This window comes from Xiphophorus hellerii, chromosome 15, assembly GCF_003331165.1.
Source record: "Xiphophorus hellerii strain 12219 chromosome 15, Xiphophorus_hellerii-4.1, whole genome shotgun sequence".
Classification (NCBI taxonomy): domain Eukaryota; kingdom Metazoa; phylum Chordata; class Actinopteri; order Cyprinodontiformes; family Poeciliidae; genus Xiphophorus; species Xiphophorus hellerii.
The window spans coordinates 16,703,063-16,991,420 of NC_045686.1; the positions used below are offsets into that span (position 1 = coordinate 16,703,063).

General features: G+C 37.2%; 12 protein-coding genes and 3 long non-coding RNA genes across 28 annotated transcripts; 7 read left to right on the top strand and 8 right to left on the bottom strand.

Moving 5' to 3' along the window:
• Positions 1–7,639: 7,639 nt before the first annotated feature.
• On the top strand, positions 7,640–27,133 carry fndc4a (fibronectin type III domain containing 4a). The gene is made up of 6 exons (XM_032586105.1): positions 7,640–8,564; positions 15,052–15,167; positions 16,550–16,754; positions 23,245–23,334; positions 25,714–25,847; positions 26,164–27,133. The coding sequence occupies exons 1-6, from the start codon at positions 8,489–8,491 to the stop codon at positions 26,203–26,205; spliced, it is 663 nt and encodes a 220-aa protein (XP_032441996.1). The 5' UTR covers positions 7,640–8,488; the 3' UTR covers positions 26,206–27,133.
• A 4,973-nt stretch (positions 27,134–32,106) lies between these two features.
• On the bottom strand, positions 32,107–75,784 carry LOC116734496 (low density lipoprotein receptor adapter protein 1). Its single transcript, XM_032585930.1, has 10 exons — positions 75,427–75,784; positions 52,577–52,719; positions 49,698–49,810; positions 41,680–41,794; positions 40,843–40,915; positions 40,567–40,653; positions 39,613–39,770; positions 38,752–38,786; positions 37,625–37,653; positions 32,107–36,227 (listed from the first exon to the last, which is right to left on the bottom strand). Exons 1-10 carry the CDS (start codon positions 75,509–75,511, stop codon positions 36,181–36,183), a joined length of 885 nt encoding a protein of 294 aa, XP_032441821.1. The 5' UTR covers positions 75,512–75,784; the 3' UTR covers positions 32,107–36,180.
• Positions 75,785–77,179: 1,395 nt separating this feature from the next.
• Positions 77,180–95,481, bottom strand: LOC116734376 (E3 ubiquitin-protein ligase RNF19A). Of its 4 annotated transcripts, none has more exons than XM_032585728.1 (11): positions 95,224–95,481; positions 93,141–93,168; positions 89,173–89,726; positions 88,081–88,571; positions 85,326–85,531; positions 84,213–84,360; positions 81,470–81,632; positions 81,101–81,215; positions 79,209–79,340; positions 78,767–79,037; positions 77,180–78,686 (listed from the first exon to the last, which is right to left on the bottom strand). In XM_032585728.1, exons 3-11 carry the CDS (start codon positions 89,323–89,325, stop codon positions 78,419–78,421), a joined length of 1,947 nt encoding a protein of 648 aa, XP_032441619.1. In that variant the 5' UTR covers positions 89,326–89,726; positions 93,141–93,168; positions 95,224–95,481; the 3' UTR covers positions 77,180–78,418. The 4 variants fall into 4 exon arrangements, with proteins under 4 accessions (XP_032441619.1, XP_032441620.1, XP_032441616.1 ...); XM_032585729.1 differs by having other exon boundaries at positions 77,180–78,689; positions 78,767–79,016; positions 95,224–95,478; XM_032585725.1 differs by having other exon boundaries at positions 77,180–78,689; positions 95,224–95,475.
• A 2,572-nt stretch (positions 95,482–98,053) lies between these two features.
• On the top strand, positions 98,054–109,466 carry znf513a (zinc finger protein 513a). 3 transcript variants are annotated; one of them, XM_032585800.1, is made up of 5 exons: positions 98,155–98,270; positions 101,197–101,306; positions 102,912–103,043; positions 106,566–107,363; positions 108,087–109,466. In XM_032585800.1, the coding sequence occupies exons 2-5, from the start codon at positions 101,267–101,269 to the stop codon at positions 109,034–109,036; spliced, it is 1,920 nt and encodes a 639-aa protein (XP_032441691.1). In that variant the 5' UTR covers positions 98,155–98,270; positions 101,197–101,266; the 3' UTR covers positions 109,037–109,466. The 3 variants fall into 3 exon arrangements, with proteins under 3 accessions (XP_032441690.1, XP_032441692.1, XP_032441691.1); XM_032585799.1 differs by lacking the exon at positions 101,197–101,306 and having other exon boundaries at positions 98,054–98,270; XM_032585801.1 differs by lacking the exons at positions 101,197–101,306; positions 102,912–103,043 and having other exon boundaries at positions 98,054–98,270.
• A 3,017-nt stretch (positions 109,467–112,483) lies between these two features.
• Positions 112,484–135,020, bottom strand: snx17 (sorting nexin 17). 2 transcript variants are annotated; one of them, XM_032585561.1, is made up of 16 exons: positions 134,693–135,020; positions 134,230–134,481; positions 129,530–129,604; positions 127,879–127,996; positions 125,894–125,958; positions 123,951–124,061; positions 123,006–123,096; positions 122,365–122,452; positions 119,545–119,614; positions 118,299–118,391; positions 117,886–118,089; positions 115,336–115,464; positions 114,889–114,966; positions 114,543–114,617; positions 114,409–114,450; positions 112,484–114,284 (listed from the first exon to the last, which is right to left on the bottom strand). In XM_032585561.1, the coding sequence occupies exons 2-16, from the start codon at positions 134,287–134,289 to the stop codon at positions 114,165–114,167; spliced, it is 1,419 nt and encodes a 472-aa protein (XP_032441452.1). In that variant the 5' UTR covers positions 134,290–134,481; positions 134,693–135,020; the 3' UTR covers positions 112,484–114,164. The 2 variants fall into 2 exon arrangements, with proteins under 2 accessions (XP_032441452.1, XP_032441451.1); XM_032585560.1 differs by having other exon boundaries at positions 134,230–135,020.
• A 1,378-nt stretch (positions 135,021–136,398) lies between these two features.
• LOC116733714 (uncharacterized) lies at positions 136,399–138,944 on the bottom strand. The gene is made up of 2 exons (XR_004342092.1): positions 138,739–138,944; positions 136,399–137,785 (listed from the first exon to the last, which is right to left on the bottom strand). It is a non-coding gene; the product is annotated as an uncharacterized LOC116733714 (long non-coding RNA).
• Positions 138,945–140,022: 1,078 nt separating this feature from the next.
• Positions 140,023–143,596, top strand: atraid (all-trans retinoic acid-induced differentiation factor). Its single transcript, XM_032585588.1, has 7 exons — positions 140,023–140,134; positions 140,286–140,419; positions 140,682–140,750; positions 141,134–141,205; positions 141,298–141,419; positions 141,528–141,628; positions 141,732–143,596. Exons 1-7 carry the CDS (start codon positions 140,042–140,044, stop codon positions 141,834–141,836), a joined length of 696 nt encoding a protein of 231 aa, XP_032441479.1. The 5' UTR covers positions 140,023–140,041; the 3' UTR covers positions 141,837–143,596.
• A 951-nt stretch (positions 143,597–144,547) lies between these two features.
• eif2b4 (eukaryotic translation initiation factor 2B, subunit 4 delta) lies at positions 144,548–152,739 on the bottom strand. 3 transcript variants are annotated; one of them, XM_032585586.1, is made up of 15 exons: positions 152,405–152,739; positions 149,056–149,135; positions 148,573–148,610; positions 148,304–148,484; positions 147,997–148,206; positions 147,782–147,864; positions 147,393–147,419; positions 146,984–147,075; positions 146,752–146,866; positions 146,283–146,359; positions 146,057–146,159; positions 145,565–145,692; positions 145,190–145,367; positions 144,911–145,091; positions 144,548–144,834 (listed from the first exon to the last, which is right to left on the bottom strand). In XM_032585586.1, the coding sequence occupies exons 2-15, from the start codon at positions 149,075–149,077 to the stop codon at positions 144,635–144,637; spliced, it is 1,635 nt and encodes a 544-aa protein (XP_032441477.1). In that variant the 5' UTR covers positions 149,078–149,135; positions 152,405–152,739; the 3' UTR covers positions 144,548–144,634. The 3 variants fall into 3 exon arrangements, with proteins under 3 accessions (XP_032441477.1, XP_032441476.1, XP_032441478.1); XM_032585585.1 differs by having other exon boundaries at positions 149,056–149,138; XM_032585587.1 differs by lacking the exon at positions 147,393–147,419 and having other exon boundaries at positions 149,056–149,138; positions 152,405–152,737.
• A 7,026-nt stretch (positions 152,740–159,765) lies between these two features.
• On the top strand, positions 159,766–163,458 carry nme6 (NME/NM23 nucleoside diphosphate kinase 6). Its single transcript, XM_032585987.1, has 6 exons — positions 159,766–160,006; positions 160,084–160,196; positions 161,197–161,299; positions 161,545–161,584; positions 161,666–161,826; positions 162,469–163,458. The coding sequence occupies exons 2-6, from the start codon at positions 160,104–160,106 to the stop codon at positions 162,618–162,620; spliced, it is 549 nt and encodes a 182-aa protein (XP_032441878.1). The 5' UTR covers positions 159,766–160,006; positions 160,084–160,103; the 3' UTR covers positions 162,621–163,458.
• A 1,858-nt stretch (positions 163,459–165,316) lies between these two features.
• baalcb (BAALC binder of MAP3K1 and KLF4 b) lies at positions 165,317–169,884 on the bottom strand. Of its 3 annotated transcripts, none has more exons than XM_032585989.1 (5): positions 169,623–169,880; positions 168,378–168,558; positions 167,996–168,218; positions 166,143–166,342; positions 165,317–165,983 (listed from the first exon to the last, which is right to left on the bottom strand). In XM_032585989.1, exons 3-5 carry the CDS (start codon positions 168,174–168,176, stop codon positions 165,828–165,830), a joined length of 537 nt encoding a protein of 178 aa, XP_032441880.1. In that variant the 5' UTR covers positions 168,177–168,218; positions 168,378–168,558; positions 169,623–169,880; the 3' UTR covers positions 165,317–165,827. The 3 variants fall into 3 exon arrangements, with proteins under 3 accessions (XP_032441880.1, XP_032441879.1, XP_032441881.1); XM_032585988.1 differs by having other exon boundaries at positions 168,378–168,562; XM_032585990.1 differs by having other exon boundaries at positions 165,826–165,997; positions 168,378–168,562; positions 169,623–169,884.
• Positions 169,885–196,398: 26,514 nt separating this feature from the next.
• On the top strand, positions 196,399–196,848 carry LOC116734393 (uncharacterized). The gene is made up of 2 exons (XR_004342216.1): positions 196,399–196,522; positions 196,599–196,848. It is a non-coding gene; the product is annotated as an uncharacterized LOC116734393 (long non-coding RNA).
• A 33,804-nt stretch (positions 196,849–230,652) lies between these two features.
• LOC116734188 (uncharacterized) lies at positions 230,653–238,365 on the top strand. Its single transcript, XM_032585411.1, has 3 exons — positions 230,653–230,876; positions 235,594–236,120; positions 237,014–238,365. The coding sequence occupies exons 2-3, from the start codon at positions 235,600–235,602 to the stop codon at positions 237,150–237,152; spliced, it is 660 nt and encodes a 219-aa protein (XP_032441302.1). The 5' UTR covers positions 230,653–230,876; positions 235,594–235,599; the 3' UTR covers positions 237,153–238,365.
• On the bottom strand, positions 233,281–235,683 carry LOC116734189 (uncharacterized). Of its 2 annotated transcripts, XR_004342187.1 has the most exons (3): positions 235,580–235,683; positions 235,377–235,453; positions 233,281–235,253 (listed from the first exon to the last, which is right to left on the bottom strand). It is a non-coding gene; the product is annotated as an uncharacterized LOC116734189 (long non-coding RNA). The 2 variants fall into 2 exon arrangements; XR_004342186.1 differs by having other exon boundaries at positions 233,281–235,453.
• A 360-nt stretch (positions 238,366–238,725) lies between the features above and the next one.
• On the top strand, positions 238,726–247,918 carry chrna2b (cholinergic receptor, nicotinic, alpha 2b (neuronal)). The gene is made up of 6 exons (XM_032585410.1): positions 238,726–239,208; positions 243,942–244,093; positions 244,642–244,686; positions 244,794–244,903; positions 245,608–246,775; positions 247,563–247,918. The coding sequence occupies exons 1-6, from the start codon at positions 239,142–239,144 to the stop codon at positions 247,686–247,688; spliced, it is 1,668 nt and encodes a 555-aa protein (XP_032441301.1). The 5' UTR covers positions 238,726–239,141; the 3' UTR covers positions 247,689–247,918.
• A 661-nt stretch (positions 247,919–248,579) lies between these two features.
• Positions 248,580–267,099, bottom strand: ptk2bb (protein tyrosine kinase 2 beta, b). 3 transcript variants are annotated; one of them, XM_032585409.1, is made up of 31 exons: positions 266,969–267,099; positions 260,446–260,681; positions 260,001–260,179; positions 259,803–259,890; positions 259,310–259,389; positions 259,052–259,114; positions 258,106–258,160; positions 257,850–257,990; positions 257,682–257,756; positions 256,710–256,811; positions 256,469–256,586; positions 256,332–256,374; positions 256,211–256,242; positions 256,052–256,096; positions 255,861–255,958; positions 255,705–255,786; positions 255,517–255,617; positions 255,282–255,397; positions 253,337–253,437; positions 253,128–253,217; positions 252,773–252,977; positions 251,417–251,525; positions 251,209–251,268; positions 251,006–251,128; positions 250,767–250,919; positions 250,491–250,526; positions 249,897–249,921; positions 249,781–249,815; positions 249,544–249,678; positions 249,327–249,407; positions 248,580–249,186 (listed from the first exon to the last, which is right to left on the bottom strand). In XM_032585409.1, exons 2-31 carry the CDS (start codon positions 260,641–260,643, stop codon positions 248,968–248,970), a joined length of 2,988 nt encoding a protein of 995 aa, XP_032441300.1. In that variant the 5' UTR covers positions 260,644–260,681; positions 266,969–267,099; the 3' UTR covers positions 248,580–248,967. The 3 variants fall into 3 exon arrangements, with proteins under 3 accessions (XP_032441300.1, XP_032441298.1, XP_032441299.1); XM_032585407.1 differs by having other exon boundaries at positions 250,491–250,919; XM_032585408.1 differs by lacking the exon at positions 266,969–267,099 and adding an exon at positions 262,826–263,049 and having other exon boundaries at positions 250,491–250,919.
• Positions 267,100–288,358: the final 21,259 nt, after the last annotated feature.

The following is a 288,358-nucleotide window of genomic DNA, read 5'->3' on the forward strand; positions in this document are numbered from 1 at the left end:
GGATGTTTGTATGTCTCCTGTAATGGAATATTAACATCAGGGTCAAATGCTGACTGATGGTGATCCATTCTTGTCTCATTACTGCAAGGAGTCGATCACAATTGATCTTCTGGTTATCCATCTGGCTTTATGGAAATTGATCACATGCTATCAATGGGTTTAGGATCTAAGGGGTTTCTTATCAATGGGTCCGAACTTCAATTATTTTAAGTTTGAGCCAATTTGATCTCACATACACAATGCTCCATAGAGAGGTGAAATACCCAGAGCATAACCAGTCACTTTTGACTGGTTATGCTCTGTCAGTTGTGGTGAAAAGTTGCTCTTTGAATCTTTTTTTACTTCTCTCTTCACTCTTTACTCAGAACATGTCGTTTGGACAGAGGTTTTACTTAGTTCACACCCTCGGATGAAAAGAAACAAGCAATAATAGAGTGTATCACTGTTGTCATGGCTTAAGACTTTCCAAGAGGAATAAATGAATATTCTTGGCAACTGTTTCTAACATCTGAGTACTGGCATAATTGACTATGGAAAAGGTAAATATTGCTAACACAAGCAGACAATGATTTCAAACACGTTGTCTTGTAACAATCAGACTGTCAAGTACGAAGTATTACATTTGTTCATATAACTGAACTAAAGTTAATGACAATGGGCTGATTATTTAAATGCTGACACTGAAGACTGAAGTAAACAACCTTGCCTTGTTCATTAAAGATATAAACAAAAATGTGTTTGGTTGTTGAAAAAAAGGTTAGGAGACCTTACTCCAATAGGTAATGTTACCCTAATATTAGCTAAAATAACGTCTTATAGCAATATGCAAGTCTCTGGTCATGACCAGATGAAGCCAGCTCTCGCTGGAGCGGTTCGCAGCCGAGTGTGAAGCGGCTGGGATGAAGATCAGTGCCTCCAAATCCGAGGCCATGGCCTTAACCGGAAAAGGGTATAGTGCCTTCTCCGGGCCGGGGGCGAGGGGTGTCCTGCCCCAAGTGGAGGAGTTTAAGTATCTCGGGATCTTGTTCAGGAATGAGGGAAGAAGGGAGCGGGAGATCGACAAGCGGATTGGCGCAGTATCTGCAGTGAAGCGGGCGCAGTCATGGTGAAGAGAGAGCTGACCCAAAAAGCGAAGCTCTTGATTTACTGGTCGATCTACGTTCCTACCCTCATCTATGGTCATGAGCTTTGGGTCATGACCGAAAGAACGAGGTTGCGCATACAAGCGGCCGAAATGGGTTTTCTCTGTAGGGTGTCTGGGCTCTCTTTTAGAGATAGGGTGAAAAGCTCGGTCATCCGGAAGGAACTCAGAGTAGAGCCGCTGCTCCTCCACATTGAGAGGAGCCAGTTGAGGTGGCTCGGGCTTCTGGTTAGGATGCCTCCTGGACGCCTCCCTGGTGAGGTGTTCCGGGCACGTCCCACCGGGAGGAGGCCCCGGGGAAGACCCAGGACACGCTGGAGGGACTATGTCTCCCGGCTGGCCTGGGGACGCTTTGGGATTCCCTGAGAGGAGCTGGAACAAGTGGCTGGGGAGAGAAAAGTCTGGGCCTCCCTTCTGAAGCTGCTACCCCCGCAACCCGACCCCGGATAAGCGGAAGAAAATGGATGGATGGATGTCTCTGGTATGAGTCTGAGGAAAGTTTGCCCCACTCCTCACTTTCAGTTGTGAGACGTTTACAAAGAAATCTTAATCCAACATTTCAATTGGATTAAGATCAGAGTTTGTCAAAATACAATAGATATTTTACTCATATATTTTTAACATTGCCTTAAAAATCACCCAAGTTGACTGAGTGATCAGACCCTCCAGTTTGAAATAAGCCATGATGTTAACATAACATGATGAGACATTTAAGTTAAGACCACCCCGTCCTTTCTCCTCCCTCTTTGCATTGCAGGTGCCTTGCAGGGAATAATGATGGCTCCCACACCGATTAATGACTGATCCCTGCAGAAGGCAACACATCGTTAGCATTTGTTCAGGATAACCCCGCTCCCTTCTCTGAGAAGAAACAAGCACGTCGCCACAGATGAAAAGAGACGGGCTTTCATCTTCCAATGATGTTTTCAATTGTGTTCACTTTGAATTGTGCTCCTTGTGAACATGTTATCTCTCCTGGGCTTTGATGTCATTAAATTAATGGAGTCCATCAATCACAAGTGTGTGCTCTAGAAAGAGTGAGGGCCCTTGAAATGTAGACAACATTTTGCAAAATGTGTGTATATATTTCATGGATAGAGGGGAAAGAAGAAACCTAATTCATCCATGTGCTCTGATTAAAACTACAGAAGAAAAGCAAAACTAATCCATCCCTTAGTACGTGTCTGTCACTGGATATAAGGAAATCTGTAAAATTCTGCTTTAAAGTAGAGAAGTTGTGATTGTGATTTCCAAATATTTGGAAAGTTGTATTTCCTTTTTCTGTATGTAACCCAGGAACTATCATCTACTACCATCTACTTAAAATATCAAATGTTATGCACACTGGAACAGTTTTTGAACAGATTAGAGAGCAAAGTAGCAGTTTAAATTCAAATAGAAGTTGTTTTGCTTAGTCATAATGATTTCCTTTCATGTCTGGGTAACGGTTCGGGTCAAATCACTGAAACATGGACACAACTGGGTGTTCAAAATTTCCAATGATCAAAAGCCCACATCAAAATTTGCTTTATGAAAGGCTTACATTAAACTATACAGAATTATGCCAACAGCAAGTCTGTAAGAACTTTTCTAAAAAATAAATAAAAAAGGATAAAAACCAAGTGTGCAGAAAGTAGATTTTACTTATTAGCTGACAGCTTTACTTAAGAAAGCTTTGATTAAGATGAAGTTCCCTCAAATTCTGTTGTATTAGCCTTTAGTGGAAATCTTTAGTAATCCAGGTGCCAGACAGGTGTTTCATCTTTATTTACCTTATCAAAAAGTTAAACTTTAGGTGATAATAACCCCCAAATGTGTCCTAAATATGTCTGGTAATTGACTGCCACACCTGTGCTCTATATGAATTAAGGACATTGCTGGCAAGGAAAAATTTAATTATATGCGCATGTGGGGAAAAAGTGCTGGAGGTTACTGCTGGCCTATGCAATAACCACCTAAAAACCACCTGAAAATTCTGATAGATTTTCTATTTGTAATGTTAATGTTGAGCACTGCAGGACAGCTTGTTTCAGAAATTACCACATCTAATTAACCGGGATGAGTGGGAGTCCAAACCTCTCAGTTAAAATGATATAAAGCTTCATTCCACTGCTGCAGACTTGCCCAGCATGCTATGTCTTGTTTCCCAAATGCTATAAATTGCTGTATTTTTGCTCAAAAGAAAGTCTCTGATCTGCATGCAGTGTTCAGTTTTCCGAAACATATTCTTTAGAAGGTTAATATGTCTAATACAAGTACTCAGAGCTGCTTACATGTTCAGAGCAATGCAGAATGCAATGAAAAATTGAGAAGTTGTATGTTTCCATATGCATTTATAGTGAAAAAAACAAATTTTTAAATAATTGTTTATATTATGCATATTAGCTTACTAACCACTGTATCCTAAAGTATGAAGTAGACATTGTAGGTCAACGTTATAGCCAGCCTTCATCTCTTCATATTTTGTTTCCAAGGAGTTGAGGCTGCTTGAACTGCTAAACAATGCTACAGGTCTTCTGAAGGTCTTACAGTTTTTTCCAACAATTTCTTTGAGAAAAATCTGCCTCCTGTGAAGCAGTACACTGAGAAATGAAAGCTGGCTCATGATTCTTGCACAGGTCTGCACAACTGCAGCCAATGTCTTTCAGAAATGTAATTAAAATGAATACTTTAAGATGTGAATTATAACTACATAAGGGTAACAGAGGACTTCTGTGAATAATTTTTGTCATTTATTAAATCCTTGACATTTTGTTCACTCTAGTTATGAAGATCTTCTCTTGGTATACTCAACACAAAGCAATTAACATTTAAAGTCATCCTCGTGCCAGGTGAAAGTATTTTTTGAGAGTCCCTCATTTGTTCTTCACAAATCTCGTCTAAAACTTTTCACTTTAAAAGCTGATACAGGCTTAAAGCCAAAAATAGAATATTTCTGGTACTACAAAGGTCTTGAGTAAGTCTTTTGCTCCATTTCTCATAAAAATCAGCTTGATTCAAATAACGTCTGTGTAACATTACAACATTTATTTGGATCTTTCTCTTCTGCAGAATCTGACATGCAAGACTATTAGAATTTATTACAGATTAACTTGAAGCTTTTCAGAGCTCAGATAAACTTTCTAAGTTTTGAAGTCTGTACTGACAAAGCATTTGTTGTGTGAGTTTAATGTTTACAATCATGCAATAGTTGTATGCTTCTATTCCAACACTGTCCTGCTGTACATCAAACTTACATCAGACTGGCACCCAAACAGAGTAAAAAAATCCTCTTTAATATACTCTGTTTCAACTGATAACTGTAAGAAGATTGGACCTAGAATTTAAGAACATTAATTGATGGGGGCAAAAGCTTTACTTTGTGAAATAATAGTTACCGTACATTAGTACATGTATTGGTACTTAAATGTTTGTGCAGCATTTGTCAAAGATATAAAAAATCTCACAAACTGCTGCACAGCATAGTTTGAAACACATAACACAGAAGTTTACATAAAATGTTAAAACATAGTTAAAATGAAACAAGGATTCTTCAAAATTAAAACAAATATAACTGAAAAGATAAGTGTGAGGTGCACAAAAAGCAAGAAAAACAAACTTCAGAGTAAGAAATTAATGACTAAATGTAGAGACCCATTTAAAAAGATTCATTTTGAGCTAATTTTTAAAAGAGACCACCGTGTCCACAGTTCTTAGGCTCAAGGGAAGAAATTTCTAGAGTCTGGGATCGCTGCGCCAAATGCTCTGTTTCTTTTTGGTCTTTAGCAGCAGGCTTTTCTCACTGGACCTCATGGACCAACTCGAGGTAGAATGATTTAGTAAAAGCACTTGAGTTTAGGAGCAAGCTTGCCCAGAGAAAAGATGAGAATTTCAGATTTCTTTTTATTTACTTGTTGAAAGTTTCCAGCCTTCCAGTTTTAAAGGGAACTTACAATGCAAAATTCACTTTTTGCATGTTTTTGTACTTTCATTTGGGTTTCTATTACGTCTATAAAAAAAATAAAATAAAAAAAGCTACGTGTTTCAAAAACCTTCCAGTCACCCACCCTTCACTTAGCAACCCATCTGAACCAGGATTTGTTCAGATGGTTTGCACTGTAAGACGGCTGCTCGAAAACAAACGTGTTTTGCTGTTGACTTACCATCCTCAATGGTTGTGCAGGATGCTGTACTTCTTCTAAGTCTGACAGGATCAAAGATACCTCTGTCCAATTGTAAATCTGTTTGCAGCCATTTTCACCTGTATAAAGTGCGGGTGTAAACGTTGAGTTGGTGGGGGCGTGGCCAGCAGCAACTTATTTGCATTTAAAGTGACAGGAGGCTCTAAATCAACTTATTCTGACAGTTGATTTACTGTAGTTATCCCTGCTCAAAACAGGGAGAACTAAGCAGGTGAAATATCATGATTTAGTAATTTTTTTGTTCAAAAGTTGTAATCAATATGTTCTCTATAGCCCATAGACCTAACTTAACTTAAATTTAGTAATCTATGACTTCCTGCTACACTGGGGGTAAAAACATTACATTTTGTTTAGTTTTCAAATTTGGAAAGATGACAGAACATGGTCTCAAGTGAGGGAAGTGGTATTGATTATTCTATGCATTTAAATTCCTGAAAGCATATTGGTTGCATATTTTACAATTTGTAAGTTGTAATGTTCTGCTGTAGGTTGAGAAATGGACGAGGATGGGCAGACTGGGATGATTTACTGATTTATGATTTACCACTGATCCTTATGGGATGTAATCACTTTATTCATTATTTCTGAAACCAAAAAACAATCTTGATCTGCTGTCAGTAGTGCTTATAATGCTTCTCTTTGATGGTTTGTTAGCCCAAGCAGCGTGATAAGGACTTTCACTATCCCTCAGTTTTACTTCACAAGTGAAATGAGCTGCAGGACTTTTGGTGGTGGCATGGAATTTAAATACAACACATATTTTTTTATTTATTTCTCATCTGTTTATAACCAATTGAAAATAATCCACTGGTAGCAGGCATAATCAAACTTTTTTTTTCTGAGAAGCAGCGAACAGAAAAATGTCCAAACTTTGCAGGAACATGACCATAGCTGTGTGACTGACATAACAGACAAAAAGGAGAACATCAGCTGACCTGTCTTCCAATTAACTCAAAAAGACAGCTTGCTACAATTGGATAGATTCCAAAATAAATAGTTTTGATGCAGCTGCCATTTGTCCAACCAGCATAATCAATCCCACAGCTGCACTGCCAGAAATAAGGCGAATGAGATACAATTATTATACTTCACTGTGTCTGTCTGGTTTGTTTGATTTGATTCATTTTATTTTGAACTAAACTCAATTTAACTACAATAAATTAAACCAGTTGATTTAATATTCCATGTCAAAGAATAACAAAATGTCAACGTCTCTGTATCAGAGGAGGAAACTGAGTGAAAGTCAGTATTTCATGCAGTTTCGTCAGGCAGATGTGATTCGGTGCTTGTCCTCATTAAATAAACATGAATCTTTCGAAGTCGATACATCTTTAAATATAACTTTATATTTAACCTTATTGGATAGTTGCTGATGCTGGGAATAAGTAATTCAGACTGACAGGGAAAAACTGAGATAAAATAATTTTGAATATAACGTATATTTATTTTATTATTATTTATTTTTAACTATCCGCTAAATGAAAAAAAAATGCAAACAACATCTGAGACATCACATAAGATTGAATCTTTGTACAAAATAACTGACTGGCAGCTACATGAAAAGTATATATTTTGGGGGGGATTGTTAAACCAAGAGTAAAAGAATAATCTGGTTCAAAGTTTTTCAGTCAAGTTTGACAAAGAAGCAAGAGAAATGGAACCCTGTGCACAAACGGAAAAAGGAAACAAATCAGAACAAAATGAGAAATAACTTAATGACAGATTATACTTTTTATTCCTCTGATATTTAGCTACAGAAGAAAATCACTCAACTTTCAAAGCTGTTGCCAAGCTCTATTTCAGAGATGAACACCATAGAGTGTTAGATAGAGGTTGACAGCGGTCATGGCAAATCAAGCTCACATCTTTTTTCTTTCTTTCTTTTTTTTTTTCCAAATCTGCCTGTGTCAGACACATGAAGAGCAGATACGTATCCACCAGTCATCTAAAACCTCAAATTGTTAAGGGTAGCAATAATTTCTCAACCAATAAGCAGCTGAGTGATCACGCTGATAGACACGTGATCTGATTTTACTAAGTTTATAATGAGATTTCATTTGTGGCATAAAACGTAAAAGCTTTCACACAAAACCACTGAGGGATTTGATAGCCTTTTTTTTTTAAACGAGCAATTTGCTTTCAAACGATGCTCCCACGAGGCAATGCACTCAGCTTATCAGCATGATTCATCTTTCTGATTACATGGCGTGTCTTAGGGCCCTGCGCACCGAAGGGTGAGAGGCGCATCGACCTGCTGCTGCTTGTGCACAAAGCGAATAATACATATATATATATTTTTTATCCCTTGGGTTTAGTAAATGTAGAAGTGCATTGCTTATATTTAAATTGGATACAGTTTAATTCAATGAGAATTTGCTCAATGTTAGTTGTCTAGCAACATGTCCATGTACGTAGTGCTGTAAGTGTCACCTCCCCACATTGGGCAATAGTAAAAAAGCAGCTGGACATGTGCAACGTGGCCGCAGTGTCAGTGGCAAGCGAATCGATGCAAACAATCTCCGCTTGTAACACGTGGATGATAAATCGGCGCGTCCTGCGTGTGCGCTGGAGTTAGGTACCTGTGACGTTACTGGCTTGTTAGGGTTCAACAGAAAGTACCGCAGAAGGACCAGTGCCGTGAATGAACGCGCTCAGATGCGAGAGACAGAGACGGTGAGAGAAAAGGAGGGTGGACAGTCTGCAAACTTATAGGCGCTGTCCGTGGTTCTGGATCCCAGTCTGCCAGCCAGGTCCATTTTTCCTCTTGTCCATCTATTTTTTTGCCACGACTTTCTCGCACCTGTGCGCACCGATGGTCGATGACCTCAAGGATGATGGAGCTCCGCAGCCGGATTTAGACGAACGAACCCTCCCACGTTGTTCAGCTGTTTGAGATCATGGAAGAAGGAGCCGCTGGATTGTTAAAGGCTGAGTGAGAAAAAAAAAACATGTTTCTGAAGGCATCGTGCGTTACGTTGTTTCACAGGTTATCTACCGACTGACCAGCTCCAGCCAGATTCAGCCGGGGACCGTTCATCCCCTGAGGATTTTCAACACCTTTATGTGTCTAAAAACAAAATGAACAGTTGAGGTTTTGCTGCACTTTAAAGATAGGTGATTCATCCCCTTTTGTTATCTAAGAAGAGCAACCACCTCTTACCGAGGCATGGGTCGTCTGATTGTTTTGGTCAACTCCATGCTCCTGTTGCTTTTTGGCAGCGACATCTTCTTGGTAGGAGCTAGTAAGTATTACAAACCCTCTGCGTTTGTGTGCACCTTATTACATAAAAATACAACCCAGTCATAATTGTAAGTTATGACTTAAATATATTAAGGAGGAGGTTTTATACTCCTTATTGGCACCTGAATATCAGAAACATTCTTTTATGCAAAATCTGTCTTTGTATTGGTTACTTTAAACTATAAAAGGACAAAACTAAAGTGAATTTAAGCTTTATTTTATGTCTTTTTTATATCTTTGAACAAAATCGCTTGTGACACAATTAGTACGGTTTCTCCTTTATCCTAAATGATCTCCTTTAACATTTCACGCTGTTCATGCTGACAGAGAGACGGGCATTTGACCTCTTTGCACAATCTCACAGTCCAAGGGCTTCCCATATGCTCTCATCTTTTCAGCTCAGTGCCACAAGTTTTCTACACAATTTCCATCTAGACAATGAGGTGGCCATGAAAGGATATTTGTTTTGTGCCTTCCAAGTAATTTCCGTGTTCTAGGCATGTTTTAGATAGTTATTTTACTGAAAACCCCAAGCACAACCCTCATCTTTCCAGTTGAAAAAGTCAACCAGATAATTATCTAAATTGTCCTGGTATTTCGACTGTTTCAAACAGATTCAAAACGTCACAAATTCTCCACCAAGTTCAACAGTAGGAGTGATGTGGTTTTCCACATACTCATCTGTTGTTGTGTAACGAATCTAAAATGTTTCTTTTAGGTTTGAACTTAGTATATTTTATATATGAAGCATAATGCTGACCTTTAAGTTGTTCAGTATATAATATAAATGTTACGATAAAAATAACACAAATGCCTGTCCTTCTGTTGCATCAAATAAAACATCAAAGGAGGTGCATCATAACTATTGAGTCATTTTTTTCTTTAGACAATATTAAAGGCAACATATTTGACTAAAAATACCCAAATGAACAGATAAAGGTAATTTTGAGAAGCCTGTTTACACAAACAATTGCAGGAGAGGAAAAAAAATCCTAAACCTTATCTATTTGGTTGCTCATTTGGAAAGTTTAGAATGACAAACTGTACATTTTCACCTTTTCTCAGCTATCTTTAAATCTGAATTGTATTTTTAAGCCATTTCCTGTAACTACGCTTGCTTGCCTACAACAGCATATTTGCCTTTGTATATCTCTGTCTACCTTTATGTCATCCTTCTTTGCCTCTCGGTGGAACCGTGTGCAACCTGTGAAAGAATCAGCCTTGGCACGTCACTGTTTCTGTGCGGGGGTGTTTGCTGGCAATCTCAAAAAAACATTTTTCTAATATTCTGCTCTGACACATGATATTAGAAGCATCTCTGATCAGTTTCCTACGCTGCTGTCAAGAGCAGGGAAAGCAGCTCTTTAAATCACAAACATGACATTCAGAAGTGTATTCACTTGGCATAGCGTTCAAAGGTAACCTTTGAAAGCAAATCAACTGAATTTTAACATACATGTCCTGAAATGTACGCATTCATAGTGACATGCCATGCAGGATGAGATCTGGATTTGAAATATTTAGTTAAAAGCAACAGAGAAAGAAAAAAAATGACACGGAGGTTTTAGTGTTGGATTTATGTGGGGGTGTGCGTGGGGGCGTGTGTGTGTGTGTGTATGGTTGTTTGTCCTGTCTGTCTCTGTGTTGCCCTGCGACAGACTGGCGACCTGTCCTGGGTGTACCCCGCCTCTCGCCCAGAACGTTAGCTGGAGATAGGCACCAGCTCCCCTCCCGACCCCACTAGGGACAAGGGTGCTAGAAAATGGATGGATGGATGAAAGGCAGCGTTTGTTGATGTTGCCATAATTTTATTTCCTGTCACATGAGAACATGAGATACATTTTAAACACATGTTGTGGTTGATGGTTACAATAAGGTTATAGACCCTGGTTGTAAGAAACCTGCTTATGAATCTGCAATGTTACTGCGTGCTCCACGGTGCAGTTTTGGGGTGAGTGAGGTGTTGACTTTCATCTGAGGGAGCCACAGACTTGAATTGGGAGAAAATGCACACATTAGACAGGCACATAAATCCAGCTGGTTGTACTGCTGTTTGATAGCGTCTGGATCAGTGAAGAGAAAGTTTGGCTCTGCAAACACAAATGACAGTAAGCGCACCTATTCCTGTCAGGATTATAAACACATAGCAAAAAATCTTAGCAATTAGTAATGCCATATGGAGAAAATATAACCCGCTATTGCTTAATGTTGCTTTGGTTTCTTCTCTCTGGATTAGAGTAAGCCATTTATACACCGATCCCATTAGTTCACCTTGTTTCTCATATAAAGTCTGGAAGTGCAATGGATTTAGAGAAGTAGCGTTCAAAGGTAACACTTGGGGAGGCAGCGCTGCAGATGAGATTAAACCAGTGTGATATTACCTGAGCCTCACTGCCAGGTGATTTGCAACAGTGGGGCTTGCGAGCAGCTGCAAGGCAACCTCCGGCAGTGGAGAGCGGAACATTTTGACTTTCCACCACAGCATATGAGAAAATACAGATGGAGGACTGGGACACACCAGCTACCTTATAATATTGGAAAAGGATTGGTTTTTAAACAGTCCTTTAAACTATCTCAGAAGCAATTGGAATCAGATTTTTTTATGCAGTGACATAAGATCCTTCTGTTAAAAAAATATATACAGTATATATATATACATACTTTGCCTTTTAAATTGAGTTTAAGCAACATGATTTATGTAACTGTGAGAGTTTCATTGTGTTGTTACTGAACTCATTCAAATGGTCCCTTTATGGGCACTGAATAACGAGCAAAGTATTAATTCATGTCAGACTTGATTTTCAGTTTGAAGCAGAAGCAGATTCAGCCTTTAACACATTGCAACAGCAGTGGAGGAAAAAATCCCAGATGTGCAGAGCAAGACCAGTTCTGTTGTTAAAGGAAAATGTGATGCACTAAAATAGAAGCCTCAAATGTTCAAAAACATGTTTCTAGCAATAGATTTATTCCAGACGCTTACAGTTAAAAGTTTTAAAGTTAAAAACTTTTCTTTGCCTATTAAAGTCACTGTGTTGGTTTTCAGGGGTGCCAATGATTGGCACCACTGGTTACGATGAATTTAGAATGCTTACATTTTGTTTTGAAGACTTAATGGCCCTAAAATTCCCCTCCATGCATATGCATATTCTGGCTTGATTGCCACACATCTAGTTGTTTTTAATAATTGATTATCTAGAGCTTGGAGTAATTTAAAGCCTTTCTTGTAGGGTACCAGTGCTTGTGATTGAAGCAACTATTTGTAATGTTTTCAACAATTATTAAAAGTTTTTAAATTAAAAGTTTAGAATCTTCATACATTTCAGAGTGAGAAAATGCTACTTGATATTTTTATCCCATTGTCTCAGTCGTACATCATCGAAAATCTGCCAAAGCTGTCCCTTTGCTATAAATGAAAGCGTCTATTATCTGACCATAAAAACATATCCTGTCAGCCTCGATCTGAACGTATATGCAGTCGATAAACTAACAGTCCACTGTGCTTTGCAAGCAAACGTAGAGGTCAGAAATATAAGATGACACAGCTTATATTTTACTCCAACAAATTCCTCCTGGGCTCCCTTCCACGGGGCTCTGCGGCCGTCCAAAGATCCGGCAGCACTTTCACAATTTCTCCATGTGCACTCTAGTTAATGCACTGGGCTTTCGCTATATGCTGTGATTCATCCTGGCAGCGTTCCCACATCCCTGGTGGGTCGTACCATTTATTTCGCACCGACACAGACCGTGTCCTCTGTGACATATTGCTCTTTAATTTCAGATCTTACATAACACGGTGTGCGTTGTGGGGCTTAGTCGGTGCCAGAAAAACATCAGCATCCCGCTAACATAGGTGTCTGCCGTGACAAGTTTCTCTGCTGCAAGACTAAACAGGATAGGGTGACGTGGGGAAAAAACTGTTGACAAGCAGACCAAAAATTCATAAAATTTATAAACCTCTTTACGAACAATTTACGTTTTGAAAAATACTACTGTGAATACTAAAAATACTTTACATCCAAGCCAACAAACCTTAATTTTGTAGAAGAATTCTTGAGTATTTGCTCTGGAATAAACTAATATGAGAACAGTGAGGTTATAGGATGATGTTAGCAATAACTATTCACCTTTCTTTTACTGAGCAATTACTTCTTTCATCACCACTGAGTGACCAGCAGGCAATGAATCACGGATAGCAGCTGCGATTTCACGTATGTCTAGCTGACTGCAACTCTCATTATCTAAAGGACAGCGAGCTAAAAGATAAATGAACGTGTCCTCCTCTAAATAAATGTTACACCTGTTCCTGCTGAGGGCTCGCTTTCAGACAAGTACCGATGGCAATTAGGGCATGATGGTGTTTGTTCACAAAAGAAAAAAACTGTAGCATTACCGAAGAAAGGAAGGAGTGTGGTTCTTAGTGTTTAGCTGGAAAGATACATGATAAATATAAACACCTATGAGGAAGAAAGTTGACGTACTGCTCCATATTCAGAACTCGTTATTGTTCCTGTAGTACTCCTCGCAGTCTGTCTTAATGAGCAGAACTATAGCATGTAAATATGCCACCATATTTGCAGGTTTGCCTCATTAGAAGCAAAAGAAAATATCATAAAAATAAACTGCAGCCTCAAAGACGCAAATGACGACAGTTTTCCTTCTTTTACATGAGCAAAAGTGTTTGCAGTCAATTGAATACTTTGTACATTAAAAATATGTGGTGCATAGCATAACATACTGATGATTTTCCTATTTTATTTCTTTATTAACCGTTTATTGCTGTTGCTGAAATAGTTTCACTAAATGAACTGTTTTCTGTCTGGATTTAGTTGCCAAACAAATGTGTTAGATAGATTCCACTACAATTCAGTGAAATATAAAAAAAACAATTAATTATTTCTGCATTTGTGGCAAATACCCTTGAGTAGATTATAATACAAATATTAAGCTTTAATCATGACTCGAACACCAGTGTGCCTCATAGATGGCACTAAGTTTTGGGGTAGGAATGCTGCTTGCAGATAATTCAAAAATACAACTTATTTCCAAACTTTTATTTTATGTTACCCATATGTTTAATACAGCTGTGGGTAACATGTTGTATTTAATAAAAGTGAGGTCTTTGTCCCTGGATTCCTGACACTAACAGCTTGGTATTACACTGTGAGGGAAATATATTAGATTTGTGCCCTGACCTGACCTGAGCAGATTCAAATTAGCATCGATTGCATCTTTTGGCCTGATTAACATGATTATTTCCAAGCTAAAGTAGACAAAAGAACAACAACCAAAAGGGGAAATAGAATGACATTAAATAGTTTTATTGCTAAGTTATTTTTTTATCTGTTATTCACAAAATTGACTGGACAAAATATTCTCTGTTCACAAAAAGTGACAATATTTTAAACGTGTCTACCATTCGATTCAAAGTGTTAGTCATTAATATTTGGCTTCTTGTCATTTCTTCCCATTTGTAGGATTTCTACAGGCTTACGCCTCTAAATAGAATTCCACGGCTTAATTTGACAGCTCACTAACTTGATAAGACACAGTAAACACAAAAGCCCTGACCAAAACCTCTGCTGGTTACAGCCAACCCCATCTTTCCTATCCATCTGACCTGTGCGATCGCTCAGAGACAACATTGCTGCACAGACTCCTCTGTTAAAACTGTCGCCCCTTTTACCTTTGCCTCGTTTCTTCCCAGGCTTTTGTTCCCCTCTTTGCAGCATGCATGTTTGCTGCCAACCAAACTGTGACAGATGACGACAAAGTGATAAAGGGAAAAGGAAAATCATCCTGTCTAAGGCATATGGACTTGAAGTAAACCATTAGTTGTGAGCCAGGTTAAAACTGAAGGCTAAACAGATATTTGCTTAATTTGTCAATGGCTTCTGTAGTTCTTTCACACATTTTAGCACACTCAGATTGGAATGCCCTAAGTGCCTGAAACACACTTTCATAAATAGTTGTACCTCCTCAATTCAGTATAGCTTATTAGATTTGATGGCTATGGTAATGTCTATTGAAGTCAGAAATCATGTTAAGTGTGTATCCCAGAGAAAGAAGGAGATCTTAAATTTAAAACATGCAGCTGAGATCTTAAAATCCCAGCTGCAACAAAGTTAGAGACTTTGTGAGACTTCTAGTCCAAATAAAAGACTCTTTTCCCATCGCAGCATTACAAACCAAAATTTGTCAGATCTATTGTAATATTGCCAAAAATAATCTTTTTGTGTCCATATTTTGTCCAGCTGACCTTGTGCGATCTTACCAAATTTCCCATACCCTGAATATTTGACTCTTATCGTCTGTGAAATGCAGATATAAAATATGAACCTTTTCTAACTTTTATCGTGTTTTGACAAATCAACTATTTCCTGATTTCATTACTCTCTTCTTCGTAGATTATTTTAAGTGATAGATCTACGTCTTTGTATTGTTTGACTGTTTACAATTAAGATTATTTCTTACTGTCTGCTTTCCTGCAGACCGGCCCCCGGCCCCGGTCAACGTGTCTGTCATGCACTTACGAGCCGACTCAGCAACCGTGTCCTGGGAGGTTCCGGAGGGGGACATAATAATAGGATTCTCCATATCTCAACAGGTAATGGTTCAAATTTAATTATTAACCAGATTCTCCTCAAAAATATGTTGATAACCCTTAAACCTTTTCACTTTTTTGTCATGTCACAAGTACATACTTCATTGTATTTTATTGGGATTTTATGTGATAGACCAAAACAGATTTGTACATCACTGTGAAAAAGCATAAAAATGGTTTTCAAATTACTTTTTATGAAAAAATATCTGAAAGGAGCATTATTGTATTCAACCCCCTCTGCTCTGATACCCCCAAATCAACTTTCGTGCAACCAACTATCCTGAGAAGCCACCAACCGCGTGCAATTTCACTTCAGTCTAAATTAGAGCTTATTAGTAAAGGTCAGTTAAATACATATAATATATGTGATATTGGTAAATGTCAAATTAAGAAATTGATTATATATTGACATTTAGCTACAGTCAGATGAATATTTAGTCCAGACGCTTATAGACTGCATGACAAAGCCAATTTGGAATCAATGTAATGCTTCATTGAAAATCTTTAATCTAAGAATACCTCTGTACGATATGCTGAAGCCTAAAGTCGAAATGAAACTAAAGAAAAGTCAGGTGAGTTATTTCATATGCCTTTATGCCATGAATGCACATACATCTGTAAACCTGACAAGCTTCATTTTCTAAAAGATAAAAGCATTTTGAAATCTTAAAATAAGAAAACTGATTATTCGTGCCACTGACTGATGCAATGCAACATGACTTCCTGCAACCGTGAACATGCATTGTGCGACTCAAAACATAATGCAGTAATTTGAGTTAACTTTCTACTGAGGTGACCGAAAAGCCTCTCTCTCCCCGGGGTTTTTTTTATCATTTTTTGGCAGCAGGGTCTGAACACCTCTCATAATTGCCTTAAGCATACATAGGAGTTTAAGCATTGCATTATTCATTATTTTTTATACGTGGATACTTTCTTAACAACACATCCTGCCCAAAGACAAGAACAGAAGCCTGACTAGCAGAAAAAGTTGATTATTTTCAAAAGCTTTTTCTCATGATATTTATGCAATCTTAATTAATCCTAATTTTGACTCTCACAGTGAAATAGTTTGCATGTTTTTCTCCAAACTATTTTTAGTTGGGCAGCTTTATTGCACATTGGTGTGCACTCTAAGAACGGTCTGTGATTGTTTCCATGCCTTTGCAACATGACACTTTATTGATTCTAACATTATCCCATCAAATTTAATGAAGCGAAGCGATGACACTTCCAAGAGAAGACAATGGCTCTCTGGGAGACTCGTTCTGCAGGGCTGTGTGGTCACCCTGATCACCTAATTTCCCTCATTATCGATCATCGCTGGAATTGCTCAATAGCTTAATGTATTTGGTTGCCCTCTACCTTTTTTTTTTTTTAACTTTCAGAGGCAGGATGGACACATGCAGCGATTCATTCGTGAGGTCAACACCACCAGTCGTTCTTGTGTTCTTTGGGACCTGGAGGAGGAGACTGACTACATCATCCAGGTCCAGTCCATTGGGCTTTACGGGGAAAGCCAAGCCAGCAAGAAAGTTCATTTTTGCACGCTCAAGAAAACTGACCGGTACTCTTCTAACAGCTCTAACCAAGGTATGCTGCTTAAGCATCCTGTAGTATTGTAGACAGTAAACTCATTACTTTGATTTCTTTATTTTTATGCCTCTTTTTTATATGTTTGTATTTAGAAAGTGTTCACTAGGCTTAGAGTGTAACCAAAGTCAAATTCCTTCTTCGTGTGGGCAAACGTGATGAATAAAACTGATTCTGATTCTGCTGTAAATATTTAACTAACTAACTGAATAGTTAAATTATTCTTACATATATGCTAACACTGGTTAATGTAGTACCTCTGAACAAATTGAACAGGAAGTTCTTAAATGTTTGAAGAACCTGCACAGTCTGTAGCTATGCTAGCTTAACAAGAAGAGTGTAAGAAGTTGGAGAAAAGTTTGATTGATTTTGTTCTGAAACAAACTAAGAGACGTCTCACAATGGACATGTTATTAATCCTTAAAAGTCTGTCCCTCAATAAAGAACCAAAGCATTCATGACAATGTTATGACAACCAGGTATTTATGTATTCAGAAAGGATAGTTAATGATTCATTCAAATGATTTTCTAGAGCACCAAACTCGTGGACTCGGTTTTTAGTGCACCAGTCTATGTCACATCAATGCATTCCAGGCTTTTATAGAAGCAGCTGAAATAAGTTTCCTCTGTAAGGGAGCTGGGCTTGGCATTAGAGACTGAGGGTGAGTGAGGACTGAGAACACAGGTGCAGCATGACACTCCAATTCCTCTGAATCATAAGGATTCAGCGGAGGTTCAGGTGTCTGATCTCCTTATGAAGACTTTCTGGGTGCTTCCCACAAGAATAAGCTTTCCTGTTCCTGCTAAAGAAAAGCATCCTCATAAAGTGCCGACTCAGCTTTCACAAAGTGCATTTCTGCTTGATGAAGGCAAGGATTTTCTTGAGATGCAAAAGGGAGCTGTTGCTTTGCCATCTTACAGTGAGATTCTTAAAAAAATGTTTGTGTTTGCATTAAAAACAGAAAGAACTCCACAATTAAATGACCTAAACCAGATTAAACACTGAGCTGATATTCCAGAAACTGAGAACTGAGCTGCTGCCTAACACCTTCCGTCTAATTCACCATGAATCCCAACTCACAGACAGACGTGGCCCACTGCTGACACTTCTCCCACTGTTGTGCTGAAGTCTCTTTTTTTTCTCTCCACTCTATCCTTTTAAAGCAAGCTGACATTGAAAATGAGACAAAGTGAAGGCAAGTGTTGTCGAGTGTAACAACATGAAGGCTTCTTGTCAGAACCTCGCAGTGGGATCTAGGGTGGTGATGAAGGGAGAATGCTTTTTTCTCAGACACCAGTACATTATTGACAGACTCTTCGGGCATGGCAAGCTCCTCTGAATTTATGCAGCATTACGTAACGTGTGGTGATTCTCTACAGACTCCAAAACATTTAAAATTCAGTAGATGGGCTCTGCTCAGGAACTGGTGGAAAGAAGAAGACCATGACCAATGTATATTATGCAGCTTTTTTTTTTTTCAGGTCGGAGTAAAAAGAAAAAAAAAACAGATTCTCTAAACCCCTCTGCATTAGCTAAAGCATGACTATATGATGAGCCAAATGTATTCAGTCTCGAAATGATGAAGCCTCACTTGACACTTGTTTGTGAGCAGGTCTGACACACTCAGCTGATTTTTCCTAATGATATCACACACAGGTTGGAGGTTGTGAAAACTGGAAACGCTGATACGAGCGAATCATAAATGTTCCTCTTTAGCTGACTCAGAATCGGTTTAATTTGTTAAGCAAGCAAGACTGTCCACGGAGGAAAAAAAAAAAGTAACAAATAGCAGCTAATCGGAAGAGCCTGTGCACCATAAATCAAGATAACAAGGGCAGTGATGTACCGAGTTGCTTTACTTAACAAATCCATCGAATTACCTGTGTTGCTTTTTTGTTTATGTTTATTTGAGTTCAAATAATTTTAGACAATTACACTACTATAAACATATCTCATTAAACTGATGCGCACACACAGGTTTATTGCCAGTGTCGACTATTGGAGAGATTTACAGTGAAGCATTAATCAAGGTTTGTAGCCTCTCCAGGTCTTCCAACTGGGTCAGAAAAACAGCCCATTCAGTAAAATGAGATTCATTTTTTTAGGAGCTTGTTTTGGCGTCTTAAAGCAATCACTGCCTGCGTTTCATAAATCTAACGCCAGCAGTGCTGACTCCTCACACCCCATTTTTAAAGTCCAGCGACATCGTTTTTAATTATGCAGCTTTTCTGAACCTCATAACTCAATGTTTATCATCATGCTTTTTAATTACATTTAATGCTCTTTTTGTTTGGTGTTTACTACAGAATAAACGCTCATAATACATACATAATTATATTACAATTTTATGTTTTAAATACTTGAGTAGTTTCTAAAGATACAGGGTTGGGGTTGTGAATCCTATATAAGATACTGTTTTCTGTCTTTTGTGTGAAAAAAATAAGCAAGAGTAAATACAGTATATCTCTAAATCAATCTTTGTTCTGAAAATTGACTTATTTTCACCTAGCATTTATAGAATGCTGCCCATAACTAAAAGCCAGAAGATTGGGAATGTTAATTACACTGCCTAAAAATATTCTGTTCAATTAAACAGCAGAAAGAGTTCCAAAGATAAAAATTTAAATAAATGTAATAAATAAAAAATGTAAAGTTGGATGAGGCCTCTCAGTAATGACTGGTTGGGACGTTCCGCAGTGCATTTGCACAAGTCCATTTCTTAACACACTGCTATGTCCAGGAGGTTATGTAATAATGGGTGTGAGACATACACATTCAATATAAAGACGCAAGAGGGCATGTTATCACTAAAAGTAAACAACAACATTTTAACACATGCTGTCTGGTTCTTCTATACTAGTACCAAATAAAGTAAGGAGATTTATGAGTTTTATATGCTTTGAAGATTAATAGTTTCAAGTTATTTATTTGTTGAGAGTCTTTTAGTCGTTTGCTTTTGTTTATTTTAAAAGCATTTTTGATCAAGCTAACTCTGACCTGAAAGAGCAATTTCAGAGCTCCTTTGTTATGGTTAAGTGCTTCCTACTAAAGCCATATCGATTTCTGCTACACAGTATGGTTGACGGTTATGAATCTGAACCTCATCAATCAATGAGGTTCTTTAAAATAACATGAATGGATACTAAGCATAGTCAGACCTGAACAGAATCTGTGTAAAAAAAAGAAATCTTATATATAGTATGTTTATTCTGTTCATACTAGCTCTCAAATTTCTGTACCTTCTTTTAAATAAAATGTCAGCTGTGAGACAGTTTGGATGTCTTTCTATAAATGAGCAAATTAGCATTGTTAGCATGAACTGAGGATCAATAGCAGGTGTAAAAATGTTTTATTGGTGTAATAAAAATCGCCCAAAGAAGAGAGCCTTATTAACTCCTGCCAATCTACTTTACAGCTTAAATTAAAAGATAATTTTTTTGACATGGTTCTTTGAGCATAAACTAACCAAGGACGTGGTCCCCATAGGCATAATTACTGTACAGTACTTCAAAGAGATGCTCAGCCCCCTCCTGTGAGGCAGCAGTTTCACTTAGACTCTATCATCAAAAGCACTGACATAGAGACTTGCTTCACTGAGTCAGATATATGTGGAGTTTCCCAACCATGTACAGTATTTTATATACAGATAAACCTGTGGATAAGTGTAAAGCAGGGACAGGTTAAAAATAACATCCAAAACTCTCAGCATCACATGAGGCACTGTAGAGCATCAAGTTAAAATAGAAACAGTGTTGCACAAACACAAACCTATGAAGACATGGCTGTCCACCTGAACCAACAGGTGAAATAAGGAGTATGAAAGATGCAGCCAAGAGCCCTACGGTATCTCTGGAGGAAGTGCAGAGGTCAACAGCTCAGGTGGTGGTATCTGTCGGCAGAAAAACTATTAGTTTTCACAAATTTGGCTTTACTAGAGGAATTGCACAAAAAGGCTTTGTTGAAATCAAATCTGGTTTTCAGTTTGCCACAGGCCATGCAGGCGACACACCAAATGTGGAAGAAGGTTCAGATGAAATGAGTCCAAATTTGAGCTTCTTGGTCTATTTGCAAAATGCCACAAAGCGAAAAACTGACAATGGACATACATCAATATAAACATGGTGGTGTGGTTGCTGAAGGAAAACCTGTTAGAGGTTGCAAAAGGCTTAACACTGGAGCAGAGACTCATATCCAGTAAGACAACAATCCTACTGGATATCCCAGAGATACAAAAATGCTTTGAATCACTGTGCAGACCTTAAATCAACCTTGAAAACTTGAAAATCTATTTCAACCTATGCTCTCCCCCAGCTTGCAAAAAACAAAAGGACGAAAGCTTTTGTCTCTAGATGTTCAAAGCTGGCAGAGACATTTCCCCAAACATATGCAACAATAATTGCAGGATAAGATGCTCTACAACGTATCGAGTTGAGGAAACTTTTTGCATTTTTTATTTTGACAATTACGCAGCACTTTGTGTTGATATAACACTGAAATCCATGTAAAATACATTGACATTTTTGGTTTTTAAACATGTAAGAAACTCCAAGGGGTATGAATATTTTGGCAAGCTGCTATGCACCAGCACAACTGCTCTATGTACAGGACATGTCATAAAAGAAATAATCAGTAGAAGCATAGTTATGACTCCTGTATTAAATCCGTAGTGGGTTGTTAAACATCTCCTCGTCACAGTTCTGAACTACAATCGGCATCGCGGGATTAGGGGTGAGCAGAAGGAATTTCAAGTAATCATCTCAGCACAGACTGTTCTGTGTATCAAAGGCTCAGAAGTCCTCTTGTTCTGCGTTAGCAAAGAATCACACAACAATATGAGAGTGGTGCAAACAGCACTGCAATGTTATTTAGGTCATCCAGAAATGGGGTTTCTGTGTCTGCTGTATAAAACCTACAACCTCTCAAATCCACGTCTATCTTTATGATATATGATACAAATCTAAAACAATATCACTGCTCAGATGAGGGTAAAAGAGAAAAGGTGTGCAAAATTACAGCATTTTTTAGTGAGTCATGTACCTCTTTAGAGTTTGTGGTCTCCCGGTAATCAGTGGAGAGTCCCTTATGAAAACAGCACAAGATAAGTGATAGAAAAACATGAGCAACTGTCAGGATGTCGGGGGATGTGATGGAATAACTGATCCAGCGGAGCTTCAAAGGCTCCAGAAACTAAAAGGCCGTGCTGCTAATGTCTCAGTGTGGGTTTTGGTAAAAATGCACGTACTTCTTCCCATGCTGGAAAGATGGAAATTAATTAGACAGAACCAATTGCTGAATGGTAATTGCTGAGTGGGTTCAGGTAGCTTGAGGACATGTGGGAGTAATAAACTGGATAACAGCTCTCTGAGAAAGCCATCAAGCAATGACCTCAGTCCTGACCAGGCATTTTAAAGTAATGTTCCTTCTGATTTCTATGCAGAGCTTAATGCACAACATCTACATGGAGAGTTTAAAAAAACTTAAATTATTCCATAAAAGAAATACAAAAGATACTATTAATATTACATGTATTAAAAAAAAAAATTGGGTAAAAAATGTATCTTTTTTTGACAAATGAACAAATTAAGAGACAAGGAGGAAAACCAAGTCTTTTATACTCACAATTCTTAGTTTACTATTAACAAATCTTCACTTAGCTTTTTTAATCCCCTTCCCAAATGTTTAAACTTGTTGAACAGCTTGTTGGATAATTGACTATAAGCTTCTTATTTGCAAAGACTTTCGATTTAATTTCCTTTACCAGGACAAAGCTGTCAAATGGCTGGCTTCATTGAAAACACTGCTACCTCATTGGTTTCTGCTGTCAGGGTAATTTAGTTAGTCTGCTCTTAGAGATTATAAGGGAGAAGAGATATTCCAACATACACATTCATCTTGTTTATCTTAATCTAGATTATAAATGACAATATGTTTGCAAGCTATCATAATACTGTATGCTCTTTATTTTTTGGTGAACTCTGGCTCCCTTCCTCTGTCTACTTACAAAGTCATCCCATAATATATCTAAAGAAATTTGGAAGCACAACTGAGCACTACTAAAATGTGAAAAGAGCTGACCGTCACTTTTTGGGCAGTTCCCTGACAAGTTGATTCACTAAAGGAGCCAATTAGGAAGAGTGGTGCGCTGGAACATGTCCATCCAGCCAAGTTAGGAGACAGGACAAGGTCTAGTTGATACAGTTAGAGTAGGATTAATTTTGTAGACTGGTTTGTTGTTCATCTCATTCACTGAAAGCTACTGCTAATAACAGTCATGAGCTACAGAAAAGATAAAAGTTTTTCACAATCAATGCAGGCACAGTGTGCATAAATCAAAAATTATGTCAAGATATTTCATTTCACTCAACTGGATTCTTAAACACTCAAGGATCAAATTGTCAGAATCGGTATTCATGGACTCAAAACTTTATATTTACTGCAATGGGCTCATAAATATGTCATATTTGCCTTCTGCACTGTGCTTTATCCTAGATGACCCAACAGTGCAGGGCCTGGACAAGTCTCGGCATCTTCAAACGGGGGAGATGATCATCATTGTTGTCGTCTTAGTCATGTGGGCAGGTACGTTTGTGAATGTGAAAAGTGTAAGTTTTTGATTTGGAAAAAAAATAAATAAATAAAAAGTAGGAAAAAAAACATTTAAAGTAGTTTCTTGTATTTGTATTTTACTGGTTGAGAGTAAGAGAAAAAAAAGACGCATATTGAGTTATTTAGAAAAAGTTAATTTGAAATATGTCATCTGTCAAGGATCCTGTTAGTAAAATTATTATTATTTAATGAAATTAAAGGCACCAGTTTATTTCTATTAAAGACAATTTCTACTTCAGAATTATTACATGTTACAAAGAACATAAGATAGTCGTTGTTGTTGTTGCTTATTTTTATTGCCGAGTGCTTTTACACGGTCCGGTTAAACTGTAAATAAAGTAAGAAAAAACAAAACATCAATACTTAGTATTGCAGAATTCAATCAACACAAACTTAAACATAGATTTATTAGCTAGGCTTGACTAACCAGTTATAAGGCAGTTTATTCTTAGAACACTTTGTCATATAATAAACATCGGCATTCAACTATCAGTGCAGCAAACACAGCTAGCATTGGGCTAATTAGCGCTAGCAAATTCAGCAAGCTCACGCTTAGAACAGATAACAAAAAACTCATCTCCCCACAGCTTACAGCATTAATAACTCACCACGTTGGGCAACACTCATGAAGGCCAGTAGAATGTGATTTTATTGTAGCTTCAGCTTGTTAGCTTCAGCTAACGGCAAGCCGTAAGTTTTTTCTCTTGTTTCACCTCCCCTCCGCTACCAATGCAAAACAACTACAGAGCCCCCTAGCGGAATGGGAGGAGTGAATCCAACATTACAATTATGGTAACAATTTTCTAACAAACTTACCCAAAATGTATTGATAGTATATGGGATGTTCATTATCAAAAATAATGAAGGTTTCTGTCTTATGGCTACATCATCATTCTGACATAGTAATTATCAATAAAGAAGCCACTGGAAAAAGATCAGTGGAATCCCTGGAGAGTCTATCTAAAAATAAAATAACAAAAACAGACAGGTAGGAAAATAAAAGATTTTTTACTTGACGCCGTTTCACAACAGTGACGCTTCTTTCTCTTTCGGAGTCTTCATTAATCTCAGGGTTTCTACGATTGTTTAGAAGTGCGCTGATTAATGATTGTGCTGAGGCACAATAACACATGACATATCTGACAGACTGCTCGAGTGAAATGTTAGAAAACCCTAATGAGAGAAAACGAGCCAACACAGAGGCTTTAAAGAGTGAGAAAACAGTGCTATTTTCACATTTGAAGATGATCCTCACAATTGCCACTGTGCTGAATTAGATTTGATTTGATAAAATTGTGTACTTTTAACTCAGTTTGTCCGAATTGTAAAAAATAAATAAAAAATTAAAAATAAGCTAATTACAAAGCATGAGAATTGCTCTCATCTTTGATATGCCGCCTGAGTTTAAATAAATAACTATTTTTATCATTTGATACAAGTAAGTTGTGCACAGCACTTACATTTAATGACCTTGCTTCAATATTCATGTTACGTCTGCAAAATGCACTTGTAAAATCAATATTTTTTTCTGCAGAACTTTGCATTGTTATGTATGAACAGTATTGTATAACAAGAACAAGAAATAGATATAGATATGATCAAGTAATTTACCCATTATAAAGTCATTTAAACAATATTCTTAATTAATTATTTCTTACTTAACTATACTTCTTTCTTTTTTCAAATTTCAAGACCAAAATCTTCTTTTAATTTCAAACTAACTTTCATTCATAGCTTTTGGCTCAAGTTCACCCCCATAAACATTTAACCTTAACACAGTACTCAACTGACTATCTCTGCCTCAGCAGAGTTAAAAAAAAAAAATACACATTCAGGGCTCACACATTAATCTTATGTAATGTAACCATGACGTACATCAATGCGATGAGCATTATCAACAACATCAACGTCTCTTTGCTAATTAGTCAGCAGCTGCACCACTGTACGAGGCATTGATATTAATGTCAAGCCAATGAAAGAGTGTCATGAAGATATCATTAACAGATCTCCGTATTCATTTTTGAAAATGTGACAGCAGTGCCCTTACAGAAATTCCCTGCCTTAGTGTTTTCAGGAAGTTAACTCTGAATTTACAATGCTATTCAGACAGGAAGCACAGCTGCACCGAAAAGGCTGCAGAACACAAAAAAGGCAAGCTGTATCATCTTTCCATCTTTAAAAAATGAAAGCGCAACTATCAAACTCCCCGGGGAGCCAAGTTCCATTATCCACACGGCATTTTAGTGCGCAGGGATGCAGGAAGTGTGAATGACAGTGGCTTCCTTGTGACTGAGTTCCTGTTTGTTGTGTGAGTGCACTTTTCACGTGTGGCTTCCTCTGTCCTCCTGGAAGCTGTTATAGCCCTGTTCTGCCGGCAGTATGACATCATAAAGGACAACGATTCCAGCAACAATAAGGAAAAGGTCAAGCCGTTGTCGGAGAGGAGCACGCCGGAGCACCACAGTGGAGGACTACTAAGAAGCAAGGTGATCATGAAGAAATATTATAGTTTAGAGATTTTGGCAAAATGAATTTAAAACTATGACTTTAAAACATTACCTCCAGTATCTCTGTTGGACTTGGAATATAATAACCTCGTTGTATGTAAAAGTAACTTTGTGGATTTTTCCACTTACCACTGTAGTGTCCTCCATGATTCATGTATGAGGGAAGACATCTAGAGTGTAGGAAGCCCTACAAATCAGTAATGTACATTTAGCCATGTTTGCAAAGGAGGATAGCAAATCCTACTTACTCTCCCATATTTACACTACCTATGTTTTTTTTTCTTGTCTTTTGCAGTTTCATCCCTCTGTGCCATCTATAAACATCATTGAAGTCTGATGAGAAGATGGCCAAACTTGGACTATTGCGTGTTCAACTGTTAATGCTTTTTTTGTTTCTCTCTAAGTTGGAAAAACCATTCAGAGAAAAGCAGAGATAATATGAGCTACTTAAAAAACATTGATTGATGAAAGAGTGTTAACAGAAGACTGATATGCATTAGTGCTTTTTGGGGGGCAAGGGAAGAAAACATACATTTGTGTTCTGACACATTTACTCCTTGCAATTGCTGAAAAACTATTCCCCTGCAAATTAGTAGGACTTAATTTAATGTTAATCCACGGTGCAGAAAACACTGATGTCTTTGCTGGGTGCTTGCATTAAAGCTGCAATATGAAACAGTAATTTATCATCTCTGGGAGGCATATCTTTGTGACGCTAAACACGCCGCGTATTTTTGATATTGGCATGTGCAATTACACGCTGTTTACCTCTTATAGACAAGTGCGAGTAGTGTTCATGTGCTGCCTGAACATTATAATGCTATGTGATTACTGTGCGTAGGATCTGAATAGGATCGAAGGACGTTTGTGTTAAAAACTTCTCTCTGAAAATAACATCAATACAACATTTCCTTTTTTTTGGTTCAAACTAAACTGCCAATTTTTGGATAACACTGTGTGTTTTCATATTTCACATATAAGAAACACATTTTAGTTTGCTGAAATAAAGTTGCATGCAGGGTGTGTAGAAAACCATTCGAACTTAGAAACTCAAAATGGAGAAATAAATACATTTACATGTGCCAAGAAGCTTTATTGTATATTTAGTTAGTATGCTTTTAGAGAAGGTTGCTACATCTTAACGTGCAGTGCATATTTATTGTAATTTCCTGAACACATTTTTTCCTGACATGTATAATAAAGCTTGTTTGGAAATGTATCATTAATAAAATAAAGCTGATATAATAAAGGTAATTGAACTGGAAGCTACAAAGTACTTCAATTGTTTGCAAAAATACTTGTACATAAAACATCTTCACGGTTGTTAATTGCTAGCGAGGGTTTAAGACAATTGCATTTCAGTAAGAAAGTCCCTTTGAAGACTCATGAATATGCACTTTAAGGTAGTTCAGTCCTTAGAATGAAAATAAATGTGAATTACAAGTAAAATTGTGAGTAAAGGTTCTTATATTGAGGGACAAAATGCCAGACTGCTTTAAATCAGACTTCCTACACTTCTTAACATACATCATTTTCATCCTATTCTGCACCAATATTCATTGTTTTAATGGATAATTTTGAGACAAAACAGAGTTTTATGTTTTTGTCAAAGAAGATTTGACGGTAGTGGTTGTTATTCACAATAGTCTGACAAGAAATGGAGATGCTACACCATTCACAGCACTGCAGATTTTAGCAAATGTTTAATAATACTTTAACTTGAGCGTCGCCACTTAGGGACGGTACACTACTGGCCGGAATTTTAAACAAAAGACTAATACAGTCAAAATGTAGAAGCAACTTCAATGTCTTTCTTTCAAGACTATTTGAATTCTAGAGAGTTTGGTATATTTAAAGGCAGGACCATTGTTTTGCTTTGGCAGAACAATAAGTCATTTGCCACCTAATCAAGTAACATATTAGGTGGCAGTTTCCAATTCTGATCATGACATAATGGAACTCAACTTTGCAATATTTCTGAAGTATTAAATTATTAAATTACTAAACCAGAGATTGGATATGGATACTATACATCTTCACTGCATAGCCAAAGTATTCTACAAGGTTCCTATAGAAGATTTTGCATAAGAAGCTAAAGGGCCAAATACCCTCTTTTTTTCTTGTTTGAGCTACAGAACATTTTCTAGCCATCTAGTTTTTAAAACAGTCTGGACACTTAAGAAAGATATTGAGCTTAGAAACGTAATGGAGTAAAAATATGTAAAACTGAATGTAATATGTGTAGCAGTGATAAATGTATTTAAATACAATCAAAATCTGCAATAAAAACCGCAAGGTTCCCCAATACAGAACTGTGAGGTAAAACATACGTGAGCAAAAGACCTTTAGTTTGAATCGCTTTCAGAAAATAATCATGCATTTAAATAAACTTTTTCACAAGTTATTCTAATACCTTCACCCAATTCCTCAGTCTATTGATGGTGATCTGATGGCTCAGGTCAGAGTCAACACAAGCAGGAGAGTCAATTCTGCCTGCATCATTCAACAAAAGTAATACATCTAATTCCCCATAGGCAGAGATGATTCAATCTTTGCTTATTTACTTTTCTGAAAAAAATAAATAAATCCCTCAAGTCACTGCCAGCCAACACCAGTTAATTAACTCACCAACAGGTGTTAAATTTATTCTCCATGAGCCAGGACCGTCTGCTGCAGCTCTGAACAAGACAAATTCACCGAAGCACTTTATTCAGCCTTTAAACTGGAATGTTCCTGATCCGAAATGTAATTACAGTGAAGTACCTTAAAGAGAGAAAGAGATTACATTACAGTATAAATTACTAGGTGTCTAGCTAACTCTGTTGCAGTGCAACGCAAGCGGCCAACTTCCATTAGTTCAGATGATTTATAGCCAAGATGAATCTCGAGTACATTGTGATTCAGAGATTAAAGCATGAAGTGTTTCTATATATAAAATATAAATGCACTTCACCTTCTTTTAATAGGATTTGGACCAGAGCATATTTTCTCTGTTGCAGAATTGTCCCCTTTTCTTCAGATCACGCAGTTTTTTTCTGAAAACCTGTGAGCAAATGGGATATGTGTTTTACACTTCTACCAATACTCTTTAAAACTGAAATCAAACTGAAATACAAAGTCATATTTTTCAGACTATTAAATTAGGTTTTTCAGTAGTAAAAGATGGGAAATAACCTCTGAATTTCCTCACCTTTAATACTAAAACTCCTCACTGGGAGGCTCTTTAGTAAAGACTATGTATGAAGAAGAGCTATTATTTTGTAAATACTGACATGTCTGACACAATGTTCTCAGTAGTTAACACTTTAGTACATCTGACCTCTAAAAGTCAGTAACAATAGGTTGTCGGAGTCAAATAGTACAACCGTTATCAGCACAATATTAATTGATTAGGGCATTTGGAACACCTTATCAGTCTTTAATTAGCCGTTTCAAAATGTGTTGGATAGCCTATTATCCAACCAATTACACGCTCATGAATGCTAAATGAGCTGTTCATCTGCAGATGGTGATACAGAGGGTGTCCCAGACTTTGGTTAGGACTAAAATACTCTTAGGTTAATGAATAATTATTAATGCTGTGGTATCTTTGTTCTTTTAGGAAGAAATGCCATCCTGTTGTAATTTTGCATTTTTCTCTCCATGATATGTATGCTAACAAATAATGGTTTCGGATTAGGAAAACAAAACTGTGACAGAAACGATTTAGGAAGAATTTATTTAATATCACTTGTCAGCAATTATTGCGTATTCATCATGTTACAAAGTGTTTGTTTTTTTACTTTAACAAATATGCAGCTGCCTACTGTTTTCATGTCGTGCAGGTAGCATCTCAGTTGTCAAGTCAAAGAGGTGCAAAGTGGGTTGAGAGTATCTGAAGTAAGGAGATGCTTGAATATTCATATAAATCGTTTTTGATCAAAAGAAATAGAGACCGCATTCAGTGCAAACTGTTGAATGATTCCAACTAGAAGTAATAACCCTGCAGTTATTTATTCAGCACAGAATATAATTGAAAGGTTGCTGCAAGTCTCAAGAGGGGTTCTCTGAAAATATGAAAGTGTTTTAAGCTTAAAGCTGGATAGCCTTCTTTGAAGGCGAGCCAAGCGCTCCACAGAGGGTTTGGTCTTCAACAGTTAGTGGTTTTGGAAAGAAGCTGCCATATTTATTTTGTATGATGTTCAGCTTGTACTTTTAATTCTCCATTATACTCCGCCCTGGCATATTAAAGTAGATGGCAAGTCATATTCTATGTTATAAATTAACTGATTGTTCAGCATTTACTTCCACATTTTGGAAGCATTTATAGTGAGTGTTAGAAATGACTGTTTTAGCCCTGAAAGAAGTGAAACTATGCATAGCTTACATTTGAAATTGACTTTCTGATATGGCTGCGTATATTTCCTATTTCTACAGCATTTCGTATGAATTTCTAAGAGCTTATTTATATCTGGCAAATTACACTTCCAAATGTCCGCATACCTCTGATAGCCATCTGACATAGCAATCACTACAGAAACATTCAGAATCAGCAAAAACAGAGAAAAAAACATTTAACTGCTGTAAGTATGAGCTAGAATCCGAGGGGAAAGAGTTTCAGAAAAGTTTTTGGAACCCAAATTACTTGAGTTGTACTAAATAAATCAGAAACATGATGTTCATCTGATTCTGAGTATTCCTCTCACCCTAATGTGATTAGGGTGAGACCCTAAAGAAAACATGTGTTCCAAACTGAAGGCATGTATTGCTCATTCCTGCATTTCTCTGTCTTCACAGCTGTTATTCAGTTCACTCCACCTTAGAGCTCCTGGCAGACTAGAGCCAATATTTAAAGCTCAAAATGTTCTAATGAGTATGTTTTGGCTTTTTTTTTTTTTTTTTTTTTGGCATTTCTTTCCTCAGGCAATTATGCTCATGTAGTCTGAACCCTAATTTCAATTTGATGATCAGTATGCAGCTGTTTTTCTTTATCGTCATCATCATCATCATCAGCTCTTCTGTTCATTTTCTAACAGGTTTTCTTTGTTTACTGAGGGACCTTTGTGTTTGCCTCTTCTCCAGTTTCCTTACCTCTCTGCTACTATCTGAACAGGAGAAATGTTTGTTTCCCGGTATCTGGATCTTACCTCACTCTTACCTCTTGATGATCAGTGCTGTTTGAATAGTCACAATGAATACTGGTAAGAAATTACTGCCCAATGAAAGATAGTCTTATCTTTCATAGAACAAAGCTTGCAGTGCTGACCCCATTAATTGGCACCTCTCGTAAGAAAAAAAGGTAAATTTTTGTTGGATTGCAATAATGTATTCTCATACTGACAAATTACAAAACTCCAACTTGACCTGGGAGTAAATTTGCCGAGAGAAGAATATCCTGTTTGTTAAAGCCTTGCTAAATGTTATCTGAAGTGATAACAAAAGAGGGTTAAAAAAATACAGTATTGGGTGAATGAGTGTCAATAATTGTGCTTCTGCTAAAAACAAATTATTCTTAATATGCTTGAAGTGGAGTATCCACCACTGAATAAATCATCTCAAATAAAAAGGGATTTTGCTAAATATTTAAGAGGGGGATTTTATCTCAGCAATATTGTTTTGCAAGGCTGAAGTGCCACTTTATGCTGCTGGCACTATAAATAGCCATCACTGAATGGAATCTATGGCAGCAAAGATAAACTAGTATTACAGTAATAAAAAAGTACAAATATAAAGATATTTTCTTTATATGAGACCATAGCCAATGGGAGTGTTTTTTTTTTTTTTTTTGCTGACCAAAATAGATTCTCTGTAAACCAATGCATGCACCTGCTATGTGTTATCTAATATTTGATTAGATAACACCTAGCTCTCTGCTGCTTTTCATTCAGCAGAGAGCTGAATGAAATGTCTTATCGATTTGACTTTCAGTCGGAAAGCCAATCAGCGGCACCTTCTTGCTTTTGATTGCCCACACAGAGCTGTAAAAAATATTTGAGAGCAAAACAGCATGGGCTGAAGTGCAGGTCTGAATTGACATTTTTGCCCAGGCTATTAGGAGGGGAAAAAATAAACATTTACTGTTAAACATTTGATATTGACTTGTTTGTCTGCACATTCAGCAGCTCAGGGCTAAAAATTAGTCTATTTTTTTTTTATGACTACCAGACATACAGTATTGAAGGATAAAGCATAAACATGTCTTTGGCCTTTTCTAATATATCTATTTTTTCTTGTTTTAATAAAGTACGAAACAAAAGAATATTTGTACAAAGTTCTTTACTGTGAATAAATATGTAGCAAAGCATAGGTTTCCAAATTCTGTACACGTTTTACACAGATTACACAATATTTTTGCAGTCTATACACAAACTGCTTTTATTGTAACATCACAACATTTAAAACAACTCTAGTTGCATAGATTGAAAATGGGTAAGCACCTTTTTTTGTTTTGTTTTTATTTTTATTTTAAATAAAACAATCCTGTAAACTTATTCGGGGAAATAAAATCTTAGCTCAAACGAAAGAAAACGGGTTTCATTATTACAACCTTCAAATGTCTCCTGGACTCAAATCCTCATGGGCTGATTTGTATTCAGGGCACTCCTGATTCAGTTTGGAGTGTTATATACATTTTAGTCCCCCAGACTCCCCACCTCCTCCTACACATGAAACAGAGCTGTGCCAAAGGACCGTTTGCATTCACGCTATGCTGCAAGTCTGCCTATATTGATGTGTTGTATGAACTTCACTGGCAATGTGAAATTCACTTTATTAGATTAGTACAGATCCATAATCAATTCAACAGCTTCTTTGTTTCTAAATGTCCCTGCAAAATTATCTAATGTTGGTTGTGTTACAAAATTTGGTTATATCAGAATGTTATTTTCCTCTCAAACCCAGTTAAAAAGGGACTGAGTGGTTGAAAATGAGTCCATAATGGACTCAATTTCAACACAGAACAAGAACATTCTGTGTTCTTATATGTTGCATAAGAACACAGAATGCGTTGCGTTACTTTGCTGGATCTTAGTTCTGACTCACTGATAACACTTGTCATATTTTGCTCTCAAAAGTTATCACACCACTGTTAAAATACCAGAGTTTTGTATTGTAGAAAAAAAATGTGCCCATTAAATGTTTTACTTTGTTATGACACATATCATGTGCAATTTAGCTCCAAAACATCCAAATTAAAGGTGGAAATACATAAATAACTTGCATACGTTTGCATACCCTTAAAAGTAAAACTAACTCTAAACTTTGCCTAGACATACCATAATATACCAAAGGATCCCATAGCATGATGCTGCTACCACCATGTTTCACCGAAGTGTGTTGTGTTTATTTGTGTTGCGTTTATTTGAAAGATTTTGGAATTGTGGCTCAGAAATTAAATCAGATTTCATTTTATCAGGCACATTCACCCAACGTATTTATGAAATGTTTACCTCTCAATGGACGTTCCATGAAGAAGAAGCTTCCTTTATCTTCTTAGTCCATACATGCAACAATTACAGCTGACCATTGTCACTTATAGAAACCCAACCTGTACTAACCCAGAAGTCGTGAAGGTGCTTCAGTGTTGCTTTAGTCTTTTTTTTTTGCGTTTTGACTTTTCATAAACTTTGAGGAAATTATCAATTTCTGTAATGTCACGGTTGCCCAATCCATCCATTGTCCATCCAACTTGCCCTTCTCAATTTTTAAGTTTAATAAGATTCAATACAATCAAGGTAGGATGATGTCCTATGAAGGCTAAATGTTGAAATTGTATATAAATTCGATCAAATTAAAATTGTGTTCTTATGCAATCAAGTGGTTACATCTACTGTATATTGCTACTTATATTTTTTCATTAGACATATTTTCTTTTTGGTGTTTAAATTCATCTTAATTTCATATTTTGCATCACAAAACTATGGATTTTAAACTGGGTGTGTACACTTTTGAGATCAACTGGTCTTTTGATATCAATAAATTCTTGCACACTAAGACATCAGTCCAGTGACTAACCAATAGTGACCAAATGCAGTAAACACTGGCAGGTGTCTGAGCAAGAAATAAATACATAAAATTGTACATTTTGACATTGCGTGTCCTTGAACTTCACAGTTGAAAAATCACCTACCGACACTCAGGATGCCATCCTCGATATCTGAAATACACAGTTTTCTTTCGAGAGGCAGTCAAGCTCGTATTTCTGTCAGCCAGGAATATAACAATGCAATTAAGCTCCATGGCGTAACCTGATAAGCCATCCAATTATTCTGCAGTGGGTGTCATGACAACAACACAAGAAAACCCCCCTTGCGTCACAATTATTCTCAGCCAGGGGGCCATGAATACAGAGAGAAGAGACCTCTTCAGTCACACTCGAGGACAAAATAATGCCCTTCTTACAATGAGAGTCATCTAAGACATGAATAAAAATAAAGTGCTCAGTCTAAATCTGTAATGAGATTTCGGGCAAATCGTTTCCACCCACGAGGACAGATCCTTGGGACAAACTGTGTTTTCTAGAGTTACAGAAGAAGGTTTGAAAAGGCATACATCAGTTTAACCTGTGACTACTGACGTGCATGTGACCGAGTAAAAGTTGTTTCCTGCAGCTGTAAAAGTATCACACATTAAAATCTGTACAAACTACACATTTACATCTCAGGAATAATAAATAGCTTTAAAAAAAAAATTGCATAAAGGCCTGATTCTACATCATTTACAGTAATACAATATGCTCACCACAATGAAAAATACAACATTAGGAAATAGGAAATACTCAAAGACATAGGAGGTGGAATTACAGTTATCATACTCCAGCATGATCACTTTTCTTTAACACCGACACCATCTTTATGTACAGTAACAGCTGAATAAATGAGATTATGATAAATGTGAGGGATTGAAAACACACCAGTGAAACAGCTGAAAGTAATGCTGCTGTAATGTCAACCTGTTCCTGCCAGTGAGGAGCTACTGCTGGGTTTAATAATGAATCCAGCAGTCAGTCTCTCTTAATATAATATATTAAGGTCTCTCTTAATATAAAAAGAAACAAGTTGGACACCATAAGACATCATAAAAAGTAAAAATAAATAAATAAATGTCAGTAGATTGCTTTAATGTTTTAATAAGCCTGATTTCGTGATTACTTTTAAGACACAATTTCACACACCAATTTTGGTAAATTATATTTGTATGTTGTTTTTTTTTTATTCAATGCCTTTGTGGTTTTGCTCAAATGCTATCAAGGCAAGATGGACCCACGCTTCATAATGTTACACCAAATTCTAACCCTACCATCTGAACATCACATCTCAAATCAAGACTCTCATCTCATTCCGGTGAGCCTTTACTAAAGCTACAACTCACAGCAGGAGTGAACTCCTGGTTTTCCATCTTGTGTCCCACCTGCTCTGGGACACATCTGAATCCATGTTGTGGATTCAGAGATTGTATTCCACACACTTTGGTTATAACAATTAAGCTAATTTTCCCCTTTCTATTACCTCAAATCAGTCCGCCAATTCTCCTCTGACCTCAGACATCAACAATATCTTTTTTTGTCCACTCAACCAAATATTTTCTCTTTCTTGACTGTTGTTGGCTCTGCAAGAAAGTCCCAAGTTGTCTTCAAGACATAGTTGCCTAAATATTTGACTTGCTCCCAGCTTTCTGGTTGCTTTGCCATTTACTTCAATTTCCATTTAAGACTTAATGCAATTTGTTGATATAGTCAGAACCGTAACAATGGATGGTTTGAATCTGGCATGGTGAGAAACAAACATGATCTAGGTGGCACTTGTACAGTGTAATTTATTCAGTATTAGGCCCGCATCTAATGATTCAAACATTGGATTCCTTTCAGAGAAGTTGGCAGCCAAAAAAAAATTAAAGGGCTTTCCCATTTCCACAAGCCAATCAGTTAAACACATTTCTGGACTGTGATAAATAGACTTTTTAGGCAGCTTTTACTGTGATAAGAATTTCATGGTGTAGATATTTTGTTCTTTCTTAACTTACATTTCTTTACTGTTCACTGAGTGAGTCATATTTCACTAGGTAGTTTGTAAGAATCTCAATGTATGCTTATAGCAAGCAGACTGCAAGATGGAGATCCTTTATAATGTCAGCTTATTTTGGCTTCGCTGCACAAAAATATCACTGCGTCCCTGACTGGGACTATGTAGAATATGTTGTTTGTTTTCTGTCTGTCTTGGGCACCAGTGTGTGCTTTCTGTTAAGTTTCTATGACAGGCAGCTATTGCCAGCTGGTGCTATTGAAAATAATTGTTGCCGAACAGCAACAGATTCTCTGCGGAGACCTCCCAGGGACTCAGAGCTGCATTGTCAGAGACGGGTTCGGAGTGGGGCTCGGCCAGTCTGTCAGAGAGAAGACGGGAAAGAAAGAAGACAAAACGTTGCTGTAGAGGTCAGAAACATAAAACTTTAATTCAGAAAAGAAGATCAGAGGATTCTCAAAGGATAACAATCTGAGAGCAGTAGGAAGATAAAATGTAGAAAGGCCATACAGAAGATGTCCATTTGAATGATTGAAATGACAGTAAATGGGCAGAGTTCAATGTGAGAGGCTTCTCTGACAGACAGGCAGAAAATATTAAATTTCTCTCACATTGTCCATTGTCATAATGGGAAGGTTTTCAACTGATTAAACCTATATACTTCTTTCCCATCCATAGTGATCACTCACAATGCTTTTCACTGCAGACACATTCACCCCTTGCCACTCAAACTCACACATTTAAACACCAATCGGTAGGCCACTTGGGGTCAAGTGCCTTGCCCAGGGGCACATCAACATGTGATAGGAGGAAGCTGTAATCAAAACTACAACTCCCGGCTGTAAAACGTTTCCTCTTTTCTTTCAACTTTAAAGTTTACTCTCATAGTATTCTGTTTTTTTAGAAGGCCAACAAATAAAGGTGATGAGGACATTTCTCTTGCTGAATACTAACATTAATTACGAAACAATTTTGGGGGGTTTGATGATGCACGCCATTAAATGCATCATTTGATATAGTAATAATTTGAGAATTTATGAATCTCTCTTTTAAAAGTCCAATTTATCTAACATCTGTTTTATCTGTTTTCTAAAACTGTAATTTATTAAGCTATTTTAAATATCTAAAAACCAAACTCTTACATTTTACTTTAGACCAGGTGTCTTCAACTCCAGTCCCTGAGGACTGACATCCTGCAACTTTTAGATGTCTCTCTGCATAAACACAACTGAGTCAAATAATCAGGTCATTAGCAGAACTCAACTGATTCGATGTGTAGATATTTATAACGTTGGGTATATTTGGAATCTACATTGTAGACTGCAATACACAATTCATATGCCTGATGAGCCAATTGGGAGTAGGATTTAATAAGCAACGACGCCTTCCAACTCCCTTTTCAACTGAATATAAATATGTTTTATTTTTTTGTTTAATTAATATTCCTATTTTTTATTATTTATTTTTTCTCCATGACATTTGTTTCTTTATAAATGGAATAAAGATTCCATTTCACATTATATCTTTATGCCCATAATTTACATACTATGTGCATATACTGTATGTTTTAGCTGTCTTTTTCCAGTTTTTTTTTCTTTCTATTCTTAGCCAAACCTTGAAAATACTTCCATCATGTAGGAATCATTTTTGTTAGCTATTGTGCTCACTGATGCACAGAGAGAATAATTACAAAGACATAGTCAATATACACACAAAGTATCCAGTACAGGATAACACCAGTAATACATCATTCCTTACCAGTGTCTGCTTCTTCTACCTCCATATTGCTGCATGCCAAAATAGAGACAAAACAAACCGTAGCAATCTGAGCCAAAGGTAACTGATCACTAAGGTGATCAAAAGTGATTTTATAAAAAAGAAGAAAAGATAATACTCAGTAAACATGCACATGTGTTGCTTTTATTCCACCCTGGAATGCATTCAAGACTCAGAAGAAGCATAAATTACTGTATCTAAAAGATAACTCATAACATTTCAATAAGTTTTAATTATAGGAGTAAATCTCTGCTGAGCCAGCTGCTATATGAGGTCAACATTCATTTAAAAACTCCCAAACCCAAACTGAATTGTTTAATTAAACCTACAAGCACAGAATCCAAAGTCATTAATTGCGGGATCCATTTGCCTCAGCTATAAGCACAGAGGCTCCACCTGAATGACTTTCAGAATATTATGCCAAGAAGTATTTTACACAGGACTGACTCTCGATCTGTGTGGATACTGTTAATTAAAATAACTTTTGAGCATAATCAGATGCAGCAGAAGCTAGAAACTACAAAACGTTAGGAAACTCTAAGTGTTTGTGCTGCTGCTTTCATGCAATTAATAATATTTGTCATAGTAAAAAAGTAAATAGTGTCATAGTAAAATGATATGTTCAGACTCCTTAACCTGTGGTGAGCACTAGCAAGTCTAACAGGTGATAAGATCCAAATTTTACCAACCTAAACTAGATTAATCAAGAATTACGTCATATAAAAACATTTGCCCAGTGTAGTTTGTCCCATATTGATAATATCATTCTTGGCTTTAAAATAAATTTTCATATTACTTAATTATGTTTATTAAACCTTTCTATGTGTCTTATAGGCAAACTCGTTAATCTTATCAAATATGGAACATGCAACATTAAACAGATATAAATTGACATCTCAATGTGATTCAGGTTTTTAGTCTTTCAGAAGAGATGTTTGATCCATGTTGAGGATTTTTGCTTTAACTCTTCAGTGTTCTTTGATGCTTTCCCATAAATGACAGATTTTTTGTTGGAATGTCTAAATATCTTGTTCATCCTAAAAATTCAAATCCTTTTTTCAGGTTGGTGAATATTCTCACAAAATCTGTAGTCCTAAAGGAAATGTTACCTTGAGAAAACATCATCGAATCCATCCTCCACATCCTGTTGAGGCACAACAGAGTATATCAATACAAACATAAAGTCCTGCAAGTCATAATCCAGCAAAAAGCTGAGATGCTTTTTCCTCAGACTATTTGTTGTTCAAAAGACACATCTATTTATTTGTAAGCAAAGGTTGCAGAAATCAAACTCCAGAATTGGTTATTCCTTTAGTTTCATATATTTAGGCACCATTTCTGTACTCAAATCAATATTCACACACATCAATTTGAAAATACAATAAGGGGCGGATGTGGAAGAAGGGTAAACATACAAAAGTAACATAAATAATGAACTAACATTTATCCACACTAGGTAAAAATGTTCCAAGAGGAAGCGTAGATATTTTAAGAATCACAGTGACATCTAGTGTTAAACATCTGCAACTGAATGAAGAAATTAAATCCCCTTTACGTCCTAAGGCCAAGATTGCCGTTTTCTCTACTTTAATCTCCACTTTTACTGATTTCCTGCATACGTTCCCTACAGTAAAATATACAGCCGTGCTTAGGATAATTGAAATTTTGGCTCAGTTAAACCAATCAGCAGTTTTCTCAAGTCAGAAACTTGAATACAAAAACGATGACATCTAAATGCCAATGCCAAGCCCAAACCTATATTTGCTTCAGAGGGTATGATTTTGCTATGCAGACTCAAAAATCCTATTCAAATTGTTAGACATGTAAACAAAAGTTTTGGATAAGTAACTACTTTTGTCTTTGGGATTTAATCATGACAGTAAAACATGTTCCCTTATGTTCTGACAGTGAAAAAAAGTTTCAGGCATCGCTTGTTGCTTCCCTTTAGGGGAGTTAAGGTGGTTACCTACCCATGAGTCATGTTTAATCGGACGTCTCCGGGTGGGGTTGCTGCGAGGCGATGGCGAGCTAAGAGAAGCGGAGAAGAAGGGCCTCCGGGGCTTTTCCTCCATCACGGTGGGCTTATGCACTGACGAATGTGATGGGGACTGCAGGTGTGAATGGGAGGCTGACGGAGATACAGAGAGGACAGTTAGAATCAGACGAGGGAACAAATGGACAGAAAACAGGGGCTCACACGGCCCTGTGTGGTAGCAGTCCATATGTTCACCAAGCCTGTACATATACTTACTTTAAGGCTTTAAACCGCTACGTTTTTAAGAGAGAAATATTTAATTTAACATTTGTCTATTTCAGGCTTGAGCTAAAAAATGAACAATTAAGTGGTAAGGATGTTTTGACCCTCTGAGGAGCCAAGAACATTTTGACCTATAAATGTCAAGGCCAGTACAAACTCAGAAATTGCTGCTAGCCTTTAAGACTAACATTATTCATAATTAGGGTGATTTGTTTTTCTGAATGTGAGGAGTGACAGTTAAATTTGTGTAGGTCAACAACTACATATTAACAGGCCTCATTATAATAGCCGCATTATAACCTGTAAAGGTCAGTGAAGGAAGTATAACTCACTGCAAAGAAGCAAGAAATCTTCCAATATGTGAAAATGGATGGATCTGTTTTTATTACAACCTCCTTCGGCTCAAATGGAAAGAGAGTAGGAAGATGCCTGTGCAAACTAGTTACTTGTTATCCGAATGTGCAGTGGGATAAAGAATTGCTTACCCAAGTTCAAGTTCCAATAAAAGTTTCTTTAATGATAAGAAGTAATGTGTCCTTGCAACAGTAATCTCCTAAGCCTTCTGCCGTGTCTTGCTGATAGTATCTTGTCTCTGACTGTTACTGCAGAGCCCAATTTGTTGTGCAGGAATACATGGAAGGGGACATATAGAAAAAAATTATCTCACCTGCCGGAACACACTGCATCTCTGTCGTTACCATCTGTCCATCATTGGCTGCACAGGAGCAGCAGCTCCTTGCCTTCTTGTTTTTGTCTACACACAGAAAGGTTATTCTCAGAATCCTAAAACGGAAAGCTACAATTTTATCATAATTTTATTTGAAATGCCCCAAAGACCAACCAGGGTTGTTGTTTTTTTTTTTGTTGTTGTTTAAATAATGTTTAACCATAAAAATTAATGCTAATCTGGAAATATTGTATTTCCAGATTGACACTGACTTACCTTCCTGAGCAATTTCCCAAAGATCTAATGCCACTTTAAATGCCTGAGCTACTGTTAAGGTCACAGCCTGAGCCTGGAGGAGAGAAAGAAAGGCAGTAAAGCAATGAAAAACGGTGGGTGTTCCTTTCCTTTGACATTACTAGAAAACAATATTTAGCTATTGAAAAGAAACAGATGCATTTGTTGTGGTTTTAAAGAATATAACAGCAGCCCTAGGACAAGAATCCTAGTATGTTAAGTTATGACATGTTTCTGTAACAGATGCTACTACAAATACATTTGACAACCAGATGGAACTGTCCAATTGGAAGATAATTTGGCAGCAGAGGCTAGGCAAATGATTTGGAAGGAGCTGGCATCAAAGTCTGGAGTTATCAGGCATATGAAAGTCAGTTTAAGTGGTGAGGAGGCACAGAAGATGTCCCATAGATGTATTAGGCAGCATATTTTTAACTTGATAAAGTTTGAAAGAGGTCATAATTTGGGTTTGTATAAGGCTGGGTAGTGGAGCATAAAAATGCAAAAAAAAATAAATAAATAAATAAAACCATCTATAACACAATAGTGACATTTTTATTGCAAAGAAAAAACTTTTTACGTAACAGATGCTTTGAATGAGTCAATATTGACTATAAAAGCTCATCAAAATTCAAAATGGCATTAATGGGACTGCCACAAGATGGCACCACACAACAACCAGAGTCTTGTTTCTTAGTTCTTGAGGGTCTTCATCTTCATCAGAACTAAATCTCAAGATTAATATCCAGTAGCCTGCTGGTGAAAACCATTTACATTAGTGTTGGTATATACAGGTGGTTGGAGGATTTGCACACTTACAATTTTTCTTTTTTGGCAGAGGAATGCATGACACTCAAGAGTCTCATTGAACTGGCTTTGGGAAACATAAGCGAAGACCTTGTCCTGAGTTTTATCTGCGGTGCAGTATGAGATTCTGGAAGACAGGACAGGAAAATGAAAGAGGAAAAATATGTTACTGCAATCTAGAAATACTATATGTACAGTATTATATCAGAAATGATTGGCTAGTCCAGAGAGGAATCTTTCCATCTAATAACAGAGTATTCAGGGTTTTACATGTAAACATTGCAAACAAACTTTCATAAATCAGTTTAAGTGACACTCTTAAAATTAAATTTAAACTTTGTCATGGTGCTCAAACTTTTTGCAGATCCATCCCAGAATGAGACTAATGTTTACAACTATTTTGTTGATAAGGACCAACAGCTGGTAGTGGTGCAGGAGAACACATAGAAAGCAGTGAAGGGATAAGAAGACATACTTTATATTTCAGATTATAGGAAAAATTGATTATTAAAGCAAGTTCTCTGTTGCACCTAATTTTTCTTATAATATTGAAAGTAAGTTTTTAATCTGTTGGGTGAGAGCTTAAGTATTATCTTTACAAGGTGTGAGAAATTGAGATGACATCCATCTCATCATGTCTTTCCTAAAGTTTAAAATGTCTTACATTTCTGACCAGACTGAGTATTATCCTATTAAATTTAGCTTGTTTACAAACCTGCTGTGCATCTACTATAGAGGCAGAGAAGAGACCAAGTCTTACGTTAGTCTCAATATTTTCCACATAAAGTCTTGAGTCAAGTCCAAAGTCAAGAATCCAGAGACGATTCAAGAATCCATGGCCTAACCTTTACATTTTCTGTCTTTCACAAATAATTAGCCCAAATATATACATTAATCACAGATTAAGACAAGAATGAGCAAACTGATCCGTAATAAAAGGGGGTTTCTATACAAAAGGAACTCTTCAGTCAATGTTAACCAACAACAGCAATACACATGTGCTTTTAAAATTATTTTATGAGTAATGTCAGGACATTTAAATAGCCAACCGAATAATTAACTGTGCAAAAGTGGAGTTACTGAAAATCATATTATTATTTGTCTTTAATATTTGAAATTTGTTCCCCCCTAGAAATTGCAGTTTAAATTAGTTTGAATTATACAAATATTTTTTTAAGCAAGTTACATTTCTATCCTAGCTACTGAATACCCATTTCTACTGGGTTGGATAAAAACGACAGTTTCTCTGTCAGACGTCATATAAAAATGCTTATTACATGCTTTTTGAACACAGATTATTGAATAAAATAAAATAAAAATAGTAAAGATAGAATGAGGTTGTAGTGTGAGAAAATTAATGTATTAAAACTTAGCATGACAAACAATATAGTCCAACCTATATTATTAATCTTATTAACCACAAAATAAGTTTCTCAAATGAAGAATATAAACTTTGGTTTAACTGTCCCTAAATTTCAGTGCCAAACAAAAATGGTCTCTGGTGTCACTGACTCCACACTGGAAAAAACAAATATGTTAACCTGTTTTACTTTATTTGGAATCTAACATAGTCTTTACATTTAAGTTGATTGTCACAAATTATTGGAAAGGAATCAAAATAAATTTCATTCAACTGCTTTAACCACATACTGAAGCATCTGTGGTTTCACTTAGACAAATGACCGCCAAATTTGCTGTGTCAGATTTTAATTAGAAGCAGCATTGATCTTGAGTCACCAAATGTTTCTATGCAAGAGTAATTTCAGGACATGCAGCATGCTTCAAGCTTTCTCCTTTAAACAGCTGTGAAAATGAGCCACAGCTAGTGATGCTCCTTATATGCCATCATTATAGTAACTTGTAAACTATGTGCAAGATGAATATCTGGATGGCTGACACTTATTTGCAGTCAAACTTCAAATAGGAGAGGGAGGGCAGAAAAAAACAAAGTAATTTTAAGATCAACTAATGAGCATGAAATCAGCAGTGCTCGCATCACTCCCTGTTATTTTGTTTGCCGGCTTGCAACACTGCTGCATGACCCACATTGCAATGCCCAGGACACACGGCTCTCCCCACGCTCTAACTTACATTTGAGATGTAATTGCGTAAAAAATGCATAGAGAAAATACTGAGAGGTTTGACCTATTTAAGACTGAAAAATAAGCATGATAGTAGTAACTGCTCAACAGAAATGTAACTATTATAATAGTTAAACATTAACCTGTGTTCAGTTAAATTGCTCTTAGGTTAGGAGTTTGTATTTTTTTGGTTCACCCAATCGGGGAATGCGGCCGAGGGGCAAACAAGGCAACATGTGCAACATTTTATTATAAGTTTATTGTTCTATGAACAGTTAAAAAAAGAATGATGTAATAATCCAGCCTTAATACTAAGAGAAGCCAAAAATGTACATGATGGTTAAAATTTAGTGTTTGTTTGGAAGAAATTACTTTCTAAAAATGATTAACAATCAAATTATTTAGAATACTGTATCCAATATGAGCACTTGTGAACTGTCAGTAGTATTGTTTATGGTAGGATGTTGTTTTAGCTTTCAAGCTGTCATAAAATAAATACACTGAGTCTATTTTTTAGTCACTAATCATTTGATCTTGGCTTTGATTCCCGGCCCCGGGTCTTTCTGCACGGAGTTTGCATGTTCTCCCTGTGCATGCGTGGGTTCTCTCTGGGTACTCCGGCTTCCTCCCACAGTCCAAAAACATGACTGTCAGGTTAATTGGTCTCTCTAAATTCTCCCTAGGTTTGAGCATGCATGGTTGCTTGTCCTGTCTGTCTCTGTGTTTCCCTGCGACAGACTGGCGACCTGTCCAGGGTGAACCCCACCTCTCGCCCGAAACATTCGCTGGGACACCCTTAGAGACAAGGATGTACAGAAAATAGATGGATGATGGATGGAAGTTATTTTAAGAATATTTTTTTGACCTATTTTAGCATATAATTACCCAAACCATGTCATACTCATTTATAAATATATATAAATGTACTGTATATAATTTTATATCTTGCCACTGCCTGTTTGAAACTATTAAAATTAGCTTCTATCTGTTTATACATTTTCAGATTCATGAGTAAGACGACAGGTGTTGTGTCAAGCCAGGCAAATTGTATCAGACCGGAATAAATCATGTTGATAAATTTTATTGCTAATTCAATAATACACTAACAAAAAATAAGTATGTTCAACTAATTGGCATGCAATAAGGGAATGCTTTACACCTTAAAGATGTGTCTACAATAAAATTAAACTTTTTTTATTGCAATCTTTAGTTTTTTATAGGGACATATAAACTATAAAACATAAGGAAAATAACGTGTCGTAGTAGAAGGTGGTAGAAATAGGAAGAGGTTACATGTTTTCTTAATATGCTGCTTTACCAGAATGATGTTCAAACACAAAAATATGTTCTAATTTAGTCATGGTTTAGAAAAGTAACTTACAATGACACAGAAAGCACTTTTTCATACTTCTATTATAATGTGAGCACAAACCTTGTCCCTATTTTGGTAGAGTTGGCAGGCATTTTCTATTCCTCTGTGGATATTATCAACAGGCTTGAACAGGTTGATACTGTAAACAGCGCACATACATGCCTGTCAGGCTAACTGCTCTGAGCTCAGATCAAAAAGTGTTTGAGTGGTTGTTGCAGATTTTTCCTTTTAAAAACACAACAATTTAGAAGGGAAGCACTTGTACTGGAGTGCAGGCGACAAAACATATTTACTGTTCCTGTGCCTTGATTTCTTAAGCTGCTGTTGCGTGGCTTCTTATCCTACCACGCATGTTGGTGCATCTAAAATAGTATTTTACCTGGATCTAAGCATGAAGAAAAAATGGTGATTTTGTCAAACATTATGCTATTCCATTTCCAGCAGTGGGATGCATGGCAAAACAAATGCAGCCTGTTCAAATGCACTTTTCCAAAACGGTTTTTAACAGTCATCTGTCTATTCTGATCATCCAAATGTATTCTTGAGATGGAGGTGGAACTTGACTCTAAATATTTTGTCAAACAATTCAAAATCAGTATATTTCATAGTGTTGTCTGAGCTTAGTCGCTCAACCTTCTCTTAAGTATCTGACTATCATGGTCAATTTAGAATGTAAATAATATTTGCTTAAACTTGCATATTTGTATGCCCCTGAAAAGCAAGACAGAGACATAATTTTGTCTTTCCATAAAAACTTAAGCATCTTGGATACAAGTTCAAAGCTGTAAGCACAGTCACTCAAAGATCACAAGTTGTCAAACAATAGTTAACTGCTATATTCACAGAACAGGCGAGACTGCCTATCAGACAGCTACATCAAGCAGTCGGTATGCTGACATGAGTGAACCTTCTCATTATTTTCTGCATTATGTACGTTGGATGTAAATAACATTATTATTAGGCCAGTGGTATGAAAGCGTAGAAGGTGTAACACAGATTTCATTGTGTGTGGCAAGCATCATAAGTTTAATAACTTGTGAACATGCAAAATATGAATCCTTAACAGAACATCTTATCCTATCCAGCAGACAAATCAATCATCAAAAACAGCTTAAATAAATATAGATTTAGGATCTTTTCATAAGGTTGAAAAAAATAATAAATAACTGACAACATGAAAGGCATCAGTGTCCTTCAGCTTGAAATAACAATCTAAAAAAATTATTGACAGCATCACACTGGGTCTGAACAACAGAAGCTGAGCTGTCAGTCTGCATCATATCTCCGACAGGCTCCTCTGGACTGCAAGCCTTTGATCTTTTCTCAGGGTAGAGCACCGGTGTGTGTGAGGCAGAAAGTGAATAGCATTGAAAATATTAAAATATTTACAGAACAAAGCCTCAATAGAAAATCAGACATCAAAGCCAAAAACATCCACCCAAAACACCTGCTGTGAATGCAGAAATTAACTAGTTCTCTTTTAGTTTCAAGTCAATGTGGAAACATTTTTAGAAAATTGTAAAAGACAACAGTCTACGAAACAAAAGCAAAAAAGAAAATTCTTTCTGAGAATGTTCCTAAGCGCTGTCATATTCTGTAGCTCCAGTGCAGATATCTGACAGACAGTGAGTCAGAGCAATGTGCATCATTAAAAGGTGGGCTGTCAGTCAGCATTTCAGCTGGGTTGCGTTTTAGTTTTTTTTTTCCTGAGACCCGCCTGTTTCACTGATTGATATGCTGGTTGGTCACTGAGAGCTCTCATGGGAATATGAATGATTAACACACAACCAGATGGAGGCTGCAAACACCCTCACAATGTTCCTCTCACTGGGAGGATCAGTGTCAGCTTTTAGATGAAGGATGTTTTTATTTGAAGAAGGACCACTGAGAACTGTATTAGCTTTCAATATCTGGATATAGATTAGGCTCCTCACAATAAATAAAAGCCTCACAAAGTGGTCAATACTCAGAATCAAACCAGGCAGTCTTTAGCTGATCCAGCAAGCTGCTGCATTGATCAAACTCCCACATCTCCACTTGGAAAAGGAGATCAAATTTTTGCAAGCTCTAGTAATATTTATCACTGCTTCCATTCCACAGAGCAAAATGTGTCTTTTCTTTTACACCCATTTAACTTCAAACATTAAAAAAACAGGTATTTTCATCCCAGTATGACACGTCACAACAACAATGATGCAGATTATTATTTCTTGTAATTCATATTTATCCATTTTTAAAACGTATATATCAGAACTTTACACAGCAGGTTAGCGCCAATATTTATAAAAACAACACTTGTTCACAATATAATTGTTGCTATTTTAACCAAGGTTTAATGATGCAGTTGTGCACTTGTCCTTATCCTTGCTGACGATAAGCACAATTTTATGGTTTCGTGCCCATTTCATCATATGCTTGACTGAGTAGCCGGTTACCTCTGTTACAGTCCACAGGGGTTCCCGAGGTTCCCCTGCGATCGTCAGAGCGCAGATCAGATTTTTCTGACTGAGCGGATTGTATGTGCAACACTGCATGTGCAACGATAAAACTCATTTAAAAGATAGCACCAAACAGACTAAAGATAAAGATCCACTGTGACATGAAAATATCTTTGTCCTCTACAAAGTTCTTGTGTTTCAAATCAACAAATAAAGGTTAATATCAGAGAAAGATTAGTTTTGATATAAGGCTCAACCAGGATAAAGTGCATTATTAGTATATGCCGTCAAGAACAAATACAAAGGCTGCAACATTTAACAAATGTATTTAAGGGATACTAAGTGGGGATGTATGCAGTGGATGGAGGTGTATTGGGTGTAAGTCTTGTTTCCAGTGCAGTGCACAACGTATTGATGTCTGTTTTCTACTCTACTGCTAAGCTCCTCCCCAAGGGAAACAATTCAAATTACAGGATGAGAAAATATAAAATTAACACAACAAATACAAATATACCAAATGTTTAAGTTGTATACTCCCAGGAACAAATAGAAAAGTACTATCTAGAAACTAAACTTGGATACACACAGCTTGTGTATCCAAGTCTTTCCTTTCGAACTGCTATGCACTATAAACAGTCTTGATTTGATCCTCTCTTATCTCTACACTCGCCCCTTTCACCCTCCACTGGCTGTCTTCCCACAAGCGGTTTATGTGCAAAAAATAACGATACAAGGCGGAGGAGTAAGGGGGGTTTTCAGGGCGATGGGGGTGGGGTCTCATAAATGAGGATAAATCCATCCTCTGTAGGCCAAGGCGTTGTGTGTGGCCTGTTTCCTTGTTTCAGAGTGTGCGCAAAGACTATGTGTCATGTTCAAATTGAGCAATATGTTATCAGTTTACTTGCGTTCAGAACCATTATGATATATACGAAAATCGGAAAGAGGGAGAAAAGGAGCCAAGCCATAACACCTGGACAAGGTTCTGGCACACCTGATAAGGTCAATCTGAAAAGGATTTAGAGCGGTACGCATACACACTGACTGTATCCATTTACATGCACACACATTATCTGTCTTCATCTCAAACTGGCTTTAAGATTTTAGCTGAGAATGACTTGAGGCCAAGCTAAACAGGCAGAACGCCAATCAGTGAGAATTCAGCTAAACAGAGTCCAAATATATTTTGCGTCAATCTTGTTTTAAAATGTTGCTTTGTTCAGGTCTTGGGTCAACTTAATGTTATTCTAAATACATTTTGAAAAAACTGAACTTGAATTTGAAATGATTCAAACCTTGGGAACCATTTCTGTAATGAGTCAAAAAAGCTGTTGCAGTGCCTTGCAGAAGAATCATCAACCCATGAACCACTTTTCATTTACACACATATTACAAACACAAAGTCAGTGGGTTTTTTTTCCATTTCAACAGAAAATAGTAGTAACTCTGAAGTAGAAGAAAATATGTGTAGTTTTACAATTTTATAAAAGACAGTCTAAAAACTCATGGACTTGTATCTTCCACGTCTTTCTAAGCATGTTTGCCAGGTTTTGTTATCTAGAGATCAGCATTTTTTCTCCATTGTTCTTTGCAAAAATAGTTCAAACTCAGTCAGCTCGGATGGAAAATGTCAGAGATCTTTAATAGGATATAGGCCAATGTTTTAACTAAATATGAATATGCTTTCACATAAATCAATCCAGCATAGCTCTGGAAGGCAAATCTCTGCGCCAGTCTCAAGTATTTCACAACTTCTGATCGTTTTTTCTTTCTTTTAGATTTGCTTTGTATTTAGTTTACCTCATTTCAACATCAATTTTCAAAGGTTTCCCTGCCCCACTTAATAAATTTATCCCCACAGAATGGTGGTGCTACCACATTGATCCATTAAGGGTATAATACACAATGTATAGAGATTCCCGTCTCAGTCAAAAAGTTACATTTCAAAAATTACATTTAATTATCTTTCCACTTCACAAAAATATGTACTTATTTTTATTGCCAAGACCCTATAAAACTTGGAGGTCTGCAGTTGAAAAATGACAGATGATGAAAACACTTAAAGTGAGAACATATTTCTAAGGTCCTTTAAATATTTGTTAGCATCTGCTTTGTCATGTTTATTTTGTGACTGAAATGTACCTGTATATAGAGACATTCTCTATTAGATCTGCAGTCTCTGTGTCTGTGATGATAATGCCCTTTGGGGACACTGTCAGGGTTACTTTCCGAAACTTCTTGGCACTGGCTCTGGCCTGTGGGTGTGACAGAGAACACAACACACACGAAGATCAGAATGGGAAACCCTGAGTTCGGTTACACAAAGAACTACTCTGTCAGATTGACTGAAATCAAAAGTGATCAAAACTTGAGAATAAACACTGAAAAAACACCAAATTGCGATGATTTACTTCTGAGCAAAGGCGAGCGACTTGCTGTGCCCCAGAAACATGCAGTGGAATTTATAAAAGACGACAGAATGGGGGGAGGAATGGTGCAATGTGTAGCCCAGAGTGAGCTCTCCAGGTCGGGCTGGCAGCCACTGACTCCCCCTGCTGCTCTGCACCATCTGGGCTTTCAGCAAAATCAGTGGTAGTGCTGAGCTTGTAGACTCCGAGAGTGCCTGTTGACACCGACAGTGACCGACCTCTTTACTGCACAATTAAAACGCAAACAAGAGCAGTTTAGAGCCTCACTTAAACAATGACAGCTGCACAGTCACTGGAGGGACTGAGGAGGAATACAGCTATGAGAAAGCAAAAAAAAAAAAGAAACAAGAAATAAAGAGGAAAATAACATTTTTAATCAACTGGTTTTACATCTATCAACCATGTGAGGGATTTGTGTAGTGGTATCTTTACTCAAGTAGAAACTAGGTCTCCTCAAGGACAATTAATAGTGTCATGGCAAGCTGAAAGGGACCAAAAATCTCTTGAGATGATACAATGAACAGCAGTTTCTGTTTAAGCCTTTATAACGTTCATTATATATATACAGTATATATATATATATATATATATATATATATATACAGAATCAAAATGAGGGAAGGGCTGCATTAGCTGACTGTGCTGCTGGAGCTCGCTCATGTAGAAACATGGACAATTTCTGCTGCCACGTTACAAGTGTCATGCCACCAGGCAAAAACCAATCTGTCAGCCTGAGATATGCCAAGTTCAGACTCTTTCTCTACGTTTGGTCCCACTGTCTTGTCTCATCATGTCTGAATGAAGCGTGGAGCAAATGGAAAAGTCCCAAATGTTTTCTGCTCTCCAGCTCAGGTGGACCGGTTTCCAAGGGAACGGACAAAGACAAAACCGACTTTTCTTTTTTTTTTTTTTTGTCTTGGTGCAAAATTATCTGAATTTTAATCCTGCTATTAGGCTTGATGCAGGCTCTACTTGAGAAGCAGAGGAGGTGTGATTAGACTGCCTGAGCAGAGCTGTTCGTTCTGAAAAAAAAAAAACCTTTGACAAAATAGGAATTTATTCTAAGTGATATGAAATGAATATTGTGGTCGGGGTTGTGTGCATGGTCATGAAGGAATTAGCAGGTGGAAATATGAATAAAATTTAAATGCCTGTTTGCATAAAACGTGCAGGTAGCTTTAGATGTTTTGATGGGCTTAAATTCAGTAGAGTGCTAGTGATTTTGAAAGCAGTTCTTTGAAAACTGATAGCATTTTGAATTGGTAAAGGAAAGCATGGTTGGGAATCTAAAACCGTTTTCTGTTGGTAGAATCTGAAGTGCTGAATCTGACGTTCCTTCCATTCTCTATTTCAGAGGTCTGTTCATTTCTGAAGCATTCAAAAGAATTATTATTTTTTATTCACATTTGAGGCCAACTAGTACAAACGCAGGGTACCACAATATTAGGCATTGTTTGCATGTTATTTCTGGGCATACTCTACAGTAGACACGGACATCATATGGCTTGAAGGCCATAAGCAATGCATGGACCATCTGTATCCACCCCTCTGGACCTCAAATAAAAGAATTTAAATTAATCCTGAGAAAAACTGAATTCTATTCATGAATCTCGTGATGGCAAATAAAATATTGTGAATGTTAAAACTTCCAGCAAAATAACTCTTCTGCAATACACCAACACAGGGTAGCACATAATTATACATGGTTCCCAATTGATAGGATCCATATATTTTATTTGGCTTGTTTAAACAAATAGAATTCATCAACTAAGATAATACTTATGATTTATTTTATACCCATGACAAATGAATACCTAAGTAGCCTTAAAACAGGGACAAAATACAACTGGCACAGCATTTGTTATGGATTGCGCTGTAATTATATCTTGAACTCAACTGAATAGTTGGAATTTCTCAATTTTCATATGAAGCCTATATCAACAGTGGTTCAAGTTAAATCTCACTGATGTGCTACAGCACTCAAAAGAAGATTGGAGAGTGCTGTGGGCATAGCCACCATGGCTGTGAGCTAATCTTTCATTGTAGTGTGATTATGTCCATGCACTGAGATTTTGCATTTTATTTAACTTTTACGTCTGCTTTTTATCATGTGTTGTTGCCCCACAGATGCTAGAGTTAAGCCCATAGCATAAAATTATACAGTGATATTATTCCCTTTTCACTCTTTGTCAAACTACAGTGATAAGAAATTGCCTTTGAGCATCCCAATGAACAGCACACATTTTAAATTTAAACATTACCCTTATTTTCTTTTAAGTCCATTATAATCCTCATGTACTGCCCTACCTTTATTATTAAAGTACTGCATTTGTGTGACTTTTAATATTCAAATTAGGTTACACAGAAGTCCCTTTGGTTCTTGTAAATTCCTGCGATACCAAACTGCTAAAGCCACCATCTGCTTTGCCTGATTTGACTAGTGTCCCAGTTCTATGGCTTAATCCAGAGTCCCAGGTCCAAAACCTTCCTACTTTAAAATTCATTGAAATTTGAGTTACACAAAAAAAAAAAAAAAAAAAGCAATGCAGTCATTAGTTTTAATCTTTGAAATTCAAACAGCCGGAAACTCACCGTTGCAACAATTCTTCGAATAGCAGCTGAAGCCATTTCCTCTCCTTTAGGTTGTCCCACCAGAGTCATACCAAGGTACTTCACATTGAACACCATCCCTTCCAGCAGGGTCTCCTTTGTGTCCGTCCAGTTTTCTGGCAACTCTGATTGGACAAAATGACAGATCGTCCGGAAATTAATTAGTCTTCTTACAGAGCTTCATAAGGGTTTTGATTGTAACCAAATAATGAAAGATGATTAACAAAATGTTGTCATCGATCTACAGTCAAAGACATATATTTATATCTTACAATACACTGCATTTTTAAAACACAGAAATGTCCAGCGGAAATTAAACAAAGGAGATAATTCAGCAGAAAGTAGTTATTTATCAAGTGCACAAGATAATCAAACTACTCTTAATAATTTATAAATTATTAATAATTATGCTATTAATTGTGATGTTAAATTTTATGAATCATTAATAATAAGCAATTAGACAGACATATTTGTCAGATGTACTTGTCTAATATACTAGACAATTTTTTAACAATTCCTTTCAATTTAAGGGACTCTTTCAATCCCTTGAATTGAAACAATTTATCTCTTACCTCATAAAGCACTCCAATTTCTATTATTGGTTTAGTAAGTGTGTCCGGCTGCATTTTAAACTAGTTTAGGAACTATTTATTACTTGCTTACAAAGTTAGTCTTTTTAATCAAAGTCCTGGACAATGGAATAGTATTATGACAACGTGGTTGCAGAAATTTCTCCTCAGTAGTTCAACCATTAACCAATCTACTCAGCCCAAAGACTGATTTTGTTTGGTCAGAGGAATGCCAAAATGTTTTTGAAAGTGCTAAGTTTCTTCTTTGTCACACACCAGTACTAGCTGCACCTGATCTGACCCGACCTTTCAAGCTAGAGGTGAATGCCAGCACTGTTGGGGCTGGTGCAGTGCTAATACAGGAAGATTTGCAGGGTTTAGATAATCCTGTTTGCTATTTCTCTCACAAGTTCAACAAACATCAACTGAACTATTCCACCATTGAAAAAGAAACCTTGGCTCTGTTGTTGGCTCTTCAGCACTTTCATGTTTACCTTGGTTCCAGTAGTTTACCGATTGATGTATTCACAGATCATAATCCACTAGTATTTCTTTCTCGCATGTATAACCACAACCAGCGCCTTATGCGGTGGGCATTACTGTTGCAAGAATACCATTTAAACATTCGGCATAAGAAAGGGGCAGAAAATGTTCTTGCAGATGGCCTGTCCAGGATGTGAGTATTCTTTTGTTTGGTGTACTATTCAGCATTTACAAAACTTGGTTTTGTAATTTAAGGGGGGGAGTGTTACGGCCCCTGGCCTCTTGAGGCTGTGCAGGCTCTTTGTTTTTTTCTATTATGCAGGATCAGCTGTGCGGGCACAGCTTTCTGATTAGCTGCCTAGAAGCTGCAGGAGAGCAGCCACCCCATTGGAGCAGCAAAGCCAATCAGACGTTGATGAGACCCACCTGCACCATATAAAAGACGTCTGAGTTAATTCCTCCAGTGGGGCAGCTAGCAGGAAGAGGTTGTGTACAGCTGACCCCCACCTTCCGTGTTTGGTGACTGTTTTGGACAGTTTGAACAATTTTGTTCTCGCTTATTTCGCTAAGTGGTTTGAAGCTGCTTTAGGTAAATCTTGAACAAGCTAGAGGCTTGTGTTTGGGAGGTTTTGGTGCTCCCTTTTGTCCTTTCTTTTTGGTTGTTTTGAGTTACTTTAGACTGATGTGTTTGCACATCTTGTTATTTAATTTGCACTCAGTGATTTCTGCATTTGTTGGTCCTTTACTTTTGTTTAATTGGGTTAAGTTGTATTGTGTTTTGGTTCTGTGAAAACCTTCATTTTGTAATAAATCATATTTTCATTCCCCTTTTTCGTCCCTGAACCCCTAGACCTTGGGGGGGCGTAACAGTGGTCAATCAACAGACCACTTCCACACAGGAGACAGACCAAGCTATGTAGCATGTAACTGTTTAAAATACAAGTCGAGGCTTTCAATTAAGAACTTTTTTTTTTGTCTTTCAATATCTATGAATTCCTTTTCATAGCACCCCAACCAATGACTAGGGGAAAAAAAAAGAGGAAAAAGTGGCCTCACCACTATAATGCTGGACACAGTGTCCAACGTTATAGAGGAGGATGCTGACACCGAATTCTCCATGCGGTTTGAGCCATCTGTCACTGGCAGACCCCATGCAGCTGTGAAGGCGACTAAAATCCTCGCTGTGCTCCTTCCAAATTCACTGAATTATTAACCATTCTTCAATCACACTGTGGAGGCTGGTTCAGAAGCAGGGGGCACATTTGGTGGTAATAAATGCAAATGCTCTGGGTACATAGTGGACGGCATAAGCACCACAGATCATTTGGCTGTAGTGGGTGATAAGATAACAATAGCTTCCAGTGTAGTACATGTTCCATTTTAGCTCTTGGGGTGAATTTTTTTGATACCTAATTAACCCACAGGGGAGAAACTGTCTCATCTCAGTAGGTAATAGGTCACACACAGCAGCTAGAAAAACAAAAAAGTGGAAGCAATTTCCAGTGAAGATGTCAGCTGATGAAGGCAAACAGTAATCCATGTTCTACAAACACACAGGGTTGCCATTGCTTGGATTGCTTTTATTCCTGAATTGTTCGTCTTGAATTTACAGGGTTTGTGCATTTCATATGAACAATATGAGAACATAATAATTTAATCTAAAGTTTGCTGTGAGAATTAATACATTTATTAAAATTTTAGCAACATTAAATAAGATCACATTTGTTTCTAAAAAAAAAAAAAAAAGAGTTTGTTTTTCCTTTAACCAATTGCACTTCTCTCTAGAGCTTTGGTCAACCTGGAAAATTACAATGTGAAAACCATCAAACTACTAAGGTCCAGATTACCAGTTTCAAAATAGATTTTTTTTTTTTACTCAGTATCTATTAAATATATATATATATATATAAACCCGTCAATTTCAAACAGTCAAGCTTTAATTTTCCATTAAAACTTTCAGACCTTTGGATACATCCAAACATCCACACCAGGTCAAAACATTTAAGGCAATGCAAGTTTTATCAAAACATCACAGCCCTACAGGCATAAGTGCTACAGTTCATGTTGTCTCTTCACTAGAAAATACCCATGAATTATTTAAGAGCTTTATGTTGATGCTGCAGGGTTTCCAATATATCACAAACACCCCCTCATCACCCACACCCAAAAGAGAGCGCTTAAATTTTTAATACATTCAGTGCAAGTGGGACTGGGAGTGATAAGAGTGACAGAAAAAAGGGTGGCTAATTGGATTTTTACATGTTGAAGAGAATCCTAAAGGAGAAATATATTTGTGCTATGTGAACTGTTAGAGGGAAAGTCATGCGTTGACTTGACCTGAGTGCAAGTCTGTGTAAGCTTGTGCTCATCAAGATGATTCAATTTAGAGATTATTGAAGAGTCGATGCCTTAGTGGAGAACTCATGACATTTCTGAGTTTAATAAAGTGGAGCCTGGAAATAATTTAATAGTCAGCATATGGCAGCTAAGGCACTGACTCCTTTATGTGTATGTACACACACACACAAAAAAACACTGTATTGTTATGACACACTTCATAAATCAATGCGCAACAACAGAGCAGGGCAAACTGATGACATTTTACCGCATGGAAACCTCAAGCGCAATCACGCAAAAGTTACAAATCCACTTGTCTGTGAAAAGACGTTGTGCTGAATGAACCGAGGCGTGCAGTGCAGCATTGGGGAACTGTTGCTCCATAATAAGGGGCCATGTGCTCTGCACGCCTTCAGCTACATGCAGCTGTTTCATTGAGTGCCACGCTCGTAATTTAATTTGCTCTGAGAAGTCAAAATTGTACCCGGGTGAATTCTCCTTTGGCTCGACACCTACGCTGCTGGTTAATTAATAACGCAAACAGAAGCACACAGACAAATGCACACAGGAATAACAACGCAAGAGAAAAAGCATCTGTGCAGGCAAGCAAAGTCCTCAAGTGACGAGCTTAAAATTTGTTAGAGTGAGTTAGTGCTCTAGGGTCAAAATAATAACACCGTCCCTTTTTTTCTATTTCTCCACAGGTCATTAAGTAGGACAGTATTTAATAGGAGAAATGAACACGACTCTACAGTATTAGTCAAGAAGAAGTCGGCTGACTTTGAGAACCCCAGTGACACCCGCATTCTCTTCATCCTCCTCCTTGATGCAATCTCTGCCTCACTGTTTTACTCATCTGCTGGAAGTTTGAATCTGGGACGCCACCTTGACAGATAAAATAGGCCGCACATTCAGGGAAGGTGGTGGGCTGGAATGGCACGGGTGTCTGGGAGGGGCGCATTGGGGGTTTGTGGATGAAACTGGTTTCCTGAGTTTGCCTTGAGGGAACAACCATGTAAAGTGATTCTGTTCAAGCTCTTACTCTTTTCACTGCTTGCTTGAATCCGTCCCCTATATTACCTTTTACCTTTTGGATCCTTGCTTCCTCTGACTTTCACAGCAAACAAAGTATGAAAGAAAATCCCATGCTTTCATGTAGTTTCTGAGAGAATAGCTAACTAGAACCACTCCAGGGTGCTGGTTGCCTCTCAGCCAATCCAGAATCACTCAAGAGCGAGTGAATTTTCATGTATATGTACACACACAAGTATTCGGCTTTATCATCATTTGTTACTCTTGTTCAATAGAACACCAAAATCCTTGTCATTTATTCAAAGCCTCTTAAGATTTCAGCATCCTGATCATTTCTGGGATGCCTTTTTTCTTTTCTTTTTTTTTTTTTAGAATATTTGATAAACAAGATCTCCTAAATTATTACCAGAAATAAGCTTAGTAAATCAAAATTTCCTTTTCCTTTCCTTGAACATTTTGAAGACCCTCTAAGTCTCTAAAAGGTAAGATGTTAACATAACTTGTTTTCATTTACGGGATAGTCGCCACGAGCTTTGTCAGAATGAGATGTTGCTCTAATTGACACAGTCATTAAAAAGCCACCTTTTTATTAATTTAATTAAAAAACCCACTAATATTAGGATTCCATCAAATTTTATGGGTTAATTTTGACTGTTCACATGAGCAGGTTGTATGTTTTTTATCTATGAATTCCTTGACACAACCCGGATCAATTGGTTTTCAAACTGCACAGGTATTCAATTTGTTTTGAATTAGTGCTAATTTAATAAACTGAATAAATATGACACAGAAAATGCCTAGGATGATGCAACCTGTGTAAATAAAGTCAGAGAAACAGATTATGTTGCCAGGCAACCCAGGCTGCATTGCTGAGAGGCCAGCAGTAACTAGGAGGTGGAACCTGCAAACTGCCTGACTGAACAACTTGGCTCGGCTTCAAGAGAAGAGTACAAACCACAGAAAGCTGGAGCAGTGTCCTACAATCCAAAACATTTAGTGAAACAACAGCAAACCTTTTTTGTTGTGGTAATTAATCACCATCACTCTAATTTTTGGGGGCAGCATAAGAAGTTTATACACCAATAATACCAGACAAGCAGTTTATGCTGGTTTTTGTAGAGGACATTTAGCTTGAAATATTTCATTCTTTTTTTATTTTCATGATAACAGCCCAATTTGAAATCATCCTAGCTTTATTTGCGCCATGGACTCGTCAATCTTCTGTAGATTACATTGTTGATTTTATAGAAATTTGTTCAATAGCACAAAATAACCTTTGGTATTGTCACTGTTGTAGTATCTGGATGATAAATTTACAATCTTTGAGACCTACTTTGTAAAACCAGGACACTTTCTTCAAGCCATTGACATAAAATGATTTTTGTACCTATAAAATCAGTTTTTGACTGAAAAGTCAATATTGATAAAGGTCCCGTTTTAATTTATGTCATAAAATTTTAAAATGGCCCCAGAACACAATTTAATTTACTAATATTGTGACATCTTGCAAGTAGTTCAAGATGGTAAATATCTGACTAAAAATTCTGAGGGAAAAGAAAAACGAATACATGAGAAATGGGTGAAATACTTTTCACTTCCGAGACACTACAATGTAAAAACACACAAATAAGCAATACGATTAAAACTACAAAGCAAAGAAGAAATACAGTTTTTTTCTTCTCAACATCCATTTTTAATTCAACATCATTCATTAAATTTCTATACAGAAAGCCATTTTAATTTCAGCGACAGCGATCAAAAGGCTTAAGGAGCAACATAATTCGATCAGAAATTCCCTCGAGCTCCTCGAATAAATGAGAACACATATGTCTCATACAACATAATTTCATTTTCAGCATAACTCTCATTGAAGGCTTTCACTTCCATATCCATATCCATTGTTCATCTTAAGGATCCTGGGAATTCTTTTGAATGAGCAAATTGGGCCAATGCAAATTAGGATCTTTTAAAGACTGGCATTAAATATAAAAGAGGCAGAGGAAAGTGATATGCTTGGGTTTTGTATTAAGTCAGACAAGTCACGGAAAAGCGGCAGATAACAGTAAATTCAGCTTTGAATGTTTCACTGTTTCAACTGTTTTAGCCTCAAAATCTAGAGTGCCATCCGTTCTCAGACTAGTACTTACAATATTTCCTTTAATTCAAATGTGCACTTTCACGAAGACATTTTTTAAGACAGAAGAGACTGTTTTTTAAACCAAAAGGTATTCTTTTACTTTTCCCAAACTATATCTTGAATATAAATTACATTCCTCTGCATCTATTATGCAAAACATAACCCTCAACTCTCAATCTGTCCTCTGAAGCCTCTGTGAATCATTAATTGGAAACTGATGTTTACACATCCAGCAGTAAAGGAGCTTTATTTTCCCCACTTCAGGTTGGAGAAGAGTCCGGAGTGGAATTGGATTAGAACAGCAGGTTATTTTACTGCCTGGCGTTATTATGGGCATCAAATTAAAAGCCAACACAGACATGCAGGGTCTGGTCCTGGATAATTTCCTGCATTCTATATATAGCTGGTATCCCAGTGTGAAAATTGGGCTAATATTTACTCTGTTGACGCTAACAGTTGGTGTGTGGCTAGCATTGGAAGGTGGAGGATACTGAGACAGATAAGCAGACAGTGATTTTATCTTATGTTTGCTTTTAATCCAATCCACAGAGCTCTGATTCCCAGATACAGGATTGTTCATGACAATTACAGTATCCCCACTCTCCACTGTTACCCCCAGGGTGTTCATATCCGTCAGTTCAATTTTCTGTTTTAAGCAATGGAGCTTGTGCATCGCAAACAGAACTGAGTGAAAAAAAAAATATCTAAGCATTAACCAGAAATTACAAAGCTATTAAAACTTACGTACTTAACAACAAAGAAATTTTACTGTAAAGCTGGGGATGATAGCAGATGATAGAAACAAATGAGTAAGGATCCACATGTTCTCAACTACAGGGCCTAAGGTGGAGCAACAGCCCCATTATTACTTCAAGCAAATGTAGGGGAGCAAATGTAAATTTTTAGTTCCCCACTTTTTGGCCCAAAGAAGTTTGATCATTCGCTGCAGTGAGACAAATTTGTTAGCAAAGTTAGCAATTACTTCTTATTATGATAAACTAATAGAAATAATTGCTAAAGTTTAATCTTGCTCTCCCTCCGGCCTGAGTTAGTGTGATTCAGCATGCACCGAGTGCCACAATCGGATTTGGAAATGAATGAGTTATAATCTTTGGGAATCTAGCTTTGTATTTAACCTTATTTGTGGCATTTATCTGATGCTCCCTTGTTGCTTCGGTGTTTTCTGTCAACCATTCCTCCCATTTCCAGTTCCTCAACTTTACTTGTCTTCCCTCACAGCTGCTCCCAGTTTCTAATCAACCACCTGATACTTGTCCAGTAATCAACACTTAAATGTCTCTCAGTTTGTCAGATCTACTGTTGTCTTCTAACTTGAAAGACTTGGAGCGCATCATGCAGCATAAATTCTTAAAATAGTAGTAGAAACATAAAGGCTGGTCAACAATTATAAGAACAACTTGATTACTAAAGTAACAAAAATTTGTTTTCCAGTGATTATTAAGAATGGTATACAAGCCAATTTTTAATAAGGTATATAAACAGACTTTTTCCCATTTATTGATACTCATTTTTTATTGTTTTACCTTTTGCGACATATATCTCATTTTTTTACCAGAATCAAATTTCTTGTTTAAATAAAAATAAACCAAAATCTACCAGGGTTATGACTATTTTGGCAGTAAGCCAAAAATAAATAAGAATTTACTAGTAATTTTCCAAGTGTTTATTGTGCAATTCATATATTTTTGATCTTACAATCTTTGTGGAGTAAGACTGATAATGCTTGACTAATTAGTTGGGGTGTCTAAATCGGGTAGTCAGGCAACACATTACCTTATGGTCCCTTTAAGAATAATGTATTAGACTGCCTGCATTAATCTCTGGGTGATTGCTTTAATTTCAGACATCAGAACTGCCAAACTGAAGAGTAAAAAAAAATAACATGTTGCAATGTGGCACAACCCTGAAAAGTAATTTATAAACTGGAAAGGCATCATTAATAAAAACATAATGTGATACGGTGCTCAGCTCCAAGGACTAATGTTGTTTGTTAAATGCAGGTGTTATTTAAAAAGACAGAGTAACCCCATTAAGATGGTGGCTATTATCTGCTTTTATATGAACAAATAAATCAAAAACGTCACGGTAAAGAGGAGCAAGCAAGAAAAGCGTTTGTCACACGGGATGTTTACAGCCTTCACACAGCAGAGGTCAATAAATACAGAAGCGATTTGCCCTGTAACTGTCCTTTAAAAGTACCTTAAATCAATTTTATAGATCTACGCTCTAATGGTAGATGGCAAAACTTCGACTTGAATGAACACAGCAACATGAGATCATACGGTAAAGCATTTTTAAGTTGTTTCAGTTTTTATTAAAAGTCAGCACTGACATGGTATTACAAAGCTAAAGTATGATGGGATGACATCTATGTTATTTGGGGCCTGACAGTTCACTAGGGAAAGAATCTCCAGACCTAAAGTAAACAAATGGCCGTGACATTTACAAACAGCAGGGTACTGTATTAGGCCATTGTTCAAAGTTGGTAATTCATAAACCAAGTATTCAAACAGGGCGGTAGTCTTTCTGCTGACAAATGTTTTCCTCAGCAGTCTCCAACAACATTTTCATCAACTATGAACAGCTCTCTAAAGAGACATCTGTTCATGCAACAATAATTGACATTTATGATTTTGTTTTTTCCCCATTCAAATAAAAGCTTATAAAACAATTTCTGGAAAATAAGGAATTACTTTGGGAATTAGGAACTTCCCCATCCATTATTAAAGAAAAAGAAAACGTCACCTTTGAGAGCTGCAAATTGCAGTTGAGACCAAATATCTCTGCAACACTTTAATATGTGAGGCTATCCCAGAGGAACCCTTCCTAATGTGATAAAGCACTTCTGACCCATCCAGCTGTGTGATGGATGGTTGTGGTACACAGCCAGATAACTCAGCTTCTCGGGTGTCCTGTCTCTGGAGTACAAAGGTAACGGGATAATCAATGTAAGTGCTTCAGCTATCGATTAGGAAATTTAAAAAATGACTTTAAAAAAAGAAAGCAGGTCATACATTGGATCAGCCAAATTCAAACGTAAAAAAAAAAAAAAAGCTGATATTAACACAAAAATAAGAAACAGCTGACCTCATCCAAGCTTCCTGGGTTAGACACACTAACAAGTTACTCAGAAGAAAAAAGACTTGGTCTGGTTAGTTGTAGCACTTGAAGTGACCAAAAGAAAATCTGACATCTTTTTATTTTTTATTATCTTTTGGACCATAGAAACAGCTCCCTGTAAATTTATCAGCTCACCTGCTAAAGTTGTGCAAGGCTCTTCAATAAAATTTCACACCAATTATTTTTTTGATTACAGCATCTAGTTTGGAAACATTTATTTAACATGGAGGGAATGAATTCCCACTTTATAAGAAACTGCTGTTTTTATTAAAGCAATTACTTTGCTGGCACCCCTATGACTCCTATTTCAGCCTTTTATTAAAACTCATACATTAGTTGATAAGAGTTTTTGTTATACATATGATGTGGCATGATGGCCGTTTTATTTAAGTGTCGCTCTTCAAAGTGGGAAAGACAAAAGTACATTCCATTCAAATATGGGCATCTTCATGCCTCCCAGCCTGTTCTGTCTCTTATAGCACAGAAGAACTTTGTTCTAAGGGAAAACAGGTATGGATCAAGAACTGGTGATAAGGTAATGCTGTTAAAGTAACAAAACATTTAGTGTGGAGATATCCCGGACAAGAGTGGTTTTGGCTCGTCTTCAATAAAACTGCTCAGTTTTCAATGAGGCCTAAAGTTTGGCTGGTAATCTCCAAAAAGCTGGAAGAAATTTTATAAGCTCAGGAGGATGAATCACAGCAGAAAGATCATTTGAGACTTCAAGCAGTCATACCAAGCATGTCACCGCAGTGCAACTGGCAAAGGTTTACAAAGATCTTATATACGGAGTAAAAGTTGAATGGTGAACTTTATTATTACTGCCTTCCTCAAGAAGTAATTAATTTGCTCAGCTATGTAAAACAGGTTTTATTCAGATGCTTTACTGTTTTTAAGCCAATTTTAAAGTTTATGTAGTATTATTATACAATGCATCTTACCCATTACTTTTTATTTAATGACGTTTCCCCTTAAATTGAACACAATTTCTATTTATCCTGAAAAACTGAATACTCACTGAACAGAATTTGGCAGATCATAATTTTATAATCTGGTCACAATTTAGCATCTGTAAAGTCTGTGTATTGGTAAGATGGATTTTGTGTTTTCCTAATATCATTAGTCATATCATACATTTGCCAGTCTGTTATCAAAATAAGCTGCCAAATTGCAGCTTCACTCTTGTTTTGGAAGTGAATTGGTAAAATATCCCTTCTACTGTTGGATCATGTGAAAAGACAGCTACAGATTGAGGTGCTTTGGTTCTGTTGTAGGAAAGAGCGTCCAAGTCTGAGTCACTGTTCACTTGCTGAACTTTCTCCTATCTACCCTCATTGATGTGCATATGCAACAGCAACTGGAACTGTGACAAACAAGGCTGGATGAGGATCCATGTTTATCTTGCCACCATGCACAGTAAAGCGGATAGCAGATTAAATTTAAAAAAAAAAAAAAAAAATCTTCAAAGTTCACTGTTGGAGACCTGCAGCAATTTTTCAGTTTAAGATTATGCTACTGTCATGAAAGATTCATTTATTTTAAAAAGTGTTGACACATCTTTCACCATGGGTGTCAGTAATTGTAGAGGTTGCTGCAAATAAAACATTCAGAAGGAGAGAGAGAATAATTCATCCTCAACATCATTCATTTATTCAACCATTTCTCCTTTTCATCGAAGACTGTGAATACACTCAAATGACTGGCAATTGAAAGAAACACACACTGTCAGCTATCACTGGTGTAAAAACAAAACATTTTCTAACATCTTGCTAATGTGAGGGACATTAATTAATTAATTAGTTAATTTATTTATTTCAAACAGACAAAAAGTAAAAACAAGAAAAAATTTAAATTAAAACAAATCATCATGCCCAATATAAAATTCCTGGGACAGTTTCCTGAAGATCTGGAATTGAAGCCCAGGGATTCTTTTTGTTGTATTAGCATTAAAGATGTTCTTTAATGCATGCAATTTTATATTATCTGTTTGAAAAGGAGAAGGAAGAAGATATAATAGCTTATGATTTCTTGCCCCTCTAATACTCATCAACCTACAAACATTTAAATCTCCAAACACCAGAAATGTTTAATGTCATCAATAGCATTTTTGGTCATTGAGACAATCATCCTATGTCTCAAAGACCCACAATCCACAAGAAAGTGTTATTTTTGAATAAGCTCCTTTTTAAAGAGATTTTTAAGCTAGTTTATATTTGTACTTTTTTTAAACTCACCATTCAATCCATTCCATAAATCTACTCCACACACTGATAAACAAAACCTCCCACAAGATGCCGCCCTGGGTGGTTGTCCATGTCACCCATATCATAAAGCTGCCACTGAGGAACTGCATCATGTTGTTATAGAGTGCAGCAAGATTAATGCAAAAAAATAAATACATAAGCATGAAAATCAATAAATATTGAGATCTTCAGCTTGTTTCATTATAAAGAAATCAGTGAAACTCAGTTTAACTCAGCTAAGTTCACATCCAGCAGTTTTTGCTAAAGCACAAAACATTTCTCGACAGCACTGAGCTACACTGGTGCTCCACCGTCAGCTTGATGGAATGAGGCTATTTTTAGGAGTAGGTGTATTTGCTCTAAGTGCTGATCTCAGAAAAGGGACATCATGTCTTTGGAAAGGTGTGGGGAGTTGAATTTTTTAAAAGCACAAAAATAGAAATGGGATTTGTCTCTGTAGGACAGGAGGGCTGAGCTGATATGCAAACACTCGCCTGCACACGCCAACAAAACATATTTGCAGTGTTTAATATTTCTCTCCCACACACAAGACACCCACAGTGCAGCAAAAAAAAAATCCTCATTAAGGCTCTTGCACCAAAGTGATGCTTTGGTGATGCCCTAACCTGAGCCACAGTTGCCTTGGACTTTAAGCAGACAGAGCCTTCATCTGTAGGGGATTCAGTGCATGGACACACAGAAAGCTGGGCTGTGTTTGTGTTGCTGCAGTTGACTGAACCTGCACCCCTCCTACGATAGGATCTCTGTTTCTCTCCATTACATAATTCACTTCACTTCAGGCCAGGGAAACAGTTGGTGCTAAAAACAGTCCAGGGCGAGACTGCGGAAAACCGCGCAATGATGACGTTTGTGGAACCCAGCGGCGATTACTTAAAGTTTAATTATGCTTGCGGATGGGTTACAGACAGGAGGATGTATTTTTACCTCCTGTCTGTAAGGTTTTAGAGAGATTTTGCAGATGCTTTTAACCAGAATCCACAAGAAAGTGTCATACACCATCCATAACACAATTCTCAACAGCCAGAGAATGAAAATCAATATGAAATATGATGTGGAGCGTGGTTTAATAATATGAAGCCATGCTTTTAAAAATCAATACTTCTACAGCAGGACAGTGAGAATAAACGCGCCCACAAGATCTGATGCAGACACAGGACGATGCACGGAAATAAAATGAAACAGCAATTTGAAACTGAAAGCATGCTTTAATGACAATATTAAGTGGACCTTGAAATAAGTTTATAGCTCACTGATTATTTTAAGTTCATGCATTTTGTAGCCCAGACGACTTTGCAAAAGTTTTAAAAGGTTCCTGATGAACAGATCTTTTTCTAATCTTTTAAAAAGAGTGCATGCTCAAAAGCTTTTAAGACTCTCTTTGAACACTGCCTGCTCTTTAAATCAATTTCTGATCAATAAGCTCAACTAATTCTGACTGAAGAATAAGGGAAGAAAAAGGCCTCTAAATTATTACATAGATTTTCAGCAAATACTTTTCTATTTCTTTGAATCTACACAAATACTAAAGATGACTCAGGTTGAAGGCAGAGATACTTTCCTATTTCTTTAAGATATTCCTGTCAGATATTATTCATCTAATAAACATGGTATAACAGACTTTACAAAAACCTAGACTGCAACTGATCAAGACTACTTTCAAAGATTACAAGAATGAATGCCTGCATGGAAGGAAATATTTAAAAAAATACAGTAGCTGACACTGACTGATCATGACAACGTGGATGTTACTTCACCTTGATTAAGGAGCCATTTTAATCCTTCTAAGGATCAGCTTTGGTTCAAAATTTCCTTTAAATGCTTTTTGGGAACTGTCAAATCTTCGCAGAATGTCTTAGAGTTTGAAAAGAGTTATTATTTCATAACACTGCTAATATTTTTGTGCTTCTATTTTCAGTGTGGAATGATTCAGTCTAGTTTTGATCAGTCTAAGTATTTTAGATTTCTTAGACTGATTTCTTAAGAGAAATAAAATTGAGTTTATGACTCCAGTTTGGAAGATAATTGATGTCACTAAGGTGAAAACCAACAACATCATTAAACAAATCTTGGATCATGAGAGCATTTAGTAGTTCTGATAGGCAAAACATCTTAGCATTTTGCATTATACAGCAGGAAAATTAACTTGAATATTAAAATATTGTCTTATTTTATTAGAACAAAAAAAAGCACAAAAATATCCAAGTCCCAAAAAGGTAATCCATGACGCAGCCTCACCTTATGTGCTGATACTCATCCTCTACCCAATTTAAACATTGCCTAGTTAAGGTTTTAGGAAACATTTGTTCTAACCATCTTTGCAAAATGGTAACATTCACACATTTAGAAATAGAAATAGAACAGTTTTCATATATCTTGTAATCCTCTGTGTCTTAAAATTAACAATGTTCTTTTGACAAAGCAAAATGTTCAGAGCATCCTAAGCTACAATATCTAACATTTTCCGTAACCTAAGAGAGAGAATTAAAATTCTTCTTGGGAACAGATCGGATTTTAAAACAACAGACAAGAGTGACTAATGTTGAATTTGACTGAAGTGAGCTTTGACTGAACTCTGAAGGAAAAAGGGAAGAAGACACTTCAAAATAACTCCAGAAACAAAGGAATGAAAACATAGTGCTTCCCATTTAAAGCACCTTCTCCTGAAGCACTTTTGCATCTGATGCAAAGAAGATTGTATAAAACCAAAGCCTTTAGTATTTCTCTCTCAGAAGAGAAAGAGCTGTAAAAGAATAAACAGAGTGAGGCAGCAGAAATGCCTAAACTCTGAATATTGATCAGTTGCTGATGCTAAGGAAAATGCTTATTTTAGTGCTAAAAAATACAGTTAGTCTTGCGACATGTGTAAAGGGATGGCCAACGCTCTTGTTTGGAACAGTTTTCTGTTGAGCATGGGGAAACAGGGCCTTTTCCTCCCCCGCTGACACACAGAGCAATAAAATTTACAGTCCGAAAGGGGTCAGAGACTTCTTGGCGCCTCTCGGCCCGTGTCGGACGGAGATGGGCACGAAGTGGTCCGCCTTTACTTAGATAAAAACCAGACATCGGAGCTGTAATGAGGGGAGTTTCCGGGGTTCTTTGGGGGGCCGAACAAGGTCTCTAATTGGTCAAAGAACGGAACGCCTTCTTTGCATATATTAAATAAGGAAACGCCTCTTTGATTTAAAATGCCAGGACAGCAAAACAGAGACGGAGTTTTTTTATCATCTTTTCTCTCCACGTTGGGCGCCTTTGTCTGTCTATGTGTTTCGTGTGTGTCTGTTTACCCTTGTGTGTCTTTATTTTTATGAGAAAATGTATATCTCTGTACCTCTGCAGCTCTGTTAACGGATTCAAGCGGTGCTTTGTATGAATTAAACTCTGTGATCCGTGACGTCATTGTGCCTCGCCGTCTCCTTGCCAGCCGTGACGACATCCGCTTGGGACCCGGCTAACAGGAGGAAAGGAGAGCCATGCTTTTTCCAAAATTTAAGCTAAATAATAACTTTCTTCCTTAACACTGAACACAACAAATCTGGCACTTTAAAACAGAACAGACTCACCCGCTTTGTCCCTCATCTTATAAAAGAGGCACGCAGAGCTGGTCTCAGTGGACTGTATGTCATGACTCCTGCATGGAACCACTTTGTTTTTCTCAATTTGAAGAATATTGTTCGAAACAGGTGGCACAACTCTTGCTTCTGTGAGCATACGTCTGTTTACTTTACTAGCAGATATTTGTAATAACATTAGTTTTTGACATGTGCGTTTTGATCTTAATCTTCTATTAACATAAGTAAAGAAAGATTTACCGGAATAAATGTCAACAGCAAAAAAAATAAATAAATAAAAAATCGCTTTGTGAAAAGTTCCAAAATTGAATGTAGTTTTGCTTTTTCACATTATGCAAAAAAGAAGTTTAAATAATCCGTGTCATTTGCTATCACACAGATGCAAATGTGCAGATTGCCAGACCAATGAACTGATGCATGCATTCACTGGAAAATGCAACCTAGAAATGCACCTTTACATCTGGCATCAAAAAAAGATAGAAAACAAAAACTTATTTAAAAAGCAACAAGACACAGACATTAGCTTTGAAATATATACAGACATTAATGCTGACCTTTTTCCTGAAAGCAAATAAGCAAAGGTTTGGTACAATACCGCAGCAACAATAGTTGTGGAGGTAGAAGCATCTTTAAGTCCAGACGTTTTTATGTTGCAAGTTTGTCTCCAAAACGTCAGGACAACTAAGCCCCCGTACTTTGCATACCTAACTGTTAAACTGTTAATTCTGCCATTCTAGCACCTCTCTAATTTTGAGAAAATATTAAAAACATATTCATGTCAAAAGGTCTGCTCAATAAACAAAGCTTGCTCCATAGTCAACACTAAAAAAAACTTGAGTGAAATTTTCACCTGCACACCAGCTCTGGTTCAAAATTTGTTAAAAAGTTTTTTTTTTGTGAACTGTTTCTTCTAAATGCTTTGTAAAGAAACATTTTAATGGTCAGACCAGAATTGAGCTAATTGACCACAATGACAAGAAGTCTCTATGGAGAAGTCATTAAACGTAGACCACAACTGTATCAACTAACAAGACTGGAAAAGCAATGACCTTAATTATATTAATTGCAATTAGATATTCTGCAAGAAGCTTATTGATACTTGCAAAAAGCTTGAAGTTTTGCAATGATCCTCTAGTAACACACTATGCAGTTTTTAGTGGTGTGCTGTCATCTCTCTGCATGGGTACATTTGAGCCATTAAGACATATATTTGGTCTACAACATGCATCAAGATCAAGTGAAGCAAAAATTCCAAAAATTGGATCATTGTGACACTCTGCCGTCTAGTTGTTCTCTCAGTGGTTTCTATGATCCATAACGTTTGAGCCCCAAGTTGTAGGGCAGTTCATGCAGGAAATGTTTGGATATCAAAAGAAGAGTGCAAATGGATGAACAAACAGTGACACTCCTACAGCTTCACTACACTTAAAAGGACATTAGTCTCACACATGACTGATTGGTTGTTGAAGCTTCAACGAAAAGAAAAAAAAAAGGCTTTAGAAACTGTCAAGTTTCATATCGAACCCAAGTGGAAGAATAAGTCTTGCAAAAATGAGACAAAAAGAAAAGCTATGCAGAGCTGTCAGCAGAGAGATTTTGCTTTTGACGATAATCTAACTAATAAGATTGTTGGGGGGAGATTTGTCTCATGGGTAACAGAGCTCCTCCGAAGTGGAAAAAGTTAAAAGGTCAAAGTCCACAAAACTGTATTATTGTCCATTAAGCAGGAAAAATGTTCATTGTTTTTTTTTAAATTTTATTTCAAGTTTAAAAATACACTGGTTGGTTAGTGTAACAAGCTAAAGATATGAATCAAATAGAGGAGCCAAAAGAGCTTTCTAAATTATCCTTAAGAAAGCTGATATGCAAAGCCTTCTAATGACTTTAATTTATCAGGTCAAAGCAAGTCATTAATACGAGACAATACTGATAACGTCTGATCACTGCAATAGGGAAGACAAGTTTCATTCTTTAAAGCCTCCTACTTGAAAGCTCATTAGCAACTCTTGATCATCTAATATGGCGACAGAATATTATTAGAGATACTGATGAGCATGTCAACATGAATAATGTAGACAAGAGAGAAAAATCTACAGAATTAAATCAGTATGGGCCATGCCAAAGAATGTCAGCAAAAGTAAATGAATAAGATTTATGAAATGATCTGATAGAGACAACATATGTGTCATGTAGCATCCGAAATCATAAACAACGAAAACTTATAAGAAGTTGATATGAAAGCAAGAGTCACTTCAGACTGATCTGTTGTGCTTTAGAGCACAACAGATCATTGTTGATTGCATTGTGTTTCTGTGTTTGTAATGATGTAAAGCACTTTGAAATGCCTTGCTGCTGAAATGTGCTGTACAAATAAAATTTGATTGATTGATTGATAGAGTATGATGTTCAAATTACCTGGGACATAATTAGCATTGATATTATGCTGGAAAAAGGGAGTACTAAGAACAAATGTCATTTATTTTCTTATGCATACAAGAATGGCTAAGGAATACAAGGTAGCCCTAGCCATATTAAAGGGAAAGTTTGAATATTCTAAGAGAGGTTCCTTACCTGGAGTACCATTGCTTTGAATTTATAGACTAACAGCTAGTAAGACCACATTTTAGTTCATATTTATCTCATGAAATGCTGTGAAAATTAACATTAGTGAATATGAACTCCAGTCTTCAAGAGATGGTGCTTGAGGTCCAGCATGAAGCGTTTCCCAGGTTTAAACCAGCTGATTCAAATTCATCAAGACCTGCAGAGGCCTGCTAAGTAACTATTCATTTGATTCAGGTTTGCTGAACCAGGAAAACATATTAAGAGTACAGGAAAGCAGCTATTGAGGAATGAAGTTGAAAATCCCTGTTCTACACTTCCCTGGTGGCTGTTGCTAAGTTTGTGCCTGTTTAAGTTAGCCAAACTATGCACATCTGTCCTCAGCAATTCTTTCTAAGTCTGACAAAAGTGTATGAAAGTTTGGGATTGTGCATTTGGGTGTCATTCGTGTAATGGCAAAGGTGGTATGTTCCAGTACCTTTTCACCTCCCACGTAACAGATTGGGAGATTTCTATCAAATACCAATGTCTTCAGCATTATAGACAACATTTTAGTTACATTTTGCAACTTCAGTAAGCAAGCTGTGTGTAAAAAGCAACAAGTGGTAAAGTTTGGGTGTCATTAATAGGTATTCCTCTTTTAATTTAAATATTTTAGCCACAAACTGATCTGGCTTCAATTTAAGGACTGAGGCAATACTTAAAATGTAGCATTTTGGGTCTCACTAGAAAACTGGACACCGTGCTGCTAGTCACAGTTAACAATGATCATAAAATCTGTGTTCTTGGATAATAAACATTTTGTTGTATTATGGACTGATGTTAGAATAATTTCCCTGAGCTAACAGGCATAATTTGTAAAAAAAAAAAAAAAAGTGTTTCACTAGGTCAGAGTTCACATTTTTCCCCTAATCCAGGGGTACTCAAAGTCGGTCCTCGAGGGCCGGCATCCTGCACGTTTTAGTCCTCTCCATGGTGGTAGTAACAACCTTTTCAGCATGTCAATGTTCTTCTTAGGCCATCTAACGAGCCATCATTGGTTCCAGGTGTGTTAAACCAGGGAGAGAACTAAAACATGCAGGATGCCGGCCCTCGAGGACCGACTTTGTGCACGACTGCAATCCAACCACACTCAGTCAGCACTTAGCAGATTTTGCCCAATATTACTGATGATGCCTTTTACGGTCTCTCCGTCTTCTGTGAAATAATTTCCAATGCACATTTGTCTTAGCATTTTTTTGACAGCTGTTTTTGCTCTATAATTACTTCTATGCCACAGTTAGAGGAACCATGAAGATTCCAGTGCACACATCATGTCACAATGACATGAGCCCCGCTGACTCAGTGGTTCTTCAGACTTAATGAGCTATTGAGAGATAATTGCTCCTTCAGGACAGCCGTAGCTGACACCAGTGACTCCAGCATGTCATTCAGTCAAACCACTGACGGTTTCAGTCCCACTGCAGGCTCTATTTAATGTCAGAGATCACAAACAGTTGAATATAATCCCTGGTCGATCCACTTACTTCAACTCGTTCTTTTTTTCTAAGCTACAAAGCACAGCAAAAAAAAAAGCATACTCTTGAGTTTTTATACATATGTTATGGGTCAGACTGAACAAAACATAATACACGTTGACAACTACAAGACTATTTACAAGAAAACAACACTAAACCTGAAGGACAAAGTCTTATTGGATTAAACCCAAAAGCGAGAGCATTTTGGATTGATGTTGACAGCGCTGGGACACGCTTTTGTTGCCGAGGGCATCTGATGTCTGAGACTCGGAAAAGGCCCTCAATGCTGTAGCATGAAGTGATCCAAGGGACGGTCGGACTCCAAGTACAAGCTGTGTCCTTGTCCACCCTGACTTGGGTTTTGACCTCAGCAGACAACAGACAGCAGCAAAGGGCCATGATGACACAGTCATGCACCAAGCGTTACGAGTTTTTCTGAAGAAAATAAGCCAGGCATTTGAAAGTCGTCTGAAATTGTTGGTAAGGAAGAAGAAGAAAAAGTATTTTCTTTTTGTGTGTTTGTGCACACAAATTTCTCTTATTATTATTATTATCCGTTTAATCATTCTACTCCTGGAAACGAATGTTTCATATTCATGATTAAAAGTAAAAACAAATATGAGTACATATAACTTCCGACTAGAGTTGTTTTGGGGTTGTTTTTTCCTTGGTAAATTGCAGGACATAAATATTTGACCGATTTCTAAACTTTAATCCACCTACTGGATGGGACTGTGCCTGACAGATGCACCTTTACCTTATTTGCATTCTGACAGCCAGCTTTGACACATCGCTGCAAGCTGGCACACAAACACCTGTCCTCTCAGTAAATTGCCTGCTAAGTAGCTTCGGGACATCAGCAGTCACCCGTGTTGTCTGTGAACAAAGTGTTCATGTTTTTTCAACCTGGTTCCTCCAGTGGTTCACAGACACAAACTGCCTCTGCTATCAGGTGATGAAATCCAGCTGGCTTTTGCTCTGACCCTGTCAATCTATATATATTTTTTTTTAACTTCAATGTTTCTGGCAAAAACAGCACAATTCAGATCGCTGTGCTGACAATGTCACACACTGGCTTTTTCGTGATGGGAAGTTGATGCCTTGTATGTGAGCTTTTGTCATCACATAGTGAACATTGTTTTCCTACCACTTTGGAAGTGGGGCGGAGGGGTGCATCGGTTCAAAATGCATCCAGAATTTTCAGATGACTCAGTACAAACCGTAAATAAATGAGAAAACTTTTTGCTTTGTTCAGAATTTAATAATTCATGTAGTAATTCTTTTACAAAGCCAAAAGATGCCAAGGACGTCTTTGTGGATTTGAAATTAATTAGTTGTGTTTAATGACAGCTGACACGGGCAGCGGATTAGTCATAAAGCAGCATGCTAGCATTTAGAGGCTTACAGGCAGTGCGGCTGCAGGAAGGAAGCTTTAGAGATCACATTTGACACAGTGGTGAGACAGCAGGACTGCAGGCGGTGAAACAATCTGTCAGCAAAGGTGGGATGAGGTTTGTTTCAAGGACTCTTCACTCGGGCACTCACTATTTCCTTTTATTTGTCGGCCAACAGGAATCCACCTGAGATGTAGAATGTTTTGTTTTTTTCATCCCGCTTCCAGCAGTCAGAGGGTTTTTTTTTACCTCACTATGAGCATAAAGCAAATGCAGGTGCATGATAATTAGCATTTCTACCCAGAAGGCTGCAGAAAACTGTCTCCTCTCAAATGTACCTCCCATGTTCATTAGATAACATTGACATGGACTTTACTACCCACTTCTACTTTAAAATCAACTCAAAAGTAGGAATGCAAGAAAAGGCACAACAGCATTATACAATCATGTGATGACAATATTTTTCTTAAATATTTAACTAAAAATAGAAGCTAATATTTAAGATATTAGATATTTTTATCTAATATTTTAGAATATCTAATATCTTAGACTCCTTTCCTTCTCCTGCGCTTATGTCAATTTTTCCAAACACTTTCTAAGACCTATAGCATCTGGGTCACTCCTATTTAAGTCATTTAGGGGAATCTACTGCAATGAAGCTGAAAATATTACTGGCATGCAAAATGTAAATTTCCGATACTTTCTAATATGTCAGCCAGCAACTGTTGTATTTCCTTTGAGCTATTAATATTTTTCACCCTGATATTGTCATGAAAATATTTTTGCCATATTTGGGTTAAAATCCTCCAAAAGCATCATTACTTTGTGCAAAATAATGATTTTGCTTATTAAAAGTTGGGAAGCTAACCATTTCCTATTACTATATGCCACAAATAAGCAAATGAAACTATTTAGATTTCTACACATGCTAATGACTGGCTGTTTCTTTTTGTTTACTATAGTGGTATCATAAAACAAACATTCAAACAGAAGTTTGCATTCACACTAATAACTTAAGGTTCTTTATTGGACAGGATTCAATGTATTAATTTGCATTTATAACAATAGAAAAAAAACCAAGGAACTTTGTGTAGATCTAAGAAAAATAATTGTAGATCCACACAAGGTGGAAAAGTATTTGGAGTCACAGAAAGCCCCAGCCCCAGAACAGAGACCTTTTAGCCTAATTGAAACTGGCAGTTGCCCACCTGCCAGTTACACCTGAACAAGACCAAATGGCTTCTGAAGAAAAGTGACAGCCACAGTGACAAAAAGTACATTTGAAGGAGTCAAGGTATTGCTTTAATAGCTGTCAAGCACGGTGATGGTAGCATCATGATGTGTGACTGTTCACTTGACACAGATAATTAATCTGAGCAGCTGGATGATTGTACTTGGTCACAGCTGGATGTTTCAGTACAGTAATAATCCCAAACTGGTTTTGGAGGATAAAACATACTAACATTAAACCCTGGTCTAAGTGGTTTCCATCATAAACCGCTAAATAATTTTAAAGGAACTTTAAAATTAAATAAAAACAAATACTGATCACTTTACTTAAAACACTCTGTGGCCAGTTTTATTGGTCAGGTGTGTCACTGTAATCTTATCTCATTCTAGTTAATGTGGTCGCTTTTCTGTAGGAATCGAGAAATTCATTGCCATATTAAATAAAACAACACAATAACGCAAACACATCTTAACAACAATAAAGGACAGCAGTCCACGTCCTTGTGTTCTCTCTCTCTCTCTCTCTCTCTGTGTGTGTGACAAATATTTCCTTCATTATATATTTGCAATATGTCCAAACACATTAGTCTCACTCACTTTCATGCTTTGAAGCGCCCCAGGTGTGTCGCGGGACGCCGGGGCTCTTAATGATCGCTCTGCCGGCAGATTTCAGGGCATCCATCCCGAGGTGTGTCCGCTCTCCGGCAGGTGGATTTCCCTCTGTCTCCGCACCACAGGGAGCTAAACGCGGCAGGCTGCGCTCCACTCGACGGCTAACCTCACCACAGAGGAAAAGAACAAGGAAAGAGAGAAAAGGGCTTCAGGACTCTCCGCTTCTGTGTTCTCTTCCCGGTGAAATGTGCAGCTGAGGGGAAAGAAACCCACGAATCCACTGCACCGTTTCCAAACTTGAGGGCGTGTCCTCAACCTTCAGGAGCTCTGTGGCTCCTGAAGGTTCCTCATTACATGGATTGGCTTCCATCTAATGAGGAATGAGGACATGATTACGTTTGAAATGTTTTCATAACTTTATGGTTGAAAATAAGTTTTGCGCCATGGGATTTTTTGTTGTTGTTTTTAGTTTGGTATTTATTTTTTGATGTGTGTGCACAGGGTTGAGAATTGTTTCATGTATTGACTGGTTTTAGACATTTGAAACGGTATTTCTTTGTTTTTCAGATCAGTGAATATCAATGTACACATTATACTAAACGTAAAGTTTGTTCTTTTTGTGACTAATCCGTTCAATGTTTCTAGTTGTTTTGTTTTTGCGCCATCTAGTGACGGTAAGGTTTTTCTGCATTATGAAAGAAAATATTTTCTATTAGACTTTTTAGGTTTTATTATTTTTAAATTATTTCCATGCAAAATCTAGAAATAAACTTTAAGTTTCGGTAAACTGCATTAACAATTTGCAAAGATAAAATGTCCACCTTACAAGCATTGATGAATCAGAAACTGGCAGTTATCCAGCAAACTAACCTAAAAGAAATTAAATTTATTCTTACTTTACAGTTTTTAACGTTTTGGGAAAATTAAAATACTGGGAAAAATATGTGTTTATGTTTGGAAATAAATCCTTTTTTCTTTGATGCTATTTTTATGAAATGGCTTAGAAATGTTGCCACCACAGAAAGTTTTTTTTTTTCCTAAGAAGTATTTAAAAGCAAAAAAACAGACAGAAATAAGGATGTGATCATTAAAATAGTTGCACCTATTGTTTTAATGACTGGATTCTTGCTCAACCAGCTCAGATTATTTATTGACAGGTAAATCCTTTTATCTACATTTACATCACACATAAACCGGTTCACTCAGGTGTGATAGTCAGATAGGCTTCCTGAGTTTGTTCAATGGCATTTCTGGCTTTGGTGCTTTTCTAATGTGTTTTAATATTTAAAAATGAAAGTGAGAAAGTTGTGCAACATTTTTCCCTGAACAGGTCTCCACTCTATTTTATGGAAACTCAAACGTACACCCCACACCTAAAAGTGACCTGTTTCCCCAACACACGTTTTAAGTGGGAGGATGAGAGCGGGATGCCTGGAAATGTCACATTAGTGTGGGAAAAACAAACAAACTCCACACATAAAGATGCTGACAGGAATTCGAACCCAAGACCTTCTTTCTATATGAGGTCAAAATGCTAACAACTGCACCACCGTGCTGTTCTCATTTCACCCACATCACGCCAAATTCCCACTATGTTTTAAATAAATGTTAACCAGGATTGCCAGCCATCAAAACCTGCCCCCTGTTTGGTCTATAAAAGACCTAATAAGGAAACACAAAGCAGCCCAACTCCACCAAAGAAACATAAAATCTTTGTATGAAACACACACATACTGCATTTATCCTTCAAGGTGAGATCTTTATTCAGTTTCTGTCGACAACCCAGAAGAGGCTTTCATGTCAAGACCACGTTCAGAATTATTTCACACCCTGGAAGTTAAGCAGTGCATGTAAGTCAGGTAGTCCTCACAAATCATCTGGAGGGGATGGTTCCAGTTTCGACATGCTGCTGTTGTAATTCTGGTGACCTCAGAGGGTGACTGGAGTATATTGTTTTCGGTAGCGCACTACTGCAGCTATGCTAACTGGTGCCATCAGAGAATCTGTGTAGGTTATTGAGGAAATGCTGCCGCTTCTACAGCCACAAAACTGCAAAAGGTTAAGACTGTGGTGTTTCTTCTGTGTGGCTTTGCATTAAAGTGAGCATTTTTAAAGACTACAAACACATCTCTCTCTCTCTGTCTTCTAAAGCTTGAACTTCTCAAAGGCTTACCGCGGCACTGAAAGAATGCAAAATGTCGATGTGCTCTGCTGCTTCTCTGGAAGACGGTGGATATGTGTTAGAGTTGTGAGTTCTGGTTTTTATGACATCCTGTGTTCTGCATTATCACCACAGAACATGTCTGATTCCAATAATGAACTGTAAGCACAAAGAGTGTTTCAATAATTGCAGCATGCATCTGTTACAGGCCGTCCATTTCATCTGTGAGCCGAGTCTTAACTGCAACTGAGGACTTAATCAGATAGAAAAAAGTTCTTCTTTTCTTGCAACATGGCTTGTCAAACATATAAATTTGATTTCTGAGACGATAGCTGTTGGATTCTCCCCTCTCACAAAACAAATCATGCCATTTGTGGTATAATTAGTCGTAAAGGGTGAGGAAGTAGTGAGGTAAGGTCTAAAAGTGAACAGCCAAATAAAGTGAGGACTTTAAGAAAAGATTTTAAAATAGTGAATGAAAGGTAGTTTGTTTCAGTAAGGATAAAAAAGAAAAACAGTCTGAACTCTGAACTAGTCAGCTGTCATGCGTTCCTTGTCTTCTTTATAGTTCGTAGCACTACTTTCTATGTCACAGTCTCATGCTTATATAAACTTGAACACATTCATCTTTTAAATTTGCTCTGTTTAAACCCGCAAATTCCTCAGGGGGTGGAGCGTGAAGGCATCTGGTGGGAGGGACGGCTTTAAAAAGCAGGAGATGACCCTGGCTGTGGATTCTTAGTTCATCCAAACATAGTTCAGTTCACAGATTTGTCAATTTTCATTAAACCTTCTTAAATCGCCATGTGAGGGACCTCATACGTCAACTGCTTCAATAACTTGGAAGGATGTCTCTTCGATTCCTCGTGCTTTCCTTCCAAGTTTTTCTCGTCTGTGAAGGTCCTCTCCGAGTCCTGCTGCTTCCCGTCTTTCGTCCAGTCCTGAGGCACAAGGATAATCTTGGGAGTGTCCCACAGACTCAGCCGACAGGCTTCGGCTTGACAGCATGCTACTTAAGCTGGACTGTCGGCCTCCTCTTGGATGGGTTTCAATTTCTACGCACACTTCAATATTTGTTCCTTCCCTGCTGTAAATCCATATAAAAAAAAAAATTTGTTTGCAGATGCATTGAAAAATACTAATCAGAAGATGCTCAATACTTACCTAAAAGTAGGCAATTGTGTTTCATATAGTCTGCTGTCAGGCACACTTGCAACCTCACAGTCAGACTGGCTGTCCTGCTGGGTGTATCCATGGCGTTTTGTGGCTTCATCCACCCCCACATATCTATCTAAGTCTGGGGGTACAGTGCTCGTACTTGGTAGGACGCCCACTTCCTGTACACTGACTCTGACTTCCTGGACACTGGTGTCACTGAGGGCTGGGTTGTTCTGGCCCGTCCAGTGATCAGTGACTACATGAGAGAATAGAAGATCTATAAGAGAAGTTGAAACTAAATGAGACAGGGCAGGAATTAGGAATTATATGCTACTTTGTGTTGGTCTTCCACATAAAATTCAAGCAGAATTTACTTAAGTTTCCTTGTTAGAATGTTACTAAACATTTACAATTCGTGAATATACTATGCGAAACACCATCCACTCACAGCTTGCTAAGTCTTCCAGCTGTATCTTGTTAGTTTCAGGAGGGTCACTCTGGGGTCGACACCAGCCGTTTCTAAAGAGCGACATGGGAACAACCCCGTAGACGTACGTCAGCATTAGCGGCACTCCCATACCTGAAAGACAACAAAATATGCAATATTAAATTTGTGAAGCATTATCAAAATAGGTTTATCAATCAAGTCAGAAAATCTGAACATCATACAACACATTGGATGTGACCTATGGTTTTCCCATTTAAATTCCCACACCTTTCCATAATGGATAACTTGTTTATGATTTTGCATGTTTTCTCCAGTGTTTTCCAAATAATTCTAATAAAAAGTAAGTAAACATTCTTAAAACATTAATTTTGTGGATTACTCATACTAAAAGCAGGTCTCTGCATATCTTACAATAATTTTACAGAAGAGACAGTTCTGTCTTGCTCGTGTCATTGAGGCTAATCTGTATAAATAAAAGGTGAAATAAAGTAAAGTTTTTATTTACAGAACCAAAATTTTACGAAGTGTAACACAGGTTTATTGTTTTATTCTAGAGCAATCTAGCTTCCATCAAGGACAATGCGAAGATGTAAAGAAAGATAAATTGGAAGTTAACATTCTCCAGGAATTGATTTTAGGTATGATAATAAACTTTGACTTGATAAACATTAATAAACATTGCTTAGTGTAAGATGAAAAACCAAAAACAAAAGCGCAATACATTTTTGTATCATTTTCAACAATTAAAACAGCTACACAAAACTAACACAAGAGGGAGCCATTCCTTTCTAATCCTAAACTGGAAGCTGAAAGGAGATTTTTTCTTCTTCATCTTTTATGTAGTTTTATGAAACTGCAGCTAATAGATTAGCAGAAAAAACTAACACAGCTTTGAAACAGCAATAAAAGACGGGCAGACTGCCAGGCAAACATGCACAGTGCAAATTAATCACACCGTAAATGTCAAATTACTTTTTACGTTTGATTTGTGCCCACTTGTTTTCAGAACCTTCAACAAAGTGCTTTCAAGGCCCTCCCAATGCGATGATCAGCAACTTCGCCATGCTGCGTGATTATGCAACTCAGTGCCGTGTGCGAAAGGAATTTGGGAACACAAAGCCGAGCTCCAAATAAACAAAGGGACATCATTAACGCAGCCAGGACACTGGGTAGCTATTGACTCAGCAAGAGTATGAGAGCAGGGTAGGAGAACAAACGAGCCAACCAAACAATTCAGAGAGAGAGAGAAAGGAGAGAGGAGAGAAAGAAGTGAACGTGCTGGATTTTAAGTGCGTCTCAGTCACAAAGCAAAAACAACACCACATTTTGTGCTGGAAATATGGTGAACAAAATAAAAGTTGATCAGCAGCAACAACACAAAATGCAAGAGGTGTTAATGGAAAAACATAAGGAATCGGAAGGTGGGATGCAGACAGAGGATCAGAAGTAGGGATAGAAAACTGGTGCAGCTTAATTTGTTAAAGTATTTGTTCCAGTGGAAGATCACTCAATGCAAAGACTATTATGAAGATATGAAAATAATTTAAACATCAGCTTGTGAGAATTTATACAGCTAACATAGTCGTAGTCATGTGATTTATTTGTGATTGCAAATAAATCCAGGTATGAATAGGGCTACTGTGAACCACATTATTAAGCTGTTGTTTTTGAAGTTGGGGTATGGATTAAAAATGATTTAGTATACATCGACTACATTCTGATAATAACTATTGTTTAGTTCAAAGTTGATGTGGAAAAACCAAACAAATAAAAATAGTGCTTTGTTTAGACTTATCAGATTTAAGGTTTAATATTTTTTTCCAGTATATACAACTATCCCATTTCAATCACACCATAAAATTTAATACTTATCTTTAAGCATATTTACTTACCCACTGTGACAGCTGCTATGACCGGCGACACAAACACAGACATCATCACCCCACTTGCCACAGTTAAGTAGTGCTTACTTCCTGAGATATTGTTTTTCTTGCAACGACCATGGACCTGGAAGGTAATAAATTAGAAACAAATTGCCTCATGGAAATTTAATTTGTTCCTTGTTGTTCCCCATCTGTGCAACCACTTATCCGCATCCACTAACAAACTCTAGCAAAATACAAAAGAGGACAAAAAAGCAGTCTGAGCTTTTCTTCAACCACCACTGTTATGTAGTAAGTGTATGATAAGTTGTTGAACAACTGCTTGAATTCTTATTTTCCCGACCCTGTCAACAAATAGCTTTTGCCATTATTGCTTACCTTACGGCCCATGTAGATTGGTATACCCACTATGATGACTGGGATGGCAATGCCTGCTATAAGGGAGATGACCACAGGTGCTCCGAGCAACATGCCCACCTGCCACAGTACTTTTCGAGTTTGAGACCATGGCTTCTTCCCCCAAAATGTACATCCTGAGGGACTGAAACACACAAGACACACACACAATTCAGCTCAATTCAAACATATTCTATTAATCCCAAAAGGAAATTAAATGTTGTTGTAACTCAAGCCATCTAAGATTCTTTAGATGGCTTGACGGTACCTCCCATAGTTGTTTTTTTTTCTTATATCCTGCAGACCCTACAAAGATCAATAAAATCCCTAGACTGTTTTTGCTGTTGTTTTTTTCCAATATATTAGTCTTGTTCAACAGTAAATGAAAAATAAAAACATACATTTACAAAACCATGTTGATTAGTACATTTTCCATAAAATAGGCAACCAGGATGTGCACAATTATACTGACATATATTAAATCAATCAATTTCTTCATCTCCCTTACTGGAAATATCTCAAACACAGCATGCCATATTAAAGTTTTAGTCTTACGGAAACAAGTGCAATAAATCACAGCAAATAACAAAATAATAATATTGGAGATGACATGTCTCATTACTCATTCACTGTGCTTACATAGCCATTAACCATTTTTATATTTATTTGTCTCCCAGAATTATCTCAACATGAGATGTTACTTTTGGTTAAGTGTTTTTATTACAGAAAAGACCAGGTTATTAAATCTTACTAATGCCTAAAATCCAGCTTTGGTTTTATGTTGCAATCATACGTGAAGAAATTGTTAACTGACTAATGCTTTTCTGCGTAATTAAAGCAATAATTGGCTTGCAGGTTCAGGGGTGGCAACATAAAGGGCACAAACTGCACCTCAGGGCTATTTCTTGCAGTATCTAATTGTTACTCAACAGCAAAAGTCACTTTGGGGAATTATAGTGAGCTATTATTATTGTTCTCTGTTGCACTGACCTAGCAGATTCACTGTGCGGTCCTTAAGACTGCACCCTTCAGCAGAACATTTACCTTACTGTAATTGCAATATAAGAGACAAACAAGTTAGAGGGAGAAGGAGAAGGGCAGGGGGATCTTTAGAAGTGTTTCTTGTTTAAAAGAACTGACACATGCAGCCACTCTAAGTCAAAGAATTGTACACTGATGAAAAGATTATACAGCACCCACACATGTTTTCTCAGTAACGCTAAAATCGACCCCACCACAACGGAAATATGTTGATGCATTAAGCAGGATGAATGATGGGAAGCTAGCAGCAGCTTCTTTCCAGGACTGAAAAATCAATTGCAAATTCAGTTTAAACCAATAGAGCTTTTTTTTTTTTTTTTTTTACAATGATGCTGAGAGGCTTAATTTTTCATCATAAACTGGGTGTTTCCAAACACATCTTTTTGTTAGGATGATGATGATGGTCTACATAAATTATTCTTCAAGAAAAGAATATAATCACATCATGTTCTGCTAGAGTTTGAGTTGCACTTAACAAGTGAAAAAGAGAGATACTATAATTACTAGAAGTGATGTTTTTGATGAATAAGTGAACTACAATAAGAAACAAATTTGATAGCTTCGTTTTAAAATATGTAAATAATGTTACTGTGATAGAAACTGTGAGGTATTTATTGTAATTACTCTTCCCAGTATAGTAGAGTACCTTACAATGGCAAATTGATAGAGTCTAAAATCCCTCTCCCTATAATGCATACTTCGTAGCACTGAAGAGCTTAATTTAATGCAACAAAAGCTGGCACTTGTAGTAAATCAGAGGATTTGTGCAAGCCTATGATGTGAAACATTATAACAGAGCGGAAGCTATATTTCAGTTATGAACTTCACTGAGCTCTCTCCGTGCATTAGATCATCTTAAACAGATTCAAATATAGTGTAAATTAGTCAGATAATAATTGTTTCGGCTGGCTTGGGAGAAAATCAGGAAATAAATAAAACATAACGTTGGATTATATCTGTCAAAAAAAAAAGTATTTGCAGCATTGCCCATTGTATAAAGACTCGCAAATGTGTGAAGCTACCATCAAAGCCGAGGCGCATAATAAAATGTAGTAGTGATAAAAGCAACCATCGGGCTGGGGTATTTTCCTGGGACATTTCCATTAAATTGATTTTGCCTGGTATACTTTGCAAAAGAACTCAGACCCCTTGAACTTGTACACGTTTTTGTTGCACTACAACCACAAATCTTAATGCATTTTATTTATTTGGATTTTATGTGATAGACCGACAGAAAGTAGTGTATAACTAAGAAAGATAAATCCAGTACACGTATTGTATAAAGACCTTAGTGCAGTCAACTGGCACCAGATGTCCTCTAAAAAACATAGTGAGTCAATATAGAGTTCATCTGAACACCAGAGCAAATGAGGTCTTCTATTCACTCGGTGGGGGGAAAGTTTTTAACATTTCAACTGATAAAATATTCTGTATACGTACAGTAAATTATGGACAGGTAACAAAAATTCTTACATCTGCTTCTTGGACTGCTGAAGCTGGTGCAACTGTCAAGCTCTGGTAGGAATTGTATGATGTAAATATTCTCACCAGAGGGGGATTTCAGTGTTAAAGACTCACTGAAATCAGCTGTGCACGTGATAATTTGTTGTTGTGCTAGACTTACGATACGCTGCAAGTGGTTCCCCATATTGAGACAACACGGTAAGACTGCGAGCAGGAATACCTGAGGTAGTGCACATCAGTGATCTCCTGCATACACAGCCAGCAGAACTGACAGGCACACACAGTGCAGTTCATGCGGTTACAGCTGCCATCATTAGTCTTCATGATGTAGGCGCCACAGCGAGGACATGCCTTTATCTCCTCTGCATCTGGAACAGAATAAATACGGACAACAAGAACTTGATACAGCTACTTTCTGACCACAAACAGATTCACTTTGTATCTTTTTCTACTGATAAAGCAAATAGCAAATTTAAGAAAAAGCCATTTATGTAATTGCCTATGCTATAGTGCATATTTATTTTGTAGTGGAAACAAGTCTGTTAATTACAGTGGCCTTCAACTTTATGACACTACAGGTGTATAACATTTAGAAATAAATTATATTTTACAAGTTGTTTGTTATCTATTTATATCAGGCAGCTTCAAAAAATGTGCTCCCTTTTTAATATAAGTACTCAGCCTGGGACTATTTTGTCTCATTTGGTTTTCCAGAGACATTTCCAATCACCCCACAGTACTGGAATTGGTTTTTATTTATTTACTTTAAGGTTTTTTGAATAGTGACGCATCAAAAACTTCTGTCTTGGTTTTACTGAATTTTGGAGCTGAGTTAAACAAAGCTGATTATGGTGTCCTGATTGATCAATTGGAAAACTGGGTGGGGTGAACTGGTTCTGGTCTTACATGGCAAGCTGGGACTATTTTGTCTCATTTGGTTTTCCCCAAGGCACCATTCTCATGGTACTTTCTTTCAACATTTAAATGATCCCATTAGCTCAGAATGGATTATCTTATGATCTTCTACGACGCATATAAAGATGATGTACGACTTTACACTGTGACACCTGAACATAATCTACAACAGTAGTTACCAAATAAGTGTGTCTAAAATGTCCATGAGTCCATGGGTCTGATGTTGTTTTCAATCTACAGTCAGAAAACATAGAAATGTGGAAAAAGAACCACAATTAAATTTTTTTGGTCAACATTTGAAGCTTTTCCCTCATCATTGCCAGAGCAACCGATAATTGAAGAGGGCACATCCTAACTTTAAATTCTTGCCACCCTTTCTAAACCAAGGACTCAACAGTAAATTTGTTTCCAAGCTTACCTCCTCCAGTTTCTTCGTTGAAGACATACATTGCAGAGGCATCATTTCCACCTGAAGCGTGGCGGGCACGCTGACGCCGCGCCTGGTCGCACGTCTGGTTGGGGTGCCACAGCTGTCGACAGTGGTAGCAGAACTCTGTGTCGCATCCCTCACGGCCGCAGCTCAGCTTGGGACACTCTGCACAGCCGTAAGCTATGACCGCATAACTATAATTCAGAAAGGGACGCAATTTAATGCCGACTCTACATGCCTCATTTTGTTGCCCTAACATGTTGATGTTAAGTTGAAAGACTCAAAGAAATTGTGGAGGAATTTGCTGTTTTATGAGAAGACAAGTAAAAGAGTGTGTGATCATGTATCAAATGCTGGGGAATGAGAGCAATTTGAAAGCCAGACGGTTTTTTTTTATCCTGCTGGCATTTTCAGCTCTGTGATGTTTTCCAGTTTGACTGAATCAAACAAGTTGGAGGCCACACACTCCTGCAATGATCCTACTTTGGTATCAAACTCAATTTGAATCTTAGCTGCATGTATAAAATATATCCAGATATCACAGTCTTCAAACAAACCAGCAGTTTTTGGATTACCTGGATCTAAGAGCAATCTTTTATGCGTTGCCATGCAAGGATGTTGAATGAAGTGAAAATCAATCAACTAGCTCATCAGTGTGTTTAAGAAAACACAGAATCCATCTAAATTAAGCATAACACATCTGTAATAGCAGTTTGAGGCATGTAAGGTTGTACCTTACATGCCATGGCAACAATAAATTAAGAAATCCATCTGAGAATATCAATCAATCAATTTATTATTTTATTTATTTATTTTATTTTGTCATATTTTCAATATGTAGAGCATTGGATGTCTGAAAAACACAGATTCAGATGGAGATGGTTTCATAGCAACTCAAGGGACAGATGGAGTTAATTTCCAGGGGAGTACATGAAATATGATCTTGATCAGTAACAACAATAATTGCATATTGTCTCAAGCCAAAAAGAAACTGTTTGAACAAAGCTGATGGTGAACAGCTGTATAAGAGTGAGTGAGGTAGTTGAGGATTTGCACATCTTAAAAGATGCAAAGAGTTTTTAAAAATGAAGGTTTAGTTCATAGGAAAAATATATATATAGATATATATGTCAATGTTTTGATAAATGTGTGATTTATGTGAGGTGGTAATCACAAAACCAACTAAAGCAGAATCAGGCTTTCAACAAAAAAATCTGCACAAACAAAAATAAATTGCTAAAACATGGATCGTAGGTCATAAAATCTACTTAAAACTGAACTATAAATCACTATTCTTTAAAAAGACTGCTTTATATTTATATCATTCTTAAAATTCAGTGAGTTAGGCAGATAGTATTTTTCTTTTTCTGATTATTTCTGCCATCATGGTTTCTTCTGGTATTTAAAAATGTTCTGTATGTATATCTATATTTTTTCTAGATGTGTACTTATACAGATAAATAATTAAATAATGCTCTTTTCGTTCTTACTAAATGTCTATTATTCTGTCAAACAATGTGAATATGTTCACTTTATGCAATACCGAAATTGCCTGTTTCACTTTTTCTTTAGGCATTCTTTAAATAGCAGCCTGTCAATGTGACATATTTTCCTGTAGCACGGGCTGCCTCAAGCTGTCATTATGTGTGGAAACCCCACTGTGTAGATCCATTGTTTGTGACTGAAAGATTTATAGAGCTCCAGGCGGATTAACCTCAAAAATGATGAAGCATATACAGTGGTATGAATATAATCCAAAAGATTTTTAATGTTCAGTGGGAAACATTGGAGGACCTGGAAAATGCTGGGAACCTAATTTGTAAAAGTACTTCATAATAAAATGGGGGTGCTAAAAAGCAAAACATAAAATATAAATACATTGTGAGACGATAATAAACAGTGATATATTGTAACCAGTGTTTTTGTATAAAAATACTTTTTTCTGTTGTGTTTTATATGTGGTTTATAATGGCATCACATGCTTTAGGCTCATTGATTATTTTTCTCCATTCATTCATCAGGCACTGAGGCCTGTGGTAGTCCTGAGCCCAAGTGCTTCTGTGCATCTGACCACAAATGTCTACTGTACACAGGAGCAGAGCATGCAACATACTCCTGAGTAGGGACCTATCTTGTTACCCATCTATTCTTATTAAGGCTGCACAGCAATAGATCAGTGTCAGTGATTCCTTCAAACAGCTGCAAAGATAAGAGTTAAATCAGATCAACTAGTGATGCGCTCTGTTAACTATGTCCTCACTGAGGTAAGAAATATCCAAACAACAATTCCTCTCTGCCTGAAGTTTTCGGTGAGCTTTATGCCTCCTATGGGAGCCAGGGTAAAATATTTATATAACTTTGATCAGAGTTGTTAATGGAGTGGTGTCAAAATAATTCTAGCAGTTTTTGTTTTAGGTTCCCCACATGGACTATTTTGAGCTTTATGGCTATATCAGGACAAGAAAATTATAACATATCACATTCACAAACAAACTCCTACTTCTTTTCCATTTCCGAATTCTACATACAGAAATATAAGAAAAAAACTGATTGCTGAGTTTCAGCTGTTTAGTTAATGAATCACGACAAAACAGAATTATGTGGTTGGCTTCCAGTCCAGGTGTGGTTAAGGTCAATGCCATTTTTTGTTTTTGTTTTTTTCGTGGTGTGCACTTGGTTGTTTTTCAGAGAGTTATGCATTGTGGAATTATTGATGTGATGATCGTCAGGCCTCTGCTCTCACCTGCAGTCAGGTGCCGGGCACCAGCGTGTATCTGGGTCAGCGGCCAAAAAACGCCTCAACTGGAACTCCTCAAATCTCTCCAGCAGTGCCCGGTCATCCAGGATGGCGCGGACATCCAGTGGTGCCAGCGCTTCAGGGCACTGCGGGCACGCGATGCTCACCCTGCTCTCTGATATCTCGATACGCAGGTACTGGCGAAGGCAGTCGGAGCACGCCCGATGCGAACAGGAGCTGAGGCGCGGGAAGTTGAAGCGCGGCTGGCTGAGCAGGCACAGCGGACACTCCTCCAGGTGTTCATCCAGCAGCTGCTCCTGGCTGGACGAGGACAGGGAAAGGACGCCAGTGGAGCCGCTGCTGGCCCCGCCCTCACAAGCCTCTGTGGCGGTGATGGTCTTTCCCACCTCTGCTGCAGTTGGCAAACTTGATTCTTCTGCTCCCTCTGCTCCAGAAGCTCCTGATTTTCCAGCATCTACTGCTGTGAGGCTGATGTCCTGAGAAAAGGATAAAGAGTGTTACCTACAAATCTAACCATGCGTTCCAAAGACAGTATACTTATTGTTTGTGCTGCTACTGAGTGCATGTTCAGTTTATTGTTGCTTGGCAACATCATTTCTAGAAATGACCAACTAATTACTAGTCTAGGGATCTGTTTTGGCAGTTGCCCTTGGACACTATCCATGGTCAGCACCAGAAAATGGCTGAGGTCACTGATGGACCAGTAAACAAAACAAACATCCTAATTGGTTTGAGAATTACCTGGATGAGAATGAAATAAACCTGATGATAAATCCAAAGATTCGATCTCTACAGTAGACTTTAAACATCTTCCTTACAGTGATTTGCAGAATTACTCTTATACTTAGCACTTTTTCAAATGTTGTCAATATAACTTGGACATTTTATATGTTAGATGAACACATAGGATAGCATAATTGTGAAATGGAAGGACATTTTTTAACAACTAAAGACCTAAATTAGAAGATATTTTAAAAAATATGAAGAAGATGCATTTGAACAAAAAGAAAAATTTGTTCCCGGCTTAAATAGATATCTATTAATGCCACAAACATTTTTCACATGCTTCAGCCTCACCTGCTCTGGATGCGTGCTCGGAGTCAGAGTTATAGGCACCTCTTCTCTCGGCCGGGGCTCCACAGACCTCTCAGGCTTCGGCTCCGATTTTGGCTTGCGGCTGAAAAAGTTGAGGAAGCTCAAAGGCCCAGTCTGTTGCTTGGGCCTCTTCATGTTTCGGGCCTTGAGCGGGAGCGGGAGCAGCAGCGGCCGAGGATGGCAGACCTACAACCATGAGCAGGATGCGGGATGTGAATGCGGCAGCGGGATGTTTAATCTGCGTGTGGGCGGATGAGTAGTGAGAGCTCTCACGGATCACAGTCTTGGAGCTGGACAGCTATTTTGCTATTTGAGCGAAGAGGAGTGGGAGAGATGGAGAACGAGATGCTGAAGAGGAGGCAATCCCTGCCTGAGGGGGACATCGCTAATTTGGTGCTGTTTCAGAGGGCTGATCATGTGGTTTATGTTTCCTCCTCTGCTTCCTCCTGAACTGAAATTCACATGGTTAAAATTAGCCCTCAACTGTCCACCACCTCGAGCTGAGGTCTTCTTTGGAGCATCAACAGTCCTTTTCCCTGCAGAAAGAAAAAATAAAACTAGCATGAAAACTAATCTCAAGTGAGAGCATCATCTGCACAACATATCACATTTTAGTATCACTGAGTTAATTTAGAATTAAAAAACATCACAAACTGTCACATTTCTTAAGTTTAAGCAATTTTATACTCATTCTATATTGCTCAAGTCCTTTTTTAAGACTTTCACAGTCTGTACTGCAAGTTGTTTATGTATATTGATTTATACTATTGAAACTAATGGGCAACGGTAGTGCAAACCACCATCACATTCTAAAACATTTAGAACTGATGATGATCTAAACCACAATATGAAACAAAAGTCATCCAAAAGAACGCCTAAGAAACACAAAGGCAAACGATGCAAAGCCAGGTGGCTTGTCAGCCAAAACATCAACTGCACATTGTGAAGCTGGACTAAACTAGTCATTACTGACCAGAACAAATCCGAAAGCTGTAAATCAGAAGAGCTTTCAACAAAGATGTTACATCTACTCTGCAGAAGGATAGGCTGAAAGTGAATCCAAGGGACTCTCAATACGATGTGTTTGCTTCACAAAACCATCCCAGAAGGTCTCCATGGAAAAAATGTGACCACAGTGATATTTTTCTTCTCACCAAAACTCTAAAGCTCTTGGCCTCGGTGACTGATTATAAGGAACATAGCAAGGTCACAGTTTCCAATTTTCTGTCACATCAATTCTGCTCTTTAAAAGACACTTTAACGAGATGCCAAAGAAACTGCAGGAATAATCAGAATTTTCCTCTGCTACGTGGAGAACAGATTGCCATAGAGCTCCACTTGTTGCTGTGGGCTGTTGGTCAACAAAATCAAGGAAGGATACAACCCTTTTTCTTTAAAGCTGCAGATTGATAAATATCTGAATACAAGTTATAGCAGGTAGTATAATTAATTCCCCAGCTAATGTATGAAATGCTCATCAGAGATACAGCACACTTTGGGTGTCGGAAAGTGCATTTATTGCCTTTAGTAGTCAAGTTGAGGCCTAACCAGTCAACAAATAGCCCGTGGGATAGCAATAGAGAAAAACACCAGAAAAGTCTGCAATTCAAGCTGAAGTACTTGTTTTTGGGATCACCACACTATGATCTTCCCATCATTATGTCTCAAGACTTGCGAAATAAGGTCACAGCCAATGAGACACACAGAGCAGACGGACGAGAGCTGTGACCAGCTGACAGAGAGCACTGAGAGACGACAAAGCAGACAAGGCAGCAGAGCTGGCCAAGAAAACTCACTCTCTCCATCAGGCAGCAGTGGGCTTTTATAATCAGGCTCAAAGAGCAAAGACAGAATGATGTAATTCACAAAACTCTGGACCAATTAAAATGGCTGTCGCCATGGCACCGCGCTGAACCGGACAATGGAATAAGCCATGAAATCTGAGATAATTAAAGGTTATCATCTATTTCAAGGTCTATTATGTCATGTTGTGTGAATCTGTAGCTGCGGTGAAGTACATATCTTGTATCTTCAACGAAAAAAAGTTTTACATCAAAACTTTTTGGAACGCTGTTGCTTTATATGCGTTCCGATGTTTAACTGTGATACTGAATGCGACTGAGATTAGATATGTATTTCTGTAGCAGTGCTGTGGATAAGCTAAAAATCGCCATGAACAGCAGGCTCTTCCTGGATATATACTGTATATATATATATATACATATATATATATATATAATTTTGAGTTGAAGACTATGCTCCCTTAAAGTTGGCCCCATAAACAGATGGTTAGTGCCGATATTTTAGATGCATGTTTTTCCGGAGTCCGGAAATACTATCTGACCAGTCGCCACACAGCAACAACAAATGATGAACCAGGAAGAGCACCAGAGCGCAGTTCTGTTAACACATTGTGAATATGTTTCTGGGTCTATATTATTAAGATTACTATCATTTTAATCTTAGAAATATTTGATCAGCAATGTTTTCTGTTGGATCTATGCGCCCTTCTCGGCAAAGTTGTGTCAGACGCATTTTGCACATGCAAAAAGCAAGTGAGTAATTACTTAATGTATAAACGAGCAAATTTGAACTATAGTCATTTGAGAAATGTCTGATACTGAATACAAAATGTGTCAACATGAGCTGGAAGTCAGATCTTTTCAAATACTTAATCAATTTTAACTTTTACTAAGAACTGTAAGTGCATGTTGTAAATTTTATTCATCATCTCTCAAGATCAAATCACTATATTCAGAAAATTTGGGAACTGTCACAGCTTATATATTTTTTTGCATTTTAGGTTCAGGTTTTAATTCTAGCCAGGTCTCTGCTGCCATGATCATTTTCCAGGTATCAGTGCAATTTCTCAAAGTGTTATTAAGAAGATGACGGGGTAGAACGAGCAAGCAGATATAAGATTTATCTATTTATTTCGAACAGACAATAAAAAATAAAAAACAAAATAAAAAATCCCTGCTTTCTGTGAGCCATTCCTCAGACAGCTGAGGGAAGCAGAAACAGGGGAGCAGAGCCGAACTGCGGATAAATGGTTTTCCTTTACCTTGAATGGTTAGGAACTCTTCCTACATCTGTTTAGATAATCACACTTAGTGCTCTGCAAGCAAGTCTCTGGGCTTCTGTGCAAATATATTCCAGGTTTTAGAATCTAGAATGTTTCCTAAGGTTTTGTTTGGGGAGGGCACTCACCACATTCCCTCATCTCTTATTCTCAGAACATCTGTGGCACAAAAACTTTTCTAATTAATGTTTTCCGAAACATAATAGTATGTTAGCTGTGCCTAAACCTATAATATTTTGAACATAAATCAAACATGTCGGGGCCCAGAATCATGTTGAGTTACTCTCATAGAGGGAGACACAGTCATAATGGGTTTTCCTGCTCCAGATGTTCTTTTAGCCCCAATACTTTTAGAAGTTTTTCTGTTCCTCTCATTAATGTTACTCTCAGCAAGAATTGCAGTATTACTTGGGGGCGGTGGTTGGATAAAAAGAAGAAGAAAAGCAAAATAATAAAATTTAAAAAACATTGATTGCCACGCTTACTATATAATTGCAATCTGTTGCTCCACATTTCTCTCAGCAGTCGTGACTGGGAGTGTTACAGAGACAATAAGGACCACAAACGTCAAAGCCAAAACTCTTTATGCTTTTCCATGTTTACAATGTTTCCATCGTGTGCTGAAAAATATGTTTTAAAAGTGCCAAAGGCTTTTCTTTAAATCAGCAAGTACATCAAATTTACTCGCTTTTAAAGTAAATCATCAGCAAGTAATTTACTTTACTTACTGATATTCAGTTTTTGATACTCAAAAACTGATATTTCAAAAAATATCAGTTTTTGAGATTCATTTGGACATGCTTTAAAAAGTCATTCTGGGCCAATTTTCTGGGGTAGAATTCTCCTTTAATGGAAACATTTTCTTTACCTGTTCCTGATGTTGCTTGGATTGAAGGCTTTGTTATCCGACGTTAGAGACATGTGAAGAGAAAAGAGGAAAAAGAAAGAAAGATAACTCCTGGTAAATACACTGATTAAGATTCAAATAAATCTAGGCTCATAATGCATTCACAGATCAAGATTTCTACAGGTTTTGACTGCATCGTAATGACCAATTCAGTTTGTAAATCGGTTGATTTAGTGGATTCTACTAACCTCTTCTTTCTGCCTTCTCTAGTTGATTTCTGTCGAACAAACCTGACTCAGAGGTGAATAATTATCGACAGTTTATGTTTTGTGCTACCTTTGCTCGTTTCAGCAGCTAAATTCATAGTTTACTTACTTTTCATTAAAACAGGCTAAATTCATAACTGCCACAATGTAACTTATATTTTACTTCCTGCGTGTTGAAGCAGTTTGTAATTTTTATTTTTAAAGGTGCTCTACAAAGAAACGTTTTACTTATTCACATCATTACACAACATAAAAGAGCAGTTTGGATTCTTACTGTATTTTTGGATATGACTCAGTATGTCGATTCAGAACAGGCAGCACAGAATTGGAGATGATTCATCAGAAAACATTACAGGCAAAATAAAATAAATAAATAAATAAATAAAAACAACTTTCTTTTAACACAAGAGAGACGATGCCTTTGGGGAAGTGGAACCAGCCATCGGTGATGGAAGAATTGAACGTTCCATTAAAATCACCTGATTGACATCTAATGCAGCTGCAAGTCACTCGCTAAGGAAAGACTAAAGGCTCAAAAAAGACAGAAGGAGTAAAAGTGAAGCATTATTTAAAAAGAACTCCACTGTTTTATTTTTTTTTCCTCAAATCTGTTCTAATCGTAAAGCTTCTCATGCCTTTACTACTTTTAAGAATTGGATTGGATTGAATTGATTGAAAGCAAAAGAACACAGACTACGGTAATTTAAAACAATATATTGAAGAAGTGCAAGAGCGTGAAACACCTGCATCTGTGTAAGCAGAATGCCATTGTAGGTCATGCATAATGTAACATGCTTACAGCAAAATTCTCATAGGGGCTTGTGGAAATAATGTCTTTAAATTGCACAACTCTGAATACTAAATGCACAGAACATATGTTATTGCAAGTGTTGCAAAAGGACAATGACATATGGGATTGTTACACAATCTGAATTCTGCCCCGAAGCTATTTAGAAATCCCTGCCACCCTCTCAAAGGGGGAAGAAACAGTTTTCTGGCTTTTTTCTTGACCTCCTCTCTTTACAGCAGTTTTTTTTCTTTTCTTTCCTCCTCTTTGACACCTGTTAATGATGAAGTTGCTTTTGAATCTGAGGGCCACGTTTGCAGCCTCAGAAGAGGGAAACCCGTTGGCATTTAAAAATATCTGGGTGCTGGACAGATGCCCACAGCAGCAATGCGGGTTTTAGAAGCATGAGAATGACCTCAGCCTACACACACACGCACGCACACGCACGCCGCACACACACTGATGCTTTCAGAGGAATTCCTGACCAAAACACACAGCTCCACTCTGAAAGCCTGTAGTTATATGTTGCCTTACAAGCTATTAAGTAACCACTTTATGAAATTATGTTTAAATACTGCCTCTTATTAAAAGGTGTTTTGAATTATGAAAATGTACAAAAAGGGCGTCAGTCCTTCCAAACTTTTTGATATATTTAATAATACAATTTATGTCCAAAATTCTCTTTAACCAGGCCTATGTGAGCAAAAGGCTATACAAGACGTGCAGCTTTAGATACAATGAGTTATAATAGCACACCGACAAAAAATCAGCCCTTCAGAGCCTCCTCGCGTATTTCAAAGTTATTGTCATGTTTTATAAACATTTTTTGAATGATTTACGAAGGGGTTTGTCCAGCGCATCAGCGTGCTGTTGCAGGGAGTGGCATGTTTAACAGGCGATGCACAGTCGCATTCACCTCTACCTCCATTGCATCCCACATGGACTCGGCTGAAAACAACAACAAACCCATCTGATTGCGCATCCTAATGCTATCCTCCGCAGCGGGTCAAACCTAAATCATTTCCATTGCGTAAAAATTGCGTTTTCTTACCCTTTTTTTCCCCCTCTATGCAGCGCCTCTTTCTCTTATGCAGCGTACACGATCCACAACTGGCTCCTCCCCATCCAGGAGCGAACAGTAGCACAGATACCGTCTCCTCCTCCTTACTGCCGCACAAAGAGCGGATCATGGGATGGACAAAGCTGCAGAGCGGAGGGGGCAAAGGGGGCGGGTACGGTGGTCAGCCCGAGAAGGAGAGGGGTCTTCGAGCCAATCTAGCGGCGGCAACCCGGTGGCTTTTGCACACTGCAGTGACAGCAGCCTGAAAAGTGACGCAGAATCCTAGGATCCCCTATTTATAATTCCCACACCAGCTCCATAACAAAACACTCTGAACCCCACAGTATGCCTGCTATTCCAAAAATAGCATCCGCATTGCTGAAGTTTCAACACCCCTTGAACCTTTTCACATTTTGTTTCATTACTGCCAACTTTTCAAATTGTATCTTAGAGAGGCTAACACAGAGTACTGCACAGCACAGTTGTGAGGTGGAAGGAAAAAATATGGTTTTATTAAAATAAATATATAAATAAAAATTTTAAAAACAAAGCCATACTCGATGTGGCATTGATCCAACTGAGGCAAAAAAAAAAAAACACAACAACATGCCTGCACTCAGTCAGAAGCATAAGCAAAGTGAGCTGCTGTTTCTGGCCCACAGGCTAGCAGAGGGACCTCAAGATAACTTCTCATTTTACAGAATGTGTATCTCCAAGACCTCACACTCTTCCTCCATGTTTCACACATCAAAATAGCATTATATAGGCTCTTATACGCTGGTTTATGTGGTTATGCCTGTCATTTAAGTTCCCCTTAAGTTACCAGTAAGGGGATGTTAATGACACTGAGAATTTGAAGAAACACAGCCTCGTTAGAAATTCTGATAAACCTTCACTTTGCTATCCTTGAGTTGTTCAAACCAGACCAGATTTAGTCAGCATTTGATCATTTTGCAGTTGAAGATGTGTTTAAAGTTCTTGCAGTGTTCTACTTTCACCCCACGTCAAGTCTCGTTGATAAGCTGTTGTTCAGTTTTATCTGTAGTATTTGTCTCCGACCTACCACAGATAACAGGAGTTGTTGCAATGCTATCCATAGTAAGAGCGCTTTAGTACCAACAGCAAAGTAGTAATGTTACAAATGCACTCCAAGTCATAAGCCATGGTATGTTTGTATTAAATTATTTTGTATTGTTGAACAGTTTTCAAAGAAGTTAAAAATAAAAAAAGGCCTACTGCCTTGTTCTTCAGATAGATTGTTAATTAATATAATTACCAGACTAATTTCAAGGTGATTTAATCCAGACCTAATTTCATTTGAAAATGTATTTGCTTATTTTGAAAATTATAAACGGACAATTTCAAAAGTGACTTTACAGATCTATTTTCACAGTAATTTTTTCCACGACTAAAGGCATCTTTGCAAGACCTTTTTAACCTTAATTGCATAACTTAAGTCATTGATATGCTGCTCTTTAATAGGTTTAAATATAATTAAATCCATAATGTGCTTATATTTTTGAGGTTTGCATACCCGATGTGTGCTATATATTATATCATTCACATAATCCCCTAACCTCATTTGACCAAAATATTAACATTAGTTAACAGATGTTGAGAGAAAGCCGTCGGAAATGTTTTTAGAATCGGAAAGAAAATGTTGATGCACAATAGTCAAGATTCATCCCGCCAGGAAAATCAAAACATCCGGTTTGAATCACAAACCTTCAAAATAAAAGACGTAACCCTAGTGAACAGAGCAAATGTGAGAACGAATCTCTTGCCAGGTAAGATCAAAATCAAACTTTTTGAGCTACAAGCTATGTGTTAAAGAGAAAGTAAGATATGGACGAGAAAAGTGAAAATTAATGAGAAAATGGGTGGAGTTGCATATTGTATAGTTACCAGTATACCAGACTATAGTTATTCTATTGGCCATTCTATTTGGCTATAGCCAAATGACTGAGGTAAAAGCATAATCATGTTAGAATGACCTAGTCAAAGTGCAGACTATGTCCAATTAGACTAATTAGTTCAATGTTTCTATACAACCCGGTCCTTGTTTTACAAATAAAGTGTACAAATATTAGTCTCCAATTGTGTAAAGTTGGTAGGGAATTTTCAAGACAAGAACATTGAGTGTTGTAATTGCAGTTAAAAGTAGTTTTCTAAAGGTTTTGACTCAGGGAGGATGAATACCATGTTCTACAAATGTTCAGTAGTAGAATATTTTAAAAATCACATATTTTACACATATTCTACATTAAACACATCACCCCCAAAGTGAAACATTGTGGTGGCTGCATCATGCCGTATAGGAACACATGCAAATATTATTAATATTGCTAATTGTAATGAGAAAATATAAAAAGGTTTGAGGCAAATGAATGCACATAAGATAAGAAGATAAATCTTTATTGTCATTGTCACACAAACAACGAAATTTAAATAAAATGCAATCTAAATTTGAAGATGAGTGATTTGGATTAAGGGTGTTAAATATATGTAAGTAGAATTATGAAATTTTTGTCTGGACTAATGACTTACACTAATAGATTTACCCTCTTATTTTTTATATTAGTAGAAGGTACAAAAATTACTATTTTAGGTTAAGGACAGAAGGATAAACAAAAAAATATATATCACAGGTAAATTTTGGGCAAATTAGAATAATAGTTTTCTACCATTTCCCCCAAATATACCGAGGAAAATCACCACCAAAGCAATTAAACAGCATCTAAAATACAAAGTACCACAAAGTTTGAGTGTTGAGTAAAAGAAAGCCGACTTGTTTTTACTCTGAAAGGCAAAACCCGGAAGTACTGTATTAGTTGTTGTTACCGTTGGCTTACAGGCGAGTCAGAAAATCAATTAAGTTATGAAAAATACCATTAATTGCCTTTCTTTGTCACCGCAGCCCATGAAAAAATGGCGGATCTACAGATGTCGGGTGTTTGAGGAAATATTCTTCTCGTCTAATGAACAATTTACCGCAGATAAAATCCTTTCCCCTCGACTGGAATATTTACGGTATCTAGGTAAGTTAGCTTGATGGCTAACCAGTGAAGTTGACATTGGCTATTCGGCTAACTATGTTTTTCTGCTGCTGAAATATTCACTAAAGATGGTTCTTGTTACTCATTACTGCACAATAACGAGGACACTTTTAATTTTAGCTTCTCATTGGACTGCTTAACAGCGGACACTGAAACGTTGCTGACATTTTTTTCATGTTTACATTGTGCAATTGTGTCCTGCAGTAAATAAAGGCATTTCAGCTTTGTTTTACCGCCTGGCACATGATTTGTTCATGCTGTGTTACAATTCCAGAGCGAATCTGTTAGCCATTTTTGCTGTAGCATCTTAATGGCTTTTGTTTACGCTCTGCACATACTCCACATGGAAATGAGAATGCGCCCTGCAGTGGTTTATACCATTTTTTCAGCTGTTATGTTTCAGCTTTGTTCATTGTAACGTGGTAACATAAACTACGGGGGGGGGAAACTACTCTGACATTAAATTGCCTTCCCAAATCAAGACTATGTGATCACTAAATTGCACTAATCGTAGACTCTTGAGACCAGGCAAGAAAGACCATGATATTTATTGTTCTCGACATACACTTGTATATATTGATATATCTTTAAGTCAAAATTGTTCCGGTGAGGTCATTCTTATGGCTAGAAATATCACTGTGTTTACGTTTTGTAAACAGAACTAGAATGTCAATTTTATTTAGTGAAGTTTATAAATTAATGGTCCTAAGATAAAAAAAAAAACATCTTTTTTCTCAGGTTCCAATGTAAATGAAAATCTATCCCTCCATTAAAGGGCAATTTGGAATAACCAATTACTGTTACAGATTACAGATTATAGAGGCAACTGTTGTACTGGGTGTAGTGCGAGCAAAATGGACTTAAAAGTATCTTGTGATTTTTTTAAAGCATTTATTATAAATAAGAATTTAAAAAAGTAGTTCTTCGCAATAGCTTGTATGGCTGGGACAAGAACAAAAATCAACAATCAGGTACATCAGGACACCAAATAAATTTAGTAATTCAGTTTATTTGTTCACCACATGTAACACAGTAGACTGTATTTAATTATAGTATTAAATATATAGTTTTATTCTTGCTCCCATTGAGTGAAGAGTGTAATATATATAATATTGTGTATATAATTTTTTTTTCAGTAGTTTTTTCTATTAGGTCAGGAAACCTTACAGACTTTATTGTTGTTCCCTTAAATATCACGATGAACTGTGTGATAGTTCCTCATTCCTGCCTGGTGGAAGCTAATCGTCTTCCCTGATCTGAAGTCTTATGCAGGTTTTCTTCCAGACTCACCCTGTGTTCAATTCCATATATCTTCAAATCAGCTTTGCTCCCCTCCATCCCCCAAACCTCCACTCCTACTGAAAATATTTATGTCCACAGCATGATGTTGCTCCAACCATAATCTCACAGTAAGGGACGTTGTGCTCATGGTTGTATGCAGTGTGAGTTTTCTTCAGCACATAGTGCTTTGCATGCTGGCCACATCAGCAAGGAGGTTTTCTGACCAGAAAACTTCCTTCTAGATTGTTGCAAAATTTAACCAGGACCTCATATGTCTTATTTCAAACAATAACTTTCATCTTGATACTTTTCCACAAAAGGGTGGAAAAGTGGCCAGATTTGTGGAGTGCATGAAAGTCCTGCAGACAGCTCCTCTCTGACTTGAGCTGAAGATCTCTGCAGCTCCTCCAGAGACACTTGTCAGATTAATGCTCTCCTTCCCCCCAGTTTGATTAGACTGCTATGTCTTGGTAGATTTGCAGTTGTGCCATTTTTTTTTCATTTTAGAATAATGGATTGAACTCTATGAGATGTTAAATGCTTTGTACAGTATATCGCTGTATACATTGACCCTGCTTTAAACTTCTCCACTACTTTCTACTTGACCTGTCTGGTGTGTGTCTTGGTCTTCATGACGCTGCTTGTACACTAAAATTATCAAGCAAACATTGGAGGCCTTCAAAAAATAGTTTATACTAAGAATAAATTATACATAGTTGGACTTACAGTAGTTGGAAGTAATTAAGTGACTTCTAAAGGCATTTTTATTTGTACAGGAAAAAAAAAACCTGTGAAAGTTGTTAAGTTATGCACCATTACGTGTTGGTCTATCCCTTTTGAATAAACCATAGTTTGTCGTAGCAAGACAACATGTGAAAAGGTTAGGGGGTACGGATACTTATTCAAAGCACTGTACGTACAGTACAGCCCATTCAGTTTTGAGACATGAGATGGCTTTTGTTGGTGTAGCTCTGGGTAATAATGTGTGTGGTGTGCAGCCATTATGATCTGTTTTTTTGGGGTTTTTTTTTAATTGAACTCACCACATTGGAAGAATCTGGCTCGTTTTGGAGGATTTAAAAAAGTTGTTTGGAAATTTTTAAGTTCTGGACACAGTTTTTTCCACATTTCACTTAAATTGTTACTCCCTAAAGGAGAACTCCCTACTGTAACGAGGGTAGTTCACTCGTTTATCAGGATAATGTGCCCACTAGGGCTACACAGTATGTCACAAACTTATTGTTATTGCAGTGTTAATGTACATCTCAGGCATATTGCGAAGAATCGTCTGGACTGTAATAATCGTTAGCTAATTATGTAAGTACCATGCCTTCCTGCTCGCCATGACTGTAGCATAATTGAGAGCATTTGATCATGCAGAATAAAAAGTCCAAGTTTACTTGTGAGTGGTTTGACCTTCAAAGCCTATTTAAGACATTGACTAGGCCTTTAAATTGTTAAGATTTCAGTCCAGTTAAGCATCTGTCATTTATAGAAGCTGCTGCAAATGTGTGGGTGCCTGATAGGACCGCAGACCTTAAGAGAGGTGCTCGGATGTTAGGTGCATGCGCACAATGATATGGCTGATTGGGGAATTAGATACTTTCAAAATATTTTATCCGAACAGATGACAATGAGCTGATGGTTGTGGAAGTCTGGAAGAAGACGCTGGACAGAAGAGAGAGGCTGACCGGAAGATGCCAAGAAAAAAACAGCAGAATCCACAGCCAGTCAAGTGTAGGTGCTCTATGGATCTTCTTAACGTTGACTGTTATTGTTGTTTTTACATAAGTCATAAACAACAGAACCATCATTTGAAACAGTTTCTGTTCTCGATCCATGTCTTCACATCAAATTGACTCGAAGATCAGCTGTTCAGTTATAACTGGGCTGTTCTCAAACTTATTTAAAAACGACTTCAGAAAGGATTTTAGAAGATGTAAGGTTTTGCTCTTTTTGTTTTGTGTTTTATCATTTTTATAGTTTGATGTGAAATTAAAATATGACTACATTATTGATCTGTATTTTGAAGATGTACCCAATGTATTTGATACATTCTTCATAAACTCAATATGCCCCTGACATATTGAGTTTTTTTTTAGATTAAGGACTTTTGTGTATTGTTCATACTCTTTGTACTGCGTTTTTACTATTAGGAGAGGACTTGGTATTTCCATACGTGATTTAGTAAAGTAAAAACAATATAATCCAAACTCCCTGGTCGCCTCTTGTGCTCTCTTTTCTTCAGTTCACCCAAAAGTTTGCTGTCGGATTTAGTTCAGGGGACTTACTTTTTATGTTCGGTGAACCGTTTCTGTTCAGTTTGGGGAGTTTTCTGGATCATTATCTTGGTAAAAGGTCCATTGAAAACTGGTTTTTGATTTCCTGGCAGAGACAAACGCACACCAACGCTCTCAGGACCTTTCAAAAAGAAATCGGCCCAGAAGCAGAGGAGTCGGCGCAGAAATACAGCGCCGACTCCCCTGTCGGGAAAGTATCTTCTTTTAGCCCCACCTATGGATCTGTTTTACCCATCAAACTGTTGCCCTTGGAAATTTGATATGTTTACCTGGCTTTAGTTGTTTTGATAAATCTCATAGTCTGTAATCCCTCAACAGGTTTAGTTACGTTTTTCAGTTGCAAAAGTCTGTTAGTGTGAAGTCAGTCTTTCCAAAATCTGTAAAGACTGTGAAAGTCATGTAGTGTGTCCCAAGCTTTAGTCTCATCTAAGTCTCAGTAGCATTTAGCAAATTACAAATATTTACATTTCGGATGGTAAACATATGCTTTTTCTCCAAGAAGAGATGAGCAAGCTACTTGTAATTTCATGAAGCCATTTCCTGTCGTAAGAAGATTTAACACTCATCTGCCTTTCTTGAAAGAGCATCGTCTCTTCTCTTTCCTATTTTGAAGAGTGGCAAACAGAATTCAATGTATTATGTCACATTTAGACCCTTTGGGGGGGAAAGAAAGTCACAGATTACATTTCTCATCAACCTAAAAAAGTAAAAAGGGAAAATTTCTTCAAAACATTGCAATATTTACTAGTATTTTACAATATGTAGGTGCCAGTAATTTTGTTGACTTAAATTAGAGGTGTCGTTTTTATGGAAGAGTCGGTGTTAGATTATGAAACTGTAATAAAATCTTATAAAATTAAATTTTAAGATGTCATCTGGTGTAGTTACAATAAAAAAGCAACATTTGGCCACTGTTAACAGTTTTTGTTTATCTTAGTGTCTTTGGAGAAAACACCAAAGGCTTTATGTGGACTGTTTCAAATATATCGAATCATTAAATGTATGATTTATTTATTTATTTATTTATCGTTTCTGACCACAGTGGATGGTGAAGATGGTGTAGCTGCTGACGCTCCTGGAAACCTTCCCCTAGATACAGACTTCCTTCTAGAACAAGACCTTGTGTTTGGTGATGCAGATCACGACAGAATTCTAGGCTTGGAAAAGTTTGCAGGTTTGTGGGACTTTTATTTATTTATTTATTTATTTTCTTAGAAACTCAGTTTGTGTCTTTGTTTTTAAATTCACAAACTGGTGTAAAAAAACAGTAAATCTGAGTCTGGTTTTATGTTGAATTTAAACATAAGTCCAGGGTTTCTACACTGTCTGGAATATGGTGAGTTTGAATTTATTATTTTTACGGTGTGGATAAGTATGAAAAAAAAAAAAAAAAAAACTGCAGACAAATTTTTGTATTTCCAGAATTCATCTTCTAATATTAAAACTCAATGTATCTCTTGTCTAGAGGAAATCTGGTTTAGCTTAACACTTTCCATTGCAGTCATTTGGTGTTGAAGAAGTCTCCACCTCTTGTAAGATTTTAGGTTGCTGCATTTTAGATTCCCAGTTACAAAAAATAATATTCGATGTCAGATAAGTCATAACAAACTTGAACGCTAGGTATGGAAATGATGAGCTAGGCTACAGCCTGCTAATGATGCTGAAGATGACTTCTGATTTAAAGCTAGTTTTTAAAATTATAACAGTCAAAATTAAACTGGATGCATTATATTTAGGGATAAAAGTTATTGATGAATGATGAGTTCATCTAAAGTTGACTGATAAACGATTGACTAATGATCAGTTGATAAGTTGCCATTTCTTAAAAAGTTTTCATGTGTATGAAGATAAAACTGTCCTCCCATAACAGGAAGGGCAAAATTTTTCATATTGTGCTAAAAGGTGAAAAAAAATAATGTTTTAATGATTTCTCAGCCTTTTGTCATCTAATTAATTGCTATGTAATTAGAAGTTCCAGTAAAGGAGTATTTCAACGTTTACCGACATTTAGTAAGGAAATTAATACATCATATAATTTATTAATGTCAGGGGGAAAAATATTGTCATATGAAGTGTTACTGTCATCTTTTGTGGTTTGAAACCCAGTTGTAAGAACAAAAGACAGCGGTTCACAGATTTCTTTCAAAGTCTTTCCACTTTTTGTTCTCTTGAACTCTGGATTCTATTTTGTCTCGTCTCACAAGCTGAAAGGATTGACACACGACCGGAGTGTTTTTATTAATTTGTTAGTCACTTTGTTTTTTCTATTTGTTATGCTTTCCACCTACATCGCTGCAGTTTTTGGCGATGGTGTGTAACAGGCAGCACACATTTCGCTGCATGGTTGTTTGTCAGACTGAGTGAACTGAAAAACAAGAAAGCGAAAGAAGGAGCTGAGACACGAACATTATATAAGGGTCATAAAGACGGAACCATTACCATCAAGGACATCGTCATAAGAAGGCATTTATTCATCATCATGTGCTGCCTCTGCTCCCGCTTCTCTACCTCCATTATGGTTTTACCCATCATCATCATCATCATCATCATCATCATCATCATCATCATCATCATCTTCTGCCCTCATCATCATCATCATCATCTTCTGCCCTCATCATCATCATCATCATCTTCTGCCCTCATCATCATCATCATCATCATCTGCCCTCATCATCATCATCATTATCATCATCATCAGAAGCAGCAGCCTCGCCATTGCAGTCATCATCATTATCATTAGGCCTGGTAATCATCCATGAGGGGTTTTCATGGGCCGGGATAAAAGGCCAGCTCCAGATCTCCCCTTCCTCACTTTGTGTTTCAGCATCTGGAGAGGAAGGTGGTCTCAGTCCTGCTCGTTCGGCCCTCGAGAGCTCGGCATGTCAAGGCATTGAATATTTTTTTACTCCACTACCTAGGAAAAATAGATTTTCTATCTTTCGGCTATTTCTTATTTCGGCTTTGTCTGTGAGTATCATTTCATTCACTAAAAGGATTTTACTGTGAAGTGAGGCTTTGTCTACCTGAAAGTTTTGTTCTTTTTTCTTTGCTACAAGTTATCACTTAAGGGACAATAAGGAAGTGAGTTTTTATGTTACAAAAATGTGATTACATTTACTTTTCCACCTCTTCTCTTTAATCTGTTTTTTAAAATCTGTTTTCTAAACTCAACATTGTTTGTGTAGCTGTGTGTGGCACAGCGCCACCCCTGTCCTGAATGCCTCCGCTGTGCACTGAAGTTTGAAATGAATTCTGTGGTCAGGTTTTAATTTGAGAAACAGCTGAGCTTGTTTGAACAGGTACATAGGAATTATCATAGCTAAGTCTTAACATAGTTAAAGTGACCTGAACATATTGAAAGCTCACCGTAATGTAGTGAAAAGGAAGAGCTGGCTCATTTCACTCTATGCATCCACAGTGTTTGGTTAATATATGCACCGTCTGATTACTAAGAGTATTCCTATTCATTAGATTTTTCCTAATTTTGTCATGTTAGAACCATAAATGCATGTATGTAATATACTGGGGCTTTAAATAATAGACCAACAAAAATAGTGCATAATTGTGAAGTGGAGAGAAAAAGAACACTTTTTAAAAATGATCTAAAATTATAAATCCGAAAAATTTGGTTTGCGTTGTGTTTGCCCCCTTCACTCTGCTAGCCCTGTAGAAATTCAGCTCAAACAATTAATAAACAAGTAATCTATTTTTGGTATTAATGGAGCTTTTCAATTTAGACAAATTCAAATCCAAAGACATTTCATCCCAAAGGGAAATTAAATCTCATAACTCATATCATCCAAGTTTGCTTAAAGAGTTGTTGTGGTATAACTGCACACCCAGCTTTAGCAGAAGCAGCAAAAAAAATTGGGATGTCACTGTTAATAATAGTTGTTGTTGAAAGAACAACTATTAACCTCCATTAACATTCCAGAGACATGGCCTTTATGGAAGAGAAGTAAGAAGTCAGCAGAGGTTGTAAGAAATTAAGACATAGTCATGTTTATAGTTTTCCACTAGCCATAAAGTAAAGTGGCAGAAAGTGTTCTTGTTAGAAAAATATAAAACTTTTATCATACACACAAAAGACCGTATGACTGGAAAATTGCCGTTTAGTGATGCTCTTCATTCAGTCTGATCAAGCCTGAGATGCATCCACAAGTGCAAAGCTGATAGGTGCATAACCAATAATTGTTTTAGTAGTACCCATGGGAAAAGGAATTTTATTTTTAGTGTATCAAAGCAAATTGATTAAAAACTATAAAAGATTAATATTTGTTGGTGAAAAAATGAAAACCCTTTTAGAATGTTGTGCTACCTTGTGTTGATCGATCACAGAAACTCTCAGTAAAAAAACAACAGAAGTTTATGGCTCAATAGGAGAAATTCAAGGTGTATAAACACTACTTTATGATACCGTAGATAGAATCATAACAAATGTGGTTTTGTACTGTCTGTTGAACTGGGAGCCACTTTTATGGAGCACTTATGCAAACAGCAGTGTTCCATAGAAAATACCTTCTTAATGAGGAATGTAAACTGAATCTAAAAAAGACTTTAACTGCATTGTGTTTGTTCTTCAAACTTCATGTCATAATCATGGTTTTTGTTTTTTTTTTTAAGCTGTGCACATTTGTGAGAGTTGTATTCACTATGTGGGCTTCTAGGATGAAATGCGTTTGTTTTTGTTTTACAGAAGTAGCTGCTGAGATCGGTTTCTCCGTTTGTCCTCTGGGTGATGAGGAGAGCTCTTCCTACAGCCAGCTCAGTATGGAAAGTGAAACGGACAACTCGCGCAGCACAGGTGACAACAGGAGGGAAAGCCAGAGCCGAGGGACTCAATCCGAGCCAACTTTTCCTCCCTACCTGTCCTGTAGGGGCTGCGGACAGCTCCGCGACGAACCTCTCGGCCCGGGCATGGACCTGGTTGGGCCTTACTGCCTTAGGTGTTGCAAAGCCTCCAGGGAGGCGAAAAGCTCAGACTTCTGCTCTCCTTTCGGGAGCGGCGGCGGGATTCGCTGTGGTTTGCAGATTCGTGCGGATTCCCAGCCCGATTGTGAGGGCTTGGGGAACGGGGTGGGTGACAAGGAAGAACTGTCCGCTGAGGACAGACTGCTCAAGCAGCACTCGTGCCACCTCTGTGGCTTCTCCTCTCGCTATGCCAACCACGTGAAGCGTCACATGAAGACGCACAATGGGGAGAAGCCCTTCAACTGCCCTCTGTGCACTTACGCCTCAGCCCAGCTGGTGAACCTGCAGAGACACTTGCGCATCCACACTGGGGAGAAACCCTACAAATGTGACACGTGCGCTTTCGCCTGCAGTTCCCTCGGAAACCTCAAGAGGCACCAGCGCATGCATGTGCCTAATTTGCCCCAGATGCATTCTGCAGTGGTGGGACAGGACGCCCCACCTCAACCTGTGTGTGGCCACAACAGCCTGAAGAGACCTGGGAGTGAGCAAAGACCCAATGAGGAAGTGTCTGGTGCTTCAGGTAAGACTTCCTGTAATTTTAACTACTGGACAACACAAAAAAATCAACTTAATTGAAGTTGGTTGTAACATGACTGTAATTAACTCTCTGTTTTTTGCAAGTTTGTTAAAACTGCTACCATATCATGTCAGCTTAACATAAACTATGAAAAAATCAAACTCCTATGGCTTCACCCTTGTGGTCCTACTGCCATCTGTAGCAATACACCACTTGGTCAGAAGCAACCAATCGGAGCCAGAATGAAGGGTCTTAAGGCTGTCAATCATCCAAGTGTACACGCTGCTTAATGTCCTGAAGGCACAGAAACAACTTAATGTTACAGGATGTTAAAGATTAATGTTTACTTGCTGTCATCAGCGGCCATTCTCGCTAGCCTGCGCGTTAACAGCAGACTCTGACGTGGGGGAGGATCTGTAGATCTCCTGGCTCTGATTTCTGTAAATGGACCACTGGGAGGAGCCAGAGAAGCTTGATTTAAAAATATATACGTATATATTTATATACGTATACATTTCATAGATTACCTTTCACATGTTATTCTCTCAGTTTTAAAAATGTAGAAAGCTTTTTTTTTTAAAATAAAAGTTAAATAATGCAGCTTTAAAGGGATGTAAATGTTTTACAAGGCACTTTAAATTGTATCTATAACTGTCTTGAAATATATTTCATATGACATAATAACTCACTTTGTAATTATTATTATTATTTTTTTTTCCCCATAAGTCTCTGAGGTTGCGAGGCCAACCTCTAATCTGAGTTTGGGGGCCCAGAACAGTGACTACCTGTCGGTCTTTGATAACTTGAAGGGAGCATCTCCACCCCCTATCCCTGCCTCCAACCCAGCTCCTGGCCACCAGCCTCCCTCTCTGCTGGAGATGACTGCCAGCGGTAGCAGCAGGACTACACGAGGGGCCGTGGCAGAAGGCCCGTCGCTCCCGACTCCACTTTTCCCTTTTACCTGCCGGCTATGCGGGGTCATCTTGGAGGACGAGGACGGCTCTTCGGCCCAGATTTGTGCCAAGTGTACCCTTGAAATGCTGACCAAGGACTCCTCATCGTCTCCGAACAGCCCCGGTGAGCGCAGTGACAAAGTCTACACTTGCGCCGCCTGCCCCTTCCTCACCCACTACCCCAACCACTTGGCGCGCCACATGAAGACTCACAGCGGCGAGAAGCCGTACAAGTGCCCCCAGTGCGACTACGCCTCGGCGCACTTTGACAACCTCAAACGCCACCACAGGGTGCACACGGGAGAAAAGCCCTACAAGTGCCATCTGTGCGACTACGCCTGCGGAAACCTGGCCAACCTCAAGCGGCACCAGCGCGTCCACTCGGGCGCCAAGCCCTTCCAGTGCCCCGTGTGCAGCTACAGCTGCAACCAGAGCATGAACCTGAAGCGGCACATGCTGCGGCACACCGGCGAGAAGCCGTACAAGTGTCAGGAGTGCGGCTACACCACCGGCCACTGGGACAACTACAAAAGACACCAGAAAAAACATGGCGTGGCCACTGACGGCTGGGTGAAAGTTCCCATGATCGGCACCGACGTAGAGGAGGACAGGAGGAAAGTGATGGGAGGCGGCATTCAGACTCACAGAAAAGAAGTTGGAGCTGATATGCAGTACATGCCACGGGAGCCGGGAGCTGGCTGTACACTCAAGCTGCAAACTTAAGGTTGCATAAATTCTAACACAGCAAAACTAAGCTACCAGCAACTTGTTTTGATTGTTTTCACTGAGCCTTTTTATGGTTTTAACGTGCGTCTATCTGTCAGTGTTGCGTCAGATCTCTTCTATGGCTGCTAATTGTTCAGTAAGTGGAATCTGGCAGAGTTAGGAATTCATTTTTTTACATTTTTTTGATGCCTTTTTGGGTTGAGTGTTTATTTTCTACAGTTTTTTTTTTTCATGTCAACATAAAAAAAGGGAACTCTGTGGAAGTCCTCTGTCTCACTGTGTAATCAGATACTTATATTTCACCCTCACGCTACATGCATGTTGTCATTTGAACGATGACACGACCAAATATTGCCATCCTTGAGGAACTCCTTCCCTTATCTGCTTGAGCTGCCCTGACAAGTCATTAAAACATTTTTAATGCACAGGTTAGTTGTTTTGGTTCATTTTAAACGCAAATCAAATCAAATTGGTACCGAGTCTGGTTCTTTTCTTCTAAATGAAATTTTTACTCTTAAGTGTGACAATTTTGTACCGACCCAGAACCGGACAATGCAGCTTTTAAGCAGATGGGTTTTGGAGACGTCTTTATTGTGCTTTTTGTTTGCTTTGTTTCTGATTTTACTCAAGTTCAAGCTCCGTTAGTGATATGCCTTCAGATTGCCGTATGTAATGCTATCAAAGTGCTATTTAATAGTACAGAAATTGTGTTTGTCTTTATGAATGTGCCAGTAATTTAAATGCTGCCCTCACTCAAATAGTCTACTTTTATTTACTTCATATTTTTTTCTTTTTGCCAAAATCTTCTACACTTTGTAAAAGGAAAGAAATGTGTTGATTAAGACTTAATTTAGCACCATATTGATGGGCCGTCTTCTGCTTCATTGGTCTATCAGGGGTGCCCAAAGTCGGTACTCAAGGGCCGGCATCCTGCATGCTTTAGTTCTCTCCCTGGTTTAAAGCACCTGGATCAAATAATGGCTCATTAGAAGGCCTAAGAAGAACACTGACATGCTGAAAAGGTTGTTGGTGCTACCAGGGAGAGAACTAAAACGTGCAGGATGCCGGCCCTCGAGGACCGACTTTGGGCACCACTGGTCTAGACTGATTGATTGATTGATTGATTGATTGATTGATTGATTGATTGATTGATAGATCTACTACAAGCAGTTTTTACACCGTGCTTATTGAAGCTCAATAATTCTGACATCTATAAAGCTCTGTGTTCCTCTGAGTATAACTAGATTAACTCTTGACAAAATAAAGTTAAACTTGCTGTTCTGTTACTTTAGGTGCATATTTCAGATTCCAGCCTTTAGATTGTTGTAGCAGGGCATTTCCTCGTATAGCAAAACGTATTGCTCAGTGTCGTTTATATCGATTTTTTTCGTTACTGCTGATCAAAAAGTGCCAACTTGAAACAAAAGCAATAAATTAAAGACTTAAAACGCGTATAGCTAATTGTGAAATTGATCAGCATTTGTTCACACAATACTCAGCGTACTTCTTGCATTCAATTCAGACGCTTTCCGTGTTTGCTTTAAATTGTCCACATGCTGCTTTCTGCTCTTCCTTTTGTGCTCACTTGCTGTCACTTTAGATGGTAGTTTCAGCGCTCCGCATCGTTTAGATGTACTCATTGTTTGCAGAGCTCAATGGTGAAACCGGGTCATTAGCATCGACAGAGAGCCAATAGACAGAAAAAGACTACAGTTGTGCTGCAGGCAACAATTGATCTCACATGCAGATTGATATGTTCTTATTTTATCCAATGGTTTCCCTGTGAAATAGTTCGATATATACCAGGAGCCATCCACCTACTATCTTCGAGAAAGCATGCTGACCAGATCACCAAGCCGCCTCAACCGGATCCTCTTGATGTAGAGGAGCCAACCATAAAAGTAAAAGAAAAGAAAAGAAAATCCAGAGAAGGGGAGACAACCACTAGCATATAAAACTGAGAAAAAGCACAGTATATTGCCAGGTGAAGCATTGATTTAAATACTTTACATGCAGCCTAGAGATTAGCTTTATTTGCAATGTTTCAGGTTCATTTCTTCTCCTAACATATCAGTAACTTTTACAGCTTAGCAACATATGTCATTGATGACAGTCTTTCAACGGAAGACCTCTGCTTTAATTTAGTTTGCTATTTACTGTGAGATTTTTTTTCTTTTAACCTGAAAAGAGATTAATCAAATAGAAAGCATGTGAACAAGTGATAGTTTTATTTCTCTAATGTGGCTGTAATGCACATTAAAGTGCATTTTTCTTTGACTGTGCCGTGTCATTTAGCTGCCATGTTTGGAAAATAAGAACTGTGATTTAATGTTAAGTGTTTGTGAATGACTATTTTATGCAAGGGAGACATTTCCAGGTTGCAAACTCGACATGTCACAATGAGCCCCTGGATTTATATTTCCCGCAAGTGGGCGTTTCTGTTTTTACGACGTCGTTAATGCCTTAAATGAGGAGTTTGAAATAAATACCTGGAATACGCATCGTTGGATGTAAAACATCGAGCTAATTGTCTGTTTTTCTGTCTTTGTTTTGCATGAAGCGTAGCATTTGGTCACACAATCAAATTTGTCTGGTTTTTTTCATCACAACTATAACTTGTTTCAGCTTCTATGGGCTAAATAATCTCAATAATACAACCCGCATGTCTGAACAGATGCATATTAGGCAAGATACATATTTTTTTTCAAAATAAAAATTCTAACGTTGAAAACTCTACTCTCCATGTGAGTGGTTAAATGGTGGTTAATTGCCACAGTTTGTCACTTTTATAAACAATGTGTATATATTATTTACATATTTATTAAAACGGTCACCATGTCGCGATAGCGAAACGTGACAAAAAAACTGAAAAAAAAGTCTAGTTCATCAGCCAATGCACCCTTCCCAGTCAGAATAACCTGTCAGAGCCACACTAATGTATAGCAGTGTGTGCATTAGCGTGTGCAATAATGCTCATGTACACGCTGCTGAATGCGCTAATGGCAGAGAAACAACTTACCATTACAGAAAAACAGTTTACCCGCCGTTATCGGTGGCCATGCTAATTAGCTGGCGCAATCCCTGCTGACTTGTGTGGGAACCTTGATGAAGGCTAGCAGGGAGCAATGGGCAGGGTGATTGACAGCACAAAACCCTCCTCCTGCCTTTGATTGGTTGTTTCTAACAGAGCCGTGTATGTCTGCAGGTGGTAGTAGGATCACAGGGATTAGGCAGAGGAGCTTGATTTTTTTCAGATTATCTTTCTCATATTGTTTTAACATAGTGAGTTTTAATATGTTAAAAAAAATGTTTACTAAAGCTACATACTGCAGTTTTAAGTATGAACCACAAGGGTAAAATCCAAAATAAATTGTTCAAAGAACTGGTTTCTTTCCACTAGTTTTGGCATGACTGCTAGGTAAAAATGATGTAAAACAAGTCACACGGTCAGCAAATCTTTTGAGTTTATTTTAGCATCTGATGATTATTCATGAATTTTGACATTTATGTTGAAATTACGCTGATGAAAAAAAGAAAACACTTTTCAGATTTGGCACGTACACATTTACCAACAATCAGGATCTTGCAGCGCTGTGAACTCTGAAGTGACAGGAAAAGAAGAAAATAAAAAAATGACCTTTGTTGATATTGACCTATCTATAAAAAAACAGAGGGAGTAAAAAGAATGAAAGCAGCCAAAGGATGAAAACATTTGCATCATTTGTCATTCCAGTTACCAGTAAGAGTAAAGCTGTTGATCCGTTGGCACTGATTTACATTTAATGGCCTCATAACTCACCGAGACAACAGCGGCGACATGATACTTTGTTGTTTTGTTTTTTTTAAACAGTGAGATATGTTCAATTTGTTGCCTACTCTGTAGAAACTTTGTTCATTACAGCAACTCTGATTACATTAGCCACTTCGAAGCACCATTCTTTTTAATTAAAACATTCAACATGATTGAAACAACCAACAAATCACAATAATTCAGAGAACATTCCCCTCAGGATCATTTGTCAGAACAGAACAAGACAGAAAAATCACGATAAATTTGTAAACACTTGATTTAAACCAAAACGTCCCCCAAACATCATGTAAACATGATCAACGTTGGTCCATGTAGGCTTTGTTTCATACAGCTTAGATTATATTTAAGCTATTTGATTACAATAAGCAATGATACAGATATTAGTACATATTCAGAATGCTTACTTGCAAGTACAGAATATAAAAAGTGACATTATCATAATTTGTTTTTTTATTTTTGTGCAAAATGCTTTAGTAAACTATAATTTGGCATTAATGAGAAACCTTAAAAAACCTTTAAAAAAAAAAAGAAAATGGATTTTCATGTTTTTACTGTCGCGCTCGAGCCTCAGCTCAAAAAATCAGCTCAACTATTTTTAATACTGTGCAAAATGATGGGCTTGGCAAATGCAAGCAGCTCCACCAATTCGAATAACCTTCCATCAAGTTTCTTCTTGTTTGAAATGTTTGCTCTCAACCTACGGTGAGTGACAAGTTAAGGCATCGGACTGCTTCTGAAGGCAGGAGAAGTGACACCTCTTCTAACTGGACTTTTTTCTTTTTTTCTAACTTGGAACAAGAGTAGCAGGAAACGTTTTAGAAGCATGGTTTGAAAAGCCAAACACTGATCTATATGGCGAACCAGCTGGTCTAGATTTTCTGTAGTTGTGAGATATATTTTAACACATTTGCTGGATCACTGCAAGCACTATATTTTTTTCCCCCCCTGTTCTGGGATATAATCACTAGTGGCAGGTCTGCACATTACACGAACAAACAAACATTTGGCTCTGGTTGGAGATGGAACATGCAGCCACTTGAAAGGTTTTCCTCATGTAAAAATCAATATGACTTAAAAAGTCTTAATGGAATGATTATAAGAAAACTAATCGGGGCGAGCCTTTTAGAGTCTAAAAGAGCAAATGGTGGTGAAAGAGTAAATGGAAGCTTTAAGGCAGCAAGTTCTCTTGGAAGAAGCTACAATCTTGCAGACGTGGATGCCTTGTGTGGATCGCTCGGCTCAGTTCAGCTCGTGATCTTTGTTGCTTTAGTCGTTACTGGTGAAGTGAAGAAGGGAAGCAGGGCAATTTGCGCGTTACAGGTCGTCATCGCCAATTCCCTCGAAGGCGTAGTTGCCGTGAAAGTCGTCGCCGCTGATATCATTTGCAGAGTTGGATGCGCTGATCCCTCTGAGAGACACCGAATTCAGCTTGGTCTGAAAAAATAAAAAATAAAAATGAGTGGTTGAAACTTTAAGGGATAAAAAAATAAAATAAAATAAATCAAACATTCTTTAGTTTGATGTCAACAGACCAGAAAGAGGACAGAGTAATACTCACTGACAGCTTGACAATTTGTTCTCGGCTCGGATCAGGGGAGTCCTGTGACCCCAAAAAAATAAGTCAAAGTGAAAAATTATTACACCCGTCATCTCGATCATCAAAGACAATCAGCCTGCTATTCCATTACTCACCAGTAGAGGGGGAGATTTCACAGCTTGCTGACTGTCAGACCGATGGATGGAGCCATTGTGTCGCCTTCTCAGCATCTGGAAAGAGAAAAGAGAGAAAAAAATACTCAAAATTATAGGAAAATGTATTTAATGTTGGAAAATTATTTACTAATTAAAATGTTTGATGCTTAAATAATCATACAAAATAATTTACAGTCATCAATTGAAAAAACATGATTTAAGTAAATAATTTAATGCTAAATAATTAACCCCAATAGTAAATGCAGTTTAATGAAAATAAATCCAAATTAATTTTACACAACAGAGAGGACGTGAAATGTATTTATGCATTTTTATTAACGCAAACCTTCTTTATACTGCCACCTGACTTCTTCACCATCAACTCATCCACCATAGACTGAAGGCAAGTGCTCATCATGATTGCCTGGAATCACAAGTACAAAGCCAATTTTATTAACAGAATAAATATAAAAAGGTACAGCAGTGGGAGTCATGACTCAGTCTAATATATCTAATTACAGGAACTCAAGGCTAACATGCCAAAGTAATAGCTTTTGTGCCTTGAAGAAATCGTTCAGCTTCTCACACAGGCTTCGCCTTTTGAGCAATTTCTTTATGCGAGAGCCGAGAACACAAAAGTTCCTACAAGAGATCTTCCCTGTCAACAGTCATCACCATCTACAATAACTCTTTGAAGAATCTGAATTATCATGAGTTACAACAACATTTAATTTCCCTTTGGGATCAACAAAATATTTTTTAATTTGATTTGAGCTGACCAGGCTCCACCTACCTGCTGGCTGGTGATGGTGACCCACTGGAGGCGATCCTTGCTCATTAGATACTCAAAGGCGAGCTCCAGCTTCACCTCACATTTTGTCGAGTTGCAGGGATTAGTCGTACCATTTGATACAGGGACTTGCTGCAGTTAAAATAAAGAAGAACAGAACAGAACACCCCAATCTTATTTTGAGTTTATTTGTTAAAAATACAATCCAGAACACAAGCACAACCTGGAATGCAAGAGTTACTCTTGAGACACCTTGTCTACATGTTTTCATCTACAATGTCGTTTTTCAAATGAAATCAAAACTGTCTTTTTCTAAAGATCCCTGAAATCAACACTTCAAGAAGCTGAGCTCCTCACTAAGAGCATTTCCTCTGAGGAATGCTAATCAGACTCACAAAAACACAACACCCAGAAGGAAAAACAAATGCACCAACACGCACGGCGTTTACAGGTAACCTGAGATGCTGGAGATATTTTGTTGGACAGGAAAGGGCTCATTAAAATGACTTTGACCTCTCAGAGTGAGCGGAGGAATTAATCACCCTGCTGGGCAGCGTCGGGACTCTCCGTCTGTAATCAACCAGGCCAAGAGGCTTTTTAATTTTATGTGCTGCCATGTGTCGAGATCCGTGAGCAAATTTGTTACAAAATCTAAATACCATTTCTGATACGCAACTGCTTGCATATTAATGCAATACAAAAGTGAACCATCCCCATTTGAACACAGTGCTGCATCTGCAAATGTTGACTAAATTAACAGTGGCAATTTTTGTCAGCGCAATAGAAAGGTAGAAATTTCGACGATTTTATTTGCGCACTATTTGTCATCAAAGAATATTTTTTTACTACAGCTATAACTGAAACCCCTGAAAAGGAGCAGTGACCAGAATTGGTTGATTTTCAGTCAGAAACTCAGATATCTGATTGCTTTTTTTGGTCACAAAAAGCACAATATCAAGACGCTAACAAGTAGCAACTACAACAACAACACTCTTTGGTGTGGATGTTATTACTGAGTGAAGACTCAAAGTCTAAAGCCATTTTTAGTACCAGTGAGGTGAATGTAAATGAGGTAAGAGGAAGCATGCAGATCTAAGAAGCTATTTAAAAATGAAATGGTGAATCGTTTCCACAGAGGAATGTCTGCTGATCACTCAGCCTGTTACTTCAGGTAGCGTGATGCTTTACAGCATAGCTGCTCTATTTTTTAGCTTTTAACCCCTATCGAAGAAATGCCAGCCACCTTTTGGAAATCTAGTTCAAAGTAAGAATGTACATCCTCTAAAAGTCCTCAAGTTCTATTAAGGTCAGTGTCTAAAAACAATTATTTCCCCATGTTTTCCATTTTAAATAATCTCAACAATCAAAGCCCCTGCTGTCAGCCTGTCCTAACACCTGTTGAGTTGGTTATTGACTCAGAACCATCCAGTTGGTTATTGCCAATTAACTGGTGGATCTGTCAAATTGGGTCCTTTGATATTTTTACGTGCTCCAATTTTAGGTGACTGTTGGTACAACGCCTCAAAAACAAACAAAAAAAAGTATTTTATTCTTTGCTAGTTTCGGTTCCATCTGAATAAAAACATTCAGCTGGTCCTCCGTTCTTCTCTCTTTAGAGACAGTCAGGCAGAGTTTCGTCTATAATCTGCAGTGTTTGTGTCACGCTCATTCATCTCTACTTCTGTACACAGAAAAAACATCAGAAAACTCTGTACAAGACCCCTATTTAGATCCAGATTCTGTCTGCAGCCCACCATTTGAGGAGTTCTGCTACAGGGAACACACACAAACCACTGTTCCCAGTTAGTACTGCTAATTAATTGTGCCTACTGCTAAATAAGATACAGAGAACAGTTTAGGATGTCTGTAATCAGAGAGTCTGTGTTTAACGAGTAAAAATCCTCTTTTAAAGCGACTGCTCTCTTTTAAACACAGGGTGTGATGTTGCCTCTGCGTCTAATGTCAATACTGACGGCTCAAAGAAGGGAGCCAAGAAAGATATTTTCCATACCAAATCTAGAAATATCGATCTGTTTATCTAGAGATATTTAGACCATAAAGGATTCCTCAAATGTCTAGACATAACAAAATCAGGTGGTTTGGGGAATAAACTAACCACTTCATAACTCTTCATGAATGAGAAATTGCTTCCATGGAGAAGTTTGACTGCACAGAAAGTCAATATTTAACCGGATGCAGGTGTGCACATGTTTTTCTTCAAAGATGAAGAAAAGATTTCATGACTAGGGAGGATTTATCTGCAGACTCCAAACCCCTGGTGGGCCTCAAAACCAGAAAGGTCAGGTTGCATTTTGGGGAAAAAAGGAAAGAACAAGAAGGAAGAAAAAAACAGGAGACTGAGGTTTAAAAGATAGTTACGATTTGGCTGTGCTTGCCTAAATTGCAAAATTTCAATATAAAAAAAGTAAAAATAAACAAATTAATCATGAAACTTGGCACTTCAAAGAAGCAGCAGCTGCTAAATGTAAAATAAAGGAAAAAAAAACAAAACAGAAATTCTCAGTGGATTTCACAAACACAGGTTTCACTTACAGACGACGTGACTCGCCAGCACCTCATGCGCGTGACCTTGAAGCTTCCCTCCTTCATCTGCTCATTGGGCAGCTTAACATGGAAATTGAGCTCATTGTTGCCGGCGCTGACAATGACTTGGCAGCCCTTCTCGGGAAAGTCTGTGATGCATGGGTCAAACTTTAAGTAGCCGTAATATTTCAGGGTCTGGCCAAGATGGATGAACTTAAGGAAAAACAAACAAACAAAAAAAAATTTGAAACAATTAAATAGGCAAAATAACTCAATATTGGGAAAACCTGGGTGAAATGCAAACCAGCATCCACCAAAGGCAGCTTTGTCCTCAACAGATTTACAGTTGGACAACGTTTTTTGAGTGTCAGCTGGACTCAGGTGACATTTCAGTGAAAAATAATTTAAACAGAAGTCCTTACTTCCTTCTTGGAGCCTTTCTCTTGCAGTGATTTTAGCTGCCTGTGCTGGTCTTTGTTGACGAGAATCCAGCCTCGCTCGATGTCAGACAATGTCTGGGGAAGCAAGAGGAGGAAGATAAAGTCCACTGAACAGAATAAATCAGACTGACCTTACTATCGCACTGGAAGAATTGTAAACTGAACTGTTCAGGCGGGAAAATCTCCACAAAATATGAACAAATTCTTACATACAAAAGAAACCTTTGTCAACTTGACTTCTTTCTTAAAATTGTAAATCAGCACAAGAGTTTATTACAATACATAAAGGTACTCTGGACTAAACAGGTTAAAACAAAAACACAAGGATTTCAAGGTGCTACACAGAAGCACCTTCTGCAACACGTCAAGCTGATGTCAAGCTTGGCAAATGAAGGGACACAGCAGATGAAGAAAAGCAGTTTTCCACCCAAGGCCAAAACTGTTTAATTGTTTTTTTCCCCTCCATTTGGTTCTGGGAGCTGGCAGGCATGCAGTAGATTAAAAAGCAACAGATGCTAGATGGAAACACAATCAGGTCTTATCTAGGTTTGTTTTCTGTGTGCTAAAATAAGAACATTTGCATGATAAAGTTTCATACTTTTCCAGACTGAAATTTCCTGAATTATTGATGTTTTTTCCCCAAGAAACCTCTACCAATGTTGATTACTGCAGAACATGCGAAAACCAACAGACTGCAGGGAAGTAGCTAAACAGACTGACAGACTGTGTAGATAGATGAAATCATCATTTTAAGAAAACACCTTACGTCTTATACGAGTTTGTGGCTTAGAGCTCACAAGGTTTTCGCTTTTTTCTATGAGCCAAGATCTATTCACAAAACTTTAAGGTGTTTGAGTAACAGCGCATCTGCCCCACTTAGCCATTAAAACAAAAGCACCTTTGAGTAAAGAGATAAACTCAAGCTATAAAGTGATTGATGAAGGAAAAAAATATAGACATCATGGTAACTATGTGCGGTTTTATTTTTTATACAACACCAACAAAGAAGAACACTTATTTTAGGAAAGATACATTTTGTCATCCAGGCAGCAGGAAATGAGTAAAGTCTGGAAAGAAATCTTTTTTTTTTCCCTATGACATTATGCTCTTTTTTTTATATTTATCCAGACATCATTCCAGGCACTGGTGGAGCCCTGTGTTTTGCAAACAAAGCTTGGAGCCGGGCAGAAAATAGTAGCGTATTCAGAAAACTTATGAAGGTTCTCACCTGGGCGTAAAGCAAATTCAATCCAACTCTGTTGTCCATTACATCACCATCATACGCCATATCCCAGTAGCTGATGAAAGACATTTTTAAAAGAATAACAGTTTACCATAGAGAAAAACTTAAACCATCAACAACAATTACAGCTCATATTTTTTTATTTTAAAGGATTAATTGGCTCTTGTGGCCTTTATTTGATAGTGAATTGACAGGAAAAAGGGCAATGAGAGAAGGGGAAGACATGCGGCAAAGGTCGCCAGGCCGGGAATCGAACCTGCGACAGTGCCGTCGAGGACTAAGGCCTCCATTTGTGGGTTGTGCTTAACCCCTGCGCCACCACAGCACATCCCACAGCTCATATTTTTAAGAGGGAAAAAAAAATCACCAAAAGAGAAGATAAATGGTTCAATTTGGACACTGATGTGCTTCAAAGGGATTTAAGCAGATTGAGATACTTACAAATTAATACTTGTAAGAAAAAGACACAAACAAACTCTGTTTAAAGACAGATCAAATGTTGATGCAAATAGATATGATATACAATAATAAAAAATTAACCGATTATGGATTTGATGTTTTCCTCTGAAAACATCAAAATCACTTCTGGAATGGCTTTTCTGTGACAGATAAACGTCACGCGCTTGATTATTAGATACTTTTGTAGCCTGCCTTCCTTCTGACATTTTTTGGCAATCCTAGAAAAAAATAATAATTAAATGGGGTCTGGAAGAAAGGGAAAAAAAAAAAACGATAAAAAAATCATACTTAAGTTGACCATATGAAAGAAGCAAAGACGTTTGAGCAAAGATGTGACAGCATCAGAAATTTGATAGAAAAAAAAGAAGAGCAGAACAGAGTGAAAAAGAGGAGAGCAGTAAAGGACTGCTGTAGTTTTAGTTGCTATTAAGTCTTTATTTTTATAACCATAAACATAAAAACAGTGTTTTGTAGACAAATCCTTTTCATTTTTATTATTTAGTGAAGAGAACTTTCTGATCCGTTTTAACCTCAGCCTATTCTGTAATCTCATATAGAGGGGTCTGTTTATCCTCCTCCTCAACTTGTTAGTTCTACATTCATTCTTCCCTCGCTGAAACTAGGTCAGCAGGACTGAGACTTTACTTCAGGGAAAAAGAAGGTAAACATCCTGTGTACCTCCAGAGTCCACAGGAGGCCTGGTAACCACAGAATAAACTCCCAAGGAAGTTAAAATAATATGTTGTGTTGACAAAGGGAGAAGTCAGACTTCGGACTGTACAGAGAAATGTGGATTTGTTCCAACCCAGGGATGTTTGCTCATGTTTTTGTACTTTTATAATATGCAGCATAAGGCATAGCGACTAAATATATTCAGACCGGTTGAGGAGTTTCCAGTATGCTAAAGAAAACATGGAGAACCTCTTGTTAAATGCAGTTGGGTTAACACCAAACAGCGCTTTTAATTCTTAGCTATTTCTGTCGCTATTTCCGTCTCCCTCAGACTTTATTTTGTTAATTTTTAAATAATTTTTTTAAGCCTTTTGTGGTAGATTTATTGCTTTAATTAGTTGAAGGAATCCATTTTGATCAATTTTACCTGCTTGTCTACAGCTCTTAGTTAGAATACGGCTAATGGGCCATCTAGAATACTTCAGTATGCAGGAGACATTACAATTTTAAGTTGCCCAATTAATCTTGTGGTTATCAAATGAGTCAATGCCAAGCACTTTGTATGTTTTTTTTTTTATTATTTATTTTATTTTTATTTTTACATCTGTACGCTGTTCCCGATTTTCATCAAATAGTGCTGTACAATTCTGGTAAAAGTTTGTTGTTTAGTCTGTCCAAAATAAACTGTTCCAGAAGAGTTTTTTTTAATTGTACCTTTCGAAACCTAATCATGTTGAATTTAAACAGAGAGTCTTTCTACTGGCTACCCTTCCTATGAACTATACTGTTTATTCTTCATATTGTCATGAATTTGAACTCTGGTTGTGTTAGAGATAAAGGTCAACTCATTACATTTTGGAGCATGTAGGAAACAGTCTAACTTCATGGTAAAATATACTTGCACTTTCATTTTTAAGTAATAATTCACATGGTTGAAAAATGAACATCACCTAACCTCCACTCACAAGATGAAGAACAGCAGAAGTTCTTTCCTGGTTTTACAGATGACATGTTTCCTCTTTTGTTGTGAGACACTCGGCCAGACCAAGTGTCTAAATTTCCATTATTGTAATAATTTTAAATAGAATTATTAAGTGATTCCAATTGCAATTCATAGTGAACATATAAAGGGTGGCATGAGTCTCTAGATATCACTACCTCCCATTCTCTGTGCAGAAGAATGTGAATGTTTTTTATGCACATTTAAGCCTTATTTGTGATTTTAAAAAAGTGTCAATTCAACAGGAAAGAGTTACGCAATTAGATCAAGCGGCCAAGACAGACTTTGTTGGAGCAACTGCATACTGAACAGAAAGAGGAAGCCTGCAACTCGGAACAAAAGGTCATCTCATGTCACTGTGTTATCTTTACTTCTTTTAGGTCTACCATGAAAACCACTCTCTTTCCACCATTTATAAATATTGCCCAGTACAGAAAACAAGTCTCTCTTCAAATTATCTGTCGCTTTGAGAACGACTATAATGACAGATTTGCAGCTTGAACTCTCTGGTTCAACACAGAAATGAGTTTACCAATAACAATTTAAAATAACACTTCGATAACACCAAGAAAGAGAAAATACCCTACTTAATTACAGGATTAGACAATCAACTTGGAGCACAGAGTTTTTCTGAATGACATGATGAAACTCATAAGGGGAACTGGTGCTTTTACCTCTTCCGTAAGATTATGTGATAATCGGAGCTCTGCAGGCTGGTAATCGATACATAAGGCAACTCAAAGTCCTGAAGCTTCCGGACAACTAAGAGAGACACAGGAAAAAAGAAACAGTGAGGAACGAAGGCATCTTTAGTCTCAAGGACAAAAATAATGATGGCACCCATAAACAACCAGGGATGGTGGGACACCATCTGAACAGTTCCCAGCTGGGGAAAACCTGCAAGAATTCAAATGTGTGTCCATTCTGCTGTTTTAATGCTGTGTTTATCCCCACAGGAAGGTGGGGCAGATCCATTTCTCCCTGTTCCACTAGTGTCACCACTTAATAATAAAATCCCCAACATTTCAAATCAGATTTTAGTTTAGGATGTTAGGTCAATTAGCGCGTTTTTAAGGAAGATGCGTACAGAAACTAATCATGGTTTATACTGATGATGGGGAATAAAAATAAAAAATAAAAAAAAAGATATATTTCTTAAATATTTATAGCCAAAACCAAGCAGATAAAATTAGCACCAGAAATATTTCATTTTAAACACAAGGTAGATTTATACAGATTTCCAGGAACTTCACTATCTTTTAACCTAGGACAAGGCAAAATAAAGCATAAATGGGATAACTGAAATGTAACTCACATGTTAAGTTTCCATCTGCCCCTTCTCGTACCAAGAAGAGACTAAAATATCCCACGAGGTCATCTGGAAGGTCGAGCTTTACTGCAGCAGCCTGATGAAACATTAAACAGGTGAAACTTCGTTTAAAACTAAAAATTTAGATTATAAACAATTTCATATCGTTCATAAGTGAAATTTTAAAAAGCCACCATTTCTAAACCATGATGTGAGTATTTTTGCCTGATATGCAATACAGATGTACAAAGTTATTCTAATGTGTTATTGTTTTAAAACTGTAGAAACATTCAATTCATGCTTAGTTTTGGTACAACATGTACAACTTTGTTCTATTGAGTCATACTCATGTAAGCAGAGGTTAACTGTGGTTAAGCTTTTATAAAAATAATAATAATAATAATCAGAGGGCAAAATCCACAAGCTCCCCAGAGGTGAAACAGAAATGACCTATTGGAACATTTATGTGCCAATGTGTGTTTTTAAGCTCTGAGTTGAAGAAGATTTAACAAAGAAAGCATAATAAGAATATCATGATGTGCCGTAGACTTCAGGGAGGAGGATTAATACAAAAAGGATGTAAAGATGAGGTGTGTCTGTATTATTTGTCATGGTTTGTTTGCTGAATTGAGTTTCTGGTTCATCTATGAATTTTAGTGATTTTGGCTCAGGCACATTGATTGATTGATTGATTGATTGATTCGTGCTTAGAGCGCACTGGGAGTCTACAGCATTTTTCTCTGAAAAATGGCCAAATACATGTAAAAGATCTGACACGAAGGGATCAAATTCCTGCAGACGAGGACACAAGAATAGAGGTAAAGCAGAATAAAACTGTTATCATCCCCAGATGACGCTTCGTTCATCAAGACGACTGCCCCTTTCCTTTAAATTCATTCCAGACACAGATGTAGCATAAGAAGAGTGCATTAAATTACGTTCTCCACTTACATCGAGAACGTCCTCTGTCTGATCCGAAGTCAGGATGTTGATCGTAACCTTCTGACTGTTAGACAGGCAGATGTCTAGAGCCGCATCTTCTGTGGGAATCTGCTGCGTCTCCTGTGGGAGCAACACAAAACAATCCAGGCGTTAATTCAGCTCCATGGGTTGGCTGTGTGTTTACATTCCAGTCTTTCACAAGTAAAACCACACTGAGCCAAATACATGAAACACACTGCAGGCTGATAAACAGCCATTAGAGTTGGAAAGTAAGAACTTTCACTTCCCGGGTAACTACAATTCTCCACATCTACTACCGTTGATTTCTGTGTTTATTAGGAACAAGAAGTTAAAAAGCTCTGGGACATAAAAATATTCTACATCCTTCAGCAGCAGTTATTAAAAAACTTAGGTCAATGTATGCTGTATATATCTGAGTCTGTATGTGAACTATTAAAAACTCACAACAACCCTGAAGTTGTGTACATATTGATATCATTTTAAAATGTCATCTAGGGTTAAAACGATTAATTGGATTAATTGTGATTAATCAATTGTTGAAATAACTGTCAACTAATTTAGTAATCAATTAATCATTAACTGGAGTATTCAGACTCCAAAAAGCCACTTGCTGTAATAACAACATACTCAGTAGAAATTAAGCCAAAAAAAACAAAAAACCTTTAATATGTTCTATACAGAACTCCTCAAATGACAGAGTTTTAGCTTCGCCTGGGTCAAATTCTGAAGAAATAAAATCTCATATTAGGCACCTTTTGCTATACATTTATTAAATTGGGTAATCAAAAAATAAATTAAATAAATAAATTAATAAATTAACAGATCAGCCCTACACTGGGTTGATGTTCAGAAAACAAAAAAGGCTGAGCTTTTTACATGTTGATATTACAAGCATATTCTTAAGCTGCAGATACATCATTTGCTACAAATATTCAAGCATTAACTAAAGGAATGCTGCTATTGCATTTTAGGCAAGAAATAAATATTTTTTTAAATCCAATTAATCAATTGTCAATATAAATCAAAATAATAATCAATTACTTAAATAATCACTGCTATCAGTGCTGAAATCATCACAGTGCGGAGCTGAAGATGGGCTATGTCTTGGAGAAATCAATAAAACATTAACACACATGACAGGACTATGTGAGCTTCTGACTGTCCCTGAAGTAGATATTAAAGACGACAGCTCCTGCTTCTTCAGTCCTCAGGCGGTCTCTCATCACCTCCTCTCGATTATCTCTCATCTTGCCTTATCCCTCTGCGGGGAATCTCAGCCCCCCCACCAAAACTGCAGATGAAACGCCTACAGTGGGAGGTCAATCATTTCGTAATCTGCACCTAGAGCCCTCTGTCTGACTGACGATGTGCTCAAACACTTACTACTATGGTTATATAAGAGAAGAGGAGGGCAGACTGGGTGTACGTGGCTTTGGACGAATTAATTTACCCAAGAAGGTGAATCACAGTCTTGCAAATACGCGTCACCCTGAGTGTGCAGCCGTATAACCTTTCATTTGAAATCTGTTTATGCTCTTACGCTCTCAATTCCTTCAGCTCATTTTCAGGAGCTGCACAAAGAGTTTTTTGGCAGACGTCATCGAGGATGAATCATCAGATTCACCCTTTTCAATTTGGCTATGACATACTAGTCCAAAAGGATCCAGCTCCCCCACATTAAACAACTATGGTGACATATTTGCCAAAAGGCAGTTCTCGCTACGATTTCCATGCAAGGCACACGTCATCCGACACATCTTACCCACCGGTTACATTTGAGAAGGTACAGCGACAACAACAGAACAAGACATAATAGTTTCTGCTACTTGAGACGAAAACAAAGGAAAAAAAATATCCATTACTGTTGAGGCAAAATGATGTGGCGTGGCAGAAACAGGATGAGTGTAGTGACAAAAAAAGAAAACACCAACCTGCTGTGCTTTCCTCAAGAAGCTGTTAAAAAGCTCACTGGCTCCCAGCAAAGGATGTTGTCGAACTGCAAAAAGACGACAGAAGACAAAACTCTGATTGCAATTAATGACTAAACCCTTTATTCAGCTTGAGTGATTTCTGTCAGCAACAGAGAAACATGTTTGATTATTCAAGTAATTAGTCAAGTGTGTTTTCAGAACGTTGTCAAAACATGTTTAGGTGGGGCAACTTCCTTTTTTCTTCTTACATCATGATTACCCTCATTGTACCATGTAACTTCATGCTTCTGCTCGATCTCTGTCAATCATTATTGGACATCGGAAAGAAAAGAATAAACTATTTTTTTTATGCTCCATTCCTAAAATAAAAGATTTTAGTAGCAAAAACACTCACGTATTTACTTGCCAAGCTTCTACAATAGTGAGTGTGAGCGTGACGGCCCATTAGCCATTATCCTTCAACAAATTAGTCGAAACATTTGGCAAAATGTGAAAGTTTGGAGCCCTCTGAGTCAGTCAGAAGAGGTTGTGTTTACTGCAGCCAAGTTTCCATAACTATGTAAAAAGCCATGATGTAACCAAGTGGACTTGTGGCCAAGAACACCCTGCGTGTGTGTGTGTGTGCGTGTATGCTCCCAGACTATGAGCAAACACACACTGGAACAACGCTTCGTTGTTCTGCTGTAACTGCCGGTGCTTGAGGATTAAAGTCGCTGCTTTGCTCTGCTGCCAGTTCTGCATCTGTATATGAAGCAAGTTCACCTCAGCCTGTTTAAAGAATCTGGATAATATGCCTGGAATCACACAAATATTTAATTTGGGCTTTGAAGAGAGTCCTTAAACATATCATAGGGAATGTTTATAGAAACAAAATAAACTTGTTGTAAAATACTATGAACATTTGAAATATTTTTAATGACAATCAGATGGATAAAGATAAATAAAGGTAGTTTTAGATCGAAATTAACTTGAAACTTTTTTAAATCTTCACAATAAATGAGGGTCTCCGTTTTTTTTTGTTTTTTTTTAACTCTGACCACATGTGGCGTAGTTTGTTTGTCCAAGCATTTCAAATCACTTGGTACTGAGATCAGTTTGCTCATAAGTAAAATATGAATTTTCACAATAACAAGAAGAATAATTTAAGTTGTGTTGTGTGAATGGTTGGAAAAGAAAAAAATTTACACCACATTTCATCAGCACTACACTTACAATGATATTTATGGTGCTGTACTTTCCATTTTTATTGGCTGCAACAGATATTTTGTGAAAATAAGAGTTTTAGCAGATCAGTTTTAATGTGATACTTCAACGCTTGTTAACTAGGATACAAAGTTACTATTGTGTTCTGACAAGTCACCTAAAATAAGCTCTAGAATGGTTTACTAAATATATCTGATTAATCACATTTCAGTGTGCCGAGATGACTTACAGAAAATGCTCTTCTGCATTATAAATTTAGCTGCAAAACGTCAAAGACTTCTTTGACTTGTGTTTTAGATGCTTTTTGCAGTTTACCCTCGACGTGGTCCAGGGATTTCTGAGTTAGTGCACAGAAGCTCACATGACAAAGACAGAGGAAGCTGGAGCAACTAGTACAGACTCTCCTTTAAAAATGTTCTTGTACAAGATGGAAAGAAAATATTTAAGAAATGTACACAAAATAGGTTCAGATTCTTAAAAATGGACTGATCAACACTTAGTCTCATGGTCTGCTTCAGATTAAGCAAAAGTTACCATCAAACTGGTATCAGGGGTCGACTGATACCAGTTTGATGGTATCAGTCAGAGATCAACCACTTAAAAATCCAATAATCAGTGACTCAATCCTATACATGATTGGATCATAACATTCACAGCAGAGAAATGGAGGTTGCGGTGCAACCAAAATCCAACTAGTAGTGCATTTTTTTTCAGTTTCCACCTTTATATCTTATCTAAAATAAAACTTATTTTCAGTCAGAAATTCTGACAGAATAACTTACCAGCCTGCATATATTTCTCTAGCTGCTCTCGCCTCTGCTCCACCTCAGCAGGGGTCAGAGTGAAGATCTTCTTTGGGGGGAAGGTAGGTACCACATTGCTGCCATATTCCTTTTTTATCTGGGGGTGCAAATCAGAAGTGGTTCAGCTCAGACAGGTCTTAGAAACTGCACTATATAAATGGGCTTTTTATGAATAAACAAGACTAGTTACAGAAATTCTGCCTGAATCTTAGGGAAGTCAGACGGTGACAGAGGCAATCTCGTCAGTTAAAATGATTCAAATTCGTTGCTATAAAAAGATCGATTCAGGCGATTTGAGATGAATCACAGGTTTATTTTAAGATATATTTTTTCAATAAATAGCTGTGAGTTTCCGTGCATACCACGCAAACTCACATCTGGATTCCTGAACGTCTGGCGATTACAAGTTTACTTGGCCTTCCAGCGTCTTGCCTCATTTTCCATTTTCTATCATCTGAAAGCTGTTTCTTTAAAGAGTTCCAAGTCCTAAACTAAAACCTCACAAATGCAGAATCTCACACCAGATGCGGTCTAATTCCAGCCTGTACGTTTCCTCAGGCAAAAGCTGTACATCCCAATTATCCTTTGGACTTAAGTGACATGTTTTAAGACTATAAAAGCACCCAGGTCCTGACTCCCACACATACTGCAGCATGGTGACAGAGGACCGTGGTAAGTGAGTGCAAAAGGAAGGATGGAAATTTATACCTCAATATACCTTAATATCACCTTGTGCTATTTTCAGCTTGACAGAGGAAGCACAAGTTGAATGTACAGTTAAGCTCTGATATCTGCAGAGAAAAATCTCATGAACACCCACCGAAAAAATTTGACCTGCATGAATACAAGCTCATTTAGGATTTATGGAGCTGAACTTGACTGGTTTTCACTGGTTTCCATCTAAATATTTGCACCAAATATTTAGACAGAGAGAAAATCAGTCAGCCAATAAATATTCAGAATTGCTTAACAGTGACGGTAAAGTATGCAGCCTGTATTAGCTTCAGTGTTTTCGGGGTCATGCATTCAACATTAGAAGCCCTTTGGGGTTGATGCTCAGGGAAAATTTGCGCCTGTCTCTTCCACACCCTGTTACCAGGCAACAGCAACTCTCAAACCGGAGGACACAGATTGGAGGATAAAGATTGTAAAGTTTAGGCTTCTTGTCGATTCATTAAATGTTTAGAAATACAAGACTTGGGTACACATGAGTTGATTTTAACAACCAGACTAATTTCTTACAGGCTTTTCTTTCCTGAAGACAATTTGCAGCCAGAAAGACGTTTTCCTGCATAATAATGTTTTCCTGCATAATAATTTTTAACTAATCCATTCAGAGAAAAAAAAAAAAAAACACGTCTCCCCCCTCCCCCAGATTAGGTTCCTTTTCTCAGCAGGTGACATGTAACTAAGGCCAAGTACATTCCTTCCACATCCCCTACGTAATTCTGCCATTGAACAGGCAACAGCTTTCAAGGAGGGAGGAGGGGAAAAAAAGCACAAAGCTTCAAACCAGATTTAGAACAAGAATACAGCATAAAGAAGCAGTAAAGGTCACAGAGTGTGATGGTATTTACGCTGCCAATGTGCCACCTAGGAGGAGGGTGCTTTGTGACAGCAGGAGCCTCACCTGTTCATGGAGGCCGAGGAGTTGGCTGTAGCGTACCCGACAGTGCAGCACGCCGTTGACGTGGATGTTGTAGGCCTGCAGGTGGAAGCGCAGATCCAAATCAAAAGAAAGAGATTAAAACAGAAGAAAGGTTGTGTAAATAATCTCCTAAAAAGCTTTCTAAAAAAGATGAAATTGTAAGCGAAGAATAAAGAGGTTTTTAAAATGTACAATTTCAAAACCGTTCAAATCTTCCATCATAAAGCTAAAATGTTTCTTTAAATGAGATGCCAGAGATAATGTCCTTCTCCGCATTCATGGAGCTCAGGCAATTATTCCCTCAAGGTTATCTTACTGAAAAAATCTCATACAGGTCTGCGTCTACTGCATGACTTTTTTTTTTTTTTTGGCAAAGCGCTGACAAATGTTTCTGCCAAGGAAAACAACATGGTAATTAAGTCGCAACTAGCAAGAATGTGTTCAGGAACTAAATGACATCCTACACCTTAATTTCACCTCTGTCTAACATCTGACTGCGTATATTTACAGAAATGCACATTACAACGTTCCAAAAAAAACCCCGAAACTTTTGTTTTCTTTTTTTTTTATACATTGATATTTAAAATGTTTTCTTTGACAGCAAAGTGTAACCAAAGTTAAATTTCTTGTTTGGATTGACAAACTTTGAGTTTTGTCACCCCTGTTTTTATTGGACCAGCAAGTCAAGTTAAGCATAAAATGATTTCAAGATGTTAAACAAGAAAGACGCACATTTTTATCTGTGTTCCAATAAGCAGGTGTAGCAACGGAAATGCCAAATTATGTGCTTTGGCAGAAGTCCTCACTGAAACCCCTTCCATAAATAAAACACCCGGAAAAGATGATCACTCTCAAAAAGCAAAACAATTCTTAGAAATATCAGCCGCACCCACAGAGGTTACACCAACTCTAACTACAAACTGAGGATTTATCCTCTTCGGATGTGAAGAGACTAACTCTTTCCTTTCCAATTTTGTCTTAATATTAACAGCAGATCACTGCAGCACTGACGGCTTCTTAATGAGCTGGTGCAGGTAAATTTGCATCCAATTATTTTTTATATTACTTTAAAACATTGAATCCACTGAAAGCCTAGGATACAAACCAATACTTGCTTCTAACTACAAACCTAGCTGCTTAGGAATTTGAAGGGGTTTTAAAAAAAACAACAACAAATGGACACAGTATCAAGGCAGGAAGGAAGAATGACCCTGCATTTTTTGAGTACAATAAGCACTTTGGGTAGGTTCAAAGGAAGGGCTGCATGTTTTTCCTTGCACAGATAACCCAATTTTGTATTTTAACTCCATTCCTAAAATTATCTGCCAGCTTGACTTTCTAACTTTAGGCCAAGGAGATCTTCACCTTATAATCATCCTCCTTTGATTTATTATCCCCTGCTGAGGCTTCAGAAATAAATGCTTTGAAAAACCTGGAAAATTAAAAAAAAATAAAAATAAATAAATGATAATAAAAAAATATATATAGCATGAGCAACTTAAAATAGTTGTAAAAGATTTAAATTAAATAATTAAAAATTTCATTGAGCAAAGATGATACCTATATAAAATTTCTCCCCATTATTTGGATTTCTCTGCTACTGAAAAACTGTTTTTTGCAAATCCAAACCTGAACCTTTAGCGTTTCTTTGAATGACTACAAAGCTGTGAATCCTCTGTGACTCATTTTGCCTGTGGCAGCTTTAAATGAACAATGCTGTCAACACACCATACAGTGGCACTTAAGTTTACTTTTTACATATCCTCAGACTTTTTAGGACGCTAACTGTAAAAGCCACGTGAGCAAAGAAAACAAAGGGCACCAGAAAAAAACAGGAAGTGTGAACAAGTGGTCAGTACTTACAGAGAAGCAGCCATAAAAAAAAGTGTGCCTTCTTAGTCTACAAAGCTTAGTGCAAGGTCTGCATATTTTGTGCCCAACTAGTTCCAATGTGCACAGCACATCTTTTAATATTATAATCAAGCAAAGTCCTTTCCCGAAGGCTGGTCACAAGAAGGTCACAATGGCAGTTGCAGGACTGTCAGCTGAAGCTGAACTGCAAATTTTTCCACTGCTGGGCCAGCAGAAATTGTACTGAGTAAGGTAAATACAATACATGAATGACAACACAAAAGGTTCAAAGTGGAAATTTTCAACAGTTTCTATTTGGAAAACAAAATCCATGGAGAAATGCTTGATATTAGATTGAATCCTTTAAAAAAAAAATGCATAAATTACTTCCAGTCTTCAGGAACCAAAGGCAGTGATTGTCAATATGAATAAGCACACTCCAAAAGTCATAAGCTGCAGGTGTTTGACACTGGAACCAGCCAGCATAAGGCCATGTGAACAGCAGTCAAATGCTGCAGCTGACATTTTTAAACCACCTGGAAAGCATAAATACATCTGAGAAACCACGCATCATGAAAACTATTCAGCCTTATAACACTGAATACTTTGAAAGGTTTCTGAATGAATACTGCAAAGCCTCAAAGAGTTCCTGCTTCAACTGTGTTTGAACGGAACTTCCTTTTTTCCTACCCAAGCAGACTCCAGAGCTATCTCAACACTGCTCCTACTTGAACACTACTACAGTAGTCGACGTAGAGCTTTATTTCTCTCAGTGTTTTGTTAAAAGCACAAGAAAAAGCCAATCAAGATGTTTACTCAGAGAATCAGAAGTTACACTTTGAAAAGGCCCAGAAACTGCCTTCCATTAGCAGGACTGTTCACTTAGGAAAATGTTGGACCCATCCAGTGGGAGCAGATTCAGAAGTCAGCGTCAAGACAATACGACTCCCTGCATTGCTCAACCACAATGGACTTTTACAGTGCTTCTTTCAAATTGTTTTAGAAAAATAACCACATAGATCTTTTCTTTAAAAAAAAAGAAACACACTGTTTCTGTTGTGCTATTGAGACTCCTTTGGCTTGGCAAATCTATCAGGAGACTAAATTAAAGCAATGCTGGCTGTGTTTTCTACTAAATAAGGATTTTGACATCATGGTGGCAATCCCAAAATCTTCTCAAAGTGCTTAAAGTGTAATATGACATTTTTGAAAGAACTGATGCTCTGTTGTGGGTAATGAAAAAAACCAGAGGCAGCAAAACTAAACTATTTTTAGGTTGTTTAATGGGCTGAAATCATGTTACTTATAGCTGGTGTTACCACCAGTGAGTCTGCAGTTGCCACATTCCTCCCCCCCTCAAATTATTGGATTTGTGAGACCATAACTGGCTGTGCTGTCTATCAAAAGCAGCTTTTATTTGCTAATGCAGGTTGGAGTTAGCGTAAAAAACCCTTGATCGTTATTGGGCTTAATTCTAGTTAGAACTTGTTTGGCACAACAGAACCTTGTTTAAATTACCCAAATACAAGGTTGGTTTTTTTTAACTTGTCAGTTAATATCTTCAAGTACTTATATGGCAAAAATCCATTAACTGGCTTTGGGGTTGGCATTTATCGTATCATTTATCATTTACCGTGATAAATTTCATGCCATGATAAGAATTTTGATTTGATTTATCATTGTCATGATAATTTCAAATTAATGTTTTGAAGAAAAAAAAACTGTCCATATTATCAGGATTGTGATTTTACAATTTTCTCCACTGCTTGTTCAATGAGTGTATTAATTAATACGAGAATATTAAACACAGTTACTGTGTACTATTAGGACACCATAACATTAATTCCATCCATAAAATGGCCAAAATTACACATAGGCAAACATCATTAGGAGCACATGATAATGGGCATCTGTAAACATCCTTTGAAAAAGTTGTGTCTCATTTAAATCACATACATTTAATCTGGGTGCTCCTGAAGTAAGAGGGAAGAGAGATTTCTGATGCCTTCAAAAAGCAAACTTTACCAGTTTATTGGATTACTAATAGGTTTAAAAAAAGTATTAAAGATGTTTTAAAATCAGCCATCCCGTTGTACAAAAAAAAGAATCTACAGATGAAGGAAATCCAAAACACCATCCAAGCAAAATTAGGTAGAGCAGATTAGATAAAGCATGTTACTTTTGGTAACATGCTACCAAAAGTCTCCAAAACCCCCCAAAATGTCAATAACTGAGCAACTACACTCTTGCTACTGTTGATATCAAGATCCCTTCCTTAGAGAAGAAATGGAAAGAGTTGAATTTTGCTGAAATGTTGAGGGACGGTGACTGTAAATGGGCTGTAAGTACACGAAATCCCTAACATCCCCCACATCTGAAAGTGGAGAAGCTGGTAAATGGCAACAAGAAAAGTCTCACTAAAATAATTTCAACCAAAGAGGGAAAGATTAGTTGCTGGGCATATGGTGTCCAAACGTTTTAGTTAGATAGAAAACATTTTTTATATATATATATTTCTTGATTTACCATCATTTTCTTGATGAGTAAATTGTTACAATTAAGTCACTTTCTTTGCCAGAGATAAAATAACAGTAATCAGTGATGGATTTATAAACATTCAATAGAGGGTGTTCTAATTTCTTTTTGAAGACTCTCTATATATAATGTCTATAGTATGTTGAAGGCAACAAAGAAATTCAAGACAGAAGAAAAATAAACATATGTTCCGTAAATGTTAAAACGTTTGGTGCTCTAACGTTAGCCCGACCTATAGCCAGCTGAAGTAAGCAATAACAGCGTAGTTGGCAAAGCAGGAAAAGTTAAATACTCACCACGTAGCTTGAACCATTCTCACCCGAACGAACCTCCGTTTCGGGTATGGAAAAATGCATTTTAGCTCCAAACACACCCTGCAGTCAGTAGATAAGTCCTTAAACGCCTCCACTGGAGGCTGGGGTGGAAAGCAAGGCACCACAGCTTCCCAACAAAGTCCACTGCGGTGACTCTCTGAAGCCTACGAAGGAGGAGGCGGCTCCAACACAGTCCGTTCGCCGGTTCGGAGGTCCAGAGACGGCGGTACCAAACTAGGGACGAAAGCCTAGCATTTTACTGAGCGGACAGCTGCACATGAATGCTCTAAACTTCTCCCACGTCAGTGTTAAACTTTTCTGTCTGCTGTTCACACAGCAGCCATGTTTGCAAGTGTTGGGTAATTACACCTTTACTGTGCGCATAAAAATGTCTTTTTCATCGCTACACGTTATTGGTTAAAAAAATAAAAATAAAACCACCCACTTTTAAAACCGGAGCTTGAAGGCATTCGGGTATTTCGGCTCATTGGCACACGCAAATGAAGTTTCTGGAGAAAAGGTGCAGTTGGTTCCTGCAGTCCCTCAAGCGTCGCACACACAGCGGATGGTGAACCTTCCCAAATGTGCGACAGTCCCGCTAGTTTTGACTCTGGTGGCTTTCAGAGCTTCTCCGTTTGCTAAATAAAATCTACAATGTTAATATACCGGAGAAATGTAGCAAGAGCCGCTGAAAACGCAGATGTGATGCCTCTACAACCTAGCCACTCCGTCCACAGTCAAGGTATCCACTGCTGGCCCATCAAGAAGCATTGCAACAATCTTTCTGGGCTAAACCATCTCATCCTGGTTTATAGGGGGGTTGCACGAGCGTCAAGATAGTACGTTAAAGTCGCCGCCATATTGTGAGTGACAGTTCTGTTCCACGTACAAAAAGGCATGCTATGACTGTACTGCCTGTCTTGTCGCTTTCCAAGATATTCTTTTCCATATTAGGTACTATCTAAATAACTGGGAAAAAAATGAAATACATCACAAATGATGATTGTACATTAGTTGTTCTGACAACTCATCTTCTGGACATGCATCTCAGAGGTTCTTCCTGGAATCTGCTTTAGCCACTCTGCAAGTTTAGTGGCCACTTACTACTTGCCACCACGGCGTAGATTTTTGCTAATGATTTACTATTAGTGAATTATCGTCAGCCTTCAACACTTTTGAATGTTTTAACATATTTTAGCAAAAATGTGCTAATATGGACAGATACGATACGGAAGAGGATTAGGGCCACTGAAAAAAAAAAAATTATGGCCCAGAAAAAAAAAAAAATCTCTGAATTTTCATGTAAAAAAAAAAAAAAAAAAAAAATTCAGTGTCCCGAAAAAAAAAAAAAAAAAAAAATTCAGTCCCGAAAAAAAAAAATAAAATTTCAGTGTCCAAAAAAAAAAAAAAAGAAAAATTTCAGTGTCCAAAAAAAAAAAAAAAAAACAATTTTCAGTGTCCCGAAAAAAAAAAAAAAAAAAAAAAAAATTCAGTGTCCCAGAAAAAAAAAAAAAAAATTCAGAAACCACAATGACTTTTTGCTAATAAAATGTTACTTTACCCAATACTTTCCTGGTATGGTTTTCAATATGTTGCTTAAGCTCATTTTCCATTTGAGCAGGTCTAAAAGCTATAGTCTAAATGCATTAAAAGACAGTTATCCCTGATAATTACTAAAAATATATAAACTGTTGCATTTGAAGGAAGTCACAAAAACGCTCTAAAAATGTTCTCATGTTTTTTGGAATTTAGAAAATACAATTTTGCTAATTCTAGCTAACTTAGAACAAGAAACGTTGGGGTGGTGCGGTGGAAAAGCACAACCCATGTATGTAGGCCTCAGTCCTGAATGTGGACATCACAGGTTCAAGCCCCGGACTGATGACCTGTGCTGTGTAGCTTCATTACTGGCTTTCCTGTCTGATCACTCTCAAAGGAAGAGCAAAAAAACCCTTAAAAAGTAGGAAAAGTTTTGTCTTATAACATCAGACAGTGAGAAAAAAATTGCACATGACTTTTTTTATTATTATTTATTTTTTTATTATATATTTTTTTACATTAATCAACTGCTCATAAATATCTGGTATCAACTCTACTATGCAAACTCTTGGTAAACAAAACAATGAAGTTTGTTTGTATTTCACAAAGAACTGGTTTTCATGTGTTCAATTTATGACGTAATTCTTGCTGTACTGCCATTTTGTTTACATCTCAACCATACATTGTCAATATCTTTAGTTTAACAGAACAGCATTGTGTTTGAAAAAAATATATATTTTTCATTAATCATAATGCATACCCATTTAAAAGGATTGATATTTGGTACATAACTGATTATCATAGAACAATAATTAACTTTGCATCAGCGTTGTTTCTTCAAATGACAGTGTGAAAGCAAAACAAACTATGGATTGGGAAATGAAAACATGTCAACAAAACTGTATGTTTTACTTTTATCAGCACAGTAACAGCTTGAAGACTAATGTCAGGTCAAATCAGAACTCTACAATAAAATTATGACAGCAATAAACTTTCATGTTCTAGCAGAATGATGTCAAAAATGTTATGTTTGCTTGCACACAATATGTCTTTAATTAAATGCAGTGCAGGAAGTCCTGTTTAGAGGGCACCTATCAGACACTGCAAAAACTATCAAATGGCATGATCGAGATAAACAGCAACACTTTTTAAATTATCTTCATGCGCACTGAAAGTGGCTAAATACTTTGAAGAGCTTTTATTATTTCTAGTAAACATACCAGCAGATTTGCTTTTAATACTTTTTAAAACAAAAACATTACAGTGAACCAGTGAACACTTCTACCTGAATAAGATTAAGAAAGCAGAATTGGATGAGGCTTTTATCCAAAAAGTCTCCTGTAAAGTGACCATCATCCAGAAAGGTTTGAAATAAGTTCATCCAAAACTGTGCACTCTGTTTGCGGAGGGTCGACCACCAGCCTTCTATGCGCTGGTTGGATGTACTTCTTCCGTAAAGGAAACTTTTGTCCCCTGCAAAACTGTCTGTGTGGTTTTGCTGCAGAAATATCTGCATTTGTTCAACACAAATGTTTTCTGTGCCTCTGTCGGCACGTATCCTCTCTGAACATCCGTTGACGCATGAAACTGTTTTCAAATAGTAACTTGCAATCAATTTGGGGTCATTGTTCGTGGTATAAGCCTCCATCCATAAAACATGTCGGCTAAAACCATCTATACAGCCACTGATAGCAATGCCATAAGGTTTTAGTTTATCGTAGCCAGAGTGCATTTGGTCCTCTGCAATTGTACTGACGTCTTCTCAACCGTCGTGCTCGTCTCAGTTCCACACCTTCTGGGTCAAACAATTTGATCAAATGTCTCACAGTGTCTTGTGACACCACAATCCATGTTGAACCGCACGAAGATGTAGCCACCAATAACCTTGCATTTGTCCATTAGTCATTATTTGTTGTTGGATAAAGGCCAGCACTTCTTCAAGGTCGGACTGATTCTTTCTTCTAAACAGCCCAAGTCTTCTGCAAATTCTTCTATCAATCTGCACACAAACAGATGAGAAAGGACAATTATTTACTCTGCACATCAACGTTAAAGTTACCTTTTAGATTGTACCCTTAGGTCCCTGCTTAAAACGATTTACTGTTTTGGGGAGAATTACAATAACAGCAGCAGTAAAAGTTCAATCCTCTATTTTACCGAAAAAGGAAGGACTGGATTGGTTAGCATGTAAGTATAAAAACACAGATTCATAAATATACAGTCCGTTTAAGGTAAAAGGTATCATGCATCAAAACACACAAGGAAATATTGTTAACAGTTCCTTTTTTATTACAAAAATTAAACATCACATTAACTTTGATTTAGTTAAACGAAGCCTACCATTTCCACACCTGTGCGATAAATGTGCTGATAGTTTAGTTCAGGGATTGAGATGTAATTTCAGTCCTGAACTGACACATTACATTGCAAGAAAATGATTTTGTGATTCTCATAATGTAACTTTTTCCAACGCAGTAACACAAACATATGATATACATAAGATAAAATAGCACAGATATGCACATTAGTTGGTGTTGGTGAAGAGATCCTACGATCAGATCTACAGCCAGCCGCAGATCGGTGCAAGTCATACATTTTCCTTTTAAATATTTGCATATATAAACGTTTATGTCACTTTATACTATAGTTTCTGTCTTCCACTGAACTAAAAGTTACACAATTTAACACAGCGGGCATCTTATTTAGAAGGTGGCTGACATTCAACTAACCTTAGTTTCATTGTAAAACATTCAAACAAAACAATAAAATAAAGGCACCAAACATTTACGGGACAATTCCAGCAATCACCAGCTGTTACATCCTTTATTCATCTGTGTGATTTAACATTGTAAATCAGCTTATTGCTATAACCGCGTGAGCTAACAAACATGCTAACTACTAGCCATAACCGTTGGGCTTTAGACACCAAACTATCTCATTTGATTTACTCACCTTTTGTTCTTCCATTAGTGCAATAGAAGCTTCGGGGACTCCTCTGGCACGTAAAAAGTCACTTAAATCAGACATCTTTCTCCAAAACGTCAGCTGTCCGCCACAACTCGCGTCTGTCTGTGGTTCTGAAGCTGGTTGCTTGCTGGCGCCCATCGGTCAGAATTGTGGTTTCTGAATTTTTTTTTTTTTTTCTTTTTTTTCGGGACACTGAATTTTTTTTTTTTTTTTTTTTCGGGACACTGAAATTTTTTTTTTTTTTTTTTTCGGGACACTGAAATTTTTTTTTTTTTTTTTTGGGACACTGAATTTTTTTTTTTTTTTTTTTTCGGGACACTGAAATTTTTTTTTGTTTGTTTTACATGAGAATTCAGAGATTTTTTTTTTTTTCTGGGCCATAATTTTTTTTTTTTCAGTGGCCCTAATCCTCTTCCGTAGACAGACCCTGATTAATTTGCACAAAATGAAATTGTCCTATAGCTGTACCTACACATCATCAAAGAGAACGTTGGCAGCCTTGGGGCTATGCATATTTCTAACACACTGTTATATGTTTGCACTCTTATGATTTGCAGATATAGTTAATATTTATTTTTCAATAACAGCCAATGAGTAGTACTAAAATTAACTTATATTTTTGTGTATAAAATTATTGATCAACTTTTTATTGAATGTTAATTTTAGTACTGCTTTAATATAGAAAGCCCTATGGGGACTGCATTGGTTCCCGAGGAGAACCTGACACTCACAATATGGCAGACGCATTGACCTGCCGTTTTTTTTTACAGGGACAATGAAGTCAATGACCTAAATGTCGAAATAAGGCTTATATTTCCCTAAATTATTCCCTATGCATACTAAAGAAAATATGATGTACATAACAGTTAGTTGTGCACTTAAAAATTAAATTTCCACATGCCACATTTGTGAGACTTTCTCCCTGTTTTTTAGTACAATCCGAAGTGACAGCAAAAACCTGTCTAAACGAGTTACTTTTAAAAAGGTTGCAGTTTTACTAAAATAAACCATAGATAATTAAACATTTATGATATATTAATATTTTCCTGTTTGAGTATAAACAATCACAAAATTTCTATGTAAAATGTTTTGCCTTAAAACATGAAAAAGAAATCTGTGATAAATCTTACAGAATTATATAGCCATGCGGACGTTATTTTTTGTTCTATAAGCGCCATAAACAAAAGATTAACTTCCATGAAATCGTCCTTATCCGCATGCGTAATTGCGACGCAAAATTACCAGCTTCCCGTCACGTGACCACGTCATGTGACTTCAGTCAATAAAAATGAAAGTACTAGTCAGCTGGTGTGAAGCTGTAGCTCTTATTTTTATTCTTAAGTTGTGTTTTAACGCGAGTTATCAGCTGACTGGGCTGCAGGTAAGACTAGAGTGCTCCCCACTGGAGTAATGTCGCAACAAATTCTGATAAACCAGCTTGTTTTGGTGGGTTTATAGACCTCGTAGGGGATGTCAGTGTCAGTTTGTTGTTTACTACTTTTTTTGTGTGGTAATGTAATTTCAAATCGCAGGTATGTTCGCTCTGTGGTGGTACTGTCCAAAACAACACCTACGTGGGTGACTTCTGCACTTTATCCGCTGGACGGATTGACAAGAGGTGCTGTTTAGCAAATGATAACTCGAGCGACCCTGAACGCATCATCGGGTATGACAGAAATATCAATACTGCGCTCAAAGTGAATGTTGCAAGGCTATTTTTTTTTTTTTTTTTTTGGCCTTAAACATAGCCAGACTAGTACAAAAAATACAAATTAAAAATAAAGGGGTAAAGAAGACAAATAATTTGTTATGTAGAATTTCATAATTCACCTCACATTGTCAATGCGTCTGTAGGGAAAACGTAGAATTTTAGAATGAAGTTTTATTTTTAGTAAATTGTATGTTCATATTTGGTTTTGATTTATCAGGTTGGATTTATCCAGTTGTTCACTGACTCAAATGGAAGACCTTTCAGGAGCATCCACAGTGGTGGTGATGTAAGTACTCTACTATATGAAGAAAAAACATTCATAGCCCTTGAAATTTTTTCACATTGTGGACACATTTCAACATGTAACCTCTAAGTGTTCTATTGGGATATATATATATATATATATGTGTGTGTGTGTGTGTGTATTTCTTTTCCTTCTTACAAGTCAACATTTTGGGTCACTTTATGTTGTTCTGCTAAATAAAACAAGTGTAAAGTTGTTCTGCACCATTTCTTGCAAATAATTATACAGTGTTGAGCAGAAATAAACATATTTGTTGATATTTTGCACATTTAATGTAAATATGTCACACTTAATCTTAGGTATAACCAATATCCGTAACATTTCTTTCTTTGTTCTTGATAAGATTTTTATTATTTTTTTTGCAGAGATCTCTCACTGAATCCCATTACCAACATCAGTGACAAAGTCTTCCAAGGATTTCTTGACCTAAAATTCTTGTAGGTGTCTTTGAAATGATCATTTTATCTGTTTAAATTGGTACTGGTAATTTAAAAATCTTTTTCTTCAACAAATATCAATGTGTCTTCAGGATTTTACCAGAGCACATAGCTTGTCCAGGTGGGAATGCTTCATGGCAACAGATGGACGTAAAACAAGGGAAGCAGCTTTGTAAGGACCAGAAAAACATGTGCAACCAGACAGGACAGATGTGTAGGTTACCGTTCAGCAGATATTTGTTACACAACATGTCTGAGATATCTAAAAAATTACTTGTTTTGCAATGTGTGGCCTTTGTTGACATTTATTGGGAATCCATAGCTATGAATTGTCCAGAAAACTCCCTTTGCGGCCCCTATGGTCCCGGCTTCTTTGAGTGTCACTGTGCTGAAAATTACCATGGATACAAGTGTCTTCGGCAGGTGGGTACTTAGAGACATTTTTTGGTTGTTGTTCTTGTATTATTACTAAATTAACATAAGCACAAAGACTTTTTAAACAACACATTTTTAAACCTGCTTACAGGCGGAATTCCCAGTTCTGAAGGTTTTCGGGCCTCTTGCAGCATCCACAGTTGTCATCTCCTTCCTGTTGTGGATTACCCAGAGACGCAAAGCCAAATCACTCTGAGTCTGAGCTGCTTTTAATCTGACAAGAAACAGACTCCTGAAAGAGATAATAATGCTGACAAAGCCCACGGTGGCACCACACTCTGGTGTGAATATTTTACAAATGTTACTGTATTCGTTTTCAGGGGCAGCTGTATTTTATTTTGGGGAGAGAAAAAAAAACTGGCATTTTTATTATAATTAATGTGATATAATTTTTAGGTAAAAACATACATTTTAAAATATGACCTAATTTTTTGACAAATATTACCACTGGTGTTGCTTTTTTAAGTAGACTTGCAGATAACAGTGAACACTGAATTATTCTGTCAAACAAGTGCTAACTGTGTGCGAGTTTACACCAGAAATAATGTTTTGCATGTTTAGAAAAAGTTGAGCAACAACTCATTGCATGCTGACTCTGTGTTTTAATATTTTTTTGCGGGGTGACAGTGCTGCCAAGAAGGGGCTGGTAAGAGGAGGAGGCAGCGGGTTAGCTGTGTTAAATTTAAACCAAAACTGCAAGTTTAGTTGCACTTTAATGATGATTTTATCCTCTTCAGTTCAAAAGTGTTATTGTTTAAATGTATCCAGGATGGAAAAAAATTATGTTATAGTGTTTGAGTCCTGCTATGGCAGCTTAGACAAACGGGTTGGTGGGTCTAGCTGCTCAGCAGTGTCATAGCAGATTTGTTGTACAAACTTTGGAGATTTAATCTTCCTGCTGTTGTATAATTGCCTTTAGTTTTTTTTTTTTTTTATTTGGCTAACTGACAACTATTCAAGGGTCCAGCATGGTCAGACTGAAGTCGAACTGTCGATGCGCGGTCACAAGGTTGCAGGACGTTTGTTTTTGTAAACACTGTTCAAAGTCCTCAAGACTTTGAATGGAGCTCTTGTGAAACCCTTCCTGCTGCAGAAAAGGTCATGGTGTTTTGTCATATGTGTGGCTTACAACACTAAAGTAAACACAGAGGTCATAGCAAAGAGGAACGACTATTACGATTTCAGAGGTGGAGAAAAGAATGATTGACTAGCTGCAATGTCGCATTTTATTTTAGTTATTGGAAGCCAAAAAAAAGAACAAAAGGCCTCAGTGGGACATTTGCCAGCTGCAATGGACCAGAACCGAACAGGGGCAGTTTAGTGTTGTGTCCCAACAGTATGTACTTCCTCACAGCCTGGGATAATTCCTCTTTAAAGCTATCCATTCTGCTCTCTGGGTAAAAAAAAACAGCTTCTGAAAGTTGACTAGTTGGGGATTGTCACAAGCAAACACACCCACACCCAATTCAGAGAGGTTGTGACGAGAAGGGATGGACAACATAAGGCTAAGAACAAAATGACTGCAACAATGAGAACCGATTTCAGCACTTCGACTCAACCATGAAGGGCCAGAACTCTCTCTTTCATGAGTTTCAAAGTCTTGTCCTGAAATACAGTCCACAATCTGGATGTGGTTTTTCTGGTGTATCTCTCTTTATCTAGTTTAAAGTTCAGGGTTTTAATAAAGATTTTACAATAGCATATTATTTTCCTCTTTTTATGAGATATTTTACTGCTTCAGTGTTAGATCTTGTGTCAGAAGTTTCCACTTTGTACTGCTGTACAAAATGAAATATTACCCAGGTTTTCAAGATTTTTCTGGAAAATGATAATGAAATGAAGTTTCTGCAAAGAATCAAAAGTTTATTGATAGAGTCAAGATCTTTAAGGCCTCCTCACTTTTCCTTTGCAAAATGGTGCTACATTGTGCTGAAAATAAACAGATTTTGCTCTCGATCAATGTTTTGACACTATTTTTTATAAATGGCAGAAGCAGTGGGCTAACTTATGGGTTGAAGAATGGCAAGTTAAAAGTCTATGGATGGGTCACTTGGCCTGACATAAGACTCATTGCAGCATTTACCTTTTTAGAAGAGTCCTTTTTTTGGTATCCCAACCAATGAAATTTTTATTTTTTTAAAGAAAATAAAAGTGCTCTGTTGTAAAATTCTGCAACATTTTGTAGGATGTCTGTCTTTGTTTTTCTTGAAACAACTTTTTTGCCTTCTATATAAATTATTACTCTTGCATACTCTTCTTTGAACTGTTACTTTTCCTTTGAGTTGAAGTAATGTACTGTAACTCCTTGAGTACAATTTTTTTTTTACCCACAACTGTGCATGCTTCACTCTTAAACAAGATCTGCACTGTTGGCAAGTTAATATCTTAGTTGGTTCTCTTTGGGTGACAGTACCCAGTATATGCTGGACTTTTTCTAGAAACCTAAATATTTCTTTGCATCAATGATCTCCCCTCCCAGGTTCTTGATTTGATAACTGTATGATTTCTAAGCACCAATCTATCTGCCCACTGGATATAAAGTAATAATGACACAAATAAAGTGATCATTGTCGGTTAAAGAGCAATTGAAAGCACCACTCCTTTGCAATCAGGAATCATGACCACCATGTAGGAATAATGTGCTTCTTCCAAGAGCCTGAGGATCATGTGTTGACTGTCAGGTTAAAGTACCTTTGTGCTCGTTTAAAAGACCAGATCTTTAAAATAAACCACATTTATGGAGCAATAACATTCCTTTCAGAGGCCAAAGTTTCAGTTTCAATTACAAAACCTTTAATGGTTAGCTTATCATCATCACACCCATAGATGACCTCCTTAGTGTGATTAATAAATATCTAACAACTCTCCTTTTTAAAAGACCCACAAATAAAACACAAAAGAAACTCATTTAAAAGTGTATGCCATTTCCGATATACATTTATTGCATGCTAAAAGCACGACCTTGTGAATCACATAAGCCAATATGGAGGGCGCTCACTGATCGACGTTTTTGACCCGCAGCACCACGGGGACCGAAGTGCACGGGATCATTCCCAGTTCTGTGATGACCAGATCCACAAAGTCAGGAGGCGTCACATCATAGACGAGGTTCAGCAGACCCAGAGAGGGCTCCTGCTGCCAGTTCTCCAGCTGGGTCTGCCCATTACGCGTCACGATGAGGTCATCGGGGTCATCTGGAAAGAACCAATAAAGATCAGCCGACAAACATCGACACATGGATGGAGTTAGAAACGGAATATGTTTACATACCCAGTTCATTGGATACAAATGAGTCCGTCTGCACCCTCTCACAGAACTTGTAGGTCTCACAACAAACCAGCACAGGCACGTTAAAGGCTTTGGCCACCAGAGCTATTTGTGAAGTTCCCACTCGAGACATGACATAACCATTAGCCAAGAGGGCGTGAGCTCCGAGGAACACCTTCGATACCTAAAACAAAAAACAAACAAAAAAAAAAGAGTAAGTGCTTATAGTTAAAACTTTTTTAGCAACTCTCTGATCAACAAATGACACCAATTTCTGATTACCTCTGGAAGAATGTAGGACACAGCTGAGATAAGGACATATGTGCAACTGATGCCTCTCTGTACCAGACGCCTCAGAGCCTCCCGGCCTTCAAGCCGAGGCCTGCTGTCTACAACTATAACGCGAAACTTCCTGTTTTTCTCCAATGCCTCACAGAGGATGTGGTTGACCAGAGAAGAGCTGACAGAAGCAGATATAAGAATTTTGACTTTGTGATGTTAGAGTTAAATATGGAAGGAAAAAGGAAGAAAACTTGTCTAAAAAAAAAAAAAAATCCATTATTATTCTTTATTTAATACAACAAATCACTGCTTAGTAACAAGAAATATCCAATGTAGAGTTAATAGAAAGAACTTGCCCAGATTTCTGAGCCTTACCATCCATAAATGAGGATGACGTCTCCATCACTGATCTTTTCTATGGAGGACTCTGCTATAGCTTTAGCAGCAAGAATGATCTTTTCTTTGATGTACCACTCGATGCAGGTGAGCAGTTTGCGTTTTGCCTAAAATAGAAAAGAATGCTTCATTGCAAGTCAAAATTACATTCGTTAGTCGGACCTAACAGCTTTCCATTCACTTTATCTTAGCTGGAGCAATGATTGCGACAGATTCATTAGCTACAGCTCTAGTAGTGAAAATCACATCTTTAATTTTTGCAACCAGAGTCTCTGTCAGCGGTTAAAGAAGCTCTAATGTGGCCATAACAGCCTTGTATTGAGCCTAAAGAAAAAATACAAAAATGGAAAGGAAACAGTGGTGTGGCTGTGATATGCAAAATTTTGAAAAGCTTCAATATGCTTGCAAAAACTTAATTAAAGCTAAGTTGAGGGGCCTTTTAAAAACAAACAAAAAACTCAAAACACAAACCTCTTCTTCCTTGCATTGACTGGGAATATTGGAGATTTCTTTTTTGACATATTTGATGGCGTTGCCCATGCTGGCTGACAGAGGGCGACACTGGTTCAAAAAACTGGAAGAAAACAAAAGGCAAATGCTACATTTTAAACAACAAAAAATATATATATATACGGATGTATTCATAGTTCGGGTTGGACAAAAGGTTACAAAGATACTCAATACTAATTTTCAATACCTAATATAAGGTTTCAGCCTGTTGACCAAGTCTCTAGACAGCTCCTCATTTGGAGGTGTAGTGTAGTCCCTTATTACCTGCAGAAGTAAAAAAAAAAAAAAAAAAAAACAGGTTCAAAATCAAGCTTATTTTAAATTTGTTCACAGCAAATTATAGAAATTTCCATACAATTTTGAGATCATGGAATGGCATGACTCTACTACTCTGCTTCAGTGATACACCCCACAATTCTGTGCAACATCCCTGTGACTGTCACATGCCCAAGCAAATACCACATGGCAAAACCAATCCCAAAACACAAACTGCAACAAGATGGAAATATACATTGGTTGTTAACATAATCCGTCAGCCTAGTTTTATTTAAGCGACCGATACGTTAACTAGAAAGACTAACATCAGCCAATACCAATGTTAAGGAGGATGTACTGTGCATCCCTAGGTAGAAGTCTAACAGTTTTTGGATCAGCACCTGTTTGAAGGCATGCAGCAGGGCAATGGAGCGAGCATTGGATCCAGCCACAATGCCCTGGGAGTACTGGAGGCCCAGTCGCACAATAGCAGGATGAATCACCGTTGAAGGAATGCTACAAACAGTAAAAACACAAATGCTGAAGGTGATTGGAGCAGATCAGGAACAATTTTTGAAAGCAAAATAAACAAACTCTTTATGGCGAAGATAAATAAGCAACTACTGAGCTCACCTGAGTTGCTGTGTTAGCGGAGCTTTGCGACTGTACTGGTGCAGATGAGAAAACAAGCTGACTTTGTAGCCATAGTCTAAGCGTAGTGGGATCTGAAATCAGGAGATAAAAAAAATAAAAGAAAATAATTTATGCCTAAAATTACACTTACAGACACTAAAAAAGCCAAAAGAAACACATGATTTTTCTATTACTCTCCAAACACAATTGCACATGCCAAACTGATTTTGCAGGAGTGTGTTGGGTTATAATGAAAGTCCTGAAAAGCAAGAAACTCAGAGCTTTAAGCGAACAGCAACACAGCAAAACAAAAGAAATGTAAGTCTAAATAGCCACAAAGACTACAAAAATATATATGTTAATTTTCAGCAGCAAACATTTTAAAGAGTCTAAACTCGACGGCTTATACCTTTTTAGCAGAATTTTGCCCTGGTGTCTGGAAAACAATGTTAAAACCATGACATGCAGTTCTAACTTTCAGTGACTGTTTTAGACCTACTCTGAAAAAATTCAAAACAATCAGTAACAGTAAAGCTAATATTCAAGCATGTAACTGAAGATACAGTCACATGCATTTGTTACTCGCTGTGTGGAACTGATAACTGCACCAAATATCTCTTTTACAGTTTTTTACATTTTGTCTGGTGATAGCCACAATTTGCAATGCATTTTATCCAGACACGATTTTGTGTTTCGTGGTTGAAACATAATTGAGAAAATCTCAAGGGGTATGAATACTTTCACAAGGAGCTGCTCTTCAATTTTTACACACGTTTATAACATGTAAATCAATCTTACCTGTTGCCTTTCCAGCTTCTTGGCCAATTTCTTTAACACGTCTGGATTATCCACTTGAATATGTTCTGGCAGCCTTTTTACCACTGAAAACACAGAGAGATCTTTTTTACTCGCGTTGCCAGTTAAAGTGATTCTTCAGTTAAAGTTGTTTTATCACTTTGACTGAAGTGATAAATAGTGATAATACTTTCGAGTCAGTGGCTATGAAACGCTACCTGGCTGCAGCTCATTCGTAGCCGCTTTCGATTTGCTCACAGCACCTTGCGGTCCCGGATCTCCTTTCTTGCCCTGTTTGCTGGCCCTCTCGGCCTCTTGCCGAGCTCTCCGTTCAGCTTTCAGTTCAGCTTTACTCTTAGGAGCCTTATCTGCTGGGGTGGGAGCTTCTGGGGCAGGCACGGAAACTGGAGCAGGCACTGCTGAAGGAGCTTTAATAAGCAGAAACACATTGTAGAATAAAAGATTAATTACAGCGACCACTTAGGGCGTATGGTTCACAGACAAACATCCCAGAAGTCATTTTACCTTTCTGAGCTGTGGATTGCGTTGAAGGCTGTGGTGCTGAAGCAGCTGAACTGTCACCCTTAGTTTCTTTACCACTCTCCTGTATAGCCTTGTCATCCTTTTTCTCTTTGCTTTTCTTCTGTTGTTTCTTCTCCTTCCTCAGCCGCTGCTTCTCCTCTTTGGTCAGCTCTTTGCCTTCACTCTGAACATTTAAAGATGATCATGTCACGACTGCTACTTACTCACGCCAGACTGTAGGAACAGGTTTTAAGTGACCAAAATAAACTGACCTTTGCACGTTCAATGTCACCTTTCTTCTCATTTCCATCTGCAAGAAGAGTGAAGATTGTAACATCATGGTGTTCGTGACGCTAGAATGAGCCAGATGAGCCTCTTTCAAGCCATATGATGCACTTATAATAGTTTGATTTCATAACTTTACAGTGCGCTAACATCAGCTCCAAAAGAGATTCTCGTACATAATATCGACACCGTATCGACAGCTAAAAATTTAAAAAACATAGTAATGATAACCAAGAAGATACAACTCCAAAAATGATGCAACATCGCTACGTCTGCTGTTAAACTACACTGCCATGCTAACGTTAGCAGGACTCACATCTGAAATAATAAACCTGTTGGAACAGAGGAAACTTGACCTCCTCGAAACTAGAACAATAGCTACGTTTTTACTCACGTAACAAATGGTTTAAAAAAAGAAAAACAGCTGCAAAGTGAAAAAAAGCGCAGCTGTTACACATTCCCAAACTCACCTGTCACTCCACTGTCAGCCATCTTTACGATACGGCTTCACTTCCTCTGCTGTTGCAGCAACATCTGCCCACAGCGCCATCTTCTGGAGGCAAAAGTGTTCAACTGTATTTTCAAAGTAATGTCTTATTTGCTTATTTTCATCAATTGCATCACATTACTTTACAATTTTTTTCTCTGCAGTTCGATGAAAACTAAGCCTCGGTCACAAATTTCATGACAAAACCAAAAGTAAATACATTTTCCATATAAAAGACACAAAGAAACATAAACCAATTTTAATAAGTAAGAAAAATAAAAAATAAATGAGAAGCAAGAAAAGCAAGAAAAAAAGAGAGAAAAAAATACTTTGCTATTTTCCATCAATCTCACAGCTACATCAAGCATTCACCCAAATCTCTGCAGCTTTAGCAGGGATTTGGGTGAATGTCCCTCAATTTCCTGGATTAAAACCTAAAAAAAACAAGTGTCTGTTGATGCTTGTACAGTTCCATGTTGAAATTACACATCGGAACCAACTTTATTACTCATGATTGTGTTCATAAATAAGGAACGTGATTTCAGTTTTCAAGCACTCGCATAACATAAATATATGAACTTTATAGAAAACAAAATAAGGCTAAATGAAGACATATGTGCAGGTAATTTTGATTTTATAAGAAAGAAAAAGCAAAGGATTATTGTGCATTTTGCTAAAAGTAGAATTTTACAGTTTTGGTTTGAATGAGCCCTGGCATCGTTTTCTCAAATTGGCTCAAAGAAAATCTTACTCAAAAATAACCAGCGGATGTATTTTTTTAATTAAATGATTTTATTTTGGAAGAGTTTGTTTGATAAATACATGCCATGAATGATGGCTACTAAATGATGCTGCAGTTATTAGTGCTGTTGCCGTGCAGCAAGGACGTCCTGAATTCAATTCTCACTCTTAAATGAGGGTGTTTTTGTTTTTTTCTTGGTTGTTTTTTTTTAATTTAAAGTAAAATATTGTACACCTGCAGGAATTCTCAGAGTGTTTCTTAATTCTGTTGAATATGAATCTTTGTCAATGTCAACTTAAATATTTGATGTAATGTAGTATTCACTCCATGGGGCATCATGCACATAGTTACATTAATAATAAATTAACAAAACAATCAAAATAAAAAAAAATTAAAATGCGATGATTGAGTTTAATTGAATTTATTTAAATTTATTGGCAGAATGTTACAATTTATGGACATTTTATTTCAACGACAAAGTTGGATTGGCTTGATGCACATAATAAGCACAAATCATACGTGCTCTCCGTGATAGAGTTGTATCCTATTCTGTTATTTTTTAAGTGTAATCATTTATGTAGCTTCAATGTGTAAGGGATTAACTGTAAGTGATTAAAGATTTCCTGTTATAGCAACATAAGGATATGTACAGCAGATAACTGGAAATTAGTTTGAAGGGACATTTTCTATTTAGAGAGGTGTGATTAGATCAGGAAAATCCCATATTTGCTTATTTTAAGACAAGAATAAAGAAAAAGTGTAGACATCAGAAATGTATATTTTAAGTGATCCTTTATTTGATTTGTAAGCACAAACTCCTATACTTAGACAACTAAAATGAAGTGGCAAAAATACATCTGAATAGCCTGTAATACATAAACTTCACATTTATTCAGACTACCACGTCCACAATGAGCTGTGACAGTGTCTCTGATTCCCTGCCGACAGAATTCACGACGCAGTAGCTGGTTGAAGGGGACCAAACCTCACTGAAACACCTGACTTGGTTCCGTTTGACCAGCCACAGCAAGGCGTGTTGCTTCGACTGCAAGAGGCAGAGGAAGAGAGAGGCAGAAAAACAGTCAAACACAGAGAAAGAGAGAGGAAAAGAAGGAAAGAGAAAGAGAAAGAGAGCAGGAGGTCCTCTTCAGGGTTACCTGATGAAACACAGAGCAAAATAAGGTTATTAACAATTCAAGCGAGTTACAACATGGAGCGTCACTGTGTTACCGAGCAGATAGTTCCTATTTTGAGGTTTGGGAACCCTGACAGCTGGTGACATCTCCTTTCCTACCTCCAAACCCAGCCCTGCTGGGGCGAACTTTCAACCTCAGTGACAGCTCCACATCTCTGCCCTTCCTCCCTCCCTCCAATCGTCCTTTTATAACTTCTGTGGTTGCTATAACGGGTGACAGCTGCGGCTGGTCAATCCTCCTCGACTGTCAGCAGTTGGGGCAGGGCAGGAATTTTTTCAAGTTGTGTCCCTGAGACCCCCTATCAGCGGGCAAGGGAGTAATGCAAGCCATACACGTGCCTGGGCTGAAGGAGAGGGTGGCAGGCCTTTCACCTGTTGCCCTCCCCACACGCATGCAGGCTCTTAAGCGGTGATGAGAGAAATCCGAACTACGAATCAAAACGATGTTCAGTAGGAAAGAAAATCAGAGATTCTTCTGCTTTCCGATGCTCAGGTCCCCCTTGAAACCACACACTTCCTTACATTCCATAAGTGATGTATTAATATGGGGATATAAGGAAGCATGTCCTCACAAGGGGAAACAACTGGATTCAACGCTCCTCGGGAGACAAAGACACCCTTTCATACAAGCAGAGGAAGAGCAGAGGCAACAACTGGCTAAATAATGGTTAACTGTGGCAGAGGGAGAGGAATGGCAGCACAGGAATATTTGAAAAGCAAAGATCATCTCTGGAGAGGGGAAAATTTCATCCTGAGAGAGATTGTAAAGTCTCCAAAGAAAATTGAGAAAACATGTATGGTTTTAAGACAATGTCACATACAAATAGGTTTGCATTAGAAATTGATTATAGCATCAGACTATGTTGCAACAAACACAGTAAATGTAAAAAAATAAAATAAAACAAAAAAATAGTTTGAATATATTTTAAAAAGTTATCTGTTTTGCCACAGCTTTCTGGTCTCCACTGTCGATTAAGTTGACCCGAGAAAGTGGCCAAACACACCAACTCTCCTTCAAAATAACCTGGTGGCCTAACTCTAACCCCACGTTGTTTACTGTCTTCTTGAACTAAGGAAAGGTAGCTTCCGTAATTAGAGTTTGAATGTTGCTCTGAGACACATGTCAAGGTACAGACTTTTTCTGACTCCTTCCTGTGTCCCCCCCAGCTGCCTGTCGGAGGTGACAAGCTCTGCCGTGGTGTGTTGCTGCCTTAATGAAGCTGAGAGAAAACATCTAACAGCTGGTTTCACACCTGATTTTTGTCACGTTTTTCTTTTTAAAAAAACAAGTATTACCCCAAATACAATCAAAACTACTACTTGATCAATTTCAGATTACTTTGACAAAAACAGTACAACTTTTATTAAACCAAAACATTTTAAACTGTGACCAACCTTAGGTCAGGTCCCCGAAGCCTCCATTTGACTTCTATCCACTCAAGTCATCTGTCCGCTTCAGCTCTCTTTGCGATCATCCGCTCTCCTCAGTATCTGGCCCGGTGGATTGTGCCCACAGCAGGCCATGCAGACCGGCCTTTTCTATCCCTACCAGGAGCGGCCCCCCTCCAATGCGACTTCCCACCTGTTGGTGTCCTTTAGGGAGCCCGGGGCCTCTCCTGCGCCTCCTGTCTGGCCCAATCAGGGCCCTGACAGGGAGGGGAGCAAGCTCTGTGAAGTCACACCTTTCAGCTGTTCACACTGGGCCTGAGACACCCAACACCCCTCTGCCGTTCCTCTGTTCTGCCACCCCCCACAGTCCTTCCAGCTCACAGCCTGCCTTACCCTGCCTTTATTTTACAGAGGATGTCAATGAGTCCTTTTTTTTAAAAAAAGAGGGCGGAGAAACAAGGAAGCAACTGCAAGAGGGGCGGGTTTCAGTGGGTTTCTGAGGGTACTTACAGAGTCACGGCTGAAGATAACGTTGTAGTTTCATCTGGGTTCCAGTAAGGCAGAAAAAAGAGCCACGTGTCTTGTCGTAAGAGGTATGGAAGAGGCTTTATGTGAGGAGGCAATTATCGTTTTGGGTTAGTGATGCCACAAGATACACACATCATATACAGTAATATATAAGACTTTAAAGTTTGGTTGTTCTTGTGGCACCAAATAAAATCAATAAATGCTTCTGAGGCCTAGCAACGACAACCCGCTGGGCACAACACCTATAGGACCTTGCAAACACATTCACAAATCTAGAAGTTTAGTTGCATTACAATCACAAATGTTAATGTGTTTTTGTGTTTTGGGCCATTTTATGAAAATGAACCCAAACCAAATTCAATTTGTAAAGAGAAGCTTGCTGAACACCAATTTACCATCTTGGCACAGATTCTCAATTGATTTTAGGCATTTTGAATAGAATAGAATAGAATAGAATAGAATAGAATAGAATAGAATAGAATAGAAATATCCTTTATTGCTCCTCAGTGGAGAAATTCAGGTGTTATTTGTGTGTGAACCTATTACAGGTCTGTGAACGTAGATTGTGGTATAGGTTCACACAAAGATCAAAAGTGTTAAACATACATTAAAACAATACATAAACCTTCAAGATTAATTACTATACATTTAGGACAAGATTACAACATAACAATGCCTTGAAATGATCATAAATCCAAGGGATATGCAGTTGTCTGGAATATTTTGTTTTTTAAGTACATAAGCTGCATATGTGTATGCTTATTAAAAGAAAACTAGAACAATAGACTGTTTGCAATATAAAAACTGTGCAGAAAAACAGATGTGCAACACCAGTAAAATTTACCACTGCATTTCGTCACTCTGATGAAGACGCTCTGATCCAATCTATTCCATTGTAGCTCTGGTGGGTATTTAGGATTGTTGTTCTGCTGAAATGTCAACACGTTCGCCCCAGCCTCCAACAAGTTTTGTTCCAGGATCGCTCTTAGCTCCATTCATCTTCTAGACAATTCTGACTAGCTTCCCCGCCGAATAAAATGATGTCCACAGCATGCTGCTGCCATATCAATGCTTCATTTTAGTGGTGGTGTTTTCAGGTGATGTGTAAAATATTCCACTGAATGCATAGCTTTGCTATGTAGATCAGAAAATTTAATTCAACACCTTCTGTTTTGCCTCCCTGACATGTCATTAGGCAAAACTTAAATGTGATTTCTTATAGCTTTACAAAATCAATGGCATTCTCCTTGCAACTGCACAATTATCTTCCTGATATCTTAGCTGATTTCCTTTGAAAGCAGACATATATATATATGTACTGTATGTATATATATATATATATATATATATATATATATATATATATATATATATATATATATATATATATACATACAGTACAGACCAAAAGTTTGGACGCACCTTTTAATTCAATGAGTTTCCTTTATTTTCATGACTATTGACATTGTAGATTCACACTGAAGGCATCAAAACTATGAATAACACATGTGGAAATATGCACTAAACAAAAAAGTGTAAAACAACTGAAAATACCCCTTATATTCTAGTTTCTTCAAAGTAGCAACCTTTTGCTGTGATTACTACTTTGCACACACTCTGCATTTTCTTGATGAGCTTCAAGAGGTAGTCACCTGAAATGGTTTTCACTTCATAGGTGCCCTGTCAGGTTAATAAGTGGGATTTATTGCCTTATAAATAGTCATGAAAACAAAGAAAACCCATTGAATTAGAAGGTGTGTCCAAACTTTTGGTCTGTACTGTATATATATATATATATATATATATATATATATATATATATATATATATATATATATATATATATATATATATATATATATATATATATATATATATATAGATAGATAGATAGATAGATAGATAGATAGATAGATAGATCGATAGATAGATATCAGTAGAAAACCAGAAATTACAAAAGAATTATGAGAAAAGTGAAAATATCATTCTTGTGCATCAGCTTAGAAGCATCTGTACGATCATACGTTGATAACCAAGCCTGTAGAGGCAAACGGGCTGAGTGTAAGGGTTCATTTTCCTCTGCAGCAAGCACAAGCCACTCCACTAAGGTCAACACCTGTGTTCTAAAATCAGCAGCAGGGTTGGGTGCGACAGGAACCCGGACCTCATTCACAGAAAGCTCGGGCTCAGCGAGGGGGGCTTATATTGAAACCCAACGCTCTTGCTATTTTCAAGGCACTCGCTGTCCACAAATAGAAGCTTCACCTCATCTTTGTAGCTCCCTGTTATTTTCTTTTTATGCCACAGGATGTTGTCTAATTCTGACAGTTGTTCGATATTTCCGTGGCACAGGGCCAGGGAAACATCCACGAATGCAACATATCCACCAATGCCAACTATGTGCAGAGTCCTCACTGCTTTTATTATCTGGGTGCTAGGAATATCAGATGGCTTCTGTTGTTGAGTGGTATCGGCAAAGACAGTCCTCTTGTTGATCTTATTGGGGACAGCTGATTGGTTTTAATATGGGCTCACTGGCCTTGTATTTAAGCATCTGTTTCCCCTCATCATGTGTTATCCATCATGCTAAAGAGCTCACCTTAAACTATCACTCTATTCTTTTTTCCATCTATACTCCCAGATGTATTATTTATTGAACTCTAGTGATCATTTCCCAGTGAAACAATTAAACCAACTTGGGACACAGACATCACAGCCCTTCTTTCTCACTTCAAATTGGGCAGAGGGGTTATTTTTAACCTGTGCTCACATACTGGGGCCCCCATTTGCTAATCACTTTGTTCTCCTTCTGTCATGCCCGTCTGCCCCTCTGCCAACGTCCCATCGCTTCTGGGGAGGTCACAATAAACTCTTCTTGGCATGAGGAAATAATGTCCCAGAGGGCGGCAGGTAAGAGTGAAACTCATTGGTAATGGAGCGGTTTGTTCATTTACACTGGTATAAATAAACTGGCAGCTGACACCATGCATGCTCGGGATTAATCCTGTTTTCTAACAGGAAACTCCACATGCAGGAGAAAGGAATCACTTTAAATAAGAGAATAACTTGGCATGAATGGAGTGTGTCTAGAAGTAAGAAGAAAACAAGGGTTTAATAGAGTTTCACCAGATAAAAACACGTCGGAGTGCAATAAAGAACCAAAAGTAAAAGTGAGATGGCCGATCCTGATGAAGATAAAACAGCAATTGTTGCTGACTCATTATGTGGTTTGCCATTAATGCCACTCTCTTGTCCTTCCCTTGGCGCACCAGTTGCCCGGCTTGAGGTTGACACAGCTGTCGAAGGCAGAGCAGTCCCGCGTGGCGAGGCAGAAAGGTCAAAGGTCAGCAGCATTTATGCGGCTAGAAAGAACAGGTGACGGAGAGGTGAAGAACGTTTACATCACAAGACTCATGCAGGGGGACAAAGAGAAATTGTTGTAACGTTTTATGCAAGAGATACAGGGCTGAACATAGACAGACCACTGAATGGGTAGGTAAACTATACTGAAGCAAAAGTAGCTTTACTTTAATATATTTTTACCCAAGTAGTAGAATAACGTAAGCAGACTCCAAACAATTCTTAAGAGCATAGCAATATTTTGTAAAAATGCTACTGAAGTACTGAATAATGATTTGATCATAATATCTGATTTACTTTGTGAAAACAATGTTACCAGACAGACATGTATAATGTTTTGCGCCAATTTTGGTATTTTAGAGAATAAAATAGAAAATAGTTCAAGTCAGTGTTGTCATTATAAAATAACAAGTTAAGGCATAAGAAACAAATGTCCAATTACATGGGACTAAGAGATGTTTTCAATGAGGTAGCCTGACCAAGATTTAGCCAGTCACTAAAACCTCTGAAAGTGTTAAAACAGGAAACACATTCCTGACTTTTCTCACTAACTAAACAGTTAAAAAGGCTTCAAAGGCCTCTGACTGTCACACCAAGGTCCATGACGTCCTTAATGACTCTGCTGTAAAGGTCACGGGGTGGCAGGTGAGCTGCAGTGGTGTACAATACCGTTTACAGGTCACACTAGAACAAAAGTCATCTTTAAAGAGACAAATGAACTCTGACTCAACTGTGCTGTTCTTAAAGTTGGTATGCTGACATTTTTTCATCATAATCAGTATCAGTACATTGCACAACATAGCACATTTAAAACTTATAAAGCAAAATATTTTTGCAGCATAACTTCATTTTATTTATGTGTTTGTCATCTCAGGGTCCATTACCTTATTGTAACACAAATGTACACTCATTTTTATTAGATACATTGGTGTAATTGTTGTTAATGCAAATAATAGCACACATAGCACAAATTCAATACAATTAGGAATCTAAATGTCAAAATTTATGAAGTTCAACATCAAAAATGGTCAGACAGGGATTGTAAATGGTTTTAAGTCTGGGATCTTTATGCAAAACCATCTCCTAGATTTGCACCTGATGGTCCAAAAAAGAGAAAATATGCAGCAGGCACCAGTTATGAAGCAAAAAATAATTCCTTGTTGATGTCAAAGGTCAGAGGGGAATGGGTACACAAACTGGTAAAATAATTATATCTGAAAATTAGCTGACTACATGTTTTATTTTACCTTTCCACACTTTATGAGCAATGTTTTTACATTACCGTTTTCTGTGGATCTTGTTGAAAGAATGAACAAAACGTTAACATCCACGTGCCGGTGGGGGTTGTGACTCAGGCAGTTGCCCCAACGCCCATTAAATAGGAACGACAACTGCAAGAGCCAGCAGCAGCAGCAGTGACACAGAGGTAAAACAGAGATGAGCTTTATTGTGGTCAGACAGATGAGTTGAATCAACGGATGATGTGTGAAGCACGAGTCAGCTGGAATCACCAGTGGACTCGTTTTTCATATGAGCTGCTGTCCCAACAAGAAAGTAGCTTTTCATTAATAGTATCTTGTTAGTTTAGTTAAAATGTCTATCTTTCATTTATGATTTTAGACACCTGTTACCTTTCTTTGTTTGAAATTGTTCTTCTTTAACATATGCAAAAAAGTAAATAAGAAAAGTTTTAAAATGTAGATTAGGGCCATAGCACAAATAACACAAATAGAACCACATGTAAAAGCTTTAGGTCAGTTGTGTCTATGCTGCCCCAAACTGTCAAGTTGAAAGAATAAGTAATAGCATCCATCAATCCATCCATGGTCCATACCTGCTTATCCATGCAGAGTCGCAGTGGAGGGCTGGTGCCTATCTCCAGCAGCCATTTGATGAGAAAATATATGCTTTGTTTAGTAATAAAAAATGCAAAGTTGGCTTTATTGTGCAACAATAAAATTACTAACAATACATATTAGTAAAAAGATTTTTAAAAATTGTAGAATTGGGATCTGGAAATCATATATCTGAAACATAAGGCCTTGCATGTTGCATGCCTCATTTAAACAAAGATGCTGTTAAATCTGTTCTTTTTTTCCCCTTTATTTAATTTTTTTATTTTTTCTTTTAAATTTAGGATCAAGAAAAGGATATGGGCATTTTCTTTCTTCAGAAATTCTAAATGTGTTTCACCAAGTGGCTACACTAGCAGTTTTGTCTTTGAGTTGCTGGATTTTTGTGATGTCCATATTTTCTATCCAATCTGTTTTTTTCATCTACAGTTCTTACCATACTATGCTCATAAAGAACAATGGTCATCATTGGTATTCATTGACTCATATTCATCATTGTTACTCTCAGTATTCTTTAAAAAAAACTAAGATTGACATATTAAACTAACAAGATACATACTTACAAAAAAGTGAACTCTTTAACCCCACAGTCTTCTCTCTTTGCCTCTCTATTCGCCTCATGGAGGTGGCAGCTGTGGATTCACCCCAAAGTCACATGACACATGACACGGGCAGGTGGGAGAAACCTATGCTGGACACAACTCCCCACCCTCCCCATTTCTTCTTTCTGCACACACACATAAACACCGCACACTCTGCTTTTCAGGGTGTGGTCATTTTGCATTTCTAGAATGTGTTTGTAACTCACACTGTCTGATATATACCACAGGCAAAAATCTCTGCAGCTCCAGTTTCTGCTTGTTGTCAATGTGTCTTAGACTTTTAGCTACTTAAATGCTAAAAAAGAAATGTATTTTTGACACAAAAAAAAGTCAGAAGGAGCAGACAATTTTGCACCACATCAGACATTTGACTCCTAAAAATTAATTTATTTTGGCTGCAATTGTTTTATCAGGCTGGGCCAATACCAATTTCTGATCTAAATAAAATTGTAATCAAATCAATTCATTATTATTTAATTGTATAACAAACAGCATAAAAAAAACGATAGTTTTCATGGGAGAACTGTAACGTAAAAAATAACTACAATTAATGGATGATTAAAACACATCTAAACATTATAAATATATTAAAAAATAAATCATATGCAATAAAATAAAGAATATAATCTTATCAGCAATTCAATATTTTGATAGAAGGTAACAGAAAGCGGTAGCAGTATGTTGGTTCTGCTTTTTATGCTGCTGCTTTGTTTGCAGCATAAATAACAATAATATATATTATCATAATGTTTAATATGAAATTTACCGATATAATAGTAGTGTTTATGACTAATCCCTTTTAAATTGTAGATTTATATATTGTTATGTATATACATTTTTCATTTGATCTTTACTATGTTTATATATATATATATCCACTTTTGGGGTTTTACATTTCAAATATATATATATATATATATATATCGAGTTGTTTTTATTTCATGTAACGATAGACGTAAAGTTTTAGCATTTTATTTTATTGTATGATGCCGGAACACTTCTTTGCAGTGTTCCGTTTCAGGGGATTGTTTTTGTAAGCGGAACTGACAGGGATGGAGTTGCATTTAACATTTTGTCATATTTTAGTACCAGTTTGTCATTTAGAGGTTTTTTTATATGTACCGCTCATAGTTGTAAATTAAGCCGACAACTTATGTTTATTGTTTTCTCTTATAACTAGGAAATTGCTCTGAGTCAAACGGCGACAATGGCAGCCGTTAAAAACGTTAAAAGTTGATCGATTTGATGGACAATTGACAGAAAAGGTCGGTATTACCAAAAATCTTACACATATATTTTCGGAAATAACATCTTATTCTAGTAAATATATTATTTCCAATAGGTTTCCTGGTAACCGTGGCCATGTTACAGACTACTGGCCGCCTGTCCAAAGCGCTACAGCTCACCCTGGCGGTCATCAAGCCCGATGCTATAGCTCATCCTTTAATAGCAGAGGTAACCTTTTTTCATTTTCACGCATTTTACTTTTAGCTCATTCAGAGATTGTCCAAAATGTTGTACTTTGATTAAACGGGGTCTTATCTGTCTTTCACATGTAGTCCAGTTGGATTACAGTTTTTGAGGTGTGTCAAAATGAACGTGATGGTTCTTTTGTCAGTGGTACGCCTTCTCTGAAAATAGCTAAATGTCAAGGATAAAACAAGTGCCTTGGAAACGTATACACAGCACTATTCAGCTCACTGCATTTTGCGAGGTGGGACTGGGGGTAGATCAACACGACAAAGTACACAATTCTACAGTGAGAAAGAAAACATTTCATGGCTTTCCAAAAAAGAAAAAAAATGGTGCCTACATATATTCAACCCCCTTACTCTGATACCCCTAAGTAAAATCCACAGCAACCACTTCCCTTAATTGAGTCAACTTATCAGGATAATGTCACTAAACATGCAACCAGAGCTACAATAAAATGGTTTGGATCAAAGTATTTTTAAGTATAGAACTGTCCCAGTCCAATCCCAAACCTAAGTGCAGTTGAGAATCTGTTCTACTTTTTTTTTTCTCTCGTTCTCTCTCTCTCTCTCTCTTAATCAAGTCTGATTGATCTTGAGCTATTCTGGAAATATAACTGAGAAAGTAATTTCCATCAGTAAGTGTGAAAGCACCAACAACAACAAACCTTATAAGACTTGCAGCTGCAACTTCAGCAAAAGGCTTTACCAAGTGTTGAGTCAGGGGGGCTGAATACAGATCAATAGTAGCACACTTTGAGATGTTTTTTTCTATCACCTTCTCTACATTATTATTATATCACACTGGGTTTTGGTGTTAATTACAGTAACGTTTGCAACTATAATGTGAAAAAGGCTATAAGGTTTAACAGGAATGTATGCATTGCAAGGTAGCGTATGGACAGCAGCATGTGCTTACATTTATCCAAAACATTTAGCAGTACAGGCAAAATTGAAACGTTTCTTGTATCATTTTCTTTCAGGCTATTCACCAGACAATTCTGGATAACAACTTCGTAATTGTCAGATGCAAAGACCTGGTGTGGAAAAGACAGGATTCGGAGAGGTTTTATGCTGAACATTCAGGTGTGGACAATATTTAACAATATTATGGCTTTACATAATAGAGTACATTTTTATTCTAGGTTCTCCATGCAATTAAAAATAAATCAGCTTCTTATTCTAGTAGATACATCACATGGCCTGTGTGCACCTATATGAATCTTTCTATATTTGACAAATGTAGAAAGATCCACTTTTGGGGTTTTACATTTCAAATTTAAGCTGTTTATAAAAGATAAATGTATTTATATCCTATGTTTCATTCCCAGAGCGATTCTTCTATCAAAGACTTGTAGAATTCATGTCAAGGTAAGTCTAGGCTTGTGAAAATAGTCATTTTTTTTATGGATCACCTAATGATTAGTAATGTTTTTATGAATTTTCCACTAGTGGTCCGATGAGAGCCTACATTTTAGCTCGAGAGGATGCCATACGTCACTGGAGGGACAAGATGGGACCAACCAAAGTCTTTCAAGCCAGATACACATCCCCTGCCTGCATCAGGGCTCGCTTTGGCCTCACAGACACCAGAAACACAACTCATGGCTCCGGTCAGAAATGTTCTGGGCACTCATCATTCTGACTGATTAAAATATTACAAATATTAGATCCTGAGAGTTAGGAAATGTAGAGTTACAATGCCTCCCATCAGTTCAGTGAAATTTCTCAGGTCCAGTTGTCATAGATTTAGTTACAACCAAAGCTCACAGTACATACACTGCATAAAAAGACAATAATTTTTGTCACTGTCTTACATTAAATCAGACCTTACTGTTTTGGTTTTAGATAAGTAAGGATTAGTAGAATCATTTTTATTTATAAGGAATCGAATAGGATAGAAATATCTTTCATTATCTCACAGTGGGAAAACTTGGGTGTCACAACGGTAAGATGTTACAATAGCATTTAATTTCCCTTTGGGATCAATAAAGTGTTTTTGAATTTGAATTTTGAGCATGCATATTCACATAGAGGCAAATAATATAAAAATACAAATTAAAAAAAACATTCACAGAATCAGAATCAAAAGCCTAAAACCACCTTAATATATTATTTTTCAAGTACAACTTTGAATTATTCCAATTCCAAAAATATGTTTTATTTCACTTAGACATTTTTAAAAATGTAAACGTTTCAAATTATTTTAATGTATTATTTTCTTTTAAATTATTATTATTGTTTTGTTTTTCCAGATTCTCCAGAGTCGGCTCAGAGAGAAATCAGTTTCTTCTTCCCAGATTTCAATATGGATCAGTGGCTTAAGAAGGAGGAGCCGTTGTTCAGATCACGACAGATCCAATATGATCAACAAGATCAGATCCACAAACCTTTAACACCAAGCTGACCCTGGAGCAGCTCAGCACTGCCTCCACAGCTTAAACTTGATTGGATGAGATGATGAACTCTGTTTAGAAGCCACACATGAAGAGTACGCCTGATTTATGAAAGTGCCAAATTGTTATAATAAAAAAAGAGGTTGCTAGGATCATGTCACTGGTAATTTTATGTCAGCAGGGAGGGCCATTTAATAAAATTTTTTAAATAATTCTTTGCTTAAGTTGTGAAAATTATTTTAAGATGTAACTTCATGATCTGTTGTTTTTACTTGATTTGCAGTACAAAAGATTCAAGGATTGAATTATTTAACTTTCACAAACCAAATAAATCACATTTTTATGACTGACATTTCAGATGTGTAAAAGCCTCTTTTAAAAGACTAATAGACTCATAGACATATTCCTTGCAAAAAGCACTCTTTTATTTCTCAGTCTTTTAAATGTAAAAGTGTTTACATTTTTAACTGTAAACATAGCAGAAAAAGACAACTTTTGGCAAAAACATACATTCATATGTCTTTAAAGAGAAATGGGTCTCACTTCTAGTTCCAGAAACAAAGTTGCTAGAAAAAATTCCCAGGCATTTCAGGATGCAGGCGATGCGCACTAATAAAACAGAGCTTAAAAATCAAGAGGGTGTGTGTAGACGCCTTATAATAAACACAAGTTAGAATAAAGGGATACATTTCAACGTTATTTTAAATTGGACACATGGATTAGCTGGCGCTTCTACCAAATCTGCCTTGTAATCCCTCTTTTTCAAGTCCACGTTATTTATTCAGTTTCGAGTTCTTGTACGCCATTTTGTTTCTTTAACAAGATAAAGCTTATTTAAATTTTTGCTCATTTGCACTTCTCAAATAACTTAATTTATTAAATATTGACGATACATTTTTGGTAAGAAATTGGACATCATGAATTTTGTTGCTGCATTCTTGTGCTCAGACTTGTAGTGTTGAGTGTTGAACAAAAGAGGCTGGCCTTATGTCTGCTGAACAGGTGCTGTCCCAAGATAGAAGTTAAGATAAGGCTTGTCATTCTGTTCCTAAGATAAGAATTGGATTTTTACATGCAATTCAAATCTAGAAAAACTCAATTTTAAGACAGATATTGTATTTACTTCCAACTCCTCTCGAGTTCAGGATCTTGATGTGACTCTTTGGAACATTGAATTGTTTATGCATGAGATAAAAATATGCATGCTTGTTTTTGTCATCTGGTTGAAACTTACTTGGCAGACATGTTTGCAGTTCTGCATGTCTCTCACTGCATTTTGAAACCTAGTGAACTTGTCCTGGGGAAGAAAATACCTACTTGTCAAAGATGTCTCAGTAACACAAAAGATAAAATAAATGCTTTGATAAAAAAAAACAGTTATTTTTAATGTACTTTTAGATGTAAAATAATTTCTTCCCGAGTAAGGTTGCATAATAACCTCTTAGGTTAACTCACACATTGATGTGACATCCTCCTGTATGTGCTGATAGAGTAGCATTCTCAGTAAACCAAATTGGGCAATACCACTCGTTGGTGGTGAAGACTTGATAATCTTCCTCAGGTTCACTCGAAATCCAAGCTGATTCCTCAGGAAACTATATGTCAGGTTCTCCAGTGAACAGAACCTGGTCTTCCTTATGTTCACTCTAGATCCAATCTAAATCCTCAGAAAACAACACGTCTTCCTCTGGCTCAGTTAGGCTCTTCACAGTAAAAATCATCGATAGTCTGAAGTGTTTAAATTGAACTGGAATCCAGGGAATATGGCAAATCAAGAAGATTAACCAATAGAAGAAAATATAGTGCAGCTTTGTGCACCAGCTCCTTACTCTAATTAAGATACCATTCAGCATTGTCTCACTTATGAACATGCAGACTTGAACTACACATCGCTTTCATTTTCAACTGTTATCACAGAAAACAAAACCTGATTGAAACAGTAACACCCACAAGTGAATCAGCCACTTTGTGTTTAGCATTTAAATAAAATGTACAGATAGTTGTAATACATGCATTTATGCAATAACTTATTTACATGATGGTATAAACGATACATCAAATTATATGAAACTTTACCTCTTTTACATGAGTCTGGATTACCAAAATTATTTAAGTGCCAGAAGGATGCTTTATTTTTTATTTTATTCTAATTCAATTCACTTGAATTTCTGTAGAACTTTGAATAATTGCCTTTTGATAATCAAGCTATGTGACCCAAAATGCTTTTGGGTCAAACATTTTGGGTTTAATAAGCTTCTCCCAGTGATTTGCTCAAGTTTTAGCCCAGAATCCACACCCTTTATTGTTTCACATTCTGTAACATCACAACCAGGATCTATGGTTGTGATGTTACAGAAAACATTGCACAACACTCCGAACATGTTGTGGTGCAACGTTGTATATATAGAATAATGTGGTGAGAAATGCTTTCTGTCAGCAGGAACAGAACAGCTGGTCAGCGTTGATGAGAAGATGGATGATAGATGGGCTAAATACAGGACAATGCTGGAAGAAGACCTGTTAGTGACACCAGAAGACATGAGATGGGTGGAAGTTTACGCTCCATCAGGACAATGCAGTTAAACATAAAACTAGAGAAAGAGGTAGGTACGTTTGAGGTATGTCCATGCATTGGAATACCTCAAAATCCAGATCTCAATCATTTTATCAGAGCTGTAAAGGATCAAATGAATGACAACAAACCAAGTCGGTTATTCTTATGTTAGAAAACCCTTTTTAAACTTTATTAAAGAGCAGAAGTCATCAGATAGAAAGTAAACACTAATGTGAAAAGCAACACGATGCAGTAAGCTGGGTCATCATTATGCCCTATGGAGAACTATGACATGTTTACACTTACTTTATGCTCAGCAACATGAACTTAAACAGTTTTAAACATTTATTTTTTTCAGAAGCATCCCAAAAGTGATTTTCATCACTTTCTCTTCTCCAACTCAGTTGTTCTGTAAAATCATCAAAATCTCCTGTATTTTCATAGTCCAAATGAATACTTTACACACACGTCTTTCTAAGATGCTGAATTACATGAAACACATAAAACTGCAATCACAATTATCATCAAAATCTGAATTGAGTCTTGTGCATCCATCAGACTATCAAAATATCTCCAACAAGGCATGTTTAGTGGATTCACGTGCAATTTCTTTTTACTATTAGATCTTTGCAGAACTCCTTCCAGGGTCTTGCACTCAGACTTTTCATGTGGTCACCTGCTTCAAAGTCTCCACTGGTTTCATAACCTCATAAGTTGTAAGCGACTTCTTGACTTTCCCGTTCTTGTCCACCTGGTGGATGCTCTGGGTCACGGTGATGGTCACTTGCTTGGTCGACATTCTGTTGTCCTGCCATTTTGTCTGCAAGATAATGACTATTAACGAACATGAAGAAGCATACAGAACGCTTTTAAACCGCTTTCAAAATTCCCTGAATTTTATGTAAATGCTTGAATAATTCCAATCAAATATCAGCGATGGTATTTTCTCATGGTGTAAAATTTAACCAGCCAGCCTTACAATTTCTTCTGTGTGTAAAACACTTCTGCGCTGCACTGTGGTGCCTGATGAAGGCGACATCTTGTCCTGCTGTGGAGAGGCCAGCACAGAGGGTGGGCTGCTGGGCTTCACGTCGTTCAGACTGGCCTCTGACACAGCTGAGCAAACCTTCAGGTAGGCCTGAGCGGGAGGAGGGAGACCATCTTCAAAGAAATCTGGAACTTTATCGAAGAAAATACACAAATGAGTCATTTGGCAGCATTCAATGTTAACCAAACAAAAGATTTGTTTCAAGTCTTTAAATAATTCACACTCTCATAATACTTTGAGGTTGTAATGCGACACAGTTTTAACAACTTCAAGATGCACTCAGTTACATCATAAATTGTTTTTATTAAATGAATGATTTATTTGAAATTAGGGGAGACAATAATTTCATGGCTCTGGAAATAACAAGGAACCAGCATCCTTTAACATAATTCTTTACCACAGAGGCTCAGAAACAGGCAACACGAATCATTTTATAATGCTGCGACATTAAACATGTATAGAATGTATAGTAGGTTCATAGATGTCAAGGAACCACACAGCAAAACATTTGTACATAAGTGGCATCAAACAAAGAAAAAGCAACACTAATCTATGTAGCAGTTTCAAAATTAGGAACAGACTTCAAAGTCAGAGTTGGTTTCCTCTTTCTACTGATCTATAATACCAGCAAATACACACTGCCCTACCCAAACAAATGACCTTGGAAAGTTCCTTTCCAAGTACCTTGGAAATTACTGTACACAAATGATAGGCAACCTTTATCTATTTTTTGGTAACATTGCACCTTCTCATGGCTTGCTGCTCGGCAGGCAGCCATATCAAAAACTCACCCTGGTTGATAAACTTTGTTAAACTGTTTCCAAAACATGCAAGTGTGGTTATTAAAAAAAAACATATAAAACCCAATGAAGAATAGTAGCAACTGCACTGAGCTGTAGAATTAATTCTGACAAACTGATCATAGAAAAAATATGAAAGATTTATTTACTTTAGTTTATCATCCATCTTATTTGTTTTGAATATTACACATTCCCTCTTCAATTATCTGCTAAAAATATTCCTTAGCCTTATTAACAACCACTACTAGCCTGAACTGCTTAATTTATTTCTAATTCATCTGTAATTATTTGCAATGTCACAGTGTGTGGGAGGGTTTACACATGGGAAGAGTTGGTTGATGTAAAAGCCATTTGCATAACATTTTTTCCCACTTTGACAGTTTTTTTCCTATCTTTCTATTTAAACAAAAGACCCAAAAAGGACAGAAAAGTCGCCTTTTGAGCTGCGTGGTGCAATGAATGTATAGTCTCGTTTTATAAGCAGCATGTGTTTGACCAAAGCTGATTGATTTTTGAAATTCTCTGCATGTTTTTCTGTGTCTTTGTTTTGAATCTGGAACTCATTTCGTCTTCACTGTTACATCAAGGCTCCTTCATTCAACACCAGCTGCGTCGGTTGCCATGAGAGCAAAGTCCTGTTGGAGCACAGTGGCTTTTGATGCAGCCTAATTTCCTCTTTTATACCGATTCATCTTTCCTCGGCTTTAAAGAAAAAAGGCTCACTCTTCAGTGCAAAAGACAAGATAAAAAAAAAAGAATAACAACACTAGGATCCTACATTGATGGATTTTAAAAGCTTAATGTGTGGCTCCATCTGCAAAACCAATAAGGGGTTGACAGTACCAGGTCTTCTTTGCCATATCCCAGAATATATTCAACGTGTAATGAAAGGACCAACTACTCACAGTCCACTCTGGGAGCTTTACCCCTCTCTGCATTCACTCATTTAAGGTGAATAAATGAATAGTCAGCCAGTCGTCTTACCGGGGTTCATTGTTTTCTCAGACGTAAAGCCGGCCTCAGAGTTTTCCGAAGGGATGCTCTGGATTGATGACAGGGGGATGTCGGTGTCCGTGCTCGTCAGCCAGGTCGACTCCGTCTCTTTGGTCCAGCTCTCCAGGTAGCGAGGCTCCAGAGCGTCGGTCCTGCTCCCTCCGCAGCCCATAGCTCGGCCTCTGCAGGGGCGTCTTCACTTCCCTGCCTGACTCTTTTAAAACAGGAAATACAGTCAGATGCTAGAAATTTGTTTAATGGTTGGAAATTACTGTACATAATTGCTGCAAGTTAAACTTACAGGGAACAATAAACATTTTTTAAAGGTATTAAATAGCACTTTATTTTCTTCTATTATAGAGGCAGTACTTACAGGACAGCACACAGCTGCGCCAGACAGCAAGAGTCCTCATACGCTTAGAGTACAATTGTATCTTTCCTTTAAAGAGATGAGCTGGAGGCAGAGTCAGTGCTATGTTTCTCTGTGAAAACAGCATCTTCTTTTGATGAAGCAGGTCAGGGATCGGTCAATCAATCAATTAGCCATCATGTTTCTGCCTTAAATAAAGAAATGTAAAAAAACAGAAGAGACAGAAAACATGTTGCTGTTTTATTACATTACGTTTCATTCATCTTTTTCAAGTCTGATGCCAAGAGGGTTTTCAGCGAAATACAACTTAGCACCATAACTAGAAAAAATTGTGTTTAGTAGACTTTTTTCCCCCCATTGTATCAATGATTCTTGACAGTTACTTTTGTGCTGTTGAAAAGCGTTTACTTTTCAATTGCACAAATGTTGTTGAAAACAAAAGTTGTACACACAAAATACAACGCACTCGTTGGTAGCGCAGCAAAGTTGAACCAAACATACTCCAACGCGTCAACACTCACCAAAAGTGAGAGTGAAGAGAATGGAAACATCGGCACTTCTGACATCAACCAACTAAACTAAACTAAACACTTTTTCATTAACTTGGGGCTGCTATTTTTCCCCCCATGATTCAATGCCATTGGGACGGACGCAATCGTTATATTTAGTTTGCATGCTGGTTGAGGAACCAGATGTGATCAAACAGTAGTATGTGACCAAGCTGGTGACCAGTCTGACACATGGTTCAATAACAGGATGAGCTGTTTGGGTCAGAGAGGATTTGACCTAGCCTCATGAGCTCTGCTGTTCAACACATAAATGCATTCCATACATCTGGCTTTTAAAGAGAAAAAAAATACTTCCCAGCAGTAGGTTTACTTTCAAGCAGCATTGTTACAAAAAAACCCCACACAAATTACAGGTTGTGCCAAGTAAAGATCAATTCATTTTGTAAAATGCCGGTCTACAGCACAGTTTTAATGACTGATCAATAAGAGTAATGAAGTCCAACAAAACCAGGGGTTTCCTATTTTGTAAGAAAATAAGTGGGCTCTTCACAGTCAGGCCTCCTGTGGATCATATGACTCAGTAAGTTAGCGCCCAGAGGGTTGTATACCTATAAGCGCACACGCACTGTTATCTCCAAAGGCCACGAGGAAACACGCAGCGTTATACTGATCAGCAGCGAATATCCACGAGACGTGTGACAGAAACGCGACAGACACTAATGACAACAGAGAGGCTTACAGACGGTGGAGGCTCCGTGTTTTTGACTCCCCTCGCCTCGTCGCTGCAGCTGCAGCCAGAGCTCCAGCGTGTCGTCTCCCACTCCGGAGTCTTAAGAGGATGTTGATGCAGACACACCCCCTGCTGGTTAGCACACAGCTGGTTTGTCCGCGCCACCTTCTTCCTCCATCTCCCAGAATCATACGAGTTCACGAACACTCGGTGAGTGGTAAATCGTTCGTCCAATGTCGTGCAGATGAGTGGGTCTCTGTTGGTCTTTAAATAAAAAATAAAAATGAATTACCTCAGCAGTTGCTAGGTAAACTTGACAATGGCGCTTTTATATAGTGACGCAGTTCGTGTTTGAACTATTGACAGCAAGAAACACCTTTAGTGTCGACAAAGCACCTGTTACTATTGTGCTGTTTCAAAAATTACAGTCAATAATACCATTATGTGCAAATCTGTCAAAGGGCCGGCCCAAGGCATAAGCAAACTAAGTGGCCGCTTACGGCCCCTTGGCCACTAGGGGGCCCCTTAATTGGAACAAACTTTTTTTTTTTTTAGTAATGATTTGTATGTGATTCTATTAACAAAAACAGATCAGAGCAGTCTACTACCATTGTTAAACATTAGTTCTTGAAGAGTGAGAAATTATTTAGTAAGAAATACTAAATATTTCTTACTAAAACTATTTAGTAAGAATATTTAGTAAGAATATCAGATACAACTGATTTGTACCTCAGTTTGCCTGAAGATCAAAAAATATATATATTTAAACTTCAAAGGCCTCATTCAGCTTAGTACTTCAGTTAACATTGAGTTTAAAAATGTAATTTGAAACGTTTTCCTTTCTCTGAAAGGAACACTGGATAATAATTTTTGTTTCAACATAAAAAAAAGAAAAAAAAAACTCTTTCAAACTTCTATGTATGGTAGTAAGGTGATAATTTGGGCTTTTAATCCAGAACCAGAGTCAAATTGCTTTGTTCAACGTCTGAAGATTGGTCACAATTAACATTTGCTGCAAGAATCCCCTTGCTCAGACTGTTTTTTATATCACTTTATATCACTTTCCTTGAATTTCCTTGATCTAATGTTTCTTGCTGTCATGTTTTTGTTGTGTGAAGCATTTTGAATTGCCCCCTTGCTGAATTGTGCTAGCCAAATTATCTTGATTTGACTTTACTTACAATAAAAGATCAAATTGTAATTTTTACATTTTCTAAGATAAAACCTAAAGAGCTGCTCTTTCCCTGGAATAACACTGTTGGTCAAATACCAGCAGGATGATCACTACTTCAACCAGCAGGGGACACTCCTGGTCCATTTCTTATCCATTTTCTTAACCTATCAAACTGGAGCAGAAACTTTACCACACATTACAAGTGAGCATCTTTGTCTTGGAATGTATTTATGTTGGACAGAGTGGGTAAATTGCATATAATGATAATGTAAAAAAAATTACACAACAATAGTGAGAGGACATAAACCTTAATGAGTTTGCTTTAGAAGCCTGTTTTCTTCTGCAGTCACACACATCCTCTGTATTAGGCTTCCTAAAAGTTAAAACGACCACTTAAGTTCTTCCATTATGTGGGAAAAACTACATCATCAAACAGCAGCTACCATACTTTCTTTCTGGAAAACTGTATGCTATTGATTGCTTGTGAAAATGTTCACTTGGCAACATAGTGCACATTCACCACAGCTCTCTGCTGCAGTAACTATGATTTTTCTCAACGTAACAATAAACTTCCTCTTTATGCTATATAGATTTGCTTCTGTGAATCAGCATCTTTTATTTCTGGTGTAAGAAAAACTGACAGAAAACAGCAGAAGATTTTAGTGCTCTGTGATCAGTTTACTCTTAGCTTACTTGTGTTGCCAAGTCCTAATGGGAAAATATAAGAGAGATGAGTACTGATCTGGAAGTGACCACTTTGGATCTCCTGAAGTAGATTAAGCTAGATTTCCAAGCCTTAACTAGTTGCACAAGACTTAAAATAAAACTGAAAGCACACTCTTGTTCAAACATAAAACCAAAGTCTAGGACATAAAATGTTTAAGTTTTGCAAACTTCTTTGTAAACACATTTACTCTTCATCTAACTTGGGGCACTAAGCAGAATATGTGACTTCCTGATCTACTCCCACACCTCATTCTCTGGTCACCTGGCAAATGAATTTCTTTTCCTGTGGACAGCCCAGTCAATATGAGGCAGGACAGCTTTGATTTGTATGTTCTGCCCTCATGTCTTATTGGACTGCTGGTCAATAGGCCTGTCTTCTCATTACCTTGGCGATTAATGTGGAAAATTGCTATACGTGTCACAGGGGTGAATCATGGTTTATCATGGCTCAGCTATACACAGATGATACCACAGAATTACAATGAAAATTACTTTCTAATGGATGTCACAGCATTATTTTTATGATTCTGGGCCATGTAGGGTCAGAGTTCATCAGCCTTAATATTGAAAAGATGAGAGAGGTCCAACTGTAGAAGCTGTTACTGCAGCTTAAGGTGTAGGTGAAAACTGCATATTTGTGTCTCTTTTATTTTAAATTCTACCAGAGCGAATTAATGAACTCAAAGATCAGAAGTCGTGTTGGTGACCAAACTCTTTTCTGTTTGGGATACAGTGGGAGGGTGGGGTTAATCCTGACTATTGCAGTGACTATTTAAAAAAAATATATAGGAGAGGTTTTATATAAATTAAATATTAGGCTTATATTTTTTAAAATTTGTTAGCATGAGGGCCTAGTTGGGACAATGGACCTGGATGTGACCCCCTGTCAGCGAATCTGTATCCCATTACATTTACTCATCTGTCTTCATACAGAGGATTTTAAACATATTTGCTCACTCAAAATCAGACTTTCTAACACAAGATAAGGCTAACTAAAGTAAAACTATTCATTATTTTTTGTTTGCACTGCAATTCATTTATTTGTAAACAACCAAGAGTTTTATGAAACACTGCAAGATGTTGAAACTACAGTAACTGTACAGCTTTCAAAGCCTTCCTCTACTGTTATAGGGCAAATTTATATGCAGCGTGGGTCTGCAAAACGTCTTCATTTTTAACGGATGTTCAAGGCTGACAGCAGATAATATGCACTCACTATTGATTTGAAAAGTTTTTGCGAGAGTAGAGGAACTCATTTCTGGCAAATCCTGTCAGGCGGAGGACCATCTGAGCTAATGTGCCGTAGTCAGCAGCCAAATCCAAACTTTCTCTGGGAGACAGGCACCGAGTTACAGTGGTGGGAAATTTAATAGAATGACAAGGACTTAGAAAGGAAAATGCTGAGTTCAGTCACGTGCTGCGCCATCAAGCTGACAATTGAAAGTACCTCCACCCTGTTACACAATTTTCCTCCAATACCTTGATTTGTTCCGGTTTGAAGTTATTAAAAAGACTGGGAGTCACACTGAGATACTGTCTCCAGTTGTCACAATTCCATCAGCAAATTGTTGATCGTAGCCACAACAAACAGCTTATCCAGATAGAGCGCTGCCTGGAGCTTGCGTTCCGGTGGCATCCATCACATCTCTGGATCTTTTTCTGGCAGCGACGCGCCTCCTCTCATTAGACTGGCAGTATGTAATCTCTTCTCTCAAGCAAAGGCGTGCCAGAGATCTCCTCGAAGGCTGCTTTCTTTCAATCCATCTTGGTCCGGGCCAACGTGACATATTTTCATTAGTGTAAAGAGCTCTACAGGAATAGAGAGCTGCCCTAAGTAAAGCAAGTGAGGTTCCAAAATCTGTGTTTACTTTGTCAGTGTAGTAATGAGATAAGTTTATCAATCGTGCGACAAGTAGAGCAGATCAAGGACAAGAAGGACAGGAATATTTTAAAGTTTTAATTCCTTTAGTCTTATTTCCTGCAGACTGAGAACTTCTTGATTACTTAGGACAAACTTTATGTCTAGTTTGAATAATCAACATGTCAGCCTGCAGGCACATCTGGACAAGGTCCTAATGGAAGCAGGGGAGAGAAACTGCAAACCACAGCATCCTTGAGTAAATCTCCCATCCTATTAAAGAGCGTTAATTCGAGAGTGTATAAATCCACATATTTCATCATATCGTAATGAGATAGCCTTTCATCTCATTTAATTACATTAAGTGTCCAGATTGTCTTGGAATATTAGCGTTGTGGGAAAAACTGACTGAAAAGTGATTAATATTGACACCATAACAAAATCATTCTGCGTGACTGATTTATGTAATTTCTCCCTCTCTCTCATTTACATCATCAGGAGACAAGCTAAAAATCGATCTTTCCTCACTTCTCTGGCTTCAATTGATATTTCCAGCTTTTATATTCTGGTGAAGACTTGCCTGTAAACTCAGCCTTTGCACTTTATGCACTCCATTCGTTTTATCTGGTGAAATACACAACTCTAATCCTATCAAAGGCAAATAGTATCCCAGAAAGCCCTATGGTGGGCAGTGGCTTAGCAGGGAAAAAAGAGGGGCTTTAGTATTTATGGGATTTCTTGAGGGATACTCAAAGTTTTAGGGAAATTATCTTGGGGAAATGAGTAAAACCCATGCAAACACAACTCTTTGAGAGCTACAACAAAAGAGTTTTTGACCTAAAAGCATAGCAAAGCCTGGGAGTATTTCAGAAAAATAAATAGTATATTTTTCCAGTATGATTTAAACACTTTAATACTGTTGTCACAGAAATCATCTGTATCCATCTCCCTCCATTCCATTAAATCTCCCATTTCACACCACCAATCAGCTTATCCCTACATTCTACTTACAAAACATTGCAAAAACAAAATCTTTGAACCTTTAAAGAATTTTAGTACAGATGTTTCATGATACTATATTGGGATTTTTTTTGTAGATGACAAAGTGTCAATACTTTGCTGAATCATCTCTTGACATATTAACTTTGCAGGTCAAGAGGCAGAAAACGTCTTTCTATGTTTGGTTTCTGAGTCATGAAACTGATCTGTGACAACAGGTGGCTGCTGACAATGAGCCACCTTCTGCTGGAGGTTGGTTCTTGTTAAAGAGGAGTTATTTTTTTCTACCCTCAAGATATGCTTGATCAGGAGGAGGGACTGCTACAAAGTCAACGACCCAATTTAATCATGTAGGCTTCTGCCCATAGACATCTTTCGACCAATTGGCATCAAAAATTGAATTAGAATGTCATGTATTGTATTAAGGACCAGACTGTGCCATCAAATTTAATCTGCCTATATGATTAGATTGTATTTGTATGAACTGTGATATAGTCAGATAAGTAACTGTATATCTGTACAACTGGAAAGGGAATTAGACCTGGTTTCTTGAAGGAGCCTTGAGATGACATTTGTTGTGAATCTGAGCAAAATGACTGAACTAATCTGCATTGGAAATCATTTAGTCATCGCTCTGGCTGTACTGTATGCTTAAGGTGGTTGTCCTGTGAACCTTTGCACTAGTTTCAAGTCTTTTGAATTCTCTAACACAAGTGTGGGCAATCTTAGTCCTCCAGACCAACACGTCACTTATATAATTGAATTACCTCCTTAACCATTAAGGTCTGGAGGACGCTGCAAACAATTTAGTAATATACAGGAGTATCATAGCAACAGCAATGTCCCATAAATAAAAGACCAGTACTGTAGTATGAATCATCTTAAATTTAAATCGGCAACCCTTTGTCTTCCAACTCTCAAAGTTTGAGCTCAATCAGAAGATTGCTGACACATCACTGACCTTTCAGTGGTAAGTTTAGATTCATTAGAGAAAACATCAATGGTACTGGAAGGTTATGAATGCAATGAAAATGAGGTGCTGAAGCTTGGACAACGTGAACAAAGATTGGAGGTCTTCTCATGCTGAACCCTTGCATTTAATCAAAGAAAAAATAAGTGGAGGTTCCTCCTCTAGGGAGCTGTAATACTTGCAAAATGTCACAACAAAGCCTGTACTTTATTTTACTATGAAATGTCAGTCTAAAAGGCCAGAGAATGTTAAAATCAACAGGTATTTATATGAATATTCACAACTGCTCTTTAGTAAACTCATCTTTAGTTATGGCATATGTTATAACAAAAGAATGATTAAATGTGCTAGATACCAACAGAGAAACATACATTTCTGCAGTAAATGGAATCATTTCAAATTCTAGCTTGTCAATTTCTACTTCAGATTATTAAAATTAAAACATTGACTCAATTACGTACTAAACATATGAAAGGTTATGTATTACATACAGTGCCTTCCAAAAGTATTTACATCTGCAGCTTGTCAAACTAATGAATTTGCTCATCACAATCTCCCCTGTCACTGTTTCTGTTATAGTCAACCAGCATATCAACAGAGAGATTTTTACCATTGTTTGAAAAGTGCCCCACCAGTGACCACAGTCATCAGGAGGTAATGAGCCAGAGAGATAATATGACTAATTATTCACTCGGTACTCTTTAAGGAACAGGTTGTGCAGGGTCACTTGGGGATGCAGTAAAGAACTTAAAAAGTCAATAGAATCAATCAAAGACCTAAATTAGAGTCATTTGTTCATATTTGTTTGAGTATCTTCAAGTTGGAGGCAATTGGTTCTTTAAAATGTAATAGTGAATTCATGTTTTTTGTTGAATCATTCATTCATCACAGAAATCACACTGAGTATGGAGTAAAATAAATAGAGTTTACTAAAATGGAGCTAGATTACCTCAACCACTGGCAGTCAGTCTGGCACTGGTTTGGAGTCCTACTGGTTGCTTTTAACGCTGGGATTGATGATCTTATGAATGGCAGGAGATTAGTCCACAGGAAGGGCAAAGGAAGGAGAAGGGAAGAAAACATCAAAGTACGAGTCAACATCTCTAGGATAGCGACAGATGTGTTATGATTAAAATGTTGTTTTCGTCTTTGAGGAACGGTTAATGCGGGTTGGGAGGCAATGAGACTTACAACATCAGTGGGATCAATCAAATGCCTAATCTTGATCCATTTGAGTTTTATAGTTCTCTAAAGATGCAATTATGTATTCCATTCCAGAAATGAGGACTACTGAGTAAAATCATCAGAGTATCCAGTATGGTTGAATAAAAGCTGAGAGGCACAATGAAAGCTTAATTGAACCCTTGACATTTCTGTGTTACCAACTGATAGAACACTTTTCATAACGTAAGCACAATAAAGAAGCTCCAGCTCTAAGCTTTTTCATGGTCCAGTGCTCCTAATTAAACCATGAATGGTGTCGCCAGGTTACAGTTCTGACTAATTGCTGACACATGAGACTGTTCATGTGTGTCAAATCATCTTGGGCTGCTGCGTTCTCCAATAAATTCTCAGATATGAACTATAGATACATAATCCAATCAAAGTGAGTCTCAAAAGTGTCTAAGCTTGTTCTTCCTTCTTTCCTCATGTGCAGCTTCTCACCGGCAGCTCACAGTCTCACAGAAAACCAATATGCACCAAAGTGAATCCACATTAGTGGGGCTGAATTGTGCATGACAATAAGAAGGAGCAGGCGTTACAGCAGATGGGATTGTTTCATACACTGCTGACTCACTGTAATGCAACCGGGGAATATCCACGACTTGTAATCTGAAAAATGCTTCTCTAAACTCAAACCGACAAGATAAGTGTGGACAATTGGACTAAATTCTGAAAATTGCTTGTAGTTTGTTGTTATATTGCGCTTATTTGTCACAGGCCTCACCTGAAGTCTCAGTGCTCTAAACGATCCTTTCCCATCAATTTATGAAATAAAAGAAATTCCCAAACCAGTCCCTTTCCAGCCATTTACTTTGAACTTGAACATTTTGGTTCCAAAAGGGATTCTGGGGTGAAGAGGTAAGAGGCAGAGATGTGTTTGTCAGGGATATCTATGCCTGAGCTGATGCACTCTGTAATCAGGAAGCTGTCAGGGATGATTTAAGCTGCCAACAGGTCCACTGCTCTCGTGCCTCTGACTGCGCAGTATTTCATAACTGCTGAAATCAGCCGCAGAGGTAAGGCATATATATATATATATATATATATATATATATATATATATACTGTATATATATAAATCCAGCTGGAGGGGAGAAATTCTGTAATATTGATAATATGATGGAGTTACAACAGAAAGCAATAGACAAAAACATTCAACACAGCTCTAGGTACTATGCAGAGTCTTTTTCAAACTGCCAAAACAGCTCAGACTTGTCAGCGGATTTGGATTTCCTAATGCTGCTGGACGCCACGTTGACAGGATGAGCAACTGTCCGGTCAAGCGTTCGCTTCAGGACAGCGACAGTATTAAGAGAACATATTTTTTACCTATTCCCATCACTGCAGTTATGATCTTGAACTGTTACATCTTGCCTCCAGGTTGAACTGATTCCCTCCACAGCTATCTGAACACATTAATCTGATTTGACACGAGTGCCAAGCTTCAGCTGCTATTGCCCCATTAGTAAAGTGACTTTGTCAGTCATCTTGGCAGCTGCGACTGCTGATTCATGTCTCTCTCCTTCTCACCGAACAGAACAGTGTACACCTGCTGACAAAATCAAGTTTCACACACAGTTCAATGTCAGTGACTACTCGCTTAAGGTTCATTTGATCTTAATAGTGGAGGCGAAACCAATAGTCTGAACCTGATGCTGACTGTTGGCTCTGGTCAAGAAATTAACAGACACTTATTATGAGCATGAATGTCATCTTGACAATGACATTCAAAGGAAAAACAAGATTTTGGTGTACAAGTTGTCATTTATTTGTATTTGACCAATTCAAAATTATATATAAATGCTAAAAGATGAAGACAGTACCCAAGTAATACCCTAGTGTAACGTCCGACATAAAGTTGCACTGAAATTACATGTTTTGTGTAACAAGACCAGGGCACAATTTAGCCAAACGCTTGTTTTAAAATCAGAAATGATAGGCTTCATTTAAATAGATTTTTTTTAGACTTTATAGATTGATAAATATGCTTGAAGTCAGATCTACTCCAATTGATATTGTGAAACCAAACCGGATGACAATTCAAGTATATTTAACTAGAACGAAAAATAACACCATGAAACTAGGAGATGAAGTGCACCTTCATCCTCTGACCTCTGTTTTTAGTCCAGTGATGTAACATCTCGCCTGCACGTTGCATTTTAGGCTGGACATGACTCGGCAGTATTTAAGAGAGCATCAGATGAGGGGACACCATGAGGACATGTTGAGTACAGTGTGAACAGAAATTTGAGAGTGCTGCAAGCTCTGCAAGACAATGAGTGAGTTGGTAAAACTGATATCGAAATTAATCCAGTATTTTATTTTGCCACTGCCTGGAAAAGAAAAGTCTAAACTATTAAAGTTCTTCAAATAATCTTTATACTCTGGGGCAATTTCAAAATGTTTGTTTTATTTGTGGAAGCACCAAGAAAGGATCATTATAATTAATTTACAAAGATGATAGAATTAACTGCACAGAAATCACAATTTATGTACATTTTAGATTATTACCTTTCAGATAATTTTTTTTTTTTATTTCATAGATTCTTTTGGAACAGAGACAATATAGAAAGTACAAATAAAGCATGAGATGAGAAAGGTATATTATATAATCTACTATTTTAGGAATGTGGCAATATAAAATAATATTCATACTTTAGAATTATGCAGGCTTAAATTTAATTGAAAATTTGTGGGAAGGTTTGAAAACTGATGTTCAAACACTATTGTGGCTTAATCTGAGCTATGGGCTCAGAATGCAGAAACAATCCTGTCTCTTAATGTGCAAAGCTGATTCATGCATATCTGGAAAGACTTGCAGCTGAAACAAAAATAATAAACAAAATAAAAAAATATATCATTCTTGATTTTAATAACTTCGATTTTTCAGTATCTCAACATTGTGGACAATATTTCTCCTGACCACTTGGGGGCAACAGTGTCTTATCTTGTTGTGCTGACTAGAATACAAGCGCAAAATTTACGAGACAAAAACACATGTTGCATGCTCAAAATAAATAAATAATATTTAATCCTCATTTTTTCTTAAGCATAGATAAAACTGTATAGTATCAGCAGTATAATCTGAAAATTTAAAGTAAAAGTTGTTGTATTTATCCTGTTGTTAGGCAACACTCTTGTAAGAGCCATAAAGAGAAAGAGGAGACTAAAGTGGGGTGACATATCATTTTTCTTCCACCTGTCTGAGATCTTTGTTTATCCCAGAAAGTGTTGGAGCTTTGTCTGCTACCGAGATTGGTCACAGTTTGGACCCTTTTTCCATTTCAACTTTTTGTATTAGATCTAGAAGTAATCTTGGAATCGGTTTACCTCAAAAAAACAACAACAAAAAAAGCAACTTTATTTTCTTTGTTTTTTTTCTTGTGAGACAGATTTTACATTTTAGTAAATACAATTTGTATGAGGTAAAATCACATAATGACCTCTTACAGTAAAGACAAAAATATTTCGCATTGATGTCCTCAATCCTTGCATTCATGTATTGAGGGGACAAAAATCCTTGGATAGCAACCTTAGGCTTTTCCTAATAACTGTGTCCTCCTCCTGCGCGTCAATCTATCCTACAGCTCAAAAAAGGGCTCCAGGACTCTGATCTCACCTTCATCCCATCTGATCCCAATCAGACATAAAACCGGCAGGGTCTGCCTAAAGAAGTCCAATCAAAGAAAACCTCACAGCACGATCAACCCAAAAATGTGCCAAAAACACACTGAAAAATATATCTAAATTCAACAGTTTATGTAACTTTCATTTAGTTTTTTTTTAAATATTTTTTTTACTTCACTTGTTTTTACAGTGGTTGATGTTTAGTTGACATCTATTTATTGATTTTCTCTTCTTATCCATTTCTCACTACTTATATTGCATATTAAAATACGCATAAAAACACAATATAGTTTAGATTTAAATAATTGGACAATGACATCTGGACATAGAATTACTGGAGTACCTTTGGTAGAAATCCCTATCCACGAGTTAAACATTTATTATACACTAATAACAAAAAACAGTCTTTTGTTTTTGTTAATAGTGTATAATATTAATAAGCTCAAGTCCATATTTACATATGTTTTATGTGCAGAGAGAAACAGCCACTTAAAATGTAGTAATAATAGATACCATGGATTGGCATGTTATTATTGTGGCTTTATAGTTCTGCTCATATATTGTCATAATCTACAGGTGTTTGTGGGTTTGTTTTTTTTGGTTCTTACATGTTTTTGCATTAGGTTATGTTTTTTATATTATTGTCACTAAGGATGTTCCATACATGATTCATGTCTTTGTGTAACGTTCTTAGTAATTTCTTGTGCTCTGCTCTTGTGCATTTGGTTTGTATTCTTGTTAGTGTTACTATTTTGGTTTAGTAAGCTCCTGTTGTGTCCTGTTAAACTCACTCTGTGTTTATTGATCACCTTCTCTCAGTTCCCACAGGTACTGCTCCTGCTGCGCTGCATTTTTCTTATTGGTCACACCTATTTCTCATGCCAGTTATCAACGCTCCCAGAGGTTGAGAGCCTGTTAGTTTCCACACCTCCTCACCAGATTCTTTCATTCACCCTTGCCTGTTCTTCATCAGCAGTTTCTCTTACTCCATCAGTTGCTTTGCTGTTTTCAGGTTGTTATTTTTTCTCTTCTCCCATCCCTGTTTTTTGGCTTCTTGTGAATTTAGAGACACTACTAGTCTCATCTCTTGACTGCCATTGGGTCCAGCTACACAACAAAACATGATACGAATATAGTCAAATATTTATGTAACTTAACTACTGACTAAAAAATTAACCAATCATGATTATGGCTATCTACTCAACCATCATTCATCACATTACTTTCTTATCTAAAAAGTAACTGAAGATGGTTTCCTCCTATTTATGAATGCATGTTCAGAAATATTACTGCATATGTTAGCTGAACGTTGACTGAAGAACATTTCCAGCTGCAGTGGATCATTGAGCACTGGAATCAGTATGGCGAGCATGTTCAGCATCCGTATGTTAAGAGGGAACCAGATAAGACTTAAAAAGAAGGAAGGTCTGTCACAAAAGAACTACAGTATGTGCACATTAACGCTGACTCTCGTCAGTTCAGATTCTAGCTTCATTACTTTCTGAATCTGGGGCTGTGAAATGACTGGCCTCTTGTCTATTCAGTTCCCATAGAAAGAGATTTTCTTATTCCAGAAACTGAAAAGGACTTAAATCATGCACACAGCATGTTCAGATAACTTCAAATAGGATTGCATAGGCACATCAAATAAAAATAGTTGGTATTCAAAATAGGCTATCGTTATCACTTCTGAAGCTTCATTTCTTCATTAACAAGGATAAAGAAAAATGACCAACTGAATTTTATTAAATTTGTGTAGAAAAATAGCAAAAGGAGAAACCCCCTAAACATACTTCATGAATTAATTGCTATTCCTAGCAAAAAATCCTAATCATTATCAAACTATAACAACTCTGGTTGTATTGTAGTCCTGAGAAGGGTGATCTTCTTTTGCAGTGATCTGCAATTGACCAAACCCCTAATGGGAGTTTAGTTTCAAGTACTTTGTTATGGCTATGGTGTAAAAAACAAAATACGTGGGATGGCAACATGACTCAGTGTGGAAAATGAATAAGAATGTGGTCAATTAACTCTGTATAATGCATCGTCCTGCTCTTAGTTGAAATGCCAAGTGTGACGTAGAGTACCAAGAAAAAAAAAAGTGTTCTAGCTCATAAATTCTACAATTATCACCACACACTTCAGACACAAACATGAAGTCATCTCCAAGATTTTAGAGCAATTAAGCACAGAAGAGGTTGTCAATGAAATCTGCTCCAGGAACACATTTTTTTGTCTTAAAACAACAAAAAAAAAAGTTTGAGAATATTTTAATTTATTTGGCGAGAAAATAAGATAAACGACATTACCCTTTATCGCTATTGAAGAACTGCAGTAGCATTGTTTTAGGATCACCACATCTCAAAGCGTATCTGGAAAAAGCCTTTTCTGCGTGTGCTACCATCACACTTGTGCTTTAGCTCTGGTCAGATTAAGCTAAAATGAATCTTCTCTGCAGCATCTGTGATGCCGTGGGGGAATTCCTGATTCAAAACCCAGGCCAACAGAAATCAGATTGTTCGTGAAACTCACATCCCTAGTCTCTGTATCTTAATCCAAATAAAAATCTATGGAGTCAACTGACAGATGATTCTGTTACAGAAAACATTGCAATTTTGACTCCTTTTCTCTCTGTACATGCTCCAAGCTTGACAACAGAAGGGTCACCTAAAATGTTGTGAAATTGATGAGGGGTTTGAATTGCATTCTTGGCAAGCTACTCCTTCTGCAACCCACATAAAACCAAACACACCCCTACGCACAAAATCCCCATAACATAACTGTAATTTTACTGACAAAAGACATGAAACACAAAAAAATACCAATGGGTGATTGGATGGGTAGATTCTGTGCAGATTTAACACAGCAACGATACAAGCTGCTGTAAAATGGAGACGAGGTAATTACAGTTAACTTACTTGAGTTCGGCTTTACTCTGTCCACACAAGCAGTCCCTGAATATTTCAAAAAGAGGACAGAGAATAATTTATGATGCTGTATTGTGAAATAAAGCAGAAATATTGCAAGAATAAGCTGGTTTGGTAACATTGTGAGAGGAATTTTGACATGAGTTAATTTCTCCAGGGGATAATAAATGCTTTATCTCTCCTTAAAGATCAGCAGAAACCTTCTGATGTCAGAGACATCGCTCTTACTAGTTAATGAGGCTGCTTTAGTTGTCTTTGAAGATAATTCACTCTAACACCTTTCCACTATTGATTGTAATCAGGATAAATAATGTGAGAGAGCTAATGCACCATTTCTCTTTTTGCAAATGTCAAGCGATAAAAACAGATAACTAGCCCTCATTCAGAGCAACACAACCTGCCCAAAAATATCCACTGCAAAAATTAACTTCTAGTTATTCTTATTTGCAGAAATAAGCAGTTGTCATTTGCCCCAAGAAATCAAGGGAAACGATGAACATGTGAAACAAGGTACTCTATAAAGATAAAGCCAAAGATATTTAGTGTCTATGCAAGATGCTGTATGTGTTAAACAATTACCGCACACCAATGATTGATTCAAAGGATTGAATTAAACATCCCAGTTTGCAGATGCTTAGTTGTTAAAATGTTTGAAAATTATGTATCGTCGATTTCTTGTACTTCCAGCTATTTTCCATTTTGTGTTGATCTATCATGATGAATCTAAATAAAATCTAATAGTTTGTGGATGCAATGAGACAAAATGTGAAAAAAAAAATTGAGGAGTGTGAGTACTTTTGTAAGGAACTACATTTACAGTTTTGTCTTCTGTGGATTTGAACAGTTCCAAAATAACAAACAAACAAACAAACAAACTAACTAACTAACTAACTAACTAACTATGGTAGGACAAGCATTTTAGAAACAAAAGTCTTTAAAGATTGTCTTCTTTTGTTTCTTTTAAATAAACAAAATTTAGCATCTCAATGCTCTAAATTTAAAGGCGTGTGTGTTCTTTATTAATATATAAACTCATCTGTACATTTGACCTTTCTCAGTATCCTTCAAACTAGCAGTGCTAAGCCTGTTTGGGCAAATTTGTCATCTTTGAATGTACCATGAAAAAAGCTAATTAGTCACAGAAGATGGTCACCTAAATTGTGTTACAGAGCTTATACTCCACGTAACCTCATATGGCGGTTTAGGTTGGTAGGCTTAGGAAAGGAAAATACACTACGAAGACGTCCTCTCTTTATTATTTTAACCTACATGACAGAATGAAATAAAGCCGGAGGACATTGATGCATGGCAGCTCGGATTTTCTTCCTTTGAGGCAGTTGCAGGACCGATAAAATATATTTTGTTCCTGTTTCACTTCCTGTTTACAGAAAATGTTTTGTCTGACCATACTTCATGTTGGACAGTGTCAGTTTATTTATATGACAGGTTTTCCCGTCATCAGTGTGTGTTGAAATTGTTCTGTAATGCATTTATTTCAGAAGCGCCTTCATAGAGGCAGCAGAAAAACACTAGATGGTCATGATAGCCCAACGTATGTCAGAGTTTGTGTCTTACTTTCCCACTGCAATGTAATGTTGTTTTCAGTTTATTTTCCTTTTAATAATGTATATAAAGCACTACGAATTGCCTTGTTATTGAAAATGTGCTATACAAATAAAATTGCCTTCCCTTAAATTATGTTTTTTTTTAAAAAACAAGGCTATCTGTGTAAATACAGTGAATCCCACTAATCTTTTTGAAATATGAAGGAATAATAAAAAAAAAAAAACAGAAATGCAACAGACATGTAAAACTGATTTATGATGTTTATCTTCATGTAGCTTACAGATCACCACATGCTTTATGGAACACATCCAATGTTGTAATAAATATTACATATCTGCCTCCACTCTTGCTGCGCTCACCTTTAAATGATACCACTAATCAAAAGCACATCCTTCCTTCAGTCGAATATTCCCTTCCTTACTCAAGATGAAAACTTTGGAAGGATGTGATTTATAAACCGATGAAAAAATATTTCATGCTGCTGGTATTTACACTAAAGAAGTAAAATGAAGATGTCTTCCAAAGCAGGAGAGTTAGACAGTCAGTCTAAAGATGCAAAACATGTCATGCTAAGTAGTAAAATCACACTTTTCTGTATTTTCTTTAAACCATCACCATGCTGCATGGCCAAATTACGAGCATTTTCTCCTAAGCCACACTTATTTTTATGCAGCCAGTGAGTAATTTTTCTAAAGTTAAACAATGTTAAAATCCTCAGAAAACCAATGTATCTGAAGAACATAATTTAAAGCAATATGGAAAGCCCTGCAGGTGTGCTCTATGTACTTAAATTAGAGCTGATGGATTAGGAAAATCCTTACCATTGCTTGGACCATATAGCAACATTTAAAAGTATGTAAACTGCATTTTTTGAACCCAGATAAAGTTAGTGCTGAAAACAGGAGACAAAATGGCACTGGCCTTTTCTGAGGACTCCAGTTTGATTTGCTGTTGAAGAAAAGTCATTGCAGTTCTCAATTTAATCTTGGATAGCTTTGAACTTCAGACAAAAACCTCCTGAGGAGTATATATTATAATTTATTAAATAAAAGCTCCTTTTCATATGGCCACACAAGGCACAGATGGAAACTGTGCAGGTTTTACCTGAGAGTTCAGGTTTCTCTGTTTCTTCTGGCAGACTTTGAAGAATAGAGCTTTTCTCAGTGTGGTTGTAGACACATTGTGTGGTTATCATTTCTCAAGCACAAAAGGCCAGAGGACATTTGGTGTTCAAGCTACACTAGCTCTCATATGTGAGCTGTTGGCCAAACACAAAGCCCTCAGAGGGAAACAGAAGATTTCAGAGCTGAAGATTTCTTTTTTGTTTTTTAGTGACTGCTCAAAAAATAACCCCACAGAAAAAACGGACAAAAGCCCTCAACATTCATACAGTCAGTTAGCTTTAGGAAACAAATCATTTTCCATTGTGCAGCACGTACCTTGTCTAATTTGGTTGAGGAGGAAAATCTGTGCTATTAACAGATGCACATCATTCTTCATGCTTCATTAAAGTAATTCCTGTGCAGAGGTTACTTAGTCTCCAGCGGGTGGTGGAAAAATGATGCATTAACTAGTTCACTTGGCTGTACCAGCAGACAGGAAAATACAGAGCAGAGTCCCATTTGCCTTTTCAATCCCCAAGTCCGGGTTGTTGCCCTTTCTGCCAGGTGTCAGGATTTAAAGTGGAGACACTCAGTGATAGTGACAGACAAGGATAGCGAACATAAAGAAGCCATATGAATATGTTTGACCCTGTGTGTGACTGATAATTTCCATGTTGAATGAAAAGTACAGTTAGCTCCCAGTTACACAAATGCTCCTTTTATACAGCGACCTCCACAATTATCAAGCACCTTTGGTAAAACCTTTTTAGAAATCCATCAAATATTACAGTAGTTAAATTTCACACCAATAATTATTGGAAAGGTGATTGTTTGCAACCGAGCTCAATTTTCCCCCCATAATTAGGTCAGAATAAATGCTTCAGCAGACACTGGGATCAATATTGTTGTGGTTGATTTGCTTTTAATTGTTTTTTAAAATTTATTTCCTGAACTAAGTTACTTTTATTTACATGGTGTGATATACCTAAAAGGATTTGTTTTGAGTTGTCCATTTTTTAACCATACACCTTAATTCTCACTACAGAACAAGTAACAGGAAGCAGTCCTCCATGTAGGGTTAAGGTGAAAAGTGAAATTGAAGAAGTTGCTTTCTTATCTGAAACTCATTCAAACCAGGACATTTGGGATTTACACTCAGGTCTCCTAGGGGAAGTCTTATACTTTTTTCTCACTTATAATAGATGCTAAAAGCCCAACTCAATTATCCGTCCCCTTAGCCAGAGTTAACTCAAAATTGTTCATTCTATGTTAAAAGTTTATAACATTTGAATACATTTGAACATTTACCACTTTACCATCACTCCACGTAAGAAAAAAAAGAGCAACATAATTTATCAAGAGTTCTTCACAACTGATAATGCCTCTACCTGCTTCCCACAACATATTTACACCGTCCTTACAGAACAGGCTGAATGTAATGTATCTTCAACGCAAGGCCCACAGAGAAAAAAAGAGTTTGGCTTGGCTTTTAAATTTAAAATGAACTTGAGTTTGCATAAATAAATTTAGCTCATTTGGCAGGCGCACTTAGTGTGGCACAAGAGCCAAAATTGTCCATTTTCCATAATGAACAAAAGCACAGGAGAACTGAGCTCCCTGTCCTCCTTTCGCCAAGACATGTTGGCACATTTGTTGCTTTTCTAATGGGGGTACTTAAATTAAACGCAGAGTCATTTCAGAGAACTGGAGCTATTTATAGCCTCCGGAGGCTGTTGAAAGAAGAAAAAAATGCATAACTTTGATTGCTTTGACAGGAAAGCAGTAAATCAAATAAAGTCATACAGCATTTGGCTCTAATTCACGAGCGAACAAATGTATATATTTTTTCTGAAATTAATACACTTGTATAATTTTCTGTGCAGCATTTTTTAAATACTTTTTTTTTACTCTCCTATCCAAATATCCGGCCAGTATAATTGGAATATCCAATTGTATAATAACACCAATATGACAAAATCGCTATCTCAACTTAAAATATGTCAAACAAATCAAATAAGTTTAATAAATCAAATAAGTTTAATAGCTATAATAACAAAACTATGTGGTATTGAAAAATAAACAGAGGGATGTAGAAATGAAAAGAAAAATCTGACAACTTGTCTTTACCAACTCCAACAACATACTGAGGTTCTCGGGTGTTTAATGGTCAATATTAGTTATACAACGAGTGCTACAAAGATTAAATCATATAACTTAAGTTGTATTAATGAAACAAACATCCAGCTGTCCAATAAATATTTCTCACTTCTCATAGGAATAAAACTGAAAACAAAAAAGGTCATTGCATTGTTCAATTTATTGCTGAATAAATTCTCCATTCTTACTTCAAATACAGGGAAATGTCTGTGTGCTCGCATCTCCTCCACTGAAGAGCACAGGTAAATTTTAATCAGTTCTGCTGTCTAAAGTTTGCTTTGAGCACTTTATAAAGCTAAATGACTGAATGAAGGAGAAGGGAAATATTCATACTGTTCTGCTGAACCATCGGTGGAAGTGAGCCCCCAGCACTGTTCTCTAGGTTCTCTAGTTTTCTGGCAGAATCCAAAAGTTTGAATGCTTGGTTAGTTGGAGATGGTAAAAATTCCCTTTCGATATCATCAAGATTGCAAATGACTGTCTTGGTCAACAGTCTTTTACCCTTTGACTATTGAAGAAAGTCAGGAACAGTAGTACTTTTGGCATGGATGGGTTTGCAATGTATCCGAATCAAAGGGTTTTAGTTTAAGGGTATGGAGATTTATGCAACCAGGTTATTGCAACTTTTTTTAAAATTATTTTTTACTGACATTGTATGGGATACAGTATATGTGACATTATATTTTGAAATTTAAAAATGTCTTCTTAAAGTTTAAATTTTAGATGAAAAAAGGAGATTTTGAAATGGGCTGTTTCAAGTAAGATCTGATTCAAACAAGTTGTTTTTCAAAAGGCAGGAAAGTTGCTGGAAGTGCTACACAGGTCAGGCCACTTACCGTACTTGAGAGATGAAGGTAACCTTGTATAATAGAGAATTAGCTCCACTCTGATATGGATGAAGATAGATGTAAAATCAAAGAATATTAGCTCAGGAGAAACAAATCTTAGTTAGAAAATACAGTTAGAACCCAGCTGCATTCTAACAAACCCAAATAAAAAAATTAAATACATTTGTGACATTCCAATTAAATCACTTTTTAAGGTAATCCAGATCTTCCCAGCTCTAGTGTTAAGCCTTTGAGCTACCTGAGGTAAGAAATAGAAACCTAGTTAATTCAAATTGAGCTGAAATGATAATGTGACCTTACATATATAGATAAATTTCCCATTACTCAAGCAGCATGACTTCAAGTGAGGAATACATTGGGGGGCAATGTTGGCTTAAGTAATGTACCATGATATAATTTCCAGATAGGAATTAGCATCACCAGAATATTAACATTTTACATAAAAAAGATGATTGCACCACAGCGCTAACTTTCAAATTAACCATTAAGTAGGCCATCTTCATAGCTGTCTGCATAAAAGTTTTCCTTTAGCTGAATAAAACATAACTTTTGGTCTAATTACACTAATAACACTGTGTCATGTAATGTTGAGAAATCAGAGTGATGCAATCAGAAGGAAATCACGGATATTGTGGCTCATCAGGTCTACACTAAAAGTGAAATTACAGAGATGTCGGGAAAGTCCAAGTCAGGTTGTGTTTGTGATATGATAGCATGTAACCACACTTTTTGGAGACACGATTTGGGTCTAAATAAACAGAAAGTGTAATCAAGGCAAGGTTTATAGGTTTAGGTTATTACTGAAGCCTTCTTTTAATCCATAGTCAAGATTATTACCATTGCTTTGACCTCCTGTACCAGTGCCGTTATTGGCATTGGTTCCCTATATGTGGGGCTGTAGGCAGTTTAAAGGTGTTGAAAATGGCAAATCAGGATTCATCAGTGCTTTGAATAAAATGTTGTTTTACTTTGCTTTGTCAATTTCCATGGTAGGGGCTACAGCAGTGCCCTTTTGGTGACATCTTCGCTTAGGAATGTGCAAAAACGACTTGTGACATTTGACTGTGCATGCTTTGTGGGGTTTTTTTCCTGTTTGCTCTGCTTTCCTCCCAGAGTGAAAAACAAGCACAATATGTTTATTGGCATCTCTAAGTTGCCCTTGGGTTTGAATGTTTGTGTGTGGTTGTTTGCCCTTCAATTCTCTGTTACCCTGTAATAAGCTGGCAACCTGTCCTTGGTCCTGCAAGGATTTAGCAAGAAAGATGTGTTTTTCACTAATACAAACTGAGTATTATGTTAAGAGCAATGAAACAACCGCATTTAAAGACACATTGTACTCTACAAAAACCGACTGCAAAGGGACCTTACATGATCTGGAAATCAACAAGCATTATCTTAACTGATTTACAGTACAGACCAAAAGTTTGGTCACACCTTTCTAATTCAATGGGTTTTCTTTATTTTCATGACTATTTATAAGGCAAGAAATCCCACTTATTAACCTGACAGGGCACACCTATGAAGTGAAAACCATTTCAGGTGACTACCTCTTGAAGCTCATCAAGAAAATGCAGAGTGTGTGCAAAGCAGTAATCACAGCAAAAGGTTGCTACTTTGAAGAAACTAGAATATAAGAGGTATTTTCAGTTGTTTTACACTTTTTTGTTTAGTGCATATTTCCACATGTGTTATTCATAGTTTTGATGCCTTCAGTGTGAATCTACAATGTCAATAGTCATGAAAATAAAGGAAACTCATTGAATTAATAAGTGTGTCCAAACTTTTGGTCTGTACTGTACATGTAAGAATGACTACAGTTACATTTTCTTAAAAACCTAAGAAAATGGTGTTGTGGATTCATTTTGAGTTCCAGTAGCTATTTAAGTCAAAGAAAGGACAGTAAAATAAATGCAAAAGCAAAGTTCTGTCTTCATAACTGGCCTTGATCCATCAGATTTCAGGACCAGAACAACCAGTGAACTCCAATAGCAACAGACCTTCCAGAATGCTTGTTTTGAGATCTTTTTTGGTCAGATCCTACACTAAAAGTGCTTGAATGTTTCCAGCATTTTGATTCACTAATTTCTGAGTTTTTGTTAACCTGCAGTTCATATTTTCTATTTGCTTTAAATTACACAAAGGAGATGCACATTTTAATTTGCAAATGAATAGCATTTTGAACTCCACTGTTGCAGTGAGTGGCGATATGTTCCCAGACTGCAGACGCTCTCCTGCAGTAGAGGGAGCGGCTCAGCATCTGGATTAATGTAAGCTGAAGAAGACTTAACAAACATCTTTTCAATCTCGTACATTTTAAGGAAGACATCATTGAAATTAACCTGATAAGAGAAAACACAGCTTAGTTTCACTATGTTTTTATATAAAATGAAAAAATGACTTACTTTTGTCGTATTTCATTTGCAATGTTTTTGTGTGTGATGTCCTTGTGCAACCTTTGGCTATACAAACTTTAAGGAAAATTATTAATGTAACTTATTATTGTAAAGGCAATTTTTTTCTGAAACCCAACGAACCTTTCATAGATTTGTCATAAATTTGCCTAGGAGTGAAAATGCATCAGGATTCTAAGAATACAATTACCTGGGGTGATAAATTATGTAAACATGTTATTAGCTGAAACATAATAGGTCAGCAAATGAAAACCAAGAACTAGGTTAGAGGTCAAAACTGATAGACAAAACCTTAAATCTGCAAAGTAGAGTTGTTCTTGTGCTGCACTTTCTATCTGTGTGTAGGCTTTACTGCTACTTTGGTTTGAATAATTCCAGGGTTTCATTAATCACTTGGTTGCTCCTGCAACTAAAAAAGAATAAAGACACTGGATGTCCATAATTTTACTAAAATAGGCTCATGATTAAGAAGAACTCATCTGTTCATTATTCGCTTGTCAAAACAAAAGAAAGGAGGCTTGCCTGAAGTCACTGATATCATTTCTTACATAATATTTCAAGTTTTGCCCTGCAGATTTCAGTAACCTTGCTCGATTTTTAAGATGAAATACAGGCTGAACAAAAAAAATTACGAACCTAACAGATAAAAGTCCAGGCAGTTTATTCAAAAGAATGTGCACTCTGTCCGACTGATGAATTACAAAGTCTTATTTTCTCCATCCATCCCCACAACATCAGCTCAATGGAGATTTATCACTCCATAATCCCCATTGTGGACATGGTGACTCAATTCAACCCTGCTGCTGATTTAACCGTTTGTCCACAAAGCTTTAACTCGCAGAAACAGCCGGGTTTTATTTCAGAGAAAAAGAATGACATCTAATTCCCTTCCATTGCCCAGTGGGGACGACCTTAAGCTGCTTTGAAAGGACACCATCCTAAAGAGCCTCTTTGCTAAGGCTTATTTTCTGGTTTTGATCTATCTTGTGGTCACAGAGGTTCTCTATGAAGGATTTTGTACATTGTTTGAGTTGACTGACCAAGCACTCTGCCCTCTCTGTGTTATACCACGCAGCTCTCAATATGAAGAGGAAGTCATTTTTCTGTTTGACTTCTCTGAAATAAAGTTATATAAATTCCCATTTTGACATATTTATTTCTCAGAGGTAAAAACAAACTAAAATGTTAAGCCAGGCTTCTTCTCTCACATAAAAGTATAGCATAGCAAGCCTCAAGTTTTCCTCTCCCTAAGCAGCAGTGGTGGCAACAAGTTCTGTATGTCTTTCACATGAATTGGAGCTGTGCCTCTCGAAGGGAACTCATGCTTCTTCAATCCAGAACTATATCAAGATTACTACACTGCCAGGAGGCTTTACAGTATATAGGCAAAAAAGGCAACCGTTTTCCTGCAATACAATAGATGTCCCCTCACTTTCAATAAGTACTGCAGATTACCAGTGTGGTCATCTGCCTTTAATAGTCAATATACACACTTTTGACATTTATATCTAATGTTCTCCCCAAGTTAATTCAGACAAAAGACACGTTTGTGTTTAATGCCCTTGCTTCATATATTTTTTGTTTTGATCGTTTCACTTTTTTTTGTTACTTTTGGAAACCAGGGTTGTATTTAATAATTGTAGCACCTGTTTTATATGTTGCTATTTTGCTTCAATTCAACCCACTTTCCACTGCGTGGGGCCAAATCTTTGACATAGTAAATATTTTCTTATTGTTTTTTACCTTAAAATTGTCGTGATCTGCTCATGATCAGCTAGTTTTTTCCTGTTTACCTTTTGTTTCTTTGGGATTCTCCCTGATCACCATCAGCTGTTTTCAGTTTGCTGATTATCTCCCGCTTGCATTTAAGTTTGTTGTGTGCCCTTTATTGGTGTGGGATTCTCTGTTAGTGCTTGGTGGACTTAAACGTAGCCAGGCTCATTTGATGTACAGCCTGTGACTACTTGTGTTGACCAATAAATGCCTTTATCTGCTCAATCTGGTGAATTCTCTTCCCTACCTACAAACACTTCATGACAATAATGCATCTACTCTCAAAGCTTTGCAACAATTCCTGCTAACTGACTTTCTTTAACTTGCATGCTTTTACCTTTAATTACTGTAAATCCTTCATGCAAAAATGAAAATGCAAGCAACAATATTAGAGAAAAGTACATTAGCTCCAGGCTGCTCAAGTTATAAGTTTCAGATTTATGCTTACAACCTGATTTCAAGCTGGAGTAATGTTCTAAAGACTTATTTTTTGGGGTCGGCTAAATATAGCAGATTATGCAGCATGCTCCTGATGTTTGTCCTTTACGAGGAAAAATCTTGGCAGAGATTTGGGGTATATCTACTTCTACAAAAATAGATGGATCATTGATGGAAATGGATCTATTTGGTCAACAGTTATGTTGGATAAATGGATAAATGTACATGAGCATAATTTTCCACTTCAGGAAAACATCTAGAGTTGATGTCACACTCGTATCCTTCACTGTCTGCTAGAATCTAAAAACATTTCTGAGTGGTTGTAACTGTAAAGAAAGATATTGCCCTGATTCAACACACCTGAATAAAATGAATGGTCAGTTGCAGAGCCGGAGCGAGGTGATATACCGAGGAGGTAATTCAGGAATGCAAATCAGCTGCTTTGGAGCAAGGACAACTCTAAAACATGCAGTCCTTTAAATTTAGGAATCAATAAATATATTTTTATCATTAAGTAGAAGAGTGACCCTGTTCTGTAATAAGTAGTTTTGAAAACATCTCATCCTTTCACATCAATGAGTTATGAATGTCTCTTTTGATGTGCTTCAGTTTTGCATAATGCTTTTTGGGGTGAAAGAAGGATGAAAATGTATAGAAACAGTTACTTTTGTTGTGACATTTCCGTCATTCTGTTTGAATTCAATTATTGGCCAACCATCTAGGGATAAAAATTAAAATTTCTATTCACAGAGTGCTCCCAATGTTTAAATAATTACATGCTGTGTTAATAATGAAAATGTCAGACCATCTTCCTATTGGAGTCACCTTAAGCATTTAGCATTAGGTAGTCAGTGGTCAGTCAACAGTGCAGAGTACATGCATAGTGTTACTTGACATCAATCAGTGTCATTGTCAGTCACTGCTACAACTTCTGAGTGGCACTTAAGTAGATTCTGTATCAGTGGCACATATGTGAAGTACATAGCATCATTTTGTTGTCCAAGTGTCAGGACATTTGATATTTTCAGAAATTTGGCTAAAATTAATGTCAATTTATGGGTCATATTTTATTGGATGCATAAACTGATAATGCTTGAACATTATTCATTCAGAACAGTGCATGTACTGTATATACACCATTAATATGCAAACAAATGTATAGCAGTGTGCAACACGGATTTAAATATCATGGGTGTCCCATGCATGTTTCTTCAAATCACAGAACAGTTCTACTTCTACAGGCCCATGTTACATTATTCAATATAGTGGAAATTAACAATTTCACATGAATTGATTATTCTTTATTGAACTGCAAGAGATAGTCCCTTTTCCTCCGTAAACTAATATTATTTGCCAAAAAAGTAAAAAAGAATTCAGAAAATTTTTAAATGAATAAAAAATAAACAAAGAAAATAATGTTATGTATGTAATTTATTTTCACACTTAAAAGTAATGTTGCTTTTTATTTTCAGTTTATATAGTCACAGTAGTACATAATTTAAAAGGTAAAAAGAAAATCAGATTTTTATGCACCCCCAGCAGCCTCCTTTTGAAGCGTCTCCATTTTGCTATAGAGGACGATTTTCACACTCTCAGCTATGATTTACTCCAAAAAAACTGGCTCATTTTCAACACTGAAGCAAATAAATTGCATTATATTTGTTTTTACAGCTCTGCTGGAGCTAATAAAAAAACTCCCCCTCTCTTCCCCTGCAATTTAATTAAAGTATGTTCTGGACTTGTCAAGACTAATACTTCATGTCTCTCACAGTGGCCTTAGTAATATTTAATCATTGCTGTCTTTTCAAAACAAACACTTGAGACATGACAGCCAGAGGTTCAGTAGGTTAAATGCTAATCACTTTAGACTGCAACAGACTATGAATGAAAGATATCTCACAAGAGATTCAGCTTCTGTCATCTAGTAAATGTTACCCGTTGGATTCAAGCAGTGTATTGCTTCATCAGATCCATTATTAGAAGCAATATCTTGCTCTGGCAGAAGTGGACGGCACTTTCAAACTGCGTAATAATCAGCAGTGGTGCGAGTGAGCTTCTGTTTCTGAAGCACCTTCCATAATCACTCATCACATCCTGAAAGGAGAAAGGTGTGACCTCTTGGTATCCTCAACTTCAAACTCTCTTTGTTTGATCACAAAAGGAGTGCGCAACAACAATCAGTGTCTGACATGCCCACCTATTCCGTCCTGGATTTATTTATATCCCCCCTCTTGACAATGATTATGCATGGCCTAAAGGTAGACACGCTCTTATGATGAAAGTTGATGAGGTTTGTTATTTTACTTTGTGATGTGAAGCTTCCTGCCTGCAGGACCCGATCAAAGCCGAGGCCTGTAAGACCAATTAGAGTATCTAGTAAAAACACTGAGCGGAGATCAAAGAGGGAGCTTCCTTACACGACAGCCAGAGGGATAAAAAAAAATAAAATAAAATAACAGGATCCCATTAAGAGTATGCGCACATCCACTAAGAGATCCATTATTAGTATTGCTAGATGCTCCCGGTTAGGAGCAGGACTGCATTTTCTTTTTGTTTTTTTTTTCTACAAAAATGTAAAATGGCCCTTTACTGTTAATATTTCTATACAATACATTGTTGCACAGGGATGGGAGCAACACATCCTTTGCTGACAGCACTCTCTTTAAAAGATCCAGCAGATCCAGCCAAACAACTGTGCTATTGTTATTACACCACATTTAGTCCAGGCACACATCAGTTGATGGATAGAAAAAGGTTGTTGTACTGTGGGAGAGCACAATGGCGGATGAGACCAAAACACACACAAAAAAAAGCAGAATGGATTAGGGAGAGATGTTCTGCCTTGAAGCAAACAAACACAGCAGTCAATTACATCAGGTGGGAACAAAAGAGAAATGGAAAAATGATCATATGGGATTCATTTTGTTCAGACCTCTTTGGCTTCTTTTTTTCCCTATTTGTATGGAGTATAGAAGTGATGATACTGTCACAGCTGCTGTTGTGCAGTGACCACTCGCACCTGATCGTCATCCTCCTGATCTCCAGCTGCTGCCATATAAGGACGGAACTCTCCCTGCACGGCGTCAGATTGTTGTGAAACCCTCAGCGGTAACACCTTCAGACCTGCTACTGATACTTGAGCTGACTGCCCAGAATCTAACCTGTCTGTCTGTCTCTCCCTCAGCGATCCCTCTCCTGTCCCTGATCCCTGACCCTCTCTGTTGGAAAAGGACCTCCTGGCTTCGACCCCCCCGGCCAATCTGACCGGATACCCGTTTCGACCTGGGTTCTGGACCCGCGGGCTCGGATCCCCTGTTTGCCCGGCCCGAAGATCAGGGGCCGCCTGATCCTGAATTGATTCCCTGGTTCTGACCCTGGCCTGTCTGACTAAGAGTTTGTCGACCTCCCAATAAATACCTGGTTGTAATTTTCTGTTCAGCCCCTGTGTCCATCAGTGCCTGAGCCTGACAGATACAGCACAGCAATTCTAAATTTGGAAAGGATTATCTTTACTTTGACAGGTAAGGCCCAAATTATTCAGATCTCTGGCAGAATTAGATCAACCAAGCTGTTTTCTGATTTTAAAATGGCACAAGTTTCTCCAAAAAAAAAACAATGTTACGGCCCGGCTCGGATGGCTGCAACAAAAAATAGGGAGGACACGGCAACCAGAAACATTTTTAGCCCTTCAGAGGCATTTATTAAAAAAACGATTGTCTAGGGAAGCAATGGGCGGCAGCCCAAGACATGATAAACTAGCGCTCCCTCAGCCTGGTCCTTCCCCAGTTATGGATCCGGTTGGCCCCCCACAGTTCTCAGCTCCCACAACGTGTCAAGCAATCTGCCGGTTTCGCCTCTGACTCGGCAATCCAGGCTGGGCCTGGATCGCTGGGTCATCTGTGCCTGGTTCTTACTTCGGCCATCATCTCATGAGTGGAACGGTGCTCCTTATATACAATCCAGGTGGCCACGTAATCAGAGGGGCCTCCCACAACCGAGGACCTTAATTGGCAAACAATTTACTAGCCACATAGCACACACAAGGACCGCACAGCAGGGGCCGTCACACACAAGATAATGTGCAAGTGATAAATAAATAACTTGTCCAATGTTTTTGTACATTTTAATAAAAATTCAATGTCCAAAACTATTCATCCCTTCTCAACAATCAGTGGAAAAAGTTGTCATCGGTTATTACACTAACCAAATTGTTCTGAAAAATGTTGATAAGCTTTTCACAAGTCTTCACTGTTATCTTTGATCATCCTATTGAGGATGGTGCAAAATCTTGAATTTTCCCCCAATAAATTCTCTTCACGTGGAATTTGTTTTTTCGACATACATCTGTATGTTTTCCAGGCAGAAGAAATGTTGGTCAAGTTAAGAATACTTTAATTCCAATTAAAACAATGGGATTATAAACGTCTTGAGAAAAAAAAGGGTTTATTTTTCTCCACAAAAAAAAAAAAAATGTTTGTTGACATGTATGGCGACTTCCAGATATTTCAGACCTGTTTGGTATGGCATGGTATGGAAAAAATAAAATAAACATGGCAGTTAGAAAATAAGCAAATAAACAGATGGTAATTACTATAATAGCTGCGTCTCTCTCTGATGCAGCTCAGTGATGCTTTAAAACTAACATCTGGCGCCATCATTAAGTTGTACACACTAGTGACAGAAAGAGAAAGTAAGACACCCAAGTCAGAGTATTTACAGAAATTGAGTATGGGTCAAAATCTACAATAAAAAAAGTCCAAATACAGAATTGACCAACATCAGCAGAAAGCATTTGTCATTCTTCAGGGGTTTCATTTATAAAACATTGTGTGCTAAAAAAGAATTGACACAGCTAAAAGATTTTGCCTATGGGAGACTCAAGAAGGAAATTTTAATTTATCGGGCCTGACTTGATGTATTCTTTCACTATAAGATGTTGTTTTATAAATTTGGATTTTTGACTTTTGGGCATACGTACAGTTTTAGTGTAGATCCAACACAATGTTTTCTAAATGAGATCCCTGGTGTGTAATGTAGGAGGACACAGGGACTGCTGCAGAAACATAAGCATTGGATAAACAGATACATTTGTTGAGGTGAAAACATTTTGTTGTTATGTAGCCAAAATTAAATGCACATTGCAATTCAGGCTTCCCTGGTGCAGTTCTGTTTATTCTGAAAAAAAGTTATGAGTGAACTATTTTGTTATGTTGACATAACAATTGTATTTTTATGGTGATTTCTCTTTGAAGTCAAAAGTTAGATTCTCGTGGCTCACAGACAAAATACAACAAGAATGCCTCTTGAGATCCAAACTCCTGATGGCAAAGTTGAAACCACCCCGACCAAACTTTCCTTAACAGTAAGCAATTAAAAAAAGTTAAAGTGAAAAGACACCAATAGTGCCAGGAGAAGCTACATCTGGCAGAAAGTCATATGCTAAACAATGTTACCACTGCATTTATTCTTTCAAAAGCCATGGTTTAAGTCTTTTGTAGGAAAACGTTGAGGTGCATTACAGAGTAAGAGTAAGACCAGATTCTTGGCATCTTGTCTATTCTGCTCTCCGCTCAATCACAAAGCCTGTGTGATGTAAGGTTTATCATCTATACCCACCCACTTCAGTCCTCTGAGAATATAAGGGGACGTTTGCTTTCAACCCAGATTGCAGCACATTATCACCCCCTAAGTGGGTGGACTGAAATTGGTTAGTCTCTGAGTGTGATGGGGTTATCTGGCTGAGCCATAACGTAACAATAAGGGAACTTTTTGTCTGTGAGGTCTAATCTCTAACAATCACTGACACAAAGATTCATGTCAGACAATGTGCAGGCTGCATACCTTTCTTTCTTTGGAACAAAATGACATCATGAAGATCTTTTTTCTTTTTAGGAGGCTTTCTGTTCTAAAATTATGAATATTTCAATTGCTTATGCAGAGAGGATTGAAGGTTTGGTTGCTTAAGAAGGCTAAAATAATCATCTATGCTGTTTTATTGGGGAGTACTTAAGACATAAAACGGGAAACAATTTGACTAATCTTCAAATTGCAGCTACAAGTTTAAAGTAAACCCTTTATATATAATCTACGCTTGTGTAGATTAAATAGTCACAGTTCTGAGGCATAATCTATAATTTTTTGTGTACAGAGCGCAAACCAGATCCCTTTTTATTCAAACCCCTAATTAACTGAGCCGAATTACAGAGAATCACATTTTTATTAATCTTTTTTGATGAGCGCTTTGGTACTGAGCAGATTAATTACTTCAGTGCCCTATATACATTCAGTCCTACATTTTTAGAGTATGTGCACTGTGACTCAACTTGTCTTCTATATAATGCCTTTATTACAGTCCTTCCTCATTCCATTGTTTCAAAATTAAACGTAAGACAGAAATATTTAGCAGCTCCAATGAAACCAACAATAGGCTCTGTGTATGTGAGATCAAACAGTGAGTGAGAGTCTGCTTCAAATAATGGCCACTCAGTGTGAAGAGCACTGGCAGAGCCCTTGACACGTCCAGACTGCTAGCACATCAACTGGCATGAAACACGTCCGCCACACTTAACGCACCGCAGCCGCCACAGTCAGACCACTGCCAATCAGCCTGAGAGGTCAGAGAAGCCCATGAAATGTGAACCTGCTCAAGTTTCACCCATAGACAGCAATTAATAATGAGATCCCAAAGGAAAGGCATTCCTCGATCAGTTCATGACGGACTCGACGTCAAATGGCTGTGACCAATCATCCAAGAAGCATAATTACCATCGAGGGAAAACAACCACTTGTTTTGCTCTGAACAGCGCAGAAGCTCCTGAAATTCAAAAGAGAAGCCGTTGGATCTGAAGTTTACACATTATTCTGTGTCACATAATCTGAGAGGAGTCAGATTGTTTAAAGGTGGAGAGATTGATTAGGCCTTGAGATAGCATTGACAATAGTCTTTTATGTAGCTTTTGGAAGACAACAACCCTAACTTAATGTTTTGCATATATGCAGCTCTGGAAAGAATTAAGAGACCACTTCACTGAACCCCATTGAAAACCTCATGGATATTCTACTAAATATTGATTTCTGAACTCTTCCTTTGTTAAAAAAATGGTTTCTAAATGAATTTGAACTTGTTTTCTTTGCATTATTTGAGGTCTGAAAGCGTTTTTGTTATTTTGACCATTTCTCATTTTCTGCAGATAAATAATACATTTTTGCTTGTAATTCGGAGACATGTTGTCAGTGGTTCATAGAATAAAAGAACAATGTTCATTTTAAGCAACCATATACCTATAATGAGTAACATGAGAACTGATCATTTTGCAGTGGTCTCTTAATTTTTTCCAGAGCTGTATACATTTTATTTTGAAAACAAATTTTAATGAATTATTTCAGTGGCATTTCTCTCTTTTTTTCTACACACTGTCCATTTCTTGTTCGCTTTGGGTAGCCTATCCCATCGTTTCTTGTTTTTGTTTTGTAGAACTGGGTCTTTAAGTATTTATGTCTTGCCATAATTTCAATAAAATAAAAATGGTTTGGTTTTAATAATAAATCATTGCTTTTCATGGCTCTGTAGACTAAATGTAACAAATTATTCTGAATGAAAACGATCCACCCAAGAAAATGTTTATGCAGCACTGCACTCAGCAATATAATTTAACTTTATCCCCAGCAATCCTTGCTTTCAAAAACCAGGCGAATTCCAACACCTTTTCCACACTTTGATAATCTCAGAGGACAGGTGCCTCAGCTGTGCAATGGAAGTACTAAATTTAGGTAATCTATTCCTTATTCCACTTGTATCAAGGCATCCATAAAACAGTCACCTCCTATAAACACCTCGTCTATCAAAGAGAGTGAGCGGAAGTCAGGTTTATCACTCTCTGTACATCACTTTTTTTTTACAACAGTATCTTAAAACGTTAAATTAACAGTGAAAAAAGATCAGATGTATTGTTTGTTAAACATGCTCCCTTCCCTGCAACAAAACCTTGCGTTTGCTAGAATAATCTAAGATGATTAGTATGAGGGGCCGTTTAGGACAAAATTTACGTTTTGTCTCTCACACACTACCAAAAAGTCTCGCATACTCCAAAAAAGTAGCCACGCACACTCCAAAAAATTACGTTTTGTCTCTCACACACTACCAAAAACTCACGCATACTCCAAAAAAATAGCCTCGCACACTCCAAAAAATTACGTTTTGTCCCTCACACACTACCAAAAACTCACGCATACTCCAAAAAAATAGCCTCGCATACTCAAAAAAATTACGTTTTGTCTCTCACACACTACCAAAAACTCTCGCATACTCAAAAAAATTACATTTTGTCTCTCACACACTACCAAAAACTCTCGCATACTCCAAAAAAGTAGCCACGCACACTCCAAAAAATTACGTTTTGTCTCTCACACACTACCAAAAACTCTCGCATACTCCAAAAAAATAGCCTCGCACACTCCAAAAAATTACGTTTTGTCCCTCACACACTACCAAAAACTCACGCATACTCCAAAAAAATAGCCTCGCATACTCAAAAAAATTACGTTTTGTCTCTCACACACTACCAAAAACTCACGCATACTCAAAAAAATAGCCACGCACACTCAAAAATTACTCACGCACATTCAAAAAATACTCAAATTGCGTATACACACACTACTAAAATGTCACACACACACAAACGTTAACTTTCTCGCTCACATACACTACTATCAGCTCGCTCACATACACTGTACTAACAGCTCGCACATTCACAAACGTTTATCTCTCACATACACAAGACTAAAGTTGAACACACACACAGTACTAAGACTCGTTTTATGTATGTGTGAGAGCGAGACTTTTTATGAATGTGTGAGAGCGACACTCTTTTTGAATGTGTGAGAGTTGTCACGGAAGAGGCGGGGCATAATTTTTGGATCAAACTGCGCATGCGTAGATCCTAAACTATAAGTTTCGATTGTTGACTCACTGTATGTTCTATTACTTAGTATATTTGTGCTTTTAAATATATATAGAACGTTTAACTTTCTTGTAGATTAAATGTGCTATAGAAATAAATGAATCTGATTGATTGATTAAAAATAGCAAAATTGCTGTAGTACAATCTGTCCACTGGGTGCCAGTATTACAGGAATTATTAACCGGCGCCAACTAGTGCCGAAGAAGAAAGAGTTTGCTATACCGAACATGGCTAACTCTAATTCGAAACGAGAGAGAATTGGTCAGGCAGCTGCCATTTTAAACACCATTCTATCTTCTCCGGAGGCAACCAGCACTTTGACAGGCGCATTAAACGATTCAACGACTGCCCGCAGTGCTACAATCTGGCACCCAGTGGACAGATTGTACTACAGCAATTTTGCTATTTTTAATCAATCAATCAGATTCATTTATTTCTATAGCACATTTAATCTACAAGAAAGTTAAACGTTCTATATATATTTAAAAGCACAAATATACTAAGTAATAGAACATACAGTGAGTCAACAATCGAAACTTATAGTTTAGGATCTACGCATGCGCAGTTTGATCCAAAAATTATGCCCCGCCTCTTCCGTGACAACTCTCACACATTCAAAAAGAGTGTCGCTCTCACACATTCAAAAAGAGTGTCGCTCTCACACATACATAAAACGAGTCTTAGTACTGTGTGTGTGTTCAACTTTAGTCTTGTGTATGTGAGAGATAAACGTCTGTGTGTGTGCGAGCTGTTAGCAGTGTATGTGAGCGAGAAAGTTAACGTTTGTGAATGTGCGAGCTGTTAGTACAGTGTATGTGAGCGAGAAAGTTAACGTTTGTGTGTGTGTGTGTGTGTGACATTTTAGTAGTGTGTGTATACGCAATTTGAGTATTTTTTGAATGTGCGTGAGTAATTTTTGAGTGTGCGTGGCTATTTTTTTGAGTATGCGTGAGTTTTTGGTAGTGTGTGAGAGACAAAACGTAATTTTTTTGAGTATGCGAGAGTTTTTGGTAGTGTGTGAGAGACAAAACGTAATTTTTTTGAGTATGCGAGGCTATTTTTTTGGAGTATGCGAGAGTTTTTGGTAGTGTGTGAGGGACAAAACGTAATTTTTTGGAGTGTGCGTGGCTACTTTTTTGGAGTATGCGAGACTTTTTGGTAGTGTGTGAGAGACAAAACGTAAATTTTGTCCTAAACGGCCCCTCATAGATTAGGCTAAATTTGTGAGGATTTATCACCAAGAAAACAATGTCAAAGTGAACAAACTGGGAAGCAAATTATAACAAATGAGGAAGCAATATATCTGCAATTATCATAAGTAAAGAGATACAGAAGTAATATAAAATATATATTCAAAGACGGAATCTGGAAATGACATATTGCATAAGGCCTCATCAGTTCTCATAAATACAAATTTCAAAGAGTGTTGTGTTTTTTATATGTTTGGTCTGAGTAAACTCTTGCTTAAATGCATATTGAGCAACCTGATCAGATTACTGTTGTTTTCTCCACCAGCAGGATGTTTTGCACTGTCATTATTTATGGATTAGAAAAATTTGCTTTTGACTTCCAGTACCATTTCTATTCCACACCAGTAACGACTTTCCTCTAGGTTGCAATATATTTCACTTTAGGTAAATAGAGTTATTACCTACTTCAGGGTGTGCTCTGGATCAAATTAGTTATTGGGGAGAATATTAACAAGTCCCAAGTGGCTTCGAGACATGAATAACTTCCTCCTTTGTCAACACACAATAAAGACAAACCTTGGAGCTAATAATGAGGGAAGTAGTACCTTTGTCCCAGTGGATCTACGTGGACTGAATTTTATTTTTATATGTAGACATTTTGAAAAGAATCTGTTTGTCAAATCTTTATTTGTCTTTGCAGAACACGGTCTCTTGTTTTCTACAACCTCATTGTAATTTAGATCAAAGACAAAAACGACAACAGACATTACAACAAGGGAATTTCCCTTTGGGAATTTTTCTACTCTTTTTGTTTTGTTATACTCCAAGGCATCTTCTGTGCTTGTTCAGTAAAGCTTCATTAAATCCTTATCTGAACCTTTTATTTTGCTCATCTTGCTACAGAAGATACAGTTCATCAAGCTGTGGTCCCAATTGTTTATTCATTGAGCAAAAATGGCAAATATTTGCTCCATTCATATTTTGCCATATGAATCAGAAATCTTTTTATACAATTTGTGCATTAAGGTGTCATTCAGTCATGTGTTAAAATGATTGTATTGATTTTCAGTACCCCTGATTAGGATTACAACATCCATCAATTAACAGATCAACAAATGAATGGACTCCATTAAGACATATTAAACATTAAAAGGCTCCAAGGTGATAATATTCATGCAAAAGCATTCATGTTTGCATTTGGTCACCTTACAACCACGAGCTATTTTATTTGGATTTTATATGATAGATAACTGAAAGGGTACATACATTTGAAATGCAGGAATAAATTGTTCTCCTTGTCTTTTCAAATAGTCTTAAGTCAGAAGTATTTTATGTGTATTTGTATTCAGTCATCCAGAATCAAAACTCACGATTGGCTAGAAAATGATTGGGCCATTTATATGAATATATGTTAATTTAAACCATCCTATAACTTTAGATATTTGTTGGAGTCACCCACGGCATTAAGACTTTTTGTCCTGTATTAAAGCCAGAGCATCAAACTCATCTTCATTTCAGGCCACATCAAGATCATGAATGTCTTCACAGAGCAGGCTGTGGAGCCAATAACACTGGATTTCATTAAGGATATCTGCAAAACTTCAAAAAGGTATGAATTCTTTTGCTAGTCATCATAACTTTTTTTTTTTTTAACAACAAGCAATTTAAATCTCTGAATATGTGTGTGTTTGTTTAAATTATTCTGCCTGGGACTTGACTTCCCTCCATCCTTACAATAAGAGAAGAGCTGAACAGAAAAATAAAACAAGGACAAAGCAAGGAGAGAAGTGTACTTTCGGTTTGCCATTAAATTGGAATGTGAAGCAATGGTGTCAGAGCAAAAATGGGGAATTTAAACTATACGTTTCAGCTCTGCTTGTCATCCAATCAAGGACCTTGGTTGCTTGAGAGGCAGCCTCATTTGTCGATCCCCTTTTCCATTCAAGCACAGCCTATGCTTTCAGAAGCAGCCAACTGGGTTGTCACTTTGAATATGTTATTTATTGTCATCTCTAGAAGAGCGCAGGAACAGGAAGACAGCTGGTTTAAATTGATTGTGCGATACAAATACATTCAGAAACAGAGCAGGAACAAGGCATTGTTGAAGAGTAGCGACTGTATGTTCTGGTGCGTGTGTATATGATTTATGTTTTGATTAATTTTGATGCTTATATATTGCATTTTAAATTGCAGTCTCAACCCCAACAGTAGGAAACATAGCCTCTGTGCTCAAGTAATATAATATCATTATTTCGGCGCTGAATTAAAATATTTAGTTTTTTTGTATTTAATTCAAGATTCGCATGAATGAGTTCATTCATGAACACACGTATGGTAAATCTAATAATCTGCACTGCAGCTGTCTTTGCATTCAATGAATGCTTTTTGAAATTAAATAATGTGGAACATCCTTTCACAATGAAGTAATTGGGATGCATACAGATATAAACAGATCAGATTTGACTGATAAAATTACATTTAAGCACACAACACAAGTTCTATTTGTGTGACCTAGAGTCTAGAGCACCACATAAAACATCATGGTGGGCCGGTTTTGGTTCCAGAGTCTTGAGATTGACACATTTGGTTTAGATGGACTAAATTTCATACAGTCACCTCTGTATGAAAATTACGAGATACGACTGTATCCATAACAAAAAATCTTGACTGTATACAAACATAAAATAACATAACATAACCAAGTGTTATGTTATTTTTTTCACCAAAAAAAATAACACGTGGATACATCAAGTTATGATGTATCCACAGCTGGATACATCATAACTTGATATTGTCATGTATCCAGCTGTGGTCGTCCATTTGGAGAGTGGGGGTTAATCAAGGAATCTTTCAAGGATCAGCAGACACAATTTGTCTAAAAAGCACAGAAGCAGAAACACACATGACAACCATCATATAAAAGATTTAAGGTTTAGAATAATAAAGGTTTAGTAAGAATTGGTCATGGTAGTGTAAGAGCACCTACACTTTGTTGTGTTTGGTTTGGCTTGAGGTTAATTATTAATCAAGGTCAGATATACAGCCAACCTTTTGTATGCTATGATCCAATACAAAACCATTGAGATTACAATTCAGCCCAGAAGAATATTTCCCTTTTGATTCAATTTGTCAGATTTTATTGTTGCTACTTTAAATAGTAAAGCTTTGTTTCATCCTTACGATTGAAAACCCACCAGGTTCATATGACCTTGCTTTTAATGACATAGAAAGAAGACTGTGAAACTTGTACATAGTATGCTTAATGTGTCAGTTGTTTTAGTCCAGATAATAAGTCTTTTGTTAGTCTGTAAAATGTGTCCATCTACAATGGGCCTGTGTCTATGTCCCTTTTTACAAAGGTTGGAAATAAGGCAGCAATTGTCACCTACTGTATCTTTCTGTTGTTGCTGCATCTTTTATTACAGAGCTGCTGTCAGAACCTCTGTGATTTAAAGTGCTGTTATGCATAAATCATGACTAGATAGCCATGTAAATAGATTAAATTGGATATTATTATTATTGATAAATGATACAAATTTTTGCAAGTTCATGGACACATCACTCGCATTTATATTGATTATGATGAATTGAGTTTCTTTTGGTCAATATGTTATTCAATGGAGCTTTAAAATAAATGACAATCATTTATTACAGGACATGCTCATGTATACGTGATTTATCCTTATGTTACCCCGGTTGCCATATTTTATCTGATTCATTACAACGCACTATCATATTTAAGGGTAAAAAAGTTGGCCAAATATTAAAACCACTGAGTTTTGTCATTTATAAGATAACATGGGAAACATGTTACTAGAACTATTGTAATGTCAGAAACTATTTTTTTGCCACTTGATGACTTGAAGTTAAAATTTACCTCAGAGATTTAGTATGACACTGCAGAATTTAATTATTTAACACTGTTAAGCCAGTTGTATCACAAAAGATTAATCTAAAACTTAACTTTTCTCTATATAAAAAGCTGTTGATCAAAATGTGAAACTGAACTGTGAAACTCATGATTGATTGTACACAAAAGACTTTGCTTATTTCACACTGTCAACTCAGCCCACTTAATAAACTTCAGGAAAGATTGCCATGTCAAATGACTCAGCATGGTGTCTCCCGCTTGTGTGTGTGCGTGTGTGTAGGCGTGTCCGTGTTTGTGTGTGTGTTTCTAGTGTAAGGAGAATGAAATGCATAAAGAAATAGGGACGAAGCAAGCACAAATTGATGACAAAGGCCTCTCATTTGCTCTAGTTGCACACAGCCTGCTAAGTTACCGTAGCTGGAGGCTGTTATTGATCACCTCCTGCAGTTACTGACTGGAAATGACAAGTCCAGAGCTGTCAGTGTGCTGAGACAAACTCAGAGAAACCACAGCAATGAATAAGATGAGGTTCATTAAACATTTTTACACCCCTACTTCCTCCCAATAAAATGATAATACTCCCCCTATTTTCATTTTAACACTTTTGAACAAAAATCCCACAAGATGAACAAATGGATTAGCTAAATTCCTGACTACTCTTCAATTTCTGCTCTAAGCATTAACACTAAGTTTTAATGCTTAGTGTTAGCTTTAACATTAAAACTTAAAGCATTAGGTTTTAATGCTTAGATTAGTAGTTTTCCCATTTTTAATACCAGTTTTGTTTGAACTGATTTAAACAAATAATATTAATAGCTTGGAAAGAGAATGGCGATTAGAAAGCAATTGTAATTGGTGCTTTATTAGATAAACATATAAAATCCAAGTTCACCTTTAGTGTTTTATGACACTTAATGGACTGACAAGCATAAGAGAACCATAAATTGTAATGTTTTGATTCTGTTAATATGTGATCCAGAAACATTCTAAGGTGAAAATCTACTTTCTTCAACAAAATTCAAGCTGTGAGGTAATAAAATGATCAGAAAATGTATTCTAGAAGGCATAATTTATTCTCATAATTATATTTTAATGCAATTTACAGAACACACAGCTTTCATCCGACTATCTATCCATCATCAAAGCGTTTAAGGGAAAGAGTACAAAGACTGTGGTTACTCAGCTGAAGACAGCTTGACTCTGAAGTTCCTTGTACTCCTGCTACAGTGGGTGGTTTCTGATATGGGTCACATGGGCAGTTGCCCAGGGTGGGATTAGAAGCAGGAAGTGGGATGGGATCACCACTATGAAGTGAATTTGTGAGTTTCTTTTATGCTCAGACCAAAGTTTCCTTTGGTTTTATGTATGTACAAGCACCCAGCATGTTGAGTAGGTGTCCTCTGCCGGCTGTGAGGGATAAAAAGTTCAGGCTCCGTTTGCTGTTAATCTCACTTTGCTGACATCTGTCTGTCTGTTTACACTGCATATATCTCTAGTTTTTATTCAAATACTGGCAGTATTTATCAGAACCACAGATTTTAAGTTTTACTTACTGTTATTCATTTTTGTAAATGTTGCTGAAATGCTAATATCGGGGTAGGGTTAGGCAAAACCGTCAACATATTATACCTAAACTTCAAATATCTGTTTTTCCATCTTCATTGTACTTTTTTTTTTCAATTAAGTGTGACATGTTTTCAACAGACTTTTAGAGAAAGATTTTGTGATCCGTAGTAGAAATAAGGTTTGCACCAACAGATGATGACTGGCTCATGTCAGGGTTACAAGGTTGTTCGTTTATCTTTGATGTGGCCACCCTTTCAGGTCAAAGGTCATCAACGTGTTAACTGTGATCTTTCAAATACCGGCACGTCTTTGCACAACATGTGTCTGCATTGTTTTCTCCACATTGTAGAGATGATCTCTATTGCTTCTACATGCCTACTAATTATTCCTGCTCCATAGAATTCGCAAAAAAGTAGGATTAGCAAAATATATCAATGATTATTATTCCAAATGCAACAAAGACGTGGTCGGCAGCACTGTAGTCTGGACTTTTTCCTGAGTTTTATAGTGAAATAAAATGCAATGACAGCCTGGTCTTAACTCGCAGCCCTCGGCTGTAGAGTCATAAGCAACACCTGGGTTGACTGCTGAAGAGACGAAAGGCTGAAGCCTGACCTTGGGGCTCCACAGACTCTTCGGTTTATGTGACCCTGGCTTTACTGATGTGACAGGTTATTTGTGTGCAGACTGCGATGTTCCCAGGACAACCCATGACACCCGTGATGGTTGATGTTGCAAAGCAATGACCTCTGCATCTCACAATGCTACTCCTGCGTAATAAAATATCGTCCTTAAAACATGAAACGATCACTTTAAAGTGTTCCAAAGGAAATGTTCACAGAGTTACAAATTGACCTCTGCCATTTTTTCTTCTTTTTGTGGCTGTATCACAGCACAGTCATTGATTGTCCTGTAATATACAACTCTTCTGGTTAAGCCATTGATTACTGTCTCAGCAGAAATGTGGGTGCAGGATAAAAAATGGTGTCATCAACATATTAATTACCTCATCCTAAATGACCCTTCTCCTGTTGGGAGCATTAAGTCACATTATAGTTACTCCTCACTCACACTGCTGACACTAACGGCAAACAGCAGCTGCTCTTGGATTAATTATTGTTTTGTCTTTTTTAAGTTTACACTAACAGGTTTGATGAAGATGGGGATTATACGTCGCATTCATTCTAGTTGAACATTTTTACATTTAGCCAGATTACAGCCAAAAACATCAATGTATTTTATAGTTTTATGTGAGAAATCAACAGTTTCAGTTCCCTTGACAGCATTACAAACAAAAAGACAGCAAAGCATCTCTCGCTTGTTAGAAATGCAAAGGGCTGCAGCATTTTGCACATCTATTTAATCTGAGGCCTTTTTGATGTGTTGTAATTACTTCACAGTCTGACCATATGTGATGGGAAAAAACAGTTGACCAGCATAAAACCTGTCTGGCATCTGTGACGATTAAAAAGAACTGTAATTATTTTCTGGTCGACCTCCAATTGACCGAAGCTGTGTGCATGTCTGATAGAGGTTGTTTTGAAATATAACAGATTCCTCTAGTCTACATGACAGTAATAAACATAACAAGGAGGTTGGCTGAATAATTTAATAGTACTTCTGCGCCAAATGATGAGGAAGGGCAGACTGTACATCAATCGTGTCTGTGCCTGAACCTGAAAATGTGTTTAGGTCCAACTTCAAGATGTCAGACAGATAAAAGTTGGGAGCATTCATATCAGGAATGGCCATGTATATAAATAATTTAGAGGTGTGAGAAATAATTGACATGTCAGTGATGAGCTAGTACCTCATCCTCTTCCACTCCTCTAAAGTTAAGAGATTTATGATGAAGTGAGACGGACGTGTACAGATTTGCCATACTGCACATATTCTACAGGCGATGGCAGCTCTCTACATGCAAAAAAAAAAAGAGGAAATATCCACTACAATGACGAGAAAAATTAAAATATGCTTCAGAAAAATATAATTTGAATTTATATCTGGTTTTCTGTTTTAAAAATTTTGCTGTTGGCACACTTTGGATTTAAAATCTCACTTTGTTTTACAGGCTGTGTGGGACCAGTGGCCAGTATTTATTAGTTGCAGGACAGGGAAAGGGGTAGGGAGAGAAAGGGATGACAAACAGTCAATGGCCCTGGGCCAGGAATCAAACGTGGGACGCGTGCATTGAGGAATATAGGTTCTGCAAATAGTGCTCCTGTTTTACTAATAAGCCATGTGTACTCCCCCTCCCCCCAAAGCTCGATTCTTTGACCTCTTCACCAATAAAGCTAACAGATGTTTTAATTATATGAGCATAAAGTCTCCTTTTTACGTTTGAGTTGATGAGTACTTTTTGGCAGAGAAAAATGTGTTGACTCTCTGTCCTTGTTTAAAAGACAAAACAAATTAGCTGTAAACTAACAATGTCAGACAGATGCATTTATCCTGCCAGTTTGTCAAAAGTTTTTAACCTTGAAGTTCAGCAAAACACAACAATACATAAACTAATGCTTTAACTCTTGACTATGTGGCACACACTGCTATGAGCTTAATTTTTTCATCTGTGTAGCTTTCGGAGAACAGAGTTGTAAATGGGTATCTGTGATTATTGTATCAGTCTGTTGCATTTATGGAAGATAAATTAAAATATGAATATTTGAACATGGTGTGGTTTGTGGAAGAAGGAGGAGAAATCAAAGGAGAAGACAAATGATAAAAAGGAAGGGGAAAAAGAAACACAACCAAGAAATACTTCTAAGAGTCAAGGTACAAAAGGACAGAGAGAAGGAAAAAGAACAAAAAGCAGGACAAGGAAGAAAAGGCAGCACAGTTTTTTAACAAAAGCATTCAGCCCTCTACTTTTCCCTTTCCACTTCTGATTCATGTCGGTCAGACCCAATCAACTGAAAGTCACTGATGTGACCCGGTGAAATGTCACTCAGCCATATGTCTCCGTGAGGAAAAGTCCCATCTATTCTTGACCAAAGCTGTTAGCTTGTCCCATTTATTGTCCAGCAGTCTAATGTTGTCAGAAAAATCAAGCTTTTATCTCCTCTTCCCTGTCACACTCTGTTGTGTGGACCAAGTTCCTCCTTTTCTGATTTCTTTGCTTCCCCTCAGCTGATTTCAGCTGTGATTTCGCTAAAGTGAGCATCCTCAGAATGCCGCCTTTATCAGCATGTCGACATGAGTCTGAAAACACTGCAGGGTTGTTAAAAAGTTAAAGAACTTTAAAAAGGACTCAAACTTGAATCTGTAATTAGCAAATGAAAATTCACTTTGAGTACAACGTTTTATTTCTCTAATTTAAAAAATCATATCAAAATTGTATGACTCTGAATTTACAAACTGTACTTGTAGATTATATCTTTTTTCCAGGGTTTTGTAATCTACATTAGAGACATAATGGACCATATCATTTTCAGTCTTATGATCTATAGCAAAGACGTCTGAAAATGTATTTCTTACCTCCCAATTAAACCCTATTTGCCTTGCAATTAAAGAAGTAATGAGATTCAATAGTAGTTTTTTTTTCCAGATTAGGATTTCTTAATTGATCAAGAAAAATTATATCTCGATAAAGGATGACAAGAAAACCCACCACTAACAACATAATTAGCTGATTAACATAATCAAAAATTAATTGTACTATTAATTTCACTAATGTCTAGTTTCTAATGATTTAATTGGGTAAAAATAAGCACACTAACAACATTCTGCTTTCTTAACTACTTACAACAGCTAACAGGAAAGTTTTTTGTTTTCTATAATCTAAACTGATTAATCTGTAAATTTTAATTCTTATAATTTGGAGTACCAACAACTAATGTTAAATTTAGAGAAATTTTTTTTGAAGAGAAAGAAGGAAGTAAACAATTTTTTTAGCAGGCGACTTTATCCATCATTTTATTGCATCAGAACCATCAGTAGAGGAGGAAAAGATCAGAACTTGTGGATTTCCTTCCTTAGACTCACATTTGTCTTTGCTCCGGAGTTTGATCACCTAAAGCCCTCTCTCGTTTGGAGGGATAATCCACTTTTACTACAAGAGTGGTTTTGTCTGTCTGGAAGATTATTCCGAGCTCGGATGACTGTCGGTGCTGGTTCAGGTCTTTGGAAATTTCTAGTGCTTCCTTACATGGGGTTGAGAAAACTTGGGAGATAAGGAAGATGCCTGCAACTTTGGAGAGATGAAGTCAGTCATGTCAAACTGAACCACCTATGAGAAAAATGGTTTCTACTATTATTATGTCTGGATTTATGGCATGTTCTATAACAACCAGTCCTTGTATATAAACCATTTTATGCCCGAGGCTTCTTTCACATTAAAATTTTCCAACATGCAGTCATTGTATCAAATAAAGACACATTTCTACATTCACAATTTCCCACAATAACCCATATTTAAATTCATATTACATTCCATTTATAATCAATCTGGAAATTGTGATTAAATATCTGTAAAATTGTGTCACTTTCCATGGTGGCAGTCAGTGTTTTCAGTATTGGAGCTGGATGTTGCTTACAATCAAAGATTAGAAAGATTAGAAAGCCTTAACCTCTTCAAAGCTCATTAAAATTTTAGATATAGATTTCACTCTTTGTGTCTGTCCCTTTTAATTTGTTTTCTGGTGGAAGAGTGAACATTATCTTTCAATAATATATAAAACTGCAGATACAAAGCATTTTAATATTTGTCTATCAACTGAAGTATCGTCATTGTCAGTCTGTTTCGGGGTTTTAGAATTTATTAAATATAAACCGGCAGTAGAAGAAGAAGTAAGCAACATTTCCTAAATAGCAGAATTTCATACAATAAGTCACAAATGTCCTAAACTAATTGACTGAATTATAGATATCAAGAGCAGCCATGTGCACAGTGATGGGAAAACTCAAATTGTCAATCATGTCAGTTGAGAAAAATGTATTCACGTCAAACTTAAAGATGTTGGAGATAGCATTTTTTTTATTTTACTTTGCACTGTTTATGACTTAGCAGTAAATGAAATAGATGGTGGCTGGAGTAATTGACATGTCACATATGAGGTAGGACCTCATCCTATTTTTCTCTCTCTCCAAGCTAAGAAATTTATAGTGCAGTCATGCAGGAATATTTGAGAGGTCTGCTATTGCCTGCCATCCCGTGTGTTTCTCTACTCTGACCAAAGATAATATGCTCCGAATAGAATGTCCCACAGAGAGAATGTAATGCAACCACAATGTTGTCAGTTTAATGTGAGCAAATTGTAATTTTATTTAAAAAAGCTTCTCTGAAGATGTGGGTTTAAAAGCAACCAATCATGCCACCTTTGCAGTATCTTTAAGCCTTTCAGTTATTATAGGTTTCCAGTAATGTTTGTCCTCTTTAATTACAGTCGTTTTAATTAGATGGACATTTTTTTTGGTGAGCAGGTATCTGCTGACATAATGACCTTGTTTGAAATGCAAAACAAATTCATTAACAGTATAGCACGATGCACGATTCTGCACTCTAAGTAAAAAGTCAATGTGATGAAAGCTTTTTTAACCTTCAGATCTGACAAACATGGCATTAAGAATGATCAGGAAACTCCTCAGTCTCCACAGCAGCCATAAAGTCAAATGTGGTAATGTCATCTAGCCGTACGACTGGAAAATACGGCCCTTTTTTAACTATCCTGAACATTGTAAATTTATACTGTAATAAATGCATCCTAATGATACATAAAAAAAGAAGACCGTCATGAGGAGTTAATGTCTAAGAAAACCAAATTACTTGAAAGTTTTTAATACTAGACGTGTCATTAACAGAATATAAATTATACACAACAGCCTTGCTTTCAGCAATAGCAGAACAGTTTTTATGCAAAAAAATAATAATAATAACTTACTCTATAAGTCATATGATGAGCATAGGCAGGTGGGACCACCTTTTGGCAGCTTGGTGGGCTGAAAGTGAGTGTCAGGGTGGAAAGAGATAAGCAATGAACATAGAGAAATAACTGTTGCTGTTCAACTAACTGAAATGTCTTAGGCTATTTTCAAACTATTTAAAGTCCTTCACTGTGCCATGAGAAATGTTAAGTGGAATTCATTTAAAACCATTCATAATAGAGTGAATTTTGTAGCAAATGTACCCCAAAGTCATACTGTGCTCTTCTCTTGGAACTAAACTAACCACAAGACCTCTGGAAAAAATATGTTTGGCAAAGATGAGACTAACCTCTGTGTGCAACAAACAAACCACTATGTATATTCCAACTCTCTGATGAGCAATAATCATGTCCATAAGGCATTTTTATGTGAGTGTGCATGAATCATGTTTACATTGTTCAAACAGTGTTAAAACAACTATATCTTAGTGGGATAAATTGTAGTTGTCATTTAGGGTTAGCCATGAGTGCTACCATTTGATCAGCTAAGAACCACAGACTGTAACATCAAAGAACAGCTACACACAAATGTGGCTCACTAACCAAAGCCAAACAAATATTCAGCTATTAAAAGTGTGATAGGTGGCTTTATTAAGATGTTATGAGAAAACTTTGATATACTGTATATACTTTGGTATTAGTATGAAATGCAGGGATAAATACTGCATATTTGATGAAGTAAACAGTTAAAAATCTGAGTCATAAAACTAATTGGATTCAGATGAACTTGGCTAAAACTCTAATATAAGATAAAAAAAATATTAAATGTAAATATATGCCTTGTATTTGTCTTTTTTATTGTCCTTGACCTTACCAGGGATTTATTTCTACTTTTGTCTTAACATATTACATTTCTCTTCCTGGGGACTAAATATGGGGATATGAAACTTTGGTCTCAAAACACAGTTTGCAATATGACAAAATGAGATACTGCTCTAAAATGGCACATTTTCATTTTGGCTCTGTATAATAAAATCGTTTAACTTCTTACTTTTCTCCTGAGTGGTCATTATTTACATGGAAACTGTGTTAGTAATGGAAAAGACCCCCTGCTAATAGGAAACTGTTCTTGCCATTTTCCATCTCACTGCTCGAGGTCAGTTTAGATTGGCTAAGTTTATGACAATAATCAACTACATAATTTCTTGGGTATTTCTAATTTGCACTGACATTACTAAAAACGTATTGTTTTCACACTTCATATGACCTGACCAATAGTCTATAACTTATTTAAAGTTTTGTCCAACTTTTCTGCCTCAGGCATTTTGTTGATTGGTTATTTCACTGTTTTACAGCCACACAATTAACTTAGTAGTTTTACACCTATAAGACACAAAGTTACAGATGAATAAAAAGCTAGTCAATAGAATGTTTAATTTTATTGGAGCATCATTCATACTTTCTAAAAACTTGTGCTGACAAAGCAAAGCTTGTATTGATGTTTGAATTAAACAAGCTACATAAATAATACATATTCCAGAATTGAAATTGGATTCCTGTTCATGGTTAGATGATTAAGCTTCAGCTTCGTTTTGTATTTCACCTGATTGCAACAGTGACTTCTTTATGTACAAACAGAAAATACAAGTAGTCCGGATAATGGTGCCATATGCGTTAGAGAAGGCATAGCTTTTTTGTGCTTGCATGTCTGCTATTATGTGCTGTGTGTGAACGCTCATTAATGGAGAAAGCTGGCAAACATATTTTTCTATAATGTGCCACTACTGCTGGTTTTCTGCTGTTAAGAGTGAGAACATGTAGACCCCTAGAGAGTGTAACATATGTAAAATTATAGCACATGCTCCTGAACAAAAATTTAAGACTTTTAGAAACATTTAGAAGCATTCATGTTTCTGGTGGCTCATGATCATGTTTTTAAAAAAGCTTCAAACTGCAAAAATAATAATGAGAAGCTAGACAAAAAAGTTGGCAAATTATGTAAAACAAACCTGAGGCAAAGACAAAATGTGACAAATCAGTGCATAGATTTACCTTTCGCAACATTTACTTAAATAGTGTGGCTAAAGATAGAGTAGGTTGGAGTATTTCCATAAACATTCAATCTGATTAACGCTTTATAGAAACTTTAATCCTAAATTTTCTGGCTGAAACTTTGTTATCCTCTGGTTTTGGATGCTGTGCAACTGGAATAAAATTGTTTTATCTTCTTTTACTTGCATCTAATTAACATCTCAAAAGTTGAAGCATTACCTCAAATACGTCTTTAAATCCAGGATGAATTGGGAAGGAGGTGTCACAGATCCAGAGCAGAAACATTTTCAAACCATTTCCTCCATCATAATGGGAAATGTGAGATATTTGGAAAGAAATTGGATGAACTCCAAGCCCTAACAAGGACCTATCCAGGGTATCGAGAATGCAGCATTGTGTTTCACTGAGACATGACAGCAGGATAATATTCTTGACTCATATATCTGTGAAAATGCTTTCAGATTTTTACTTACTGCTCTTTGAGTTTGGTGAGCTGCACCGCTTCGGTGCATGGAAAGTTGCAATATAAGAATTGTGCTTGCACATCCAAAACGGAACAAAAGATGTTTAAAACAACAATTTCAGAGGACATTATAAAGTTGTGGATCTGACAGACACATAAATGCCCAAAAACAAATATAGTTGTTTTCCAGTAGAGCAAAGCTGGGGAGATATTTTTGATGAAATACAAACCCTAAAAGATTGTTAAAACTGAGTTTTTTACACTTGAATGTTTAATTCAGTTTTCATAGCATGTTGAGACAGATGAAGAATTTCTTATTATTTACAAGATCTGTAAAACATTTGTATTGGGACCTGTATCACAATGCCTATAGTTCGACTTCCCAAGCTCAGAGAATTGTGACAGTAGTGCCAAACACTAAAACGTTTCTGATAAAAAAGGAGTTTTATCTTTTGGGTTGTCGCTTCAAACAATCGTGGCGTGCTGCAGCCGATGTTGTGACCTTGTGTTAAACTTTCCAACACTTCTGCTCCAGTGTATGCCTGCACTGCCCAGTGGTCTGAGTTTATCTCTCGTTTGCAGCAGTACACACACAAAGTAGCGGTGAAGCCTCCAGTCTGGCTATTGTGCAATGACCCCAGTTAGACGGCCCTCAGTGCGCTAAGCAATCAAATCAATACGGCTTGCATCGCTTCACATTTTTCCAAATGCCCGTGTTCTTCCTGCTGGGATTCCCATGTGAGGGTACATGGAGGTGTGGTCACATTTGATGTGTTCATGTTCAGCAGAAGAAGTTCTGATAGTGTCAGTACCTTTCTTTTTTTTTTTTTTCAATCTTGGGAATGCTTTTGGTTGTAATTTTTTTATGGAGTAGTCTGCAAAGTAAAGTATTTCCTGGAAGTTGCAGTCTGTCAGTCGCAAAAGTTAAAAAGTGAAAAGAGGTTTCTGTGGGGGATTTCAGCTCCTCGTCTAATCAACACCGGCTCATTTCAGCCAGACTGACAGCTGAACAGACCTTGCCAATGTGCTGTTTCACTACAGATAGATAACGCAAAGTGGCATCCTCGGCTCACGGGGCACAGGAGAAATGTGAAATTACACACACCACCTGCCCATGGTCTTTGCCACGCTTGCTTTCAAGATAATGAATTCCTGCAGGCGGACTGAAGGAAGCACCACTTCACTACGCCGCACAGCTGCAGCACTCTAGCAGCAGACGGGTTTCTGAACAGGCTCATTTGGCATTGGTAGAGGGGAAAAAGGGAATCGTTTTGCCACAGTTCTTAAAAGCAACCTTATCAAAAGAAATAAAAAATTAGAAGGAAAAACATTAAAGAAATTATTTGGGAAAATGCTGTGTGAAGGCACTGAATCTTCGTTTATTGTGACAATCCACACTAATCTTTCTTTGCCAGAGGAAACTAAGTGGCACACAGGTTTTTGTTTTTTTTTTAAACAAAATTCATGAGGAAAAAGCCACAAGAATCCCAAACACAGCTACCCAACGACTTTAAATTTAGCCACAAAATCAGGGAAAATATTGCAATAGTGTATTTCTTTGAATTGATTTAACCTTGAAAACATAGTTTTGTCCTTCACATTGTATTGCTATAAAAGTAAACCTTCCTTTATCTGGGCAGGTATATTTCCAACTTATCTCAATTTGTGTTTCTGTCTGCCCTTCAACAATGCACCATCTGGCGATCAGTAAACATCACCTAAATGTAAATAACCATCAAGTAACTAACACAATTAAACTTTTACCACACTCAGGCTCCCTTGGATCCATGCCTCCACTCCTCCTGCAACAAACAATCTTTCTCTTTTCCCCCTTCTTTTTATCTGAACACCTGCAATGTACCTCTTCTCTCCTTCAGACCAGGCCCCAAACAACAAACTGAGCATATGGTTCTGACAGCTGTATCTGTTTAATATTCAAACCTTTTCAATAAAATGTAGTTCGCTTCAACAGCCTGGTTCCTGTTTGGTTCACCCACCGGAGTCTATATTCAAACATCCAAACATGTTAGATTACATGACTTCCCTTTCCCATTGGTTTGGTGCAAGCAGCCCGCTGACATACCAGTCAGTAGGAGTGTTTCAGCATTTCTGGATTTCACTGCTTGTGCTCTGTTAAAATTGATTACATGCTGAGCCCAAAGAGAACTGCATTAAAATTTCCAGCAGTGTTTCAGTTTCTTACTCTATGTTTTAAGCCCTTTAATGCATGTAAAACAAAGACTATGCAGCCTTTGAAACTTGTTTTGTTGTGGAAAATGCCTGCATGTGTGTATAACCTTTAGGATTGTCAGGAATAATTTGTATTAATGACAAACAGCGAAGATATTAAAACCGTCAGTCACAAGCAAGAGTTCTGGGCTGGAGCCACTGTTATCTGAGTTCTGTGGTTCTAAACAAAAGAAAACATTTATCACTACTGCAATGTCTTTACCAGGTTAGTAGCTGGTTAAGAAATTTTTAATTACAGACAGACTAACTAATCAGTTTCGATGTTACAAATTTGTTATAAATGTGTGTGAGCCAGCTCAGTTCTAACTTGGTAAATCTGTGATAATGAAGTATTTTACACATGATGCTGAAAACAGTCTTGCTAGTTTCTTTTTAAATGACTGTCACATCTGGCATAATATTACCGAAATATGCTACAATCTGATCAATGAGCCAGTTCTGATAATTAGCTTAATAACTAACCAACACAGACAGAGGAGAAACCAGCGACTCTCACATTAATTGGGGCTAATTTCAAATCAACGGTTAGCCTATCTCACCTTTGCACTGTGGCTCTGTAGTGTCACTCCTCTGAGTGGGACCTGCAGCACCCAGATAAAGCACACACAGAGAGAAACTAGACAAAGTCCAAACAGAAAAATCACAGTCAATGTGCAGGTGGGAATGCAGGAGGCTTTGTTATTGAGTTTAAAAATTCTTGACATTTCTTTACCCTCAAAATATTTACCAAGCAGTTATTGAGCAGCAAGACTTCTGAATGTGTTGAATATTCAGAAAAATATCTGGTTTGTGCTGTTTGTCTAGTTCAGTGATTGTATTTCAACTTCTATAAAAATCATTACTAAATTCTAGAATTAGTGTATGGACAAAACTTAGCATGGAAACAGAGTAAAAAGTTACTCCATCTACTTACTTAAATTATATTTAAGATGAATTAATGTAGCAAATTACATTTCGTACGTCAAAGCCTTTTAGTACTCCTTGTTGCTGTAATTACATTGATAGCAAGGAGGGTCTCAGGCACTGAGTGTCCATCTGGAGCCATTAGTGGCTGTAATTTACCTCTGGGGGGAATGTAAAGAGAAAGCTCTTAACAATTATCAAAACGTTACTTGTGAAGACCAATAAATACAACATAAGAGAGAACAGAGACTGAAAGATTGATTTCCTGTTTATTTTCAATTACATTTTAGATTTGAGTGATGTGGGCTTATTACATCATTCTGCTATTAAAACTGAGACAGAAAGCAGAAAGCATTGATCCAAAACTAAAATCACAGCCAGCAAATGGGATGAAATTTTGGCAAAGGGATTCGTTCTGTCCACCAGCTGTCCACTCATTGTGGGAGCTAAATCATAGGTGCTTGCAGTCGACATGAAATTTGAGATGCAGAGACGGACAGCTGTGTTTGACCCTGACTAAAGCCGTGGCATCAGCTCGTTTTGTAACGAAGCACAGTAATGTGAGAGGAACAAGACAACATTGTCCTAAGCATGGCCCTTTGGTCCATCACAAAACAGTAATGAATAAGAGCAAATGGGGAAAAAATGTTTTGGAACTATAAATATTATTTTATTCAATTCCTTTCACATAGTTTTTATTTTCTTTGCAACAAATTCACAAAGAAAAATGTAAATAGAAACAGACAGATCAGATCAGAAAATTAGGCGCTATAACCAAAACTTTTTTCTCCACTTTTCATAGATTGAAAAATGTATTAAAAGAAACTATCAATGAAAAGGGTGACTTGTAAAATCTGCAGAGTTAAGTCAGTGACAGGGGTCTACTGAGATCTCATGTGATGATAGGTATTACAGTGTGTCACATGCTCTGATAAATATTAAAAATTAAATATACCATAAAACAAGTTAAGTCTTTAAAGTTGGTTTTGCATCTTAACGGAAGAACCATTACCTTTGCAAAGAGTTATTTTCTGGCAAAGAAAGCTCAAATAGGAGAGTACAAATGATTATTTGTGATTGGTAGATGATTAATGCTTAACCTCTGGTTATTCATGTTTTGTTAATGACATTTTGCTGTTGGTCCTCAGAAATTATCACAGCCTCCAGTGGCTAGTGTAGCTACATCAAGTCACGACTCTGTAATTAGATTAAATATCTCTGCTTCAGGCACAACTGGAATGCAATTTTCACAAAGCCAAGCACAAAGGTTTTGGTTCCAACTTTTAAAGCTTCACATTGAAACGAAAAGAATTACATTTATAATCTTTACGGTGGTAGTTTTAAGATTTTTTTGTTTGTTTGTTTTAATGTTTGAGAGAATATCAGGATGGATATGCCTGTGTGCAACAACGCAATGGCTAAAGGCTTATACTGTATTCACTGCTGTCAGGGGGCCAGTTGAGTGCTACACCAGTGCTGGAACCAGTTGTTCATATAAAATCGGTTTACAGGCGGAGGAAGTCAAAGTGTAGCAGAAACAGTGGAGCAATCTGTGGGAAGAGGGAGAAATGAATGTGTCACCTTATGTTAAGTAACTCCCCAATTCATATAACTTTTCACAAACACACAAAGCTAATTTGACTGTTCAGTTGAATAAAAATAAGATTGCTCCATGCTAAATGAGACTGTTGAGCTTTAATATTGGGGTTGCTGTTCTACGCAAGAGCCACATGAAGAGATTTCATATTTGGAATCAATTTGACTGAATCAAATCGATACAAAATGCAGCCACTGCAAAATTTGCACACTTGTTTTTCTTTTCATTATTGGCTTGATGGAAAAATAATCTTCTGGTATTTTTGTATTGAATTGTTTTTTGCACAAGAAAAAAATAATAAAATAAATAAATCAAATCTTTACAATAACATTTGCACCTCTTGAACTTATTCACATTCACATTGGTTGGTTTTGACAGAATGGAGATGATTTACACTTTGAAATAAGAATCATCTTTTCCTTTTTAATTCAGATTAAAGAAACAAACAGCGCTAAACACCTATGGAGATCGGGCGTCTCAATAAAATGCATCACATAAATTTTATGCTGTGGTGCAGAACATAGCCAGGGTCCATGTGCTAATCCACTCAGTGCAAATCCAACTGACTGGTTTTATAAAATCTGTGTCAGTAATGATTGCGAGGTTGTCAGTGTGCACATGGATAAAGGTAAAAGAACAGAGCAGCCAAAGGAAATAAGGAGAAGGAACCCAAAACATAGGAAATTCCAGACCCAGCATGCAGTTGCATATTAGCACTATAAGAGTTCAACAGCAGGCCATTTACAGCAAGCAGTTTACAGTTCTAGTGAGACCGCGCATCACGTCTTAGCTGGACTCAGATGGTGCACGAGTGTGTGGGAAATCCAGCTCACTGTGAGCAACATGATTTCCTGACCACTACAAACAGCAAAGCTAGCTTTTCGTCAGCCAATTCTAACATTTTAAATTCAATTTTGTACCCGCTTGCACCTTATACCAGAAATATTATTCTTCCACATTAGTCCCCTGCGAGTTTGAATGCGATGGGTGAAAATCCCATTATTAAGGTAGATTTGACGAGAGCCTGAAGGACAGCCTGATTTCTTTAGAGGGCTGTCTTGAATGCATTTAGTTGGTGTGATCCGAATGCCAATGGCACATGCAGTTGAACAGGGCCCCTGTTTGAAAATACGTGAAAAAAAGAAACAGATGACAGAAGACTTGAATTTTGAGTGATTTTTTTTCTTCTTTTCTCATTTTTATCTGCCAGTCTGTACTTTGAATGTTACTTTTGAAGTTTAAAGGAAAGAAATGTGCTTTTTTTTTTCTTGCAAACATCGAGTCAAAATATACTAAACTAGAAGAGCAAAAGAAATACTCTTTTTTTTTTTGGCAGAATCCATCGAAGCCCCCCGACACACCTGGAGTCTCGGTGTTCAATTTCACATCTCGGACCGACTGGATGTAAGTGACCCCGGCCATCGCCATTTTCAACAAGACTTTTTTGGGGCTGTTTGGTATTGATTAAGAGTTTCTACCAGAATGAGGGCACAGCTGGTGTCTTGATTCTCACCCTCTCCTTCCCTATTACATATGATGGTATAGAGACACATTTAAGATTACTTCTCACAGTGGTTTCTAAAACACTTGCTTCTAAAGAAGAAGCATATAATCTGAATTGTCCCTGCAGGCTTTCTATTTTTTATAAGTCATCTGCTTTTTAAAGTGACTCCAAAACAAGAAATCATATAGCAAAGATTATGCTTATATCGACTAATTGCAAAAGAAAAATGTTTAACGAAAACAAGACGTGGCAGTCCTCTTAAACAAACCACTTTGACCAAAAGGGTATCACGAAATGCTATAAAATATTGTCTTTGATCCTTACATTTCCTTTCAGCATCATCATCATCATGAACAACAACTTCACATACAAAGTGCAAACATCATGCCTAATCTTGGAATCCTTGTTTGAATTAAATGTGATGTCAAGTCAAGTCAAGTCAAGTCAAGTCAAAGTTTATTTATAAAGCACATTTAAAACAACCTCAGCTGGCCAAAGTGATTCACAGCAATCACAACATTCCAGGTAAATACGTGATAAAACAGAAAATAAAATTAAGTTTGGCAAAAACAATAAGACAATTATAAAATTGGCAGAAAGTGCCAAAAACTAATAAAAAGGTGGCATAATATAGTAAGTAATAACTGATAAGTTGTGATGACAAAAACAAAATTGTTCTGACTTTAAAAAGAGAAAGTGCTTGCAAGTCTTCTTTCAGTACAACCATAAAATACTTTTTATATGTGTCATTAAATTCTGGGGTCACTTTATTTAACCGTCTTTCTGATGGGTGACAACATAGCTTTAAGAGGATGGCGTAGAGCAGTGGCTTCCATTATGTAGTCATCTCCTCTGTCCTCATCGTCTCCAGGAAGCATACAAACTGACTAATTATGTTTGACTGATTAAATTTTGGCCCGCCTTCTTGCCACTTATCTTCAATTTATCCTGGGATAGTTAATTACATTACACATGAGTAAAGTGAGCCGGGATGTTTAGGAACACTGCCTTTGATGCAGTGTGTGCAGACACTCGGATGTCAATTGGTCCAAATCAGTGTCAGTCTGATTGATCAGTGTTCTCTGTATCCGTAGGCTCGCTCATTTCCTGCTCTTTGACTTGTTTAACGAGGTCTGGAGGGAGGTCTGAGCTTCCTTTTACAGGGATGGCATTTATTGTGAAGCACATATCAAAGGCAGTCTGGTTGGAGTGGTATTTTTATTTTTTTCCCACTCAGCTGAGCTGCAGAACCTCAGCAACAAAGAGGATATCAGTTCCCACTAAATTGCCTTTAAGTTGTCAGAATCTTTAAAAGTCAATAGTACTGTTGGACACTTCCACCTTTATTGATTTTCCTCATAAATATAAAATTAAAATTTGTGTTTATTTGGGGTAATGGCATATGACAGTTGCATGCAAATGTAGTGAATGACATTGCGATTTTTATTGGGATTGATAAAACGCAAATCTGCGTAAAATACAATCCATCCTGTAAGCTTGTGTGGTTATTTGAGAACACTCTGGCGACATAATCCCATTCTGAAAATGTGTAACACTAACTCTGATCTTTCGGCTCTGTCAATAAAAAGATTCCTTCATAAAGTTGTCAAAAAGGAGCGACAAGAGGATATGAAAATATAGGTAGAGCGCATTACACAATATGATCTAACATAGCAGCATAAATGTTGTATTAGGAGAAAACCATGGAGACATAACATTTGGAACGATGAATACAACAGGCCATTTATTGGAAATGAGTGCCTAGGTAGAATGCACGTGTATTAAAATTAGTCACCAGAAATACTTTTTAGACAGCTAAACATCAACACGAACAAAGGCAATGATACCTCACCTCTGCCAAGTTTACATTATTAATCTGTAAATAATAACTGCTTGGGGCAAATATTCACATAACTAGTAATTTAGATCAGAATGACCAAGCATCAGGAATATTATCAGAAAAATAATCATCAAATAGTTCCGTTCTCTATAAATACCTGCCTGATAAGGCTTAGAGTTTAAAATAACAATAGATGAAAGTCTTCCCCATGGTTGTGTAGCCTACTGACCCAGAATGAGAGACGGTTTGAAGATTCAGGGAACTTTTACAGGTGTTTTGAGTTAATGTGATGATTAGGGTGTGACAACATGAGTCCCACCCTAATGTGACTCATGGTCACATTAGGGTGGGACTCATGGTCATACCCTAATGGGACTGAGTCTCAGAAATTATTCTAAATTTCTGAGACCCAACATTTTTGAAAAGGAAATTTCTATAAGCAATTTTCATCAAAATTATAAGAAATATGGAATATATAACTGCGTGTGATAACATATGAGTATCACTTTCTGAGATGATTAGCAAGAAATAGTGAACTTTTATGCAGCATTCATAAATGTTTTTTGAGATGTACAACTAATTTTCATTTTGTTTCAAAAAGCATTTTATTTTCATTATTTAAAATGTAAATTTTGAATGCAGTTTAGTCATCAAAATAAATTTATCATAGCTATTTCTTTTATCATATGCATGACCAAATAAGGAAAATTCAAGCATGTCATTCTAGCATGTGCATGTAATTTATGATGTTGTTTAAATGACATTTCACCAGCAGCTCTTTATAGGTGCTAGTTATTGAAGGTCACCTTCTTGAGCCAGTGATTTACAAGCCACTCTTAAAATTTCACATGACACTTCCAGTGGGAGATTTATTAATTACAATGCAGACTTTGACATGTAATAAATTTTAGAGCTCAATATTATCACAATTTCCTGCCTGTTAGTCACAAAGCTGAGCAATCTGTGCTGCTGAAGGAAAACATGGGACATGTTGGGCAAAGCAGCCTGGTTCTGGGCACTGAGAAAAGCCTAAACTGTGTTTGGGTCCCAGAGCGGATTTGCAGAGTTTATCAGCCCCAGCACAGAGCGGCATTCATTGCTAGCACACACTGCTGTGGATAAGAAGGTTGGAAGATGACTGAGTCCTTTCCTTGGTCAAGAACAGCCCAGAGGGTGCACAAGGTGCTTGTCAATTAGAAAAAAGCTCACACATTCTCTTGGTTGACGCATTCACAGTCACTGTTTGACTTGCGGTGTATTTATTGAACACTCCAGTGTATTATTTTGATTTGAAAGTCAAAGTTTATCAGGAAACTCAAACACAGGAAAGAATTAAAGGCTAAATGGTTCAGAGTTGACAGTAAGACAAGAACCTTGGACTCTTAATGCATTAAGATTGACTTTATCTCAATAGTTATTTGATGTTGTGGGCTCTTCTTGCTTCTTTTTAAATAAAAACAAATACTGACACTAAACATAAAACCTTTCATTTAACATTAAACCTTCTCCACTAAAATAGCTTTTTTTTTTTTAAATGTATAGATAATGGACTGTGATGTAATTTTCCCTACAAATATAATCAAAAGTCTTCATTTCACTGCCAATATGTATCACTTATCACAAGTTGAAATGATTTTTGAGTCACTTAAAAAATACATGTTTCAGTGAAGACAAACAATCTCCTCCATGTGTTGCCCTCATTATGCCTTGAGTAAAAAATCTTGGACCTGGTACATGGAGGTCTACAGATGGCTGAGGACATTTAATAGTCTGACGTTTGACAAAGAACATCTGGCCTCCTGCAGAGTGAGGATAACTAGTGTGGTGGTTTAGGATTTATTTTTGACGTTTCGTAAAGATTAACAAAATGTATGTGTAGTTCAACAGAAAGAAAGGCATGTCAGTGTAATGTGTAGTTTATGTCTGATGAAGCTGAGTTTATGTCACATGCTGTATTTACATTTTTTTTTTTTAAATCTGACCTAAGATTTAGGGCCAGTTTGTATTACCAAAGTTATTTCTATTTGCTTAATTTTTAAAGAAGGAGAGAGGCTATCATTTCCAACTATCTTGAAATTGTACAATTTTATTGGTAGAATTGCCCTTTTTAATTAGTTGACTTTGGTCAAGCATTTTGGGGATCCTGCCCCAAGCTTCTCGCTGGAATTCAGCCAAATCCCTGGCTGATGTCTAGAGATGCCATTTCCCTGTGACACCATCTGTTTTGTGAAGTGCAACAGTCCCTCCTGCATAAAAATACCACACAACCCTCAACTATACGGTCAGGATAGTGTTCCCAGGCTTGCTGGTCTCCTTCTTTGTCCTCCAAATGTAATATTGTCAGATAACATTCTCCAAACATTAAGGTCTTTGTCCATGAGTTTATTTGTTAACTGGAATCTGACTTTTAATGTTGCTTTGGAAATAATGGCTTCTTACTCACTGAGTGGCCCTACAGCCCAAGTCAGTACAATAATATTAGGCAGCATCTTCACTAGGTCTTCTGCTTTCATTGTTAATGCATACATTTCATACATTACAAATACAAACAGTATAATAAGTAGACATGCAGTTTATATTTGCATAATTATTATTATTTGACCAGATCAACTCAGCATGTTCATTTGACTTCATGAAAAAGATTAAATTTATTTTAATCTTTTTCATAAAGTTACACAAGGATACAACCATAATATTCCAGAAGCTTAGGAAGCCATGACACTAAAATGCACAGGCTTTTCCGAATTATTTAAAGGTATAGTAACCTTAATGTAAGTAATTTTTTTCAAAATTCTCCAAAAGAAGAGACTATAAAATCTAACATTAATCCATTTCATCTCTTATTTGATAAAATGAATCAGTGGAAAATCATAAATTAAAACTCTTTTCCTTCTCATGGACATAACTTCATGTTTTTTATGTGACAGCAGGTTGCAAAAAGGTCTAGTTTTGAAGTGCAAGGTGGAAATCTCCCACAAAAAAAACACAAGACCCCCTAAACACAAAACAAAAAATAAAATATTTTTATAAGCTGCCAACACAAAACCGTTCTTCGTACCTGCCTCTGTTTCAGCTGCATGGCTGCTTTGTGTGGGTGCCCGGTATCTGTCAACCTGCATCTGCAACAGAAGCAGCTGAGCAGCGCAGGGTTTCTACTCTTCTCCCCACTAAAACATTTTGGCAATTCCAGGTGCCAAACTAACAAACACTCACACAAATGCATACATGCATACATATGAACACATACATGTTCATACTCGAGCACCCATATATAATCCAAAAGGCTGATCATAAAAACACGTGTTCATATTTTATTAATGCAAACGTTTTGTAGAGCAAAGGTGTCCTGGTAAATGTGCAAATTAAAAACAGGATTCTGCCTCTCAAGTCATCCTCACCTTAAATTTGTAACACATGCTGGTATATTTACCATAAAACTGCTACAGAAATTCAAGTATTGAGTGCTGGTTTAATGGGATAATTGATTATGCACATCGATCTTCATGTATTTCAGAGGCACTGCAGCAAATCTTTCCTATGCTGTTAAACGTAGCTGCTACATTTTGTGTTATTTCATTGAAATGACAAGTGAATAGCTGCACAGATGGGAATTCACCAACAGGCAATCTACCTATGTGATAGAATCAATTTGGAAAAGAGAAACAAAGATGGAAAAAAGTTAATGGAACCATTTTATTACAGAGGAGTAAACTAACATAAGACATCTTCTAAACTGATAAGATTTCCTGCCTTTCTTGTAGGATGAGCTTATAGCCACTCTTCTAATATTAATCATGTTTTAACTCCAAATCCCATTCCTTTTGGCCACTTCCCAGAGCTCACTATCAAAGCTGAAATTAGACATTTAGACGTTTACTGTTTGAAACAGACACGACTCCAGTATTCTTCCCGCTTTATACCAGTTGTGATTGAGATTCAAGATACTTTAACTCCTTAACAGAACTAAACCCTGAATTTACCTCTTTCTATCTCGCAAACATCACCCCACACTCCTATTGATGCCCCTAGTAAAGTAAGTATGTAAAAAGCTTTAAAATAATTTGAGATCTTCCATTATTTGCTTTATTTGGTGCATTTATTTCCAAATAAAAATAAACTGCTGCTTCAGGCTAGTCTATAGAGATGAATGCACCGAGTCAAAAAATAAAGTTCTTGAGCTACCAGTCCAGCCTTTAGATATTGATCATAATTGAAAGGACAAGGCTCTAGACACAAACAGCTAAGATTAATTTCTTCCTTAGAATGGTTGGACAACCTTAGAGGTAAGGTGAGGAGCTCATCTGGGTGGAGTATAATGTAGCTGCTGCTCCTCCAAGGTGTCAGATGAAATGGTTCATGTTGAATCAGAATGCCCCCAGAGAGCCTCACTTTAGTGGTTTTCTGTCCACATCCCACTGGTGGGTAACCCTGAGGCAGACCCAGCACTATAGCTGGAGGGACTATGTAGTCCTTCCAGCTGGGATTCCTAATAAATTAAGATTTCTGGGTTTCGTTTATGGAACTAAGTCTTACAATCCAATCGCAGATAGGCAGAAAAAGATGGATGTTTTAGGGAGTTTCTAAGTTGACAATACCAATCAAATTGATATTGTTTTATATTTCTTTTATAAAGTCTGTCATTCCAACCCTAAGATAACTTTGTAACCTTTTCTGCCCTGATGGCACTCAGATTTTTATGCTACATCGTATGAAAAAGAGACACAAAATCATTTTCTGTCTTGATAGATTTCCACAAATCAGACTTTTCATGCGTCTAACACAAAACATAATCCTCTCAATATAGCACAAATAACACAATCTTGTCTTTAAACATATAGGTTAAATTTTTTTCTGTTAACATGAACAGAAAAGTTTTTGAACCGGAGTTATGAAGGGATATAATTTGCAAGAGAAAGTAAGACTTTTGAACATGCCACAAGAAACTCAGACCTGCACATAATTAGCATGGGTTTAAGGAAAAACGCAATGAAAATTTATCATGCAGATCTCTAGAAGTTTCCATTGTGCTATCAAGCCCACATGCCTACTTGCCATAATCCCCATATGTGAAGTAAATTAAGCCCATTCTTCCCCCTCCCTACTTCCAGCCTCTGTACCCATTGCAGAGAAAAAGAAACAACTCAGTTTTAGCCTTTTCTGAAAACATTCCCCTTCCTTATAAAACTCCTCCCAGCAGACATGCAGAGGCACACAGGCGACCAGACTCTCCAGACTTACTCTAATTGCGTTTGCGTGTGTCTGCACTTTTCTTTCTCTGACATGAAGGGAAGAGCTGAGTTATTTCTTCTTTCTGCTTGTAAATGGTGCTCTTGAACTTCTGAGTGGATCCGGCGAACTAAAAGAGCAGAAGTGGAAGAATCCAGAGGTGCAAAAATTACTGGAGTTAGGTAAGCCTGATGTGTGGACTGAATGATACTTTATATAGAGAGTACACTCAGGTTTTTCCCTCACATATTCCTCAGCTAAGGTTAAGATGCTTACATCATTTACACAAACTTATAAGATGTTAAAGTAAATGCATTTTCTGGAGACACATGTTGATGTTTATTAATAATTAACCGAGGGGAAACACTGTACCATTCTATCAACATACAATTTGGATAGTAAAAAATTTTATTTGTAATTTTAAGTAATAATGTATTTCTGTTTTTTTTGTCCTTGAACAAGTTTGATGGAGTTGAAAAAAAATCTGTGTTTCCATACTTAAGGCAACCAAAAGAATCATGAGGAAATGCAACTCCAGATGAGAGCTGAACTAAGAAAATTTCTTTAGGACACTATTTAATCTTACACAAATACATTAGTTATTCCCTAATGTATTTGCTGTAGAGACAAGCAAAGAACATAATCCAACATTAGGCATTTTTTGTCAGGTGCTAAAACTCATTATCAATAACATATCTTTCCTTTACGAATTTTGTCCTCGTATTCTAAAGGAGAAATTCAAAAATATTTTTACTGAAAACAAAGAAATATGTATGCATGACTTGACCAGACCATGAAGATGTTAAACTTATTATATGTTTACAAGTTTATGTAACATTGGTCTTTCTTTAACATTTAAACCCATTCACTCCAATTTGTGTTCAGCAGAAAAAATTAGCAACTTTTTTTTTTTTTTGGCACCGCCTTGCTACCAGAGCCTTCCTTCTGATGGTGCTGCTGACGTAAATGTATTTTGACAGCTGTAAAACACACCTGGTCAAGCTTTGACAGGAGGGGCCATGAAGCTGAATGGCACCCACCCAACAAACGCTCAGATTTGCTCCTAAACCCGGACTGAAAAGAGGAGGATGTGTGCAGCCAAGAGCATCCACATCTACATTTCAGAGATTAATAAAAAGAGACTCACCAAAAGCATTTCTGCAAATTACAGAATCATTTCATATTGATTCCTCATTTTCAGAAAAGAGATATGTCTATTCAGCTGCATTCAGGGCTTTAAATAGATTTTCACATACAGTATATGAAACTAACCCTACAAAATTTGTACCAGTGCTTGGTGGACCTGGTAAGAGAGTCCCATTGTCCGCAGTCACTCAAGACCTGTACTGACACATGCTGAAGAGCCGCTCTGCAACAAAAAAATTAAAAAATGCTCCAAAATCAAGATAAAAAACAGAAAAAAAGTTGAAAAATGAACCGAGGCCTTCATTTTTGAAGATATGTCCTGCTAAAATTCAAGAGTTTGGCCATAATAACCACTGTGTGATTTGGATGAAGATGCTTACAAACCTGAAAAAAATCATCCTAACTTTAAAGGTAACCAACAAACCTGATTCGGTTACAAAAGCCTATTGTGAGAAGCTTGTGAAAGGATCACCAAACAGTTCATATAAAAGTCATTTAATGTAAAAAGTCTTCTCTACCAAATATTAAGGGAACTTCTTAACTTCAAAACACTTGGAAAAAATAGCTAAAATGTCTCAAATTGTTTTGATATCTGGCTAAGAGAGCAAACTTTGATACTAAAAGTTGATGAGAAGAAAAAGGTTTGTATCTTTTTATACAAAGCACACACACATCTGGCTTCAACTGTACAAATCACTTGAACAATGTTAACAATTTTTTCTCATGAACTTTTCTATTTTCATTAGAACCAAATCATTATGACCAGTTCTATTTCGGGATTTAAACACTTAAACAGACTTGCACACTGTTGTATTTAAAGATTAAGGTGAAGCATTAAAGGGTTTGACAAACTCATGGCTTTCCCTTTGTTGAAACGCTTTAAGCCAAGAGAAAAGTCAGCCCATAAAAGTCACTTCCCTGTGACGAATCCTTTGCAGTGAAGCCAAGAAAAATGTGACTACATACTGCAGTCCAACACAAGCACAGTTTGTGCCTAACCGTCTGCATCTTAACTTTCAAGGCATTTTTCAAAAGACAAAGACCACTGTTGCTGCAAGTGTGTGATACACTGAGGAATGCGCAGGGCGTTAGCAAAACAAATTCATGTCTTTTCCAAACAGACAAATTACACTTTTATCTTATTACTTTCAGTCATAAGAAAAGTGTTGTCACTGTGGACCAACAGGGATTTGTTTTAGTGGTGCTGAAACAAGCGTGGTCAAAGTTTGTAGCAATAAAAAGTTTTTGCATCACCACAATTAGGGGACATAAAGTGACAGGTTTCCCATTTAATTTATAAATAAATGTGCCATTTTTCTGTTTGCAGTCGGCTAATTGGTTTTAACACTCAAAGTAACAAAGTATATGCAGTCTGAATAAAATAATTGAAGAAGCAGATGTAACACATGCAGTCATCGACTTGGAACACATCTGGAAAACTCATTAAATCTGCTTTTATTTTACATGTCAGGTCATCCCAACTGTAACCATAAACATCCGCAAAAAAGCATTACTATGATATCAGTATATATACCTCGTTGTCCCAAAGTAATCCTATTTGAACATATTTCCACAAAAAACCACTGAAACTTAATTGAAGTTGCCATTTAAACGCAGAGGGAACCCTCTCGGTTGTTTTATGAGTGTCTGGGTGTCTTTCCACACCACGAGTTGCCTTAAAATAAGCACTCTATTTTATTATGTATGTTTCAGCAGATTTCAGAACAAGATGTACTGATAGCTAATAACTAACCAGACTTTCCTCTCAGCTTTGAGGAGTTTAAAAAGGTTTGAGCCAAATCCAAATGTGATCTGACAGCAGAAAGATCTCTGTAAGCAGTTTAGGGTGGATGCCTTTAAATATTTTCCATTTCCAGATGCTGAAGTGAGAAACCTAGATAGCCACATAAGTTAATCAAAAACTGTAGTTTGAAAAAAAAAACCCAGATTGTTTCTTTTTGTATCCAGAAAAACAAAAAAAACAACTTCCTGACTTCACATTCACAAGAAAGATCCTTAGAAAGCCACTGGAAACAACAGAAACTGTACTGTAAGGAGAAGTTTCAGCTTTCACAGCCTTGGCGTGACACGAGTCACCACATAGTCTAGCCACAGAATGTGAAAAGCTTATTACTACTCCACAGCTGAGGCGGCACAGTTTTGTGCAATAACGTTTTATATAACAATGATATAAATCCACTGAAAGACTAAATTTAACCATTTTACTTCTCACAACAGAAATAGAGAGACATGATAACTGTTGATGCATCCATTTACAGTAAAATTTTAATCTTCTGAGGATTCCAAAATACATTTGAGATTTCATACACATATTTTGAAGGGGTTGCATGGTTGTGCAGTTGTTAGAACTGCTGCCTTGCAGGAAAAAGATACTGGTCTTGATTCCAGATCTTTCTGCATGGAGTTTGCATTTTCCGGACATTGCACACGAGAGTTCTCTCTGGGTACTCTGGCTTGTTCCCATAGCCCAAATATATAAGTTAAATGGGCTTAGCAACAAGTGTGTGTTCATGGTTGTTTGTCCTGTGCCTTTGGGTTACCATGTGATGGACTGACTGCATGTCCAGGATGTATCCATGCCTCTAACGCAGTGACTATTGTAGATAGGCACCAGACTCCATGTGACCATGCAGGTATAGGCGAGTATAGACAATGAGACTTTATGTTATTGATTAAAATAGTGTGCAGTTGTAAAGAGGGAGGAAAATTGTTGCACAAGTGTGTATTTAGTCCGAACCGACGCTGTAGCCTAACCCTCTGCTGCAGTGACAGCCGGAAGGATTTTGTGATATTCCTCTACCAGCTCTGCACATTTAGAGACCTCAAACGAAAAGAAAGAAAAATTGTTTGTGCAGATAAAATGACTTGTATAGTAAACTGAATTTAATTGGTAGATGGATAGATTTACTTACCCGTAGTAAGAGTCTCTAAAGCAAGTCTTTCTATTAAATAGAAGTCACTCAGATAGCAGCAACCTGTATGTAGCAAAATAAGACATACTGTGTATATATTATTTTATAATCTGCATGTGGCATTTAACAAAAGTTCAACCAAAAAAAGGTTGCCTGATAAATTGTACATAGAAAAATATGATTGCTGCTAAAATATGCAGTGTGACATTCAGAGAGTCAGATTTATGAACCTTGTAAGTATTGGAGAAGAATCGTAGCCACATTTACTTCTCAGCTGGTTTGTGGAAAAGAATATAAAGAAGATGAACATTTCTGGAAATATTTCAGTATCATTACGTCTTGAGAAAGTGATTTTGAACAAACATTATTGCCATTTGCACAGTGCTGAAGATACAAAAAGTAGAACTGAAAACAGGTAAATTGGAGTACGAGCTCTGCTGATGGACCAGATGTGAAGAGTAGAGCGCTTAAAAGTGACAGCTGAAAAAAACAACAAAAACATTAGAGCCAGTGATTGTGAGCAAGTACTCTACTTTATATTTCCAAGATGTTTCCAGCCATAAATTCATCTTATTTACAGAGCTTTTCAAAAAGTGCCACTACCTCCTTAAAATGAACAAACGTCACACTTGCGTCTCCTCCGCATACTGGATTTTTGTGCAGTTTAGATGGTTGTCCATCTGAAAGTTGCAAAATTAAGCTTTAACAGCATACCTTGAGCCCAAACCATATCCTCTAATTATGGTTAGAGGATGTGAAGAACTTAGAAATCTTCACATCTTTTCATGAAATTCACAATCACTCACCTTTCTCTGCTCAGGCTACCATGTGGCAGTTTTGGATGAAGCTCATCTTGGCCTGGATGTCCTTGGCAACCCCGATATTTGGCCAAAGTGGAGATGGCGACTGGGGTTCAGGCTTTGACATCTTCCCTGGCTTAATGGCCACCAATGACACATTGGAGTCTGTTGGTGACGAGCCTGCGAGGGTGAAAAACAACCATCTCTTAACCCCGTCATCAGCGGCCCCCTCGCTCCAATTTGAACCCCAACCAGATAAGTGCTCTGTCCACTTCAGCACTAAAGCCGCTGCTTCAGCTCAAAAGCTGAAGGCCCTGCGAGAGGAGCTGGACTACCTGAAGACGATTCAACGCGGCAATAAGGCAGTGGTGGAGAACTTGGAACAGTTTGTGGGGGCAGAGCTGGGGGATCAGAAATATGAAGATATGATTAAAGAAAACATCATCAGTATCCAGGAAGACCATAAAGGCTGTAATGAGGATTTAGAGAAAGCTGAAGAAGATCTGAGAAAACAGCTGGAGGGAGATGGCTTCGCTGGGATGGAGAAGTGAGTATTGGTTAAAGTTACAGACTAACAATAAAAAGAGGAGGAGATTTAGCATTTCATCAAACATTATTTATTATTTTTACTATAAACATGTATCTGTGCCAAATCTTTGACTATCTTGTTCAGGATAAATCAAACAAAGCATATCAGTGCAAAAAATGTGTACCAGTGGAGGTATTGTGCTTTGGACTAATGTAGAAACCCACTGGACCGATGAATCTTGCTTCTGTATACAGACGTTTTTAAGCATTGGATAGACCGTCTGTCTGACAGACAAGACTTTGCCCAAACTGAGGCATCAACGGGACAAAACTGCAGCAGAAAGACTGAAAATTAAAAATATTTAAGGTGTTTGTAAATGGCCTAATTAAAGTCCAGTGCTTAATCAAAAAGAGATGCTGTGGTGGGACTATGAGAGAGCTGATCAAAAGCAGTTGTCTATAAACCTCAATATGCTTAATCAAGATGAGTGTGCAAGAAATTTCTCCCCAAAAATTTGGAAGACTGATAGGTTAAAAAAAAAAACAATAAATATGTCAGGCCTCAAAATTTATTTCTACAATTAACAGAATCATTTGGTGAGCTTAATTTATCCCACACAGATGATGATATGTCATAGAAAATGACTGACTGTTGTTTGCTTGTGTACCTGATGTTAGATTTGGGTCATTTTTAAAGCCTCCAGAGATATCATAAAATGTAAAACAAGTTGCACTTTTTTTCAACATGGCTATCACTTTCTGAGTCCATCTTTTCCCTAATGAAAACATCGATCATAATTTACCCCAAGGGAAATGAACAGTAGGTCAATAGGGATTCCTTCATTTGCCTTTTCTGTTCTTATCTTTCCTCCTGAAGCCTGTTTTCTTTTCTTTTTTCAAATTCTGGTGCAGAGTAAGAGAAGAATCTGTGGTCTTTGAAGAGATGCTTCGTGCTGCAGCGGACATTGCCAGCAGGTTGGAGAGATCATCCCAAACCCTTCATGTTTCATTTACACGGCAGCTGAAAGACATTGCCAGAATCCACCAATAGGAAATTGATGAACAGAGTTTCGAAACTGTTCAGATGTCAGTATCCAGTTGCATAATAATAAATATGTGAATAAAGGCTGGCAAACTGCTGTTATGTGCCAAGATCTACAGACCTAAATATTTTGTATGTTTTTGTTACTGAGATGCAACGATGTCTACCGTTAGCAGGAAAGGAAATGCTGAAGAAAATGCTACAAGTTGGGAAATGATGGTTTAAACAAATCACCCCTCATGGGGTAAGTCATAAAAGCTAGACTTGTTAAATATTATCTTTAATTCAGGAATTGTTTATGAAATAAATGGCAACAATCTGTGGAGCAAGTCTACCATTTGTAAAGCTAACTAGAAGAGTCTTTTGGAAAACCATCATAACGACTTAATAAACATTTAGAATGAGAAGACTGTTCATAAAATATGTGTTTTCAACATTTAAAAAGTAAACTACACTCACTTAATAGTTTATTAGGTCCAGTTTGCCAAGACCAAATTGGACCCACACCAGTTGAGGAGATTTATGACAGATTGTATTTTCCTGCTGGAAAATCCTGTGATGGTCTGCCGACCTTTCTGTGCATACTTCGACCTCTCGCCCAGCCTACAACTACAGAAACAAAAACCACAAAACTTAAGTGGAACTTTATAATAAATCCAAAAAATATATAACTTGTTTCCTTTTGTTTTACAAGTATGAATCTAGAAAATGTTGCATACATTTGTTGAAGAAGGTGCTCTGGTCAGATGAAACCAAAATCAAGCTATTTGACTCTACAAAATGCTATTAGACCACCCAAGTTTTCTTGGTGAAACTTGGTGGTGCCATGTGTCATTTGTGCTGCGAGGATGCTTTCTTTCAGCAGAAGAGGCAAACTGATTAGAGCTGATGGGAATGTAATATAGCTAAATACTGGCCAAATTGGCCTGTATTTAATAATAATATGTTAGAGACGGCAAAAGTCTCGAGAGTAAGGATGAACGATTATCTTCAGGATTACTCATCCTGAACATACAAAGCTTCAATGTAATGGTTTGTAGGTCAAAGCGTATTTGTATTTTTTAAATGGTGTAACTCAGATTTACATCTGATTAATCTTTCAAATTGTTTCGCCCTGGAAGAACCAATTATGAAACTGTTTCTCCTGATTCTCAGAAAGAGTATGTTGTTAATTTAACAATGTATGCTTGTTCCAATAAAATCATTTGTCATTATTCAATGATATTACGCAGCTTCTCTGTTCATCCTCACGATGGGAAAACTTAAACATATCCAAGTATATTTAATCACTTAGTCTGCCCTCTAGCTGCTCTCCACAGAAATATCCCAGTGGAGTTGACCTGAGTGAGCTGATTCTTTGAGTGAAAAACGCTTGAATGAATTGCGCAAATATTTGACATAGAACTCTAATTTAACACTTTCTAATGTGCTTAGATTGAAATGTGGCTTTTCAGTTGCCTTTACATCTAAGGTTTATCATAGTGAGAAAGAGGGAGAGAGAGAAAAGAGAGAGAGAGAAATGAGAAGGAAGAGAAATAGGAGGAGGGACTGCCGGAGGTGTCCTACCAGATAAAGGCGCGTGTTCCCTACTAGTTGGATCCACTCTCCAGATTAAAATCATTCGAAAAAGCAAAAGGATAACATCGCAACGTGCGTAAAAATGCGCAATGGTTTGGATTTGGCACCTGCGCAAGCCTGGCCAACATTTTCCTATACTTAAGTTATTAAAATAGCAGATTTAATCCACAACAGAAGCACATTTCAGTGGTGACCGAAGAGACATTTACCAATGCTGAACGGTGGTACAGTAGTTGGTCGGAGCACTTTCCCACTCTCTCCTCTCACTCTGATGTAGCAGCAGTTGTGCAGTTTTTCTGATATGCCTCCCAGCTGCGAAGATGACACATGCTTCTCTCACGGAAAAGACTCTGACGGATCGTCCCTGCTGCGCTTTCCTCTCTGATCAAGTTGGACTTATTTTTTCTAACAGAGCGCAAAATGATTCACAACCACCTGTTCCTGAAAGGGACGATCGTCATCTGGACGCTACTTCTGGGTGAGACAGGTAAGCCGGGTTTTTTTTCCTGAACTGTAACAACTGAGCAGGAATTTAATACACAGACCAGCTGAAAAAAATATTTAGGAACCAAAACCTGTGAATTACAATAATAATCACCTACATTATTTTCCAATTAAAGCCCTTCAATTATTCTGACGTCCTTCTCTAGACTCAGTAAAAACCAATAAAATAACTGCGTTCTCTTTTAAAATGTTTTTCCTTACGTATCCCAACCTTGGTTGAATTGTTGAACACGTTTTTGCTTCTTAAAACGTAGTAAAGATTTTACAGAACTCGTATGTGCGTTTTATGTTCTTTTATCTCAATCACATCAGGGGGGGTTTTCTACCTCTAAATCCAACTTGAATTAGCCAGCATGAGATTATTTTCTTGCAAGGTAGTAGCTACAAACTAGGGATATCCTGGTAGCACTTTCCTTCCCTCACCCCTTGACGCAATATGAAAGCATTTGAGTCTCTGATACTTGTAGGTTTAACTGCACAGCACTTTAATCAAAACCTTCCGAGTTAAGAATGTGTCATGCAGTTCCAAGTCCCCCTCTAAGGTAAAGTGTGTGTGTGGTGTGAGTTATATATGTTTTGTTTCTTTATTTGTATTTATTTATTTTTTTGCACTATTTTGTTTTTGTCAGTTAGATGATCTTAGCTTAGCTATAGTAGCTTAGATAGTGCAGTTGCATTACGAAATTGCAATGTAAGTTGTTTTTATTGGTTTTCTTGTTTTCTTTTTTCAACAGGTGAAGATGTAAATTATGACATTGTTTTGTTTTGTCTTTTTCTGTATGGTCCATTTCTAAATTTGGAGAACCTGCCCTTTCAGGATCCCTGCACCTTTTAGTCACAGCCATATTGTGGCACAGTTGATGTAAAATAAGACAGCAAGTCAACAACAGGGAATGGGAGTTAAGTCCCACACTGCCACTAGAATACCAATTAATCAAAAATGCTTTCATTAGGATTTGATATTTGATACTACATATTTGGATTAAAATCAAGTAACAACCATAAATCAGATGGAAACACTGATAAGGATCTACTAAGTATCATGATTTTGGAAGTTTGTTATAATTTTTTTCTGATCTAATTGCCTTACTAACGTTCACATACATTTCTCCAATTGCAGCTGTTTGTTTTCTCTAAGTCAGACATGTTTGCAGCCACAGCCAGAGAAAATGTTAATATCTCCAGAAGCTATAAAGTTCAGAGTGCAGATTTTTAGTTAAATAAAACAAATGCTGGTATCTTTTATTTTTTCCTTATGTTTTGCAATTTAACAAGCACCCAATTTATTTTCTTAATCCTAATTCATACCATCCACCTGATACAAACTGGCACTTTTGTATAATAGGATTACTTGCATTGTGGCCTTTCTAAAGTCATTAAACACACATTCATCTTGCAATGTTTGCATATTAAAAACACATGCTTTATAAATAAACTGTGCTAATCTACAACTGATCAAATGATAGATGAGAAAGATTCATGGAGCTTGTGACAAAGTGGTTCAGTTTGTGTTCACCACTTGTCCCTTATTCTTATTTCTGATACATTTACTTTCTGTAGCTGGTCATAATGCTTAAATTGAAACATTAGTTTGCAACTTTGCTTCACTTACTATCCTGGGTTTGTTTGTGTTAGCATTATGTTGCAGTTTCCATCTATTGATATGTTTAGTTTAAAGCTACAACTTCTGGACTATTGGTTGAACTTGTTTCTTTTGTTTCAGAGTATATTCATGGTATTTGTGTTTCGTTTTACTTACCATTGTTTGTCCCTTGTAGATCTGCAGCAGGGCAGGAGTATGGGAGGGGCCGGCCCAGTATGTCCTACTTAAATGGCTAGATGATGTCACTGATTGCCTTGCTGGGTTCTACCAATTAGAGGGTTTTCTTTGAATATTGATCTGTTTGTTTTTCTTTAAAAGTAACTTTTTGAGTTATCTTACAGGGTTTATTTTGCAGACTATTTCATTATGTAGATGAGTTTGTAAATTAGATTAATAATTGTGTTTTTGTTTCTGTTTAGACTTTTTTTTTTTTTTTTTTTTTTTTTTTTACCTGTTTAATTGTGGCTTGGTCCACTCATGTGCAGGTGTGTTGCCAATTGGCTAGAAAAAGAGTGTTTTTGGGAAGCTCAAAAGAGAAGGTGGTTGTCAGAGAGTTAAGAAGCAAATAAAAATTAATCGGAAGACTCTGGAAACGGATGGCTGGTGCTGTTCGTTTCTGTTCACCTTGTGGCTCCTTGACCACACTATCTTACAGAGCTGAATTTAAACAAGCTCTTTTCTGCCTGCCATAATGAGGTCAAAGGACTTTTTTTATAAGAGGTGGATTGGATATGCATAACCATTGAGAGAAATATATTACATGAAAACATTATGCTTTTTACAGATATTTATAGAAACTTTCTCTATGAAAAGAGATTGACAGTAAAGGAAAAAAGAGTGCTCTTTTTTTGCAATTTAAACCTTGAATCAATTGTTCACTCAAATGCACAAACGAATAATTTGCAGACTTGCTCAACAGATGCCTGAAAAAAACATTTAAAGTCTGCATCTTCCTGCCCCATTTTTCCTTTTTCACTTCTGCAATAAAAAAGCAGATACACGATCTAGAGATGGTTCATTTGCCACCAAGCCAAAGATCAGCTCTTTGACTTGACGCCTTGCAGTTTTCTTGTCCAGAAAATGTTCCACGTTGTTCCCTTACAAACTCTTTACTAAAAGCACTTGACAGCCCAATTTCACCAAGAGTGCCTCTGGCCAAAGAAGCTGCTGACTCGATCCTCCAAACGGGTCAGTGTTTTATAGACCTGGCCAAGGGGCTTGGCTGGCCTCCAGTCTTCTAAGCCCAGTTTGCTGGATTTTGAAGGTGTCATCTCATTTCAAGACTCCACTGCCAGGAGGTTCTTTGATGTATGGTACCCAGGAGCCTTTTTTGTTTAGCACTGGTGAGATGGACGCATCTCACCAGTGCTGTCAAGAGACCAGACAGGAAGCCTCATCTGCAACCTTATTGGTCAGGTTAGAATAAACAAATGAAGGCAGGAGATGACCCATGTATTCACTTTAAAACCTATCACCTGGCAAAGATAATGTCTGAAAGAACAATGCTGAAAATAACATTTTAAAACATTAAATACTTACTGTGAAACAGCATTGTGAAGTTTAAAGCCCATCCAAGATGTCAGCTTTAGCAGTAAATCTCTGCATCAGATTTATATGTACCCACAGGTCTTTACAGCATTGACCATGCAGAGGGTTGACCTACAATAACAGTTTGTAAAAATGTCCTTAATGGAACCAAAAACTCACATGTGCAGCTACTTGATGATCCATAATCATCAAGTAGCTCCACTGAGTTGCAAAGTCCTCTGCACTATGATAGAAAACTGCAAACATAGCAGGACCTTGTTTAAATCTCAATGTCACCATGACAGATTATATGTGGATCTGCCTGATTTTAATAAGATTCTGAAAAAAAGATGTTGAAAGAAAGAACAAAAGAAATAAAAGTACTTCTTTCTTTCTTGAAAATTCAAATATTTAATATAACAAAATACTATCCAATCTTTTCCTTTATGCCAAATCTTACCTGAATCAAAGAAAGCAAGGCACATAAAGGACACATCACCATTTTGGGAAGTGAAATATAATGAGTTATGGTGCATGACCCATTGTAAAATGTCACACTGTCAGTTTAAGGCTTTTGTTTTAGAGCTAATAAAATAAATGATGAATTTAACAGTCTTCAGTTGGTAGCTTTTGACATTTTTTGCAAATTAAGGGCTGCTGTTACTCCTCCTAAAGTAATCAACTAGAATAAAAGTAAAAGTATAGTACCAGGTCTTAGGCACACTAATGGTCATTGCAATCTTCCCAGAATTTCATATTTTAATCCCTTTCATTATAGTGTACAAGAGATACATCAAAGCCCTTTTTTGAAATCTGCTTTTTTATGCACAAGTTGTGACACCAATTAAAATTAAATAAGTCAATAAATAGTAAATAAGTGTTTTATAAGTAAATAAGTCAATAAGCCAGTTTAATAAGTCAATATTATAATTTTTTTTTAAATATGACTGGTAAATTTAGGTTATGACAGAGACTTTTTTGGTGCTCCAGCTTCTTCAGATTTTTCTTCTCTTGTCTGCTGCTATACATGATGCTATACATAACTTCCAGTTAGTTTGCAATTGTTCTGTAATTTCTTTCGACTTTTAGATTATTCTCTGAAAGGTGCTTAAAGCCTGGGATTTTATTTTATAACCTAATTTTGCGTAAAATGTCTTTAAAACTTTATCCCGATCTGTCTTCTGTGTTCCTTGGCTCTCTTGATGCTGATAGTCTGTAATGTTCTCTAACAATGTCTTGACGGCTTCCCAAGACATCTGGATTTAAACTGAGATTAAATCTCACACAGTTGAACTCTAGCCAGTCTTCTGTGATGAAACACCTCCATGTTTCCAGCTCCTGCTCTTTCTTTCACAAGCCACGATATGATGCCAGCCGGATAGATAACTGAAGGCAACGATGACAAAAGCATTTAATATGTTTGCATAAATTAAAAATGACTAAATAAAGGGTGTAAATGATCATAGTTACTTAAAAACACTTAGCATGAAATCAGAGATCAAACATAATCATCTAAATGATCTCTATGTGTTTGTAAAGTTCTACTAAAGAGTATTCTGGACAAATAAGCATCTTATTTTCCACAGTTCTTGGTCATGTCAAGACCCATTCACATGCCGAAGATGAACTCTTCAAGACGCTGTTCTCTGGTTACAACAAGTGGTCAAGACCTGTCCCAAACATCTCTGATGTGGTTATAGTCAAGTTTGGACTGTCCATAGCCCAGCTCATTGATGTGGTGAGTTATATGAATGGATTGTAATTGTGGTTGTAAGAGGATTCAATCAAAATTGTTGATTTAATGCAAAATATTTTTGTCTGAAAATGCTGGATCAAAAGTCAATATTTCTGAATCTAGCAAAGGAGTTGAAGGATCTTGGTGTCATTTTCATCAGTGATTACAGGATGTGGAGAGGGAAGAACTGATGTATCCTCTGTGTATTTTCAGTAATGATTGTGCTTCTTGGCCATTTGATGATAAAGAACTGGTCTAAAGGCGAAACTAGTATCGGAAAACTGGTTGTAAGACTGTTTAGAACAGTTTAACATGAACAAATCTAACATGAACACCAAATGGAAGAATGAATGTGAAAGAAATTCATGCCAAAAACGCTGGATATGTACAAAAAAGAGGATGTTCTTTCTTTCTGGCCCTGACAATATCCGACCAAATGGACCGGATCTCATGTGTCTCTCAATTAGATTTCAAAAATGTGACTTTACACATACATCTTTAAGTACTTTCAGTTCGTTTGTTCTTTGTTCTTTCCTGTTTCTCCCATTTAGGACGAGAAAAACCAAATGATGACAACTAATGTGTGGTTAAAGCAGGTTAGAAAACTTATTTCTATAGTCAAATTTTTTTAAAAGAATTGTTTCTACCTTAAATGAGGGATAAAAACTCAAGGATCACATTGATCTCTCTTTGACTCTCCCAGGAGTGGAATGACTACAAACTTCGCTGGAGACCGTCTGACTATGACAACGTAACGTCCATCAGAGTCCCATCAGAGCTTATATGGGTCCCAGATATAGTTCTCTATAACAAGTTGAGTTAATAGTTATTTTTTTATTTATTGTTAAGATTTTTTACTTCTGTGATAGTGGTTTTGATCAAATATTGTTGTTTACAAATAACATCTAGTCATAATGTGTTTTGTCAAAAAGTAAAAAGTGTGGAGATCATTCAGGTGGCTATTCAAACTGCTTGCTTTAAAAATGTAATTAATATTTTTATTGCATTTTGAGTGACTCAATGACAAATTTATAGTTTTATGATATGTGTATAGTGCCATCTAGTGGTATAATAAATTGATTACTGTTTACATGTTCACCTGTATTTGATGAACTCCTTTTTTTAGCATGTTGGTGAAGCTTATTCATGTTAAAATGAAAGCAGCCTTCATGAATGCACAATCTCCATGTGAAATCAGATGTAAAATTCAGCCTTCAGACTCAAGTCCCAGCACCTAAAGTCACCTCACTCAGATTAAAATCAAGCAGGTTGATGATGGAGTTCTGCTCCGGTGAGTCTGTTTAATCACAGTCTGTCAGTGAAATTAAACTGATGAAATGATAGCGGCTCTTCAACAGAAGCTATTATAATGATTAACATAATGAATGGGGTTTAAAATGAGCTACAATTTTTCACCATGTGATTTTTGTATGTGCTGCAGCCCTTTTGCCTAAACTTTGCTTCCCTCTAAGCCACACCAATGCTGAGTTTGCTTTGCAATTTCTTTTCTATTCCAGTGCTGATGGCGAGTTTGCTGTGACCCACATGACCAAAGCTCACCTGTTCCACACTGGTAAAGTGCGCTGGGTCCCGCCTGCCATCTACAAAAGCTCCTGCAGCATCGACGTCACCTTCTTCCCCTTCGATCAGCAGAACTGTAAAATGAAATTTGGCTCCTGGACCTATGACAAAGCCAAGATCGACCTGGAGAAAATAGAAAACACTGTGGATCTCAACAACTACTGGGAGAGCGGGGAATGGGCCATCATCAACGCTGTGGGAACATACAACACAAAGAAATACGACTGTTGCCATGAGATCTACCCAGACATCACCTACTTTTTCATCATCCGAAGGCTTCCTTTATTTTACACAATCAATCTCATCATTCCCTGCTTGTTGATCTCATGCCTCACTGTCTTAGTTTTCTACCTGCCCTCAGACTGCGGTGAGAAGATCACTCTTTGTATCTCAGTCCTTTTGTCCCTCACTGTGTTCCTCCTGCTCATAACGGAGATCATACCCTCCACGTCTCTCGTCATTCCTCTCATCGGTGAGTACCTCCTCTTCACTATGATCTTCGTCACCCTGTCCATCGTCATCACAGTATTTGTGCTAAACGTGCACCATCGCTCGCCCAGCACTCACAAGATGCCCCGCTGGGTCCACTCCGTGTTTCTGGACCTGATCCCACGTTGGCTGTTCATGCGCAGGCCGGCGCCTGACGGCCGGCGCCGCAGGCTGCTGCTACTCCAGCAGCAAATAGCAGCAGAGAGGCGGCAAATGCAAATAGCAGGGTATGACTCAAGTCACTGCATCAGCACCTCCTATACCTGGATGAGAGATGGGAGCACTCTGGAAAACCCAGAAAGAAGCTGCTATGAGGACTTGGAGCTTGGAACGCTGACGTCATATTTCTCCTTCCGGCCCCCCTCTCCGAGACCTCTAGGGTTGACTCCTCCACTGCAACAGAAAAAAACCCAGAGCAGCCAAAACTTGCAAGATGGTGCTGCAGGATTAAACAGACAGCCATCTGGAGCTAGGTTTAACTCCCCACAGCAGCCGCCTAAAGAGGACAGTTCAGCGTTAGAGTCACCTTTCATACTTTCACCAAGTGTAATACGGGCATTACAAGGGGTTCACTACATTGCCGACCATCTGAGAGCTGAAGATGCAGATTTCAGTGTGAGTATTGCTTATCGCAACTACCACAATACTACTATTTTCCTGCTAACGAAAACAAGCTAAGACATAAAAGTCAGATATAATTAACCAGCCGATGAGAAAGTTAAAAGTAAACAATGACGAGACATGGGGCCTGTCCATGAGAATTTAAAGAGTCTGTTAGGAAAGTAGTTAAATGTTTGTGAAAGGGCAGATTTGATGCGTTCTCTGCTATACAATTCTGGGAATTGAGATTAGTTTGGGGGGTTAAAATAATCTCAAAAATTACGCTGAGGATTCATAAAAAAATATCAAGGAATTTTTTGATAACTAACAAATGGATGAAATTCAGATCCATAATACAGCTAGAAAAATAGTCAATTGAAGAACAGAAGTAACTTCTTGTTTTAGGTTTGTTAAGGTAAATAGATAATTTTTTTGGCAAAAAGTCACTTCAGAGACATTTATTATTAAGTTCTTGAGCTAGTAGTCTGCTCTTAATGTACCTAAAGTCATGTTAAAACTCCAGAGGAGAGTCAATATCAGGAGTTCCAGAGAAAAGGTTCTTGTGAGGTGATTGATACTGACAATTTCCAGTAAAACACTTTGCTCGAAGGGAATAGTGAGGAACAGTCTCTAAACTGACAGTGAAGTCCTCCAGAATATATTGCAGTGCTAGTGTCCTAAAGCAGTAAATTGAAAATCTAGTTCATAAACAAAATAAATGTATGTCATAGGATTGCTGTCTTCGGGTAGGCATGGTTTTTGATTTCATAAAATTTTCTCTCCTTCATTGTTTTTTCCACAGGTGAAGGAGGATTGGAAGTATGTTGCCATGGTCATTGATCGGATCTTCCTGTGGATGTTCATTATTGTGTGCCTGCTTGGCACAATAGGTCTCTTCCTTCCCCCATGGTTGGCTGGCATGATTTAGGTTTTTTGAAAGATAAAAAATTTTTTTTAAAAGTCTGTAGTTGGACTCTGATTTATTGTTGATGTTATTTTGTTTTAATAGTACAACTTCCGTGGGCTCAGAAGTCACCTATTAAAAAAATAATGACATTGACTTTATATTTATTTTAACGGACTTCAGTAATACTGCATCATTGTCGACAGCAGAATTTTCAAGTATGTTCAGAAATAAACATGAATGCTTACATTAAATTAGTGGTGAGATTTATTAGCTTGCTAATGATGTGAAATTATGCAACAAATGTAAGCCTGAACACTTTTGTATGCAAGCCAATGGGGTGTCAGTGAAACACAAATTTCTGTGACGGACCGGAATCCATGACTCAATTTCTATTGGAACCTCAGTTACACAAATTATCAATGTTATCACCGTTGCAATTATAAGGTATTTGACTCTGTTTTCTTTTTAACCATTTAGTTCCTGTCATGTTGTTATTTCTCTCATTTTTCTCTGGTTGACATCCTTCCCCTTGGTTTACTTTTTTGTTTGTTTTCGCTTAGCCATCATTTCCATCAGCTCCTCTGTGAGCAACATGTACATGAGCATGATTGACATTGATAAGACATTCTTCCTTGATCTGACCAGTTGTTTCTGAAGTGGGAGCGGCGTATTTCAGCAGCAGGAGAAGTAAGAGGAGCTCGTTTTTTCCCCCGCAGATTATCTATCTACTGTCTTTTCTTATTTTACTCTTGTTCTGTGTCATGAAAAAGACAAACACTGGCCACACCCAAAATAAAATGTTTGGGTTAACAGGTTACACTATTCTCTGGTCTTCTAGTAGGACTATGTTTTCTTTAGAAAAGTAAAACCTTTAGTTTTGTGGCTATCAAGGGTTAAAGAAAGGACACATTATGTATTTACAAAGATTTTTAATTTCCAACTTAACATAAATGTCTCATCATAGACTTTGATTTCATAATGGACTCATCAGAATGACCCAGCTCAGTGTGGGTCATCAGAATGACACTGAGTCATCAGTGTTAAGTAATTAAGTACTTAATGTACGTAAGTCTATTTTATGCAATTTTTAAGAATATCATATCAAATAGTGTGGATTTTTGATTTTTCGTGACAGTGTCACTTAACACATCACTCATTTACACACTGATGGTTCCCCAAAGAACCAGAGGCTGCCTTTGGCTCATATTTACCAAAACCAAACTGTCTGATGAGGTCCAAATGTTATTTCAGAGAGACAAGAAAAAAGTCAGTTAAAAAAAAATAAAGAAAAAAACAAAGTTCACTCTGGTGCAGCTGGTTTGGCTATATTAGCTCTGACTCTTGCTTGGTCCACAGCATCCAACATGTTCTTGCTGTCCATGGCCAGAGTGTGTGCAGCAGTCAGCATCTGTTTTTTGCACTCCTCCTTTAAAGATGTGATGGAGTTCTGCTGGGCCAGGCGCATTTTGCTGATCAGCTCGGCCATGTCGTTGTTGAGAAGCTTCTGGGTACCTTCAATCTGAAAACGACGGAATGAATCTGATCAAATAAAAGCTGGCTTCATTTTAATTTGGTGTTTATTTACAGAATCCTGCCCCTGTGCATTCAAGGTAAGGATATTAGCAGTGTGTTTGAATCCTATGTACAATAAAGCAATACCTCAGTCCTGATCGACTCGTGTAAACTCGGCAGCACATCATCCACACTGCGGATCAGATCTCGTAAGGCCATCCCAACAGACTGTGAGGATAGATCAATAAAGAAAATGAATCAGCTCTGTGACTCAGGAGGTTTCCCTCTGCATTTTAAATTGGCCAATAAAACAGCAACGACCTACAAAGCGGAGGTGGAGGGCAGGTAATTTGTCTCAGTGTACCTTGACAATGGAGATATATTGTTCTGGTTGCAGCTCAGTGATGTCATTCTTGAGTTGGACAACAACTTTGACCAAGTCCATAACGTACTGGTATACTTTATCATCAGAACGGTCGATCTCTGCTGTGGGAGCAGCCTAAAGTGGAATATTAATTGTTAAAATATTTATTCAGGAAAAGCTTATTAATCTGTTTGAATGACCATAAAAAACTTAATAAGGGTACGACTGTCTACTTACCTGTGTTTTGAGTCGTGGGGGTTTCTCAGGCGGTACTGTGTGAGAAGACAGATTTGTTACAAGACAACAAAAGAAAAACAATTGATTGTAAAACAGTAATTTGTCTTAGTCCTTACCATGCTCACTCTCATCTTCAGTTGGCTACAAAGAGAAAAAAACAAACATGAAGATGATCAGATAAGTATAGAAAGTAAACGTGAATAAAAAAAACATGTCAACTTAAGCAGTTCCTAATGTGTGCATCCGACAAGAGGAAAAAAAAACTTTTACCAAGTTGTTAATTTTGTAATTTTACTGGCAGAATCTTTGGTTCCAGTTATTCACAAAAAATGTCAGCATACCTAAAGAATGTAACCTATCTTTGTTATACAGAACTTTGCAAAAGAATTATGTACATCTCTAGACCTTGTCAAGTTATAATCATCTTTGGGTTTTGTAAACCTACAAAAAGTGGATAAGTGTAAAAGTTTTCATCCAAAACGGAAGAGCATGGCACAACTGCAACCTAAGACTTGCAGCTGTCATTTCGGAGAAAAGTGATTTATCTTCACAATTATGCACTTTTGTGTTCTGGTACGTAACAAAACTAACATGCTTTCTCACTTCGCTGCATATTCATTTAGCAAGCGTGTGGTAAACAGTCTGAAGTTACTACCTGCTGTCTTTATTTAATCTCACTGGAATTTTATTTTGTACACATGGACATTTACCTCTGAAATGGCAACGTCATCTTGTCCCATGGGGTCCTGCAAAAGAACAGGCAGGTTCATTTTACAGAATAAAGACATGGGGCCTTTCTTTTCCACTGTTATCAGGGGAACATTCAGCTTAATGCTTGTGGGGCGTCGAGGTTGAACAAAAGTTTTTATTCTATTTAAAGGTGCCTTGTTCCACTCAGGTTCGAGGGTAACATTGAATTGGTGAGAAGAGGGACACAGGGACACAGAGAGGGGGTTGACTAAAGCTAATGATGCTCTGTTTCCCACCAGGAGTCTCTCCTCCTTCTGCAGCCACTTCTTATCCTCCATCATCTGCTCTTTCTGGAGTCGCATAGTCTCCTGCATGTGTTGCCGTTCTCTCTGCCACAGCCGCTGGGCGTCCTCCTTATTGTTTGGCTCCATTCGAATCAACTCACTCTCCTAATACAGAGATGATAGTTTATTTTAACTCTAACTGGAGGGCATTTATTGCATGTCAGAAGTAAGCTTTGATATTGTGATCTTACCCCCATACTGCGGCGACGGGGAGACCTATCCGGCAGAGCGAGCGTGTTTCTGGAGTCAATCGGGGACTGGTATTCACACGGGCTGGCCAGGTCTGGTGAGCTGGCACAAAGAGCTTCATTCAGCTGCACAGACACACAAACAGATCAGTCAGACTGTAAAAATCCTGTAAATATCCTAGGGTTATTTGCCTGAACTTACACACCTGAATATGTAGACCGATACTGAGGGTGTTCCCAAATCGGCTTGGCTTCATCCTTGAGGGCTTCAGTAAAGGGTAAAAAAGGTAAGTGAATGCATTAAACCAGACATTTTATATATATATATATATGTATATATATATATATATATATATATATATATGTACAGTATATAATATGTTAAAACAAAATAAAATGAACAAGTTTTTATACCTTGGGGGGAGCATCTGCAAAGTTGACCTTTGGTTCCAGAAATTTGGTGCCGCGTGCTCTGTCTCTTTCTCTCTCTGCGTCCAGCTCCTTCTCCATCTTGTGGACGTCACTGAAAGACACGTCGGGATTATGACCTTGTAAACTGAAGTGACCTTTGAAGTTCCAACTTGAGACGTTTTTTGTAACATGATCGGTTTACATACAATTGTACAACTATTGAAAATTGAATAAAAGAGATTCAAAGTAAATGGATGAGTGAGTAATATTACCTCTGGGGAAGAAATGTCAATAGCTGCATGACCTATTTTTATTTCTTAAACATTTAGACACAAGACCCATATCTCAATTTATGTTCCTATAGATGAATTCTGATGGGAAGCTGTTAAGGAAAGACAAGATTTTGACCTTGGATACAGTTGGCCATACAAAACCTTTTCAGCTAGCTTTATGTTACTGTACTTAAACTAGGTACTGATCTTTAGTTTCCATTTGTAATTTAAAATCAGACAAAGTTAGTAGTTCTACTGGAGTTCCACAGGTGTGTATTTTTGATCCTCAAGTTTATTGTATAGCACATTTGAGAACTGTGGCAATTTGAAGTGGTTTACATGATGAAAAATGTAAACAACAGACAGCAAGTAACCTCTCATGGACATTGCAAATGTTTGTATCGTGTAGTCGGTCTCTTAAATCAGTGTTTCCCAACCCTGGTCCTCAAGGCACACTGTCCTACATGTTTTAGAGGTTTCCCTGCTTTAATGTGCCTGATTCAACTGATTGCAGTTCAACAAATGCCTGTTAATCAGTCATCAATTGAAATCAGCTGGACTGAAGCAAGAAAATACCTAAAACATGCAGGGCAATGCGACTTGAGGACCAGGGTTGGGAAACATTAAATACCCAAAACAAGTATTAGCTTTAGTTGAAACTACAGTACAGACCAAAAGTTTGGACACAACTGTGTGTCCAAACTTTGGACTGTGTGTCCAAACTTTTGGTCTGTACTGTATATTACAACACTATGTAGTAAAATAAATATACATTATCAGTACAATACATTTATCTGATATCTGTCATTTCTTGTCAGAGTTTATAACTTGTTTTTATATTTCATTTACATGTGAATTTTATGTTTCTATGAATTATTGTTTTTTTTTTTAATCATTGTTCATAAAATAAACATATTGTTCATAAAATAAAAATATTTTAATTGAACAGAAAATTGCTCTGTTTTTCTTAACAGAAAAAAAATATTCTCTTCATTTTTATAAACAATCACAAATCATAGAGAAGGAGATCGTGAAAAGATAAGTGTTTCTCTTTGGGCATCTTTGTTCATTTTTTTCAAATAAATACCTGATCTTGATCACAAGCTCAGTGAAGCTGGGTCTCTCTCCGGGATCGTAGGACCAGCAGCGAGTCATGAGTGAGTAAAGAGCTGGAGGGCAGTTCTCTGGTTTGGGCAATCTGATGCCCTGCTCCAGCTGGTTGATGACGTCCCTGTTCTCCAGCCAGAAAAACGGCTGCTGCCCTTGGCTCATGATCTCCCACATACACACAGCTGCAGAGAAATGCACACAAGACATAAGAATATAAGATCAGACATTGTCACTCTGTAATCCATGAGATAGGATGACAAAGATAAGCTTTAAGCATTATTGATATAAATAAGAGGATTATAAAGGAAATCTGAAAATGTGTCTGAGCTCACCAAACATCCAGACATCGCTAGCTGAGGTGAAACGTCTAAAGTTTATGGATTCTGGGGCCATCCACTTGATTGGTAATCGAGTAACAGAAGCTGTGGAGAAATCACCATTAGATCATGCTGAGCCACATTGTGCAAAAGGTCAAAGGCTATACTTTAGATTAACCACCCGGATCTTCTGACAGAAATCTTTGTATCATCTTCTCTGTTACCTTTATAGTATTCTTCATCCTCAATGTATCTCGACAGACCAAAGTCTCCAAGCTTCACACATTCTGGGCTTGCAACTAACACGTTCCGAACAGCAATATCCCTGAACGCAAATGAAAAACAAAAGATGAAAACGCAACTGGAATAGGTCCTGGCAGGAGGACCTAGGAGGAATATCATTAAACAAATATTTGGATCAATGAGAAGCTTGTCCATGAGGAAGAAAAAATTCACCTTCAGATTGACTGGATCAAAACAGGGAGAAAGGAATGTTTAAATTTTTTAGGCATGTGAACATTTCTTCTTGCCAATGTTTTCTCTTCACAGAAGCTTGGAGCCGTGAAAGGCTGCCTGGCCTCTACTGATAACATTTAGCTTTTTTACTTCCAGTAGCGTGACTGACTCAATTGTTCTGCCTCACGGTTCAGTATTTTAACTTCAAGGACAAAAGTTTTACAATTCTTATTACATCGTCATGGTAATTATTTCATTGATATTTTTAACTGATGTTCTGTAATCCCTGACAAAAGCAACATTATTGTAGTTTGGGACTTCTTCTTATTTTTTATGTGTTTGCTAAGTTTGGTTCCATCAGGATCTGGTTTATGATGGATAGACTGATCCGGGCCTTGTCTGCAGTAATGGAGACACTGATTCGGTGTGTTGTGTTAAACGTTGAGAAAACAAAAAAGCCAAAGCTCTTCATTTACAGACTCGTCTAGGCTCAGATTTTCACATATGGTCACGAGATATGAATAATGATCACTACAACATCCTGGGTAGAAGTTGATGAAATATAAGTGGCTACTTGTGGGAACTATTCGAAAATCATGAGATTTTTTTTCTTTGCCTATTTATTTTCACCTATGCAGAAAAATAAAGCACAGTATAGAGAGCACAAGTTTATCATTTCATGTTCCATACAAACCCTGCTTTCACCTGCATATTAACTGAAAAAAATACATGATAGTTCATTTTAAAAATCCTTTTTTCACTCTATTTTTGAGTTTGGGCATCAGATAAGATGAAATTATAAACAAAAGTTTTGGTTTCTGATTTAGCTATAGTAGCTAATTGTTCTGTTTGTGAAGTTAGTTCAAGAACTACAAGGACTCCTCCAACTCCTTCAGATCTGTAAATCTAAAATTTATTAGAAATGCTGACCTGAAGGGGTTACAAACTGGATTGATGCCAAACACCCATTTTTTGACTTTACATGGTTATATGCCACAATTCTTACATATCAATATTAAAAACCTTTTTTTTAAAAATGACCATGAAGCTGATGACAGTATCTAAGGTTAAGCCACAGTGCCATCTAGCTTTTCTCTTGTGTAGCTTTGTGAGGTTTTACGCTATAGTTTATTGACTTTCTTATCTTTTTGCCTTAATTTAGGTTTCTGATATTCTGAGGAACTGACATGTAAAACTGACACACACTATCACAAAAAGTTTAAATATACGGTAACACTTTATTTGACGGGTTGTGAATAAGACTGTCATGACACCGTCATAAACATGACATAACACCTGTCATTAACATGAGTAAGTCTTCATGAATATTTATGACTGTTGTCATAAAGTGTCATTCGGTATATCATGACACTTTTAATACAAAGTTGACATTATTCAAAATGTCTTTGTTATAACAACTTGACATTAACCAAGAAATCATGATCTGACAAATTTTTTATAAAAGTATTACTGATTAAACTTTAGCTTTTATAACATAAAGTTACATAATTTTTAAAGTGTAATCAGTAATACATTTATAACAAAATAGACAGGTTGTTATGTCATGTTTATGACAGTGTCATGACAGTCTTATTCACAACCTGTCAAATAAAGTGTTACCAAATATACTAACTGCATGCAGAAAGACACACCTTTCGAACTTGTAAAGAAGAAGAACATGTATTTATGTTCATCTTTTAATCCTTTTCTCACCTGTGCACCACGTTGCACCCCCCGAGATAGACGAGGGCTTTGCAGATCTGCAGGCTGAACAGCACCAGGGTTGTGTTTGTCAGTTTGTTTTGGTTCTGAGTCAGGTATCTACCGAGCTGTAAAAATGTCGATAATTTAACCACTCAGGTACCTTTTTTCTATATAGCATCAGGCAAAACTACATGAATCAAACTACATGAACAGTTTAAGAAAGAAGCAGTGACTGGGGACAAACCTCTCCGTACTGGTAAAGCTCCATAACGATCCACACAGGATTATCCTCTATGACGCCAATCAGCTTGACGATGTGAGGATGATCGAGGTTCTTCATAATAACTGCCAAGCAAAGTTCGTACATGTTAAATGTTGCTCTCACCCGCATTGCTTCTTCTGTTGTTTTACAGCCAAGGCAGGCCCTCGTACCTGCTTCACTCATGAATTTCTCCATCACCTCAGATGAGCAGTCCTTGCAGGTCTTGACTGCCACATTAACTCTTTCGCCGTTCTGTCCAAAACAACAACAAACACATCATATTTATTTGTTTTCCAGATGTCTGTAAAGTCTAAATAGCAACTTACAGCTCTTTTGTACACTCCATCATAAACTTCTCCAAAGAAGCCTTCGCCAAGGATTCGCCCCAGAACGATGTCATTTCTATCAATCCCATATTTCACAGCTACGGACCAATATAGGACCGTATTAATGATCGAAAACGAGTTTCAATTGCTATTATTTTAAGCAGAGATAAGTGTAACAGCTTCAGACAAACCTGATTTTGGCCTCTCATCAAGAATCTCACAGTAAATATCAGAACCTGAAAATCCAAATGGAGAGGCACTTTGAATCAACAAAGACATTGTGTATTTATTTCTAAAAGAATTACACAGAAGAAATATATGCTTGAGAAAATCTGAAGTTTTTTGCTCACCCATGCTGTGTCTAGCTGAGTTGATGTCCGTGCTTTTTGAGAGAACAAACAAAACAAGATTAGTCAGAATTTGTATTGTGTCTTCTAAGTGTCAAGTGAGTAATCCAGTAAAACATCTCACCTTGTAGGGATGTCGGGTAGGGACACCTGTGCAGACTTGGCATCTAGATTGAAAAGGTTTTAAGAACATTTGTTTACAATTTGTAGATAATTTGTAATACCGCTGTCCATTGAGAGGCAATTGTAAGATAAGCACACCTTTGTTTGGTCGGTAAATAACACTGTCGTCTGTGTCATTTTCCAGGCGGCAGTATCCATCAATGAGATCCATCATGTTTTCTGCTATCGGAACCGAAGCCACACTGATAGACAGGTTCTGTTAAAGAAGATAACATACAAATCTAAACAAGATCCTTTGATTTTTGTTTCCCCACTGGTTGTATTTATATTAAGCACTAATATAAGGAAGTTTTAGAAATAGCTTTTTTGCTGCACTTACTTGTTTGGCACCTTCGACGCTGATGTTAAGGAGAGCCTTATCATTGGTCTGCGGCAAGCACTGGATTTTCTTTATCTGTTTGAAATCAGTAAGGAACAAAGCCTGTGGCACAAAACGACAGGTAGGTTCAATTATGATGAGAATTCTTTGATATGAGACATTATTACTGATAACTGTAAACAACAGATACTTCTCATGATATGCATAATGAAGTATTTCTATTTAATTAGTTTGAATGGGCAGCTTTTGGGTTACATTTTTAGATTTTTTATTTGCTTTTTGTCAAAGAAAAGCACAAAAATGTGGTGCAACGTTTTAAGGCCATATTTTAACGCACTGCATATTAGTTTACACAAAACGAGACAATTAAAAAATGGCCAAAAGCGACATACTGAAACAGTGAATAATGCTTACTGAACCATCTTCCACTGATATTTAACAAAACGTTTTCAAAAGTTATCTCACAAGAAATTGACAAAGGAACACCCAAATCCTGCGTGGAGCATTAGGTAACACTGAATTATTAATTTGTGAACTATTAATTGCCTTTTAATCTGTGTGAACTGAACTTTTAGCCACTTGTTGTGAAGTCTGAAGCTGCACATCACTGTTTCTCCCTCCTTTTGTCCATTGCTTTCACCCCATAAGCAAAAGTGACACGTTTTACTTAAACCCTCTTCCTTTATTTAATTAAAATTTAGAGCTGCTGATATGTTAATTTAGTTACCGTTTCACAGATACAAAAAACAAATAACATAGTTGCTAAAATAGAAATCCTCTTGGTGATCAGTGGAACAGAAAACACTAAAATCTGTTAAGCACCAGAAGAAATTAGGAATGTTAATTGTTGATGCAGCAACTAAGCACCAAAATAGAACATTACAATGCTGAAAATGGCCTGCAAATAGAAAACAAAATCTATATTTATGGTATGAAACAAGCTAGGAAATGTAAAAACAGCTTTTCTCTTACTGCTGAATCCTTCTGAGAACGTTGACGAATGCCCCTTCCTCCAATGACCAGCTCTACAGACAAACTCCAACCTTGCTGGTGATGAACACAAAGGTTTGTGACGAAAACATTAACAAAGTGTGTCTGGAGGGTCATAGATTTTATGAGAAGTTATTTACAGCAACTCACCACAAGTTCACATGGAAAGACCTCTTCATCGAAGTTGGTAAATGTCTTGAGGGTCTCAAAAAACTTGATCATGCAGTCATCCTCCTTTAGGGTTGCATACTGTTGAAATGTTTGCTGGATCATCTTCCGTAGCTGCTTAGGCTGGACCACAATCACAAACAGACATCAAAAGTATAACTTTCAGCAAAAAGACAAAAAGAAATCTTCTCCGATGGTGCCTGTAGATAAAAGACAAGTATTTGGGATAGAGGTTTACCTTCATGCTGTTTATCAGTTGCTGAGGGAAAAAAAGGTCCAGGCCAACTTCTTTTCTAAAGGACACATACATATACCCTGAATTTAAAACATTAACTAAGTACCTGGATTAACTAAAACATTGTAAACAAGATGTTTTTCTAAATCTGGGTGAGTCAGTCTGTCGAGGATGTACACAGCCTAGCAAAAGGTATCCATACTGCTTAAACTTTTTCACATTTTGTCACATTACCGCCATATGTGTTAATCTATATTGGAGCAATTTTATACAGGAGATCAACACAAAGTAGGGCATGATCACAAAGTAAAGGAAACTTATAAATGGTCTATGACTTGTTTTAAAATCTAGAAATCTAAAATGTTCAGAATGTATGAAAAGTACAAAAATTACAGTATTTCTTTCAATACTGTAAAGTCCGTAAGGTCAATTTGTTAAGTGAAAAACTGAGAAGCTTAAGGAATGCAAATACTTTTGCAAGGCACCATAGCTCTTTGACTTAGAAATCCTTTTTTAATCCTTCTTGACTTTATAGTTTTCTGATCATGTTTCTGTATTATAAGTGAAGCAAGATCATCTTGTCTCTTAGAGTTTGTCTTCTATTCCTTCTAGTTACTTTTCATTTTTAAAATAATTGTAAACATATATGCACCCCTTATTTGTTGCTTTTTTTTTTCTTTGTGTTTCATTCCATTCTGTTGATTAGAGCAGTTTGTGTATAGGTTGCACATTTTTTACAGTCCCCTCTGTTGTTGCTTTCCATATTTTGTCTTGGTTGAAAAAAAAAACTGTTATGCATCTGACTCACATAACAAAGAACACTGTTTTGTAACATTCACACAGATTTCAACAACCTGAAACTTTGCTTTGGACATTTTGAGAGCCATTTCTAAAAAAACAAACAAAAAAAAATGCTTCAGAACAGATACAACAGAGCGTAAAAACTCACTCCAGCAGCTCAAAGTTAGATTTCTTTTCAAGACCTTTTGCATTCATGTCTTTGTAGAATCTCCTGCAAACACAGAGTAACATGTTAGTATCTGCTGGATACAAATAGACAAATCCCTGTTATTTCAACAGTAGTTTTCTGTTATGCAATATATGTACAACATAAAGGTAAACAAATCATCTGGGGTTAAGCCCATAAGTAATGCAACCAAATTCAAATAACTCATTGACTTGTGAGCTGAGGAATGCAGTGACTCACCTGATCTCCAAACAGCCAAGCTGCAGGGCCATCCCATCGCTGACCTTGTTGGCATGACACTGCATGTAGTCACTACGCACCTGTAATGAAACATTACCTGCTGTCACTCAGAAAAATAGAAATGTGAGCTATAACTTAACAGTTAAATATAAATCTATTTTTGCCGTGTATTATTTTTTTTTTCTTTTTTAAGGTTTTGTTGGCTCTAGTGGCCTTGATTTGAAAGTAGTTCGACAGCAAATAGGGTAATCATGCAGCAAATGTCGCCAGGCCAGGAATCGAACCTGCAACTGAACTAGGGCCTCCATACGTGGGTCATGCTTTGCTCCTGCGCCACCACAACACTCCCTTCACCATGCATTATTAAATAGTTACTGAAAACCTTATTTATAACAGCCTTTATTTCCTTTTCTTTTATCAATGTTAGACATAGTTCCATTATTTTACTTCTGAGTGCTACATCAAAGATGGAGAGAGAGGAGAGGTTCAGTACCTGCTGATAAAAGTAAAGAAATGTGGATCTGTCATTTTTAAACTTCTCCAGGAAATTGATTGGAATGTATCTGATCCTAAGGTCATATCTGCGAACAAGAGGAGGAGAAACGTATTTTATGGAGACATGCTTTATTTCTGAATCTCATATCACGGAAAATATTTGTTGCGACAATAAGCCCTGAAACCCTATCTGGACCTCCACTCGGCCTCCACGTGATGGCTCTCGTAGCGTTGTTCAACCTCACCCACGGTCAGATCTGGGTGGAGCCAGTGAAGTTCTTCGGACTTTAAGTGCTTCAGCATAAGACCGTAACATTTTGAGAGTTCAACGTTGGGTCCCAATCGACCGCTGATCAGGATTGAGCGAATGATAGCCTGAGGGAAAATTAAAGACAATCTTCATTTTTTTTCCTTACAGATTTTCTTTTTTTAATCCTTTGAATTATCTATAATTTTATGTAGAGCAGCAAATTATGAGGTGTCATTGACAAAAAAGCTAACCTTAATGTTTTACGACTTATGCAGAATCCCTGATTTCAGATCTTTACCACTTTGTACTAAAAACTATTATCAAAACAATCACAGAAGCATCTTCAACTCCACTTTCTGGCACTTCTATGTCTGCAAAATGACGGTCTCACCTGAATTTTCCAGGAGCTGTCACACTTCACCAGCTTAAAGTTCTTTCCTAGGTTGTTGTTGGTGCAGAAGCACACTTTGAGGATTTTTACTGGCCCTCCATCCCCAGTAATCTCGTTTTCGGGGCTGGGGTCTCTGCTGCTTTGTCTTGGACTGGCTCCTTTCCAGGCCAAGGTGTCACCAGACATCACCTCGTACATCGTCAGAGCCGGGTTGGCGTCGTCATGCCCGCATCATTCTTTCAACCAAATAAAGAAAAAAGAAAGCATTTGACTTAAGGAAAACTGAAGACATTCAACCAAAATAATTAGGTTTTAAAGACTGCTATTAATAAAAAATAATAAAGACAAACTTCCAATGACAATTCCACCAAAGGACACTGTGTTCTCTGACTCAGTTTGTCATGAAAATTCAGTCATGTTTTATATCTTTCATATCGTATTCACGTTGTGATCTTGTGCCTTGTGGGTGCAATGATTCATAACTTTTGTTTCTAAGATCTAAGGATTGCATTCTTTTCATATTTGCGATGTCAAGTGTGGACCTGCAAAATTTGTCAACTGAAACAGCGCTGGACCAGCAATAAAGGAATTCAGCAAGGAAGTCAAGTTTTCATTTGCAACTAATCTTTCACCACTGCTGGAATTACAATATGGAAGTGGCCGCCTTTTCTCAAAATAACTCTGCATGCGCTACAAAAACAATACAATAAACCACCAGCTGCAGCGATGTTACCATTATCTCTAGTAATGACTGGGGCTCAGTGGGAAGAGTAGTTCACAGGCAAAATGAAGGTTGTGGGATTGATTCTATATTCCGCCAGCTACATTCACATGTGCCACTGGGCAAGGCACTGAAAGAGTAACTAAACTCCAAATCAACGTTCTTTGCAGACAAACTGTAAAAATTGGTCATTAAGGCTGCAAAAACAGTGTATTTTTTTTTTTACATATTTGTGAAAGCTGTCACTATGACAGTATAACATGAAACAGAAGAAAAAAAAATTAAGCTCCTTGACCTTCTCCCTTGGCTCCTATTGCCATTTGCAGAAATAGAACAGTACCAGTCAGAAAAAACAATCAAGAGCCAGAATGAGCGCTAAGACCATTAATAACACTACCAATCACCCGCATGTATGTGCCGCTCACACATATATGCATTGTGTATGTGTGAGCGCCATAGCGTAGCTCTTTGCTACGCTATGGCTAGTTCTCCACACCGGAATCTGTGTGCATGGTCACCGATCACGGCAGGTAAACAGCTTCCCTAGAACATTAGGTTGTTTCTCTGCCATTATTACATTGAGCAGCTGAACGTGATTGACCGCACTAAGACCCTCTTACTGGCTCTGATTAGTTATGAGCATTGAGCATTTTTCAGCTTGGCACATGAGTGACTCATTTGCAATATGAACACTGTGTGTGAAATGAAACTCTTCTCTACTTTGCTGCAGGACGACTTATGAGCAAATAGAGCTATTTATTTAAACTGGATCGCCTATTCTCTGTCTTCAGTGTAGCTAACTGTAGCTACACTGCAGCTATGCCATGTTAGGTTCTCAGAAGGGTTAGTTTTTAGTTTTGACTTTTTCTGTTGGTATTTTTTTTTATCAATCCATTTGTTTGGGGGTTTTTTTTGTGGCTTTTGAAATTTCAGAAAAAGTGTGAACAAACTACTTGGACAAGAAAAATCTGTTAAATTACGTAGTTCAAACTTCGTCCATGGTTTACAAATCGTACAAGTGTGCACAAAAATGTGAGGACAGCACATTTCTGAGAGGAATGTTCAAGATATAATGATAGGGAGTGATTCATAAAGATAAAAAAAATAAGGCCCTGCACTGTTTGCAAGTGAAGCCCTATCCACATATAATTTCAATTCAATTTAAGGATGGAAACTAATTACAGCACATCAATAACAGCATTAAAGATGTTTTGGAGAAGTAACTAAATTATTCTTCTTTAGCTTACATGAGTAACATTCTGTACTTAGCTAGTACATTTGTGAAGTTACAATACTAAGTTTGCACCACTTTTATCTCTTCTCTGCTGATTTACACAAATTTCACCACATGGAATAAATTCAAGTTTTTTTAATGTTATTTATTCCTAGCATAGAATCATAATAAGCCGTCTGTCCTTAAGCGTTCGTTAACAGCCTCTACGGATTTCTGAATCTCTATTCCCAGATGCAAATTACCCTCTGACCACCTGGTTTAAAACAAACATGGCTAGGCTCAGTGATTGTAAAAATGATAATAAATCTTTATCATACTGCTACACAAACACACATATTGAAACTGTTGCCTTGAATTGTATTTCTCAGTCTAAAAACACACTTCCAGTGAATGCAAAAGGAACATGCTATTAAAAATGCACTTACTTTAAGAGTCTCTCTGCCTGAACACTTCCTGCGACTCTTTGAGTCAGCACGTTGAGGAACAATCTTGCAAAGACATGTAAGCTCACCACGAAATTTCTGCCAAAACCCACCTTACAACCCTGCTGGTGAGGAAAGAGCCTTTTAAATGTCATAACTGAGAAGCTCCACGCTGTTAGGACGCTGTGAGCGGCCTGAGTTGTGTTAGTTTCTCTCAGGGCTCTTCCACCACTGTTAGGTTGTGTTTTGTTAGCCTGGGGCCACAAATTCCCCTGCAGGATCATGTAGGCGTGTTTGTGTGTGCGAGTGTGTGCAACAAGGAAGACAGGAGAGGGAGACAAGCTGAGAGGATGAGAGCAAAGAATGTTGCACCATCATCTGAGTATGAGTAGCCCAACAGGGGGGTTTTGGCAACTGGTTTTACGTTTTTTTTTTAACTGTCCTGCAGATTAATACACAAAGAAGGCGGGATGTATGAACACGGTCTTGACAAAAACAATGAGTAAACACTCAGATCCAGTGTTTGTAGCATTGCCAAAACTGTTCTGCCAAAAATATTCTGCAGAACAGAATATTTTTCTCCAAGAAAAAGAAAGAAATTGTTTACACAGAGCAGAGCAGAAAATGTGGATGCAAGAACGGAAAAGTGTAGTTTATTATGTCAATATCTGGCTCGTTTGCAAAAGTACATATGGTGCACAGTTGATGAGTTTGTTGTCCCTCCTGCCTTACAACTAGGGATGTACTGTTGCTTGGTCTTTCTGCGTGTAGTTTGCATGTTCTCCATGAGTAGGTTCTCTCCTACTCCTAAGAAGATAACCCCCACTTCTTCCCACTGTCCAAAACATGATTTCACATTATTTGACTATTCCAAAATTGTCCTTAGTGTGAATGGTTGAGTGTCTTTGTTTCCCTGTGTTGGATTGGCAAGAATTAAACTCTAAAACAAAGGGCATCGAAAGACGGGTTGTAAATTAAAATTGTAAATTGTACCAATGGAAGGTTATAAGATCAAAACCATTGCTGAACAAACAAACACAAAAAATCAGCTTGATGGACCTCAGAATAGTGAGTAAAACTGGTAAGACATTTTTAACAGTGTTCATTGCATAGCATATGGTATAAAACTACCATAGTAGATATTCTTCTATTTTAAAAGTAGTGGCAGTATACCATGGTGGCTCTTATGTAATGACCCTTCAATGTGGCTAAATTAAAATAATTCTACAAAGAAGAGGGAAAATGTTGTACCAAGCTGGTATTTTTGGACATAAAACACTCCCACATCCTTAAAGTCATTTCAAATAGGGAAAATACTTCAGTAGGCTACAAGCTACGCATGTTAACAGCCTATAGCAAGGCGCTAAAATTTCAATGTTGCTCCAAATATATCTTTGCAGTTTTCTTTTAGTTTACACTTTTAGGCCATCAGGAAAGTTGTATTATGGACAATACTGAATGTACAATAGTAAGTGCTTAATAGTAAGTGCTTAATATCAGCCTTATCATCATCATCGTTATAGAACTCTATGGGCTTTTGCTATCACAGCTTGGAAAAAGAACATAATATTTGTACAACAATAATAATGTCTGTTGCTATTTTCTCCCAGCATTGTCAGAAATGTTTTTTATGGTAATATTAACTAATCGGATATCTATGACTTCTGATATGAAGAAGATTTATGTTTTCTATGAAAAAAATCAAACACGCATCATAAACATCTTATGAGTGTTTTTACACTTTATATTTTATATTGGTTGAAATGTCAGAAGAGGGAGACGTTAACATTGAAAATGTCTGCCTGACAACATATAAAGTTATGCAACTTATGCAGAAAGATGAGAAATAATCAGCACATCTGTTTATTTCTTCAAATAAAAGTTAAAAATCTGTTGTGTCAGAATGCCATGTTTGGTTTTCAGTTCTGGTTTTTGTTTTAGGAGGTCAAGCAAAGTAACTTGGCTTTTCTGAAAATAAAGTTTCTTTTTGTTTCTATTTGTCACCTGCTTTGTTCAGTTAACAGATATTTCCTCTAGTAACTTCTTAACCAGAATTTATTTGAAAATATGATTAATTTGTTACACATAATCATTTGTGAATTCAGACATTCCTTGTAAGCAAGGCCTTTGCTTTGTTCCTTTTAACTGATTTAGTTAACTGTTGTATGAGACTTGGGCTCACAAAAAGTAAATATTAAATCTACTGTATTTATATCTGGTAAGTACACCACAATTTTTCTGTTAATTTTGATACACAAAAGTGCCCCAGTTAATCGGAAAAACTGACAAGACTACTGCTAATGTTTATTAAAAATGCATTTGAAGTTTTTTCAAAGTTTTTTTCCCCAAAGATGTGAAAAAACTGCCCTGCTGGCTTTAGAGTTAGCACATGCTGCCTTTATTTATTAATCTCTAGCTGATACTTGTTATGGTAACAAATGTTTACCAGGAAGGTTTTTTCTTCTTCTTCTTCTTACGAGACCAAAGTGGTGTGAAGTAACTCTTTCAACATCTCTCTACTACAGAGACGTCAGAAGGACAATGAGTGGGGGTATTCATCAACCAGACATTTTGTATAGATAATACTTGTCCCAAGTACTCTGTGTCCTTGTTGTGAACAGTCATGTTGTACTGAAACATGCTGTATCTTCATGAGGGAACAGTGACAGAAGAGAGTGAAATTCCTCAGCAGCCGACAGAGAAGGAGGAACATTAAACAAGACTTGAGGAAAGAGGAAGCTCATGTATACAGTGTGGAGCGCAGCATGTGATGGACCAGCTTCTTGCAACACACAACCAGTCTAACCAGGCAACTGGAGCGTAGGCTGTAGTTTCTAGGTTATGTGAGACACCACAGGTTGAGCGACAGTTTGATAACTTAGTGCTGCTTTAAACTTCTCCACAATTTTATCACTGATCTGCCTGCAGTTTGGGGCATAAGAGTAAAAGGGGTTAAATACAAATACATACCACATTTTATTAGGTTTCTGAGTATTCAAAAAAGGCTTGAAAACCACTAACTTTTTGTGTTCCCTTTTAAGTACTTTTTTTAAAAACACATTAAAGTTTCAGGTTACAAAAAAAGTGATAAAGTTTTTTTAAATCAGTAAAATATTTAAAAGTTGTCCTACATGAATTGAAGGGGATTTTCAGCCTAGAAAAACAATCTAACACGACCATTTCTGAGGAATAACACGTTGCTTAGTGCATATTAACACTACTAGTGTTTTTGTTTGTTTTAGAAACTGCAACGTGAAGGCGATTCTTATTGTTTTTGAAATTCCTAACTGCATCAGCATAAAAACGCCATTTGTTTAGCAGAGTAGAGCCTCTCTGGGAAAGCTCTATCTCTCAGTATAGTGTCCTTATTATTCCCAGGTACAGCTCAGTGTTGCAAAGAAAAACACAAAAATATCTGTTAAGACATGCACCCCGGGCTGTGCAAGCATCTGTTCCACCCTAACAGAGAATCAGATGGCACTTCTTGGTACTTAGAGCGCTGTTCTCTGTATGCCAGACCTTCTTATCACTTTTTAGGATTTCTTTCTTTGGTGCTTCTAGAAATCAATGATACTTCAGAGATAACCAGTGTTAAAACACATGTCAGGATCTTCATCTTTCCTTTCTAGGATAAATTCCTAATCCTTAATATAGAACTGTTATTCTGGAGGCGCATATCCAAACCCAGACAACTCATTTAGCCATGCCTTTGCTCTGAACAGATAGCAAGGGGTCTATATATCGCAACATTATGACCCCAGGGCCTGGAATGCGCCTGGCTGCCTCCTCACCTGCACAGACATGATTTGCTCATGAACATAGTTCTTCCTCTGTGGTTATAAAAAGCGCATCGAGTTTCACATTGCGCCGTTACAATCACCATAAGTAATGCTTACCAATACTAACACACAACAGAAGTTGCGAGATTATAAGCAAGTTTGCTTTTTTTTTCTGAAGAAAGTCAACATTTAAAAAAAAAAAAAAAGAGAAAAAAGTTAGACAGAAACGGAGCACAAAACCAAAACATTTCGACTTTCATTCCTTTTTTCTGGACGTCCATAAACTTTGCCCTTTTTGTAAACAACTTTAAGATGAGATTCTTTTCGTTGGTGAAAAGCAGAGGCATCGACTCATTTTGACTCTTACCTGATTCTACTGAACTTCTCCCAGGACAACAGCTTGATAAAAGGGGGGGAAAGTATATAAATCCCTCCAGCAGCGATCAAGTCGAACAGAATGTCAGAAAGTGGAGCAGAAGGTGTCAGGTGGCCACTCCCTCACCTCTACAGTCCTCAAATAAGGTGGCTTCACTTCCTTATTTCAGGGATCTCAGCTTCCTAACTGAACACAGCGGAATCTGGCTTCATTTATACCGCAAAAGCACCCAAATCCAAATTTTTCATCTTAGTCTTTCTTATACTTTTCCTCCAAAAGACGCATTTCTAATAAGTACGAAACATTTTTTAACGTAACCATAACCGACGCAGCATATGTTTTACAAAATTAAATACAGGTGTTAATTTAAAAGACTTATTAATAAAAAATGAAAATTGAAAATGAAGTCTTAACTGTTTCATTCAATTATGTTCTTGTCCTTGTGCATTGGTTCTTACCGCTTTCCGTCTTTTATTTTTTAAGCCCTGAGTTGCGATTACACATCTTGCCCAGCAGGTGGTGTTGCGTGCTTAAGAATTGTTCCAGTTTTTGTTTCATTCAGTTACAATGTTGAAAATGTGACATACAATAAATGGTAACTCATGATGTCAGAAACATTAATATATATATATATATATATATATATATATATATATATATATATATATATATATATATATATATATATATATATATATATATATATATATATAAAGTAGAAAATCATGGGACAACTTCTTCTATTCATGTTGTGTCTGAGAACAACAGTTAAAAAAGTTGATGAAGAGGAGATGATGAGTCTCTGACAACACCCAGTGTCTTGTCCCTGCAGTGACTCTCAGGCAGGTTTCTGCACAGAGGGTAGAGACACCCCAACATCCCTTCCAGCTCCAAACAAGAGAGGTGAAACAGGATTTTTTTTTTTTTGTAGTGTCAGACTAATTAATTTCCTGTCTTATGTCAACTAGGATTACCCAAATTATTTCTTTTTCCTTTCTCATATTCATAAGCCTGCATACATTTCAATTGTATTCAGTACAGCCAAGTTATGCAAATACATAGTATAACTTGGGTTAAATGCTTTTCTTACCCAGTCACAAGCTTCTAACGACAGTTTGTGTAAATGTTTTTCCGTTCCTCCTTACAGAACTGATGTAACTGAGTGAATCGGGTTTTCGGGACTATCTTGATTCAAAACAACTTCTTACCTCTGAACACAATTATTTTATGGGGCTGAGATCGGGGCTTTGTGATGGGGACTCCCAAACGTTGAATTTGTTATCCTTTGTCATCATTTCCAAACTGTAATGTGATCTCTATGGGGTTTTTTTGTAATAAAGGCTTCCTTCAGTCCATGTCTGTACAGGATTGTATGACTGTGAATATGACACTTTCCCACCGGCTTCATCGTTTTCACAAGGTTTTTAGCTTTTCTTGCCCTGCTGAACATGTTGAACTCTGGGACAAACATCTTCTCTCTACACAATCTCAAGTCCACATTTCACAATTCTCACAGTGTAAAAATAAAACATTAAGTCAAATTATTTCAGTTTTGCTTCTTGTTGCCCAAATGCTTTTCATTCTAAAATTACATCTCCACAATTCCAGAAGGAGTAGTAGCAGTGACTCATATTATTTGCTCATTTACATGCTGTCATAACATATATGATACTTTTGTACTCCTCCCTTGGGGATCTGAGGTACGCAGGGGAAAAGTAACGCCACATGCCAAAAAGCCATCTGTGCAGCCTGAGTTTATGTTTCTGAATGCTGGCACAGCTTCATGCATGAAGGCGACACCCACCGAGGCATAAATGAGGGGGGAGGAGGAGGAGAAGGAGAATGTGACGATGACAGCTTAGGGGGGATTCAGGGTAGGAGAGTTCCTAAAAAGTCTGTGTTAATGATCACATAGAGCCTATTGAATAGCCAAACTATTGTAACCGCCAAAGTGCCCACGCCTGCTACTGTGTGAACAAGTTTAAGTCAGAGATTAATAAGCACCTGTTGGAAGATTCCTGGCCTTGATGCTGCTCTAATCTGATGGGCAGCGGAGGGTGTGGTTCGGACTTGTTCTGCCCCAGACTTGAACTCTTCTTACAGCTGTCACTGTTGGACACAGTTATTTCAAAAGCCCTCTGGCTCAAAATAGAAAGGAGTGGATGCTACAGTGAGGGAACGGGGAGGGCTGAGGGAAGAAGAGGAGCTGCCACGGGCAAGTCTTCAGATCACTGTGTTGTGTGTCAGCGAAGAGGACCCTTATTACCAGCAGGGACAATGAAGCTGGTGTTTGTACCTCTATTTGTCTTTTTAGCTTTTAGTCACATAATGTGACCAAGCTTTAGTCATAAAAATGCCATGAAATTTTACAGAATGAGATCAAAATAAAGCTAGAGTTACAGGACAAATGAGGTCTTGTAAACAGTTGGGTTTACTGAGCAAAATAATTGTGGAGGGCAGTTTTGCTTTGTGTTTTGGTTTTATGGTAATGAAGTTGAACTCGATGAGACATCAAGGCTGAGGGGAGGGATCAGTGCTGGAGTTAAAATGTCTTCCTTAGCCCTTGGCCCCTTTGATTTTCATGTTAAGTAAAGGCATGAGAAACATGATGTTTCCCAAACCAAACCCACACAACACAATGTTTGAATTTTAGGATGTTTTTAGAACTTGCATTATATAAACACAAGAATATATATACTTTATTAATTTAACTTGATTTCTTACTGGATTTGTGTTGTTATAATGTTGGAGTTTTTTCTCTTTTTTGTATTTGTTTGCCATAACTCTGGGTTTTCAGCACTTGACCACCTACCCTTTTGCAAGTTCAGTTTTATTAACGATTTTATTTGCATCTACCAACATGACTGCATGTTGGTAGGTGTCTGGATCCCTCCACCAAATCTTAGATGATTTTTTTTTTTTGCAAAAATACTCTAACCACTAACAAAACCGATCCTGTCTTCTTAGGTTATTTCAGTAAATGTGCAATAATTTCTCAACTCATCAACTTTTGTCTTTGTACTAATAGTTTGTCATCTTATCGAGTTAAACTACTTTGTGATCCTTTGTGTTTTTAAACTCATCTAAAGAGAAGCCAACAAAGGTTATCCAAAGCCAGCCATGGTGACTCACCTAACTGTAGCCTCATGCTGAGGGGGAAGCCTGTTATCGCTTAATTAACACATAATTATGGTCTGCCACAAGCTACTCACTGAAGACGTGAAAGATGACATTTTGCTGGTCTAAAATTAATGAAAGTGTACCAGTATGATCTCATTATCTTAGCTTAAGTGCAAGGGTAGTCAGTAAGTAGACATTTTTGTTTGTACGATGTAGGAACAATCCATTTGTGAATTGTCCTAAAATCCTCTGATATTTTATTTATAAATGTAATTTTAGAGAAGTGGTTTGACAAACAGGAGGTCAGGAACCCCATTGTGGATCATGGAACAACAGACAACTGGTCTTGGGATGAATTAAAATTTCAAATGGCTTTAAATCACATAATTTTTTTCCATAGTTGTTGAGAGAAAGATAAAATAGTGAATATCTGTTTCATAATTGTGTCCATGATTGAATTACCTTATAAATATAAATATCTATAAATTAGCCAGCAATAGTATATGTGACACCATGCATTTTCTCCTGTTATGTTTTTGTTCAGCTGCTGAAAAACTTAGAACCAGCAATAATTTAGAGCGAGTTTCTCATGTTTTATTGAGGCTGACCATTATTTACTAGCATAATGTCATGAAAGCACATGTTTCCTCTTAGAGTTCCTCTTCTTGGTAGAATGATTTGCATGAAGTCTTTTTTAAATAAGCATTATAAAACTGAACTCTGCCTCTCATTCTGAAGGGATCAAAAGATCCCTGATGTGTTTGTAATTCCTTACAAACACATCTGGAGCAGAACGCTTTGGTCTTTTTCAACTCTGAAGATTTCTGTGCTGGAAACAAAGAAAATTTAAAGTGACAATTAAGGCTAGCAAATATAGAGCTGGAAAGATGAATCCACCAACTGGATTGATAAGCAAAAACAATCTGTGGTCAGATTGAAAAAATATTTCAAATAGGGTGACCTAAATTCAGCATGGCAGTGGAGGTTTAACAAATAAGACTGCACTAACATTTAAACTCAGCATGTGAATTAAAAGAAATAGCCCTTTATTAAAATAGCCTTTTAATAAAAGCAAGAACCATTTTGTATTTATGAGTAGTGTGATTGTACAAAAGCAAACTGAGGTGGAAAAAAATAGAAGTAAGCGATGACATTGTGATCTCACTTCAGACCTTTATCTAAGACATCTCTTGATTTGAAAAGAGCAACACTAAAGTCAAACAGACCTTTAATAAATATATTCCGTTTATTCAACACAATAAAAGCCTCCCCCTCTCCTCCTTAGTTTAGGATCTTGATAAGTCAGCATCATTTCATGTTTTCTTGACCAATTATTTCTTTGTCCACAGGGGGATTCCTAGCACACTTTTTCTGATGATGCGTTAAATATGTGCTGTGCTATCATTATTCATTCCACTACTTCTTCCCAGAACATCTGGCGGTTCACACAGCAAATATTGGGTTTTGTTTTAACTAAGGTGGGCCTGCCCTCTCTATTTTTAGAGCCTGCTCCTTTTTGAGGGATCATCTGTTCTGAGTGGTTTAATGACGCCGACTCCTGCCCAAGCATCCCACTAAAGTCCACACCCTGAGTCCGAGCTGTGCCGGTGGATATTGAGGAATGCTTTGATCCGCCAGGTCCACTCCCCACCAGCATCTGACTTCATGGAGAAACGCACCGTCTGTGTCTTTAATAATGTCAGAAATATTTATCTTTCCTCCTGTTGGTCTTATTGGACAGAGGTCAAATGGCTGTTGACATCAGCTCAGTGAGTAACGGTCCACCACAACTCGTCCGGGCTCCTCTGTTTGCTTACCTTTTGACTTGTAGATGGGACACCTGCGAGACAAAGAAATCGTCCAGCAGAACGGCCGAGCGGTGAAGGGGGAGTTGTTTGATTTGGGGAGCAGGTGTGTAGCTCTCTGGAGTGCATGTGTGTGTCAGTATGTGTGTTCAGTAAGAAGCGGTCATTGACTCCCATCCAGACTCAGTGGGGGTCCGCAGTGTTCACCGAGGTGTGAAGTGGCCTGGGCCCTGACTGGATTATAACCCCTTCCTGCATTACAATGAAGGTGAGAAGCAGCAGGGGCAGCGGTGTTTCAGATTTAGCAAACAAGTTAAAAATGCACAAGAATGTCACATGTGCCCTTAAAGAAGTTTGCTGAATAGAGAGCCGCTGTTTAAAATGATACACAATTAAGCCCCCTGGAGAAAAGCATTAAGGTCACAGTAATGGTCAAATGGCTCTCACAGTAAAAACATTAACGAACAGCAGGCCATTAAAAACAGGTTAAACTGGAAAAAACATAAAAGGAAAAGGTTATAACATTACAAAAGATTCTCAAATGTAAAAGGAAATTAATTGGACTACTTCAGTACATTCAGGGTTTGGTAGGCAAGTAAATCCATTTTAAATGTCAGAGGAACAGAAAATAAATATTTTCAGTGTGATAAAACGTGAGATATAGACACAGTTGATAAAATGAAGATATGGTAGATAATTGTTATATTTCAAGCTGAGAATTATTGACTTTAGTCAAACTTTTCAAACCCATTCATCAGATAAAAAAAACAAAAACTGAATGGACAATTAGATGGCTGAAATATCCACAGCTAAGTCAGAACTTCAAATATAAAACTAATTCATTTATGTAGCTTTGAGATTTGAAGACCTTTTTGCCATCAACCTGATGTTTAGCTCCTCAATTTTCCTGTTAGATTCAAACCAGGACTCTGAATCGGCCACCCTAGTTTGCTGCTATTACTTCCAGGTAGAAGAAACTTTATAGAAACTAAAGGGAAATAATAGTTGCACATGGCTTTTATTTTTAGCATCGTGTAGTTAGGATAAAATAAATATAATAAATAACAGTGAAAATAGTATTTAGACATTCTGTTTTGTATAATTTGGTCAAAAAATGAGTTTCCTGTTTTAATTCACCTAATGATCCATTTATGGAAGCTAAACTCTTATGTGGATCAAGATAATGATTTTATTTATTTATTTTTTTTCCCAATAGGTTTCTAGCATTTCCAAATCCGGTATCTTCTATGACAGAAATAGGTTAAAACAGAGAAACTTTTTGATCTCTCATTGTCCGGATGAACCTCAGACCTTTAAATGTCTTTAGATGTCATAGAAAATAATTTCTTGCTTTTCATTTCATCCTTTTATTGTATACTTTCAAAAATCTTGGGGATTCTGGAAATAGCAAAATTTCAAATTTGCGGTAAGAATTTCCTCATCATGAAAAGCATACAAGTCCAAACAATAGATTTCATATGTATATATTAAAAGTTAAGCAGACGGACTGGGACAGTTTTAGATAGAAACAAGTCCCCACCATTGTGACTATATTCACTCAATGGTGAACCACATTACCTATGCTCAGTTGTAGTGTGCCCAAGAAGTAATCACCATTTCAAGACATTTATTAAGCAGAATAACAAAGACAAGTTTTTAGAGACATACAGACTTTGCTGTTTTTATGTAGTTTTGCTGCCTTTTTTAAAATGTGTGTCCCACATATAGTTTCAATGGAAATATGTGGGCTGAATACTAAAAAAAAAAAAAAGAATCAGAGTCTTAACAGAAAAAAAACTTTTACACTTTATCACCCAGTGAAGTTGAGGAGACTCAACACTTGAACAATAACACATTTAGCAGACATGGATACACTTTAGCATTCAGTTGTCATGTTTCTGTCCATCTGACCAACACTGGTAATCACCCTTTTTTAAAATTTATCTCCTTCAGTCCTTGAGAAAATTAACATGCTCTCACTATTCTGCACCCGTGATGTTTTTGATCTCTGCACCTGTTATGCAAAGTGCGAAAACCTTCTTTTTTGCTAGACTTAGATATTGAGAAATTTGCATTTGTAATTTAGGAACAATGATTTAATCCATTTTATTATTAAATTGATTGTTAAAGCTTTCAGTAAAGTAAAGACATTTAGACATGAACCAGGCCTTTCTAGAAAGTCATTTCTGTGGGGATTTAAAAAATCACCACATTTGTTAAGTCTTGTATTTAGACTTTTACTTCCCAGTCACACCTAACTTTTTTCTGCTTCTTTTCAAAGCAACAGTTTAAAGTATCACCTTGCAACAGAAATGATCAGTGACACATGAATTACAAAAATAATATTTATCTAGAGAAGAAAATAAAATATAAAAGTTTGTTTGTCCATCATTGCATTTGTTGGTAAAGCACGAATCCATATGCGAGATCGGCCAAAGTATTCAGGGTGTGTTGGGACATGTACAAAGGGCAGGGATGGCATGACTGCAATGCATTGGTGGGCTTTACAGGCGTCAGCTGTAGTGGATGGTTTATTAACCTGACAGAGGTCAATCAATGCAGAAGGTGACAGTGGCTCATAATGAAGACAGAAGAATGTGGGTTAGTGTCAAGAGATTTCTGTGCAACACCACAGATTACAGTTGGCGGTCGTAGAATAACCATCTCATTGGGTATTTTCAGAAAAAAACAGTATTTTTTTATGGTGAGTGTGACAAATAAATGTGTTTAGAGGCTCCACTTTGAGGCTGTTAGGATACTTTAATGACTGAGAATGAAATGTAAATAAATGAGTGATCATAGCATAACTAGTGTTACCTCTAGCAGATATTATATAATATAAAAGCATAGCACTGTGTTAAGAATTATAGATTTCACAGCCTTGAGTATTGCCCTGCACTTTGCTACGTACAGCTTCCCATTCTAAATGGCTTCCCTGTTCTGTTGAAGAAAAAATATAGTCCTGTTTCATTGTGGTGTGTTCACGGTGATGTGCAATGTCAGTTTTATCTTGCAGGTAACAAAGTTCTTGCAGGCCAAAAAGCTACATTTTTGATCTCAGCTGACCAGGATAGCTTCTTCCATGTGCTTCATGTGTTTCTTACATTACTTGTAGCAAACTGCAAGTGAGATTTCTAGCCTCTTACAGCTGCTTTCTTTTTGATACATGCTTCCATTTTAACCTGATTTGTGGATTTTACAAGAAACAAAGGTCCTGTGGGCAGTTTCTTTATTTAACCCTGCTTTAAAGTTGGAGGTTATAACTTAAAAAAAAAAGAAATAGGACATAAGTTCAAGTTGGTTGGTGCCATTTGGTAGAAACTGCAAATTAAAAATAGTTAATTCAGATAAAAACATAATTTAGAGTGTGAAAACGTATGTCTGATTGTAAAAGAATGCTAAATATAATCTTAGAAGGTGCTGCAGTGTTGTTGATCTGGGAGTATGCAAAAACTGCAACTTACTGTTGTTGTTTTTCACATACCTTTGTGTGTTTGATGCTAAACACAAACAAAATAAGTGCTATATTCTTTAATAATTATTTATCCAAAACAAAGAAAGTTTTCTTCCCAAAAGCCAGAAAGAGGTGCAGAAAGTCACACATCCCACTAATCCTCTGAGATGATGGGAGTAGCTTTTTTAAATTAATTGGTTTTTTAAAATTATTTTATTCATAACTGTGTTAATTTTTTTTGTGCTGTCCCCCTGACATGTGGTAACTCATTGTACTTATGAAAATAATGAAATGTGCTTAGAAACTCATCATATTTTAAGAAAGTGAACCAATAACAATGCTGAAATACACAGTAGTGAAATGGAAAAAAAGTTAAGTTTGTTTGGAAACGTTTGGGTCTGGTCTCTTTTTCATACTACTCACTCTTTTTGATCACAGTGGAGTCAAGGGTTGTAGTGGAACATCTGCTTACAATACATAGGAAAGAGATAAGGTGCAGAAAGCAAGCTCTGGAAATTAAGAGAATAGGTTTCAGTTGGACCAAGACTCCTCATACTGCAAGGACAAAAGAGAGTCGGGAAAGTTTCACAAGACTTGATGCCTTCTTTTTCACACTGTCTCACCCACTGATGTTTCCGACATTTTACAAGAGAGCAGTGTGAAAAATCTCCCACTGAAAAACCCAACAGATCTCTCAGATACTTGCTTTCTGTCACATTTAGCTTTTCTTGTTGTTGTTGATGTTGCCTGGAGCATGGCACTTCGCCCCAAGTTGCGTATCGGTTTGTGAATGTGTGACCAGCTGGGGAAATGTGGCTCTTGTGTAGAAGTGCTTCAACTAGTCACTATGACAAAAAAAAAAAATAAAATTATTACCGCCTAGTGGTAGGATGGTGATATTGCAGCAATTTTGTTATAATTGTTTGAATCAATTCTTTTTGACTGCATTATAATTTCTTATGTAAATGGAAGCAAAACATTTGCGAGTTAAAAATATGTAGAAAAACATATTGCTGCAATGGTGATATTGCAGCAATTTTGTTATAATTGTTTGAATCAATTCTTTTTGACTGCATTATAATTTCTTATGTAAATGGAAGCAAAACATTTGCGAGTTAAAAATATGTAGAAAAACAAACAGAGTTGACCAAGAGGAACAGTAAGTATAGTATCACCCATGACTAATCAAACCAATTGAATTGCTTGTTTAGTATTTTTCAAAGCAATATATCTATTGCAAGTTCAGTCAGCAAATGTATATTGAAATTACACATTTACCTGACATTATTTGTTTGTGAAGATGGACTTTTTAAAAATAAATCTTCAGATCAATCTGAAACATTTTACTGTCAGAAATTTGTTAGCCCAACTGTTGCTGGACGTTGTAAATTAGCATAAACCAATAACACAGTGACAAAAATAACCCTGAAAACCAATTATACTACTTTTATCTCTTGCAGATTACAGTTTTTATCTTTAATTATGTCCTAAAGGGGGGGAAAAATGGTTGCTGTCAATCAAACCCCCACTTTGTTGTTTTCTGACCCTGAGTGAGGTCCTAACCTCAGACTTTGGGAACCACTCCTACAAACAAAACTGTGGGCAACAAAATTGGGGAAAAAAAGTTCTTGATAGCTGTGTAAAATTTCTACCAACATGTAAGTCAGGTGCGAGGGCATCAAGTCTTTTTTCGGTAAAACCACGAAAGCAGGTTTGGCTTCTTTACAGTAAATAAGGGCTTGAAAGAGAGACGGTGCGCAGACAAACACTCGCCTCTGCTTGTATCTGTCTCTTTAGAAAATGCTTCCCTGTGCGCACGCCTTTATGCACACAAACAACCACACTCCCTCACCATCCAGCCTTGGAGGGAACACAGGAAGGGAAAGAGGGAGGGGGGTAAAGAGAGAATGATGTCACCTTTCTAGACGGCTGAGGGCTGAGGCTTGAGATAATGGTGACATTTCAGGGAAGGTGATGTCATTCTTCCACCTCCCCTCTTCTTTCCGCTTATGTCCTCCCTTTCCTTTCTTCCCCTCCTCCGTGCAGGTGGCCGTCCAGGCTCTCTGAGTCCTCACGCCGGAGAATTAGCTTTTGAATAGGCTCCGAGTATACAGGCAAAGTGAACCCAGCCCCCCATGCTGTGCTCATAAGTTGTGATGTGTGAGACTTAATGTGCGTGGGCGTCATGTGGGTGGTTTGTGTTTGAATGTGGGAGACTTTTTAATGTGGGAGTGTATGGCTTTGGACATGGATGTTCTTTTTTTTTTTGAGTTAATATGAGTATGATTTGGATGTCTGTGTGCATCCCTTTAAGTACACCAGTGTGAGCATGGTCAGGCTGTGCTCATGCAAGTGTATGTAGATGGGATTTCTGCCCCTCCATCCCAGTTTCCCACTGAGACCAATCAAGCCGAGAAGTGCCAGGTTTCCAGGCTCGTTGGCAGTGAGTGCCTCGCTGAGCTTCTCACCCTCAGGATCTGCTCATTTAAGGTTTTCTGGCTTTACCCCTATTTCTCTCCAAAAATATGTGATGTTATGAAGGATTCACTGGTTTCATTTGCTCCAAAGTCTGTGAAACAGTGTGCCTTTACAAATATATTCCCAAAAATACACCCAAGCATCTTGTTTTTGAAGACATAAAAGGCAAGCCTTCCCTACTGGAGAGTTTGATCCCAAGTCTTCACGGGTCATTTGCATTTTATGGAGATTTTGGTTAACCTACTTCAACAACACTGGGCTGATTGCCACAGATAGCTGATGGTTTAAAGCCCTGAGGCTGTTGTACCTCTAGTTCCACTGCTGAGCTCTCAGTTGCTCATCGGCAGTATTTATATACCTGAAAAAACTCACCACTAGTGCAGCGCACTTTCAACTCCGCCAAGTTCTGATACCCTGTCTTTCTTTCCCTGTCGAGAGCACTCAAAGCGCCGTGTGTGAGCTGTAAACAAGTTCCCACCCCCCACCCACACCGCCATACACACACACTCGGGCTGTATCTGGGCAAAAAGAGCTTTCTGAAACCATAAGCATCCGTCTTATCATATGATTGCTTTCTTTTTGCTTTTGCTTTTTTTTCTGTATGACATGCTTGAATCACGGGGCGCAGAAGGCTTCAGTTCTCACCTAGAGGAAGTTGACCAGAAACCAGAGCACATGTTACAACTACAGACGGAACAACTGTCCACAAATGTGTAGAGAATATGAACATGAGCAATCACAAGGGAACTAGGGCTGCAAACAAAAACAACTCCTTATTCTAATACAAAAAGTGTTGCTTGGAACTTTGTTTTTCTTAACAATGCACGTAATATTTATCCATTATGTCATTGTTGCTACTCACAACTCATGCAGCTCCCACATAAGCATGTATTTAAATGGTAAAATAAAAAGAACATGGGATACATTTGTGCTGGAATTTCACAATGAATGTTGGAGTGAGTGAGTTTTTTCCAATGCTATTGTGCATGCATACCAAGGCTGCAGAAATAGTGTCTATAATAATAAAGAGTTTTTTCAGTTTCATTTTCAATGTGCATTGGTGCTTTGTGTAGTTGCAGTTATTTGAAATATGCTTGTTTAAATAAACCCACCCTCTCTTTCAGCTAAGTATAATGCGGACAGGAGTCTAACAACTTCATACACGCTGAAGAATGTTGAGTAATTCCTGCAACCTCAAATTCTTTGGTCACAGCGAATGTCATCTCAAGGCCCTTTACAAAACAAACAGAGGGAGTTCTTAAACAGAAATATAAAATCAGTTCAATATAATCATGCAGTCAGAATCAATGTCAGTCCCATCCTAATTATGAAAGAATGCAGTCAAGTTTAGTTTCTTGTGTAAAAAAATGTTTTCTCTCGGCTGCGGTGGCTGTGGAAAGGAGAACTTCCCTTTAACAGGAATAAAACCTCCAGCTGAACCTGGCACAGTGCGAGCGGCCATCTGTCCTTACCGTCTGGGGGTTTGAGAAGACAGAAGTCTATGACATTATAAGGTTGTCCTTGTTTATCCTTCACTCACTGGTGCAGTCATTAGCGCTGTTGCCTCACAGCAATAAGATTCTACATTCAAATCTTGGCCTGAGCCATTTTCTGTAGACTTTTTTGTGGCACTAATGGCCTTTATGAAAAGTAATGATACAAGAAATGGCTAGAGAGATATGGAAGAGGAGGGGGTGTGGGATTTATGCAACACAGGTCCAAAGGTCATGAATCAAACCCCAGAAAGCTGCATAAAGCACCAGCAGCCTCTACATATAGGACGTTCGCTCTGCTGCTACACCAAGAGTCCCCCTGTCTGAAACCGCTTCATTTTTCTCTGTGCTTGCATGGGATCACTCAGGTTACTCCAGTTTCCTCCAATTGTCGAAAATATTCACTTTAAATTATTTAGACACTCTAAATTATCTTTAGACTTAAGTGTGTGCATGACTTACAGAGTGCTCTTTAAGTGTAACTAATAGGAGGCCCAGACGGTGATCAAGAGTAGCATGTAGAGGATGTATTGTATGTGAATGGAAATGGTTATGGGGATGGACTACCGATCTGACATTTGTGTTTGTATGTATTTCTTGCTTTTATTTATTGTGAGGTATGTTGTCCTTTTTGGATGTGCTGTTCTTATTGTTGTACTGAAGTTTTTGCCCCTTCTTATCTTATCTTATCTTATCTTATCTTATCTTATCTTATCTTATCTTATCTTATCTTATCTTATCTTATCTTATCTTATCTTATCTTATGTGTGCATACGTCTTCCTGGGTATAGCCAATTTACAGTAGGAGATTTTTGGACCCATTAGTCTTAAGGGTGCATTTTCTGTGTATGATCATAAATGTATTTTAAATTCAGTAGAGCAAACTTAACTAACCAGCATGCAGCTATTTTGCTTTGTTTGGATCTTCCATAGCCTGTAAAAAGCCCTCTGTTCAAAGCTTTGCAAAGGGTCTCGACCCTAAGCTATTGAGAAACAATTGCTTCCTGGAGGCGTGGACTCTGTTGGAGTTTTAAATTTTGCCCAATTTCTAATGTTTATCTGTAACTTTGCAATGCACCAGTTCGACACTATGAAGCTACGGGAAACTGCCTGCGCCGTAAACAGTCATCCCCCACTGCGAAGAGAGAAATGCCAAGTTAAACAAGATGGCTGTTAATTTTAATTCAATATTTGGAAGTGTGGCCAACACCAACTGAAAGGCTTCAATTATAAAACAGTGCAAAATATTGCAACTTTTCTGTCTGTTCACTGATTGGCGTGGAAGAAATTTAACAGGAGGAGTCCAGCTCAATGGGAGGGAAATGAGATGAGAATTGAGCAGAATTGCATAGGAAGGCAATAGTCAGGCTAGCTCTCCTAAAGTGTGAAAATACTGCTAGTGGCTAACAGCATGGGAAGCAGGTTAATTTACAGCATGGGCTCTGGAGGTACAACTGCTAAATCATTCATAATCTGGAGGCTTTTGACATTTCCAAACTCCTCCTAAGGGTCTGCTACACACATTCATAAATTTGACTAGGGAGAGCACAGTGAAGAAATGAGAGCGGTGCTGTGACATGCGATGACAGGTTACTTTAATTTGCCAAAACAACAGGTGTGCTTGCACAGGAATTACCTCAAAGCCCCGTTTGGTAAACGCTCAGCCAAGATGCAGTGACAGGTGGCATTTCTAAAACCTTGAACATTCATACGCGATGCGGTGGTAATGCTGTGCGGAGAGTCCCTCAGGACACAGCGCTGACAAGCTGATGGACTCATTAGATGCACGTCAATGTCTGTACACTAGTGGGCCTGCTTTTATCAGCCCTGGGGTGTTTGCAACACCCCACCCCCACCCCCCACACTCTGAAGGGGTAGTAATGCTAATTAAGATATAGAGACACTCTCCAACCTCCGAGGTGTCAATGGGGAAGCTAACACTAAAAACTTTCTCCTACTATGCTGTTCTTATTTTCTTGCTAATGATTCATGGGAAAGGTATAGAGCTGGAGGACACTAATAAATCCATGTAGATTTCTTAGAATAGTAGAATATAGATCTTGTATAAAGTCATCAGAGTCGGATGACATCTAACTTTGGTTCTATTAACCTTTCCACATATAACCAGGTCTGCTGTATAACCATCAGCCTAGACAGGTTGAAGTTCCTTTTGTAATGCATGTTCTTTATTTCCTCTAGCCTCTTTGCAGATTTCAGGCCCTCTATAATGTCCTGTCAATTCTACTTCTGGTAACTTTGCATGATGTATGCTGCCACTTTAACTATGTTTTTAGTTGAAAGTAAGTGTCCAACATTATTTTCTTATGTTCAAGCATGCACAATTTAATATTCCAACTTTACTGTTGAAAAGGTTGATTGATATAGCTAGTTCATTTTACAAACTTCTTTTTCTTGTAAATTAAATGAAAAAGGTTCCTGTCAAAATACTGTCACATTCAAGTTATGGTGTACCTCCCTGAAATATTGCCACAGAGACTTCCATAGTGAAGGAAGAATGGACGCAGAAGAAAAGTCATCCAGGATATTTGTTTTTGTGTACAACTCTAAATAATAACTGTAAGCAGACAAACTGAAGTATAAACTAAGAGCAAGCTTTAATTTTGGCATTACTGTAGTACTTTCTAGTTGAGGTTGTCTTTCCTTGTTCTTCTCCTCCCCCTCTTTCTTTTCCTGTGTCAGTGAGTCTCATCTACTCTTGTTGTGCTGAGCTCCCACTTATTTGTGTCTCTGTGTGTCATCTAACAAAAGCCTCCCTCTGCACATAATTTGGTTCCTCGAGATTTTTTCTGGTTCAGATCACAATAGCAGTACTGGAAAACTGAGACCACTGCTGGCACACCTGCAGCCCATTTATCACCTGCTTGTTCGCTCTTACCTACAAATACTCTCATGAGATCAGAAACTATGTCGGGAGCAACACCGATCAGATATTCCACATACCGTTTCACTGCCTACCTCAGTCACCCATGGATCTACAGCCCATTGCCTGCATGAATAATCTTCACAAGTCAAATACAAGAGAATACATTCAGAAACCAATCCTTGTTTTTCTCTTTCTGACGTCCTAACATTACATAATTGTGTAAGAAATTTTTCCTGAACATATTCGGTGGCTCTTAGTGTACTTATTTTGTGTAAAAATGGAAATCTCATTATGACAACATTTTATCAGTTAATGGTTTTTCCCAGGTGTTCCCAATTATTTCATCATTTTTGGAAAAGCTGGAGGCTTCTTACTTGATTCTTTGGACATTTTAATTCACAAATCATAAACAAATTACTCCTATTGTTGTAGGACACAGCAAGCTCAAAAAGGCCAAGCTTGTGACACCACATGACATAAAGAGATTTTATCTAGTAGCTCTTGTTGCCTTCATGTTTTATTTTGACATTCACCATATTAATTAATTGCTAAAAAGCTCACATGCTGTGGCATTAAACTGAAAACAACTGAAGAATTGCTCAGGATTTACAAGAAATTGCATGATTTATGTAGTGACCTTTAAAATTACCCTAAATAGTCTTTCACTTCCTTGTCTGATTATAGTAAAAACTTGATGTCGTGAGAAGCTTCTAATCAGGAAGTTATCAAAAATAAATTAAATGTTTGTATTTCCTGTAATTACTTCATTATGGTGTTTGTGTTAATCTACTTCTTGAATTGTGAATTTGAATCAGATTTAATCAAACACAGAGAAAATACTTATTATTTTTATTTAAAGTGCTCAATTTCCATTTTATCAAACATTTATCCTATCAAAACATTTCATGCTCATTTAGGAGACTGGGTAGCAAACATTCCAGAAGTGGATTGTCCCTGACCAGACTGACTACATGCAACAAGAATGTTGTGTTGCACTGGCCCAGGCCCTCTGCACTGCTGACGCTAAGTATTTGCCATTTGGGTTGGAGCCTTTCCTGTGAAACCCCCAATTATGGGTTATGAAGTGCAGGTGGCTCCTAAAGAGGTCAAAGGGTTCTGGGAGGGAGACCACAAAAGCGAAGCTTTGTGGGGTGAGGTCACTTAATCCTGACGTGTTGATGGCTCATTCACCATGCGTGGGAGCGGATCCTGATGTCATCTTTTGCCTCTTTTGAAAACCCAATGTCCAGTCCACCCACATGAAAGAGATTTGAAATGTAATTTTGTCTACTTCGTCCCCCTCCCTTTACTTTCCGCAACACAAACACTCACATTTGACAGTCTAAATTGAGACTGGAGATTTAAGGGCAGGATTCTTAAAAAAAAAAATCCCTCTTATAGCGCCTGTAGGACTTTTAAGGAAATTAAATAATTTTGTGAACATAGCAGTGGTCATCCTGTTTCAAAATATTATGTTTGCTTTGCTGGAAATCCCCTCAAAATCAAGGAATCAGCTTTTTTTATGTACTGTATACTAAAAATAAAAACATAAGATCTCTTTAATAAAATGCTAAACTTTGTTTTCCAAGACAAAATATAACCCTCTTAAATAGATTATGGATCTTTATTTAATAGATTATTAAATATTAATAATAACATTAATTATTATAATTTAATAGATTATGGATATTTTAAATATTTTAAAACAAGGATGGGAGGACTGCTTATGGGAATCTGGTGTTTTGCAGACACTACTTAGAATAACACCAAAATATGCTTTTAGAATTGTAAGTATTTCCATATACAGTACAGACCAAAAGTTTGGACACACTTTCTCATTGAATTCAATGAGAAGGTGTGTCCAAACACACTTTCTCATTGAATTCAATGAGAAGGTGTGTCCAAACTTTTGGTCTGAACTGAGTACGGACCAAAAGTTTGGACACACAGTTGTTTGGACACACCTTCTAATTCAATGGGTTTTCTTTATTTTCAAGACTATTTATAAGGCAAGAAATCCCACTTATTAACCTGACAGGGGACACCTATGAAGTGAAAACCATTTCAGGTGACTACCTCTTGAAGCTCATCAAGAAAATGCAGAGTGTGTGCAAAGCAGTAATCACAGCAAAAGGTTGCTACTTTGAAGAAACTAGAATATAAGGGGTATTTTCAGTTGTTTTACACATTTTTGTTTAGTGCATATTTCCACATGTGTTATTCATAGTTTTGATGCCTTCAGTGTGAATCTACAATGTCAATAGTCATGAAAATAAAGGAAACTCATTGAATTAAAAGGTGTGTCCAAACTTTTGGTCTGTACTGTATATCCTAAAGGATAAAGGATATATATATATATCAAGGATATATAAAGGGATATACAATGAGAAAGTGTGTCCAAACTTTTGGTCTGTACTATATATATATATATATATATATATATATATATATATATATATATATATATATATATATATATATCCTTTAGCTTAGCTACATAGGCAACACACATTTTAATACATGTTTTACACAAAATCTCATTACTGTAAAAAGAAAAATGTAGTCTCACAATTACTGTCACATAAAAAAATAACATCAGTCTGAAATTTTCTAAAACAACATGTATATAAGCATCAATTAAAATTTTACAAGTGGATTTGTTTTTGTACAGCTCTGCTTTATGATTGGCCCTCCAAAAATAGTTGCTCAGTGTCCCATCAGAATATCTTCCTTCCTTTCCAAACTGAGTTGGCTCTGAATGACGTTGATTGCAGGTAAGGTGGAATTCATACCTCCCAGTCCACTCCAAAGTGAAGTCTGTTTTATATAAATTTCATCATCTATACCTGTACACAAGATTCACACTGGGCTCTGGAAGGATTTTAGCATGCATGTTAGATGCTTTGAGCCTGTCTTAACAATGACGTAAAACTCCCATTAAGGTTGACATTGAACACACAGCAGACAAATATTCCCCCCATTCACATATTAACTTCACAATGAACACAGTACCAACACCCACTCAGTCCGGTTCACTTAATCATTTCTACAACATACAAGGAGATCTGTTAAAATCCCATCAGATGCCTTTGGTCAACATACAGTATTTATTAAATTTTGCTCTCAGGATCTGATCACAAGGGAACAAATATAGATCATGGAACAAAAAGATGATCTGAAAGACAAAGAAAAATAATCCCCATATGATCAATTTTATCCTTGTAGAACTCAAAAAAAGTATTAATCCCTGGTGAGAGATCACACGAAGTACTACTCTTTCATAAAATACCAAAATAGAGTCAATGCAGCAAAAAATCCAAAGGCAATTTTCCATTTGTGATAAACACATTCTTGGCTGGTGCAATAGTTAGCTCTACTGAAGTATTAAAGACCTAGGTTTCAATTCTGACCTTGGAATTCTTTTTGCCTGCGTATTCTCGTCTCTCTGAGTACTCTGGCTTCCTCCCACAGTTCAAACACACCACTGTTAGACTTAAAAGGGTTACACTAAATTATTCTTAGGTATGACTAAGCGTGTGCATGGCTGTGTCTCTGTGTTTCCCCTGATGAATTGAAACCAGTCCAAGCACATTACAGTAAACCTGTAGCCTTCCTCTTGCCCAATGGCTCACATGGATAGACATTAAGTAATGTTAAGTATGCCTGTACACATGCTATTGGTCAATTTTGTATTCGTTAAATTTAATGCAATTTTTCATTTTTAGTATTCTGTTTGAATTAATTACTATGGATTGTACGAATCAACCTTTAAACATTTCTACAACTTTGGATTAATCTGTGGTGCAAAATTATTTCAGAACAATTAATTAGAATTAGGTGGTTACATTTGAGAAATTTAGACATGAAATTTCAATTCCATTCAGTTTATTTTGCATTTTATACTCGTTTATTGAAAATATTTCTACATGGATGACTTATAAACGGAAAAAAAGTAATATATAGCTCACCAGATAGACTTTTAAACACTAAATAAAATGTTATAGAGATGAAGGACACACTGAAACCACAGAGTTGCTGCTTACATTTAGCTATGAACAGAGTATTTAGAAAGTTGTCCTCTGATTTTGAGTAAAGCTAGTACTTTTCAGTAACCTTACAGCATTCAAGTTGTTAGTATATTGATTATATATATTGAGATATTAATTTTCTGCTGTGCGTTGAATGCTCTGTATAAAAAAAAAAGGAAAAAAGAAACCTGCTCTGCTACTGCAGGTGTAATCTGCATTTATTTCCAATGGGAAAACAAGCAAGACTGTGCTTTGTGTAAAAGATTCAGTAATTAAGGGACGGTGTCATCCATAACATAACCCCCTTCACACAGCTTGTTTACACACTTGTTTGATCTTTCATCAGTTGCAGCAGCAGATATAGTGGCGGTGTTTGCAGCTGTAGGTGGGGCACTTGCCTGATGAGAGAGAGATGTGGCAGATAAACAATGAAGAAATTCATTCTTTGAGGTGCACACTAAATAAAACATAAAACTGATCAAATCAAACATAATTTATCTATGTTTACTTTGATCCGTGCCAGGAACCGTTATGCTGCTAAGAACTGCAATGAATGCCGGTGGGTACAAGAGAGCGTATATAATTTGTTCACAGCATGCAATTCATTGATGTTAAAGCTTTTTCCCATCACTATGATGTTTATAAAGCACTGTATGAGCTTGTGTACTGCTTGATTTAAACCCGTATTCTGATTTACATTGTCTGACTTGTAAAATTACAGAAAACACAATTTGAATGAAGTAGATTTTTATGTTTGAAATAATATATTTGATTGTCTGAATTCTTTGCAAACTAACTTATTGTATTTTGCTTAACTATTGACCACAAATCAACAGTTGCGTCACAAAAAGAGACGATCTTGTTCAAGCAGTATGTTGTCCTTTGTTTTACACATTCTATCAAGTGGTCTCATGTTTCACTTTTGAAGTCTCTGTCACTATAATGCTGGCAAATTGAGAAAATAAACATCTTTAATATTTAATTTCAAAATCTTTATTATTCTTTAATCCACTACACAAAAACTAATTGATGCTCTTTTGTCTGCTAAATAATTTTACCCATCAGTGAGTGAACATTTTTATGGCTTTGGTCAAAAGTTAAAAGTAACTAGTTTTATGTTGTTCTGTTTTTTTTTTTGTTTTTTTTTGTGGGCAAAACTGTTCCTGTTTTCAAATTTTGCTTCAGGAACACCTATATCTCTCGGTATATAGGGTACAGCAGGAATTAACTGTGTTGTGCAGCACCAAGATCTGTTCTCTACTTCCCTTTCCTCCCTGCTTTTGTAAAAGCAGAAGCAATCATGCTGACAGTAGCCTCTCTTCAGACTCTCCTAAGCACATCAATTTCTGCCTCCCCTGAGACTCTGTCTGGAAGAGTTGTGGAGAGTGGCTGTGACAAACACCTATGGATCTTCCTGTCCATGGTGCCAGAATCTGCTCATATTTTTTTAAGTAGTCAGAGCCATATCCGTTTTTCAAACTCAGTTGAAGGCACGCGAAGGTGTGAGAGCGCTTAACGATGATGCATGTTTGACTTGCAAAGAAATGTTCAGAGCATGCTGCTCAGTTTCCAGCCATTACTGAAATTTGCCTGGTATGTTAAATTATTAAGTAGCAGACATCTCAGACTTATTGGAAATATTTCTACCAACATTGGGCCTTTTTAAATATTAAAACAACTTCTTACAAATCAACAGAACCTGCAATTTTACCTTCAAACTTTGAGATACTGATCTGTACCCTTTATGCATTTTTATCATTATTGGATGGATGTGAAATTCTGCACTAAAATCCAAGGTCAAGATAAATAATTGTTTTTGGTGATGCTTTTACATTTTCTGTAGTGCAGGTAACACAGCTTTTAATCCGTAATTCTTAAAATCAACTAGAAGGATTGCCCTTAAAAAACTAATCTCAGAGTTACACCTCTCTCCTAACTCCCACTTCTCTTTTGGGTTTTATTAAAACTTTCAAATTATGCCTTGACAGACTATTCATATCCTTTGAACATTTTTCCAATTTTGTCTCATTTAAAATTCACACCCTTTAATTTATCTTACGTGGCAGAACAACACAAAGTATTAACTACTTTGTTGAATGGAAAGATGATGGTACATGGG

Excerpts from the sequence above, each read along its gene's own strand:
- fndc4a (XM_032586105.1), top strand. The coding sequence starts at position 8,489 with ATGGGTCGTCTGATTGTTTTGGTCAACTCCATGCTCCTGTTGCTTTTT. Across the intron at positions 15,168-16,549 it reads GATTCTCCATATCTCAACAG|AGGCAGGATGGACACATGCA; the intron begins GTAATGGTTCAA and ends TTTAACTTTCAG. Across the intron at positions 25,848-26,163 it reads GAGGACTACTAAGAAGCAAG|TTTCATCCCTCTGTGCCATC; the intron begins GTGATCATGAAG and ends TGTCTTTTGCAG.
- LOC116734496 (XM_032585930.1), bottom strand. The coding sequence starts at position 75,511 with ATGGATGCCCTGAAATCTGCCGGCAGAGCGATCATTAAGAGCCCCGGC. Across the intron at positions 38,787-39,612 it reads CGATTAAACATGACTCATGG|GATGTGGAGGATGGATTCGA; the intron begins GTAGGTAACCAC and ends GTGCCTCAACAG. Across the intron at positions 37,654-38,751 it reads TTCGATGATGTTTTCTCAAG|CAATATGGAGGTAGAAGAAG; the intron begins GTAACATTTCCT and ends TTTGGCATGCAG.
- LOC116734376 (XM_032585727.1), bottom strand. The coding sequence starts at position 89,325 with ATGAAGAGGCCCAAGCAACAGACTGGGCCTTTGAGCTTCCTCAACTTT. Across the intron at positions 84,361-85,325 it reads CAACGAAGAAACTGGAGGAG|ATGCAGAGGAGATAAAGGCA; the intron begins GTAAGCTTGGAA and ends ATTCTGTTCCAG. Across the intron at positions 78,690-78,766 it reads ACACAATTGCCTACTTTTAG|CAGGGAAGGAACAAATATTG; the intron begins GTAAGTATTGAG and ends ATGGATTTACAG.
- znf513a (XM_032585799.1), top strand. The coding sequence starts at position 98,111 with ATGAAAAATACCATTAATTGCCTTTCTTTGTCACCGCAGCCCATGAAA. Across the intron at positions 98,271-102,911 it reads GGAATATTTACGGTATCTAG|TGGATGGTGAAGATGGTGTA; the intron begins GTAAGTTAGCTT and ends TTCTGACCACAG. Across the intron at positions 103,044-106,565 it reads AGGCTTGGAAAAGTTTGCAG|AAGTAGCTGCTGAGATCGGT; the intron begins GTTTGTGGGACT and ends TTTGTTTTACAG.
- snx17 (XM_032585561.1), bottom strand. The coding sequence starts at position 134,289 with ATGCATTTTTCCATACCCGAAACGGAGGTTCGTTCGGGTGAGAATGGT. Across the intron at positions 118,090-118,298 it reads AGAAAGGCTCCAAGAAGGAA|TTCATCCATCTTGGCCAGAC; the intron begins GTAAGGACTTCT and ends TTTTTCCTTAAG. Across the intron at positions 114,967-115,335 it reads TCACCATCACCAGCCAGCAG|GCAATCATGATGAGCACTTG; the intron begins GTAGGTGGAGCC and ends TTGTGATTCCAG.
- atraid (XM_032585588.1), top strand. The coding sequence starts at position 140,042 with ATGAAAGTACTAGTCAGCTGGTGTGAAGCTGTAGCTCTTATTTTTATT. Across the intron at positions 140,135-140,285 it reads ATCAGCTGACTGGGCTGCAG|GTATGTTCGCTCTGTGGTGG; the intron begins GTAAGACTAGAG and ends TTCAAATCGCAG. Across the intron at positions 141,420-141,527 it reads CAACCAGACAGGACAGATGT|CTATGAATTGTCCAGAAAAC; the intron begins GTAGGTTACCGT and ends GGGAATCCATAG.
- eif2b4 (XM_032585586.1), bottom strand. The coding sequence starts at position 149,077 with ATGGCTGACAGTGGAGTGACAG. Across the intron at positions 147,420-147,781 it reads AGAAGCTGGAAAGGCAACAG|ACACCAGGGCAAAATTCTGC; the intron begins GTAAGATTGATT and ends ATTGTTTTCCAG. Across the intron at positions 146,160-146,282 it reads AGGCTGAAACCTTATATTAG|TTTTTTGAACCAGTGTCGCC; the intron begins GTATTGAAAATT and ends GTTTTCTTCCAG.
- nme6 (XM_032585987.1), top strand. The coding sequence starts at position 160,104 with ATGTTACAGACTACTGGCCGCCTGTCCAAAGCGCTACAGCTCACCCTG. Across the intron at positions 160,197-161,196 it reads CTCATCCTTTAATAGCAGAG|GCTATTCACCAGACAATTCT; the intron begins GTAACCTTTTTT and ends ATTTTCTTTCAG. Across the intron at positions 161,827-162,468 it reads AAACACAACTCATGGCTCCG|ATTCTCCAGAGTCGGCTCAG; the intron begins GTCAGAAATGTT and ends TTGTTTTTCCAG.
- baalcb (XM_032585989.1), bottom strand. The coding sequence starts at position 168,176 with ATGGGCTGCGGAGGGAGCAGGACCGACGCTCTGGAGCCTCGCTACCTG. Across the intron at positions 166,343-167,995 it reads TGAGAAAACAATGAACCCCG|TTCCAGATTTCTTTGAAGAT; the intron begins GTAAGACGACTG and ends TCTTCGATAAAG. Across the intron at positions 165,984-166,142 it reads TTTTACACACAGAAGAAATT|ACAAAATGGCAGGACAACAG; the intron begins GTAAGGCTGGCT and ends ATTATCTTGCAG.
- LOC116734188 (XM_032585411.1), top strand. The coding sequence starts at position 235,600 with ATGTGGCAGTTTTGGATGAAGCTCATCTTGGCCTGGATGTCCTTGGCA. Across the intron at positions 236,121-237,013 it reads GGCTTCGCTGGGATGGAGAA|AGTAAGAGAAGAATCTGTGG; the intron begins GTGAGTATTGGT and ends ATTCTGGTGCAG.
- chrna2b (XM_032585410.1), top strand. The coding sequence starts at position 239,142 with ATGATTCACAACCACCTGTTCCTGAAAGGGACGATCGTCATCTGGACG. Across the intron at positions 244,687-244,793 it reads CTAATGTGTGGTTAAAGCAG|GAGTGGAATGACTACAAACT; the intron begins GTTAGAAAACTT and ends TGACTCTCCCAG. Across the intron at positions 246,776-247,562 it reads CTGAAGATGCAGATTTCAGT|GTGAAGGAGGATTGGAAGTA; the intron begins GTGAGTATTGCT and ends TTTTTTCCACAG.
- ptk2bb (XM_032585407.1), bottom strand. The coding sequence starts at position 260,643 with ATGTACGAGGTGATGTCTGGTGACACCTTGGCCTGGAAAGGAGCCAGT. Across the intron at positions 252,978-253,127 it reads TAGCGATGTCTGGATGTTTG|CTGTGTGTATGTGGGAGATC; the intron begins GTGAGCTCAGAC and ends ATTTCTCTGCAG. Across the intron at positions 249,679-249,780 it reads CCCCACGACTCAAAACACAG|GCTGCTCCCACAGCAGAGAT; the intron begins GTAAGTAGACAG and ends ATTCCACTTTAG.